General features: G+C 39.9%; 7 protein-coding genes across 24 annotated transcripts; 4 read left to right on the top strand and 3 right to left on the bottom strand.

The window, feature by feature from the left end:
* Positions 1–9322: 9322 nt before the first annotated feature.
* phldb1a (pleckstrin homology-like domain, family B, member 1a) lies at positions 9323–85365 on the bottom strand. 15 transcript variants are annotated; one of them, XM_062047771.1, is made up of 27 exons: positions 85236–85320; positions 81656–81698; positions 81313–81454; positions 61758–61859; positions 60138–60261; positions 57442–57612; positions 53889–54014; positions 50916–51868; positions 39266–39466; positions 39067–39198; positions 38856–38993; positions 35887–36015; positions 35272–35427; positions 35090–35200; positions 34929–35021; positions 34717–34821; positions 32824–32946; positions 32552–32695; positions 32262–32402; positions 30172–30288; positions 30031–30097; positions 29782–29926; positions 29550–29640; positions 26247–26393; positions 16812–17031; positions 12643–12728; positions 9323–10106 (listed from the first exon to the last, which is right to left on the bottom strand). In XM_062047771.1, the coding sequence occupies exons 3-27, from the start codon at positions 81337–81339 to the stop codon at positions 9966–9968; spliced, it is 3990 nt and encodes a 1329-aa protein (XP_061903755.1). In that variant the 5' UTR covers positions 81340–81454; positions 81656–81698; positions 85236–85320; the 3' UTR covers positions 9323–9965. The 15 variants fall into 15 exon arrangements, with proteins under 15 accessions (XP_061903755.1, XP_061903754.1, XP_061903757.1 ...); XM_062047770.1 differs by lacking the exon at positions 81656–81698 and having other exon boundaries at positions 85236–85365; XM_062047773.1 differs by lacking the exons at positions 81656–81698; positions 85236–85320 and adding an exon at positions 84954–85122.
* A 98-nt stretch (positions 85366–85463) lies between these two features.
* Positions 85464–85940, bottom strand: LOC133650493 (histone H2AX). Its single transcript, XM_062047801.1, has one exon. The coding sequence runs from the start codon at positions 85909–85911 to the stop codon at positions 85483–85485; it is 429 nt and encodes a 142-aa protein (XP_061903785.1). The 5' UTR covers positions 85912–85940; the 3' UTR covers positions 85464–85482.
* Positions 85941–86401: 461 nt separating this feature from the next.
* On the bottom strand, positions 86402–143674 carry c2cd2l (c2cd2 like). 3 transcript variants are annotated; one of them, XR_009826234.1, is made up of 16 exons: positions 143344–143674; positions 142701–143131; positions 112623–112718; positions 110439–110558; positions 110106–110216; positions 104788–104901; positions 104614–104713; positions 104385–104517; positions 103433–103497; positions 101741–101859; positions 99660–99816; positions 99481–99579; positions 94313–94446; positions 89048–89261; positions 87395–88679; positions 86402–87210 (listed from the first exon to the last, which is right to left on the bottom strand). XR_009826234.1 is itself a non-coding variant. In XM_062047792.1 (15 exons), exons 2-15 carry the CDS (start codon positions 143052–143054, stop codon positions 88429–88431), a joined length of 2067 nt encoding a protein of 688 aa, XP_061903776.1. In that variant the 5' UTR covers positions 143055–143131; positions 143344–143674; the 3' UTR covers positions 87296–88428. The 3 variants fall into 3 exon arrangements, 2 of the variants coding, with proteins under 2 accessions (XP_061903776.1, XP_061903777.1); XM_062047792.1 differs by lacking the exon at positions 86402–87210 and having other exon boundaries at positions 87296–88679; XM_062047793.1 differs by lacking the exon at positions 86402–87210 and having other exon boundaries at positions 87296–88679; positions 94313–94407.
* A 217-nt stretch (positions 143675–143891) lies between these two features.
* dpagt1 (dolichyl-phosphate (UDP-N-acetylglucosamine) N-acetylglucosaminephosphotransferase 1 (GlcNAc-1-P transferase)) lies at positions 143892–149751 on the top strand. Its single transcript, XM_062047796.1, has 9 exons — positions 143892–144342; positions 144423–144543; positions 144604–144817; positions 145823–145969; positions 146072–146156; positions 146239–146427; positions 146500–146587; positions 148351–148506; positions 148598–149751. Exons 1-9 carry the CDS (start codon positions 144188–144190, stop codon positions 148661–148663), a joined length of 1221 nt encoding a protein of 406 aa, XP_061903780.1. The 5' UTR covers positions 143892–144187; the 3' UTR covers positions 148664–149751.
* A 484-nt stretch (positions 149752–150235) lies between these two features.
* On the top strand, positions 150236–161052 carry hinfp (histone H4 transcription factor). The gene is made up of 9 exons (XM_062047766.1): positions 150236–150686; positions 155312–155538; positions 155665–155776; positions 155885–156037; positions 157084–157161; positions 157719–157839; positions 160090–160228; positions 160304–160428; positions 160498–161052. Exons 1-9 carry the CDS (start codon positions 150527–150529, stop codon positions 160832–160834), a joined length of 1452 nt encoding a protein of 483 aa, XP_061903750.1. The 5' UTR covers positions 150236–150526; the 3' UTR covers positions 160835–161052.
* A 158-nt stretch (positions 161053–161210) lies between these two features.
* si:ch211-117m20.4 (CUB and sushi domain-containing protein 1) lies at positions 161211–166984 on the top strand. 2 transcript variants are annotated; one of them, XM_062047768.1, is made up of 5 exons: positions 161211–163781; positions 163866–164030; positions 165694–165861; positions 165924–166124; positions 166329–166984. In XM_062047768.1, exons 1-5 carry the CDS (start codon positions 163694–163696, stop codon positions 166340–166342), a joined length of 636 nt encoding a protein of 211 aa, XP_061903752.1. In that variant the 5' UTR covers positions 161211–163693; the 3' UTR covers positions 166343–166984. The 2 variants fall into 2 exon arrangements, with proteins under 2 accessions (XP_061903752.1, XP_061903751.1); XM_062047767.1 differs by having other exon boundaries at positions 161211–163787.
* Positions 166985–171834: 4850 nt separating this feature from the next.
* Positions 171835–218249, top strand: abcg4a (ATP-binding cassette, sub-family G (WHITE), member 4a). The gene is made up of 15 exons (XM_062047764.1): positions 171835–173553; positions 178645–178874; positions 199059–199176; positions 199247–199379; positions 199442–199492; positions 199580–199725; positions 202828–202951; positions 209851–209965; positions 210051–210178; positions 214855–214953; positions 215268–215436; positions 215540–215640; positions 216527–216685; positions 216754–216872; positions 216994–218249. Exons 2-15 carry the CDS (start codon positions 178646–178648, stop codon positions 217217–217219), a joined length of 1917 nt encoding a protein of 638 aa, XP_061903748.1. The 5' UTR covers positions 171835–173553; position 178645; the 3' UTR covers positions 217220–218249.
* The last annotated feature ends 14674 nt before the right edge of the window (positions 218250–232923 follow it).

The raw sequence follows: 232923 nt of genomic DNA, 5'->3' as shown, positions 1-232923 counted from the left end.
TGTGGAGTGTTTTAATCCTAAAGCTTTCACTTGTTGTTGACTTCAAACAACCAATCAGACAAGTCCTAGTTTAGTGCGATCAAGTATTTTAGTGACTAATAGTGTATTATATACTTGTGTCACCATTATCGTTGGTTTTTTTAATGATTAGACATGGTTAAAATACCTAATATCATTCACAATTGTGTGAGGGCGACAGCTTTGTTTTTATTCATTCAGCAAATCCTGTGCTTCTCCTCTGTTGCCATAGTAATAGTGGACACTGCCCCTATTTTATTTATACTTGTTGTTTGATTGCTGTTGCCACGGGATTTGCATCCCTCTGCCTCCTTGGTGTTTTGTCATCCACTGCACCTCTGTTTCTGCACCCCGTCCTAGCAGGCGTCTGATTTGCCAAGTTCAATATCTCTGCCATAATAACAACGGCGTGGCGTGGTTGGGGGAGTGGCCGTGCCCGCAACCTGAGGGTTCCTGGTTCGATCCCCAGCTTCTACCAACCTAGTCACATCTGTTGTGTCCCTGAGCAAGACACTTCACCCTTGCTCCTGATGGGTCGTGGCCTTGCATGGCAGCTCCAGCCATCAGTGTGTGAACGTGTGTGTGTGAATAGGTGAATGTGGAAATAGTGTCAAAGCGCTTTGAGTTCCTTGAAGGTAAAAAAGCGCTATACAAGTATAACCCATTTCTCATCAACAGGCTATTTTTTGCCCTTTGCTGAATTTGCATAGAGTTGTATGGGGTCGTATATTATGTACAATTCTGTTAAGTCATAGTCAAACAGTGTGTAGAAATGGAATGATCTATAGCAGTGGTTCTTAACCTTGTTGGAGGTACCGAACCCCACCAGTTTCATATGCGCATTCACCGAACCCTTCTTTAGTGAAAAAAAAAAAAAGTTTTCAAATTCAAGACAAAGTTATATGTTTTTTTTTACTGGTGCACAAAAAGGAACCGTTCAGGAACATCACCTTGTTCAAAGAACAAAACCAACCCAGTGCATGAACTCACAACAAATGACACACTTGCAAATCAGATGGAAAATTAGAGGGGACATTGTTTGGTGGTATCCATAATGCACCGATAGGGAGAAGTTTTTATTTACACGATGAGTCGGGTGTGTCTTGACCTCTGTGGTGGAGGCTCCGCCGAACCCCTGAGGCCAACTCACCAAACCCCTAGGGTTCGATCGAACCCAGGTTAAGAACCACTGATCTATAGTCTTCCGAGAGATGCTGACATGTCCACTATATGCTCGCTGCCAGGAATAAAGTGAGATTTGTATAAACCTGATGCAATCCATATAAATGTGTGGGTAATGGAGACTAGATTTAGATGGTAGCTGCTGGTAAAGATGGAGAGTCTCTCAGGAAATCCCCAGACTGCTTTGCTCGTCTGCATTAATTGGTCCACTGAGACGTCCCTGTTTGCGCGTCTTAAGAAAAGAAGACGCTTCACACTTCTGTTGGTATTTTCCTGATTGTCACAGAGTGGCGAGTCAACGGGAAACTTGTCAATTTGATGACATGTTCTATTAGGAGATTCCCAAATCAATATGTGCAGTCAAAGCTGGACTAAAATCTTGGATAGTCTGAACTGCTTTTGGGATGTCAGTCAGACTGCATGGAGGCGTTGTGAGAGGCCATGACAAGACGTCGGAGGAGTGGAGGCTGCATGCCAAGTGCACGTATGGCAAGTTAGTGAGGCTTACACCATCGTTTCATCATCAGCCCTCTCACTATTTATTGTCCTCAACTTTGCTCGTCTTTGAACACGCCATGAAAACACTACCGATGCAGCTTGTCGCTGGACAAGGATTTGTTTCTGTTTTCGACTGCCCATTTAAAAGAGTGGACCGTAGCTTTCTCAAATTGTTCGAGGATTTTAATTAATTTCTTTATTATTAAATGTATGTTTGTCTTTACACTCTTTTAATTAATGGGCTGTTTGCAACTTTTAACAAGAACACCATCAGCTTATGTTACCATTCCTGGTTTAACAGAACGTATATTTTTCCCAATTTTTTTATTATTTTGAATAAAAATTGCTCATCGGGCCCAGTAAATAGTCTGGCGTTTAAGCTGTCACTCTCCACTGTCTGGTCGCGTGCAGGCAGGGAGTGGGTGCACACAAACAAAGGTTTTCAAGAGAAGCAACTTACAATTTGCAGTCATGTTGTTGTTATGATAGAACATACATTCAATGATAGCCAATATTAGTAGCTGAATTTTGCAAAATTGCTATCATTAGCTGACAACAAACAAAGCTAATATGTGTGTGCGTGTAGTTTTATGTGCTCAAAGCTGGACGAAGGTGGGACATTCTTACAACACTTTGGAAAGGTTGAGAACAAACGCTTCAATTAATTTACTATTTTTTATTTTATATATTTGTACAGGCACATATATACATATACGTTAGGTCAGGAAAAAACACAGAGGCTATATCATCCCTACAAGCCTGTTTCGCAGGTTTCCCTGCTCGTCGGGGGATTTTAAGGGAATAAAATCCCCCGACGAGCAGGGAAACCTGCGAAACAGGCTTGTAGGGATGATATAGCCTCTGTGTTTTTTCCTGACCTAACGTATATTCCCTCTACCCCAGTATTGAGCACTGTATAACGGATAAACCACAGAAACCTCAACTATATATATATATATATATATATATATATATATATATATATATATATATATATATATATATACACACACACACACACATATATATATATATATATATATATATATATATATATATATATATATATATATATATATATACACACATATTTTATGTATAATACATCTGTTTAATTAATTTACTTTGTTTTCTTTTTGTTATTTAACATGTCAAACACAAGAAGTGAACAAACTATTGGTATTTGCTGAGACATGTAGGAGGTGTGTAGCAAAAAGTGTTTCACATACGGCAGCCCGCATCATGTAGATTTGGTGATGCCTGTTTTTCCTCGCTCATGAACACATTATAATGGGACTGTCTGTGAATTTAGCCTGTTGCTACAGCTTAGTACACAGTAGGTGGCTGCATGCATTGTAACAGCGCTTTATAACACAGCTCATACGCACCTGAGCTGCCAGAGCGTAAGAAGACAGTTATTTGTAGTACCGAACATATTTGTTTTGTGACAATCTGTCACGTCAGGTGTCACATGTTCTGTTGTTCCCTTAGTGGTTGTGTTTATTTTCTGGTCAGCGCTCTTATTTTACTTCCACTTGCTGTCTTGTTTCCTTCAGCGCTTTTCCCCTCACCTGTCACCGATTGGCAGCCTGAGCACATTGTGGTTGCCAATCGAGCTTCTGGTTAGAGTGTCCGCCCTGAGATCGGTAGGCCGTGAGTTCAAAACCCCGGCCGAGTCATACCAAAGACTATAAAAATGGCACCCATTACCTCCCTGCTTGGCACTCAGCATCAAGGGTTGGAATTGGGGGTTAAATCACCAAAATGATTCTCGAGCGCGGCCACCGCTGCTCACTGCTCCCCTCACCCCCCAGGGGGTGGAACAAGGGGATGGGTCAAATGCAGAGAGTAGTCAATAACATATACCCCCATTATTTACTTCTTAAATTATATCTCAATTCTGTACACTGCTGCTGAAATTTTAATTTGCCTGAGGGAACTCTCCTGAAGGAATCAATAAAGTACTACCTATCTATCTATCTAGTTTCACCACACCTAGTGTGCGTGTGACTACCAGTGGTACTTTAACTTGAACTTTATTTATGCGTGCCTCGCCCTCCAGTCAGGGCTTGAGGATTGTATATGTTGCGTTCGTTACGTGTGAGCTGTAGGATTATGTTATTGACTATTCACGTTGTCCTTGACAACAGCAAGTGTTACCTGTGTTAACTACTCCTAACTGCGTGTCGTCTTCCATGTGTCCTGCGTCTCCAGGTCACAATTACCACAGCCATGCCAGTTCGTGACATGTTTAGAGTTTTATGTTTTTTGGGGGTTTTTTTTTCAATGAACCTACTATAGTCATGGCAAATTATAAAAATTAGACGGTGAGACCCCGCCACCACAAACAGATTGCAGTCCTGTGAAAAGACTTGTTCAAAAAGTCTTGGCCTTATTAAGTGCAATAACCATAATTATTCCTGCGTCTCGACATATTCTCACGTATTTATTGTGAGCTCGCCTGTACATGTAACTGTGGAAAGAGATAGCAATAGATTTAGTGTAATCATACGACTATTATATGTTGTGTCGTGTGCATGAGGCGTGGTTGATGAATGAATATTGTTGGTGTCAAAGTCCAAATGTGACAGACGGGGTTTCATGGAGTGTTACTAGACCACAACCCTCCTCCCACCCCCAGAGACCCCCTTTTGTAACATGTTGCGTGCTGTAGGATTGAACATTGCGGTACTTAAATACTGAGAAAACGTCTTGAGGCCAACACTGGCTTTGCAACTTATTGTTGTGCAGTTTTTGGATTTACAGATTCGAGGGCCAAGAAGATGATGGACAATATGTTCTAAATGTTTTCAAGCAAACCATAAATGTACAAAAAAATGAATGATAGAAATACAGAGCAAACTACTTAGACTTAGACAAACTTTAATGATCCACAAGGGAAATTGTTCAACACAGTAGCTCAGTTACAATGATGGAAAGTGTAAGGATGGAAAGGACAATGCAGGTATAAATAGACTAATATAGCTATAAAAAAATCTAGCATATATACGAATATATACATAATATGTGTACCATGGAGCTACTTTGTGCTCACATTGCTGCTTCTGGTACATTCTCCATGTTTGCCTTGTGCAGTTGTCGCATTCACGTGGATGTTTTTTGTCGGCCTCATTAGGTCATAACATATTATTAATAAGGCCGTTGTTGCCACGAAATCTCTCGTCTTGTATTGTGATTTAATGATTTGTGTACCCCGTTTGAAATTAATGACATTTGTTTAGCTCCGCCTTCAAACGGTGTGAGGGCATGTCTGCAGCGGCTGCATTTTGGGAGAAAGGATGCTTTCATCTCGCGAAATATGTCTCTTTCATCACCCAAATGAGTTGAGTCTCTTGTTGGGATGTTTATAAGTTAAACAATGTCAGTGCTTTTATGCTGTGAAGGATATTTTTAAAGGGAAATCTCCTTGACAGCTCATGATGATGATGATAAGCCCAGCCTCGTTTCATCAGACGCTTCTTTAGAGAGAAAGTGTAATTCCCACGTATCAGTACTGACATCATGGGAGACAGATTACCAGACATTTGGACTGAGCTCTCTGCTGTAAAAGTCAGTGTGTCACATGCACATTTATACTGCTAAATTTGGACCGCCACAAGCGAAGTGAATTATATTTATATAGCGCTTTTCTCTAGTGACTCAAAGCGCTTTAACATAGTGAAACCCAATATCTAAGTTACATTTAAACCAGTGTGGGTGGCACTGGGAGCAGGTGTGTAAAGTGTCTTGCCCAAGGACACAACGGCAGTGATTAGGATGGCGGAAGCGGGGATCGAACCTGGAACCCTCAAGTTGCTGGCACGGCCACTCTACCAACCGAGCTATACCGCCCGTTCAGTAGATTTAATACATCTCATACACACCCGGTTTGCCAGAGAATAAGAGGTGAAATAGCAAGTATTCAAACAAGTGTATATGCTAGGGCAGGGGTCGGCAACCTTTACCACTCAAAGAGCCATTTTGACCAGTTTCACAAATTAAAGAAAACAAAGGGAGCCACAAAACTCTTTTGAAATTTAAAATGAAATAACACTGCATAAAAGGCTTTTTTTTGCTTTGTGCTATGTATAAACCAGGGGTTTCAAACACGCAGCCCGCATCTTAATATGGAAATTTAATGTTAGTGCGGACCACGAGTTTTATATGAATGGCGCTTGACAGCGGCATACTTGCTAAACCTACCGCTTGACAGCGTCATACTTGCCAACCGTCCCGAATTCACCAGGAGATTCCCGAAATTTGAATACACTTATCTCTCGAATGTCTGCTGACTCTTACCCATACAATGATAATAGCGGCCTCTATTACCTTCATTGACGTCGTGCCAGTCCAGGTACATGTTGTATGTAGCTTTTGCTTGCTTACATGTGTGACAGCAAGGCATACTTGCTCCACAGCCATACAGGTTACACTGACGGTGGCGATATAAACAACTTTAACACTCTTTCTAATATGCGCCACACTGTGAACCCACACCAAACAAGAATAACAAACACATTTCTGGAGAACATCCGCACTGTAACACAACATAAACACAACAGAACAAATACCCAGAATCCCATGCATCCCTAACTCCTACGGGCTACATTTTAAAACCCCGCTACCACCAAACCCCGCCCCCCCCCCCCCCCCCACCTCCCTCCGTGCGTCGGTTTAGGTGGGCGGGGTTTGGTGGTAGCGGGGGTGTATAATGTAGCCCGGAGGAGTCAAGTGCCCCTGGCTGCATTTTGTTCTGTTGTGTTTATGTTGTGTTACGGTGTGGATGTTCTCCCGAAATGTGTTTGTCATTCTTGTTTGGTGTGGGTTCACAGTGTGGCGCATATTAGTAAGAGTGTTAAAGTTGTTTATATCGACACCGTCAGTGTAACCTGTATGGCTGTGGAAGTAGTATGCCTTGCTGTTACACATGTGTGCAAGCAGGAGCTGCACACACCATGCACTTTGACTGACACGTCGATACCGTTGCCTGTAGAGGGCGCTACACGCCGCATCATCACCGAATCCCCTTATTATAGCTGACAGGGTAAAGATTGGAGAATAATTGCCCCGGGAGATTTCAGGGAGGGGTACTGAAATCCGGAAAACTCCCAGGTAAATCGGGAGGGTCGCCAAGTATGCAGTTGAGCCGCATCAGAGTGGTCAAAGAGCTGCATGCAGCTCCGGAGCCGCGGGTTGCCGACCCCTGTGCTGGGGGGTGTTAGGGTAAATGTTTTCAGATTTTCCAGGACAAAGCCTTGGGTTTGGGACAGAACCACATTACGATTGAAAGACGAGAAGTGTTTTTTTTGCATCATGATTAAATGCAAGCAGTCATGAAAGGCAAATAATTCGCCACTGGAGCAGCAATTCAGACATGCAGGGCGCCTCCAAGTCCAAAGAGTGTTTGTCAGGTTCAAACACCGAACTATCTATAAAACAAGACAAGAAGCAAGGAATCAAACAGAGACAGGATTCAATTTAACTCATGAGGAGAGCGTGTCGACCTGCACCCTAGTACAGTGTCACCCCGCCGCTCTGAGGAACAAGCTCCACACGGCTCCTCATTTATTTGGGCATTTCCTGATTACATAGCTGCAGCTGCTTCTAAGGGGTCATAAACAGTTCAAACAAAAAGGTGCTTGGAGCGGTGTCAGGTTTGCCCCCTCTGTGCTTGTAGATTTCGGGTCCTGATAAGGTCCTTCCTGTGTCTGTCCAAGATCTGAGAAACCGACACCTCTACGACAAATTCCATCGCACACAGTGGAGGTTTACAAGCTGTCCCTTTTGCTTGATAAGATCAAAGACAGCTTTGTCTTCACGCAGGGCAACCTGAACTGTAAGCAAACAAGTTGTGTGATAACTTATATACAATTATTCTGACAGTGTTTATAACCACCGCCATGAAAGACGAGGTGTGGAAGTGTGCGGAACAACTCCACAAGCATACAGCCCAGATTATAGCGATAGTACTAAGAATATTATTAAAAAATGAAATGTGTTAACCAAAGGTGTCCAAAGTGCGGCCCATGGGCCAGTTGCAGACTGTAGCTTGTTTTTTATTGAGCCGCAACGTTTCTGAACCACAAAATGCAAAATTGTGTATGTGATGTAACCTGCTCAGTGGCCTAGTGGTTAGAGTGTCCGCCCTGAGAATGGTAGGTCGTAAGTTCAAACCCCGGCCGAGTCATACCAAAGACTATAAAAATGGGACCCATTACCTCCCTGCTTGACACTCAGCATCAAGGGTTGGAATTGGGGGTTGAATCACCAAAAATGATTCCCGGGCGCGGCCACTGCTGCTCACTGCTCCCCTCACCTCCCAGGGGGTGATCATGGGTGATGGGTCAAATGCAGAGAATAATTTCGCCACACCTAGTGTGTGTGTGACAATCATTGGTACTTTAACTTTGTCGACAAAACACAAATGCTCTCTTTCCTGGAATATATCAAATGAAATCACACATCATTACCAACTTTGGTTTGGTGTTAGTTAGAATGTAATTAGGTGAAGAAAACCATATAAAGTTGCCTCCCGCAGTCGTCCTTTTTTCAATGTTACGGCTTTTCGGTGGTTTGGACACTCCTGGTTTTGAGGGGTTTAACATACTCCAAAAAAAAAGTAAACCGGCGTTTTCTGTGGATAATTCTCTCAATGGTGCCTTCTGTAGAATAATGGGATATCAGCAACAAATGCTGTTGATGTTTTTAACAACAGGACGTGCAGAAATAGAAAAATAACCCATGCTGTAAAATGCGCGGCCATTTTGGTTTGGAACATGCCCTTTTTGGCAGGACTTGGGACTTGGGAGGTTTTCATTTTTAGTTTAGCTGATATCAGTGGAAGATTGTAGCGTGTATTCAGTGCCTGGTACCATGCAGTATCCTCTTATGATTCATTGTATTAATAATATATTAAAATTAATTATTCATTATTATTATGTATCAACCAGAATTGTTGCCCGCGGTTCATTTCATTGCAGCGACAACGTGCCTTTTTATTTACCGTCACTGTAGTTGTAAACACTGCAAAGTACAATAACAAGAATATTGCTGACAATGTCAAACATGTTTTTGTCAAGGCGGAATGTTCTATGCTCACAAGTGTACCTAATTGTGTGGCCAGTAAGCGTAAGCTGTCACTCATACGTATCACCCCAGCAGAATACACCTTGACTCCTTGTGCGTGTTCCTCTTAAAGATGTGTTTGTTATTCAGCATGAGGCTCAAGGATGTGTGGAAAATGTCTCGGGAAGACGAATGGAACACCTGTCTTAATAGCTGGCTGTGGTGTCTATTGAAATATTGCACTGCTGTATGCAATGACTTGATTATACATTATTGGCTCCATGTCATACAGTACAAACACGCTTTGATTTTTTTTTTTGTATTCCTTTCATGTCATTAAAATTGCTTTATATTGAATCATGCATGTTAGGTTCATTTTGGGCATGTTTTGAAACATGCGAAACATTCATTCAAGGTTAGTGGAGGTAATAATGAGACAGTTCACTAATTAAATCACCGTATTGTTCTTATGCAAATAGAGAAGTCAAGCGTGTGTGTTTGTTTAGAAGCAGGCATCTCATTCGATTACCTTGGATTATTAATAGAAAGCAAGTATTTTGGAACACTAATTATGTTATGTTTCTGTGTAATGTTTAGTAGCTGTCTGCAACAAAACACCAGTTTTTCAGACAAAAGACAAGCACCGTATTTTTATTTCATCACATATGTAATTTACAATTATGTTGTAAGACTTTTTTTTGTACATATTTGTGTAGAATACAGACATGTTATAGTGTAATAATTTGCTATCTACCTGATGCTATTGCATTCTTCATAAAAAATACATCAGGAGGTTGCCTGTAGCCACAGTTATTAATAATGCCTCTGTTGATGCGAATTAGAGACCCTGGCACGTGTTTTGCTTGCATAGTCCTACTGTAGCTACAAAGATAAATAATTTGTCAGTTTGAGATGAATACGCATCGGTAAATATTGTGATAAGTAAATACAAACGTATAAAAAAGACCATATTAGAGTGACAACACTGCAATCAAAGACTGGCGTTCTTAAAGTGATTCTGTCATTATTATCATGTTTCCATATATGGTGAAGAACACACTTGAGTCATGACGACAGCCCTCACTGGCTCGTCAGACTTTCACATCAGTCGTCTGCTCACTTGTCCTTCCACGCCACATCGATTTTTTTTCTTTGCGGCCAAGCTGGCTTTCACACCCCTCCGTCGTCCTCCGCAAGGTCCCTCAGCTCATGAATTGTGTGTAGCCCTCGGCACCCGTTACTATGACATCCATCCAGATCCGCATGGCCTCTGGGGAAGGCGCCACCATGTAGTAAAGGCGGTCATGAGTCTTCACACAGAAGGTCAAAGACGGGTTGGGGCTCTGGAGGGTTCAAGGGAGAGGGGGGGGGGGAAGAGTCTTTTATAAAAATAAAAAAAGCACCTGTTGCATCTTTGTCCTATGAGACACAATATGACAACAGATCAAATGAATGTGTAAAAGTTACAATAGATTTTACGGTAAAATAATTTTAAACTGGTGTACAGTTTTTCCGTTTACAGTAATACACTGTAAAAACTAAAAACAGATTTTAAAGGGGAACTGCCCTTTTTTTGGAATGTTGGAATTCTTATTTGAGACAAGCACACACATGTTTTTCTTTTTTTATGCATTCTAAATAGTAAATGAATGCGAGCAAAAGTCCGCTTACAATGGAGCCTATGGAAGTCGCTCTATTCTGCCTATACAGTGCTTAAAAAAACATCCAATCACTTCCATCAGCGTTTTATATACATGTTTTAAAGATATATGTAATGTAGTAACAGGCACATTTATATTAACATGTAATATTTATGTATTTTTATTATTTTAAGCATACGGCGGCTCATTAATTTAGCATCACAACGTTTGCTTTTTCCTTCCACTACAAGTCTGTAAGCAGACGTCATGAGAGACAACAAACATAATAAAACATCACTTACTGTACAATGTCTGCTCTCACTGGGATGCCAACCTTAAGGATGTTGATATAATCCCGTTTAGATATAGAATGACTCATAAGCCTCACGAATGGTAAACAAAAAAAAAAGGTGGGTACAAACCAGTGTCTTTCGCGTGTCTTTTTCGCCATCTTCATGTCTAAATTGTCTGTCACAGTTGATCAAGTTCTCAGTTTATGTCCACCTCATTTTACTTTCAAAGTAAGAGACATGATTTAAAATCTAGAACTAACTTACACAAGCAGCTCACCAGCTGAAAAAGTAGGTCCTTAACGTTAGCGCTTATACTAACAATATTGCTAATACTTGGTTAATATTCAGATCACGTAATGTAAATGGAGTATTGTTGGCGCTTTTTCGATGGTTATTTATTGGGTTATATGGTCAGAATAAATTAAATGGACGCAATGCCATTGCTCCCATTGGCTCTATTTTAAAGGAGCCTATTTATTTTGCCTATTGTTCACAATCATTATGAGAGACATGACGATTGATGTTTTTTGTTTTTTTTGCATTCTAAATATTAAATAAATGTGATCAAAAGTACGCTTACAAAGGAGGCTATGGGAGCCGCGCAATTTAGCCTATAAAGCCCTTAAAAAACATCCGAACACCTCTATCGAGGTTTCATATACATGATGTAAGTATATATGTAATGTAGTAACGGGCACACATTTATAATAACATTTAATATTTACATATTTTGATCATTTTAAGCATAAGTGGCACATTAATTTAAAAAACTCATCACGTTTTCTTTTTTTTTTTTCTTCATCACAGATTTCTGCTCAGTGCAGACTTCATGAGAGCCAACAAACACAATAAAACATCACTTACTGTACAAGGTCTGCTGTCGCTTGGATGCTAACTGCTAGTATGTTCATATATTCCCATTGAGATGAAGAATGATTTATAGTCCTTGCGGAGAAACAGAGTGGGGGTGTGGGGATACCAAGAATCTTTTTTTGTCGTTCTTACCAGTTCTGGGTCCTAAATGGCTGTCGGATTACATTCTAAGCCATGTATTTTCCCAGTGAGATGCATGATTTATGATATACAATAAACTTGCAGGGATCAAGAAAGCGAGGAAACAGCCGACTACTCGATGATGTAAACATAGGGACACACGGTAGTGATCACGGCGCCGCTATAAATAGTTTGCCTGCAATTGCGCTTATAATAATAATAATATCAATAATACTTGGTTAATATTCAAGTCCCAAAATGTAAACGGAGTATTGTTGGCGCTTTTTGAATGGCTATTTATTGAATTTTATGGGCGAAATAGGGGAGCTCCCATTGGCTCCTCTGTAAGATTACTTTTATTTACGTTTATTTATCATTTAGAATGCATTAAAAAAAATCCATCAGTCGTCATGTCTTTCATAATGGTTGTAAACGATAGGAAAACATTTTAAAATGTGCAGTTCCCCTCTTAAGTGGATTTTTACTTTCGTATATTTACAAATTACAATGCATTTGAAAAGAAAAAAGATATTTGTTCTTGTCTCTCATAAGGATTGTGAGTTATAGGCATAATTCCCACCCAAAAACTGCAGTTATACTTTAAGGTTAAAGCAGTTGTACTGTTTTACTTTTAAATTTACAGTAATAAGCTGTAAAAAAAAAAAAAAAATTTTTTTACATAAAAGTTCTGCAAACTCAGCTGCAAGTTTTTTAATCGCAAAAGCTATAGATTTTTTTTTACAGTGTACATTAAAAAAAAAATCTAATCCAGAGGCAATTATGTAATAGGCGAACCCTTATACATTAATATTTTACAAGTGACCCTCTGAGGGCAGCCATAACTGCGATGTTGCCCTCAATTAATACGAGTTTGACATCTTAAGCACAGAACAATGTGTGGATTTCTTTAAAATAGAAATGATAAATACATGAATAAATGAAGAGGTGGTTACCTTGGTGGCACTGCGTAGGTGATCGTAATACACTTCCTCAATGGCCTGGAAGTAAATGAGTCCTTTCAGTTTGGTCTCATGCTTGTCTGGGAGATGAGGAAGAAGATAGATTTATTGATTGATTGATTTTGGCATTACATTTAGAGCTTTACAATACTTTCAAAGATTGTTCCTAAAGTTTGAAACATAGAATGTAATTAGCAGTGTGTCTATTTCAAGCCTAGCCTGAAGTATTTAGCAGCCCAATAACCTGACTAGTTCTACACAAACACCCTGATTGTCTTGATGCTCCAAGGGTGAAAGCACAGTTACAAAAAAGCGCTTTGAGATTCCACTTCTATCCAAATAAACACAACTTTCCTTTTGTCGCTTCAGAGACAAACATCCGCCGACAATTAACCGCAATCTTTTGAAATGGCGCCCTTTTTTTCCCTTTTTCCTCTGAGCCAAAACTGCTTAGTAATGAGATAAATGTTTTTCAAGCGCGGCTTTGGTTCTAATAGTCTCCAACAAGCCAGGAGCTAGCCTTCACCCCGAGAAAAACACATCTCGCCAAAGCATTGCATCTTATTTCATCAGCGTCATCATCATCACCGTCGTGTTTTAGTCAGGAGTGAGCGGGTGAAAAGGCTACAAGAGAAGTGAGCGCAGACGTTTCAACATACTTGGAGCACATTTTGGACTTGATTGTGAAATAACACGCCAAGGAATTGTTCCCAAAAATGCAGTTTTCCTGTGGAATCCAGCAGATATTGTGATGTGTCCAAACTGGAGTCGGTTAGACAAGCAAGACAAGTCCACTTAGTGCAGCTTTAATTAGTGTCTGCTGGTTGACAGAAAAGAAACATAACAAGAGCGTTCAAAGCCCAGAACACCGACAGTGAAGTGCATTAATCACGTTTGGACCTGAAATTTTCAACAGAAAGTTTATAATGTAGAGCCAATTCCAGCTTGATCCATGTAATCCTTAAATTAATCTGTAAACCTGATGGAATTATTTGGAGGAAAAACAACAGACTTTAAGCCTTTCATGGTGAAGTGTTGTAGTGCTACACAACTTTTTTTTTTATAGCTGATATCGCTATTTAATGTTCTCTTTAATGCAAAATGGACTTAATTAGTGTCCTTTGAGCCTGCTTGTATGATCAAATTTATCATTCTCACTTGTTTGCTTTATTTTTAAGTGAAGTGATCAAATGGTCGCTTTTAGATTTTGACATTAAGAAGGACATGTTACCCCCTCTGATGCGCCCCGAGCTAGATGAGTTTGCCTTATATATTCACCGGCCACTTTACACAGGGCAGGCTTCGCTACACATCTTAAATACAAACTGGTGTTTTACTGTCAATCAGTCTTTTTTTTTGTCGTAGTTAAAATCTGGCTGATGTTAGCACTGTAGCTCACATAGCTATGTTAATGTCACTATGTTAAACACTCTATGCAGTTGTGTAGGCCTCGGGAGGGACCACATGATTATGGCGACCGATCACTTCAGTAGAAGATCATCAATGTGGTCCTTGTGCTCTGCTCTGTTTCAACTTCAATGGACTCAATTTCATCCTGAACAAGTCGGTCGTGGTTCATTCGATGGACATGACCCAACCAGTGGAGGTTTTTCTCACTGAGGATGTCAGACATCGAATGAAGCCCAGTACGGCTCAGAATCTCATTTTGGGTTTTTTATGCCTTCAAACTCGTAAATAAATCAAAGGTCTGCTTACCGCAAAGCCTATTGGAGTCGCTCTGTTCTGCCTATAAAGCGCTTCAAAACATATCCGAACATATATATATATATTTTCCATCAACCTTTTATATACACACTGTAAGTAAATGTATGGTAATGTAGTAAAAATCAGTGGCCTAGTGGTTAGAGTGTCAGCCCTGAGATCGGTAGGTTGTGAGTTCAAATCCCGGCCGAGTCATACCAAACACTATAAAAATGGGACCCATTACCTCCCTGCTTGGCACTCAGCATCAAGGGTTGGAATTGGGGGTTAAATCACCAAAATGATTCCCGGGCGCGGCACCGCTGCTGCCCACTGCTCCCCTCACCTCCCAGGGGGTGATCAAGGGGATGGGTCAAATGCAGAGGTCAAATTTCACCACAACTAGTGTGTGTGTGACAATCATTGGCACTTTAACTTTAACTTAACTTAAAAGGCACATTCATATTATCTTGTAATAATTACATATTATAATCATTTTAAGCATACTGTGGAGCATTATTTTCAAAAACGCCTCACAGCGCTCGCTTTTGCCTTCAACAACATCATTGATCAATACTCACTGCAGACATCATTAGAGCCAACAAACATAATAAAACATCACTTACGGTCGTAATGTCTGATTTCACTGGGATGCGGACTTCTAGGATGTTCATATATTCCCATTTAGATGAAAAATAACTCATAATCATCGCAAAGAAAAAAGGGGGGTGGAACCAACCATCTTTTCGGGTCTTTCTCGCCGTTACTGGGTCTAAATTGGATGCCAAAGTTGACCAATTTGTCGGATTATGTCCTCATCGTTCTTCTATCCAGGTGAGAGGCATGATTTATAATCTACAATAAACTTTCACGAGCCCTGAGGCGAGAAAACAGCTCACCAGACAATGATTTCAACATAGCAGCAACAAGTTTGTTAGTTTTCTGTAACAATGCGCTGCTAAAAATAGTTTGTCTGCGTTAGCGCTTATAATAACCATATCACTAATACTTGGTTATTATTCAAGTCATGAAATGTAAATGGAGTATTGTTGGTGCTTTTTGGATGTTTTAGAGAGCTTTATTAAAAGAGGACCTCTCATTTTCTCCATTGTAAGCAGACTTTTACTTACGAGTTAGAATACATCCATCTTTTTGTCTTTCATAATGATTGTGAATGATAGACAAAATTCCCCCAAAAAAGTCCAGTTCCCCTTTAAGTTTATATTGTAGCCACCATTTTCCCCAAATACATAATGTCTAGAACATTTGTTTTTGTATATTTATTGTGTTTTGTTTACATTTGCAATTAATGTCGAAGCGGCATAGCAGTTTTGAATTGGCTTCACTGCGGTAGGAAATATCCAACACTTTTTTCTTTCCCCTTGTACTTATCAAACAATTGTTTTCCTCTTTTCATATGACCTTTGGACGTTATCTTGAATATGAACATGACTATTGAACTGAGTTGTAGTTGTTTATGAAGTATTTTTGTTTATTGTTCATACATGATTATTCATAGTAAATACACATCTTTACATAACTTGTAAAATATTAATAATACATTATTTCTTCATTTGTAATTATAAACATACTTTAACTACATTTTTGTTCATTGTGTCTCTTATGCACACAGTTAGGCTCCCATAACTAAATCTGCTTGTGGTCACCAAGAATAAAACAAACTTGTTTATCAATGTGAATTGGTTCCAGGCCTGACAGTGGTAAATTAATTTCAGCCAAGTAGGAACTATTAATTATACATTGAATATATTTCTATTGTGTTACAAATTAAGAAAAAAAGGTAAACATATGTATTTGCTATGAAGTGGAAAAGAGGTAGGAATACATAGGCTTTGCTTTTTACTACTCATTTTCAGACATATTGTAAAGAGAAATGAAAATATGTAAAATATGTGATGTATCATATTGAAACTGTATACATGTTTGAATTAAACTTCCACCCACCAACCAACCAATATTTTAGGGTTCCTCACAAGGAAACCTTACAATGTATTAAAACCATATACTGCTATAAACTTGTATACAATATATTAGCTTGCAAGTTGATGTAGAGAAATCCCATTTATTTACCAATTTTCCGGAGATTTCCCATATTTTGAAATGCAAATGTTGATGCTCCTCTTCGACCCAATTAATAAAGGTGTTTTATAAAACCCCTGATGTTTTAACTACAACATTAGCGCCCCATCAAACATTATGTCGCTACAGGTCGGACATTTCCCCAAAAAATAATGTTCAAAAAACAACTTAAAGCTTTGTCCAGCTGTTTACTGACGTATACTATTCAGGTTTAAATAAGTTTTACTGCAAATGAATATCGGCTCCAAATATCGGTTATCGGTCTTCTTGACTACTAATAATCGGTATTGGTCCTGAAAATACCGTATTGGTCGATCTCTAATACAGTGTACTGTAATGATATAACGTATGCCGATCCTTACCCGCGTAGTAGCAGAAATTCCTTTTGAGTCGGTCGAAAACGAACCAGCGCTTCTTCCACGATTTGATTTTGCCACCCATCTTGACCAGATGACCTTTGCACATCTTCTCTGTGAGGATGACAAAAGGGCAAGTGTCGATGCTGTGGCCCGACGACTCCACGTGCGCACGCAAGTCGAACTCCTCTTTGAGATTGGGAAGGTAGCGCGTCATTGGACGGGCCTGCAAAGAAAAAAATACTTGATTGAGTCGACATGTGCTAGCAGCGCTTAACTGTGATCACTACAGTCTGGACTCCACATATCCAAAATAAAACTACATTATTGCTCTGTCAGCTCCTTTAGGGTGGTTTGATGACCCTGCATAATTTAGTATGAGTGACAGGAAGAAAAGCTTGGGTTTTCTCTGCCACCTCAGAAAAAACTTGGCTCTCCAACTACCGGTACTACCATAATGACCAAAATTAAAATACAGTAGCATAGTTGGCCTAAGTATTCATTAAAATCAAGGCAGAGGTTATATTTAACAAGTATACTTAATTTTTTTGCCTCTGTAACATTACACACAGTTTGAACAGTAACACTGTGTTTGAATATTTAATTGATTAGATTGAACCTGCATACCACTAGTGGCATAGCTCCGACTGGAAGTATATGTACCACAGTTTGAAAATCACTGATCATAAGTGAGCTGAAATACTTATGAACCAGCCAAGACCAAGGATGGGTGCTAACGTGAGGTAAAGAACATTACAGTGATTAATTTCAGAGCTAAATAATTGCAGACTCAGCAACCAACAACAAGTGCTTGATGGTGATATTGTACCAGTAACGCCTTGTAAGTAATGCATCCAGAAAGAAGCACAAAGAGTCTGGCGCTCTTTTTAAACTTAATTGCCGACCTGAACACGGCCACTGCATCCTTCATATCAGTTAGCATCGCAGCGCTAGCCAGTAGCCACAACAACACAACACTTTCTCATTGTGCACCAAAAACAGTTAAGGCAAGTGAGGATGCTGCATTCATGAACCCCTGGAATTGTGAGTATTGACAAGCAAGTCGTGTTGTTTGCATGTTCTCTATGTCAGTGAATCTCAAACTGTCGCACTCGTGGTAGGCGTGCTCTATCTAGTGGTACGCCAAAAAATCACTTGATTAAAGTACAGTGTTTTATTTTCCTTTATTCAAAAGCAGTGTTACAATGGCCAAAAATATAAAAAACACATGTCTTTTTTTTTTTTTTTTTTATAATGTCCTGCCCAGCTTCTCGGGCAAATCATATAGCAGATGTAGATGCCCATATCGGCTGTTCAGATTTACTTTACAAAAGAGAAGTGTAGGATACTTCTCTTGTTGCCTTACTTGTATTTTGACTTTATTAAATGTATTTATATTATCATTTGGTGCAGCCGGGCCGGAGCAGGAGGGGATAGAAAGAGAGAAAAAGGAAGACAGAGGGGGGAATTGTGGGGACAAGAGGGGGATTAGACAGAGAGACAAAAACAACAACAGCAAACACAACAACAACAACAACAACAACAGAGCAACATCAGCAAATACGACATGTACAAATATGATGGTAAAAGTAATAGCAAATAAGCAGTTAGCGAAAATAAAAATAAAAATACAGAAATGACAATGAGCATTATTACACTAAAAATGGAGCAATATGAATACCAATAGAAATAGTGCTATTGATAATAAACAATACCAATACTTTACCTTTATTATCAACAATACAATTGTTCAAATGCAACAATACATGTACGTAATGATAACTTGAGATACGAAAGAATGCAGAAAAATGGAGGGGAAGAAAGAGAAGCAACCTACATTAACCTTGTAGATTGTTATAGTAACAATAGGTTAAGCTTTGTCAGTGTGCCATGTGTTATACCCAGTTTACCCTAGGGCAACAACGTTAATATATGTTTGATGAAACGTGATTATGTGCATGAGTGTATGTGTGCATATGTACTTGTATATGTACAGTATGTGTATGTGTGCTTGTACAGTGAATGTATATGTACAGTATGTGTATATGTGTGTACAGTGAATGTATATGTACAGTCTGTGTATACAGTATGTGTGTTTGAACAGTGAATGTATATGTACAGAATGTGTATATGTGTGTTTGTACAGTGAATGTATATGTACAGTATATGTATGTGTGTGTTTGTACAGTGAATGTATATGTGTATGTGTGTGTTTGTACAGTGAGTGTATATGTACAGTACGTGTATATGTATGTTTTTACAGTGAATGTATATGTACAGTATGTGTATACAGTATGTTTGTATAATGAATGTGCGTGTGGATGTACGAACTTTCGCTGTTGCGAAAAAGGCTAAGTATCGCTCTATCTGTGTGCTTTTAATTGTTCTACAGCTTTCTTTATCACTTCTCAAACATATTTAGTGGTACTATTTAACTTGCAAATCACCCGATCTCTGTCCCACCACCCTTTCCTCAGCTAGCTAGCTGCTAAGCTAGCGCGGAGAAAGGCAGCGCCGGTCAGAAGGTAAGTAGGAAGCTACTCCCGCAGACCGCGACCACTTCCCTGAGGACAGCAGGAACTTCACTCGGTGACAGAAAACACTGTGAGTAATGGCTTCCTGCGCGTCTTGCACCATACTCACGGAGAGGTTGGCTCTGCTAGAGGGCCGTGTCCGCCAGTTAGAGCAGAGTAATGTCGTAACTTTAGATGTTGCGGACACATCTGCTAGCGTTAGCTGTAGCGAGCTAACTAGCCCAGCTTGTGAAGTGAATTGAAGTGAAGTGAATTACATTTATATAGCGCTTTTTCTCAAGTGACTCAAAGCGCTTTACATTGTGAAACCCAATATCTAAGTTACATTTAAACCAGTGTGGGTGGCACTGGGAGCAGGTGGGTAAAGTGTCTTGCCCAAGGACACAACGGCAGTGACTAGGATGGCGGAAGCGGGGATCGAACCTGCAACCCTCAAGTTGCTGGCACGGCCGCTCTACCAACCGAGCTATACCGTCCCAGCTTGTAGCAGTCCTAAGCGGCCTACAAGCTACGGTGTACCGGTTGAGACGCATAATAGATTTAGCTCTTTAGCTAGTCCTACACCCCAGTCTACCGGGCACCACACCTTAGTCATAGGGGACTCCATCACCCGAAACATAAAGCTTAGCAAATCAGCCACAGTAAAGTGTATCCCCGGGGCCAGAGCACCTGATATTGAAGCTAATCTTAGGGAGCTAACTCGCAACAGGCCTAGTAAACACGTACCACAGGCTAATCGCACCACTAATTATGCGAATATAGTTGTACACGTTGGCTCCAATGACACTAGAATGAGACAGTCAGAGATTACAAAGAGAAACATAGCCAGGACTTGTGATCTCGCCAGAAAGATGTCCAGGCATCGAGTAATTGTCTCTGGCCCCCTGCCTGCGAGAGGCAATGATGAGAGATATAGCAGATTAGTCTCGCTTAACAAGTGGCTGTCTATCGTCTGTAGGCAACAGGGACTAACGTTTATTGATAACTGGCCCTCTTTCTGGGGCAAACCAGGCTTGCTGATGAGAGACGGCCTTCACCCTAACCAGGAAGGCGCCATCATCCTGTCTAGAAACATAGACTACTATTTAAGTCTCACTTGACTGACTACACTAGAGCAAGCCCGGTCACAGGCAATTACAATGTCTGTTAGTCCGGGTGAGGAGTCAGTTAAGCTAGAACTAGCCAGCGCCAGGCTGGATAATCCATGTACGCATAGCAATTCTCTTAGAATAATACACAATTCACATAATGTTTTTTCTGTTGTGTCTGTGTCAGAGGTGGACATGCATTCTACTGAGGTGGCAAATTATGATATGTCCAGTCTATTGCAGCACCAAGCAAACAATCGGAAAATTCCCGTCATATCAATTCCTAGATATGGTCGAAACTATTTAAAGTGCACTACGCATAATAAACGCAACATTGTTAATATTTCCACTACGGATAATCTTAACAAAAACTCGTCAAAACAGCCCAATACCTATAATATGGGCTTTTTAAACATAAGATCATTGTCTCCCAAGGCGTTATTAGTAAATGAGGTCATTAGAGACAACAATCTTAACGTCATTGGTCTTAGCGAAACCTGGCTCAAACCAGACAAATTTTTTGCGCTCAATGAGGCATCTCCTCCTAACTATACGAATGCGCATGTTGCCCGTCCTCTTAAAAGGGGAGGGGGTGTCGCACTAATATACAATGAAAATTTCAACCTTACCCCTAACCTAAATAATACATATAAATCGTTTGAGGTGCTTACTATGAGGTCTGTCACACCGCTACCTCTCGACTTGGCTGTTATCTACCGCCCCCCTGGGCCCTATTCGGACTTTATCAGTGAATTCTCAGAGTTCGTTGCTGATCTAGTGACGCACGCCGACAATATAATCATAATGGGGGACTTTAATATCCATATGAATACCCCATCGGACCCTCAGTGCGTGGCGCTCCAAACCATAATTGATAGCTGTGGTCTTACACAAATAATACATGAACCCACGCATCGCAACGGTAATACAATAGATCTAGTGCTTGTCAGGGGTGTCACCACCTCCAAAGTTATGATACTTCCATATACTAAAGTAATGTCCGATCATTACCTTATAAAATTTGAAGTTTTGACTCATTGTCAACAAGCTAATAATAATAATAACTGCTATAGCAGCCGCAACATTAATGCTGCCACAACGATGACTCTTGCTGACCTACTGCCTTCGGTAATGGCACCATTCCCAAATTATGTCGGCTCTATTGATAACCTCACTAACAACTTTGACGATGCCTTGCGCAAAATTATTGATAGTATAGCACCGCTAAAGCAAAAAAGGGCCCCTAAAAGGCGCACCCCATGGTTTACAGAAGAAATTAGAGCTCATAAATTATCATGTAGAAAACTGGAACGCAAATGGCGCGCGACTAAACTTGAGGTTTTCCATCAAGCATGGAGTGATAGTTTAATAACTTATAAACGCATGCTTACCTTAGCTAAAGCTAAATACTACTCAAATCTCATCCGCCTCAACAAAAACGATCCTAAATTTATGTTTAGTACAGTAGCATTGCTAACCCAACAAGGGACTCCTCCCAGTAGCTCCACCCACTCGGCAGATGATTTTATGAATTTCTTTAATAAGAAAATTGAACTCATTAGAAAGGAGATTAAAGACAACGCATCCCAGCTACAACTGGGTTCTATTAACACAAATACGACTGTATATACGACGGACACTGCCCTCCAAAATAGTCTCTCTATTTTTGATGAAATAACATTAGAGGAATTATTAAAGCGTGTAAGTGGGATAAAACAAACAACATGTTTACTTGACCCACTTCCTGGGAAACTTATCAAGGAACTGTTTGTATTATTAGGTCCATCAGTGTTAAATATTATAAACTTATCACTTTCCTCCGGCACTGTTCCCCCAGCATTCAAAAAAGCGGTTATTCATCCTCTGCTCAAAAGACCTAACCTCGATCCTGACCTCATGGTAAACTACCGACCGGTCTCCCACCTTCCGTTTATTTCCAAAATTCTCGAAAAAATTGTTGCACAGCAGCTAAATGAACACTTAGTGACTAACAATCTCTGTGAACCTTTTCAATCCGGTTTCAGGGCAAATCACTCTACGGAGACAGCCCTCGCAAAAATGACTAATGATCTATTGCTAACGATGGATTCTGATGCGTCATCTATGTTGCTGCTTCTTGATCTTAGCGCCGCTTTCGATACCGTCGATCATAATATTTTATTAGAGCGTATCAAAACACGTATTGGTATGTCAGACTTAGCCTTGTCTTGGTTTAACTCTTATCTTACTGACAGGATGCAGTGCGTCTCCCATAACAATGTGACCTCGGACTATGTCAAGGTAATGTGCGGAGTTCCCCAGGGTTCGGTTGTTGGCCCTGCACTCTTTAGTATTTACATGCTGCCGCTGGGTGACATCATACGCAAGTACGGTGTTAGCTTTCACTGTTATGCTGATGACACTCAACTCTACATGCCCCTAAAGCTGACCAACACGCTGGATTGTAGTCAGCTGGAGGCGTGTCTTAATGAAATTAAACAATGGATGTCCGCTAACTTTTTGCAACTCAACGCTATGAAAACGGAAATGCTGATTATCGGTCCTGCTAGACACCAACATCTATTTAATAATACCACCTTAACATTTGACAACCAAACAATTACACAAGGCGACTCGGTAAAGAATCTGGGTATTATCTTCGACCCAACTCTCTCGTTTGAGTCACACATTAAGAGTGTTACTAAAACGGCCTTCTTTCATCTCCGTAATATCGCTAAAATTCGTTCCATCTTGTCCACTAGCGACGCTGAGATCATTATTCATGCGTTCGTTACGTCTCGTCTCGATTACTGTAACGTATTAATTTCGGGTCTCCCTATGTCGAGCATTAAAAGATTACAGTTGGTACAAAATGCGGCTGCAAGGCTTTTGACAAAAACAAGAAAGTTTGATCATATTACGCCTATACTGGCTCACCTGCACTGGCTTCCTGTGCACTTAAGATGCGACTTTAAGGTTTTACTACTTACGTATAAAATACTACACGGTTTAGCTCCAGCCTATCTCGCCGATTGTATTGTACCATATGTCCCGACAAGAAATCTGCGTTCAAAGAACTCTGGCTTATTAGTGATTCCCAGAGCCAAAAAAAAGTCTGCGGGCTATAGAGCGTTTTCTATTCGGGCTCCAGTACTCTGGAATGTCCTCCCGGTAACAGTTAGAGATGCTACCTCAGTAGAAGCATTTAAGTCCCATCTTAAAACTCATTTGTATAATCTAGCCTTTAAATAGACCCCCCTTTTTTAGACCAGTTGATCTGCCGTTTCTTTTCTTCTCTCCTCTTCTCCCCTGTCCCTTGCGAGGGGGAGTTGCATAGGTCCGGTGGCCATGGATGAAGTGCTGGCTGTCCAGAGTCGGGACCCCAGGTGGACCACTAGCCTGTGCATCGGTTGGGGACATCTCTGCGCTGCTGACCCGTCTCCGCTCGGGATGGTTTCCTGTTGGCCCCGCTGTGGACTGGACTCCCGCTGATGTGTTGGATCCACTGTGGACTGGACTTTCACAATGTTATGTCAGACCCACTCGACATCCATTGCTTTCGGTCTCCCCTAGAGGGGGGGGGGTTACCCACATATGCGGTCCTCTCCAAAGTTTCTCATAGTCATTCACCGACGTCCCACTGGGGTGAGTTTTTCCTTGCCCGTATGTGGGCTCTGTACCGAGGATGTCGTTGTGGCTTGTACAGCCCTTTGAGACACTTGTGATTTAGGGCTATATAAATAAACATTGATTGATTGATTGATTGATAAATATGTACTGTATTTATTTGTATATGTATGTGGTAGCGTAGGTACCTATGTATGTCTGTATGTATGTGTGTGAGTATATGTGAATTTGCATGTACAATACATTTGACTCCCAGTGTGTGCGGGAGCCAGAGTACGGCCCCAGCCTCCCCGAGAGCCCATCCCACAAACAGTAGGTGTGGTGCCCAGGGAACCAGGGGCCACCGCCCCCACGCAGCCAAGCCGGACAGCGACAGGAACCCCAGAGCCTGGCCCACCGCGCCGCCCACAAGGGCCAGCAGCAGGCCGCAGACAGACGCACCCGGCAGAGGACAAGGCACGAGAAAAGCAGGGGGCAGCCAGACCCCAAGTCAGCGAGAGACCACACCCCACGCGGACAGAAAGGCGGGACGCCCCGCCCGAGGGGCCCGGAGACCCCCCGCAACCGGACGGGAAGACCGCCCCCGCCCCACCGGCAACAGGGCCCCCACGAGCCACCCCCCCCACCCCCGGAGAGCGCGGCGAGGCCAGCCCACGGCCACCCCACCCAAGTCGGCCGCCACAGGACCACCCAGCACGGGGCCACAGGAACCACCCACCCCACCCGCAGGGACCCCAACGATGGAGATGGAACAACCAGCAACCGCCCCGCCGAGTCCCCCCCCTGAGGTAGGGGAATAAATAAATAAAATAAATAAATACATAATAATAATAATAATAATATTAATAAAATATATTTTAAAAAATAAGAATAAATAAATAATTAAATCCATTTATAAAAAAATAAAAAAAGAATTAAAAGAAATTCACAGACATGCTGACACACAAGGTCGCTACCCCAACAACTGGCCGACTCGCAGCACCTCGGAATACCCTGCAGCACCAAGCTACCACAGTAGACGCAGGGACCAGACCCAGCAGGCCCCAACCAAGACGGGCACCCGGAAGGGATGGACGGTGGGACCCAGGAGCTCCAGACACGCAGTCCGGATGCAGTAGCCTGAGGCGCCGACCCCCACCCGACAGGCAGGCCAAAAAAATACATGTTTAATAAAACGTCTGCCTTGTTTTTAATGCATACTTAGGCCTACTATGCTGCTGTATTTTAATGTTGGTCATTATGGTGGCACTTGTAGAGCCAAGTGTTTTCTGAGGTAGTACTTGGTGAAAAAAGTTTAAAAACCACTGCTTTGTGTTATGTGTTGCTGCAATGATTATGACCATTTGTTTTGTATTTCTTGTTTTTGAATGTATTACTTAGTGATTTGATATACTTAAGGTATTGAAATTAGTAGTCGGTTCAACTCGATTGTCACAACATTCCATGAAAATAAAAAGGGATTGTTTGTCTGTTGTTAAGTACCGGTTTGGTCGCTGTTTAAGAATGATGCTGTTTTTGAAGTACCAATTTGGTACAAGTATCGGTTAAAATGTAAATGAGACCCATCCATAGCCCCACCACCCCACCCCAGAAGGCACAAGACATTGATACAACGTTGATTATACATACATGTCCTTTAAGACTGACTTACAAACAACATTGCAAAATAGTTGTATTTTTAAATTGAGACAACGTTGATGTCTAAGGTTGAATCCACATTGTTGGTTGGGAAATGACTCAATGATTCAACGGTCAAATCAACGTCACAACTGTAATGATCACATCAACCTTAAGAAAGTCAATGACTTCACCATAAAAGTGGGTGACATTGTTATCACCAGGAAAGATGAGGTCACCTACCTAGGTTCCATTCTAGAGGCTAACCTTTCCTGTGATAAAATGGCAACCAAGGTAATCAAAAAGGTTAACCACTGTGCAACCTACTAATAAAAGTCTCAATCAATCAATCAATCAATAGTGTTTGAACACATGGTGGTAAAACAATAACATAACAACAACTTGACATTGAATAAACATTGACAACGTTGCTCAACGTCAGGACGTAATTCAACAAGTTCTCAACGTTGTTTTAATGTCTTGTGTCTGCTGGGACCCATCCCCAATTTAAAAGCACTCAGGCATATCTTAAAGTGCATTTCTAATTAGCGTTCCCATCCTCCTTAGATCCGCCCACCTTCCGTCCTCAGACTGACCTGGGAAAAGTGTTTCTCCCTCATCTTGACCTCCTCCTCCACCAGCCTCCTCCTGTGGGCCGTCTCATCCAGGAGCCTCCTCTCGGCCTCCTCGCGCCTCTTGCGCTCCTCCTCCAGCAGATGTCGCCGAGCCTGCGCTTCCTTCTCCTGGGACCGCCAAGCAGCAGACGGGGAGTCAAAGCAGAGGAGAGGGTATGTTAATGGAAGGCAAATATTGCAATACAAAGTCAATGGGAGCCACAGGAGAGTTCAAGTCCCAGTCGCAGGTTTTGTCAAATATTTCCCTGCAGTCTGGGAGAAAAGACAATTCTTTGCTGATGTAAAATGATCCTTTGCTGCTTTCACACACTTACAATATGCTACCTAGTGTCAATATGTAGAAACAATTCAAAGACTCATAATAATACTTACAACAGGATTTCAACACTTTGAGCCAACAGATCATATTGATATTTATTATTTATTTACTTGTTAAGCTATGTTACTGATTAGGCTATGCTATGTTATTTTGTTGGACATTCTATAGTCTACGCTATGTTGCTGAAAATGCTATGCTAAACTATGTTACTAGTTATGCTACGCTATGTTATTTTGCTGGACATGCTATGCTATGCTACTGGAAATGTTATGTTGCTGGGCCTGGACACTGTTATGTTACTGGTTATGCTATGCTATATTGTGTTGCTGGACATGCTATGCTATGCTAAGCTACATTATTATTATGCTTAAGGTATGCTATGCTACTGGATATGTTGCTGGACATGTTATGCCATGTTACTGGTTATGCTATGCTAAGCTATGTTACTGGTTATGCTATGCTATATTAGTTTGCTGGACATGCTATGCTATGTTATTTTTCTGGAAATGTTATGAAAACGTGTTGGACATGTTATAAAATAAACAGCATAGCAAAACCAGTATCGTATCTTAGCACACAATGTTCAGCAACATAGCAGAGCATATACCCAATAACATAGCATATCATAGCATGTCCAGACAAATAAAATAACATGTCCACCAAATAACATAACTATGCTATGTTACTTGGTTATGCTATGCTATTGTATTTGTCTGGACATGCTATGATATGCTATGTTATTGTGTATGGGTGAGGGCCGACATCCGGGCAACTGAGCTACATACGGGTTCTTCGAGCCATAGCAACGAGACTGGCGTTGAAAACAAACCGTTGCCATTACTCTTTAACCTGTCAACCTACGCTGGTTAAACCCGTCATTCTGCCTCCAAAATGCCGAAAAACTGTGTTGTTTTTGGTTGTGCTAACCACAACTGGAAACAGGGAAAACAAAGGTTGTATTTTGTTCTGCCAAAGCGCGATAAAAGCCCACAGAGACGAGACAAATGGCTCGCAGCTTTACACTGGGAAAACGAGGACGGTTCTCACTGGAGTTCCCCAAAGTCCCGGATCGTGTGTTCGGATCACTTCAATTCTGGTAAATATAAGGAACAAAAATCCACCTTCTTAACCACAACTTGGCTATACCGTCCGTGCTAATGTTGTACTTGTTGAATTTTTACCTTATAACGTTCGACAGCTGAAGTTGTTGTTGTACAAAAATAACATGCGGTATATACTATATAGTCTATAGCCTAGCTAGCTATTTTCGAAAACCGGACAACGAGAGGATACCAAAGGCAGTGTTAAGATGGACACCACAGGGAAAACGTAAGCCAGGGCGGCCAAAGAACACCTGGCGAAGAACAGTTGTACTTAAACAATACATGTATCCCTCAAATCTCTCAATATTTTATACACTAACACTTGATCTTGTTGTTAACTTCCGCGTCTCTTTCTTAGTAGCGCGCAGGCTAAGCTAACTAGCAAGCTAAGCTAAGCCTGAGAAGCTTTAAAGTTCACTGAGACGAGTCTGACGCAAATAATACATTTCTGTTTTTTCACACAATATGAGAATAAGTAAAAATGCGTAAATGAAGGATTTAACGCCGACTTCCAAGCCACAACGCTCGTTAAATGCTTTTTCTGTCATTGCTGTGTTCGCTGTGAGCTGGTTTGTTTTCAACGAATTCCCGGTTGCTAGGGGATTGGTAGGCGGAAGTGACGTAGGTCCGCCCTCACCCATATGCACTGCTATGTTGCTGAACATTGTATGCTAAGATACGATACTGGTTTTGCTATGCTGTTATTTTGCTGGACATTCTTTGCCAAGCTACATTACTGTTATGCTGACCTGCTATTTTATGTTGCTGAACATGCTATGCTAAGCTACGTTACTCGGTATGCTATGTTATGTTGCTGGACATACAATGCTAAGCTACGTTACTGGTTATGCTATGCTATGTTAGTTTGCTGGACATGCTATGCTATGCTAAGCTAAATTATCATTATGCTATGCTATTTTACATTGCTGAACATGTTATGCTATGCTATGTTATTGGTTATGTTATGTTGCTGGACATGCCATGTTAAACTATGTTACTGATTATGCTATGTTATGTTATTTTTCTGGACATGTTATGCTATGCTATGTTATTTGGTTATGCTATGCTATTTTATTTGTCTGCACATGTTATTGGGTATATGCTCTGCTATGTTGCTGAACATTGTATGCGAAGATACAATACTGGTTTTGCTATGCTGTTATTTTGCTGGACATGCTTTGCTAAGCTACATTACTGTTATGTAATGTTTTTTTGGTGGACATGCTATTTTATGTTGCTGAACATGCTATGCTAAGCTACATTACTCGGTATGCTATGTTATGTTGCTGGACATGCAATGCTAAGCTACGTTACAGGGTATGCTTTTCTATGTTGCTGGACATGCTATGGTATGTTGCTGGGCATGCAATGCTAAGCTACGTTACAGGGTATGCTATGCTATACTGTAATGTCTGTGGCCGCGATGCCAGCTTCCAAGTATGCCTTGCGGATGATTTATGTAAATAGTTAGCATAGTCATTTGTATATGGTAGGTGTTAATTTACATGTTACATGTTGTGTTTGTTATTTTTGCTTTGTACCTTGAATGAGGGAGTCATAAAGTAACCTCCCGACAAAGCTTCAATACCTTTGACCATTTTCTGCATTCCTAAGATGGTCACAATACTATGACGCGATGCATATTTTATGCTGTACAATATTACATAATTCTTTGTTATGGCGAAGCTAAGTCAGCATTTATGTTGTGTTATATTACCTGGTATATTGCTTTGTTATCCGTTATTTTACTTTGGGTTAGGTTATGTTATACTATGTTACGTTATGATATTCACTTCAAGGAAGCTATTCAGGACTCTTGAACTATAACTTGTGAGAGCTTACTCTGTGCTCAATGAGCCTGGCTTTCTCCTGCTGTGCCTCCTTCAACATCTTCTCCATTTCTTCCAACCTTTGGGCCTCCAATCCAGAAGCACTACAACAAAACAAAAACAATTGGGGATATATCCTGACTTGAAGAAAGGAAACTCTGTTGTTGCCATGGCACTGGAAGCACTGACCCTTCTCCTGACATATAGGGTAAAGTAGGGGTGTTGCCATGGAAACAGTCTCTCACCTTTCTGGGGTACATGCTGAGTTGCTGGTGGAGACACTGGTCTCCAGGCTGTCCGAGCTCTCCAGGCTCAGGGTGTCATACGCCTGTGTGCCTCCAGGTGGACAATGGTGATGCAGGATGGAGTGATGCACTGTGGGAGAAGCATCTGTAGAAGCAAAGTCAGCTGTCACATGTGCACAGTGCCCTCTACTGATTACGTCAAGTAATTACAGTTTGTCATATTACGTATCCACATAATATTTAAAGCACCTATATTCAGCCTCCTGTAGTCCATGTCTAGTGGGTTTAACACATCTTTCAGTGCTAACTGTAAGCCCTGAGAGACAGAGAGATGCATCACAACACCTGACATCAACCATTCTGTTTGACGTGTGAATACAACATGCTAACCTTGTTGGAGGACATTTTCTGGTGTGTCACAGTGGAGGAAGACGCAGAGATAACACAACTGACAGGAGGACACAACACTGTTTGTCCAACTTCCCCGTCTGATTTGGACTTTAGTAACTGAAAGAACAGACAGACAATACATTCTCTACCAGGCCAAATACTGTGTCGACCCAAATATATTTTCAGGACAGATTTTCATCAATGAAAAAAGTGACTGCAATAAAAGAAGATGCTGGGCAGTTGTTTATCTAAAACATGGGTGCCCAAAATGCGGCCCACGCGCCAAAATTGGTCCACCAAGGTGTTTCGTTTTTCCTGAGGGGACTCTCCTGAAGGAATCAATAAAGTACTATCTATCTATCTTTTGGCCTGTCAAAGGGTGGCTTTCCAAATGTAATACACATTCATGCTGAACTCTTACAGGCTCACACAATCATCAATGGCATGTCTGCTAGGCTACCAAGTTGCCATCTAGCCAAAGTGATGGGCTAGATTACTATATTATAAATGGCGGTATGGGGCTAAACTCTTCACTCATGGTGTTGCTGTAAGCTTAGAATATAAGCAATTTCCCTGTGGCCTGTTGGTACATTTTCACTTTGGCCCTTGGAGACAAACATTTTGGGTGCACAAAAAATCAATTCACATCCAAATCGCGATTTTTATTCACCCTGATTCCAACTGGATTCATAATTTTCAAAAATTGATTTACATATGTATGTATGTTTATATATATATATACTGTACATACAGGCCAAAAGTTTGGACATACATTCTCCTCATTCAATGCGTTTTCTTTACATATATATATATATATATATATATATATATATATATATATATATATATATATATATATATATATATATATATATATATATATATATATATATATATATATATATATATATATTAGGGCTGCAACAACTAATCGATTAAATCGATTAAAATCGATTATTAAAATAGTTGCCGATTAATTTAGTCATCGATTCGTTGGATCTATGCTATGCGCATGCGCAGAGGTTTTTTTTTTTTTTTTTTTTTTAATAAATGTTTTTTATTTTTTTATTTTATTTTATTTTTTTAATAAACCTTTATTTATAAATTGCAACATGTACAAACAGCTGAGAAACAATAATCAAAATAAGTATGGTGCCAGTATGCTGTTTTTTCCAATAAAATACTGGATAGGATAGAAATGTAGTTGGTCTCTTTTATCCGATTATTAATCGATTAATCAAAGTAACAATCGACAGATTAATCGATTATCAAATTAATCGTTAGTTGCAGCCCTAATATATATATATATATATATATATATATATATATATATATATATATATATATATATATATATATATATATATATATATATATATATATATATATATATATATATATATATATATATATATATATATATATATATATATATATATATACACACATATATACACAGTACAGGCCAAAAGTTTGGACACACCTTTTCCTCATTCAATGCGTTTTCTTTATTTTCATGACTATTTACATTGTAGATTGTCACTGAAGGGATCAAAACTATGAATGAAAAGGTGAAATAACCGAAAACATGTTTTATATTCTAGTTTTCTTCAAAATAGCCACTCTTTGCTCTGATTACTGCTTTGCACACTCTTGGCATTCTCTCGATGAGTTTCAAGCACACCTCCGATGTGAAAACCCTTTCAGGTGACTACCTCTTGAAGCTCAATTGCTTTGTAAATGTCTATATCTATATAGACGTACTGTAAAGCTGGGATTGGGTTGGAGTTGCTTTGTTTATTAACACTTGTGAGGTTTGTAAAAATAGTTTTTTTCGGCCAACACTGCATGTATAAGTCGTACTTCAGCAGCCAAGCGGAGCTTTTGTAACCTGTTTTGAAAAGGTTTTATTATGATTTATATTGTCATAAGAACCTGACTTGACTCAAAAAAATCCTTATTTGGCTTTTGAGTTTATAAGTATTGGTGTTGTTTTGTCATATATCATCTCAGCCGTAAGGTTTTAGTATACTTTAACAATGCAGTAGGTACTTTTTCTTTTGTTAGTGCATCACCTAACATGAGTTTACCTGCCCGTGTCTGCGTGCAGAAAAAGACTTTGCAGGCAGCGGTGGAGGACTTGATTGTTGCTCTCCAGCAGCCATGATGTCCTGATACCAGCGCTCGAGGTTAATAGGAGACATTGCATTCCGGCTCAGCTCGGGCTGGCTCTGAAGTGGTGAAAAGCAGCACAGCCAAAGGACATAGAGGAAGCAGAAATAATAATGTGTGTGTAAACATCAACACGGGCCGATCATTTAGGATTAGATATCAGAGATGAGCATTGGAAGGTAAGCAGTTCAACAGATGCAAAACAAACCTTTGCAGAAAGGAGGGAGGAATTTGGATGGCGTGTGAAGGTAGAGTCAGAGGAGGCAAGTTGGAATGATGCAATAGATGAGGAAGAGGAGTCAAGTCTCTGCATGCCAAAAATGTGGCTTAACTGACTGACCGTGATGTAGTCCTTCACATGAACACACAAGGAGAACAGGGGAAGAGCAGAAAGTGGGTAGAAAAAAAGACTCCTGGACTTCTAGACATCTAATTTGACGATTGACAGAGCGTATGTCAGAGTTCAGCCAGGCTTTCTACCTCACATGGCACAGCGTCAGCTACAGCAAGGGGTAGGCGGTGGAGGGCAGCAGGGGAAGAAGAGGAAGGATGCACAGAAGCGTTTCCATACATCTTATAGACATCACACAGCCTGAGGTACTCCTGCGTCGACAGCCAACACCACAAAGACAGACTCTGAGGATGGCTCAGCTCAACATGAGCCACAACATTAAGGACACCTGCACAAGTTAATTTAATCTGGAACAAGAGCTCTAGCTGCTTGAACAAAAACATTCATCAGGGGCCATGTTAGTGTTTGTTGTTAAGTTTTCTTGTTTACTATGGGTGACATTAGACAAAATAATATATATACTGTATATACATTATATATGATATAAACAATATTAAATATCCACAATCAAGGTCAAATAAAACAAAACAATAACAAGTGGCATGATCTCATGTATTATTTCCTGTCCAGCACTCATTTTTGCTTCCACTTCCTGTTCAATACACCTGTCCTAATTGCCAATTACGATGCTTCTATGCCAGGGCTGGCGCATTTTACTTTGTACCTCAATGTGCAGCTTAATTTATCCTATGCTTCCTGTGCCTGTTTGCTTTTTTTGTGCACTTCCTTGTTGCACTATTACTGTTTTTAACCTGCACTTAGCCTGCTGCCCAAACCAACAACACCAAACACAGACCGTAACAAACAATATAAAGTTATCTGGAGTAATATTTACTATAATCTGCGGTATTTAAGCTCACTATTTTGCTTTTTAAAAAAATCAAATCCAATTTAAAAGGACTTGCTACTTCAATTGAAATAAAGTGTCCTGATTGATGGATGCTGATATTAGTTCTTTAATACTGTTATTTTGTTTTTGTTTTTGCAGTGCAACTCACATGATCAGCACAAGTGTGGCAACATTATTTAAATCACCCTTCTACCAAATTTAATGTCTCTTGATTATTGATTCTTTTTATTCAACTAACTAACTTACTTAGATCAAATTGCAAAGTCTTTCCCTACTGCAGGGTGTTTGAACTACAAACGTATTTTCTCTGAAAGCTGCATATTGAAAAATCTATTAAAACGTCGGCAAAAAAACTAAACGTAGCATTATCATTAATTATTAGTAACAACACTTCAGCATTTTCTACTTGATTTTTTTTAAGTTTTTGCTGTTTTTTTGTCCTATTTTTGCAATATGCCACAATGTCATTATACAAACAAAACCCCCCCTCCAAAAAAACAGCCCTTTGTGTAACACTGTGTAGTATACACATCTGCAAACCCCAACACATACAGGGCACTTGACTCAGCAAAAAAATTAAATGACATCAACATTTGTCAGAGCTTCACACGCATTGCTATCAAAAACATGCACTTGATTAGTAAAATCTGTATTACTTATTGCTATTTTTTGTATATTGTGTCTTTTGTGTTCTTTGATTTTTCCCTCACGTTTTCAAGTCTTTTTACGTTATGTTTGTGGCCCCTTTATCTCTACACAGCAACAACATAATTACCCCATTGTGAGATTAATAAAGTCTATCCTATTCTATGCTATCCATACAACAACACCTTCACAATTTCAACAGCAGTGGAGAATACGCTAGAAAAAACCTTGAAAGGACGCATTCTTAGTCTCCAAAATCTTGCAAGGATGAGCATATGATCCAAAACATACCACCTCATGTACTAAATATGATAATGTTATGTATAAAGGAACATCAGCCGTATTCATTGCTACAACAACTAATTGTTAACAGAAGCAGCTCTTGTTTTGGATCTCTTTAAATTGTGCAGGTGTTCCCAACATTGCGGCTTGAGGATTTAGAACGCAAACACTACATATAATATGCTAATAATAAGCATGCTTGGAACTCTTCATATTTGTTTTGTACTATGTGGTTTGTTTTTACCTCCTGTAGCCTAACAGGGTAGACTTTAGGGGAGTGGATGTGTGAGGTAGAGGAGGGACAAGGTTCCTCATAAACAAGGTCAGGCTCGCTGATATGGAGTAAACCCTGTTCAAAAAGCTCATCTAAGTTCACACAATAAACACGAAAGGATTGTTGTTTGTGTGTGAGCAGCTCTCCTCCACTTCAACAACCTCTCATGCACTTCTGTTTACCTCTTTCGTTTTGTTGTTGGTCTTTGGGATGCTCCTGCCACCAGCGGTCAGGGTGTGATACCTCCTCTCCAGGGCACATAACCTGTCCTGCTCCTAGAAAGAAGAACATTGCAGTGTGCATATTGTGCAGAAGTTGCAATTAGTATGTGACAAAGTAGTACCTTGTTTAATAGATGCAAGGTGGCTGTTCTTTCTTTGGCCAACCTGTCACAGTCATGAGTAGCTTGTATGCCCAGTTGCTCCACCTGAGCTTCCAGCGCGGCCATCTTCTCCTGCGAAGACACATGCATGATGTCAGTTACTGATTTACTCCAGTAGTAGTTGCTTTTCATGGACTTCCCACCTTCCTCTTGGCAACGCTGCAGTGATATTCTGCTTGCTCGTGAAGAAACTGTGAACACTGAGTCTCCTTTTTCTCCTCCAGACTGCTCTCCTCCTCCAGCTGGCAGAACTCCAGTTCTTCAAACTGCTTGGTGCCGAAGTCCATAGCTTCTGCTTTCTATCCGTAAAAGTTAGGGAAGAATCAATCGAGGAGTGCTGTCCATCGTTTGACATAAAATAACCATCTGTCTGTCCTAATCCCTGTCTTTATGCGCTCACATGCATGTATGTGTGTGCCTGATAATATTACTCGATTAAAGGGGATTATAATACAGTAGTATAATGCATGCAAACGTTTAGAGCTAAAGTGTTAATACGATTAATGATGTTGATGACAGCAGAAGCTAAGCAGCCGGAAAAGCAAAAGCAAAACCTGCAGTATAGACATACTGTATACTTACAAAAGGTATTGACTATAAACTTTTTTTTTTTAAATAACAGGCAGAAATAGAAGAGCACATAAATCGGTCGATTTTGAATGCTTGGAAACAGTCAGGGTTACAATGTCTACTTTCTTTGGTGTTCATTATATGGTAACTCACTGTTGCCAGCCAGTGGGCTGCGTGAGAACACTGACCCTGCTGAGCTGCTCCTGTAACTGTTCCCTTAGAGACAAGGGGCACTTATCAAACTGCCTCTTCAGCTCATTGTACTCATTCCTCTGCTTTTCCAGGACCTTCCGCTCAGCCGAGACATTAGCCCTGCCCTAAAAACACATGAAAACACACACACAAACACACACACACACACACACGATTGTGTCCACGCTAGGAATGGGCATGAAACATACCACTTTTTGCAGAAGTAATTAAGCCATTAAGATTGCAATATTTGTGAGTAACCAGCAGAGTGCGACACCAATTCAGAAGACGGAAGGTAAAAAGTACAAGTACAGGTAAATCTTTGCTAAGAGAAAGTGAATGTTTGGATGGGGTCATATTATATTTTCTACAGTTAAAACCCGTTCTTATGATCTACATAACATGTAATGGAGGTTCGTTGGTCTAAATTTTCCATAGATTTTTTTTACAGACAGTCTTCGCCTCTTCAGGATGCGCCGTTTTGTGGGCGGTCTTATTTACATGCCTTCACTTGGACTGCATCTTCTCCCCGTCATCTTGTTGTCGTTTTTAGCGCTTCAATATGGAGTCTACTGGCAGATCTAAGTTTGAACTATTGCTTGTATTCCGACACGTGACTTCTTCCCGGAAGTGAAAAACTGTGGCGGTCAACCAAGCCAAGATGGCTGTTGTGCAGCAAACAGAGGGCAAGGGGCCTAGATCTTCCTGCAAAAAGCAGATGCGAGAAAAAAATCCAACTATGCAATGGAATCTATCCTTGTACTTTTTCAAAAAAAGATTTGTCGAGTATTACCAAGGATTATTCGTTGGTGGAAATCCCAACCATATCGAACTATCTTGTGCTCCACATCAAACAGAAAAGCATGGAGGTCTACAACTTCTTTGTGTGTGACTGGGTCAAGGAAATTGGTATCAAGACACTCCGAGTCCCGAATAAATATGCATCTTTCTTGCTTGGGTAAGGTTGCATTTCATGATTTTACTTTGCGTCTAAGCTGCCATGTTTGCTGCTGTTGCACGCGCCGTTTACAAGTGGCATGTTTTTCCCTGTCTTTATTGAAATATAACTATAGATGTCAACATTGTGTATGCTCTGAAAGCTTCGTTTATGATTGCTGCCTTTGGTAAAAGCTTAAGTCTTTTAAGTTTGTCTCGTTGTTTTTCGTAAAATATTGTACTTTTCCGCCTTTCTTGATTACCTCTCGAGGAACTCTGAAAAAACGTTTATCCTTTTTGCGATTTGAATGGTTCGTACAGCCTAATCAACGTAAGTATAGAGGATTTTTCTTTGAGAATGGCTATATGGCGCCAAGTACCTATTGAGAACAGACGCTGGCTGGACCACCTTTTGTAAATCCAAGAAATGGACGCTACTTTGTATTAGAAATGGCAACAGCTGAGGATGCATGTGCATGTACGAGCCAGTCTGCCCCACAACAAGAAGATAGAGAAAAATAAGGAGTTTATTGACTACAACGTCAGAGTACAATGGCAAACTCGTGCAAAGCTTTTCCGGTAAAACTTTACCATATATGGAGATATCCGCTGACGTCACAAGACAGACCAAATTCTAAACGGCTCATTTGGATGAAGTGTAAAGGAAGGCAAGATTATTTTATAAATATTTCTGCAATACTTCCACGGTTAGATTCTAAATTTTCGGGACTTGAGCAAAACTAAAATACACAAAAACAGGTACCAATATGTCAGAAAACATACAGTTCTCTCCAAAATGCTAGTTGTCATCACTAACTTTGTTGCTTCTTCAAAGCAGTCATTGTGTCGTAATAAATGAGTAAATAGGACAGCGTTACTGGTGTTAGCATTGTTCCATTTTACATATTATAAGGGGAGTATATTATAATATAGTATAATATCCGCACAGTGTGAATCAAAATAATGTTCGTCCAGCACCATACCTGGTAATATTTGAAATTAAGGGTAATTTCCCAAAAAATAAAGGGGGCCTCACCAGAGTTTTTTTTTCTTTATTTAAGATAAATTACAGTATAAATATGCAAATGATTGTTGAAATACGGTTAAAAAAAAACAGGAAAGGAAAAGTGCGGGTAAAGAAGGGTACAGAAAATGGGATATTCAACTCATGGTGCCGAGTAGACTAGCTATCTTTATGATAAAGACCTAATAAACTACATTGTAGTTATTGTAATAAAGATTATTTTGGAGGTTAGTGTTACGTAGAATACAAAGTGCAATATATATGCAATATCAACTATAGTAGGAAGTTAACAGAGTGAGGTTCCTCAAGTTGACCGAGTTAGTGTGTCGCTGTGTGTGCAAAGCATAAGCTTTTAATTTTGACATATATGTTTACAGCTGTCAGGAGTTGAAATATTCATATTTTTAACAACAATAAATACAGGATAGGCTAAAGTTTAGATGAGCTCATGGTCTGTCGTTTTACCATTCTGTACTACCCTTTAGATTGTTGTTTAAAGTTGGACAAATATTATTAAAGACTGTCTTAAAATGTTTTAAAAATTACAATAATATACATTATTTAATTATAATAATATTTTTTTTTAAGTAGCAATTTTCTAGGAAATATGTTCAAAAGCCCATCCCTAGTCTACACACGTCAATCAGAGAAAACTTGAAAAAAAAAAAGACAACTGAAAGTCATGCAACCAAGCATTTTTCTCCAATAAAGTTAAAGGTATTGTTAGAGGTTGAAATGCATTATTAATATTATTCATGGAATGAAACAAAATAAAAGCTCAATCAAGTTGGAATAAGCAGTTAAGTGTCAGTCAAATCAGATTTAAGCATGTGAGAAAGATTTCAAATGAACAAAAGCAAGAATGTGTTGCATGTTACAAAGGCCCTCAGCCACTACACAAGCCACCAGTTAAAACCTGAGGAAGTCTGTATGTTTTTGGCACATGACAAACATTCACGTGCATTGTGTTTTTATTCTGCACAATGTGTCTGTGTAAGTGCAAACCTTGTCCTTCTCCCTTTGTGTGGCCGTGTTCAACTGGCTGACTTTGAGGTGCAGCTGAGCGATGAGATCTCGTTCGGCCTCCACTTGCTCCTGCTCGGCCTGCCTCTCGGCCTGCAGCAGAGCCTGCTCCATCTCCACCTGAGAGAACGGACAAAAAGTCAAAATGTGCAAAACATCTTGGAAATAAAGTTGTATGAAAAACACCACTGACCTCTTGCTTGGTCTCTTTAAGCTGCTCTTCCAGCTCGCATACTTTGTGCCTCAGGTCATCCACCCTGGCCAAGATCTTACTCCTCTCCTCCTCAAGGTGCATCTGGTCCTGACCGGCTGACACCTCCTCACACTGATTTGATAAAAACTGTTATAAAATACCTGGAGGGAGCAGAAGACTTGTGATGGACAGAACTCACCTCTTGATGAGTGCTCTCTGTGCTGCTCGACTCCTCGGCCTGCCTCTCCTCCTCGTTCTCCTTCATCCGCTGCATCTCTCCTCCTTCACCTCGAGCGCCCCTCAGCAGTCCGCACCTCACCACCTCTGCCAGCTCCATGGCGTTCTCCTCGTTGTTATACCCCGCACACAGATTCAGGATGGTCTCCAGCCTCTGTCTCTCCTACAGAAGAGAGGGGGATACATCAATATACTGTATACAGTGGTGTGCCGTCAGGGCCAGCAAGGCCTTCTCTGCTGGCCTAACATAACCAGAAATCATGATCATAGTTAGAGATAAAATTATTTTTTAATTTACTGTCCTTAAATATCCAAAAGTATTCATATTCTCTTCATGTCATATTATGCTTGTTCCAGTGCTGTTGTTTTTAGTTTTAGTTTGTATCCAATCAGAATTCAGCTATCTTATGTTGCCATGCTGTACCAAATCTCCTAGAGGCCTTCAGAATCAACAATGCGGGCAAACGGGGACGAACAGTGACAGACAGTTGCGATAGCCAATCAGATCACGAGTTGTTGTCAGTAAGGCCTTCTAGATGGCCTCACGTTGAACGTGACATTTACGCGTCCTGTGTGGGAAACGCAGGGCCCGCCATTGACTGTTTAAAAATATATATATATATATATATATATATATATATATATATATATATATATATATATATATATATATATATATATATATATATATATATATATATATATATACTGTATATATATATATATATATATGTATATATATACGTATATATATATGTATCCACAGCCACAGCGCCTGGACGGCTGAAACCTGATAGCAGGATGCCCAAAGACAATGTGTTTAGTCCCAGGAGGGGGGGGGGGACATAGTTAAACCAGACTTTGGTAAGGTTGCTAAGAAGAAATGTATTGGATTGCACTATTTGGGGGGTTCAGTTCATTCAATTGTTTTTTTTCTTCATTTTGTAATTATGTAATCACCAGGCAGGGAACCATAAGTAAAGATTGAATAATTCATCATTAATATATTATTACAGTAGTAGTATATCATCCATCCACTTTCTATACTGCTTGTCTTCATTAGGAATGGGCGATATGGCCGATGAAATCTATTTCACAATATATTTTGCAGCCTCCTGATATATATCACAATACATTATTTGGCAATTAAATGATAACATATTGCGTCATTTCCGATTGTATTATTTTCTCAAAATTTTATACAATAAAACGTTGTTTATCGCTGTTAATTGGTTTCGTACATGACCGCAATAAATGTATTTCAGCGAAGTGGAAATCATCAAAGTGGCCCAATTATGCAAAACCAACTTTTCTTACCTATTGGTACTTGTTTTTGAGGTTTTCGGATCCGCATCTGTCATGAAATTTTGAAATTACACCATGGAGGCATGGCGGAGATATTTAAAAATCAATCTTGCCTAACTTCCTCCAAACGAGCCGTTTGGAATTTTCTCCAAGCGTCACGTCAGCGGACAATCCATATGAGCTTTACCCAAAGTGCTTGTATGTCAGTATTGTAGTCAATAAGAGCCTCAATCTCCTCTATCTTGTTGTTGTGGGACAGACTGGCTCGTACATGCACATGCATCCTGTGCTGTTGACATTTCTAATACAAGAAGGTGTATAGTTCTAACTTATATCTGTCAGTAACCTCGCTATGGAAGAGCTAAAAACTACAACACAGATGGCATGGAGAAGATGCTGTTGAAGTGGACACACTAAATAAAACTGCCCACAAAAACGGTGTATCCTGAATAGTAGGTCAGACAGCAGTCTGTAACGGTCTGTAAAACATATTATCTGCAAAATGTTGTCTAAAGAACCACCATTACATGTTATGTAGACCGCAAGGAAGTGTTTGAAATGTATCAAAAAATTATGATCGTAGGACCCCTTTAATTATAAATTTGATATTTACATAGATGTAGCATCATAAAAAAGCTGTTTACTACCTTCTAAATACATTTTTCAACATTATGAGAGCCCTCTAGACCAGGGGTCACCAACCTTTTTGAAACCAAGAGCTACTTCTTGAGTACTGATTAATGCGAAGGGCTACCAGTTTGATACACACTTAAATAATTTGCCAGAAATAGCCAATTTGCTCAATTTACCTTTAACTCTGTTATTATTAATAATTAATTATATTTATCTTTGTGGAAACACTGATCATCTTAATGATTTCTCACAATAAATATATATAGAAACAGATAAATATCAATATGCAACACTTTATTTTTTTATTTTTTCTAAGTGCACATTTTTCAAATTGAACATTTTCAAATGATCACTTCTAAGACAGTCTTGTGAAATCACAATATCCCATTTTAACTAGCTAGCCACTAACATTTTTGAACAAATCATGAATTACTTTGCACCATGTTTGTACAAATAATAACTCATGTAAAATACAAAAGTAAACTCTCAAATTTTTAAATCATGTCACACTTTGAACTGGACACCAAATCTGTTATCTGTTTCTTTGTCAGTTAGTGGGAAGCCTGGCATTGCATGCTGTTAACTAGTGTGTTGTACTCTGGTGTGTAACTTGACACTGCAACTCTGAGTGAGTCTTGCAGATGTGCATCAGTGAGGCGTGTTCTGTGTTTGTTCTTGATGAAGTTCATGTCAGAAAAGGCTGATTCACAAAGATAAGATTTTTCCTCATTGTTTGCGGAACCTTCTTAATCTTTTGGACATATTTTCACAGCAATCTGGCCTTAAGCTTAATTATGATAAATGTAAAATGTTAAGGATCGGAAATCTAAAGGGAACGTCCTTTCGAATGGAATGCAAAGTGCCTGTTTTGTGGACAGATGGACCAGTTAACATACTTGGTGTTGTTGTCCCAGAAAATCTGGAAGATCTAGGCTCAGTAAATTATGATAATCGACTAAGAAAGCTGGACAAAATTGTGCAATTATGGAAAGGGAAATCCCTAACCTTGTATGGTAAAATGTCTATTGCCAACTCGTTAATTATTCCTCAATTTATTTATTTGTTTTTGTCATTACCAGCTCCATCACAAAACTTTTTTAAGATTTATGAGCGGAGGGTCTTTGATTTTGTCTGGAACGGCAAACCAGAAAAGATTGAAAGAAAGGTTTTGTACAAAGAGTATGAATATGGGGGCCTGAAACTTCTCAACCTTGAAGCTATGTGTCTGTCTTTAAAAGCATCAATTGTTCCAAAGATGTATTTAAACATTGAGTGGTACACAAATGTCCTTTTGGACAAAAAACATGTACTGTATCAAAAGAAATGGTATTCTTTTTTACAAGTGATCCCCTCCTATTTTTCTTATGTAGAGAGTCTGCTGGGAAACATGGCGGGGTTCATAAAGGAAACAATCCACTCATAGTGGTGTTTTCAATTTTATGTGCCAGAAAAAAGAGACGATATTTTGCAGCAGATAATATGGATGAACTCTAATATTGTAATAGATGGAAAGCCTTTCTTTTGGAAAAATATGTTTGAAAGAGGAATCATTTTTGTCAATGATATTATCAATGAGAATGGTAAAATGCTGAAGTATGATGAATTTAGAACTATGTATGGTGATGCTTGCTCAAGCTTTTCATTTTATCAACTAACTGGAGTAATTGGGAAAAGATGGAAACAAATAATTAATTATGGAACTACTAAATTATTAGTTTGTAAACCTCTAATAAGAAATTCTATTTGGCAAAAAGGAACAAAAATAAATAGAAAAATATATAATTTTTATTTAATAAAGAAATCTTTGAAGGCTGCCCCATACAACACATATGGAAAATGGGAGGACTTTTTTGACTGCCCGTTGCCATGGGATGCCATATTCAAACTAATCTATAAAACTACTATCGATGTGCAAAATCGTTATTTTCAAATTAAAATTATTTATAACTTCTTGCCCACAGGGAAAATGTTAAAATGATGGAATATGACAGAGTCAGATGATTGCCGATTTTGTTGTCAGGAGTCTGAATCCACCCTGCATTTGTTTTGGTATTGTCATATTGTGTCTTTGTTTTGGGTGGAAGTTGAAAAAATGTGTTTAAGGATTGGTTTGTTTATTAAGCTTAATGTGGTTTCTTTTATTTTAGGAGAGTTCATTGACAATCATGATTTAGTCCATTTAATTATAGTACTCCGTAAAATGTTTATTTTTAAGGCCAAAAACAGATATTCACTTAGTATTACTCTCTTTAAAACATTTATTCAGTATTTTCTAACTTTAGAAAGTTACATGGTTGAAAACGATAATGATGCCAAAAAACATTAAAAAAAAGATGAGAAGTCCTCAAAGGCTTATTTCAATCAATCAATCAATCAATCAATGTTTATTTATATAGCCCTAAATCACAAGTGTCTCAAAGGGCTGTACAAGCCACAACGACATCCTCGGTACAGAGCCCACATACGGGCAAGGAAAACTCACCCCAGTGGGACGTCAATGTGAATGACTATGAGAAACCTTGGAGAGGACCGCATATGTGGGTAACCCCCCCCCCCCCCCCTCTAGGGGAGACCGAAAGCAATGGATGTCGAGTGGGTCTGACATAATATTGTGAAAGTCCAACACATCAGCGAAAGTCCAGTCCATAGTGGGGCCAGCAGGAACTTTTGAAAGTATAATTATGTTTATAGATTATATGATATCTGTTGTTGTGTTCCCTAATTTGAGTGACCTGGACATAATCTGGACTGTACATAAATGCTTATTTTGAAAATGTAATTTTGTTTATAAATTATATGCAATCTGTTGTGTTCCCTAATTTTTTTCTGTGTACATGAATGAAGGTGTGTGTTGCTGAGTCCGACTTGGACATTATCTGGACAGGACCTTTTTTTAAAAACCCTTTAAACAAATCTAATTTCATTGACAACCTGGTCTGTTGAAGATAACGCCCTTTTTTTACAAATAAAATAAAATAAGATAAATAAATAAAAAACATTTTCTTGGATAAAAAAGAAAGTAAAACAATATAAAAATAATTACATAAAAAATAGTAATTAATGAAAATGTTAGTGGACCAGCAGCCTGTACAATTATGTGTGCTTCAGGGACTGTGTCCCTTGCAGATGTGTTGTCTATGTTGTGGGAACCAGAATATTGGTAGCAGAAAGAAATAACCCCTTTTGTGTGAGTGGGTGTGGATGAGTGTGCATGGGGGAGGTTGTTTGGGTTGATGCACTGATTGAAAGTGTATCTTGTGTTTTTTCTATGTAGATTTAATTTAAAAAAAAAAAAAAAAAAATTTTTAAATTAAAAAATTTTTTTTTTTTTTTAGAACAGGCCCGCGGGCGACTCATCTGGTCCTTACGGGCGACCTGGTGCCCGCGGGCACCACATTGGTGACCCCTGCTCTAGACACTACACTCTTTTAATCCATGAGCCAATCAGTGGCCATGGTACTGATTGGTTTGGTCTCTTCTAGAGGCCAATACTACTGTAGTATTGATATTTTCAGTTCATTCAAAATACTGAATTTAGGGCAGAAAATGTTGTAAAATATGCTCAGAATTATTTTTTTTTAATTGAAGCACGATGCAATATTAACCTACTTGCTAATTTAACGTTAATATATGGTTCCTTTCTGTTTGGTTCTATCTACACGTCCATTGAAATGAAAAGTCATTCTAATGTTGATGCTGATACTTATCATGTTAAACTCATTGAATGATTACATATTTGATCACAACTTTTAATCAGAGAAATATGCTGCAAAGCTGTAATAGTGTGATTTGCTTATCATACAGTATGGAAGTTATTTTTCTGTCAGCAATAGTATAGACGTTCTTATTATGAGTTTTGTATTACAAATCAAGGTAACAGTGAAAATGTGGACTGGACTTTCAGTATAGTAATGGGGGCGTTACGTATGGAACGGATTGGATAATAAGCGCTGACAAATGGTCTTCAAATTATTTATGATTATAGGTTATATTATTACTTATTTAAACTTATAATTATTCCTGCATATTTATCTAGAATTGTTCTGCATTTAAAAAAAAAAAATGAAATAAAATAAAAAAAATCCCACCAAATTATTTATGGGGGTTTAAGAATAGGGGGTTAGCATATCCTCCTATGGTATGTCGTGTAGCATGTTTAGCTGGTCTTCCACCTCCAGTAAGAATGCTACTTGTAAAAGACTTAGTTTGATGGGCGCTATTGAGGCAAGAATTACTGACTTTTAAGTGGGTTCGCACTGTGAAGGGATGTTAGCCGCCAGCGCAGACGCTACATTGCGTTGAGGACGCGTTCGCCCTCTCAAATTTGCGGGACATTGCTAGAATGTGTCATTAACATGCAATATCACAATATGACGATAGTATTAAAACCTCTATAAACAGCCATATTGGTATCATTAATATTGTATATCATCTATTTAACCAACAGTCACGTGTGAGTTGGAGTTTGGGCGAGAGTTGGGGACAAAGTGGATTGGTCACCAGCCAATCACAGGGCACATATATACACTACCGTTCAAAAGTTTGGGGTCACATTGAAATGTCCTTATTTTTGAAGGAAAAGCACTGTACTTTTCAATAAAGATAACTTTAAACTAGTCTTAACTTTAAAGAAATACACTCTATACATTGCTAATGTGGTAAATGACTATTCTAGCTGCAAATGTCTGGTTTTTGGTGCAATATCTACATAGGTGTATAGAGGCCCATTTCCAGCAACTATCACTCCAGTGTTCTAATGGTACAATGTGTTTGCTCATTGGCTCAGAAGGCTAATTGATGATTAGAAAACCCTTGTGCAATCATGTTCACACATCTGAAAACAGTTTAGCTCGTTACAGAAGCTACAAAACTGACCTTCCTTTGAGCAGATTGAGTTTCTGGAGCATCACATTTGTGGGGTCAATTAAACGCTCAAAATGGCCTGAAAAAGAGAACTTTCATCTGAAACTCAACAGTCTATTCTTGTTCTTAGAAATGAAGGCTATTCCACAAAATTGTTTGGGTGACCCCAAAATTTTGAACGGTAGTGTATATATATAGTACAAGCAAGTATTTACCGGCACACCTATGGACAATTTATAGCAGGGGTCCCCAAACTACGGCCCGCCAGCGTCCAAAATCTGGCCTGCAGGAAGTCCCAAGTTAAAATATATATATTTATTTATTTATTTTTATTTTTTAATTACTTTTTTTTTAATCTGTCCTTTCTAATCCATTTTCTGCCGCGTGTTACTCTTGGTGTCTCCTAGCCGCTCAGGCAAATCATATTGTCTAAAAATGCATTTTCCCATTAATAACGTGACATCAGCACGCTCGCGCCGCAGTGTCGGGCAAGTGCGCGCTCTTTCAGTCAATTAGTGCGCGAGGAATGTATATATATATATATATATATATACAGCCCGGCCCCCGGCCAAATTGTTTTAACCCAATGCGGCCCCCGAGTCAAAAAGTTTGGGGACCCCTGATTTAGAGTGTAAATTGGAGGTTAATTGGAGAGTCTCCAATTAACCAAGCATGCATATTTTGGGATGCGAGAAGACGTCTGAGTTCCTGGAGAAAAATCACGCACACACAGGGAGAACATACAAACTCCACAAATGCCAAAAAGAGATCCAAACTCTCAACTTCCTGACTGTGAGGCCAACATACTAACCATTTAGCCACCGTGCAGCATCATCAATATCATTTTTTGCAGTTTGTAATGTGTATAATACGGACATCTTTAATACTACCCGAAGGGACAAACTCTCATCACTGGGAACAATTCAATGCTTTCATTCACCAAAATAAGAGCAGAATGTATAATTATCATTCCAGTTGAACACAAATTAAGAGTTAGAGCAAAAAAACAACTGGGCCTGCAAAACAAACACTGCTACTTTTAGCTGGTATTTTAAATGCTGCAGGTTGCTCACCACAAAGTGCAAAGCAAAATTATAGTTCAGAGTGCCGAAGTTCTGTTGTGGTCCTCAACTTCCTGATGAAAAGTGTTACAATTACAGCTGAAACTCCCTGGGTGAACTTCAGAGTATGGAGCTTACTTGCAATAAATGTTAAGTAAACAGGTCGTAAAGATGCACAGCTGTTTGGATTCAATAGCTCGTAACATTTAGCTGTCGTTTGAAAAAATGTGCATTGAAAGAGCAGAAATATGCACATACCCTGTTGTAATACATCTAAAGTTAACTTTTCTACTCTGTCATGCACTTTTTTCCTTGCAGTGACCTTTCCTTTTATCAAGCAGTAAAGTGCAACATGAAACTTTTTATGGCTCAGAATTTGGGAGGAAATCCTCTCTTTGTCCTTTATGGTCTATAAGTTTACCCAGTAATATATATGTCCATTTCATAGCTGCTTTATCAACAAGGTAATTCTGTTTATAACAGCTGCATTATTATTGGACATTTTTATCAATTTAAACTTATAATCTGTCTACCCACTCTACTTTTAATTATTTGGCTTAACAATATTATCATAATAGTAATATTCCTGCCACTCTTATTGTTTACAATTACAAATACATGTTCCTGCTGTATCTCCTGGCTGCTTAGTTTGATACTTGCTTATTTAAAGTGTCCCAACAGAGCGGAACTATTTCCTGCAACCCCCCCACCCCATATTCAGTTCCTAAGGTTCCACACCGCACTGAATAAAGAAGTGCATAGTTGACTACTTAGAAAATAACAATTCCATATTATCATGTATGTACAGTATTCTATCGAACTGTACAGCGAAAATTGAAGGATTCAGATGATTCTGAGCAAATGTATATAAATAATAGAAGCCTGTGTAACTGGTCACACAATTAAGTACAGTTGCAGATCTAATGAGATCCAATACATTTACAAACCTAATGTTCTAATACATATAATGTTTCGAATTATTTGGTTGTTTTAGACCATTTGAGAGAATAAACAACTCTCAGTCTGATGCTGTGCAATTTACACCAAACCAAGATATTATAATAAACAATCAATAGCCCTCCAATGCTGTCAGTCAAAAGTTGCTTACCTAATATTTAAGTCTGTCCTTTCGAAATGCACATCGTCTGTAACTTTTATTTGGTACCAGAAACTGTTGAGTTCCTGAAATAGACCCTATACACTCCATTGGCTCCTTTAGTCTCCTCAGCTGTCAAGGGGCCAGCTGGGCTGCATGGGTGGAGGCGAGTGGGTGTGGATGAATGACGCATTAGCCAGTATGCAGTCTACCAAAATGTAATATGGGTTTTGAACGTAAACGCCACGTTTAGGTCACCTGTAAATATAGCGATGAGCGGTAACCAGAAACACGCTCCCTGGGCGTCACTGTTACACGCCCCCATACAGTGACACTGTATGGCGGAGAGATAGTGCCTGTGCACCATGATGTGAAGACAAGATATGGTGTCCGCATGCCAGAAGCCATGATCCCTTCTTCACTTAACTATATTTATACCCTTTAAAAACATGTTTGCACAAGCAAGTGTCATTACATTACAGTTAGTTTTAAATATATAGTGAAGCAAGAGAAAGTTTCTGTTTGTTTGGTAATTGACTTGAATCAAAAGTTTGGGCCGTCCAAAACATTAGGTACACCTGCACAATGCAATACAAGAGCTGTATGAAAAAAATCACATACAGTATCAATTAAATCATATGTTTATCATCCATCCATCCATTTTCTACCGCTTGTCCCTTTTGGGGTTGCGGGGGGTGCTGTAGCCTATCTCAGCTGCACATGGGCGGAAGGCGGGGTACACCCTGGACAAGTCGCCACCTCATCACAGGGCCAACACAGATAGACAGACAACATTCACACTCACTGTGTTTGTAATTTGCAGTTGTGTAGATGTTTATATCATTATTCTATTATATTTTACTATGTTGCTCTTTTATTACCAAATTATAAACGCACACATTTTAAAGACGTGCTTGTCAGTCCCCAAGAGGTGTGTACCAAATTTCATGGTGATTCAGATAAACAGCTTAAAATCATAGAAGAGGTTTGCAGAGCGCATCAAACTGTGTGAGAAATTCTAAGTCAATCTGACTTATGGGGTTAGTAACAGCGCCCCCGTATGGTGTAAAAATGGCTATGGACAAACCAGAAATGTACTCGTTAGTAAACATCAAATTAATGCGAGTGTATGAAATTGTGTGGGTGGGGTTCGAGGAACTATTCTGAGGCATTATTGAGTATTGCTATGTGTCATTGTGTTGTAATGTACTTGTAATGTTTTAGCCCTGTCTGTTTGCGTGTGTAGGGACTAGGGTTGTGCGGTATACCGGTTGTAATAAAGTACCACGATATTATGAATTAAAAAAGGTATTATACTGCCTTTGAAAAATACCAGTTTTTTTTTTGTTATGGACATAATGGCGTGCCGTTATGACATTGCTGGTAATGTGTGCAGAGGCGCATGTGAGTCAACACACACACAGAGCACTTACAAGCGTAAACAGGGTGGAAACAGAAGGGGGAGAATGGACGAATTTTGGCTTAAAAACTAACGATAAAGGTGAAGCTATAAACACTGAGGCGCCGTTCTGCAAGCGGTGCTTTTAAACATAGTTAGCTAGCGGCTAACATCTCTCCACAGTGCTACTTTTGAATCACTAATACTCGACATATTGGTGACAAATAAACCATGTTTTTACAAGAATCATTCCTACAGGGTGAGGAATACCTAAGCAAGCTTCACTACACACTGTAGGAGGATTACAATAGCTAAATGCTAACAGTGAGCTAGCACTCCTGAATGCTAACAAATGGGTAAATCTATACAAATATCAACTGTAATGATACCAAGTAGAAGTACATCGATAATTTTATTATCACAAAATCTATTGTCTTTTTTTTTTTTTTTATAAACTCAGGCAATATGTGCCTGGACACAGGAGGACTTTAAGTATGGTATTAGATCGATACCCAAATTTGTAGTATCAGCCAAAACTTATGTAAAGTATCCAAACAACAGAAGAATAAGTGCTTATTACATTTTAACATAAGTGTAGATCGAACATGTTAGAACAGAAAGTAACCAGATATTAACAGTAAAGTAACAAGTAGATTAAAAATCAATTTTCTACCACCTGTCCCTCATAATTTTAACAAAATAATACAATGGGAAATGACACAATATGTTACTGCATACGTCAGCAGACAAATTAGGAGCCTTTGTTACCTGTTTGCTTACTTACTACAGTACTAAAAGAGAAGTTGTCTAGTACGTTCACTATGTTATTTGATGCCAAAATTGTTTTTTGATTGAAATAAGAAACGTATGTTTAAAGTATCACAAGATTTTCTGTAAAAATAAATCCAATTATGAAATTTTTTGTGGTTCCCTTAATTTGAAAAGTATCAAAGTATCGAAAAGTATCGAAATACATATTGGTACCGATACAACCCTAGTAGGGACTACGAATGGAAACTAGTGTTGGGCTAGAATTCAGTGTGTTTACATTTCAATGCAAACTGTAGAGAAATGTTCATCAACATGCCATGTCCCACCCAAATGAAATAAAATGTTATTCAATACAATTTAACTGAATTTATCACAAAAAAAACAATAGCAGGGGCCACATTGTAGTGCTGCAGGTTTTGTCACTGTAGAAGAGTTAGCTTACACAAACCAAAACATGATGACTGTCCTAAGGTACGTCACTTACCAGTTTCTCCATTTCCTGCTCACGTAGCCTCTCCTCCCTCTGCCAGCGGTGGTATTCCAACAGTTCATCCTCATTGTCGCTGATGGCAGAGATGCTGTTTTTGCGCTCCCGGCTAAAGAGCATCAGATTGTTTGACGATCCATTCTTGCAGGAGGCCTTTCTTTGGCTGTGAGGGCTCACGGAAGGAGACAAGCCAGACATCGGAGCTGAGATGAGGCTGGAGTTAGCCTGTTGTCTTCCTCCAGGCTCCTGTGTGGTCACCGGGGATGGATTCTGGGCATACAACACCCTCATGGCCTCAGCTTTAGAGGCAGCTTTGCGATGACTCTGCGGGCTCTCCTGGGCGGTGAAGCTCTGCAATCCTGGAGTCCCTCTGCGAGATGAGTAAGGGCTAAGAGGGGGACGACTAGTGGATCCTGCCGGCTCCGGAGTTCTGAGCCTCTGCTGGGCATCAGCATGGGCGAACTGATCTCGCAAGGGACTTGGGTGTCTCCTCTGAAGGGAGGAACCTCTCGCACGTGGGCTAGATGGAGCCCCCGGTGAGGAGTGGTGACCTATGCTTTGTCCTGACCCCCTGCTGGGCAATGTGGGGCTTGACGTGACCTCTGACCTGACATTCCTAAGAAGCTTTGGGCTCTCTGGTGCTCGCTGCCCATCATTAGTACAACGTGAAGTCACAGAGAGAGAAGTTCGTGGATGGGGAAAAGGCATGTTGGACCGGAGAGGTACAGGTGGAGTCTTTCCCACAGAAGTCCTGTTCTCCTCTTTAGTACTGCTGCTTCTACCATTTATAATACCCTTAAGGGGCTGATTAAGTGACACATTTTCAGGTTTTGGAGATGATGGCACCTTCTGCGAGAGACCCTCATGGGTGTCCTTTAGTTGGCTGCTGATTTTGGAGCCACCGTTGGTGTTAAAAGACTGATGATTCCCATTCAGGGTGCTGTGGGAGTCTGCAAGAGGGAGACATGCAAACACTTGTGTATGAGGATTGCCGTTAAATAAACAAAGAGGCAGACTCAGGAGGACAGTTGCACAAACACAAGTAAACAAACAAAGGAGGAATCTACTCTGTGTCACCTTAAAAGGAAGACTACCCCATCTTGAATGTACACTCACATTGTTGACTAAGATAGTGATAGACGTCTCGGGGCCTATGTTCTGTTATGCTGCTCAGTTGTGTTGTAATCCTTCAGGGATCTGCAGCTTCTAAATATAAAAGCTGCAGCCGTGTGCCTCATTTGAATCAGGGCTTGGTCAGGAAAGAATGGGCTCAACGCCGGGCAGGGTGTGGTGCCGTTACGGCTCTTTTTGTCCAATAAGGTCAGTAAAGAATGGACTAAATAACACTGAAAGGAGTCAATAAGCCACAATCGTTTACACATTCACCAAGCACTTCATTGAGTACACTTGCACAATTTAACAGATTAATGAGATCGATCATATACTGTACACGTCCTTTTGTTTTACTGTATTATACATGAGTGTAATAAGTTTGTTACCCTTTTTAGCTACACAACAGAGGTAAAAAGGTATGAAGCAGTTCTCAGTAAAAACTGTATTATTGTTGGACGTTACTATTAAAGAGATCATTATACTGTGGAAATGTCTAGTGACATAATAATTAAAATTAATAAAAAAATATTTGCTCTGCAAAATTAGATTTTTTAGACCAATCTGAAACAATAATCATATTTAACAACGGGGACACACCTCAAGTGTAATGGGCGGAAATAAATGGACCAAGTCCCATTGAATGTAGGCCACAGATAATGAGTTCCCAACAAGCTATTTCTGCATTATCTTAAGGATGATTGACCAAAAGTTCATCCAAACCCGACCACTAACCTCAGAAGGAGATACAGCATCTATACATTCCTTTGGATTTAAATTCTGTTGTGTTTCTTGGAACTACTTTGAGGAATCCAGTCATTGTCCAACAGTCCCCACGAAGCATTGGCAGGAATTCAGGCTTTTACGAGTGCCCAGAATAGACAATGAAGAAATTCCTTATGCTTATCCGCACATTTGTCACTGACTAATTTGGGTTGATTGATTGATTGATTGAGACTTTTATTAGTAGGTTGCACAATTGACCACTAAATGGTAACACCCGAATAAGTTTTTCAACTTGTTTAAGTCGGGGTCCACTTAAATTGATTCATGATACAGATATATACTATCATATATACTATCATCATAATACAGTCATCACACAAGATAATCACAATGAATTATTTACATTATTTACAATCAGGGGTGTGGAGGGGGGTAGGATATGGACATCAAGTAGTGGACATAGAGAGAGAGAGAGAGAGAGAGAGAGAGAGAGAGAGAGAGAGAGAGAGAGAGAGAGAGAGAGAGAGAGAGAGAGAGAGAGAGAGATCAGAAGGCATAAGAAAAAGTATCTGCATTTGATTGTTTACATTTGATTGTTAGCAATCCGGGGAGGGTGTTAGTTTAGGGTTGTAGCTGCCTGGAGGTGAACTTTTATTGCGGTTTTGAAGGAGGATAGAGATGCCCTTTCTTTTATACCTGTTGGGAGCGCATTCCACATTGATGTGGCATAGAAAGAGAATGAGTTAAGACCTTTGTTAGTTCGGAATCTGGGTTTAACGTGGTTAGTGGAGCTCCCCCTGGTGTTGTGGTTATGGCGGTCATTTACGTTAAGGAAGTAGTTTGACATGTACTTCGGTATCAGGGAGGTGTAGCGGATTTTATAGACTAGGCTCAGTGCTAGTTGTTTAACTCTGTCCTCCACCTTGAGCCAGCCCACTTTAGAGAAGTGGGTAGGAGTGAGGTGGGATCTGGGGTGGAGGTCTAGCAGTAACCTGACTAGCTTGTTCTGAGATGTTTGGAGTTTAGATTTGAGGGTTTTGGAGGTGCTAGGGTACCAGGAGGATTCATATATTATATATTATATATTCATATATAGGTTTCATATATGGAGATAGTAGTGCAGCAGGTCTTTACCAGAAGGTTGTGTTTTAGAGGTGCTCAGTGCTTGGCTTCCTCCAGGTAGCATGTTCTTCATCCTCAGGGCCTCTTCTGGATGGTTAAAGCGGAAAAACGTAGACTGACCAAAACACAGCATGCAGCCTGTCAAGAAAGAAGAAGATCTCATGGGTCTTACCTTGAGAGGATACATTTTCATGTAAATGTAAGTGCATTATTTGCATGCTGTACAAGGCAATTATTGATGTATTACAGGAGGGAAGGGATACCTTCAAGGCCCCATTCCTGGGTGGATCTCGCGTGAGAGGAATAATTTTGCAATGCCGTCTGCTGAAAACGATGGAAAGCGCCACGCTACATAGCAACTAACGCTATGGTCAATGATGGAAATTAACACAAAACACATTTTAAGGTATTCAGCAGTCTACTGCAGTCTGGCGGCGAAAGTGGATAGTGCACCCCCAAATTTGTCACGTTTCATGTGTCAGGTAAAAACTGCAACAAATGGGGCCAATATGAATCGTCTTCCTTCTGTAGGTATTATTATCACGTGTGCATTTGTAGCGCAAGTCGACTTCCCTTGGTCTTGATCCCGTGTCCAAAAATCCCTACTGTTTAAGAGTTTAGTCAAGCCGCGGTAGCCAATGACCTAAAAGCCCTAGGCTGTCAACTCATTGTCCAGCACATCTCTCAAGGTGTCAGAGAGTGACGTTTAATATCGCACAGCTATGCTAGCCGGCATCTGTTACACCTTTAACCATTTAGAGCAGGGGTGTTCAAATTGGCCAAAGAGACACCAGGAATTTAACAAGGATTTAGGCCTGCGTGGTACCTCCAGCTTAATTTTGAATATCGGACAGTCAAATTGACGCAACTTTTCCGCCATCTTCTTGACAATGTGAGTAAATCAGGTCATTGACAAAGAATTGTACATTGAAGCATTCACAGCACAGCATTCACTTGTATGACCCAATCCAAACAACCTTTTTTTCCACTCATGGCGCAAATAAATGTTGTTTTTTTTCAAATCAACATACGGTCACATAACACAACCTGTTCACTGAAATGTGTCGATATTGTACAAAACGTTCAAGAACCATTCATAATTCAAAATTAAACACATTTAAATCCACCACAATGCATTATGGGAAAAATGCAAAACACTCTCTCCACACTTATCCATTTTTGCCACATTTTAGCTGCTTGATATTTCTAATTGATTACAAAACTTTAAGGAGGTCGTCACGGAGGTAAACAAGGTAGGAGTCAAACTTCCACATACTTTTAATAACCATTTGTATTCATTATTAATTATACAATCATATATATATATATATATATATATATATATATATATATATATATATATATATATATATATATATATATATATATATATATATATATATATATTAGGGTTGTAACGGTACGTGTATTTGTATTGAACCGTTTCGGTACGGGGGTTTCGGTTTGGTTCGGAGGTGTACCGAACGAGTTTTCACACGAACATATTAAGTAGCCGCCTGAGCTAAAGTCTTAAAAAGTTGCTCCGCTTCGTTCTGTCTGTCTCTGTCAGTACTCTGCAGCACGCAGCATTGTCCCACCCACACAACTATCTGATTGGTTACACGCAGAGCGGTAACAGCCAATCAGCAGTGCGTATTCAGAGCGCATGGTGTCAGTGCTCGTGATGAGCAGGTGTTCAGCTGCAGTTTCTGTCTCTGATAGTTGATATAATAATGTAACTGCATCATTAAGCCTACATGAACTCCATGGTGTTCAGGGATGAATAGTCTCTCCTATTGCTATTGTACTATTTTTTCAGCTATAGTTACATTAATCACTAGTAATGGAGCAGCCTAGTTTTGAATGGCAGGGTCCCTGCTATCACATGTTGATAAAAATATAACATTTACATAATAAAAATCAACTACAGGCTTCCCAAATGCTGTAATAAATTAAGCATGATGAGTTGACTTGAAACTGTTTAATGTTGCACTTTTTATATGTAGAAGAAAAGTTTTGTCATTTTATTTAATCTGAGCAACAACTTAAAAATTTATATTTTGTTGTTTTCTTACTGTACCGAAAATGAACCGAACCGTGACCTCTAAACCGAGGTACGTACCGAACAGAAATTTTTGTGTACCGCTACACCCCTAATATATATATAGATATACAAATATATATATATATATATATATATATATATATATATATATATATATATATATATATATATATATATATATATATATATATATATATATGTATATATATATATATATAGATATACAAATATATATATATATATATATATATATATATATATATATATATATATATATATATATATATATATATGTATATATATGTATATATATATATATATATATATATATATATATATATATATATATATATGTATGCATACAACTATATGTATGTATATTTATATATATATATATATATAGTTACTATATATATATATATATATATATATATATATACATATATATATATATATATATATATATATATATATATATATATATATATATATATATATATATATATATATATATATATATATATATATATATATATATATAGTTACTATATATGCAGTTGACTTTCGGCCCCCGGCCAGATTTGTAGCCCAATGCGGCTACAAATCTTGGACACAGCAAAAGAAAGCATGGACACCCTGTGATGTTAGCCACAAAGTACTATCCATTTTATGATTATGTCCTAAATGTATTTGAATGATAAATACTGCCATACACTATAAGCCAACTTCAGACACAAGTTCTGCCTTTACAAGGGTAATAGTGCTCAGTTTATTATATATACACGGTGTATTCTTGTTGTGAACAACAGCACTGTATTACAGTGAAAGCTGGTTCTAATTATTTGACTCTCATGTAGCAAAATAAAGAAACAAAAATATTGCAAACATCTCCAAGTAGGCTGCAGTGCAGTTCTACATCATAGCCTGACAGCACCGTGTCAATCAAACGTTATTAAAGCGTCATTATCACAGCAAAACAAATTAAACAAACTAATTATTACAATGCTATTTGTCTAGTCATACAATGTTAAAGTTCAAACTCACGTGGAATTAAAAAGTGAGAGAATATGACTTTCACTGCGTGTTCCACTGGCTAATTCCTGAGATGATGGTTTACATCCAAAAAGTATTCCACAAGGAGTTGAATAAGGTGTTAGAAATCCAATTTGGATAAATGAAACACATTTCCTCGTGTCAGACTTCCATGTGTGTCCTTTAGATGAAGCAAAGATTGGTTGAGCAGCTGCTGGCTCCACACACACTGGCTGATAGCTGGCTTCAAATGACATCCAGTGTAGCTGCTGGCTAACATCCCAAAGAAAGGTTGAGCTTGGGGGCGTTACTGTGCTGATGCCCTCTCTACCCTAAGTATGCATGTTATTGTATAGTTTGGTATTGTCTCATAATTAGTAATTTAAAGAAAACAATGAGCTGTCAAGAGAAGGTATATTGAATCATTATTTTTTTTTTTTAAATGTGGGAAGCAAGACTTTACTATACCTTGTGACAGGCGGTAAGGTTTAGTGACGTGTAGTCCATCTACACAGCACTGGCCTCCACATGGGTACAAAGTGATGGTGCCTGCCTGGTGTTCAATGTAGCAATGCTGCGCTTTAATGCCGGGACCCTGCAGAGGTATGTCTGTCTCTCCGCTGCCTAATGTTGTTCTCCCTGCAACAAAAAAACAACAACATGTCCCCAGCGTCATTTACTGGATGTCCACGTGGACTCGTGAATACCTCTGTGATGTATTCTTAGGTCTGAGGCTCAAAGCCAGCCAAAGCTCACGCGTAACAGGGGTCAAGACTGTATGGGTGGAGTCACAAATGTAGTCAACACATAGTTGAGCGCTGACTGACAGGTGGTAGGAACGCTGTGGGGATGTGCTAAGCGTGGCACATATCAGATGTTAGTTATTCGATTAGGTGACTCAGACTGCAAGGTTTCATTAGGTTGTAGATCTCGGAAGTGGGATATCTAAGCTCATGTTTATGAAGCAAGTGCAATTTATATACAGTGGTGTACTTTGATAGACAAGTAACTAGTGTTATTGTTTTATTTACTTTTTAGAATGCAGTGGTACCTCAATTCTGTATGATTAGGTTTCCTCAAAACATTACCGAGGTTTTCCCATACAGGCTATCGTTTATCGTACGGCCAAACATTGCGCGTAACAGACTCCCTTTGCCTGCGTATCATTTTGTGTCCAAACAAAGAATCCCAAGCTCAGTCACTGGGCTTTTTTTCATTGAGTGCGGCTATAAAATAAGACACAGTGAGGCCAAAGAAAGTTGCGAGTGCCAGCACGTAGATAAAAGAACTTGGGAAATATTCTTGAATTCAGGAAATAATTCACAGCAAAGGACCTCTCCCCTAACCCTTCTACCTCATGCCTGCTCGCAGTCATCGTCAACATGAGTCTTTCATAAAAATAAAAATGTAGATCTATTTCGCCTTGTTTTCTTCAAAACACTTATTTTCTTTAAATATATAATTATTTTCTATAAAATTTATTTTTTGGTATTTGTGGATGTCTATAAAACAGATTTGGATTTACATAATTCCAATGGAAACATTTTGGACCTTTTGGAATGGATGTGAACTGAAGTATCACTGTATGAGTATAGTACATTTAGTTCAGTTCAGTTCAGTTTCAGTTTATTTCAAACATACATACGATACAATGTAATGCATTACATATTTCCAGTTGTTTCATTACAGCACATCCGAAAAGGAGTAGGAAGAAGCAGAGCTTATTTAATCCTACTCCTTTTCATATCATAGCAATTTTATCCCATTTGTTTGTTCTCTGTTTGTAACAGAACAGTGAATAAATACATAATACATAAATAAATAAATGATATATCATAGGAAGTAAACAAATATTAAATACATAAATAATCATTATCTTAAAATTAAACAAAAATAAAAAAAAGGTTCAAGATGTTCATCATAATTGTTTTTCTTTGTACTTTGTGACTACTTGTAGTTTGAACAGTCTCTTAAACTGAATCATATTGGTGCTTCGTTTGATTTCTTTGGTTAATCCATTCCATAATTTAATTCCACATACGGATATGCTAAAGGTTTTAAGTGTTGTACGCACATACAAATGTTTTAAATTTGATTTTCTTGTGTATGTCTCAGATTTTCCTCTAAGGTTATATTTCTCCTCTTAGTTGAGAATAATTGTTGTACATTCTTAGGTAGCAGGTTATAGTTTGCTTTGTACATCATTTTAGCTGTTTGCAAATGTACCAAATCATAGAATTTCAATAGTTTTGATTCAATAAATAAAGGGTTTATATGTTCTCTATAACAACCAACATTATGTATAATTCTAATTGATCTTTTTTTTGTAACACTGTTAGTGAATGAAGCGCACATTTGTAGTTATTTCCCCATATTTCTACACAATAACTCAGATATGGTAATACTAGCGAGCTGTAGGAGAATACGGGGTGATTTTTGGTCCAGAACATAATTTGCTTTATTCATTATGGACGTGTTTCTTGCTACTTTATATATATTTTTACATGAGGTTTCCAGTTAATTTTAATCATCTATTATTACACCCAAAAATGTGTTTTCTTTTACTCTTTCAATGTCTACTCCATCTATTTGTATTTGTGTTTGACTTTCCCTTCTACTGTGACCAAATAACATTATCTTAGTTTTACTGAGATTCAAAGATAGTCTGTTTTTGTCAAACCATTTTTTTAATTTGTTAATTTCTTCTGTTATTATTTGTATCAGCTTTTGTGTGTTCCCTCCTGAACAAAACACAGTTGTATCATCTGCAAATAATACCAACTTTAAGTCCTTCGTAACTTTAGTTTGAACATGTTCACAAAGTTTACTGTAAGAAACATAATGTGCATCCACGTTGCAAAAAAAGCAGTAGGAAAAAGGGAGGAAGCAAAGCTAATTAAATCCCATCCCTCCTTATTAATTACTGATAACGTGTTCATTATTGATTGAAAGACACAAAAGTGAGGAGCCCACAGTAAAACCTGTCCCATTAAGAGATTACTTTTTTGTATTTTAAACTAAGCAAATATTACGGCTTACAGTCATGTGAATACATATTGTACATATTAATATTAATAATAGGCTCCAGCGCCCCCCGCGGCCCCGAAGGGAATAAGCGGTAGAAATGGATGGATGGAATTCTCAGACTCTCAAATGTGTAGTACCTTCTTGCAGTGGCAACAATGTGATTGCTGTGCTCAAGCGGCCACTTCCCAAACTGACCAGGTGGGGGCGCTCCGCCTGGACTTTCAGGGACTTGCCAGTTTCAATCAGATCTAAAGGAGTACCCTGTCCGAATAAAATCAAATATTTCATTAGATTTAAGGTAGGGCTGGGCGATAAAACAATAACAATATATATCGCGATAGACATGTGATCAATATCAATAGAAAATGGGGTCGATAGAACGTTCGATAATTTCACTGAGTTCTGTTAGGGGTGTAGGCAGAAGAAGGGCTTTGGCCTCTCGACCTATCACGGCCGAGCCTGAACCGCAAGGCATTCTGGGAAATGCTAACTGGGGAAAAAAAAGAAAGCAACAACGGCTAGCTGACGACGAGGAGTGAAACGAAACGGGACTATGAACGCGGCAGCACGAGAGGAAATTGTAAATAAAAAAGGAAACGTCACGTCACCAGTTTGGCAGTATTTTGGATTTTTTAAAATCCGATACGAATCAGAGTAATACTGTCTGCAAACTTTGCAAGGTCGTCGTCCCGACCAAGTCTGGGAACACGACAAACTTATTTTAGCACCTGAGCCGCTCTCACCCGCTGGAGTACAGCAGTATCAAACAGCCACAACCATCTACATCAGCCGGTGCAAGTGGAACAGCACCGAAGCGGCAACAACAGACCACCATCGTCTAGATGGTGGTCTGTTGTTGCCGCAGACAGTATTACTCGGCAGCAGTGCCATACGACAAAAATTCAAAACGTTATAAAGAAATAACGGATGCAGTGGTGTATCAATTAGCGAAGGACATGCTACCGCTCAGCATAGTTGAGAAGTCTGGGTACAAGAATCTCATACACGTGCTCGACCCCCGTTATGTTCTACCTGGCCGAAAGCACTTTTCCAAGACAGCTATTCCTAAGCGTTACACAATGTGCAGGGAATCCGTGGAAAAGGAGATACTGAAGTTGGTTTGATTTTTCCATAAATGACTGAAGAGGGTAAGAGGTTTGTTTTGTCACAAATGTTCAGACGCAAGTTTATTCCGATGTTTACAATATTCTGTAAGACATGTTTGTTTTTGCTTGCTTAATGTGACTGTTATTTATTTGCATATATTGTTACCAATATGGCTTTAAAGCCTGAGTTGTACACTACTCATTTCTTAATTACAATACTTTGCACATTTTGTTGGATTAAGCATTTATTTAATGTCAATATTTGCACATCGACCAGTATTTTCATTTATTTGACTGTGTTTCATAATGCTGACCTCGTTCTAAAGGCTAAAGGTTATATTTAAAATAAAAGTATTTAAATTCAGACTTTTTTCTCCTGGTCTTTATTTAGAATAGTTTTTTTTTATTTATTTTTTTATCAATAATTATCGATATCGACTGATATGAAACACTTATATCGTGATACATTTTTTTGTCATATCGCCCAGCCCTAATTTAAGGAATGATACTCAGGTCATAATACATTCAGAACACTGAAATAGCCAGCCTGCACATTTTCCCTCTTGTGAGTGACAAGTAGGCTCAGAGCAACTTTTAGCAGTAAGAGCCCGAGATGTGTCTACTGTCCTTAAAATGAGATGAATGACTCACCTGTAGGACTTTGTGTGTCTCTCGTCCACGCTCCACTCTTTTCCCGCCACCGTGTTCCATGCCGTCTGGCCTGATGTCGGAATTATCTGACACCTGATGATCCTGAAGGCGACAGAGAGATTGATGCACATGGAAATACATGAGCGAACTGGGAATTGTGCTACTACAGTTGTACTACAATGGGAACAGTGGCTTCCATAGAGAGCCTCATGCCCCAGTTATAAACCCACGTGACTCAAACTATTATACTGGCCGATTGTTTCTCCACAGCTTGCTGGGTAGAATGGTGCCACTGATTTACGCTTCAATCCAGGCAGGAATGATAAACATAGATTTGACAGCATGAGTTGTTGTTGGTTGCTGTTTTAAAAAATACAATCCCAGATTTGCTTTGGGTCCACAACACAGACAAGCTCTGCAGGTGCTCGCTTCACATATGAGGGTCACATTTCCTTCACATTGCCAGCCTGCCCTCACCGAAGATGACTCACGGAGGTACAAACTACATCTGCAGACAGATGCAACAGATTACATCCAGCTGTCGGCACATCATGGTCACATCGGAACAACGGGAAATAGCATTCTACAAGAACCAGACACGACTCAAACAGCCACACATGGACACATAAAGATCCAAAAACATTGCATTAAAAACAGGACGTGTTTTCAAAAGCCCATTTGTCAAAAAAAACGATAGAACAATCTAACTTTGTGATTGATGATACATACGATCAACAAATTGACAAAAAAGATAAATATCTTGGGACTAAAATGCCTCTCAATGACTGTAATGCCGTTCTCACCTGATAATTGATCATTGTGAAAGAGACTGAGGGCAGCAGGAAAACGAACCCCTGCAACAAAGTGGAGTCTATGGAGTATTATAATACTTCAGGCTTTGGAGATAATGCAGAGCAACAAGTTACGCTCTGTCTCACGCTGCTGGTAGGGTGGGCTTGCAACAGTTTCATTGTTTGTGACTGGTGCGGCTTTCACTACACAGTAGCAGGAGTTGACTGGGCTTGACGTGCCGAGACAGCTTGTACACGACCCTATGTCTGTCTGGTCTCACGTGGTATGAGACTGTAACCCATTACCTGGAAGACAATAGGCTAGGCGAGGGGACTAACAAGTCAACTCCAAAACTTCCCGAAACCAGAAATGGTGGAAGGTTAGGCTTGGGGCTAGCAACCCCAACCCATAAAAACTCCTTGCTACAGAAACGTTGACGAAAACCAAAAAATCCAAAAGTCTTGGAAAGGAAGTCTCTACGGTTACACAAACCAAAGAGAAAATGACGATGCACTCGGAAAACCGTAAGGAGACGGTGCGTCCGATTCTTCTGACCCCTAGACACTCCACTAACATCGCAACATGGAACATCAGGACCATGTATGCAGGAGGAAAGACAGCAGTCATAGCCGAAGAGATGAGGAAATACAGAATATCTCTCTTGGGTCTGTGCGAAACCAGATGGCTCCAGTCGGGGCAGGTTAAACTGGCCAGTGGTGAGTCCATATTATACTCAGGGCACCCAGAAGACTCTGCACCACATACAGAGGGTGTAGGGTTCATGCTATCCAAAGAAGCTCAGAGGGCCCTCATCAGTTGGGAACCCTTCAACTCAAGGATCATTACTGCAAAATTCCATACCACGCATAAGAAAATAAACCTTCAAGTAGTACAATGCTATGCCCCTACCAACGATGCAGAGGATGAAACAAAGGACAACTTTTACAATCTGCTATACCACATTCTTCAGAAAAAGAAAGGAATGGACATCATGGTCTTAATGGGGGACACGAATGCGAAAATAGGAGGAAATAACAATGGCTATGAGCTGATAATGGGAACGCAAGGGCTTGGAACAATGAATGCAAACGGAGAAAGGTTTGCTACAGCATGTGCAGACAACAGCTTGGTTATTGGAGGTTCCATTTTCCCACACAAGGACATCCACAAAGCAACATGGGTTTCTGCCAACCACACAACTGAAAACCAGATTGATCACATCTGCATTAGCCGGGAATTCAGGCGCTCACTGCTTGATGTCAGAGCGAGAAGAGGAGCTGACGCTGCATCTGACCACCACCTAGTCACAGCAAGATTCCAGTTGAAATTGAAATGCATGAAACAAAGAGGAGGGAGGATCAAATTCAACATACAACAATTCCAAGATATAGGCACTTTGGAACTATACCAAGTCACATTACACAACCGGTTCCAAGCACTACAGGACCAGACAACACAAGCACCAGGAACTGTAGAAGGGATTTGGGAAGGTTTGACGTCCACATGGAAGGAGACCTGTGCAGAAGTGGTAGGGAGAAAAAAGTCCACAAACAAACCTTGGCTATCCACAGAAACCCACAAAAAAGTGAGTGAGAGAAGGGAGAAAAAGGAGGTAGTCAACAGATGCAGAACTAGAGCAGGAAAGGCAGCAGCACAAAGAGAATATGAAGTAGTAAACAAGGATGTGAAGAAGAGTGTCAGAAGGGACAAAAAGAAGTACATCGAGGATCTAGCACAGCAGGCAGAGGAAGCAGCAGGGAAGAACAATCTGAAAGAACTGTATTTTACCACAAAGAAGCTCACCGGCAAATTTAAACAAGCCCAAATGCATAATAAAGACACAGATGGTACACTCCTCACAACCAAGGAAGATCAACTCCAGAGGTGGACTGATCACTTTCAAGACCTACTCAACAGAGAGCCCCCTCAACTGACTGCAGATATTCCACCAGCTCCAATCATGCTTGAAATAAACTGCAACCCCCCCACCAAACTGGAAATCAGGAAGGCCATCAAAGCCCTGAGAGCAGGAAAGGCAGAAGGCCCAGATGAGCTACCAGCAGAAGCTCTCAAAGCAGATATCGAAACATCCTCCAGCATGCTTTTCCATCTCATGCAAGCTATCTGGGAGGAAGAAAATGTCCCATGAGACTGGAAAGATGGCAACATCATAAAGATTCCCAAGAAAGGAGACCTCAGGGAGTGTAAAAACTACAGGGGTATTATGCTCCTCTCAACGCCAGGGAAGGTGCTTAACCACATACTACTAGAAAGGATGCGGAAATTGGTCGATGCACAACTGAGGGATAACCAGGCCGGTTTCAGAAATGGAAGATCTTGTGCTGACCGAATTGCCTCCCTCAGGATTATAATAGAACAATCCATGGAATGGAACTCACCAGTATATATTAATTTCATAGACTTTGAAAAGGCGTTTGACAGTGTCGACCGTGAGACACTGTGGAAGCTGATGGCACACTATGGCATCCCACTAAAGCTCATCAACATCATCAAGACCACCTACCAAGGGATGCGATGTCGTGTCCTACATGACGGATGCCCATCGGAGGCCTTCGGGGTCCTGACTGGGGTGCGGCAAGGATGTCTGCTCTCGCCTTTCCTTTTCCTCCTCTGTATTGACTGGACCATGAACCAAACAACCAAAAACAGTGAAACCGGCATACAGTGGAGCCTTACCGAACAACTAGAGGACCTAGACTTTGCAGACGATCTAGCTCTCCTGGCTCACACTTACCAACAGATGCAGGACAAATCACAAAAACTACAAAGAACTGCTGCATTTCTTGGGCTTAAGATCAATTCACAAAAAACAAAGGTCATGCGTATCAATAACAAGAACAATACACCAATAACAATGGACCATAATCAATTAGAGGAGGTAGTCCGTTTTACATACTTGGGGAGCATAATCAGTGTAGATCAGGGGTCACCAACCTTTTTGAAACCAAGGGCTACTTCTTGGGTACTGATTAATGCGAAGGGCTACCAGTTAGATACACACTTAAATAAATTGCCAGAAGTAGCCAATTTGCTCAATTTACCTTTAACTCTGTTATTATTAATAATTAATGATATTTATCTTTGTGGAAACACTGATCATCTTAATGATTTCTCACAATAAATATATATAGAAACAGATAAATATCAATATGCAACACTTTATTTATATATTTTCTCTAAGTGCACATTTTTCAAATTGAACATTTTCAAATGATCACTTCTAAGACAGTCTTGTGAAATCACAATATCCCATTTTAACTAGCTAGCCACTAACATTTTTTTAACAAATCATGAATTACTTTGCACCATGTTTGTACAAATAATAACTCATGTAAAATACAAAAGTAAACTCTCAAATTTTTAAATCATGTCACACTTTGAACTGGACACCAAATCTGTTATCTGTTTCTTTGTCAGTTAGTGGGAAGCCTGGCATTGCATGCTGTTAACTAGTGTGTTGTACTCTGGTGTGTAACTTGACACTGCAACTCTGAGTGAGTCTTGCAGATGTGCATCAGTGAGGTGTGTTCTGTGTTTGTTCTTGATGGAGTTTATGTCAGAAAAGGCTGATTCACAAAGATAAGATTTTTCCTCATTGTTTGCGGAACCTTCTTAATCTTTTGGACATATTTTCACAGCAATCTGGCCTTAAGCTTAATTATGATAAATGTAAAATGTTAAGGATCGGAAATCTAAAGGGAACGTCCTTTCGAATGGAATGCAAGGTGCCTGTTTTGTGGACAGATGGACCAGTTAACATACTTGGTGTTGTTGTCCCAGAAAATCTGGAAGATCTAGGCTCAGCAAATTATGATAATCGACTAAGAAAGCTGGACAAAATTATGCAATTATGGAAAGGGAAATCCCTAACCTTGTATGGTAAAATGTCTATTGCCAACTCGTTAATTATTCCTCAATTATTTATTAGTTTTTGTCATTACCAGCTCTATCACAAAACTTTTTTTAAGATTTATGAGCGGAGGGTCTTCGATTTTGTCTGGAACGGCAAACCAGAAAAGATTAAAAGAAAGGTTTTGTACAAAGAGTATGAATATGGGGGCCTGAAACTTCTCAACCTTGAAGCTATGTGTCTGTTTTTAAAAGCATCAATTGTTCCAAAGATGTATTTAAACATTGAGTGGTACACAAATGTCCTGTATGGACAAAAAACATGAACTGTATCAAAAGAAATTGTATCCTTTTTTACAAGTGATCCCCTCCCAGAGAGTCTGCTGGGAAACATGGCGGGGTTCATAAAGGAAATAATCCACTCATAGTGGTGTTTTCAATTTTATGTGCCAGAAAAAAGAGACGATATTTTGCAGCAGTTAATATGGATGAAATCTAATATTGTAATAGATGGAAAGCCTTTCTTTTGGAAAAATATGTTTGAAAGAGGAATCATTTTTGTCAATGATATTATCAATGAGAATGGTAAAATTATGAAGTATGATGAATTTAGAGCTATGTATGGTGATGCTTGCTCAAGCTTTTCATTTTATCAACTAACTGGAGTAATTGGGAAAAGATGGAAACAAATAATTAATTGTGGAACTACGAAATTATTAGTTTGTAAACCTCTAATAAGAAATTCTAGTTGGCAAAAAGGAACTAAAATAAATAGAAAAATATATAATTTTTATTTAATAAAGAAATCTTTGAAGGCTGCCTCATACAACACAAATGGAAAATGGGAGGACTTTTTTGACTGCCCGTTGCCATGGGATGCCATATTCAAACTAATCTATAAAACCACTATCGATGTGCAAAATCGTTATTTTCAAATTAAAATTATTTATAACTTCTTACCCACAGCGAAAATGTTAAAATTATGGAATATGACAGAGTCAGATGATTGCCGATTTTGTTGTCAGGAGCCTGAATCCACCCTGCATTTGTTTTGGTATTGTCATATTGTGTCTTTGTTTTGGGTGGAAGTTGAAAAAATGTGTTTAAGGATTGGTGTGTTTATGAAGCTTAATGTGGTTTCTGTTATTTTAGGAGAGTTCATTGACAATCATGATTTAGTCAATTTAATTATAGTACTCGGTAAAATGTTTATTTTTAAGGCCAAAAACAGATATTCACTTAGTATTACTTTCTTTAAAACATTTATTCAGTATGTTCTAATTTTAGAAAGTTACATGGTTGAAAACGATAATGATGCCAAAAAACATTAAAAAAAAGATGAGAAGTCCTCAAAGGCTTATTTTGAAAGTATAATTATGTTTATAGATTATATGATATCTGTTGTTGTGTTCCCTAATTTGAGTGACCTGGACATAATCTGGACTGTACATAAATGCTTATTTTGAAAATGTAATTTTGTTTATAAATTATATGCAATCTGTTGTGTTCCCTAATTTTTTTCTGTGTACATGAATGAAGGTGTGTGTTGCTGAGTCCGACTTGGACATTATCTGGACTGGGCCTGGTTTAAAAAACCCTTTAAACAAATCTAATTTCATTGACAACCTGGTCTGTTGAAGATAAGGCCCTTTTTTTAAAAATAAAATAAAATAAGATAAATAAATAAAAAACATTTTCTTGGAGAAAAAAAAGAAAGTAAAACAATATAAAAATAATTACATAAAAAATGGTAATTAATGAAAATGGTAGTGGACTAGCAGCCTATACAATCATGTGTGCTTCAGGGACTGTGTCCCTTGCAGATGTGTTGTCTATGTTGTGGGAACCAGAATATTGGTAGCAGAAAGAAATAACCCCTTTTGTGTGAGTGGGTGTGGATGAGTGTGCATGGGGGAGGTTGTTTGGGTTGATGCACTGATTGAAAGTGTATCTTGTGTTTTTTCTATTTAGATTTAATTTTTTTTTTTTAAATAATAATAATAATAATTTTTTTTTTTTTTTTTTTTTTTTAGAACAGGCCCGCGGGCGACTCATCTGGTCCTTACGGGCGACATGGTGCCCGCGGGCACCGCGTTGGTGAGCCCTGGTGTAGATGGAGGAGCAGATGAAGATGTCAAATCCAGAATAGGGAAAGCAAGAACATCATTCAACTTACTAAACAAAATATGGAGAGCAAAAAACATTTCTCTCAATACCAAATTGAAAATATTTAACTGAAATGTCAAATCCATCCTGCTGTACGGATCAGAAACATGGAAAACCACCAATAGCATACTCAATAAACTACAGACATTCGTAAACCGTTGCCTCCGTCGGGTCCTAGGAGTCTACTGGCCAGACACTATCACCAATGCCAACCTGTGGGAACTCACCAAACAAGAACCAGTGGAACTGCAAATCAGGAGAAGGAAGTGGAGCTGGATAGGCCACACACTCAGAAAACCAAATAAATCAATCACCAAACAGGCACTAACATGGAACCCACAGGGAAAAAGAAACAGAGGGAGACCAAGAACAACCTGGAGAAGAAGCACGGAACAGGAGATGAGGGCTGAGGGGCTGTCATGGCAACAACTCGACCGAAGGGCACAAGACCGGAATGGATGGAAGGCTTTCGTCGGCGGCCTATGTTCCTCAGGGAATACTAAGGCCTAAGTAAGTAACAAGTTACGCTAACATCAACATTTTCTCAAAGTTACAGTGGTGGGAGAACAAATCTGCTCGACCGACAAGCATTTAAAAGTCACTCATATGATATTAGCTTGCCTTCCTTGGAAGCTCTGCATGGGCAGGTACTCGAACGATAGTATTGACGAAACCTGAATACAAGATGAACTCTCATTTTCAACACAAAACATGGCTTTTTTTAAAAAAACTATGAAATAAACTAATTTAGATGAATGTTTTGGGGATGTGGGAAGAAGTCAGAGTAACTACCTGGGAAAATCCCACGCAAACACAGGGAGAACATGCAAAGTCCACATTAAGATGCCCAAACAGATTCAAACCTTCAATCTCCTGAGGCCAACATGCTAATAACCACTCGGTCACCCTTCGGTCCTATACTAATACAGCTGATTTTATTTTGATGCATATAGCATCAGTGTGGATGACAATACAATGACTGGCTGACAAGACTGATGTTGTGGGGGGGGGAAAGCCTAAAACCAAGCACAGCTGCTGCTGTCCTTATATAGCCTGCACTGGCTGAGACAAGAGGGCGTTGTGTCTGCGTATGATGTCACTTTAGATTAGAGCACTGGGCGAAACCGCTGTAGGTGACAACCCCATCCAGTGTGTTGCAAGTGTGACTGTCTGAGTGGACCCAGTGACTCAGAGAACAGACATTGCACTGACACCGGAGCCCTCGCGCCTCTCCTGCCAGCCCCCATGCACGCCACATAGTCTCACACCGATAGTGCGGCCGGTGTGTCTTGTCTTTGCGACTCACAAACTGTACGCACATACATATGTTCCCGCCACCTCCCACAAGGTCCTTGTAACGAACACACCCAAAGCCAGAGTTTCAAATGTGAGGCTTCTACAGCAACCTGTCATTATTGGGCCAGTAATGTCCTTCAGAGCGGCCATGAGCTTCTGAAAATAGACACCACCAGCCGCACAGTCTGGGCTGACTTTTAAAGAGAAATCCCATCTGCTGAGGGTGACAAAGCAAGAACGGAGTAAAATATATACTTTGAATTATGAATTACAAAAACAGTCATAGCAGCAAAGGGAGTAGCAGTAATAGTAGCTATAAAAACATACTTTTCTTCTTTATACTGATCCACATGCACCACCTACCATCTCTTTATTGTGGCTGAATCCCAAAACAGGGTACATCCATGAGTCAGTGTGCAGCTCAGTGTTCCACAAAGCACTGTCCACATTGTTGTTTATGTCTTGTCTGAAGCTGTTTCCATTCTCCCACTGAGCTCCTCGACTATTTCCCTCCTCCCAGCCTCTTCTCCTCCCATCCTGGTGCAGAATTACTTGCACGACCTCCAGTAGAAGTTTTTACTTCTTCTTCCTTTGAAGACAGATCCATGTGACCAAAAAACTGTCAAGGACCACCACAGTATTCAGGGAGGGCTTCAGTCAAACACTCTCCTATGAGTTTTATGGTAAGCAGGTGGATTGAGGATACAGGATTGGAAGAACATGTGTAGGAGTTAACGGAAAAAAATACTTCCTGACCCTGTGTTTGATGAGACAACAAGGGGTATTTCCACTTATATTGATCATCCATGCTGACATAATAATGCATGATGGGACAGAGAGAACTACCCCAGGAAGTGAGCAAAACACATGCTCTATCTTTCCAGGCGTCCCCCAGGAAATGACCGGGCTCAGAGGTCAATGAAGAGAGTGGAAGTGAGTGGGAGAATGAGCCCACTATGGGTCGCTCATTTCATTTCCCATGGTTAGGGCCAGGGAGGAGATGGAAGAAATGAAACAGATGATGAGTCGCGAAGGAAAACAACACAAACAGAAAGAAGCTAAGTAACCGGCAGACCGTATAGTAAAGCAAAGTCGCTTGTGATGTTGTTGAGGCCGGAAAGCCCCGAAGAAATTATTTAATAAAGTAAGTACACCCGCACATATCAGTACTAATACATTAGACTAGGATAGACTTCATTTATTCCACAATGGAGAAATTATGTGGTTGCAGTGCAGATACAAAAGTCCACAAAAAATAAGATAACAACTTATGAAAACAAGAAGTAAACATAAAAGAACACAAAATACTCAAAAGACATTAAAAACACAGAGCTGGTGCAACCAGATGCCACTTTAGTGGTGCCATTTCTACATATAGCTACAAAGGAAAAACACAACAAAAAAGGAAAATAATTACCAATAAATAATACATATTGCGTACATACAATTATACATAGACAAAAAAACACCATTTCAACACCCACATACACAACATTGGCCTCTAGGGCGCTCCACGCCATTGTCTGCTGCGGTGGGGTTGCCGCACGGCCAGAGACAGGAACTAACCCAACAAAGCAACCAAGAGAGTCGACTGCGTTCAAGGCTGCCTACTAGTCCTTGGCCAATGTCCAATTCGCACGGATGAGCAACAATCCGTCCAGTGAGACCTGAGTGTTAACTTGTCGGACATTATTTGTATGTATTATTTGGAAATTTTCGTGTACTTGGTGATCCACAAAGTTTTTTTTACAAATAGTGATCTCATTGTTAATGCATATGGAACAGGATATGGGATATGGCACCACCTTGTGGAATGTTTACAATGAAAACATAAACAAAATTATCAATCAATCAATCAATGTTTATTTATATAGCCCTAAATCATAAGTGTCTCAAATGGCTGTACAAGCCACAACGACATCCTCGGTACAGAGCCCACATACGGGCAAGGAAAACTCACCCCAGTGGGACGTCAATGTGAATGACTATGAGAAACCTTGGAGAGGACCGCATATGTGGGTAACCCCCCCCTCTAGGGGAGACCGAAAGCAATGGATGTCGAGTGGGTCTGACATAATATTGTGAAAGTCCAACACATCAGCGAAAGTCCAGTCCATGGTGGGGCCAGCAGGAACCATAAATCATTAATGTTTCAGAATAATAATTCCCTATTTATTTTTATCCAAATCTCATAAGTGCTATCTTTGATTGTGTTCTTGATAAAAACAAGTGATTTCTTAAAAAATAATAATAACCAGCCAGTATTCTGAATGGCATACTTGGGGAGCATAATCAGTGTAGATGGAGGGGCAGATGAAGATGTCAAATCCAGAATAGGGAAAGCAAGAACATCATTCAACATACTAAACAAAATCTGGAGAGCAAAAAACATTTCTCTCAAACCAAACTGAAAATCTTTAACTCAAATGTCAAATCCATCCTTCTGTACGGATCAGAAACATGGAAAAACCCCAATAGCATACACACTAAACTACAGACATTTACAAACCGTTGCCTCCGTCGGGTCCTAGGAGTCTACTGGCCAGCAGTGTTGGGACTAACGCGTTACTAAGTAACGCGTTACTGTAACGCCGTTAGTTTCGGCGGTAACTAGTAATTTAACGCGTTATTTTTTTTATATACAGTAACTCAGTTACCGTTACTGCATGATGCGTTACTGCGTTATTTTACGTTATTTGTATGTAGTATCGGCTAGAAACTGAAGATCTGAGTGTGTTTTATTGGAGCGTTCCGGTGGAAAAGAAGAGGCGTGCTTTCCCCCACCCACAGAAAGCACGCCTCCCCGCAGGGGAGACGTTCCTCCAGAGCCGTACTTCGGGTCTGTTGTAACTTATGGGTTATATAGTTCATGTGTAATGATCATTCCTAATTTGCATGTTTGATTTGATTGCTGATAAATTGATCTGTTAATATTTACAGCTAAAAAGAGTTAAAAGGGAATTGATTTGAATTATACATGTATTTGATATTGATTATTTGAGAAACACTGACATTGAATTGAGTTGTTTCTACTCAATAGCCTAACAAAGGGTAAACTAAAAGACTGCATGTTCCACAATGCATTGCCGCAAACCGGATGTTAGAAAGACCGGGAGCAGGTGCATTGTGGTTGTTGAGATGAGAATTACGAGCCTACGGGTGATGAATGAATGACAGATAAGTTATAAAGATCGTTTTGTACCGTTTGTATCCCCATTTTTTTCTTATATAAAGTTCAACTTTATTACACATTTCGACGTCCTGTCCAATACTTTGACCGTAGTTAATCTACAGGGTCTAACAACCTTCACTTTACCCGGAAGAGGGTCTTTACAGCTGAGGGTGAATGACGAGCCCGGCGGTTTGTTGCAACTTTGTGACTTTATTGCACGCAGCCATCCACCAAGCTAGAGCACCTACACGCACTCACTGTCGCCGCTCCCTCACCTCTCTCGCCCACTCACTCACTGACGTCACTCACCTCTCATGCTGTCATATCTTAAAGAGCCACACACACACACACATACGCTACTCTCATAACAACTAACAAGACATCATGGCGAAGCCAGAAGTCGAGTTTTTTAACATGGAGACATTCTCAATACTTTTCTTTTGTCGAGCACAAAGAAAATAACATTTTAGTTAAATGTAAGTTGTGTCTTGGATCAAAGATCCTATCTACTTAGAGTTAAAGTTAAAGTGCCATTATGTTGCAGCTATTTAAAATAGTTTTGTCAATTTTTTCTGGCCTGAAATAAATTGGCCCTTTGAAACATATCTTTGTCTTTGTGTGTTGTATGTAGACCACATTGCTTTCTGAGTTCAGTGATGCACATGCATGTTAGGTTGATCAACAGATTGTATTATTCTCCAGTGCAATAACAGTACTGAAATGAAGGCTAAAAGGGCATTAATGGGAGCCTTAAAAAAAGGGGGGGGGGGGGAGAAGTAACTAAATAGTTACTTTTCACAGTAACGCATTACTTTTTGGTGTAAGTAACTGAGTTAGTAACTGAGTTACTTTTGAAATAAAGTAACTAGTAATTGTAACTAGTTACTGGTTTTCAGTAACTAACCCAACACTGCTGGCCAGACACCATCACCAATGCCAACCTGTGGGAACTCATCAAACAAAAACCAGTGGAATTGCAAATCAGGAGAAGGAAGTGGAGCTGGATAGGCCACACACTCAGAAAACCCAATAAATCAATCACCAAACAGGCACTAACATGGAACCCACAGGGAAAAAGAAACAGAGGGAGACCAAGAACAACATGGAGAAGAAGCACGGAAAAGGAGATGAGGACTGAGGGGCTGTCATGGCAACAACTCGACCGAAGGGCACAAGACCGGAATGGATGGAAGGCTTTCGTCGACGGCCTATGTTCCTCAGGGAATACTAAGGCCTAAGTAAGTATTCTGAATGGCTCTTCGAAAGCAACAGTTCGTCAAGATCTTGCTCCCCTCAAAGAGTCAGAGGGCACTATCTTTTTAAGCACCTGACTGTTATGTAATCATCATGGGAGATTTATGGTTTCACTTGCATTGGACTAACCACAATATATAACTTCCCTACACTGCTCTGTGCTACTGTGTGTGTACCTACTGATCATAGTGGTTTCTGAGGTTTCCAAGAATGATGTTTCCAGTGGGAGATCAAGACTGTTGAACTCGTGTGACCTGCTGTCACTGAGCAGGAGAGCAGATGTGTGCAGGATGTCTGCATGAGCGACTGCGGAAAAGTGGAAGTAGAAAGAGCGGACTAGAGCAGATGGCGGAGAAACCGGTTGACTTTTATGAGGGTGAGCCTGGTGATACTCTCGGGTAGGTCTCGAGACTCCAGACCAGTGACGAGCAGTGAGATTCATGGCTGGTGAGGCACTGACTCTAAATAAAAGTGCTCTAATCAATGTGAAAAAAAATAATTTACCTTACATTAAAAAAAAATATTTTCCAATAATTCTTAATACATTATTTTGGACAAAGGCTTAGAAGTATAAGGTTCTGGATCATCATTAGACACAAAGTAGTCTGTGTTGGCTTTCATGAAGTCTGCCATGATTATTAGTGTTGTTGTTGAAGGGAAAAGCAAATATTGTGATGCGTCTGTGAAATAAATGTTGCCGCTGTATGCTTATGATGAGCAAAATACGTCAATATTACATGTTATTATGAATGTGCTTCATAAAAATAATAATAATAATGGATTAGATTTTATATCGCGCTTTTCTATTATTAGATACTCAAAGCGCTCACAGAAGTGGGAACCCATCATTCATTCACACCTGGTGGTGGTAAGCTACTTTTGTAGCCCCAGCTGCCCTGGGGTAGACTGACGGAAGCGAGGCTGCCAGTTTGCGCCTACGGCCTCTCCGACCACCACCTATCATTCATTCATCATTCATTCACCAGTGTGAGCGGCACCGTGGGCAAGAGGGAAGTGTCCTGCCCAAGGACACAACGGCAGCGATTTGGATGTCAAGAGGCGGGGAGCGAACCTGCAACCCTCAGGTTTCTGGCACGGCCGCTCTACCCACTACGCCATACCGCCCCAATACTACATTACATAAATACTTACAGCATGTACAAACCCGTTTCTATATGAGTTGGGAAATGGTGTTAGATGTAAATATAAACGGAATACAATGATTTGCAAATCTTTTTCAACCTATATTCAGTTGAATACGCGACAAAGACAACATATTTGATGTTCAAACTGATAAACATTTTTTTTTTGCAAATAATCATTAACTTTAGAATTTGACGCCAGCAACACGAAGGTTGCAATAAATAGTGATAAAGTTTAGGAATGCTTATCAAACACTTATTTGGAACATCCCACAGGTGAACAGGCAAATTGGGAACAGGTGGGTGCCATGATTGGGTATAAAAGTAGATTCCATGAAATGCTCAGTCATTCACAAACAAGGATGGGGCGAGGGTCACCACTTTGTCAACAAATGCGTGAGCAAATTGTTGAACAGTTTAAGAAAACCTTTCTCAACCAGCTATTGCAAAGAATTTAGGGATTTCACCATCTACGGTCCGTAATATCATCAAAGGGTTCAGAGAATCTGGAGAAATCACTGCACGTAAGCAGCTTAGCCCGTGACCTTTACATCAGTGTGTAAAGGATATCACCACATGGGCTCAGGAACACTTCAGAAACCCACTGTCAGTAACTACAGTTGGTCGCTACATCTGTAAGTGCAAGTTAAAACTCTCCTATGCAAGGTGAAAACCGTTTATCAACAACACCCAGAAACGCCGTCGGCTTCGCTGGGCCTGAGCTCATCTAAGATGGACTGATACAAAGTGGAAAAGTGTTCTGTGGTCTGACGAGTCCACATTTCAAATTGTTTTTGGAAACTGTGGACGTCTTGTCCTCCGGACCAAAGAGGAAAAGAACCATCCGGATTGTTATAGGCGCAAAGTTGAAAAGCCAGCATCTGTGATGGTATGGGGGTGTATTAGTGCCCAAGACATGGATAACTTACCCATCTGTGAAGGCGCCATTAATACTGAAAGGTACATACAGGTTTTAGAGCAACATATGTTGCCATCCAAGCAATGTTACCATGGACGCCCCTGCTTATTTCAGCAAGACAATGCCAAGCCACGTGTTACATCAACGTGGCTTTATAGTAAAAGAGTGCGGGTACTAGACTGGCCTGCCTGTAGTCCAGACCTGTCTCCCATTGAAAATGTGTGGCGCATTACGAAGCCTAAAATACCACAACGGAGACCCCCGGACTGTTGAACAACTTAAGCTATACATCAAGCAAGAATGGGAAATAATTCCACCTGAGAAGCTTAAAAAATGTGTCTCCTCAGTTCCCAAAAGTTTACTGAGTGTTGTTAAAAGGAAAGGCCATGTAACACAGTGGTGAACATGCCCTTTCCCAACTACTTTGGCACGTGTTGCAGCCATGAAATTCTAAGTTAATTATTATTTGCAAAAAAAATAAAGTTTATGAGTTTGAACATCAAATATCTTGTCTTTGTAGTGCATTCAATTGAATATGGGTTGAAAAGGATTTGCAAATCATTGTATTCCGTTTATATTTACATCTAACACAATTTCCCAACTCATATGGAAACGGGGTTTGTATATAAAACGATGATGGAGGTTTAAGTGTTTTTTAGAGTGCTGTATTGGCGAATTAGAGTGACTCCTATTGGCTCAATTGTTAGGTGACTTTTGCTAGCGTTTCTTTAAAATTTAGAATGCGTAAAAAATGAACATCTGTTTGTGTCTTACATAAAGATTGTGAATGATAGACAAAGTTCCAAAAAAAGTGCAATTCCCCTTTAAAAAAAAGTATGTCAGGCAGTTTGCCTCTAAAGAAAGACAGTAGGACAGTTTGGAGCCGCCGCTAAGCCACACTGCACTTCCTCATTAGAAATGTATTTTAATTGAACAGTTTTTGCCGAGTAAACATGCCCACTTGTGTGTCACAGGGACGTACTCTTCAAAAATGCGGGAAGAGTATAATGTAGAGAATAATGTAAAGTAAAGGTTAGAGTGCCAATGAAATACAACAGCATATACCGGGATAAATCGAGATTTTTCCCGGGCGGTGCGCCAGGAAACTGCAGACCTCTGGAGGACAACAACATCTAGCGAGTGTAACATCTCCGGTGAGTTTTCACCGGAGGAGTTCACAGCTGCCCTCCAGTATACCAAACCAGGCAAGTCTGCTGGGCCTGACAACATCTGCCCAGAACTCGTGCTCCACGCTGCCCCTGCAATGAAGTCCTGGCTGAGAGTTTTCCTGTCTTCTTGCCTGCGCCAACTCCGGATCCCCAGGATTTGGAGAAGGGCCACTGTTGTCGCTATCCCCAAGCCGAACAAGCCAAAGGATGACGTAACGAGCTACAGACCAATCTCGTTGCTCTGCGTCCCCTTTAAAGTCCTTGAGCGCCTGATTCACGCCCGTGTCGAGCCCATCATAGACCCCCACCTCCCCCGGGAGCAGGCGGGTTTTCGACGTGGGAAGTCCACGGTGGATCAGGTCGCCCTCCTTACCCAGGACATCGAGGACTGCTTTGAGGCGAAAAAGAAGGCCGGTGCCGTCTTCATAGACCTGACTGCTGCCTATGACACAGTCTGGCACCGCGGCCTCACCTGCAAACTTCTCCGCCTGCTTCCAGACAGGCACATGGTCAAAATGATCATGGAGCTTGTCTGGAACCGCAGCTTTACTCTCACCACCAGTAACGGAGATAAAAGCAGGTTGCGGCGCCTGAAAAATGGCGTCCCCCAGGGATCTGTCCTGGCTCCCCTCCTGTATAACATCTATACATACGACCTGCCTGCCACAGTCTCACGGAGGTTCGCATACGCAGACGATCTCGTGCTGCTGCACTCCGACAGGGACTGGCAGGCCTTGGAGGGAACTCTAAGCCAGGACATGGAGACTTTAGTGGCTTACCTCCATAACTGGAGATTGAAGCTCAGCGAATCCAAGACGGTGACACAAGCTTTCCACCTATACAATTGGGAAGCGGATCGTGAGATCAGGTTCGAGGTGCGGAAGCCGGATGGGGCTTCCCTTACCCTATGCCGGCCTCGTCCTACACCTGAAGACCCTCGCCCTGACCCTAAATACCTTGGGGTCACCCTGGACAGGTCGCTCACTTTCCGTAAACACCTCTTGGCAACACGCAAGAAACTCAACACCCGCGTCTCACTGCTGAGACGGTTGGTCGGGTCCGGTTGGGGTGCCGGGGCAAGAACTCTGCGAACAGCAGCACTTGCCCTGGTCTACTCAACTGCTGAGTACTGCGCACCTGTCTGGGCGCGCAGTGCTCACTCTAAACAACTTGATGTCCCGATCAACGAAGCCTTGCGTGTTATCACTGGATGCCTGCGCCCCACCCCTGTGGAGCTACTGCCCATCTTAGCAGGCATCCAACCCGCTGAGCTTCGTCGCCAAGGTGCTGTAGCAACTCTGGCGGGCCGGGCAAACATGGATGAGAACCACCTGCTCCATGAAAGGCTCACACTCTCCTCAGAGCCAACGCCCCGCCTCCCCTCCAGAGACCCACTGGTACCAGCCGCCCTGAAGCTCCTGCAGCAATGCAGTGACAACAACATCAGGGCGGCTCACTGGGCGAATCACAAATGGAGCACGGACCTGGAGCATACCATCTCCTCCAGACTCCGTGACTTCATACCTGACACCGGCTCAATACCAGGCCTCTCACTACCACGAGTGGCCTGGGTGAGGCTTAACCGCCTCCGAACTGGTGTCGGTCGCTTTCGCTCAAACATGTTCCAGTGGGGCTTAGCACCTAACGCGACGTGTGAGTGTGGCGCGGAGGAGCAGACTGCCGACCACGTGATCCTGCGTTGCCCGATTTATCGTGCTCCTAATGGTTTGCGTGGCCTGGCGGACCTGGATGACTGCTCGGTGACCTGGCTCACTTCTGTGTGTCCTGACATATGAACGGGAGGGCCCCCCGGGCCTGGGGTGGTAAAAGGCATAGACCCTCGGCCTCAGGTCCGGGTGCCGGAAAACAGCTGCCCATACGATGAAGAAGACAACAGTATCGTGTGCGAAGTAAACAAGCATATACACATGGAAAACCTGGTAAATCTCACTCTCAGTAACACTAAATGAATACACTTTGCCTGACAAAACTTTGCTTCAGAATTGCATCTTCCTGCATGTGTCAACAATAATCCAAACAAAATTTGAAAGATATTGCAGTAAAAAGCAGCATAACTTCAGTATTCATGTATAGTGATAGTAAAATTAGGAAGCCATGCAGACTCGCCACAGCAAAACCTAGGAAAATTATTTTATAAAACAAAAGTAAAAGCACAGGCATATGAAGCACAGTGATTACAAAAAATTAATTAGAGGCAGTGAACACAATTGACGTATTTCACACAAAAGTTATAATTTCTCTGTAATTGTTGGTCCAAAGCTAATGAGAATGTTGGCACACATTTAGGAACACACATTAAGGTGAGTTGAATTCATGAAAAAAAATGACTGCACATAACCATTACCAACTGTTCCCAAACAACACACAAGTCATTGTTTTTTTGTCTAGATATAGATTTTTCTTGCCCTGATGTGGGATCTTGAGCCCAGGATGTCGTTGTGGGTTGTGCAGCCCTTTGAGACACTTGTAATTTAGGGCTATATAAGTAAACATTGATTGATTGATAGATGCTGTATTTTACTGTAGGTAGAGAAAATGAATAACATTATAGGGGTGGGCCAAAGAAAAGGCAAACTAAATAAATACATACAGTGGGGTGCGAGGACCACTAGCGGTAGTTGTAGGGTGTCTCCATGGCTAAATGACAGATAGGTAATAATAATAGACCCTTATTGGGTCCAGTTGTACACTATGTTACATTAACATTGATATTATACATGTGGGCCCATAGATAGAAATGCCGTTGATGTAGCAAGCTACCTGAAGACAGCTACAATTCTCCGGGGATAGTTTACCCTGTAGCTTAGCTACATTTAATCCAGAGTAACTTGTATCTTAGCTTACTACATTTCCCAAATAGCTTGCCCATCACTGTGTATATATATATATATATATATATACATATATATATATATATATATATATATATATATATATGTATATATATATATATATATACATATATATATATATATATATATATATATATATATATATATATATATATATATATATATATATATATACATATATATATACATATATATATACATATATATATATATATATATATACATATATATATATATATATACATATATATATATACATATATATATATATATATATATATAAGTATGCATGTATATATATAAGTATGCATGTATATATATATATATATATATATATATATATATATATATATATATATATATATACATACATGCATACTTATATATATATATATATATATATAAGTATGCATGTATGTATATATATATATATATATATATATATATATATATATATATATATATATATATATATATATATATATATATATATATATATATATATATATATATACATGCATACTTAGGGTTGTATAATTTTATATATATATAAAATGTTTTAGGTTGGGCAATTACAACATTTCAATGGTCAAATCAAAGTCACAACCTGACATTGAATATATGTTGTCAAAAAGCATTTGGTTTCAACGTTGTATTTGTGTTGTAGAATACTGGTTACGAAAAGACCAAAATCCAATGATCAAATCAACGTCAGAACCATGCATTGATTAAACGTCACCAAAAAGCATGTTTTTCCAACGTTAGGTTTGAGTTGCTCAACTTCATGACCTAATTCAACAAGTTCTCAACATTGTTTTAATGTCTTGTGCCTGCTGGGCTGGTTTATGAAAGATTACACATTCAAAGATATTCAGCAGTTAAAATGTAAACATGCCCCTTACCAAAGAGTGAAAAGTAAACTCACTCATGCACGTGTGCGCCTCATAATCACATCAAAGCACATTCTTCATCAGTCGTAATTCCTCCAAAGCTCTTTCCTGGGCTCACAAACTCATACCAAAGGCTGCTAACTTGCATAATGACCTGCAAGAAGAGAATGACAGTACATGCACGATATTGAAAAAACAGGAATAAACTCCCTCACATACAAAAGACAGTGAAGTAGAAATAAGAGGGTCATAATGGAATGCTAACTAGTACAATAGCCCCATTATGCCATATTTCTCTCTCCCACATGCAATCCTTGTCACACACCAGCAAGCAGATATTGTAGCTTTTCATTACCCAATCTGACTGGAAACATCTTGTTGACTGTGGAATGATCAAGCTGAAAGATGAACAGACAAGACGCTCAAACCCTTACAAGTGCCGCCCTCTTCCAGAGGATGAAAATATGTTCTGTTCCTGTCAGTGCATCCACATGCGTCTTGCTGCCAGGCCCGTCCCTCTTTTTTTTCCCAGTCCTCGCTCCCGTCGCCTATCATTTCCTACGCTATTGTTAAATCCAGCCCACGCTGTTCTCAAAATGGCTCTTCAAACATTTTAAGACTTCTAGATTCAATGACTTCTATTATATTTTAACCTTTAACCTACTTAAGTTGTCTGGAAGTTGAATTAAGCATGTGTGAAGCAGACGATCATTTCAATGTTATCCTTGTCACAGTTGAAAAGTGCATAACTGGAAATTACAGCCATCACAGCCAAGGGATATTTAAAAATGTCCTCCTTGACTGGAATTTTGAGCCTGGCAAGTGTTTGTGGACACGTCGTCAAGGCCAAAGTAACTGGTTCAGGCTGTCCTGGTCCCAGTGTTAGCCTGGTGCACCAGGCTGCTTTTTCTGCTAATAAAACGAGAGATGACAAAAACTTGAACAAAGTGAATGTTAGCCATGTGCATTGGAAAATACTGAGGACACATGGCATCTGCACTACACATGTTGCTCAGAGCTGTTTTTTTCCTTTCATTCTCCGCCATCTGGTGAAAGTATCATGCTCAACTGGAATTTGTTAACGGTGCAATCAGGTGGAAGTTGCCCCCTATATTATTTGGTAATCACTTCAAAAAGAAGCATTTGTCTCAACAGTGAACATTTGTAATGAGTTGTATTGATTGGATCGATAAGCTGATTGGCGACTAAATTGGCCCCAGTGTGTGAATGTGAGTTTGAATGTTTGTCTGTCTGTGTTGGCCCTGCGATGAGGTGTACCCTGCTTCTGCCCGAGTGCAGCTGGGATGTGCTCCAGTGTCTGCGCGACCTCGAGAAGGACAAGCGGTATAAATGGATGGATGTATGGAAATTAATTTTGGGGGGAATTTTGCCTATCGTTCACAATCATTGTGAGAGACAAGAACACATCGTCTTTTATTTTTATTTTATAGATAGAAAACGCTTCCAAGATGCGGCTAATGGGTGTCACTATTGTAGAGTTCAAAGCCCTCTATAACTTCAAAACCCTCCATCAACATTTTGTATACACACTCCAAGTGTATACATAATGTAGTAAGATACACATTAATAACAATATGTAATATGTACAATATTTACCATATGTTGGTCATTTTAAGCAATACCGGAACTTATTTTTTGGCGCATTTATTTCCGTTTCCAGCGCACTTCTGACTTTCAGCAACAACTGTGTGTTCCTACTTCCGGTAACACATGAGAGTGTGTTCTAATCATCGCAGACTTGGTAACAGACATCAAAAATAACTATTTTTGGACAAGTGAGGATTTAAAACCGTATCTTTTTTAAGCTGAATATACAGAAGATGAACAGCTGGTTATAGAAGCAAGTACAAACCAAGGGTGAAACGTTGGAGCAGAGCGAGTTAAGACCGTCGTGACCTGACAGTGTAAATGTGGCACTTGGAGCCAAGCAATACCAACATAAATGTAGTGCATACCCAAAATCAACTGGGAAAAAAACCTTCCGGGCCGGCTTGGCCAAACAGACAACTGACCATCCAGTAAGTCACTATAATATTGTTCATAATACATGCAGCACATCACCGTACACTACAGTACATACACTGTCAAGATGGCTGTGTGCAAACAAAATATGAAATGTGGGCTAATACTTTACAGATACTGTAATATGATCGTTCATGTTTTTCAGTCAGCACAAATTGTTGTCCTATCGCAGTTGTTGACGCAGTTTCTAGCTTACCTCTTGCCGTAGCTAGCCAGCATACGGCAATTGCCGTAGCATTGCAATGTGTTCCTACGCTAGCGAAACAGTTCCTCAGTGTTCGCTCTTACAATATCAATGTTGCTACAGCTTGGTTATTATACAGGTTAAGGAACATACTTGAAATACTTTTGCCGGTTTTTAAATGCATTTTCAAAGTGATTTAGAGGCAGAATACATTGCTCCCACTTGCTGCATTTCTCGCCACCTGGAACAAGCCAATTATCGCAAGTAAGATTGCAAAAAAAAAATTATAACCATTTTGTCTTCTTGTCTCTCATAAGGATTGTGAACAATAAGCACAATTCCCCAAAATGTGTACCAGTTCCCATTTAAGGATCCCTACTTAGAACATTTCTGCTTGCATGTTTATAAAGAACCCCTGAATGGACCTTCTTTACCATTAATCTCATAAACTAACCAGTATGTTGGTAGTATAGCTGACACATTGACAATTCTTCCAACATATCACCTTGACTTAAATTATTGTACCTTGTGCACACGTGAATTTTTTTTTTTTTTTTAATGACTGGCGATAACCTACATCCCAAATGAAATTGTTATATATATTTTGCAAAATAATGATACTGATTTCAACTTGTGTTAAGTACATGAAAGAGAATGGATTTCTGTGTAAAAACGCTTTAGCAATTTACCTAATGGACAATGCAGTGTGCATTAGTGATGTGCGGATCGATACTGAAATATTGATACTGCCAATACTAGATCTTTATGCTCCAATTCTCAACTCAAAATATCGATACTTAATACTTAGACTGTCTATAATTAACAGGAACACAGTGTAAAGTAACGAAATCACAGATCTTGTCAAAATGAAACGCGATTGGTGGGAACTACTTTTTCTTCCGCCTAGGAACGTTTGTCGTGCGCAAGCGCAGCAGCACATTGCTGTGTCACAGTCTCATGTATTAAGGAAAATTACTGGAAATGTAAATGACTAATTATAAAACAGCAAAGTGGCAATTAAAATAAGACCAATTATAATAAAACAGCAAGTATGCATGCATGTAGGCTATTTGGAGACACTACAGAGTTGAATATAAATTAGATTACGCTCTCAGTGCAAAATAACACCATAATTTGTTTAATCCTTTGATGTTGATTCCCAAGAGCTGCAACTCTTGAAATACAAATTTTCACCAAGCACATTGGTTAAATTAGCACAAAGTATTAGTATCGCCGAAATGTGAATTAAAGAGAATTTGGGGTATCGCACATCACTGGTGTGGATAGATTAAAAAAAAAATCAGGCCTACCGATTACTATCAAAGGCCAAAAAATTTAAAAATAACCAAAGTTTCCGTAGCAATTGGAAGTATGTATTGCTATTTTTTTTTACAGTGCGGTATTTAAAAACACGTTTAATACTTACCTCTGGTGGTAGAATCTAAACTACACGCCTCACAAAATGAAAAAAACCATGTGTCAACGTTCACAAAAATAGTTTCAAGTTACTTTACGTGTTAATTTAACTAGTTTATGAAATCATAGCCAAATTTGTCCGAATGGGATTCAAATGTGGTGGCGTCTTATAAGGCTTGATAAAAACAGACAATGCGCCACCTAAGCGGTTAGCTGCATGCTACATTTAATAGCAAGTAGAGGAACATTTCATAAATACATGAGCAACTGGATAAATTCGAAATATACCAACCTCGGCGTGAGAAACAAATGTGTTAAGACTAACAGTCAAAAGTTCTCTCGCAATGTCATTAAAAATGTTGAAACCAAAGATAAGCTAACATAGCAGATGATGCTAGCACAGTCACGTGACTCGCTACGTTCGCCTTTGATAAACTTTATTTACAAAGACAAAAGCAAGACAGGGGGAAATTGCTCTTTGGAAGTAACGTGGGTGGCCCTTAAAAGGGCCGTTGAGTTAAAAGTTGTTGGCCGCGTGGCTAATACTCCTGAGACTGGGAGGAGGCCTTCTTTCCCGACTTGCCGGTAGCCGCGGCAGCCTGGCCGGTCTTCTTGGGCAGAAGGACGGCCTGGATGTTAGGCAGCACGCCGCCCTGGGCGATGGTGACGCCGCCGAGCAGTTTGTTCAGCTCCTCGTCGTTACGAACCGCCAGCTGCAGGTGGCGAGGGATGATGCGAGACTTCTTGTTGTCCCGGGCGGCGTTGCCGGCTAACTCGAGGATCTCGGCGGTGAGGTACTCCAGCACGGCAGCCATGTAGACGGGCGCTCCGGCGCCCACACGCTGGGCATAGTTACCTTTGCGGAGCAGGCGGTGGACTCGACCGACTGGAAACTGCAGACCTGCCCTGGAGCTGCGGGTCTTGGCCTTTGCGCGGGCCTTGGCACCGGTCTTTCCTCGTCCTGACATTCTCAACGGTTTGCTGGAACACTCCGTGTACTAAACCCGTTATGGAGAGTTGCGCCTTTATGAAGCAGTGACTCACGACCCGGATGTAAAAATACTACTTTGCCCCGCCCTTTCGCCTGATTGGCTTCCATGACTAGAGAGCGTTGTGATTGGCTGTGGAAACGCAAAGAAAAAAGAAAAGTCAGTGGTGATTGGTGCAAGGCTTTGGTGCGCGACATAGACAAAAGGTGATTGGCTCTTGTGTTTCTTTGAAACGGGTTAATGACCATGTGGCCAATTGTGTCTATTCCCTCCAGTTTTAAATTTTTTGGCGCTATCGTAGGAACTAAATTATTTCATTCCGAGTCGAACATAGAGATCACTTTATTTTGCGTCTGTTGGCGTTATTAAACTAAATGTATCGACAAAAGAATGTACGTGTTCATCATCTGCACAAATGGGTAACGTGAGAAAATGTGCAATTATTTGAACGCTGATAGAGTCTAAGACACACATCCGAATGAAGAGTGGTTTCAAAATAATTTATTTGCGATATATTAAACATCTCAAAATCACAACAGGAACCACCCAGCCACCATTTCCGGTTTCACATTCCCGTGGCTTTGTTCACTTTTACACGTTGCCGTTTGGATTGATCCTTCATGTATATATCCATCAATATCTTCATGGATGCAGTTTCTCAATTCCTGTTTCAAATTTTAAAGCTACTGCGGAAAAAACGGAAATCTTTTGCTAAGCGGCCAAATGTGTCTACTGTACGTACATCCTGACTGTTTGCCTTCAAACGTTTTCAGTGGAAGCCATGTTGTATTTGAACCCTGAGCAGTGAGTACATCCTCTTCATAACAAGTCCTTCATCATATTCACAGGGGCCTTTTGGAACACTTACAAAACTTGTAACATAATGATACATTTTATTTAGCATTTTATCCCTGCAACCTAAGAAAACGTTTATTGTATTTCAATGCAGAAATGTTTGTAAGCATCATCTCAAATATAATGCTTTTCAGTACACATTGTGCTTTCGTGAAGTAGAAGGGCCCAATCTTTTTTTTTTTTTTTTACATGGACAGTACCAATAAACGACATATTGTTTTAACAATAAAGGCGCCGACTGTACTTTTGAAGAAACTCCGCTGCAAACCAAAATGAATTTATTTAAAAAAGTAGAATATGTAAGTTTCCTGCTTATTTTAAAAACTACATCATTGAATAATAGCTTAAAGCAGGGGTGTCCAAAGTGCAGCCAGGGGGCCATTTGCAGCCCGCAGCTTGTTTTTAATTTTCCTGCAACACATTCTAAAGACAAAATTAATTAATTTTTATATATATATATATATATATATATATATATATATATATATATATATATATATATATATATATATATATATATATATATTTCCATCCATCCATTTTCTACAGCTTGTAATATGCAATTTTGGGAGAAATTGCCTGTGAATGCTGAAATGGCAAGCCAAACTTAAAATACTAACGTTAGCATGCCAACAGTTAGAATGTGTCAAGTACCACCTCATATGACAATTTAGCGTACGCATGTAAAATTAGCTAAAAAATAAAAAGTTAGCATCATCATTCTAACAGTTAACCATTGTCAAAGTACCAAGTTATGATTCTGAGGTGTTCAGCTGCAAAACTGCCTAAAAAAAGTTAGCCTGCGATTGTTAGCATGCTAAATGTGTCAAGTACCAGGTTATATTAGTCTAAGCCTGGCGTTTGGCTACAAAATTGGTGGAAAAAGTTAGCATGCTAATGTTAGTAATGCTCTGAGGTTGAGCCAATCAGTGGCCACAATAGCTTGGTCATATTGTTTTTTTTGTTTTTAGTTCATTTAGCCATTTTTATGCTTTAAAATGCTTAATTTAGTACAAAGCTAAGATGTCATGTTGTGTTCAGATGCTTTAACATATATTGATTGACCTATAATGTACTGATTGTAGTATCTTTAATCTACAAAATGTATCAAAGTGGCCCCCGCATCCTTTAATATTTTTTTATGCGGCCCCTCTGTGGAAAAGGTTTGGACACCCCTGTCTTAAAGCAATGTGTACACAATCACAAGAGGAAAACATGACTAGATTAACATGTAAATTTGCAGGTTTTTTTGTATGGAAAATCACAGCAATGTCTCTATTTTACAGCGTAATGCAACTAAGACAACCCATTGTATGGTTAAAATAAATAGCACTTATTTCATGAGAACCACACAATAATAAATTACTTTTATGCATGCATCCCACATGTTATGTAGAATGTAAAAAAAAAACCAGTAGAGTCTAAAGTGCACCACTACCATTGTAGTGGCATCATTAAATGATTTCAAAGAAGAGTTAAAAAGAAGCACAGCATTTCATTGCAACTGTTCCCATGTCTCAGTCCAGCAAAATATTACCCTCCAAAACAATAGTCTTCATCTCATTTCAGCTTCAGTAATTTGATTTGTCCTGGAGTATTTCAAATGGTGTCCTCCATCCAATGTGCTGAGTCAGCAAGATATCAGTTATTGGCAGAGCTTGCTCCCCCATTGGTGCTTGCAGATTTCCCTTTCCATTTCCCCGATGATCGAAAAGAGAAGCGCTTGATGAGCCGTCGTGAGAAGCTGCCGGACTTCTTTCGACTGTTTGCTGAATTCGCTGCAAAGTTATTCTCCATTTTGGAGATGTCTTCATGAGACTGGCTGAGGCAGGGCTCCTTCTCCCGGTGTCTTCTGCGGAACAGCAGCTTTGATCCACTTCGCAGAATTCCCACTGAGGGACGGTGAAAGAATACATTGACAATTGCATGAGTGTTTTGGTGCTGACCTCTAGGGGGTAGCAAAGGAACTTAAAAGTACAGTAGTGTAGTACAGTTCAACAGATAGATTGCTTACACCCAATATCAACGACTAAATTAAGACCATCCATCCATTTTCTACCACTTGTCCCTTTTGGGGGCATAGGGGGTGCTGGAGCCTATCCAAGCTGCATTCGGGGTACACCCTGGACAAGTCGCCACCTCATCACAGGGCCAACACAGATAGACAACATTCACACTCACATTCACACACTAGGGACCATTTTAGTGTTGCCAATCAAGACCAACTAAAGCATATTAATAATAGTTATAATAATATCACCTTTATGGTCCTTCAGGCTGCGTGTTTCCAAGGCACCAGTGGAGCCAGTGTCTGATTCCACATCGTCCACAGACGGACGCTCCGACACATCCGACGGTGTGGTCTCCTCTGGCTCCTGGTGTCGACCCAACCCAAACTGGTTGCTTTGCATGGTGGCGTCCATTGCGGCGGCATAGCCACTCGACAAAGTGCACTCGTCCTTAGAGAGTGGAACCTGAAGGAGTACCAAATAGTATTACTATTAAAGTTAAAGTACCAATGATTGTCACACACACACTAGGTGTGGTGAAATTATTCTCTGCATTTGACCCATCACCCTTGATCACCCCCTGGGAGGTGAGGGGAGCAGTGGGCAGCAGCGGTGGCCGCGCCCTTGAAATTATACAGTATATGTACATTAGTGCTGTCATATAAAATCACAGTTTTGAATTTGGATTAATCGGGATTAATCTCAGGGTATTACAGACCCCTATACTTGTCTACAAATGCAATTTTATTGTAAGAATGTCATACATGAACATTTTTAAATGTTATACTTGCTAACAGTTGTATCTTAAGTCTCGTCAGGGTATAGGAGGTAAAGGAACATGTGTGGTCAAAATAAATTGTGTGAATAATCTTCGTATGTACAGGATTAATGCGATCATTTTTTGTGATCAATCGCATGAACTCATTATTTTGAACAACCGTAGTATATATTATATTGTATTATGTACACTTTATACATATTTTTTGTATTATGAGTTAACTGGCAGGTACGGTACACGGATACAAACTGATAATGGTATTCCAATGTCTTACATTCTTTATAATACAATAGTCACAAATACTGTATAGCGCCACCTTAAAGGGGAACTGCCCTTTTTTGGAAATTTTGACTATCGTTCACAATCATTATGAAAGACAAGAACACACATGTTTTTTTAATTTATTTTTACGATTTTCAAGGTGATAAAAAAGGCCTGAAAGATGCGGCTAATGGGAGTCACCGTTGTAGCCTTCAAAGCCCTCCGGAAGAACTTTGAACATGTCGCGAGGGAGGTGCTGGACATTGAGTCCGAGTGGACCATGTTCCGCACCTCAATTGTCGAGGCGGCTGATTGGAGCTGTGGCCGCAAAGTAGTTGGTGCCTGTCGTGGCGGTAATCCTAGAACCCGTTGGTGGACACCGGCGGTGAGGGATGCCGTCAAGCTGAAGAAGGAGTCCTATCGGGTTCTTTTGGCTCATAGGACTCCTGAGGCAGCGGACAGGTACCGATAGGCCAAGCGGTGTGCGGCTTCAGCGGTCGCGGAGGCAAAAACTCGGACATGGGAGGAGTTCGGGGAAGCCATGGAAAACGACTTCCGGACGGCTTCGAAGCGATTCTGGACCACCATCCGCCGCCTCAGGAAGGGGAAGCAGTGCACTATCAACACCGTGTATAGTGAGGATGGTGTTCTGCTGACCTCGACTGCGGATGTTGTGGATCGGTGGAGGGAATACTTCGAAGACCTCCTCAATCCCACCAACACGTCTTCCTATGAGGAAGCAGTTCCTGGGGAATCTGTGGTGGGCTCTCCTATTTCTGGGGCTGAGGTTGCTGAGGTAGTTAATAAGCTCCTCGGTGGCAGGGCCCCGGGGGTGGATGAGAGCCGCCCGGAGTTCCTTAAGGCTCTGGATGCTGTGGGGCTGTCTTGGTTGACAAGACTCTGCAGCATCGCGTGGACATCGGGGGCGGTACCTCTGGATTGGCAGACCGGGGTGGTGGTTCCTCTCTTTAAAAAGGGGAACCGGAGGGTGTGTTCTAACTATCGGGGGATCACACTCCTCAGCCTTCCCGGTAAGGTCTATTCAGGTGTACTGGAGAGGAGGCTACGCCGGATAGTCGAACCTCGGATTCAGGAGGAACAGTGTGGTTTTCGTCCTGGTCGTGGAACAGCTCTATACTCTCGGCAGGGTCCTTGAGGGTGCATGGGAGTTTGCCCAACCAGTCTACATGTGCTTTGTGGACTTGGAAAAGGCATTCGACCGTGTCCCTCGGGAAGTCCTGTGGGGAGTGCTCAGAGAGTATGGGGTATCGGACTGTCTGATTGTGGCGGTCCGCTCCCTGTATGATCAGTGTCAGAGCTTGGTCCGCATTGCCGGCAGTAAGTCGGACACGTTTCCAGTGAGGGTTGGACTCCGCCAAGGCTGCCCTTTGTCACCGATTCTGTTCATAACTTTTATGGACAGAATTTCTAGGCGCAGTCAAGGCGTTGAGGGGATCCGGTTTGGTGGCTGTGGGATTAGGTCTCTGCTTTTTGGAGATGATGTGGTCCTGATGGCTTCATCTGGCCAGGATCTTCAGCTCTCACTGGATCGGTTCGCAGCTGAGTGTGAAGCGACTGGGATGAGAATCAGCACCTCCAAGTCCGAGTCCATGGTTCTCGCCCGGAAAAGGGTGGAGTGCCATCTCCGAGTTGGGGAGGAGATCTTGCCCCAAGTGGAGGAGTTCAAGTACCTCGGAGTCTTGTTCACGAGTGAGGGAAGAGTGGTTCGTGAGATCGACAGGCGGATCGGTGCGGCGTCTTCAGTAATGCGGGCGCTGTATCGGTCCGTTGTGGTGAAGAAGGAGCTGAGCCGCAAGGCAAAGCTCTCAATTTACCGGTCGATCTACGTTCCCATCCTCACCTATGGTCATGAGCTTTGGGTTATGACCGAAAGGACAAGATCACGGGTACAAGCGGCCGAAATGAGTTTCCTCCGCCGGGTGGCGGGGCTCTCCCTTAGAGATAGGGTGAGAAGCTCTGTCATCCGGGAGGAGCTCAAAGTAAAGCCACTGCTCCTCCACATCGAGAGGAGCCAGATGAGGTGGTTCGGGCATCTGGTCAGGATGCCACCCGAACGCCTCCCTAGGGAGGTGTTTAGGGCACGTCCGACCGGTAGGAGGCCACGGGGAAGACCCAGGACACGTTGGGAAGACTATGTCTCCCGGCTGGCCTGGGAACGCCTCGGGATCCCCCGGGAAGAGCTAGACGAAGTGGCTGGGGAGAGGGAAGTCTGGGCTTCCCTGCTTAGGCTGCTGCCCCCGCGACCCGACCTCGGATAAGCGGAAGAAGATGGATGGATGGATGGATTCAGTAAACATTACTAAAAAAAAAAACCAATGCCTGTTTTAAGTCAACAATTGGACAACACTGGATATGCCTGGCTGCATCGCTGTCGGCTGGCTGTGTGTGTGTTGCACGTTGACGACGCTCATTCGCTGTCTCCTGTCACGTGACTGGGCCAGCTCTATACTCTGCCAGGTACAGGGGTGTCCCAGCACATAGTAAGTTAAGTAAGTCATCAAAAACATCTGAAAGTGATGCTTGCACCCCCCACACGCCGTTTTTTGGTTTATATCGATACTTTTTTCAGAAAAGTGATGCCAAATGAGTAGCGTGTGAGTATCGATATATCGATACCACAGGATCGATACGCACATCCCTAAGCCGCATCAGAGTGGTCAAAGAGCCGCATGCGGCTCCGGAGCCGCGGGTTGCCGACCCCTGGCCTAGCCCTAAGGGAAAGTCAGGGTTTTAAGGTAAGTTAAACCCAGAATCAGTTACCATATTAAAGGTGCTGTTTGCAACTTGCTCACAGTTACCTTTTTCAAAGCAAAAAATATAACAAGAACGAAAATGGATGGATGGACAATTGGCTAGCTTGTGTTACCATTAGTAGTTTAACAGAACACGTTTGTGTTAAAACGGTCTATATTCTGTGTAGTAAAAATGTTTACCGGCCCAAATAAAATGATTGGTGTTCATGGCGATCACTCACCCTGTCTCGTCAACATGTACACACAGAGAGCGCGTGCACACATACAAAAGAGAAAGGAGAAGCGAAAAACATTTTTGCAGTCATGTTGTTGTTACGATATAATATACATTCATTGACAGCTAACAATAACTATCCAAATCGCTATTATTAGCTAACAACATACAACACCCAAAGCTAGTGTGTTACGAACGTTACATCAATACGTCCTAGAAGCCTGAAGTGGGCGAGATATATTGTGTAAAATACATTGGGAAGTTAGCGCCCTTTAGGCACCTGTGTAAACGTTGCAAACAGCCCCTATAACTTACTCTGTATTTATGTCGGTTAGGATTACATTATCATTATATAATAATAGTTTGTAAATAAAGAAAAGTAATACTATATTGTTAGTGAATTAAAAAAAACATTTAATTTTTTTTAGATATTTGATATTAATTTGATTTGTTTGGATTAAAAATAATTCATTAGTTTTTTAGATAAATATATACAAAATCCATGCTCTCATGATAGCTATCCTGTTAGCAAAAATATATACATATAAAATATATTTGCCGTGATTCCAAATATTTCATCCGTCTCTGTCATAATAATTATTATTTTTTATTAAAAAGTTGATTTTTGAATCGAATTATTTCATCATTGTAAAATGCAAATATAAATTATATGTGGGATTAATGACAATGAACAAAATAACCCACCAACAAGAGCTTAATTTGTTTATGTCTCTTATTTCAGGAAGTGTATGTCAAATTTTAGTACATAAAATTCATGATAAGCAAATTGCTCTAACAGGAAGTGTCTTGTTAGAATTTATTTTCAAAGTAATTAATTCCTCCAATGTTTTACTTGTGAGCTACTAAGAAAATGTAATTAAATGTTAAATCAATACATTTCTGAACAGAAACGTGTGCATTGACTCTGGCAGTAATTGTTTGTCATATCAGTCCAAACACTCAGTTTTCTATCTTAAGATAAATCAACTCAGACTTCGAGTTTAAACGCAGAGTTTGTTGAACGCCTTACCTGGAATATCACAATCATACTTTACTATACCCTGTACGCAGAAACCCCATTTTTACTCTTATTGGAGTTTTCTGGGTCATAAAAATGTAAACGATTGACAATAAATCAAACATGTATTGTATTGGAATTCTTTGAAAATATGGCAGGTTTCCTCTTGAACTGGCAACAAGAGTTTCTGTGGGAAATTAGGTCAAAAGTGTGCTGCAATGTGAGCCGAATGGCTTGTGGGCCAAGGGGAGGGGGAGGTTAAACTAGCCGAGATTGCGGCCTAAATTTAGGTTTCACTCATTTTGCCGTGGCTCCGGGTCTATTAGCATGTCTTATTCTTTGAAAATCCATTTTGATTTAGCACCCAATGCTGCATGGATAACCTGGACCAAAATTTAAAAGCTTTAATCTAAATCTGAATAGATCCGAATCACGTATTGTGTTCATACATGCAACTCTTGATTCTCTGACCTTTGACACGCCCGAGATGATCAGCGTGCTTCTTTTCGTTGGGGTCTTACGAGCCATTTTGGAGTTGGACTCGGTCAGCTGTCGAATGGCTGTTTCTGCAACAGGATCCAAGCCGTTAGACAAGCGGGTGCCCTCTAAGCAACAAAAGCACAAAATGTAAATCAGCATACTGCACCATTTCCCACTCGTCTTTGTGCTACAATACAGCGTCAGCAGCTGGGTGATACTACTGCACTAATGTTTCTCGACACACAATAAAGACAAAAGTATTGGGACATGCAGCCATACAGGATTATTACTAGCAACAATAATCTAGAATGTTAAGTTAAAGTTAAAGATAAAGTACCAATGATTGTCACACACACACTAGGTGTGGTGAAATTTGTCCTCTGCATTTGACCCATCCCCTTTGATCACCCCCTGGGAGGTGAGGGGAGCAGTGGGCAGCAGCGGTGCCGCGCCCGGGAATATTGGGGAATGTTTCTCCATTCATCCTAAACAACAGATTTAGCTGTATTTTCATTTGCACTTTAATTGTATTGACAGTTTAGTTAGGAAACATATTTATTATTAATTTAGTTTATTTTAGCACAACATAATACATATTGTATGTAAATGTATTGTTTTTTGTATTAGTACTTTTTCTTTTAGTTATTAATTTAATTTATTTTAGCACAACATAATACATATTGTATGTATTATGTATTGTATTGTAAATGTATTGTTTTTTGTACTAGTACTTCTTCTTTTAATCAGCCTGACCTGAGCCTAAGGTTTATTTGTTAAATTAATAATAATCTTTGTGATTGACACATGCTTTTTATATCAATTGACAAGGTAGTAAACTGTAAGTAGGTTAGATATAATTTTTGAATATTTTGTTAAATTTTAGGACTAGGTGGAACAATCCCATGATACAAAATAACCTGAGTAGAGTGGTAACAATAGGCTACCTCCTTCGGAGCTGCTTCAGAGCGGTTATGGTGTTGGACCTAGTTGGGTGGGATTGCAAAATGGGGGACAGAGGAGATGGGGGGATGGTTGACAGCTTCATTGGGGTCATCAGGTGGGCAGCCTCCTTCACCGGTGTTTCAATGATAGGCCCACGACACCTCCAGAGGGCTCATCGGCAACACCTGGCGTCCCAGGTGAGCCCCCCTCTACTTTTAACCATTATATGATGCAGGTCTTACTAGAGCTCCAGATGGTGTCTCTCTTCTTCACCCACAGCCACCGACTGGCTGTCTCTGCTGCTCCTGAGAGGGCTTTGATGGTGTTTCGCAGGGTTTGGCCTCAAACTCCAATGTCCTTAAGCAGCCTGATTGTTGTCCGCCCCACAAAACCTCAGCAGCCAACTTCCACTGGGCAGACCTTGGCTTTCCATCCATTCTGCTCAACATCAGCTGCCAGTTCGGTGTACTTAAGGCTTTTGCATTCAAATGCCTCCTCCACAGCGGCCTCCCAGGGAACCGTGAGTTCTATTATGTACACGATATGCAGTGAGGAGGACCAGAGCACAAGGTCTGGTCTGAGGTTTGATCTGGCTATCTCTGAAGGAAAGCAGAGCTTTTGATTGAGATCCACCGCCATTTTCCAGCCGCGAGCCCTTCCGAGCTGGCCTATGTCTGGTATATGGCCTTTGGTTGACAATCAAGAGTAAGATTACTAATTCAATGTTGATATTGGAGTGGTCCCCGGGCCCCTCTGTAGTGGAAAAGATGGGCCCCGAGGTCAAAAGTGTTAAGAACCCCTGCTATATACAAGGACCCTGCTGGGAACTGCAGATGGAAATTAGCCTTTGGCTACAATTTGGCACGTTAACATTTGATATGTTCATTAATGTGCATTTCCCATGTGCTAAATAGTGACTTCCTATCAGGAGTTGTAATATACATATGTAAACAAACTATTGGTGTGTTAAGTGGGACAGGCGGAAGTTAAGCCGCAGAACATGCAGTAGTTTATAAATGACTAAATGTACGGCCTGGTAGCAAATGCATCACGGACCAGTGGTTGTAGACCACTGAGCGAGGGGACTAAAAATAAATGCTGTGTCGTCTGACATTATTCAGCAAAGGCAATCACTTACTTTTTCAAGAAAATTGGTTAATACTGATCAGAGGCCAATCGATCATCACATCCCTGAAATAAAGTTATTTAAAAAAAAAATGCCCCTGCAGTTTCCCTCGCTGTAGAAAGACGGTAGCAATAAACACCTGCCAGCTCACGTACGCCCCCACCCCATCTTACCAGATTGCTTTGCATTTTGGCATTTTATTGTCTAATCAGCAAAAACAATGATATCTAACTTACAATAGAGATATTACACATGCTATTGAAAGTCAAGACTTATAATAAATGATTCTGCAAACATTTATTATCAGTGACATGCTGACAAAGGAGCTCGCCCAATCTTACCTAGTTTATGGGCCTCTCCTCCGCACGTCACTGATACACCTTGGCCAGATTGTTTTCACAAAGAAGCATTAAGAAATAAGAACTAAGTTACACTAAGAGTTAATATTTATGTCATTAAAATCAGTGGCGTGTCTAGGGGGTGGCCTGTGGTGGCACGTGCCATCTCTGGAATCTGATGGGCCACCCCAGGTGCCACCCCACTCAGAGGCGAAACGATTGGAAGAAGTGTTTTTTAAACTGTGGTGCACGTTCCACTCGGGTTCTATCTAGTGGTACGCCAAAAAATTGTTTAATTCATGGGTCCCCAAACTACAGCCCTTCCTAGTCACGTCCGTTGTGTCCTTGGGCAAGACACTTCACCCTTTGCCTCTGATGGCTGCTGGTTAGCGCCTTGCATGGCAGCTCCCGCCATCAGTGTGTGAATGTGTGTGTGAATGGGTAAATGTGGAAATTCTGTCAAAGCGCTTTGAGTACCTTGAAGGTAGAAAAGCGCTATACAAGTACAACCCATTTATCATTTATTTATTTATTTATAATTTGGACAACCTTTCCAACTTATGGTCCAGTTAATTAAAAACCAACACAGCACATTAAAACATGTGATACAAAAACACACAACTTGCCCATTGAACTATCTGGACATGATAAAAGTCTAATAGTACCATACACAACTCAAAAATGGACCTATTCAACTCATTTGCTACGCCTGATGGGTAATATGCAAAACACTCTACACTTGGACATGTTGGACGCATTTTAGTTGTTTGAGAGACATCGATAGAAAATGGATAGATGGGTTGATATTTCTGATGGACTACAAAACTTTAAGGAGGTCGTCAGGGAAGTAAAGGCCTGCTCAGTGTCCGCCCTGAGCATACTTGCCAACCCTCCCGTTTTTAGCGGGAGAATCCCGGTATTCAGCGCCTCTCCCGACAACCTCCCGGCAGAGATTTTCTCCCGACAAACTCCCGGTATTCAGCCGGAGCTGGAGGCCACGCCCCCTCCAGCTCAATGCGGACCTGAGACTGAGTGGGGACAGCCTGTTCTCACGTCCGCTTTCCCACAATATAAACAGCTTGCCTGCCCAATGACGTCATAACATATAGGGCTTTTAGAGAGTAGAGTGCACAACTGCGCACACAACAAGGAAACGAAGCAGAAGAACGAGGAAATTACAGACATGGCGACGCCGTCGACGAGCAAGATGAAGAAATACGCTTGCAAGTTCCAAAACAAATGGAAACAAGAATTTCAGTTCATCCAGGACAGTTCGAAGGGGAAGGTGTATGTTGCCTGTAAATTTTGTAGAACAGACTTCTCCATTGAACACGGTGGCCAAAATGATATACTCATCATGAACGGAGAAGTTAAACAGGACAATACTGCCATCTAATGGATAGCCACCAGAACACTGAAATTCAAGTTTTTTGGGTTTTTTTCTATGTAAATAAAATAAATATATATATATATATAGCTAGAATTCACTGAAAGTCAAGTATTTCATACATACATACACATACATACATACATACATACATACATACATACATACATACATACATACATACATACATATATGAAATATATATGAAATACTCGAGTTGGTGAATTCTAGCTGTAAATACCCCCACCCCCTACCCTCCACCTCCCGATATTGGAGGTCTCAAGGTTGGCAAGTATGGCCCTGAGATTGGTAGGTCATGAGTTCAAACCCCGGCCGAGTTATACCAAAGACTATAAAAATGGGACCCATTACCTGCCTGCTTGACACTCAGCATCAAGGGTTGGAATTGGGGGTTAAATCACCAAAATGATTCCCCAGCGCGGCCACCGCTGCGGCTCACTATTCCCCTCACCTCCCAGGGGGTGGAACAAGGGGATGAGAGTAATTTCACCACACCTAGTGTGTGTGACTGTCAGTGGTACTTTAACTTTTTAAACTTTAAACAAGGTAGAAATGGTTCACATACTCTTAATTTTCAATGTTTTATCATATATACTTCATATTGTAGTGGCGGGCAATCTTATCCGGTGCGCACATATTGGCAAGCAATCTTAATGGGCAAATTCGGCGTGCACATATTCGGATGGCGAACAATCTTTTTTGATTGATGATGACCGATGATGAGCAGCCAGGTTCCAGATGTCCGTGGTCCTTCACTAAATGTAAGTCATTTTAATTACCGGTACAATATATTTTTAAAGTGTTTGCCTGCCAACACAAGAACAGACACAATCTGTTTTGAACGTTATCACAGTCACCCTCTTTTCTTATTCCACCGTGATTCTAGCTCTACTGAGTCTTGGTCATTTATTTGTTGTGCAAATACTCTTAAAGGCACACTGTGTAATATTTGTTGTTTTCTGTTGCCGGCAATGTAAAGAGTGGATTTGAATGCTGACCGAATCGGCTTAAATTCAAATGAAGGTTTATGAATGTTATAATTTTACTTTATTAAAGAGGAAATTTGACACACTGTATTTTGCGGTAACTGTTGCAAGTTGTCTGACGTACTGTAACAGCTCAGTGCTTTGCAATATTGTTTAAACTCAGCAGTTGTCTTACAAGAAGATTCACTCCAACCTAGGTGGTGGTAACCGTGGTAAACTACTATAGTAGCTACAGCTGCTCCTGAAGTAGACTATTATATGGGTGCCATCCCTGAAAAAATAGTCTGGACAGGCCACTGATTAAGAGGTGTGTCCCAAGACTTTTGTCCATGATGTAGTATGTTTGGTTTGCAACTTACTGCTGGGATCAGGACTGGGCGTTTCTCTTCCATCATGGAGAACGGTGGGCTTCTTCTCAGTCACCTCCACTTTGGACGGGGAACGCAACGGTGACTCCCCTGTGACATACATTTTAACTGTAATATGTCTGCGTGTTGGTATCCTTCATGGGGATTCTAATTTTAATAGGGAACGGCACCTGGGCTGCATTCCAGTTTGAGTCGGGACTGAACAGTTGTCACAGTGGTGACGATGGTTCCATCCGGCATGATGGTTCGATCAACGTCAACCTTTTTGGTAGGGGTGAGTGAGGAACGGAGTGGTGGGAGAAGTTCCTCACTTTCCACATACTGAAGCTGAAGGGTGAAAAGAAAGATGTTGTGTGACAATTTTACAGACATCTAATTGAGCAACAACACTATTTGGCAAAAGTGAGTACAACTCTTATACTTCAGCCCTTTTATGACAGCACATCTTCTCAAGGGACAATACTACATAAATGACTCTTGAATAGACTTCACAGTAGTCGGTGTACAGCTGGGGTTGCAGTATATATTTACTATCCACTGAAAATAATGTCATCGAACATGTTGGAATTCATGTTTCACTCAATGAACCCAGTTCCCCTGTGTAAGCAGCACTCATGCAGCCTCAGACCGAACAACCGCCATAATTCTTGACTGTTGGTAAAACACAATTATCTTGCTACTCACTTGTGTTTCCAGCTATTTAGACAACACGTTTGTTGAGTTATATAAAATACATAGTAAATCTATTTTGCTTTGTAAGATGAAGATGTACAGTGACTACTCTAAATTGTAACCAAGTTTAATTGAGAAAAAACAGTCTTATCTATGGAAGTGGGTTTGTAGCAAAATAATTTACAAATGTGCATCTCAATCAGTGTATGTGTAATTACATTAGTGTGTCCATGTTTTAATTTGTGTTGCGATATGTGTGTATAAAAAAAAAAATCAGTGTGTCCGTATTGTGATTTGTGGGCATTTAGAACCAATCTGTGTGTCCGTGTTGCGATCTATGTCTTTGTGTGTGTAATAATCAAGCTTTATACAGCATTGAACACGGACACAGATTTTTTAAGCACAAGCAAATTGCAATAAGGACACATATTTTTATATTTTTATTTTTTTACCACACAGTGTTTTTAAAGAACAGACATAAATCGCAACACAGACACACAGATTTTTTGTACACACACAAATATAAACAGACACAAATCGCAACACACACACAAAGTCTTTGTAGACACACACACACACATGAATCTAAACACAGACACACAGATCGCAACACAAACATTCTTTTACATGCACACAAATTACAACACGACAAATATGTTTGTATTTTTTTTACACACAAAAATCGCAACACAGACCCAGATCGTTTTTAAACACACACAAATCAAAACACAGATACACTTATCGCAACACAGAGACTTTTTTTTTTTTGACACATACAAACCTAAACACAGAGATACAGATCGCAACACGGTCACACATTGTTTTTACATGCACACAAATCACAACACTGATACACAGATTTTTTTTACACACACACAAATCGCAAAACAGACACACAGATTGCTTTTACACAAATACACACACACACACCCACACACACATACACACACGCATAAACACAGACAAACGGATCACAACACGGACACACAGATTTGTTTTTACACACACACATACACAGATCAAAACATTGACACACAGATTGTTTTTACATGCACACAAATCCAAACACAGACACACAGATCGCAACACGGTTACAATTTTTTTTTTTTTTTTACACACACAAATTGTAACACAGACACACAAATTAGAACATGGAAACACGGGTCTGATCACGCACGCACTCACTCACTCACTCACTCACTCACTCACTCACTCACTCACTCACTCACTCACTCACTCACTCACTCACTCACTCACTCACACACACACACACACACACACACACACACACAGATTGAGATATGCATTTGCAAATAGTTTTGTTACAATAAAACTTCCATATTATTCCTAGCAAAAATATACTGCCATAAAATGTTTGCTGAGATGTGAAGGGTTCTGCAGGAAATTCTTTAAGGCTCTAATAGCTGCTGAATGTTACTCAACAAGACAGAAAAAAACAAATTGAGACATAAAGTTGTATATCCGAAATGTTGAATCATTCCAGACAGGGTGACATTGCTGTTGTGTTTTTGACAGTAAATTGCTGTCGTCATGCATTGAACATGTTAACATCACTCACTTCTGCTGTGATGGTGGCAATAAGTTCCAAAGCGGTGCTTGACTTTACTGTGAGTGTGACAGAGGTAGGAACTTTGGACTGCAGGTCTAAGGCCAAGGAGGCATGTCCTGGGAGAAATTCTAAAAGACAAAAGAACAAAACAACATACAGTGACTTCTACAAATACAAACCATGACTGTTACTGATTTATTCTTTATGTGCGTCCACAATAGTTGTGAAATTAAACCTTAAAGATGTGATTTATGGAATGAAATTACTGCCAAAACGCCACAAACACACACAAAAACAATGCACACTTTTATGACAGCACATCATAAAGTAAAAAAACAGTTCGCAAGTATAAAAACATCTGTCCATTTTCTACCACGTGTCCCTCTCAGGTTCAAGGGGGGTGCTGGAAGGCTCGATACACCCTGGACAAGTCGCCACCTCATCACAGGACCAACACAGATAGACAGACAACATTCACACTCACATTCACACACTAGGGCCAATTTAGTGTTGCCAATCAAGCTGTCCCCGGAGGGAACCTACACAGTCACGGGGAGAACATGAACATTTTCTTCAATTAAAAAAAAAAAAAATTTCAAGTATAAAAAACATTTTCTTCAATTAAAAAAAACAATTTGTAAGTTTAAAAACAATTTTCTTTAAGTAAAAACTTTTGGCAGTAATATTCCACCCTGCGCAATCCACTCACTTGCCCTAAGACACCTGTAATTCGCACTCTACAACGACAGGTGGTGCTGCTGAGTCAATTTAAGGCCCTTAGAGCTACTGTTTTTTGCGCATGGTGCCATCCATCCATCCATTTTCTCCCCCTTGTCCATCCGCCAAAAATAACAAAGAAAAAGAAGTAGGGTGGGGAGTAAAATGGCAGAGAGAAGAGAGGGGAAACAAGCTCTACTTATGAGTTAACACGTTTATTTTGTTATCCCCTCATTGTAAATCATTCAATGATTTTTTTATTGCCTCCGTGTTGTTGTAAAGCCGCTGGGAAGACAGAGAAACAGGCCAAGTAGCTCTGACGACCTTAAATTGACTCAGCATCACAACTTGTCATTGTAGAATGCGAATTATGGATGGTCTGAGTTCAAGTGTGTGGATCGTGCAAAGGGGATTATTACTGGCAAAAGTTTTAACTTAAAAAAAATTATTATTACACTTGCGAATCGTTTTTTTAATTGCAAAAAAATGTTTTTTTTTACTTCCGAATTGTTGGGCTTTTTTTTGTGTGTGTGTATTTAGTTTTGGCAGTAATGTCACTCTATAGTTATTGAACTTTGGACTTATGGCTTTGCTTTGACAAAACATGAAATTTACCATTCAGGATTAACTTTTTCTAGATGGGAATATAACTAGGAGCTTTAAAAGTAGTCAGACGAATTTGTACATTTACCGGTAACTCTATTGAGTAACACTGGGATAAAACTTCTTGTATAGGCAATGACTACACACCGGACATGTTTTTCAGCTTGTTTGCTTACTGTCTTACTGTCAAAATACACTATTTCGATTTAAAATGGTCCAAATACTTTTGTACCTAACTGCAGTCCTGTAACCACCTTGCTGTAAACGTTATTAACATTCCAAAATGGTTGCATAGAGCATTTGATTGCAATTAGTGCAGTTCAGGCTTCAATGGTTCTGAATATGTTTTTGGACAAGAGCCCAAAGCATGCTGTGCCTTACGCTCGCTTTTGCCATTCCGCTCCAGAAGTCTCACTCTCAGCTCTTTGGTTTCTGGGCTCAGTTCCCTTAAACACACAGGGCACAACGGTGTTGGAATCATCCTTAAAAAATCCCACTTTGCAGTACAAAACCCCCCACAAACATTCACAAGCCAAAAATGTTAAATGATATGTAAACAGCAGGCATTTATCCATGAAATTATAAAAAAGCTGCTGATGGTGTGTTTGACGGAGAAGCAGCTCATAGGAGATTGTAAATACTCATTGTAAACACTGTACATTTTTATTATATTACTTCATAAAACTACTCTAGTTGTTAATACTACATTCTATTGTATTGTTTTTATAAATTTTTTTACAATTTCTTAAACATTTTGGTTTTTTAAAAGGCATGCTACATGTTAAAATTGTGCCTTTTTGGGGGGGGGGGCAAGCACCAATTAAATTGATTTTGATTAATTTCAATGGGTGACGTTGCTTTGAGATAAAAGAGTTTTAAGTCAAGAGCTCTGTCACAGAACCTTTTAAGTGAGTTGAGGTACCACTTGTCCTTGTATAAAGTAAGAAATTTGGGGAAATTAAGTATTTTTCCATTATTTTCCATACTTTAAAAGTTATAATAAATCAAATGAAATTATCAGTTTTATAAAAGATGCATATTATTCCTAATTGTTGATGAAAAACATTAGCTCTAAGAGGGTTATAGTGATGATATTTCTATAAAATATATAAAACAGTCAGGTATGTAATATACTTTTTTATTGTATAAAACATACTGCAAAGTATGTTTCTGCAATGCACCAAAATGATCAATTAGAATTTTAATTCCATTTTTACTTCCTGTTTCCAACCTCTATTCAAATTCAGAAAATTGGAATTAATTTCCGAATTTTGCACAAGCCTGGTGTAAACAGTCCTGGCACACTAAAAGGACATCGCAGATGCCTTCTCACAGGGTAATTTCTTCTCTCCATTCCAGAGGGGTATTGGGGTTGTTTGGCACAGGCAGGAAGCAGGTTGTCCTTTCTGTGGAGGGTTGGTTCAGGCTTATGACGCAGCACAGCTCCACTGAGCTACACCACTGACCTGTAAACACACAGCAGCTTTGCTCAGTGAGGCGCCACAGATTCTGCAGAAAACAAAACACAAATGATCCCAAGCCACCAAGGGAATGTGTTTAACCTTTGCTTAGGGTCGCTCTGAGCTGCCGTAGCAGTAGTCGGCGCACCAAGACACTCTGGGGTACAGGCTTTAGTCCTACTGATAGATGCTCCATGGTGGCCTGGGAGCAGAAAAGGTGTGTGACGCTCAAATAAATGCATGTAAAAACACACGTAACAGGAAGTATTTAAGTACAGGAGTAGTAGCTGCACAGGCCCTGAGGTTGAGGACCATGGCTGGATGAGAGCTGAACAGAGTATCTTCTATCAGGCTCGTGATCACGTCCAGGTCTACCTCTGCATTGGCACCCTAAAAGGAAGTAGCAACAGATAAATGTCTGATAAACTACAAATAGTACACTACTCACAAAACACGGTGTCTCTTTTCAGTCGCAGTGACTTAAACGTTATAAAAGGACCAGTGTCATCTTCGAATCATTGACTGATCAGGGTAATTTGAGTTCAAATGTGGTCTTGTGTTGTCTGTTCCAAGGAAAACTTGCCTTTGTTAATATACAGTGCAGTAAACTACAATATTAAAAACTAAGTTTAGTGTGATCCCTTGCTTTACTACACATTACAATTTACTACACATTATAAATGTACAAACATAAAGTTGAACTAAGTTTGTCTGAGCAGGGACTGATCAAACGTGATGCAGAGTTTGTATTTCATCTAATGTTTCTAACCTGACTCTCGCCAGATCCTTGTCGTTTGCTGAGCTCCACACATGAATCTGGGAGTTCTCAATTGGAGATGTATTTCAGAATGTATGTGATTGGATAAACCACTTGTCCATTATCTTGAATGACGTGCTACTTCAACCACTCACATCGAAATCAACCTGTGACGCTGATGAGAGCGACGCTGGGAAATCCAAACCTGGTCGGAAGAAGAGCCAAAACATCCTTGCCACCAATAATGCCTTCAAAACCGTTCTCTGTTCATCTTTTAAATAATTAATATTCGATCGATGTCGCAAAACAGTTGCAATAGCAGAATCAAAGTCAGCACACGACTCCTCGCTCCATTGTTGTTTGAATCAAACAGTCCCTTCGGCGCTACGTCACATCTATAAAATCCCGCCCGGCGATCATGATTGGTTCATTAGTTTTTGCTATCTGGAAGGAGTTTGCAATGCCTACAAGCCCAGATCCTTGGGTGGAGCTCAGCGAACTACAAGGGTCTGGCGAGGGTCAGGTTGAGTTGAGTTGAGTTGAGTTTGAGTTTAGTTCGAACATGCAAGCATACAACATGATACATCACAATTTCCAGTTTCTCTTTTCAACATGTTCGAAAAGGAGTAGGAAGAAGCAGAGCTTATTTAATCCTACCCCTTTTCTTTACATAACAGTTGCAATACTTTTTGTTCACTTCCTGTTCACAATTTATTCACAATAAACTCCATAAGTAATCACAATAAAAATAAATAAATAAATAATAGTGAGAATTTAATAATAATAATTGGTGAAGTAAGTCATATTTCATATGATGAGATAAGTAAGATTACTTTAAGAATGAATGAATGGATGGATGAAATAAATTGAGAATGTTTGTCATGGTTCTTCTTATTTGTACTTTGTAAACACTTTAAGTTTGAAGAGTTTCTTGAAGTGGATCATATTAGTACATTGTTTGATTGCTTTGCTTAATCCATTCCATAATTTAATTCCACATACTGATATACTGAAGGTCTTAAGTGTTGTACGTGCAAACAAATGTTTTAAATTACGTTTTTCTCTAAGATTATATTTCTCCTCTTTTTTTGAGAAGAATTGTTGTATATTCTTGGGTAGCAGGTTATGGTTTGCTTTGTGCATAATTTTAGCTGTTTGCAAATTCACTATGTCGTGGAATTTCAGTATTTTTGATTCAATAAATAAAGGGTTTGTATGTTCTCTATATCTAACATTATGTATTATTCTAACTGATCTTTTTTGTAACACCGTTAATGAATGAAGTGTACTTTTGTAATTATTTCCCCATATTTCTACACAGTAGCTCAGATATGGTAACACTAGTGAGCAGTAGAGAATATGAAGGGATTTTTGGTCTAGAACATGTTTTGCTTTATTCATTATTGACGTGTTTCTTGCTACTTTATGTTGTATATTTTTTACGTGAGATTTCCAGTTCAATTTATCATCAATCATTATACCTAGAAATTTGGTTTGATCTACTATTTCAATTTCTATTCCGTCTATTTGTATTTGTGTTTGACTTTCTCTTCTACTGTTACCAAATAGCATTATTTTAGTTTTACTGAGATTCAACGATAGTCTGTTTTTGTCAAACCATCTTTTTAATCTGTTAATTTCTTCTGTTATTATTTGTATTATCTCCTTTGTGTTCTCTCCTGGACAAAACGCTGTTGTATCATCCGCAAATAATACTAACTTTAAATCTTTTGTAACTTTACAAATGTCATTTATGTAGAGATTGAATAATTTAGGTCCTAGTATTGATCCCTGAGGTACACCACAGGATATATTTAGCGTTGTAGACGTGTGTTCGCCTAGCTTCACGTATTGTTTCCTGTTCGTTAGATAACTTATTATCCAGTTTAAGACTAACCCTCTGATGCCATATCGTTCTAGTTTTTTGATTAAAATATTGTGATTAATTGTGTCAAATGCTTTAGTTAGATCCATAAAAACCGCTGCCGCACATTTTTTACTATCTATTGCATTGGTAATTTCTTCTGTAATTTCAATTAAAGCCATTGAAGTTGAAACATTAGCTCTGTATCCATATTGGTTCTCCTCGAGTACCGGTATTCTATTTTTATTTATGAAACTTTCTAATCTGTTATTGAACAGTTTTTCAATGATTTTAGAAAATTGTGGAAGTAGAGAAACAGGTCTATAATTTGTAAATTGATGTTTGTCTCCAGTCTTATAAATTGGTGCAACTTTAGCTATTTTCATTTTGTTTGGAAATGTACCTGTTTGAAATGATAGGTTACTAATATACATTAATGGTCCTGAGATCTCTTCAATAACCTTTTTTATCGTTTCCATATGAATTCCGTTACAATCAGTTGAAGTCTTAGATTTACATTTTTTCACGATTGTAACTATTTCCTCCTGTGTCACATTACTTAAGAACATGGAGTTTGGATTTTGCTCTATGGTATTATTATATTCCTCAATTGGAACTGGGTCTGGAATCCTTTCTTCCAATTTTGGTCCAATATTTACAAAATAATTATTGAAGCTTTCAACTACTTCCTTTATGTTGTCATTTTTTTTATTTCAGTCTAAGAAGTATTGAGGGTAGTCCCTCTTAGTTCCATTTTTAATAATGCTATTGAGGATGCGCCATGTTGCTCTCATATTATTTTTGTTCCTGTCCAATAATTCACTGTAGTATTCTTTTCTACATGATCGTAGTATGTCTGTTAACTTGTTTTTATACTTTTTGTACTTAATTTCTGCCTCTATAGTTCTTTGTGCTATAAATTTTCTATATAGTGTATTCTTCTTCTTACAAGCATTTAACATGTTAAATGGTTAACATGTTTCTGCTTTATACCGAAATGTGTCTTAATTAGTTTGATGTTGAAGTTACCAAATTTGGTTATAATAGTGTTCACATAAATGCAGATACTGTAAATGAAGCAGATTTTACTGTGCATATAAATGCAGAATACTTTACACGGAGCAGATATTAGTGTTCATATACAGGTAAATGCAAATACTGTACATGAAGCAGATATTAGTGTTCATATAATTGCAGAATACTGTATACGGAGCAGATATTAGTGTTCCTATAAATGCAAATACTTTACATGGAGCAGATATTAGTGTTCATATAAATCCAAATACTGTACATGGAGCAGATATTAGTGTGCATGTAAGTAGATGAAGCAGACATCGGTGTATGTATAAGTGCATACACTGTACATGGCGCAGATATTAGTGTGCATATAATTACATGAAGCAGATATTGGTGTTCATATAAGTGCATATACTGTACATAGCGGATATTAGTGTGCATGTAAGTGCTGATACTGTACACGGAGCAGTTATTAGTGTGCGTATAAGTACATGGAGCAGATATTAGTGTGCATACAAGTGCTGACACTGTACATGGAGCAGATATTAGTGTGCAAATACCGTATATGCAGCAAATATCAGTGCGCATATAAGGGCATATACTGTACATGAAGCAGATATTAGTGCACATTTAAATGCAGATACTATACATAGAGTAGAAATTAGTGTGTATATAAGTACATGGAGCAGATAGTGTACATACAGTATAAGTGCATATACTGTACATGGAGCAGATAGTGTACATACAGTATAAGTGCATATACTGTACATGGAGCAGATAGTGTCCATGTAAGTGCTGATATTGTACATGGAGCAGATAGTTTACAAATAAGTGCATATACTGTATATGTAGCAGATAGTGTGCATATCAATGCTGATACTGTACTTGGAGCAGATAAAAGTGTGCATATAAATGCAGATACTGTATGGAGCAGATAGTGGACAAAAAAGTGCATATACTGTACATGGAACAGATATTAGTGTGCATATAAGTGCTGATACTGTACAAGGATCAGATATCAGTGTGCATATACTGTATGTGGAGCAGATATCAGTGTGCATATAAGTCCGGGGTCCCCAAACTACGGCCCGCGGGCCGGATCCGGCCCCCCGGCATCCAAAATCCGGCCCACGGGAAGTCCCAAGTTAAAAAAAAAAGTGTTTTAAATATTTTTATTTAATTTATTTATTTTATTTATTTATTTTATTTTTTTATTTGATCTTTCCTTTCTAATCCATTTTATACCGCTTGTTACTCTCGGTGTCTCCTAGCCACTCAGGCAAATCATATTGTCTAAAAATGAATTTTCCCATCGATAACGTGACAATGTTAAATGTTGATGAACATCAATGTTAATTGATGTTAAATGACAAAACGGATTAACTCGCTGTAATATAAAGACAATGTATATATATATATATATATATATATATATATATATATATATATATATATATATATATATATATATATATATAGATATATAGATATATATTTATATACAGCCCGGCCCCCGGCCAAATTTTTTAAACCCAATGCGTCCCCCGAGTCAAAAAGTTTGGGGACCCCTGATATAAGTGCATATACTGTATGTGGAGCAGATATCAGTGTGCATATAAGTGCTGATACTGTACATGCAGCAGATAGTGGTGTACATATAAGGGCATATACTGTATATGGAGCAGATAGTGGTGTATGTATAAGGGCATATACTGTACATGGAGCAGATAACATAGTGTGCATATAAGTACATGAAGCAGATACCGGTGTACATATAAGGACATACAATGTACATAGCAGACATTAGTGTGCATACAAGTGCTGATACTGTACATGGAGCAGATAACTAGTGTTCATATAAGTACATGGAGCAGATATTAGTGTACATACAAGTGCAGATCATGTACATGGAGCAGGGCACATCATTTGAGTACAGTGGATATTGAATATTCTCACATGTCTCTGCAGTTTGCATGACGATGCTGACAGTTTAAAAGATGGTTGCTTGGAAATAGTCCACGACACTTGGATACCTTCGTCTTCCACCTCTTTCAGACATGCGACCACCTGTTGGAGTCAGACAATGGATACAGAAAAGATATTAGTTTCTTATCGACATAATATTACTGTATACAGTATACTGCATAATATAATAGGGATCAAACATCAGTGCAGCATGCCCTTTCTGCAATTTAGCTATTGGACTGGCAATGCAAATAATGCTCGTTTGTCAAAGGGGCTTGGCCTCTAAACGTGTAAACTAAAAAAACAGGTGGTGTGCCTTGGTACCTTTGCTGCTGTAGGCGCAATCGTAATTTGATAGGTGTCCATGGCGATGGCGGCAGGGGACTGCCGTGTAACCGTCACAGGAAATGCCACCGTGTCCACCCGACATGTACAATGTAAAACCTGTCAAGGAAGAAGAAAGGCGTCACACATCCACACAGAGATGTACACTGAAAACATCTTTCACACCCGTCTTTCTTGTTCTAGATGTGCTGTATGGACAAAACTATAGAAATTGGAGAAGACAATGGTTTACTTTTTATACATAATCTCAGGACAACCTCCTTTCTCATGTCAGGAGGTTTGCATAATGTACTGTAGTATATATCGGGTTGGTTCTATTCTAGTCAATTTAGAACGATATGATGCGAAATGATTCAGTGAGTTGAAATTGATTCAGTAACTTTTTAGCAAAAAAAATTCAACGAGTGTGACTGTGAAATAAATACTGGATACTGGACACTGCGGGTGAAATTTTATATATTCTGTTATTTTTTGCAAAGGAATTATGTATTAATGAATTATAGATACAAACAAACAAGTGAACAACAATTAATGGTCAATGCGTTCACATTTTATTTGAATAAAGTGCAACCAACACTTTAAGTTGAATTAACAAGAGGAAACATTAGTTTATGCTCTTATTTTCAATATTCAATACATTTTCAATAAAAGTACAGTAACCTACATTTTAACAGTAGATTTACCTGCTACTTCTGCTGTTGTTTTTCAACATAGAAATAATACAATATTAATCTAAAAAATAAAGTGCACCCAACATGTCTTCAGGTTGAATTATCAGTGGGTTTACCTGAGAAATAAGTGCAACCAAATCTTTTCAGACTAAATGAGCAGTGGTTTGACCAGCTACGACTCTCATTTTAATAAACAGCTATGGTAGTAGAGAAAAGGTACAACAAATGTAAACGTCACAACACAACAACCATATGCCAAAACACAACAATATAAAGTCGCAACGGAAGTGACAGCGGACAAGTTTCAGCCACACACTACATTGGATACACAAAGGTGTAAGTGAAGTGTGACCACTTTTTAAGTCATAAATTACTTTTTTTTTTTTTTTACAAATTCAATAATACTATTATTCTCTGTTTATTGCACTGTTTTAACCTTCAGCCTCATCTTGGTCTGTCGGCAAAACTTGCTTGGGGGTCACTGCCTTTGTGGCTTAAAAATGTGTTGCGGCTTTATATTATTGTGTTGTGGCGTTTGTATTTGTTGTGGCTTTTGCAATCGTGCTGTAGCTGAAAGTTGTTGTGTTGTTGCGTAATGACTGTTTTGTGGCGTTTCCGTTTGTTGTGACTTTTATCGGCCATCGTAGGTATCTGATCTGCCCTTCTTGTTTTGAAGACTGATGGCATTGGGCAGACAGACTTGATTAACATTTAACGTCCTTATCATTAAAAGTGTTAAACTTCGTATAAAGTCTGACGTTCTTAAATACAATGTTTTCTTTTTTTTAGTAGAGTTAAAATCAATATACTGCCCTTTAAAACGATGTTGGATCGATACCTATCTTCCGGAATGCCGACTTTCCGTGCACAGGTCGAAGGAGTTGAATTTTGGGAATATAAATCGATATACTAAAATATCGATTAATCGTTACACCTCCAATAATAATAATAGATTTTTCAATATACAATGGCAACCACGGTACTGTGCTCTCTTGTAGTTATCACATTTTTCTTTGTTTCCTGCATTGAACAAAGAGTGCACAGTCTACCAAGTCAAATTCCCTGTGTGTTAAACATACTTAGCCAATAAAGCTGATTCTGATTTTAGGGTGTACTTATAAATTAAATATCTCTTTAAGACAACATATTGTGTCTTTTCAGCTAAAATATACCCCTTCACCAAATAGAAATTCACATCAACTTAAAAATTGGCACTTGCCAAAACAATTAAAAACCTTTTGTGTTGGAAAAAAAGGGTTATATTATATTGTATTTATTTTTCATGTTATGAACTTGCTTTTTAATGTACTGTCAAACCTAGATTAACATATTCTGCTAGCAACTTCCAACAGGGAGGTAATATTTTAGTCATTTGTATTTTTAAGTGTGTGTGCAGGATTCTGCAACTGCAAACTATTTTAAATATATAATGAAACCATGCTTTAATTGATGTACAACCCAGGTTATTATACAGTATGAGAAGATTACCCACCATTCTTTGTGCTGATTGGTCTGTGCAGGTGACAGTCTCTATTGCAGGAGTGGCAGTAAACTGCAGACTGCTGTCAAAAGTGATTTGGATGGAGCTCTGCGAGAGACGGAGGGAGGGAACAAATGTACTAAATATTACATAATAGGACATGAACAAGAAAAGGAGAGAAGGCATAAAAGATCGCAGTACAGACTTGCATGCAGTTGGCGAGCAATTAGTCAAGAGTCTTTGAGGATGATCGCCTAATGAAACTTCCTTTATCACTGCCATTAACCAACTGGGGCAATCCATCAATTCGAAGCTTATCTGGTGTTGAAGAACTACTGTTTTCTCAAGCCAGTATTAGCATAAAAAACATTTTTTTACACTATTGGTGGGTAAAATGTAGTTGCCAGAAAAAAGGAGAGGTTGTTTCACATGACATAGGCATGACAAGTGATTTACGCCGAGCAGCATGATGCATTTGTGCGGTCAGAAAGATGATCTGTGCCCGAGGAGGCTGGCATGCAAACAACAGCATATGTTTGACCAAAGGCTCGAGCGGGAGAGAACGTTCAAGTTCACAAGAGATGGTGTGATCTAGCTTAAGTTGATGATGACATGATAAAGTATTGTAATGTATATTAAATCTGTACCTTGGTTTTCATTAATATTTTGTTCCACAAGGTCAGACGAAAACCGTATCGGACAAAAACCAAAAAAAATGTTCCCCAAATAAATAATGTACATGTAATTGATCTGTTCCAGACACCCAGAAATATTAACAGAAACACATTTTACAGAAAATAATTACAGTTTTAAAAGGCAAAGGGAATACAAAAATTAACATTCAACATTACTGTTAGTTTTATTAAGAACTCTGGTTGGCAGAGACAGCTACATTAGCGCAGTGCAGGCAGGGCAGAGCCTTTCTTGAATTCCATAATATTTGTCACCTTCTTTATCAATGTGCTGGAACTCAGAAGTTTCTTTGGCAGCGTGGTGGCTTACTTTGAGGTCATACGTAATTGAAAAAAAAAATATGAGATGAGAGTACCTGATCTTGTAAGAGGCAAATAAGTACTAAGTACACCATGTGCAAAGTAAAAAAAAATGTGTGTACTAAGACTGTGTTTACAATTAATAACAAGTGCAAATATGGTGCAGACCACCTTATATAAATTAGGTTTTTGCATATCACCATGGAGACACTCAGTTCCCTCCACATTTATGGCACCATATGGTCCAATCTGTGGTGTTTTGTTATGTTGTTGGCATGCAGCACACAAATACAATTTGTACCACCTTTGTACCACCTTTTCTACCAGCAAGCAAAGGCGTGTCAGTCTCACAGCAAGACCTCGGTTAGATGACATTGAGTGATCCCTATGCAGATCTCTACTATAATGACCATTTCAGGCAGCTCTATGCGCATTGGTAGTAAAATAGAAGTTCAGAGCTAATTTTGCTTTTGAATCCTTGATCAGAATCAGAATCAGAAATACTTTATAAATCCCCGAGGGGAAATTAAAAATGCATATGTAGTAACAACACAAGTTTATTCACACTAGTGGACTACTATCAATTTGTGTTAATGAGCAAGACGATTTGTTTCAGTGGCTCTTGAAATGTAAGTGAGAAAAAACAAATCCCCTATTGTCAGTACATATGCTCCTCGAGATGAAAGTTCAATTCCTTCCAAAATGAACAGCGCAGGTGTGGCAGAGGTAGGAGGATAATGTAACGTTTGTAGAGTGAGGATGTGTGTGTGTGTGTGTGTGCGCGTGTGTGTGTGTGTGTGTGTGTGTGTGTGTGTGTGTGTGTGTGTGTGTGTGTGTGTGTGTGTGTGTGTGTGTGTGTGTGTGTGTGTGTGTGTGTGTGTGTGTGTGTGTGTGTGTGTGTGTGTGTGTGTGTGTGTGTGTGTGTGTGTGTGTGTGTGTGTGTGTGTGTGTGTGTGTGTGTGTGTGTGTGTGTGTGTGTGTGTGTGTGTGTGTGTGTGTGTGTGTGTGTGTGTGTGTGTGTGTTGCAGCCAGTGGGGCAAACAGCCAAGTTCGACGCTGCAGGCTTACGTAGGTCTGGACCAATACTGCAGTCACATGACCACACACTACAAACAGGGATGTTTACTTTGCTTGGCTGAAGCCTCAAAAACTGCCCAGTCAGCCAACCATTCATCACATCTAAAGAGAGCAGCAAACACAACATGACGTACATTGCGCAGCGTCCAGAAACGGGTTCTGATTGTGTGCACACTTGCAGATCAACATTGCAAAAAATGACATTTTTGTGTTTGTGTGTGTGTGTCATTCAACCAAAGAGCAGTGGCGTCTGCAGCGAGGTTAATTGGGATCATTATGACATTGTGAGCAGATTAGTCTGAACGTCACTGCTAATCATGCTAAGACGAAAGAAAGTGAGCCCAAGAGATATTAGCAAATGAAGACACATGGGGAGGGTTGCCAGAATTAGTCAATGCCTGTGAGAAAGATGGGTCATCACAAGGACCTTTGTAATGCTCTATTTCTTCATGGGAGGCACAATTTGCACATTTGCTCACTTGAACCCCCCCGAAGGTAAATACTAGGGATATGTTTACATGAAAACAGCCGTGTGAAAATCAGAACAATTTCCTTTGTTTTAGAAAAGGGTTGCACATTGTTGACAGAGCTATCCCCATTCGCACTGACCTGCAAAAACACTGTAATGCTCACACAACGGTTTTGATTTGATTTACATACAATATTTCCACTGGATACAGTAGTGGTGTAATAGATGCACATTTAGCTTGGGAAGAGTTATTGGCACATAAGAGCCATTTCAACAAATTGGTACCATTTACAAACATTTTATGGTAAATTCATGATAAAAATTGCTGTAAAAAGTTGTCTTGGTGTCGTTATTTTGCCCTAAAGTAGTGATAAAATTTAAAAAGAAAAAAGTATCAGTCTGGCTACTATCAGTATCGCCCACCATTCGAATCGGAAGCTAACTACAACCTTATTAACATGACTAGGTGCTAGGCACCGACTAGTGGTGAGTGTAGGCAAAGTAAAGGTGAAGTTAAACACAAATATATATTTTTTTTTACACGCAAATCTAAACACAAACACATGAATCGCAACACAGGCGTACAGATAGTTTTTACACACACAAAAATCTATGTACTTAATTAGTCTGATTTAATAGTTCAGCTTTAAAATAGCATTCTACAACCCTTGGAAACACCTTATTCTGACCGTGTTTGGCTTTTGAGAAACTGGACTAGATTATGCGAGTGAAAACCAGATCTCTCAAATGGGTGTGTGCTGCCCAAACCGAGACCCCTCATACCGCGCATGTCTCAACACAAATACCATTTAATTAAAACATTGGCAAAAACTGAAATGAAGAGGAAACTGTTTCTTTGGTTTACTAATTAAAAGAACAGAGCATTTTGAAGTGCATCGATGGAAGAAAAAAAAGAAACAGATTTATTCAAGAAGGTAGCTGGGGAAATCGAGAATCTCTGCTTCATTCGGACTCAACACATATGAGTAAGATCATGGAAGAGAATGAAGCAGGCAAAGAAGAAAGCATACACAAACCTCTTCACGCTGCATTTGTGCACTCCCAACTGATTAGCAATAACTGTGTATTCCGCACAATTGGCAAGTTTGTACAGAACAATAGCAACCCTCTTTTGAAGCAGAAACGGTGCACAAAGGGTATTTTCCTAGGGCTATAAAACTCCTTCCATCAATCCACAGAGCTTACTGAATGAACTTAGAGACATTCAAAAGTTTTATTTCCATGATTCTTTGTCTGAAAATTCCTTCAAAACAACTCTCTCCCACCAGTCTTTGCTTCGGACCCACATCTAATCCAGCAATTCTGAGACCTTCTTGATAGTAGCGTCATGTTCGTGGCACAATCCAAGACCTTTTTTTAATGCTGTCTGCTATTCACCATCAGCATAGCCATTAGAGACATCATATTTATAATCTGTGCCGACAAAGCGGACATCAGGTACAACAAGAGTTGGGCTGTTGACTTGTGATTGGTGAAGATGCCTTGTTTTGGTGTGACGTCATAAGTCAAAGGGAAAAGGAATAAATGTATCTGCGCTTAAAGGAAATAGGCGCCCCCGGTGTATGGGAGACACACGACGTATGACCAATAGTCGCATTAGAGAGCGTGTAAGGACACTGAGACTTCACCTGTAGATGTGTAGTAGTGTAGTAGTGTTTGAGAAGCGTTATCTGCACAAATAGGCAACGTTCACACTGCAGGGTCAAATGTCTAATTGCGATTGTTTTGTCTTTTGTCTTTGCCAATCTTTTTATGTGGCCGTTCACATTACAAAAAAAATAGATTTTTAATGTGAATGCAACCTCATCTGTATGCAGACATGACGTCATGACGTCGCACGGACGGCAGTGTTTACGGAAGTAAACATGGCTTCAACTCTAGTCAGTGTCAGTACTTGCGCATTTGTGGCAATTTCAAGGATTTTGTGCAATCAAAGTCAACATTTTCTGAACCGAATTATTGCGCCTAGAAGACTAAGAAGGAAGATATATTTTTAAAATAGATTTTGCTTCGATGTCTGCTTAAAAAGCGTGTCCGTGGGCGAGCAGTCTGAGTCAGGAGTGGTAGAACTTTCACGTGAGTTTTTAAAACACTATTTTCACATGTTTTCTGCTCCATTGTCAACTATTTATTTTGAAACAGTCTATTTTGGCGAATAATTGTGACGCTTATCGCTTTTTGATGAGTTTCTGGTCGGATGAATGCGACCAGAGCGCGGGAGCGTATACATTGAGGACACATCACATATATATTCTATTTATATCCACATACAAAAGAGGCCTGGGTCAGATATAAAAAATTTGTAATTGCACTGTTCATACTCAGTACGTATCTATGCACCAAATTAGTCCGATATGTCAAATAGTTTGTTCGGCTCTAAATAAGTATCCTACAACCCATGGAAACACTATTCCGATCGTGTTCGGGTTTTGAAAAATCAGACTAACATCTGGATTATGCGATTGAAAACCAGATCTGGTTTTGTGCATGCGCCAGTCTCACTGCGGGGGATACAACCCAGAAGCAGATACCATTCAATAAATACATAGGCAACAACTGCAATGAAGACAAGACTGTTTATTTGCTTCACAAATTAAAAGAACATAACATTTTCAAGTGCATCAATTGAAGAAAAAAAAGAAACAGAGATTTATTTAAAAGGTAGCAAAGGAAATGTAGAATGCTGGCTTCATTCGGACTCCCAAAGGAAATACGAATTAGATTAAAAAGAACAAAGCAGGTATAGTAAAGGCGAATAATAAAGCGTACACAAACCTCTTCACGCTACATTTGTGCACTCCAAACTGATTAGAAATAACTCTGAAATCTGCATAACTGGCAAGATAGTCCAGAAGAAGAGCAACCCTTATCAGGAACGATAATACTGTCAGGGAAAATATTATTTTATTTTTGTCAATCAACAAGAAATGTGACTCTCCTTGTTAAAGTGTTGTTGCTAACTGCGATGTAGAATCTTATTGGTTTAACTGCGATGTAGAATCTTATTGGTTTAACTGCGATGTAGAATCTTATTGGCTTAGTTCTATTGTCCTTATTACTACAATGGATTTGTATATTCTTTGGTAGAGTGTCTACATTTTGTGCAAAAATGTGAACTGTTAAATTAATTTCTTCTTACAAAATCTTGAGTAAATATATTACATACATAAACATTGGTTAACGTTATCGGTTGTAAATGTCTGGAAATTAACGGTTATCTGTATTGGTTTAAAGGCCTACTGAAATTATTTTTTTTTATTTAAACGGGAATAGCAGATCCATTCTATGTGTCATACTTGATCATTTCGCGATATTGCCATATTTTTGCTGAAAGGATTTAGTAGAGAAAATCGACGATAAAGTTCGCAACTTTTGCTCGCTGATTAAAAAAAGCCTTGCCTGTACCGGAAGTAGCGTGACGTCACAGGAGCTAGTATTCCTCACAATTCCCCATTGTTTACAATGGAGCGAGAGAGATTCGGACCGAGAAAGTGATGATTACCCGATTAATTTGAGCGAGGATGAAAGATTCGTAGATGAGGAACGTTACAGTGAAGGACTTGAGAGGCAGTGATGGACGTATCTTTTTTCGCTCTTACCGTAACTTAGGTACAAGCTGGCTCATTGGATTCCACACTCTCCTTTTTATATTGTGGATCACGGATTTATATTTTAAACCACCTGGGATACTATATCCTCTTGAAAATGAGAGTCGAGAACGCGAAATGGACATTCAGTGCCTTTTATCTCCACGACAATACATCGGCGAAATGCTTTAGCTACGAGCTAACGTGATAGCATCGTGCTTTAACTGCATATAGAAACAAAAAAATAAACCCCTGACTGGAAGGATAGATAGAAAATCAACAATACTATTAAACCGTGGACATGTAAATACACGGTTAATGCTTTCCAGGCTGGCGAAGGTTAACAATGCTGTGCTAACGACGCCATTGAAGCTAATTTAGCAACTTAGCAACCAGACCTCACAGAACTATGTACTCTCTCCTTTTTCTATTGTGAATCACGGATTTGTATTTTAAACCAACTCGGATACTATATCCTCTTGAAAATGAGAGTCGAGCACGCGAAATGGACATTTAAAGTGACTTATCTCCAAGACAATACATCGGTGACACACTTAGCTACTGAGCTAGCGCGATAGCATCGTTCTCAAATGAAGATAGAAACAAAATAAATAAACCCCTGACTGGAAGGATAGATAGAAAATCAACAATACTATTAAACCGTGGACATGTAAATACACGGTTAATGCTTTCCAGGCTGGCGAAGGTTAACAATGCTGTGCTAACGACGCCATTGAAGCTAACTTAGCAACTTAGCAACCAGACCTCACAGAACTATGTACTCTCTCCTTTTTCTATTGTGAATCACGGATTTGTATTTTAAACCACCTCGGATACTATATCCTCTTGAAAATGAGAGTCGAGCACGCGAAATGGACATTTAAAGTGACTTATCTCCAAGACAATACATCGGTGACACACTTAGCTACTGAGCTAGCGCGATAGCATCGTTCTCAAATGAAGATAGAAACAAAATAAATAAACCCCTGACTGGAAGGATAGATAGAAAATCAACAATACTATTAAACCGTGGACATGTAAATACACGGTTAATGATTTCCAGGCTGGCGAAGGTTAACAATGCTGTGCTAACGACGCCATTGAAGCTAACTTAGCAACCAGACCTCACAGAACTATGTACTCTCTCCTTTTTCTATTGTGAATCACGGATTTGTATTTTAAACCACCTCGGATACTATATCCTCTTGAAAATGAGAGTCGAGCACGCGAAATGGACATTTAAAGTGACTTATCTCCAAGACAATACATCGGTGACACACTTAGCTACTGAGCTAGCGCGTAGCATCGTTCTCAAATGAAGATAGAAACCCATCAACAGCCGTGCTCACCTGCATTCCAGCGATCAACGGCACGACGAAGGACTTCATCCGGGGGTTTGGCGGCAAGCATCGGCTAGGCGGAGTAAGTAGTCCTTGTTGTGTTGCTGTAAGTATTGTAATGCCCCGCAGTGGAGAAGGAGTCACACAGACGAGGAAGCGCTGCTCAATCGCTTTATTAAAAAGCGGTAACTGGTTGTAGTTCAAAAAGTAACGCACACACATACACGAGCTGCTGTTAGCCAAAACTCACGCTCACACACACAAGTTCTCCGCCAACTCACTCGCGCATGCGCGTTCTCCAAACCCTTAAAGACAGTACACTAATGCAAATATCACAGATATTACAGTATTGTACTTAGCCGCTAAGACACCGATCGATCCCACCTACAACGTTCTTCTTTGCAGTCTCCATTGTTCATTAAACAAATTGCAAAAGATTCACCAACACAGATGTCCAGAATAATGTGGAATTTTGTCGAAGAAAACAAGAGGCTTTTCTATCGGGTCCGATGGGGTCCAACCACTTCCGTTGCTTTTGTGACGTCACGCGCATAAATCATATCCAAAGGAGTTTTTCAACCGGAAGTGTGGCGGGAATTTTAAAATTGCACTTTATAAGTTAACCCGGCCGTATTGGCATGTGTTGCAATGTTAAGATTTCATCATTGATATATAAACTATCAGACTGCGTGGTTGGTAGTAGTGGGTTTCAGTAGGCCTTTAAATTTCCATTACTCTGCATCCCAAAAATCAAACATATCGCATGTTTCACTTGTTTTACTTTAGTTTGGAATAATTTCCAAAACCCTGTGGTGCATTGGTGTTGACAAATCCACTGAAGGTAATGCACTTATGTTAACATTTCTGGTGGGTACCATAATCAATCTGCATCCCTACAACTTTTTGGCATCCTTATCCTGTGTTACTAACCTTACAATAATAGTACAATAGTACTTGACACAATGCAGTGGATTTATTGGTTGGCTAAGTATGGTCGCTACCATGCAAAAAGAAAAACACACTTTTGGCCAAACAAAGCTTATCTTTGTCTTGTAATAAACGAGCACATGTCAAGAAGAAAGAACACCACCTAGGGTTACACTAAACTAAATTGATACACTATTACCGCCATCACGCTTACACACCCCAGTGTGCAAACACACACTCGTTCAAGGATTTCTGTTCCAGGCCGCACTATGAAGAGCTGAACTGAACTGAACTGCACGGCTAGGTGGAAACATTTCTATATGTCTGAAGAGTAGGGTTGGGTATCGAGTATCGAGTATCGATTGGAACCGGGACTAACTTTCCGATTCTCCCGGAATCGTTCAAAAGTTTAAATTTCTATTCCTGTTTTCGTTGCTGTCACGCCAATTTAGTCCGCCGACCGGAAAAAAATATTTTCGCCGAACCGGAAGAAGAAGCCGCTGAACACCAACGAAGAAGCGACCACCCCCGGAAGTGTTAGCATAGCCGAGCGAGTCAGTCAAGCTCAAGCATGGATAGCGGGCGTCGGCGGTCGAAAGTGTGGCTTCACTTTACAAAAAAAATGTAAATAACCGCGAAATAACAGAGCTCCATGTCCATCAAGAAACGAGTGGAGAGAGAGCTGCATATGTACCAGGACGTTCCACCGATACTTATGTCTGACGACCTTGCTACATGGTGGTGGTCCGGTGGAACCAACAAAAGACTTATCCTTTGCTGTCAGATCTAGCTTTCTCCTATTTATGCGTTCAAGCTTCTTCCACACCCAGCGAACGTGTATTTTCCACAGCAGGAGACACTATCTGTCCAGAACGCTCACGCATCCTGCCTAAGAAGGCGGATATGGTCATTTTCCTAAACAAGAACTGTCTCTGATTTTATACTGTACCTGCTGCTAATCTGGACTGGGTTTTGCAAGTTGTTTCTTATTGTTTATTTGCTTTTCTGCAACAGGTTAGCCCATCAGTGGGAGCACGGTAACATGTTTAAGTACCTGCAGCATCATACACTTGTGTGTGTAAATGTGTTTTCATGAGGTTTTCAAAAATAAAGCTCTCTTGAGGAAAGTGTACCCCTGGGAAAATGTATTCATAATTTATAATATTTATATTCAAGTTCATAGATTTGATATTTATATTCTAGTTGAAAACAGCCCTGTGAGGAATTTATAGTAAAGTTCATAAAAAGTTAATAGAATTAAAATTGATGGAGAATGTCAGACTATTTCATTCAGAAAGACTGTAGGTTAGCTAGCTCATTTAAAATATCCTAAACTTTTTTTTGACCCTGCCTCTTAAAAGAATCGGAATCGAGAATCGTCAGGAATCGGAATCGAAACAAAGAATCGGAATCAGAATCGTTCGAATTCAAACGATACCCAACCCTACTGAAGAGTTCATCTGGTTGTCATAAAGCCAGCTGGTGTAACAACATGGTGTTGTGCACCCTCACGGAACAGGCTACAGAGCTCATTTTGTCATCACATACATGGCAATGCTTGCAGCACATCCACTGGTTTGTCCTTGTGAACTCCGTCCATGCCAGCATGTTTGTGTAGGTTATTTCTGGGACACCCCCAGGACATCTACTGTGTCACTTCAGGTTTGTCAAAACAGTCCTCTTTGGGTCCTGCGGGCTGGACACTTCTGAAAAGCATGTGGGTCAACCAGGAATACACTCTGCCCGTGGCTTTTTTTGACCCTCAACTGCCGTTCCTGCCTTTTTCTTTCAGTTTCTAAATGAAAGGTTGAGGTTAGAACACTGACAGCCAGCAAACTGCATGCAATATTTCAAAATTATTATTTAACATTTTATCATTGTTATATATGCTTCAATAGTTTCCTTATTTGCCCAGAAAGGTGACTGACTATAGAACAGGCTTGTGAAAAAATTCGAAAATGGAATAATAATTAAACTCGCTTAAAGAATTTGAATTGAATTGGCTTCACTCCACAGGAAATTTAATTGGAATTACTGGAAGTGGAATTCAATTCATTGCAGTTGAGAGAAATTCCTTAAAGCCAAGTAACGGTAATAATGTGTCATGTTTAGCAAATGTTTTAGTTTTAATACTAAATATACTTTACAAACACTAAACTTCACAACATTTTGAACTTTTTTAAACTAGCTGTGTCTTTCAAACAAATGTCCCGGCATGAAGTAAAGAATTCTGGGAATTGAACACAGGATTAAATGAGATTTATAGTTATAATATTTGTATGACTTATGTAAAACAGTCATACGTGAGAGTCCTTCACGTGAGAGTGAAGGACTAGAGTGCAGTGCAGGACGTTTTTTTTTTCGCTCTGACCGTAACTTAGGTACAAGGGCTCATTGGATTCCACACTCTCTCCTTTTTCTATTGTGGATCACGGATTTGTATTTTAAACCACCTCGGATACTATATCCTCTTGAAAATGAGAGTCGAGAACGCGAAATGGACATTCACAGTGACTTTTATCTCCACGATAATACATCGGTGAAGCACTTTAGCTACGCAGCTAACGTGATAGCATCGTGCTAAAATGCAGATAGAAACAAAAGAAATAAGCCCCTGACTGGAAGGATAGACAGCAGATCAACAATACTACTATCAGGAGACACCGAACCAAACACTGGTCCTGTAACTACACGGTTAATGCTGTGCCGCCTGTCGAAGCCTAGCAATGCTGTTGCTAACGACGCCATTGAAGCTAACTTAGTTACGGGACCTCGTCAGAGCTATGATAAAAACATTATCTCTCCACCTACGCCAGCCCTCATCTGCTCATCAACACCCGTGCTCACCTGCGTTCCAGCGATCGACGGTGCGAAGTAGGACTTCACCCGATCATCGATGCGGTCGGCGGCTAGCGTCGGATAGCGCGTCTGCTATCCTCAAAGTCCTCCTGGTTGTGTTGCTGCAGCCAGCCGCTAATACACCGATCCCACCTACAGCTTTCTTCTTTGCAGTCTCCATTGTTCATTAAACAAATTGCAAAAGATTCACCAACACAGATGTCCAGAATACTGTGGAATTTTGCGATGAAAACAGAGCTGTTTGTATTGAGATACAATGTGTCCAAATACTTCCGTTTCAACCATTGACGTCACGCGCAAACGTCATCATACATAGACGTTTTCAACCGGAAGTTCCGCGGGAAATTTAAAATTGCACTTTATAAGTTAACCCGGCCGTATTGGCATGTGTTGCAATGTTAAGATTTCATCATTGATATATAAACTATCAGACTGCGTGGTCGGTAGTAGTGGGTTTCAGTAGGCCTTTAAATTTATAGCATTGAGTGGAATTTGAACAAATAAATGAAATTAAATCTGATATATGATGATTACAGTATATTCTCAACAAATGTTCAGTGTCTCTCTCCAGTTTAAATTAGTGTCAGAATGTGACTTCAATTATATTTTTGCCCACTTTTAAACTGGTGTACGTAATTCACCCCTGCCGCTGTAATAAACGAGCTTTTAAAAGTCCATTCCCTGCGTTTCACAGTCACTGAGTGCTAAGTGCTTAATGTTCCCTGCCATTTAAGATGAAACTACTTGTGCATAAGCACAGTGCATTAATCATCTACCAGCAGCACAGAGGGAGAGGAGGAATGAACTGTGGCCTTTGGCTCTTCCCTTGTCATTTGTTAATTGCAAGTCACAAATCTCCAAGAATTCTCTCTCCATTTAGTAGCACGTTCAGTCCTAAAGCCAGTGACCTGGCATCAATGTCAAAGTTGCACGTACAAGCAGTGTTAGGGCCTGTACCCACAGAACCGTTTTTAGGTGGAAAAAACAATGAACATATGTACCATTTCAGCCTTTTATCCACACCCAAACTGCGTTTTTGGTGGTCTGAAACGAAAGTTTTAGAAAATTGGCTCCTAAATGGAAAGGTCTAAAAAACTAATTGGCATTGTCGTTTCCATGGGGCTAAGGAAGTTGCCAGAGTACCCGAGAATGATGACGTCGCCGCCTCCTTCCCACTCTGTCGCCGCCCCGACAGGGAGAAAGTACGCTCAAAAGCTGTCAACAACAAAGCTGTGATTGTGATGTGGCAACAAAATCTTGTCATCTATCAACTACACCTATAGTACAGACACATGCACAATAATAACACACACATCATATTCTTTTAAATACAACAATGCCAAGCTTAGGCCACCAGAAGAAGTGTGTGTTTGTCTATTTTACTACTGTAAATTAGGAGTGTAAAAAAAAGAAAAGATTTTCGAATCAATCGCGATTCTCATTTGCAAAGATTCTTAATAAATTTGTTTTTTTAAAGGATTAAAAAAAAATTTAAAAAATCCCCCCCAATCTGTCCTCTCCAGCCACTTGGGCAAACCATATTGTTTTGGTGTGCAATTCTCTTGTAGCCTTATTAGTATTTGACTTTATTTCGTTTAAGTAATAAATAAATTTATCAGAGCTGTTTATTTAACTTATGGAGGAATGTAGTTAATCATAGAACTGACAGCCAATGTTTAAAAAAATATATATTGATTTTGAATCAAGAATCGATTCTAACTTTTGTCAAGTGTGGAATGAGAACAAGACGATGATGGTTAATTGTGTGTGTGGTGTAAACAATGACAACTATTTCCTTACTTCCTTTTATTGGACAAGATTCACAGGGCACATACAGTCCTAAGCAATACATAACTGCACACATTCAACATTCAACACTTTTTCTTCATTCTGTCCCCTCTGCGGCTGTTGTGTGTTTAACTAAACAAACTGAACAATTTTGAATGTTTCATTACATCATTGCAAACACTATGTTAGGAAATATGAACAACACACCAACACAAAAATTATGCCAATTAGCTAAACTAGCTCTGATGCAGAACAACAAGTAGCTTGTAGAAGTTAGCCTGTCCAGATTAAAAAAATAATTGAAATGACCAGAAGAACATTTCTGCTGTAGTTGTCCACGCCAAGACTCCAAGAGGCAAACTATCGATGACGTGACATCATAAATGAAGCTTTCAGCACATACACAATGTTGACATCAAGTTTTAGAAGCTCTGCTGAACAGATCCATCCTTAGTGAAACACTAAGCACCAAGTAGCAGTATTGCTAAGTGTCTGCTCTCACTGTGATAACAACTGGTAGGACGTCCATATCTTCCCATTTATATCAAGAATTAGTCATGATGCACACAAAGGGTTAACAAAGAAGTCTCCCTGCAGACACTGTCTTCGGTTGTGTGTTTGTCTCCATCACCGGGTATAAATTGAATGTCACAGATGAACAACTTCTAGATGTATGGCTAAATCTTCCTAACATCTAGATGAAAAGCATGATTTATATTCTAGAATAACTTTAACGAGCCGAGACGCGATGAAAAAACAGCAGGACATTGCGGCCAGCTCACAGTACAACAGCAGAGGGCTATTTAGCTGTGCGCTATCAATCCGCCGCTAAAAATAGTTTGTCTGCGTTAGCGCTTATAATAACAACATCGCTAATATTTGGTTAATATTCAGGTCACGATATATATAGAGTATTGTTGGCGGGTTTTGGATGGTTATTTAGAGGGTTTTGTGAGCCAAGTAGAGAGCCCCCATCGACTACATTGTTAGCTGACTTTTTATGTGTTTATTTACTGTATTTACGACTTAGAATGCATAAAGCATAATTGCACTTCTTTTAAAGTATATTTAACTATTGTATTTTATTCATCCTTCTGTGTTAAAATGTAAATGTGACACTGGGTGCACTATTTTTTTTAATTGTATCTTATGTCTGTACAGTACTTTGGCCAACCGGGGTTGTTTATAAATGTGCTATATAAATGAATAAACTGAATTAAACTAAAGTGAACTGATTGTAAATGACTAATTTTACTGTATTTCCAGTATGACTGATCTGATACCATAGTCTGAGTGCAGAAGTGTTACTACAGTGACATCAATCTATGGAAATTATTAAAGATGTTCGGAGCGGAATATTCAAAATGGCTGACTGAAATTGTGGCATTTTGTGATGTTTAGAAGGTATGTTCACATACTTTGCGAATTGTAAATACAATTGGATATGGTTTAATGGACACAATGAAACACAATTAAGCATATAAAGTCAACTTGAATTTCCTGGTACTTTAACTTCGTGTCTACAATTATGTTTGTTGTTGTTGTTGTTGCATGTAAATGGTAAATGGGTTATACTTGTATAGCGCTTTTCTACTCTCAAGGTACTCAAAGCGCTAAGACACTATTTCCATATTCATCCATTCACACACACATTCACACACCGATGGCGGGAGCTGCCATGCAAGGCCCTAACCACGACCCATCAGGAGCAAGGGTGAAGTGTCTTGCTCAAGGACACAACGGACGTGACGAGGTTGGTAGAAGGTGAGGATCGAACCAAGAACCCTCCGGTTGCGGGCACGGCCGCTCTCCCAACAGCGCCACGCCGCCCCATGAATGTTTACAAGTACGCATGTTTTTATCTGTCATTATCAAAATATAACTATATATGTCAACATTGTGTATGGGCTGAAAGCTTCATTTATGATTGGTGCCTTTGGTAAAAGCTTAACTCTTGCAGGTTTTGCTCACATTTGCTTTCTTTTATTTAGACTCGCCGAGTTGGTGCTTTACGAAATACTCGTAGCAAAAATATGTTTCAAGAAATAGAAATATTATTAAGATAATATTTAAATGGGAAATACTAAACATTAAAAGTATGTCAAACAAACCTTTAACCAAGTGATTACTGCAAACTTGTGCATTCTTCGACTGTTTGCTTGCAGTGGAGTGTGTGTGTTGTTTTTCTCGCCGTTACCTCTCAAGGAACTCTGAAGAAAAGTTGATCTTTTGCGTGATTTAAACATTTTGTACAGCCGGAAACACAGAGCATTTTTCTTTGAGAAAGGCTATGCTTGCATTGTTTTCAGTTGTATGAAGCGTTTAAATCGCGAAAAGGATAAACGTTTTTTCAGAGTTCCTCGAGAGGTAATCAAGAAGGGCGGAAGAGTGCAAGATTGTACGAAAGACGATGGAAAAAGTGGCACACACTCCAGTACAAGGGAGCAGAGTCGAAGAACGCACTTCGTTAAAGGTTTGTTTGATATATTTTTTATATACTTTACTCGTCTAGTATTTCTCATTGAATTATTATCTTGATAGTATTTGTATTTTAATTAATAACAAACATAAACCAGAAAGTCAGAGTCAATGATACTTTGACAGGATTGATTGATTGATTGAGATTTTTATTAGTAGGTTGCACAGTGAAGTACATATTCCGTACAATTGACCACTAAATGGTAACACCCGAATAAGTTTTTCAACTTGTTTAAGTCGGGGTCCACTTAAATTGATTCATGATACAGATATATACTATCATATATACTATCATCATAATACAGTCATCACACAAGATAATCACATTGAATTATTTACATTATTTACAATCAGGAGTGTGGAGGGGGGGTGGGGTGGGGGGGGGTATGGACATCAAGTAGTGGACATAGAGAGAGAGAGAGAGAGAGAGAGAGAGAGAGAGAGAGAGAGAGAGAGAGAGAGAGAGAGATCAGAAGGCATAAGAAAAAGAATCTGCATTTGATTGTTTACATTTGATTATTAGCAATCCGGGGAGGGTGTTAGTTTAGGGTTGTAGCTGCCTTGAGGTGAACTTTTATAGCGGTTTTGAAGGAGGATAGAGATGCCCTTTCTTTTATACCTGTTGGGAGCGCATTCCACATTGATGTGGCATAGAAAGAGAATGAGTTAAGACCTTTGTTAGTTCGGAATCTGGGTTTAACGTGGTTAGTGGAGCACCCCCTGGTGTTGTGGTTATGGCGGTCATTTACGTTAAGGAAGTAGTTTGACATGTACTTCGGTATCAGGGAGGTGTAGCGGATTTTATAGACTAGGCTCAGTGCAAGTTGTTTAACTCTGTCCTCCACCTTGAGCCAGCCCACTTTAGAGAAGTGGGTAGGAGTGAGGTGGGATCTGGGGTGGAGGTCTAGAAGTAACCTGACTAGCTTGTTCTGAGATGTTTGGAGTTTAGATTTGAGGGTTTTGGAGGTGCTAGGGTACCAGGAGGTGCATGCGTAATCGAAAAAGGGTTGAACGAGAGTTCCCGCCAGAATCCTCAAGGTGCTTTTGTTGACCAGAGAGGAAATTCTGTAGAGAAATCTCGTTCGTTGGTTAACCTTTTTGATTACCTTGGTTGCCATTTTATCACAGGAAAGGTTAGCCTCTAGAATGGAACCTAGGTAGGTGACCTCATCTTTCCTGGTGATGACACTGTCACCTACTTTTATGGTGAAGTGATTGACTCTCTTAAGTTTGATGTGGGACCCAAACAGGATGGATTCTGTTTTACCCAAGTGGATGGATAGCTTGTTGTCAGCGAGCCAGGTGCAAATTCTACAGAGCTCAGCACTGAGGATTTTCTCCACCTGTGACTTGTCCTTGCCGGATACCAGCAGGGCAGAGTCATCCGCAAACAAAAACAATTCACAGTCACATGCCGATGACATGTCGTTTATGTATATTAGGAACAGTAAAGGTCCCAATATACTGCCTTGGGGGACTCCACAGTTCACCGAGAGGGGGGGGGACACGGTGCCGTTCACCTCTACCACCTGCTCCCTCCCCTCCAAGTAAGACTGCATCCAGCTCCAAGAGGTTTTGTTAAATCCGATTGCTCTGAGCTTATCCAACAGTATAGCGTGGTTAACGGTGTCAAAGGCCTTCTGAAGGTCCAGCATGACCATGCCGCAGTATTTGCCCGCGTCCACCTCATGTTTGATGTGGTCGGTCAGATAGAGAAGGCATGTGTCAGTGGAGTGGTTAGTTCTGAAGCCGGATTGGAATTTGTACATGAGTTTATTAGTGGCAAGGTAACTATCGACCTGTTCATAAACTATTTTCTCCATTACTTTCGAAATGGAGCTGAGAATAGAAACAGGTCGGTAGTTGCCAGGTTCCAATTTGCTTCCTTTTTTAAAGAGGGGAGTTACTCTTGCTATCTTAAAATCTTTTGGTACTTGGCCTTGTGTAATTGATAGAAGGGGTACTTCTACTCCCCTCTTGTTTATTTTATACACAAATGTGTCAGAGTACATATGATAACAAGACAAAAATCTAATATGGTTATGATCCAGTATATTGTGAGTTTGTTAAATGGATATGTAGTCACGGGTGTTGAGCTGTTGGGTGCTAATTTGTTTACAAGGACGCATCTTTGCAAGAAGCAAAGTTGAATTACGAAATGTGACCATACCTGAGCAAAAACAATGCATATTTATCCAGGAGAATCTTGATACCAATTTCCTTGACCCAGCCACACACAAAGAAGTTGTAGACCTCCATGCTTTTCCAAGTTTTCATCTATTGTGTCGTGCAGAATGACATCTTGCACAAGATTGTTCAAGATGTCTGGGAACTCAATTGACGGATAATCCTTGATATCACTCGACAAATCTTTTTTTAAGTTAAAGTTAAAGTACCAATGATTGTCACACACACAGTAGGTGTGGTGAAATTTGTCCTCTGCATTCGACCCATTCCCTTGTTCCCCCCTTGGGAGGTGAGGGGAGCAGTGAGCAGCAGCAGTGCCGCGCCCGGGAATCATTTTGGTGATTTAACCCCCAATTCCAACCCTTAATGCTGAGTGCCAAGCAGGGAAGTAATGGGTCCCATTTTTATAGTCTTTGGTATGACTCGGCCGGGGTTTGAACTCACAACCTACCGATCTCAGGGCGGACACTCTAACCTCAAGGCCACTGATAAAGTATAGGGATCTATTCCATTGCAGACTTGGATTTTCTGCTTGTATCTGCTTTTTGCAGGAAGATATACCCCCCTTGTGTGCTCATATAGTGTGTGCTTTTTTTCACCTCAGGGAAAAAGTCATGTGACAGAATACAAGCAATAGTTTTGGTGGTTCTGGTGGCTTTGTCTGCTTACAGCGCCACTTATGGTGATGCCGTCTGTTACATCATTCTCTTTAGGAAATGTTTCTGCCTGGATGTAACTCACTATTGATAGGACACTGTGGGGACGTATTTATTTTTCTTAACCCAAAACTAAAACAAAACACAAACGTTGCAGTGGGGACATGTCCTTAGATGACACTTCTGTGGTGTGGAAAAAAGGCCAACCAGCCTTTACCTAATCCAGCTAGAACCATATCTATATCAAATCCTTCAGCTCAAGCAAGACAGTATCTGTCAGCTCCTGCGGCAATACGTCACCAGACATTCCCCTTTCAAGTGAGTCATGAAACAAGCAGCATCACAGGATACCACAAAGATAGATGCTATTTGTGGGGCTTGTCCTTTATGCTGATTATTTTACTGGCTCATATTCTAGTGAAATAAACACAGTGTTGTGTTTCACGCGCCTAACAAGCAAACACGGCCGCTAAATCAGGGGATGTTGTAGCAGCAACACTATCACGTTCATTGTTTGAGGCTTTGCAAGGAAACCCATGCAGAGCATGAGGAAGTCTTCCTGTCCCCATGGTCGCAATTAACCAGCTGCAACAAATTCCTGGATTACAGTTGCAAGACCAGAGAAGGAGGAGATGGGCTTTTCTTAGCAGCCCTTAAGTAATCGTTATCAACCAAATTGATACCAAAAAATCGGTGAAGAACCCAGCTGCAAACAGTTGCTCACTCAGCTTTTCACATTGCAACTCTCCATTTTGTGTCCTCCATAATAAAAGCACACCCAACAGGTTAAGCGTTTGCACCTTTGTTGCATTAAGAACATTTGGGTGCACTTCAAAAAACAACAAATTCACTGAATTCAATGTTGAAAAACTGCCTTGCCACCCATTTCCACCAGGTGAGCAATCATGTTCTGCTTAAGAATGTCACAGCACATATTGGAATTCATGTTTCCACTTAATGTACCGCAACGCTCCAGTGTCGACAGCACTCATACAGCTACAGACCATGATGTTTGTACCACCATGCTTGACTCAAGGCAATTTTCTTATCACGAATATCTTTGATTCCAACTATAGTGGTAGCTCGCTTTTCATACACCCCGGTTTGAGTAGTTGGATTTAGGCGAACATTGTCTGAACACAACAAATGACTGAATTCACTGCAGCTTTTTCAAAAGGTTGCCTCAAAAGTGACAATGTTTTAAGGCTTATTTTAACAATGTCATTGAATCAACTTCTGATTTTATGAATTTGTTTTCAAATTTTTAAGTGTTCCTCCTAATCTTAACTTCAAAAAGCACAGGGTTTCTACAAAATTTATTGAACTGTATATATGTTTTACTTGTTTTATCTCGCACAGACTTAAGTAAAAACACATTCAGATAGTCAAATCACAGTACTATTTAATTAATTATAACTAAAAACACTAATTACTATTATAATTATAGAAAGAAATATCAACCAAAGGCTTCCTTATTGTCCACTGTCGGCTAATTCACAAGTTGCAAATATTCTCCATGTATGTTTAACACTTGAAATGTCCATCTTAAACATTCATTTATTTATATTACAACACATTTACCCCCGCATTTGTGAACTTTAAAAGTGATATAAAGCGGTATTTTTTGTTGCTAAATGAGATATGATGAGAGATAATCATCACAATTCTCTATCAGGTAAATGCTGCCTCTTTAAAAAAAATATATTTTCACATTGTCATTATGAGGTATTCTCTGTAAAATGTTTAGGGACAAAAATGAATATATTCCATTTTGGAAAAAGGCTGTAACATAACAAAATGTGGAGAAAGTGAAGTGCTATGAATACTTTCCGGATGCACTGTGTATGGGGAAAAGACACATTTTATGCATACTTTTTTAAAAACATATTTTTATGCATACTTACAAATAGATAGCTTGGTCACCGGCCAAATTATTTTAACCCAATGTGGCCCCATAGTCAGAAAGTTTGAGAACCCCTGGTCTAAAGTCTTTATTATAGGTTTATAAATTGGTTAATTTAATCAATTATATGCATTTAGCATATAGTTTTCTGCATGTAAAACTACAATTATTCTCTATTAAACATGTTTGAGTGTCTACAACGCATTTATTGGATTTACATTGTGTCCTTTAGGAAAAATAGTTTAATTTTTTATATGATTTGGTTTTGAACAGACTCTTTGGATTGCATTAATAACGAAAACCGAGGTACAACTGTGCGGCAAAAACTGGACGCTATACATGACTAAACGCTATGGTAATCTGGCAATGCCATGATGTAATTGTCTAGTAAAAATAATAATTAGATTATTTTGAAACATCCATCCATTTTCTACAGCTTGTCACTGTACCATTATTGTAAATGCCTGACTGCCTAAGCATTGACACAAGTCCACTGTCTCTCTGTCTCGTAAGTGCTGAGGAAGTGCCGAGGTTAATGCTGAAAGGGATTGACGTGCTAATCCCCATATGCAGTGTCCTCATGGTGCTGCCTCAAGGGGCTCTTGTTTTGCTGATGCACAACCACAATTGTCGGGAACCAACGTTTGGGCCATTGCGGCTGTCAACATGCAGCAAATACAAAAGACGGAGAATGTAGTGTGACTTGCTTTAAGCCTGTCATGTGTTTACAAAGTCCACCAGCAGGTTCTTTCAAGTTCTTGTCCCCCGGACTAGAGTATCAAATGAATGGGTCATGACTGTGTTTTGTAATCTTCAGCATGGTGGTCCAGTATCATATGCGGCCAAGTGATTTGCATACACATCAGACGCATCTAGAATAACGTGCTGCTCTGCAGGCAGACACCATCACAAGAAATATATCTTGCAGTATTAATGAGCGAGGGCAGATTCCTTGCTTTCAGAAAGTGTCAGTAAATATCACATGCTCACACTGTAGAGAACAGTTGGCCTCCTACTATCTACTACGGCTATCAAGCATGGAAAAGGATCTTATCGGTTTTAATTAATTTATCACACAGGGAATAAGAACTCTTTCTGATTTCCTGCTAACTTGTCTTTCAGGTTGATCAGCAGCTCCCCTAAAACCAGTACACGGTAATTCAATTCAATAAATGCATCTAAAAATGAGAGAACAATGCTCAGTTCTGTTTGACACTGTCAAATATTTTTTCATTTACCAATATCTTTTTATTATTATGGGTCCACCGCGCCTTGCCAGAGTCATAGGCCACTTCTAATTTTGTTGCTTTAAAGTCTTTTCCTCACAGCAATCTTTCTGACAGATTGAAATGGGAATAGTAGGACAGTTACAGTTTGCAGTGGGGATTGACAATGTGGTTTAAAATCTATATTGCGATATATAATGCAGCCTCTTGCAATAACAATATGTCATGATATATTAATTGGCATATAAATTATAATAGAACCATTTCAAAAAGGGTTACAGAAGCTCCTAATTTAGCTGCTGACATATGCAGTAACATAATGCATCATATCTGGTTGTATTAATTTCTGAAAACTATTATTAATCTACATGCTAATTTACTAATTAGCTAATTTAAAGTCTGGGCTTCCCTGCTAAGGCTGCTGCCCCCGCGACCCGACCTCGGATAAGCGGAAGAAGATGGATGGATGGATGGATGGATGCTAATTTACTGTAAAAAGCTGGTTATTTTCTGTTGAAACAGTTTTATCTACACTTCTGTTTCAATGTAATGAGCACTTATTCGTCTGTTTCAATACTTAACATTAGTTTTGGCAATATTGCAAATGTGGCTATTGATCCAATACCAAGTGGTTACAGAGGCAGTATTGATCAGACCAAAGCTGATACTGATACTTCAAATTTTTAGGATTAGGGTTTACCTTCAATGTAAACTGATTGTGGTGCATTGCCACGGCAAAATAAAAGTCGCCACACTTTGAAAATGAGGGGGGGGTTTTTTACGTGAAAACAAATTAAAATGAAGTATTATATTGTAGTCTCCAGAAGAAGTCAAAGTCTGACGCTCTTTTTAACTTATTTTGCCAATGTTATGCTAACAACCGGCCCAATTGCAAAACGTATTCCTTCCCATGCACACACGTTCTTCTCCATGCTTCCCCAGACATACATCAACGATTCCTCGTTCTATGCCAATCCCCTTTCAGGCACATTAGCTCTGTCTCAATTCGGCGGCTGCATCTTTTGCAGTGCGCACTTGTGGGGTGCTGATGTCATCGCTGTGCGCGAAGGCTGTCCCAATTAAAAAAAGTTCCAAGTGTCCTTAGAACCTGGTCGACAAATGTTTCCTTTTCTCCCATTAGCAGAAAGGTTGCATCTGTGTACAATTATCGTCCTTTCATATGAGAGATCCTTTGCGCGCTCAACTCTGAAAATTATTTCCAACATGGCGACGCTATGCAGAGCAGAAAGAGCGACTTTAAAAATGTAAGTAAAACTTTATGTATTTATTTAAAACAGCTAATGTGTGGACTGAATAATTAAGTATTGTAAATGTGTGCATCATTGTACTGATATTAGTTATTGCTGTTTTTTGTGTGCATGTGAATGTTATTTGAAAATGTTTACTCATATAAGATGATTATTGTGGTTTTGTGTTTATCTTTTGTTTTTTGTGTCTGTGCAGAATAATCAAGGAGGAGGGCTTGGACAACAACAGAGCAAAAATAAATGACACAAAACACATATACTGTATACCAGATTGGATGAATCTCCATCCATCCATCCATGTAAAAACAAAGTGTTTTTATAATATACACAAATTAATAAAATCATGTGCTGAAAATCTAGTTGTTGTGATTAATTTCCTCTGCCTTCATTGCAAAAAATTATGATAATAATAATATTATGCTATTCCAGTATGTACTATTACTGACTATAATGCAACCAAACTGACACGATTAGAAAAGTACATCCATTGTGAATCAAATATTAATAAAGTAAGATCGTGTGGTCTTGCTTGTATAAATAGAACGTGAGGACTCTTTCCGTGACATCTTTTGGATTGTCTGCATGTTTTTAAAAAGGTACATGTCCCACTACAACAACCATTCACAAGCATAAAAAAAATCAATCGTTAACTAATAATTAGGAGTAACAGCTTTAGAACGCTTGTCAACACATGACATATCTTCATGACAATCCTCTCCATGATCGGTCGGCTCGAACCGCAGAAAAATCAGCCGGCGGTAACCAACACAAAAAAGGATTCGACATTCTTGTCTTAGGCTCGTCATTATTCAACATCTCGCGACTGAGCAGCAGATACGTGACATAAATATAAGGGCGGGGACAACGGACATAACCAGGAAGTGTACCGTAGGCTTGACCGTACCGATTCATATCGTAGAGGACTGCCGCCAGGACCCACACTTTGTCCGACCGAATTTGCTGGGTCCTTAGAAAGATGCAGCCCCGAATTGAGACACAGCTATAATGTTCACGATTATGGGAACAATGAACATCAAAACCACACAAACATAAAACCGTAACACCGGCAGGTCATTACAGTTTAAATGGATGTATAGCCTATTATTTGCGCACTAACTAACTAGTGATGCACCGAAAATTTGACTTTGACCACCGGAACAGCACTGCCAACACCGGATGTTATGACGACTTAAGTAATACGCACGTGATTGTCTGCAGCGGAGGCAGCATGTCTGCGATGTGGATGCACTTGAATATATCCAAGATATATCCGCAGACCGCGATCTACAAAATGTGCAAATATTAAGAGGACAGTGGTGTTTTTTAAGGAGAGAAAGTCCAACTGGTGGAGCAGCGCAAGCATTTACACTTACATGTTTTGTTCACACTAATTAAAGGCCTACTGAAATTATTTTTTTTAATTTAAACAGGAATAGCAGATTCATTCTATGTGTCATACTTGATCATTTCGCGATATTGCCATATTTTTGCTGAAAGGATTTAGTAGAGAAAATCGACGATAAAGTTCGCAACTTTTGCTCGCTGATAAAAAAAAGCCTTGCCTGTACCGGAAGTAGCGTGACGTCACAAGCGGTAGTGCTGCTCACAATTCCCCGTTGTTTACAATGGAGCGAGATAGATTCGGACCGAGAAAGTGACGATTACCCCATTAATTTGAGCCAGGATGAAAGATTCGTAGATGAGGAACGTTACAGTGAAGGACTTGAGAGGCAGTGATGGACGTATCTTTTTTCGCTCTGACCGTAACTTAGGTACAAGCTGGCTCATTGGATTCTACACTCTCTCCTTTTTCTATTGTGTATCACAGATTTGTATTTTAAACCATCTCAGATACTATATCCTCTTGAAAATGAGAGTCGAGAACGCGAAATGGACATTCACAGTGACTGAACATGTAAATACACGATTAATAATTCAGCTTTGCGAAGCTAAAAAAAATAGAAGCCAACCTAGCTGCGTAGCCAACGTGATAGCATAGCAGTCTCAAATGCAGATAGAAACTAAATTTCAAAAAACCCTGACTGGATGGATAGACAGAAGATCAATAATACTATTAAACCATGAACATGTAAATACACGATTAATAATATTCCGCTTGGCGAAGCTAAAAAAACAGAAGCTAACCTAGCTGCGTAGCCAACGCGATAGCGTCAGTCTCAAATGCAGATAGAAACTAAATTTTAAAAAACCCTGACTGGATGGATAGACAGAAGATCAATAATACTATTAAACCATGAACATGTAAATACACGATTAATAATATTCCGCTTGGCGAAGCTAAAAAAACAGAAGCTAACCTAGCTGCGTAGCCAACGCGATAGCATAGCAGTCTCAAATGCAGATAGAAACTAAATTAAAAAAAACCCTGACTGGATGGATAGACAGAAGATCAATAATGCTATTAAACCATGAACATGTAAATACACGATTAATAATATTCCGCTTGGCGAAGCTAAAAAAACAGAAGCTAACCTAGCTGCGTAGCTAACTTAGATGCGGCGGCGGGCGTTGTACGCTTTTGACGACACCCCGGCCGCCATCAGAGTCGGCAAGAAACATATATTTCCCCAAAGTTACGTACGTCACATGCACATATCGACACGCACGTACGGGCAAGCGATCAAATGTTTGGAAGCCAAAGCTAGACTCACCGTAGTGCGTCTGCTATCCTGCTCAAAACACAACACAACCTCCTGGTGTTGGTGTTGCTGTAGTCCGCCGCTCCACCGATCGCACCTACAACTTTCTTATTTGCAGTCTCCGTTGTCCATTAAACAAATTGCTCAATCGCTTTATTGACAAGCGGTAACTGGTTGTAGTTCAAAAAGTAACGCACACACATACACGAGCTGCTGTTAGCCAAGAGTCACGCTCACACACACTCAAGTTCTCCGCCAACTCACTCGTGCATGCGCGTTCCCCAAACCCTTAAAGACACAGTACACTAATGCAAATATCACAGATATTACAGTATTGTACTTAGCCGCTAAGACACCGATCGATCCCACCTACAACGTTCTTCTTTGCAGTCTCCATTGTTCATTAAACAAATTGCAAAAGATTCACCAACACAGATGTCCAGAATACTGTGGAATTTTGTCGAAGAAAACAAGAGGCTTTTCTATCGGGTCCGATGGGGTCCAACCACTTCCGTTGCTTTTGTGACGTCACGCGCATAAATCATATCCAAAGGAGTTTTTCAACCGGAAGTGTGGCGGGAATTTTAAAATGTCACTTTATAAGTTAACCCGGCCGTATTGGCATGTGTTGCAATGTTAAGATTTCATCATTGATATATAAACTATCAGACTGCGTGGTTGGTAGTAGTGGGTTTCAGTAGGCCTTTAAAGCAGCAGAACATGAAGTTATTTCAGCTCTTTAACATTCAAACCATTTCAACATTCAAACTATTCTTACCTTTAAAGGCCTACTGAAAGCCACTACTAGCGACCACGCAGTCTGATAGTTTATATATCAATGATGAAATCTTAACATTGCAACACATGCCAATACGGCCAGGTTAACTTATAAAGTGACATTTTAAATTTCCCGGGAAATATCCGGCTGAAACGTTGCGGTATGATGACGTATGCGCGTGACGAAGTCAGTTTAACGGAAGTTATGGTACCCCGTAGAATCCTATACAAAAAGCTCTGTTTTCATTTCATAATTCCACAGTATTCTGGACATGTTTTGCAATTTGTTTAATGAACAAGGAAGGCTGCAAAGAAGACAGTTGTAGGTGGGATCGGTGTATTAGCAGCGGACTACAGCAACACAACCAGGAGGACTTTGTTGGAGAGCAGACGCGCTAGCCGCCGACCTCACCTTGACTTCCTACGTCTCCGGGCCGCCAAACGCATCGGGTGAAGTCCTTCGTCCTTCTGCCGATCGCAGGAACGCAGGTGAGCACGGGTGTTGATGAGCAGATGAGGGCTGGCTGGCGTAGGTGGAGAGCTAATGTTTTTAGCATAGCTCTTTGCGGTCCAGTTGCTAAGTTGCTAAGTTAGCTTCAATGGCGTCGTTAGCACAGCATTGTTAATCTTCGCCAGCCTGGAAAGCATTAACCGTGTAGTTACATGTCCACGGTTTAATAGTATTGTTGATTTTCTATCTATCCTTCCAGTCAGGGGTTTATTTTTTTGTTTCTATATGCAGTTAAAGCACGATGCTATCACGTTAGCTCGTAGCTAAAGCTTTTCGCAGATGTATTGTCGTGGAGATAAAAGGCACTGAATGTCCATTTCGCGTTCTCGACTCTCATTTTCAAGAGGATATAGTATCCGAGGTGGTTTAAAATACAAATCCGTGATCCACGATAGAAAAAGGAGAGAGTGTGGAATCCAATGAGCCAGCTTGTACCTAAGTTACGGTCAGAGCGAAAAAAGATACGTCCATCACTGCCTCTTAAGTCCTTCACTGTAACGTTCCTCATCTACGAATCTGTCATCCTCGCTCAAATTAATGGGGTAATCGTCACTTTCTCGGTCCGAATCTCTCTCGCTCCATTGTAAACAACGGGGAATTGTGAGGAATACTAGCTCCTGTGACGTCACGCTACTTCCGGTACAGGCAAGGCTTTTTTTTATCAGCGAGCAAAAGTTGCGAACTTTATCGTCGATTTTCTCTACTAAATCCTTTCAGCAAAAATATGGCAATATCGCGAAATGATCAAGTATGACACATAGAATGGATCTGTTATTCCCGTTTAAATAAAAAAAATCATTTCAGTAGGCCTTTAAAGGGTCAAAGCTCTCAGAGCCAGTTTTAGTTTTAGTTTTAAATATATTTTTGCAAGAAACACAACTGATAAATGGTAATGATGGATTATTGGTATATATGGTATTCTGGGGGGTTAAAAAAACAACTACCTGTACGTACACCAAATTGAACCAGAAGATAAAATAAGATCCAAACCGAGGATTTTGTGACATGTTCCGCCTTTAGTAATTTCATATTTGATGGTTGGACAGGCACTCCAGAGAGCCAAACATCTATAGGATGTATAAGCAATTACAACAATAGTCGTCCACAGTGTGTCCTCTTTAAGGTCACACTTCAACAAAGGAGACCTTCACTGTCCAGCATTTGACTCCTGCAAGCATCTGACTTTGATTTTTGCAGATAAAAAGAACAGTTTCAAAAAGAGGAAAAGACCTTTACAAACGTTCAATAAGCTTCAAAGGTGTGCTTTAACACTGGGAGAACGAGGCCTAATAAAGATATGACTGGTATTTTTATTAGTGCTGTCAAGCAATTAAAAAAAATGAGTGACTAATTAATGTAATTAATTTATTTATTTTTAATCTCACCTAAAATGCTGTGAAAAGCCCTAAATTTGAGGTATTTTTATTTAAATTCATTACATTATTGGAAAGATTAGCGATAGAAACACATTTTCTAATTGTTTTTAACAGACTTGAACAGTTTCAGTCTGTTGTATTTCATCAAATAACACATAAGGTCTATCCCCTAGAGGGGGGGGGGGGGGGGTTACCCACATATGCGGTCCTCTCCAAGGTTTCTCATAGTCATTCACATTGACGTCCCACTGAGGTGAGTTTTCCTTGCCCGTATGTGGGCTCTGTACCAAGGATGTGTTGTGGCTTGTACAGCCCTTTGAGACACTTGTGATTTAGGGCTATATAAATAAACATTGATTGATTGATATAAAGTGCTACTTTTAACGCCTCAAAAACAGTAAGAACACTTTCCTTAACGGTAAGTAACAGTGCCACTGCTAGCATATGTTACCTTAGTGGTTCACGAGAATACATTTAACAAATACATTTCTATATTTGTCACAATGATAAATTCAGTAAAATGGATGAAAATATATGTTGGCTTTGATTGGCTTTCCTGACTGTTAATCACATATATCTCACACAATGTGCAACATCATCTCATGTTTTAACCCCTATTTAACGGCAGAACATGAAGTTATTTCAGCTCTTTAACATTCAAACCATTTCAACATTCAAACTATTCTTACATTCATTCTACATTCCATCAGCATTTGAGTTCAGCTTCAGCATTGAGGCATTCACATGCAATTTCTTCACGAATTGCTTCACCTAGTAATAAATACTTTTTTAAACCTAAACTGTCAATAAAATTCAAGTGCAAATACAAATACAGCTTCACCACTTTAGTCATAATTTTTGCACTTAAGAAACTTCTCTATAACTTTAGCACCAGGCTTTTTCTGTGTGTTTGATATTGTCATTACTGCCACAAGTAATGACAATATAGCACAGCCATGTAGAGAGCGAATGGCCAACTCGGTTTCAAAGTTGGTAGCAAACATGGCGCCCTGTTGTCACTTAAGCAGCTTTTTACCAATCATTTAAGAGATCCTGTGGCCATGTTTGCTACCAACAAGACAACATTCAAACGTACCATAAACAGGCACAAGACATTAAAACAACGTTGAGAACTTGTTGAATTAGGTCCTGACGTTGAGCAACTCAAACTTAATGTTGGATCAATGTGCTTTTTGACCTTTATTCAATGTTGGGTTCTGCTGTTGATTTGACCCATGAATTTTGGTCATTTCCCAACCAATATTCTATGTTGAGTTCTGCTGTTGATTTGACCCATGAATTTTGGTCATTTCCCAACCAATATTCTAACACACAAATACAATGTTGAAACAACATGATTTATGACAAGGTTTATTCAATTTCAGGTTGTGACGTTGATTTGATCATTGACATTTGGTGATTTCCCAACGAACTAGGTGGATCCAACAATAGACATCAACGTTGTCTCAATTTACAAATACAACTACATTACTTTCCAAGTCAGTTTTAAATGACGAGTATGCATAGTCAACGTTGTATTAATGTCTTGTGCCTGTGGGGTAACACCCTAAATATGACTGTGATTATATAATGCAATAATTTGACACCCCGAATTTAATCACTTATTTTTCCTTTAAAACGCAACTCACTGTACATGCAAGTTGGTTCAAAGCTCCTCAAACATTTCTCTGCCTCATCATTGTCATGTGACCTCATACCAGGCAGGGGTAGAGGACTATTTTTACAAGGTGTGGGCGTTCATACGGTGGATATGTTGGCTTCTATTGCCTCTAAACTCTTAGGTGCATTGATTCAGAGCTGTTACACAATGCTTGTGCAACCCATCCTCTTAACCATTAGACACTCCAACACCCACACCTATACACTCCCAGCACACATGTAACATTAAAATGAACGGCCATGCTGCTTTCCTACAGGCTCTTGCGTATCATGCGTGTCAGACCGCTCACACAAACACGATCACTCACCCCGTTTCTGCAGGCTTGCTCATTCAAAGCTTTCACCCAGCTCCTGAGACACTGTTCCCTGATTGACTTGAAGGACAAGAGAGAGGTCAACAAGGCTTTAACCCCGGCTTCAGATGCAGCTCCTCCATCCCGAGCCATACGAAGCTTCACCAGGAAGCCCCGCACACTCCCAGCCCAGCCGTGATGCTGCCTGAGAGAGAGATGCTGCTGATGTTGACGCTGTTCGGCCGCCTTCCTGGTTCTCCACAGCCGAAGGAGGGTCAGCGAGTACTGCAAGAGCCAGGCCAGCACTATGAGCATGGAGGCCAGGAAGAGCCCCACTAGAGCCAGCCAGCTCAACTCCTGGAGCTCCATCACCACCTCCTGAAGCCTCTCATGTCCATATGGAAATGTTAGGACTGTCAGACGAGGGCAGATCAGGCCCCTTTAACCTGCAAGTGCCAGCAAACATCCAGTGAGTCTTGCAGAATTTTGCATGATTATAATATGCTAAACTAAAAAATCAACAACAGGGATGGTGGTGCTGTAATGTCGTCTTAACTGTTTGAGGTCATGATTAAATACAGTGAATGCGTGTGCAAGGTGCATTTTGAAGAACAGGAGATTTTTAAAAAAATCAGTCAAACTATGCAATTGAACCCACCGTTTAACTTGCACGGTCCTGGCCGCAGCCTGCAGGGAAACGAAAGCAAGTCGCGGTAACCTGAAGCTGCCTTCATGGCGATAAACACTGGCGCCAACCACACATGAATGTGTCCCGTCGCATAGTCGGGGAGCCTCGTGAGTACGTGCGTTGCATCAATAACGACGATTAGATTAGAAAGCGGCGTTTCGGCTCAACGTCGCCATGCTACCTGCTCTCATTGGTTTGGAACCTGTAATGATCCTCCTCTGTGACCGACTGATAGTAACCTCTCCGCAATGAGCGCTTTGAAGGTGGTAGCGGTGGTGGTGACCAGCAGGAGGCGCTCAGAGGTATAGGACCAGGAAAGAAAAACGGAAACAGAAGGTGTACTTTCAAAATAAACTCGCCTTACTAGAGTCAGAGCTGACTAGGGAGCTCTTTTTCAGAAATCTTATGAAAAAAGCTATTTATAATATTTATGATTTAATCCCAGTAAATTATATGAACAATAAACGTGTTTGTGCGTTAAAGTCATACAGGCCATGCTTTATTATGAAAGATGTAACTGGAAGTACACAATCCATCCGTAGCTAGAGCAGGACGAAAGAGTGGAGTTTTGCTGAACATTTTATTATAAAAACTCCCAAGGATATGGGTTCGTGTTTTGATTTGTTGAGTTATTTCTCACATTGTAGTCATTTTTCGTAGCAGGATCTTGTGTTAAAATGGCAACATGACGTGTTTGTATCTGAGTGGAGATAGCCGTAGCTTTCCCATTGAGCGACAGAGGAGGCGACGTCACGTTAGCTAGTTCGGTGACCTGTCAGACTAAGAAGGAGCAGCAACTAAAACGAATGTAAACATGTCGCCGTCGCCTTTCTTCCCGCTGGCGATCAATTGCTTCATGTCAGCACTCGGCTGTTTGGCCACGCTGAAACTGATTCCCGCTTTCAAAGACCATTTCATCGCGGCCAGATTGTACGGGATGGACCTAAATAAAGTGACCAAAAATCAAGTGTGAGTAATGTTGTCTTTTATATGAGGATAATGTTGAGAACAAATAAAATGTCTGATCATCTTCTGCTTTTCTTCTCTAGTCCAGAATCTCAGGGTGTCATCAGTGGGACGGTCTTCCTCATCATCCTCTTCTTCTTCATCCCAGTGCCTTTCCTCAGCTGCTTTGTAGGAGATCAGTGCAATGGCTTCCCACATGATGAGGTAGACTACACACCATCCGAACCAGTGACTACAAGCTGACTCTTTTTCATTTTGTGTCAGTTTGTGCAGCTAATAGGCGCGTTGCTCGCCATCTGTTGCATGATCTTCCTGGGCTTTGCTGATGATGTGCTCAATCTGCGTTGGAGACACAAGCTCCTGCTTCCTACCATGGCCTCCCTTCCACTGCTCATGGTGTATTTCACCAACTTTGGCAACACAGTTATTGTGGTGCCCAAACCGTTCAGGGCACTACTCGGGCTGCATCTGGATCTAGGTGAGTTTGGTTTGTTGTTTGGAGTTTGCACTATATATTGCCACAACTTCAGCCTTGTACGTGATACAATGGGTGTGCCTTTGCAAAAATCACAATGCTTTGTCATGCCTGACAGAAAGGTAGTAGCCTTTTATAGTCAGTAATGGGATTTTTCCTTCAGAAAACTAGCATAGAGAGTTGACTATAGCAATGTAAGAGTTATAAACATACACAATGAACAGTTAAACCCAATGATAATGTTTAACATCATTGAGAGTAAGCAGTTAAAATTAGCTATTCAATCATGTATTTCTAGTGAGTTAAAAAATTGCTCATATTATAATTATTTTATATTAATTGGCCCTAGTGTGTAAATGTGAGTGTGAATGTTGTCTGTCTATCTGTGTTGGCCATGCAATGAGGTGGCGACTTGTCCAGGGTGTAACCCGCCTCCTGCCCGAATGCAGCTGAGATAGGCTCTAGCACCCCTCGCGACCTCAAAAGGGACGAGCGGTAGAAAATGGATGGATGATGCAGACAAACATAACAAAAAACATCATTTTGATTTGATTTTTTTTTCTCCTCTGGCTATCTTTTAATCTGATTTTGTTAAAGCATAATTGCGAGTGTGCATGCATTTGTATGAATATGGAGTTTTTGTTATTAACAGCTGTAAGATGCTTACACACTTCAGGCATCAATAAAAGAATGTCTGAACCCTTTAATGTTTGCTGTGACGTATTGGCCGTAAGATTATGTACACATGCAATGCAATCCACAATTCAAAAAAACTGTAGCAAATCATAGTAGAGATCAGTATGATGCACAGCGATTCCAGCGCTACATCAATTTGAATAAACTACTACCACAAAAATACACTAAATAACAGTGACACTGAGATACATTTTTTATAAAACTCTAGAAATACCTTATATTGTGACTGCCTTTGTTTAACGGGGGTCTTTTAGGGTTCCTGTGCCTCCTGTTTGTCACAGTCACTTTCTAACGGCACCTCATCTTTGACAGGTATTCTCTACTACGTCTACATGGGCATGCTGGCAGTATTCTGCACCAACGCCATTAATATCCTGGCTGGCATTAATGGCATTGAGTCAGGTCAAGCTCTGTTTATCTCTGGCTCCATAGTCGTCTTCAACCTGCTGGAGCTCGGCGGTGTGTGAGCTGTTATATTGTATGCATACTGTACAAATAATTGATGCAAAAAGACTGTGTGATCAACATTTAGCTTGCTTTCTTGTCTTTCTTATGTTTTAGGTGACTACCACGATGACCATGTTTTCTCACTGTACTTCATGATACCGTTCTTCTTCACCACATTAGCACTTTTTTACCACAACTGGTACGTCGCAGCTCCCACTTAGGCAGTCAGTCAGATAATTGTTTTGGTAGTCTTGTCAACTTTCCACCTATTTTTGCCACAGGTATCCCTCATCTGTGTTTGTGGGAGACACTTTCTGCTACTTTGCAGGAATGACTTTTGCCGTTGTCGGCATCCTGGGACACTTTAGCAAAACAATGCTTTTGTTCTTTCTTCCTCAAGTGGTTAACTTCATCTATTCATTGCCTCAGCTTTTCCATATTGTCCCCTGTCCCAGACACAGACTACCCAGGTAAATGATCTGCTCAACAACTCAAATCTTCACAGATCTATTGCAGCTCTAATGGTTCCTTATTTCCTAAAGGTTGAATCCTGAAACAGGAAAACTGGGAATGAGCTACTCTAAATTCAAAAGAAAGGACCTTTCCAAACTTGGAAATCTCATTCTGCAGGTAAATTTCTTGAATATACAGTGCGGGCCGTGCGTTTCCCACCTAGACCTTTAGTTATGTCCTACTCAGTCCGACTTCAATAAATACCTCTCAAAATATCTTAATTCATGTCACCACATGACGACGGCTGGATAAATACTATACAAAAACACACTTGCGCACTACTGGTCATTGAACAAAACGGAATATTTTTCTGCGCCTTTAAAAATCAATAAACCTACATCAGCAATTAAAACATCTTACGTGGTACTGTCAAAATGTAAATAAATTGTAAAAAACATTAAACGTGAAAAAATAAAGAAATTCAATATTTGAACTCACAATTTGTAGGACCCATCCGACACCGTATAAGCCAGATGTACCGCTCGTAGTTGGTTAATTCGAGAGGAAGTGGCGGGCAAACCCCCACTGGGACAACTTAGCTAGCTTCCGGGGTCGGCCGACCTCGTCTCACAAGATGTAGTTTCTCTTTAAATATAAATCTTGAAAATGGCCTTGCAAATATATATCTGCCACCTAAACGGTTTTGCTCTCCTTCTTTGTGGGTTAAAAAAGTGGGTAGCGGTGTATGGCACCGATGCCACTTCCTGCTTTCGAAAATCGCAACATGTGATTGGATACTCACTTGGGAGTGACAAGTAAGTATCCAATCACATCATATTTAACGTAAGGCAACCTAGAAGGGCTACTGTCAACAACTTGTGATCTGCTTGGCTATTGCAACTGTCTGTCAACTGAATGTCCTCCGTTCGTTTACACTGCACAGCCGTTACTAATGTTGATCCAGAAGGCCTCTGGCAGAATTCATACAGCGCTGGCAACCAGCTAGCTGAATTCTAAAGGGATAAAAGCGCCAACGTAAACTGGAACCTAATATGACATGAAGAGAATATAATGAATACTTTTATATATTTATGGAAAGTAAATTAAAAATAAAATATGTTTTTATTAATTTATGATCATGATTTATGTTAGGCCAGCAGAGAACAGTTAGGTAAATTTGCACAAAAAGGATATCCAATAAGCGATGATTAAAAATGTTGCCGCATAATTGGAGAGGTTTTATAGTAAGTAATATGAGAGGGCAGTGGTTCCCACAGGACTGAAATGTATTTGTAGTGGTGTTGGAGTGGCTATAATTGTCTAATTTGCATAATGTATATACAGTGAGTGAGTACAAATAAATAAAAGCAATTACTCGCTAAATGTAGCAGCAAAGTGACTAAATTAGTAACATCAATCCATTCTGCTCTGTCCTATTCTCTGGCAGACATTTTAATGTATTTATAAGCGAGGGTGAACAAGTTGTGCCTAAATAAAAGCATTGGAAACGGGGAGAACGGCAAAATATCCCAAACACCCGAAAGTGTGATGCAGTGCAGTTCTACACAACTGCAAACTACCACTTTAACAATAAACAGATAGTTGAATCAAAAACTCTCATAGTTTGAATTCAAATTGAACATAATATCTTATAAGAAGTTGACTGCGTTTTCATTTTTTGCAACCATGAGTTCTACTTCTGCAAAATCAAAAGTGTTTTGACTGCCAATGATAATGAAGATAATAATAGAAACTTCAAATGGATGTCATGTGCCTCATAGTTCATTTGAATGAGCCGCATCTTTCATTTCAACATATGAAACTGTTGTGCAGCAAAGTGTTTTGTCATGAGCATGCATGTTGAAAAACAATACCACAAAATATCTGGAGTACAGCAGGTTATTGTGTATCATAGGTTTATTGTCTTTATCCCCAAAAAGGTTGCAGAGCTATTGAAGCTTCTTGAGGTGCGCAGAGGCCAAGAGGGAGCTGATGAATTCATCGAGTGTAACAACATGACCATAATAAATCTGGTCCTGAAATTCCTTGGACCCACTCATGAGAGGAATCTCACTGTCATCATGCTGTTGATTCAGGTAGAACCAGGAGACGCCACGACAAACAAACCTCCGTCTGCTTTTGAAAGGAAACGGAAGTTTCATTTTTGTTTTGTGTGTTTGTGTGCAGGTGATGGGCAGCACGGTGGCTTTCGGGATCCGTTACCACCTGGTGCGCCTCTTCTATGACGTCTAGATTACAAGGAATTTCTGACGGAGAAACTCTTCTTTTTGGAACTACTTTCAGGCGCGTTGTGTGCGTGCCTTAAAAAAGATTCTATTACCTCAGTTTGCTTTGTTTCTCACACTGCAGTAAAGACTTCTGTAAAATTATACTTAAGTAGAATTTCATGACATAGCAAGCTCTTTTTATTTTCTGCCTTATGTTGTGGGGTCTATAAATTTCCATCAGGAACGGTAATCATGTCATATTCACATTTTCACCCTAAAATTATATTTTTGTACTGAGTTTATAAGAATTGTAATGAGTTTCCATCAACCACAATTCATTAATTGAAGTTGCTTATAGCGTGGTCTTGGATGCCACTCCATGGCCATCAATTGATTCAACATGCAGGGACCCTGTGTAAATAGAAGGGAGATCAATATATCAATTTAATAATGATTTTTTAACATTATAAAGTCCTCCAATGTTTATGTTAGCATCAAGTAAAGGACCAAGTGTGAAAACAGGATTAAAAAAATATTTTAATACTGATTGGCAACACTAAATTGGCTCAAGTGTGTGAATGTGAGTGTGAATGTTGTCTGTCTGTGTTGGCCCTGTGATGAGATGGCGACTTGTCCAGGGTGTACGCTGCCTACCGCCCGAATGCAGCTGAGATAGGCTCCATCACCCCCTGCGACCCCGAAAAGTACAAGCGGTAGAAAATGGATGGATGGATTAAATACTTGATCACAAAGTACAAAAGCCACATTCAAACAATGATATCTGGTCCATTTAACAAATTTATCAAGGTATCATGTAAAATGCTACCTTTTTGACATCAAACAGATGGTAATATGCAACAAGAGAGAGTATTATAACGGTCTACTGTGTGGAAAAGAAAACTTTTTTTGAAGTTACTGAAAGATAAAGGCTGGTGTTATAATATAGAAGTATATTTTGTCACCAGAATATTTTGTCAAATAGCACTGGAATAATGTGTTTTGGAATGTGAATTCAAATGTGATGATGGGGATTTTAGATATGGTTGACACAAATTGTAAAATAAAAGCTGAGACAAAGCGAAACACAATATTCTCTCTACTCTTTACTCTCTATTTTATGATGCCCTTTTTTTGCTGCAGCTGTTACTTTTTCTGTAGTATTGTACATGGTAATTGTTATATATTGTATATATTATATAATATAATATATCAGTATATACTGTATATATAATATGTAAATATTACATATACGTTATATTTTATATTGCTACTACGGTACATTTTTAGTCTACTTTATACCGGCATTATCCTTTCTATCCTTACACTTTCCATCCTTTGTAAGTGAGCTATTGTGTGGAACCATTAAAGTTTGTGTAAGTCGAAGTCTAATAAGTATTTATTTTGAAACACAATAAATGTATACAAAAAGTCGTTTGGCCGGGGAATATATAAAAACTATTTAAAAAAACACAACTATTTGATTATTATTACGTTATTTAATTACAACCCAAAATGTAATCAAATAACTGTAAAGTACACATTTCCTAACATGCTCGCACATTACGTTAGCAGAACATTTAACCCCCGGACAGTAAAATAAATGTCCTTGTTTCCACCAGACCGTTTATGGTGAGGCACAACCCGCTAAAAGCAACATTGATGTGTACACTATTTCTGTGTTACTCAACAACAACAATGTACACAGAATATGTGTTTCTTTTTTCTATTGTCCTTGCCTTGTTCGACCAGTCTCCATGAGTGTTGCTGCGTGTTTTTAACACAATGTAAAAAGGTCCTAAACCGTGTTACCTTGCACCAAAGTGGTGCTCCACCTTTGGAACGTCATTTTTAGCTTGGCATTTATTAGCCCAACTCTCGCTCAGAAAAGATGCCTCCCAACAAACGACTACAAAAGAAAGAACTACAGTTTGAATGTGAGTGGGCTTCGTGTCAGGAATCGTTCAGTCAGATGGAGAAATTCTGCACTCATGTGGAGGCTCACTTGAACGCTGTCAACATGGCGGAAGAGGATGAAGAAGAACCTGAGGGTGAGTTGGCGTCACTACAGTACTGTAATGTAAACAATATAACACAGTTAGCACTACGGATATTCTCTCAGTAACAATATCAGGAGCAGCCTTGCGTGTGACAGACTCGTTTGAGAAAAGAACAAGTCTGTTGTTTTTCCTCCACTCGTTTAGCTCTTTACAATACAGACAACTAATTATGGAACACTAACAACTTGCGTAAAAAACTATACATGTGTCCACAACTATATTTTAATTACATATCTGTCAAGTCATTGTCATTCAAGGGTCATTTTACTGTTTTAGTTTCAGCTAAACCTAATTTTTAAAAAGCTGATTGCTTTGTTGAAGGTTCCTATGGCGCATAGCACAAAATGCCTTTGAGGGCACTGTTGCCAACTTTGCGACTTCCTCACTAAATTTAAGTTAAGTTAAAGTACCAGTGATTGTCACACACACACTAGGTGTGGTGAAATCTGTCCTCTGCATTTGACCCATCCCCTTGTTCACCCCCTGGGAGGTGAGGGGAGCAGTGAGCAGCAGTGGTGGCCGCGCCCGGGAATAATTTTTGGTGATTTAACCCCCAATTCCAACCCTTGATGCTGAGTGCCAAGCAGGGAGGTAATGAGTCCCAGTTTTATAGTCTTTGGTATGACTCGGCCGGGGTTTGAACTCACGACCTACCGATTTCATGGCGGACACTCTAACCACTAGGCCACTGAGTAGGTTTTTAGTGACTTCTGAGGTTAATTATATCATGTACAATTATCTTATAGGATTGGAAGTAGCATGTGTTTGTATTTGGTCACATAATCCTTTAAAATCAATCATCAATCAATCAATGTTTATTTATATAGCCCTAAATCACAAGTGTCTCAAAGGGCTGTACAAGCCACAACGACATCCTCGGTACAGAGCCCACATACGGGCAAGGAAAAACTCACCCCAGTGGGACGTCGGTGAATGACTATGAGAAACAGTATTCTTCTACTAAGGTCAACGTGCCCGTGTTCATCCGCGGCGCTGCAGAGAGTTCCCAGGAAAGTGGGAATCCCACAAGAATATAGGTGTCGGATTTGGGAGGAAGATTAAAGACATTAGCAACATCTGGTAGAATGTCCACACACAGGGACAGAGGATAGGGGTCGGCGGTCACCGGACCCAAATCGATCACAGGTTGTTGTTTTTTTTGTTGTTTTTTAAAACAAAATAAAATAAGATAAATAAGTAAACAAAAATACTTTTTCTTGAATAAAAAAGAAAGTAAAACAATATAAAAACAATTACATAAAAATAGTAATTAATGAAAATGTTAGTGGACCAGCAGCACACACAATCATGTGTGCTTTAAGGACTGTATCCCTTGCAGACTATATTATTCTATATTGTAGGCACCAGAAGTTTTTAATAACATAAAGAGACAGCCCCTTTTAGTGTGGATGGGGGAGGGAGTTTTTTTTGGGTTGATGCACTAATGGTAAGTGTATCTTGTGTTTTTTATGTTTAAAAAAAAAAAAAAAAAGACATTAGCAACATCTGGTAGAAGGTCCACACACAGGGACAGAGGATAGGAGTCGGCGGTCACCGGACCCAAAACGATCAAAGGTTGACTAGTCAAGTAAATAAACAGAGTGGTATGCAGGCTGTCCGGCATCAAGATTTGACCCACAAGGAGAGGGGGTCTACAAGAAATGGTATTTAAACGCAGTGTTCCGACAGGACAGCAGAATGAAGAGATTTGGCACACTTCTTCTCCTAGAGCTGCAGCTCTAGTCCGAGGCTCGCTGAAACAAATAAACCTTTTTGTTCGACGATTCCTCTTGGCGTCTCCTTGGCTCATCACCCATCCCACGACCATCAAATATACAACACTTCCTTTCTCAAAAGCGACTAGCGACACATCTAGCAACATTTTGGGATGTTTTGGAGACATGACGACGCGTATCTGCAGTTAACGTCTTTGTGGTTAGAGTGTCCGACCTGAGACTGGAAGGTCGTGAGTTCAAACCCCGGCCGAGTCATACCAAAGACTATAAAAATGGGACCCATGGCCTCCCTGCTTGGCATTCAGCATCAAGGGTTGGAATTGGGGGTTAAATCACCAAATGGTTCCCGAGCGCGGCCACCGCTGCTGCTCTACGCTCCCCTTACCTCCCAGGGGGTGAACATGGGGATGGGTCAAATGCAGATGATAATTTCACCACACCTAGTGTGTGTGACTATCGTTGGGACTTTAACTTTAACTTAACAAACAACAGGTGACCCTCCTTTCATGGCGGTCAAGTTGACACTAGCCTCGCACAGCAGTCACAGCTGCAGTCAGAGCAGAGCAGAGACCCACACCCACTCTGTGCATAGCTGCCTTGGTTTATAGAGTGAGATGTAAGTGTTTCATTACTGTCGCACTTTAAGTAAAAACAAACATCTCGCTCATGGTAATAGACAGGGGGGGCTTAGCTCCCAGGAGATGCACAGGATGCGAGCGAATGGAGCGCACGAGCACAAAACTTCACAAACGGCTAACAAAGACTTAGAAATTATTCGTTGTTATCATTATTATTTCAGTCAGGTTATTTTCAATCTGTGTTCAGTACAACAACAAACATGGGTTTGCACAGTGACATTGTGTTTACAGACTTTACATGGTGTCTGGGTTTTTCTTATATGTATATATATACATATTAGTATTTCATATATATATATATATATATATATATATATATATATATATATATATATATATATATATATATATATATATATATATATATATATATATATGAAAGACTCAAAGGTATACTAGAGGATGTTGTGGATCATGTTGACTATTGGTCCTCCTAATTGTCAATCATTCTGGTGATGTTACGTAAGGATATATATATATATATATATATATATATATATATATATATATATATATATATATATATATATATGTATATATATCTCAAATAAAACAAATGGCTTATCGATAAGCCATTTTTTATTTATTTATTTATTACAACGCCAAAATAGGCCTAACAACGCCAATGGTTGTAATTCTGTAGCACTTTGAGATTTGGAATCAAATGTAAAGTAGATTACAAATACAATCTATTATATAAATAAATTATATATATATATATATATATATATATATATATATATATATATATATATATATATATATATATATATATATATATATATATATATATGTCCTTACGTAACATCACCAGAATGATTGACAATTAGGAGGTTCAATAGTCAACATGATCCACCCAGAAATAAATAAAACAAATGGCTTATCGATAAGCCATTAAAAAAAAAAAAAAGGTTTTAATATTTATTTATATGTATCATTATTCTCCTACTCATCTTTCCAGTAGAGGCCTCTCCCCTCTCACTTTCTGTGCTCCTCTGCCCTGACTCCTACAGGTCAATAGGGGTTGTGGAGTGATTATTATTATTATCTACTGATGGTAGTCTTACGTGAATGAGCTCAACTCCTGTTCTCCTCCATGTGTAAAGTGAGAAACACAGCTGATGCTCCAGAAGGAAGTAACCCCAAATATAGCAAATGGTAAAAAAGAGTGCACATTTAACTTTATAAATAACCAGGAGCTTCATGATGCATTTCAGGCTAACTAGCTAACTAAGTAGTAGCATTGTTTTAGAGCGGGAATGTAACTTTTTGTCAAACACAGACCTGGTGTAAAGTGGAGCTAATACATTTTACTACAAGCAGTGATGAATACTTACTTTCTTGAAAAAGTTTCTTATGTCTATTTTGCATCCGTTCACATTCTTGTTCTGCAGTGCTGTGTGCTAATGTGCTTCGTACACCTGCAGGACCGCAAGCAAGGTCGCAGAGAAAATGCGGACTGGATTTTGAGTGATGTGGGCATTTTCTATATGAACAAGTCCAAGGACCGCAAGCAAGGTCGGAAAGAAAAAGCGGACTGGTTTTTGAGTGATGTGGGCATTTTCTATATGGACAAGTGGAATGGATTGGATACCGACGCACTAAAGGGGCTCTCTACCTTACGCTATGAAGTGAGGGGAAACTGAGTGAATAATGACAGGTTATATGATTATTTATTTAAACTCATATTCGGGCCACTTTATAATGAATATGTCGGCATGTATTTGTAAAAAATAAATTAGATTTTTTATTTATTTTTTTTTTTTTTTTAAACACCAAATTATTTAGGGGGGCTTAAGAATATTTTAGGGGGGCTTGAGCCCCCCTAAAATAGGCCTAGCAACGCCAATGGTAATAGATCTGGTTGGTTCATGAATATCACAACCCTTCAGTTTTTTTACCAAATTTGATACTTAAACATTTAACAATGTAGAATAAAGTAAAATACCACTAAATTAAGAATCAACAGAAGAAATGTATTTTACGATTCTAATCATAATTTGATTTTTTTTTTTTTTAAACTCACTATTTATGTATGCACATGCACCGTGGGCAATTAATAAAAATTTAAAAAAACTGCTCGCAACTGCGAATCAACTTTCATCTTTTACTTAAAAGCGCAGTTCAAAAGACTCGATTCATTTGTAAAGGTCACATCTTTTTTGAAAAGTCTTTATCTGGTCGTTCGGCGTGTGACAGGTGGTCATCTCAAGACTACTAATTCGATTTTTTTTCTGACCAGACGAAAGAAACTGTCTTTGGAGAGACTGCGGGTTCTGCTCCATGGAGGGTCCTGAAGAGTTCCGGCGACATCTGTACTTTCACTGTTACCACACCAAGCTGAAGCAGCTGGGTCAGCAGGTGCTCAGTGGCCAGCGCAAACTTGGCACCTGCTCTATCGGTTACCAGAACCACAACATTGTTCCTGAAATCCCTGACAATTTTCTCTGCCTTTGGGAAGAGTGCGAGGTAAACCTGACATGGTGATAAAATGTTAATGTGGGATCCCCTGCACACTCAGTGGCATTGTATTCTGTAATCTAAGCAATTCTGTAATGGAAAATATCCTTTAAAAACATATCCTGTTTGTTAAAGCAACCACCTTATGAGAACCCGGAGTGGTTCTACCGGCATGTGGAGCTGCACACCTTGGCCATTGACATACCAGCGGGGGACTGTGATTTCCCAGTACGCTGTGGATGGAAAGGTAAATCACCATCTCAAGATTATAGCTCTTAATTGTCCCAACCAATGCATAATCAAACAGCTTTGGCACATTTGGGTGTTGAGTTAATTAAGTTCTATGGTCCCGCAGACTGCGAAGCTACCGCTAAAGGACGGGCTAAGTTACGGGAGCATCTACGCAGCCATACCCAGGAGAAAGTAGTGGCATGCCCAGGTTGTGGAGGGATGTATGCCAGCAACACAAAGTTCTTTGACCACATAATTCGACAGAGTGCCATGGAAGGTGACGGTATACGTTTTAGACAGGAACACCTATACAGTAGTACCTCAACTTTTCTGACTTGTGTCTCAAATCAACGTCTCTGAAATGAATTGAAATAATTGTAATTGGTGCTTTCGCCCTATCAAAAAATAAATAAACTTATAGATTGTATAGTATGTAGTACGTACTACTAACAACTACAATAGTTTTATGTAGTGTAATGTAACATTAATGTATAGCATTTACCTTAGTTCTATGGTGTCTCTTTTCAGCTACTTTTCCGTCAAACACCATCTACAGCTTTTCCGTATTTTTATGTATAAATGTCCGCTGTTTAGATATTATTTTAACATTCGAGGCTGGCATTATACTCACTCTGTTACAGTACGGTGCAGACTAGCAGTGATACGCTCTAACTGCTCTGTCAAGTTGGCAACACGCTTGGTCATGTTTTTGATGGTTTCTTTTTTATTTAATGACATGATCAATCTCTTATTATTCTAATGTCTGTCCTGGGCACTCACAATTTTTTTTCCTCGGACATCACAGAGTTCAATGTGACATTCACTAAGCCAACTAATGGTGGGGATGCTTGTAACTCTGATTTTTTTTTTGCTGGCAATTTAAAGAATAACAATAGCCGAGAGACTGTTCTTATCTAAAAGCACTATTAAGTTGAGGCACTCTTGAGTTGAGGTTCCACTGTAGTAATATAGTTCCTCACACTACTCAGTGGCCTAGCGGTTAGAGTGTCCGCTCTGAGATCGGTAGGTTGTGAGTTCAAACCGAGTCATACCAAAGACTATACAAATGGGACCCATTACCTCCCTGCTTGGCACTTAGCATCAAGGGTTGTAATTGGGGGTTAAATCACCAAAATTATTCCCGGGCGCGGCGCCGCTGCTGCCCACTGCTCTCCTCACCTCCCAGGGGGTGAACAAGGGGATGGGTCAAATGCAGAGGACAAATTTCACCACACCCAGTGTGTGTGTGACAATCATTGGTACTGTAACTTTTTAACTTGTTTTTAACTTAAACTAATAACATGTATTTACTATTTGTTGTAGGTCAAAGGTTTCAATGCTCCCACTGTTCCAAACGTTTTGCAACAGAGAGACTGCTGAGAGACCACATGAGGAACCATGGTCAGTCATCACCTCAAAGGGTCTTTATCAGCAAATTAACATGGAATAGCATATTATATACTGTATATTTTGCACATTTGTACCCAATACATTGACCTATTCAATTTAGTATTGGAAGACATTCCTTATATTTATGGTGGGACCCATACCAATCAGCCTCCTTGTGTTTATGATTATCCATCCATCCATTTTCTACCGCTTGTCCCTTTTGGGGTCGCGGGGGGTGCTGGAGCCTATCTCAGCTGCATTCGGGCGGAAGGCGGGGTACACCCTGATTATATTTTAACTTTTTTTAAATTACCCATTTAGTTGTGTTTGTGCAACAAAGAGTAGAAAGAACCAAGATGACTCATTTTAGTTTTCATCAACAATTTCGCAATCACTGTCCTTAGTTACACCCATCTCGCATTGTTGTTGTCATAATAACAAATTCCCCTAACCTTTTGTGGTCTACTTATATGATTCTTTGATATACTGTAGTGTTACATTTTGGGTTTACACCATCATAAATGTTATTTTACCATAATGTAATGTTTTTTTCTGTCTTATTGATACAGTGAGCCACTACAAATGTCCGTTGTGTGACATGACTTGTCCATCACCTTCAGCACTGCGCAACCACATTAAATTTCGCCACAGTAACGAGAAGCCTTACAGCTGTGAATACTGCGAATACAGGTAATATTATTTAAGTCATATGCCTGGATAATACCCTTGTGTTTATGTTCTTAGAAACTTTAGTGCCAGTGTTTTCCCTCATTTGGGAGGGTGAGAAACCTGACCATCATGTGCAACTATTAGTGGACAAAAATTGCTAATGAAATGCATTTGTCGATGATTGTCGGTGAGGTCATCGCTCGTGTTTTTCAGTGCGGAAACGGACATGTGCAAGTCAACGTGGCCGGTGTCCAGCAAGCAACAGAAAGAGAAAAAATGTCTGCGGCCACTGCAACAACACCGCGAGCAAAAACGTTAAAAGTATGGGAACATTTCACCCTAAACAACGTCAAAAACGCGAAATATTTGCTCAATTATTGGATGGATGGATCTTGCTTTTCATGGCAGTGCGTCTGCTATACGAGAGCACTTCAAGCAGAGGCATGTCGGACATTTGGAGGATGCGGCCTCGGAATCTGTGTAAAAAATTGTCCGCGAGCTTAACTTTGTTTATATCCCTTTGTGCAGGTTTCTACAGTCAAGAACGTTGCTTAGATGATGATTATTGGCGTATTTGAGTTTAAGATTATTATTAGGGCTGTCTAAAATAACTTGTTAACTCGTGTGATTAATCACAAAACAATGTTGCATAAATCATGTACTGTATATACACAGATCATTTGCGCAATTTATATTGACTGTACATCCTGTTTTACTTTTTAACTGTGGATGGTTACCTGACAGGGAGTGAACTGAAAATACGACTGTTAGCAAGTTTTGAGCAACTAAATGACGTGCGTTTAAGTGCAACTTTAAAAAAATATTCCTGTGTACAAATTAGCATTTTTGTCCTAATTTTGAGGTCTTTTTCTAATGTAATTTAAATTATGCAAGCTAGTAATAACCTGTGATTAATAATGATCAACCCAATTTTGAGGTCTTTTTCTAATGTAATTTAAATTATGCAAGCTAGTAATAACCTGTGATTAATAATGATTAACCCAAATTCAAAAGTGTGATTAATCTGATTAAAAACATTTATCGTTTGAAAGCACTAATTAATATTATTATATTATTGCAGTTCAAAGAAAATCAGTAATAAAAGTGCTTGCTTTTAAAGGGGAACTGCACTTTTTTGGGAATTTTGCCTATCATTCACAATCCTTGTGTAAGACAAGAACACGTCTTTTTTTTTTAATGCATTCTAACTAGTAAATAAATGGGCTTACAATGGAGCCAATGGGAGTCGCTCTATTCTGCCTAGTGTATAAAAGCCCTTAAAAAACATCCAAACACCTCCATTAAAGTTTTATATACACGCTGTAGGTATATACAGGTATGTAATGTAGTAACAGGCACATTCATTAAACCATTTAATATTTACGTATTTGATCATTTTAAGCATACGCCACACATTAATTAAAAAAACGCATCACAACGTTCACTTTTTTTTTTACCACTAAATCACTAATTATTACTCACTGCAGACTTCATGAAAGCCAAAAGACATAATAAAACCTCACTTACTGTGCAACTTCTGGTGTCATTAGGATGCCGGCTGATAGTGTTGTTATATTCCCGCTTTATATTGAAAAATTACTTATAATCCTCTCGAAGAAAAGGGAGGAAGAACCAAGCGTTTTTTTGTGTCGTTATCGTCATTTCCGGGTCTAAATTGCCTGTCAAAGTGTACCAACTTGTTGGAATACATCCTCAGCCTTCTACTGTCCAGGTGAGAGGCAGATTTATGATCTAGAATAAACTTCCACAAGCAGGGAAGCGAAGAAACAGCTGACCACTCGATGGTGTAAACATAGGCACATGCTCGTGATCACATCGCCGCTATAAATAGTTAGTCTGCGTTAGCGCTTATAATAACAATATCACTAATACTTGGTTAATACTCAAGTCACAACAATTTTAGAGGACCTCCCATTGGCTCTGTTGTAAGCGGACTTTTTAGTTAGAATGCATTACAAAAAAATCCATCCCTCGTCATGTCTTTCATAATGATTGTGAACCATAAGCAAAATTCCATAAAAAGTGCAGTTCTCCTTTAAATGGACAAATGTTTTGATTGGTATTTTCTATTGTTTTCATTTTTGTAAAAATATCCCAAATTGAATTTAAAAGCCAATGGATAAATAAGAACCACTGAATAGGTGACGTTTCATAATCCGATTAGTCGACTAATTGATAAGATAGTCGATGACTCGTCGACTATCAAATTAGTCGTTAGTTGCAGCCCTGAAGTCGTGCTTCATGTTCCAGCTGCAAGAATTTGGTGGATCTGCGCAAACACCTGGACAGCCACAGCAGCGAGCCCGGTTACCACTGTGATGTTGCTGGTTGTGATTTTACCTCTCGCACCCTTAGCACCTTGAAAATTCACCACAAAAGGGAGCATGAGGTGAGGAGGGGTATTAAATTGATGAATGTTGTTACTGTGACTTAATATATTTATACTCCCATTGTTGATTTTCAGGGGACTTTTATAGCCCGCTACAAGTGCCATGTGTGTGATCAGTGCTTCACCAGAGGAAATAACCTCACGGTGCATCTGCACAAAAAACACCAATTCAAATGGCCGTCTGGACACCCGAGGTTCAGGTAGGTCTTGCTGATTAAAAATGCCTCCAGCTTCAATGTGGTGAAGGCCTCCCTGTCGGCTGCCGCCAGGTACAAGGAACATGAGGATGGCTTCTTGCGGCTGCAGCTGATCCGTTACGAGAGCGTGGAGCTGACCGAGCAGCTGATGCGAGAGAGACAGAATCGGCTCGACGAGGAGGGAGCTGTCGATTCCCCCAATGCCGCGCCTTCAGAGATGCAGGTGGAACTGAGAGGTCTGCTCCTGGAAGATCAAAGGACGGAGGCGCCCGATATCAGCTGTGAGGAGAGCGCTCAGGAAGAGGGCATGTTGTACGTTCTTACTGGAGGTTTGACACAAGCGGTGGACAACTCTTTCATGTTGCAATATCAAGATACTGCTCGGGAACAGGAGATGCAGACAGTTTGACCACCTGCACCATGAAATCTGCATTGGCTTTTGTTGTGGAGTTTTATAAGTATGGATATTAGGTGGCGACCTGTTTTTACTTTTATTTATCTGGTTTGCCAACATTGTGGACACCCAGATTATTTTCAAGTCATCTTACTATGGCATCCTCACATATGCCGACATCATCTCCTGTAATATCGACCTGTAAGATTAATAACTAAAATGACAAATGTGAAGTCTACCATCTGTTTAGAAAACTTTATAGCTAAGCTCGTGCCATCAAACATTTAACTTTCTTAGATTAATCACAGGGCTGCTGTGAATCAATTTTGATTACTACAATTTAATATTTACTTTTTGATGGAGTTTCATTTTGCGCATGTAAATGAGCCTCAAGAAATAGGAGAATATATATATGCACTTGACGTACAAATCTGCACTGCAACCACATAGTTTCCCAATTGTGGGTTCAATAAAAGTCTATCCTATTAGCATTTTTAATAGCTTTAAATGCTGAATTTCCCCCAGGGATCAATAAAGTACTTCTATTCTATTCTATACACATGTGGGCGAAAATAGTAGAAATATTTACCAATGTGAGGCAATGGTATTATTTAAATTGACATACCGTCGTCCCTTGTTTGGCTACACGACATGACCGCAATAAATGATCTCTGTGAAGAAGTAATCATTGATTATACATTATAGAGCAAAAAATATATGTTTATGAGAAATCACAACAACAAAATATTTAAATGTCCCCATGGGGTATCGTGTGTATGATTTTTAGGGACACAATGAATGTATTCCATTTTTGAAAAAGGCATAAATTGTGGAAAAAGTGAATTGCTGTGAATACTTAATGGATGAACTGTAAAGATGAAATGCAGTATTAATTTATTTAATTGCCTGATTGGGAAATGAGCAAACAAACCTGTTTTCAAGGCTTGCATGGACGTTTTTATGGATATTTTTTCGTATGGACTTGAAGTCGTCCCTTGTTAATCACTGTTAATTGGAATCAGACATGTCTGCGATAATATGAAGTAGAAATCAATAATTATGAATCAAATATTTTCATATAAAAAACCTGTTTACAGCCTTATAAATTAGTTGTTCAATACTATAAGAGCCCTCTAGACATGAAATGACACCCTTTAGTCACCTTCACGCTCTTTTAATCTAATATAATAATGTTGCCTGTAGCTGAGCCATTCAGTGGCCACGGTTCTGAAGTGCGCGGTCTGATTGGTTTGGTCTCTTCTAGTGGCTAATACTACTGTACCATTGATATTTTTTGTTTATTTTGCCATGTTTATGCTTGAAAATGCAGAATATAAGCCCAGTATATGGAATATAATGCTTTTAAAAAATCAACAATGTAGTGAAGCGAGATGTCACAAGGGCTGGCTACTGAAGTTACCAGTATTGTCCAGTCAGACCTGTGTACCCTACCAATTTTAGACTGTTTCTAACAAGATTGGTCAAAAGGCACTCACACAACTACAGAGCACCATGACTGCTTGAGCTGATGCTCTGTGGTACTTCCGCGTTAGTTTTTCCATCCATCCATCCATTTCTACCGCGTGTTTCAACATGTAAAAATGCCCTGTTGTGCAGCACGGGGCTGCTCCATCTGCGAAAAGTGTGGAAACTCTTTATATTGCTTTCCCCACAACCTGGAAAGGTGACACCAATAGAAAGTGAAGGTTCGCCATCAACACTGGAGAGCCACAAACTACAGTGTCTTGTGTGAGGTGAACACACGGCACAACGTCTGCGTTTTGTTCAGGAGAGAACACACAGAAGCTAATACAAATAATAGAAGAAATTAACAATTAAAAAGATGGTTTGACAAAAACAGACTATCCTCAAATCTCAGTAACACTAAAATAATGTTATTCGGTAAAGACTGAAGAAAAAAGTTAAATACAAATAGACAGAGTAGACATTGACAAAGTAAAATAAATGAAATTTGGGGGTGTAATAATTGATGATTAAATGAAGTGGAAATCTCATATAAAAAGTATACAACAAAATGGCAAGAAATATTTAAATAATGAATAGAGCAAAATATGTTCTTGAACAAAAATCCGTCTATATTCTCTACTGCTTGCCAGTGTTACCATATCTGAGTTATTGTGCAGAAATGTGGGGAAAAAAGTACACTTATTCACTAACAATGTTACCAAAAAGAAAGATCAGGTAGAATAACACGTAATGTTGACTATCGAGAACATTCAAACCCTTTTATTGTTTGAATCAAAATGTATGAAATTCAATGTTTTGATGCATTTCAAAAGGTTAAAATTATGTACAAAGCAAAATAAGTGTAAGAAGTTTAGTTTTTGGGTCGTTCTGTATATTTCTTTACATTTATTGCGTCATCTGGGAGCAATAAATGTCAGAACGACTGCAATTGCATGCCTACGGAAGCACACATTTGGTAGCAAAGATGGCGCCTCTCGTTTAGTTGGCCATACTCTTTCTATAAAGGCTCTGTGGCCAGTGTACTACCGCACCCCCTGCAGGTACTTTTGCTTAATCGCATCTCAGAATTATATCCTATTTGTCAGTGCTATGGCTAACAAATTGTATAGATAATAACATATAGTAACTGATCCAAGTTGACTTTAGACTGTTGATGCCTGTGTTTTTTCAGAGCTATATTCCAATACACGCTGTAAACTGTAAAGGATACTCGCAGTGCTCCAGTGTCACCTTCTTAGATAGTGGTGTTGCCTGTGTGAAGAAGATTAGGCAGCACAGAGCTTAGTGGTGGTGTTACTCCTCTCATCTTCTTCACTCTGGCTAATGTGCGAGGATGGGCGTGTGCTGCACACCACCATAACTTTCTAGATCTGCTCAGCAAAAATAATGACGTTTAATCCACTGCTGCTGCTGCTGTTCACATCCTTCCAGAGGGCAACTTGTCAAGTGTCTGAATGGATTGAAGAGGTAGAAGGTAGTGGTAAGATCTACTATGCTATTGTGTTTGTTGGTGTATGGGAAAGAGCTGTTCAAAAAATCTAATCAGTCTTTCCATTAGGTGAGACTGAATGGATCCTCCAACCAGATTTTCTAGGGGATATCTACTGGTCAGGGATAGCCCCACTTTGTGTAGGAGGCTGCAAGGCGCGCCACCAGGAGCTCAGACGGGATCCTTGTGGAGACTCCAGCTGCTGCTGGCTGGGATACAAGTCCCTGTGCCGAGGTCAGTTTGATCTGTAATGACTGGGGATTTGCCGATCGATCGGCCACCGATCATTATCGGACGTTTTTCGTGAAAAAGTATGTGATTGCTATTGCCGATTAATGGCAATCACAAACGCCGATACACTCTGGCTGACACTGTATTTATTTTTAATCCCCCGGTTGACAAGCGGCTTGCAGCTATTTATGTGTCTCCATACACAGTGTGGCGCAGCTCCCCTAAGTTAATAATAATCATCTCCATTACGGCAAATAAACTGCGTTTCTTAGTATCTTAAGTATCATTATCAAGTAATATTATTACTGGAGGACGAGGCTGAACATGTTACACGCTGAGAGAAACCAGGCATGCTAATGGCTAACCTATAAACCAGGGGTTCTTAAACTTTTTAAAGTTGGGGCCCAACCTTTCTACTACTTAGAGGCCCGGGAAACTGAATTAGTAATCTTACACTTTATTTTAATCATATTCGACAATTATATCTAACCTACTTACGGTTTAACAGAATATATCTTTTCAAACACCTCAAAGGTGGCGTTTTACCTCAAATCCTCTGTTCCATGCCCTGTTTTGATTTTGGCAGTAGTGCTGTATGTGAGTGTTTGGATGTGCGAATGTGTGTTGTCTTCTCTTCTTCTATTATTGTTTTTTGTTTTGTTTTGTACAGCACTTTGTGCTTGCCACTTGCATGTGCATGGAAAGTGCTATATAAATAAATACAGTGTGAAATCATAATAAAGCATGTGTTAATCACAAAGGTTATTATCAAGGCTTAAGTCAGGCTATTAACAAACATAATATACTGCAAAAGAAGGGACTCAAAAACTGATGAAAAATATATTGACATACAACTACGTTGTGCTAAAATGAATACATTCTAACTAAATTAGTAATAATAATATATCTGTCTTAAATAAACTGTCAATAATATTTAGCGCAAATGAGAACACAGCTTCACCAATTTAGTCATAATTTGTGTGCTTAAGAAACTTCTCTTTGACAACACTAAATTGGCCTTAGTGTGTGAATGTGAGTGTGAATGTTGTCTGTCTATCTGTGTTGGCCCTGCGATGAGGTGACGACTTGTCCAGAGTGTACCCCGCCTTCCGCCCGAATGCAGCTGAGATAGGCTCCAGCACCCCCGCGACCCCGAACAGGACAGGCGGTAGAAAATGGATGGATGGATGGACTTTAGCTGCCGACTTCATCTGTTTGATATTGTCATTGCTGCCACGAGTGGTTGAAAATTGTATTACAACTGAGAAACATATTTTTTTGGCGGTCATATATAGGGTCATTCACGGCCCAACAATGGTTAAGAAACACTGTTTTAAATAAAACCAAAAAACAAGTTCAAATAAAACAAAATAAGGAACTAGTGTAAATATTGTGTTAATATTGTTTAACTGTCCAGGGTGTACACCGCCTTCCGCCCGATTGTAGCTGAGATAGGCTCCAGCGCCCCCCGCGACCCCGAAGGGAATAAGCGGTAGGAAATGGATGGATGGATGTCAATAGCACTCACTATAAATTAATTTAAAAAATAAACCGTTAATACACGTGACCGTTTTAATATTGGCATCTGATGTTTTCAGTCATAAATGATCAGTATTGGCAGCATAAAACCCTAACAATAATACCGCACATGCTTTTAATGCTACAGTGAACTGCGGGAGGCCAGATGTGGACTACAACGGTATCGTGTATGGAAACGACTGGTGGGTGGGATCCGTGCTGAGCTACGCCTGTCGTCCTGGCTTCATGCTGGTGGGAAACACCACCAGAACTTGCCTGTCCGATGGCGTCTGGACTCCCAAGCCTTCCTGCTTGAGTGAGTAAACACTATAGAGCAAAAACCACTTTGATCTCCCACTTTTGTCATTTTGTGTGTAGGAATGTGCAAAAGGGGCTCCATTGAAATCAGTGAGCGGGAACTGAACGGGACGTGCAACTCCACCTGCACATATAAAAGTTACTCGGGGCCTCCCAAGCTGGGCTGCACACAGATACACAACTGCAAGCAGAAGAAGACCGGCTGGAAGCGCTTCTTTGCTCAATGTGTGCCCTGCATCTGCGACTGTGCTCTGTCGTGCTGTGAGTAGCGTCTCTACCTTTACTTGCTGCTGCTATAACGTCCTCCTTGTTAGCAGGAGCAACATTTCTTCTAATACACCATCAGTGCCAAGTGCTTGATGCTGTGAGAATCAATGGCCTTGTGATTTAAAGCCCTAGCAATAAAAGTGAATTGAAATGTAATAAAACCCAATGTGTGACTCTTATCTCTTGTTCTGATTTCAGTATCCAAAGGCTGAGCGAGGACTGTAAGTAAGAGGACTTGCTGTGGATGCAAGTGGTAATCTTTCATGACATTCATTGAATTCCTTTTGCATTTCATTATTACTCCGGTTTTGGACGACACAACACTATTCGATGGAATAAGGTCCTACTGAATGAAAGGCACTGGAAAAGTCACCTTACTAATGATCTCAGCCCAATATAGTGAATCATGGGTATGTTTCACTACATTTCTGTGCTCTTTCGAAGAACAGCAGGAGTGAAAGCGTTTAGATTAGCGGCTCCTGGAGGATCTGAAACCTTAATCTCATTGCAAACAGGAGGAGCTCCAGTCTGGAAGCTGGGGTTCACATTTAACACGGAAACACTGTTGTAATTTTTTATTAATGAACTACACACTTTTTGTGTGTGGAAAACATTGTGCAAAATTTAAAGTGCAAATGTTACAGTTGGCATGCTGCTGCTGTATTGAGCTTAACAAGATGTTAATGTACCTGATGGTCATGTATTAGCAGCCTCTGGTGGCTGACGCTAACTCCTACTCATCACATCACAGCACCCATTAAAATATTGTAACTTTTCTAAAAGATTAAACGAAACACGAAAAGAAGAAACTACAACATTTATGTGACTTTTTCCACTTCACTCTGAATGATGTTTATTTGGACCAAGTGCTGAACCTCAGTACAATGTGTTCATATTCTGCTGGGGTGTAGCAGCCAATCCCTGTACAGACATGAAAAAAAAGTGTTAGATTGTTATACTATTGTATTTTCAAATATTATATTTAGGCTATATATTAATTTGAGTTTAAAAAAATCCTGTATTTCCCACTTTTCTGTAACTCTTATTCTCTACTAAAAGTGTTACCACGTCCAGGTTTCTCAACTTATTCAAACCGTTCCAATCAATATGTTCCTTCATAATGTTAGTCAACCGCTACAATGTTGTTACTTCACAAAACTGTAAAACTGCACGATAACGTTAGCATGCCACCTTTTTTTAAATGTAAAATTTCAATTACAGGTGTACACCTCAGCATCAAATATTGTTTTACTTTGCACATGTTAAATGTTAGCATGCCACCCTTTTTAAGTTAATTTTGCAGGTGTACACCTCCTAGTCAAATATTTTGGTACTTCACAAAACTGTAAAACCACATGATAACTTTACCATGTTAGCATGCCACCTTTTTAAAAATTAAATTTTGCAGGTGTACACCTCAGAGTCAAATATTGTGTTACTTCGCGCATGTTAAATGTTAGCATGCCAGCTTTTTTTCTGGCTCATTTTGCAGGTATACGCTTCAGAGTCAAATATGTGTTACATTATGTATGCTAACCTTTAGTATGCACCTTCTTCATTAATTTTGCATATAGTATATGCACCTCTAAATCAAATAACTTGTTACTTCACGTGTGCTAACTTTTAGCATACTACCTTCTTTGCTGATTTTGCATAGCCTCAGAGTCAAATATTTTGTTTCTTGATGCATGATAAATGTTAGCATGCTATCTTTTTTCTGGCTCATTTTGCAGGTATACGTCTCAGAGTCAAATATTTGTTACTTCACATATGCTAACTGTTAGCATGCTACCTTCTTCACTAATTTTGCATATAGTATATACACCTCGGAGTCAAATAATTTGTTACTTCACATGTGCTAACTGTTAGCATTAGGGGTGTGGGAAAAAATCGATTTGAATTCGAATCGCGATTCTCACGTTGTGCGATTCAGAATCTATTCTCATTTTTAAAAAATAGATTTTTTTATTTTTATTTATTTTTCATTTTTTATTAAATTTTTTTTATTTAAATTTTGACAATAGTGTCACAGTGGCTTACACTTGCATCACATCTCATAAGCTTGACAACACACTGTGTCCAATATTTTCACAAAGATAAAATAAGTCATATTTTTGGTTCATTTAATAGTTAAAACAAATTTACATTATTGCAATCAGTTGATAAAACATTGTCCTTTACAATTATAAAAGCTTTTTACAAAAATCTACTACTCTGCTTGCATGTCAGCAGACTGGGGTAGATCCTGCTGAAATCCTATGCAATGAATGAATAGAGAATCGTTTTGAATCGGGAAAAAAAAATCGTTTTTGAATCGAGAATCGCGTTGAATCAAAAAAAATCGATTTAGAATCGAATCGTGACCCCAAGAATCGATATTGACTCGAATCGTGGGACACCCAGAGATTCGCAGCCCTAGTTAGCATGCTACCGTCCTGCTAATTTTGCATATAGTATATACACCTCAGAGTCAAATATTGTGTTACTTCACGTGTGCTAACTTTTAGCATGCTACTTTCTTTGCGGATTTTGCATAGCCTCAGAATCAAATATTTTGTTTCCTGGCTCATTTTCCAGGGATACACCTAAGAGTCAAATGTTTTGTTTCTTTCCGCTTGTAAAACGTTATCATGCTTCATACTTTATGCTTCATGCTGCATACTTCAGCTGAAATGCTATCTTTAATGACATGAAGTTGTTAAAGATGGCGATTTTTTAAATGTTTACATGACATCCTAATAAATGGTCATTTTTGAATCATGTTAAAAAATGTACTGCACAAAAAAGAAGCACATGCACTTGAGCAAATCAACAAGTTCAAAAAGGAGTTGGAAGAAGCATTTTGAAAGGAAAATAACAGAGATTTCTTTCCCAACTAATGTTAAAAGGCTAGTAATGTATACAACTACAACAACTTAAACTTGCAAAGTTATCATTTCTGTTATGTTAAAGGCAAAATGAATACATTTTTAGGTCCTACGGTGAGAAAGTTGAACAAATCCCCTCACCCCACAAGTAATATTTCATCTGAAGATGCAAGTATTAGTATCTTTGCATTGAGTTATTACAGCTATATTTAAGATGAATAATCACACACACTAATAGGTGTCCCGCAGCAGGAAGTTGACCAAAAAAACAAAATCCCTTGCCTCATTACAGCTCATTAAGTGGCTCTCAGATGAAATGCACTCCGGGGAGGTTACTCACCCACATCCAAGCGCGTGTACTCCCCCGAGTTTTCTGACAGAAGCTCCCAGTAAGTTTGATCCTCGTCATTTCCAGCCACGCCGTTCACACTCTCCAGAAACAGGCCAAAGTTAGGGTCCTCTTTCATCGTGAACCTGGTGGGTGCAAACCATTAGAGCACTGAAGTACACTGCTATAAGAAAATAGATATAGAGTGTCAATTGGAGCCTTACTGGAAGCCTTGATGTGCCTCCTGTATTCTCCTCAGAGCACCTAGCAGCACCCCTCCCTGCACCACTGAGGTGAAGTAGGTTTCAGGAGTCATGTTGGACATTTCGTTGACCACCGACAGCTTGATGGTAAGAGGAGCCTGACCTGCACAACACAACATAACAGTTCTACGCAGCAAACTATAACCACAATCAAAACAAAAACATTCATACATTTTATTCTCAGGGCATTCAATTGTCGTAGAAGACGTTTCGCCTCTCATCCACCGGCTTCATCAGTTCAGATCTAGTCTTAAACTTAGATTGGTCAGATGTAGATCTCACCAATCTAAGTCTATGAGCATGGACTAATGAAGCCTACTTAGATGAGAGGAAAAACGTCTTCTAAAACAAACCAAACAATCCAGTAGCGACAATTGAATGACCTGGACGAATAAGAACATCCGTATACATTCAGACATTCACACATTTTAGTTACTGGATCTCAACATTTACACTCGCCTCCATTTGTCAGCACCACTTGAATGGAAAACAGCAGAAGGCCAGCAAAGAGCAGAGTCATTCTTCTTAGCGCCATCCTGTATGATTCCTTCCTTGCTGCTGGCTTCTACTTATATTCTACGCCCAACCCCTCACCTTCTTTCATGCGACCGCTTGGTAAGTAAAGTGTCTGAGGTTAAACTACAATCTCAACTGTAACACAAGCGCCTTCCTTTCAGTCCATGTATGTCAGCGTAAATAATTTCTTTGATAAATGACCTGCCTTTGTGAGACTAAGAGGTCATGTGTACAACCATGCACCTACAGGGAAGTGCACAATCTTTATTTTCACAAGGTAAATACATCATTATGCAACCCACATCCTGTGAAGTAAAATAAGACAAGGAACTTGTACATGGCGTACATATCGCAACTATTTTTTATAGAAAAATATATATATATGCACCCAGGAAAATACACATTTGCAAATTTTAGACTTTTTAAAATTATTTATCCTGTTCGGCAGCTATACAGTACACTTTTTTTTAATTTAAATGGACATAAATCTATATTATTGTATCTTTTATTCAAATACACACTGAGCGAACACCCTACTTATTGTAACCTTACATAACTTACAGACATGCATATGTATTAGTATTGAATGCATAACAACAAAGTACATTTCTGCATTGTATATGAAACAGTTGGACCTAAAATGCAATTTTTGGGGGTGTCAAACTCATTTTCATCGTGTGCCACACACCACAATTACGGCCGCCCTCAACTGTGAAACTTATAATGATACAAATGTATAACTGCCTCATGATATACAATTGTCCCCTCATTTGACAAATAGCATCCAAGCAGACACAAGACATTGATACAATCTTGATTATACAAACAGTCGTGGTCAAAAGTTTACATACGCTTGTAAAGAACATAATGTCATGGCGGTCTTGAATTTCCAATAATTTCTACAACTCTTATTTTTTTGTGATAGAGTGATTGGAGCACATACTTGTTTGTCACAAAAAACATTCATGAAGTTTGGTTCTTTTATGAATTTGTTATAGGTCTACTGATAATGTGACCAAATCTACTGGGTCAAAAGTATACATACAGCAATGTTAATATTTGGTTACATGTCCCTTGGCAAGTTTCACTGCTGTAAGGTGTTTTTGGTAGCCATCCACAAGCTTCTGGCAAGCTTCTGGTTGAAATTTTGACCACTGCTCTTGACAAAATTGGTGCAGCTCAGCTAAATTTGTTGGTTTTCTTACATGGACTTGTTTCTTCAGCATTGTCCACGTGTTCACAATGGGGTTTAAGTCAGGACTTTGGGAAGGCCATTCTAAAACCTTAATTCTAACCTGATTTAGCCATTCCTTTACCACTTTTGACGTGTGTTTGGGGTCATTGTCCTGTTGGAACACCCAACTGCGCCCAAGACCCAACCTCCGGGCTGATGATTTTAGGTTGTCCTGAAGAATTTGGAGGTAATCCTCCTTTTCCATTGTCCCATTTAGAGAGCATAATACTACCACCACCAATGTCTTATCTTTGTCCATGTGATGTGATTTTTTTGTGACAAACAAGTATGTGCTCCAATCACTCTTATCACAAAAAAACAAGAGTTGTAGAAATTATTGGAAACTCAAGACAGCCATGACATTATGTTTTTCACAAGTGTATGTAAACTTTTGACCACGACTGTATATGTTTTTTACTTGTAAACAACGTTGCAATATAGTTGTATTTGTAAATTGAGGCGATGTTGACGTCTCACATTGGATCCACGTTGTTGGTTGAGAAATGACCACAAATCAACATCACAACTTGACATTGAATAAACGTTGTCCAAAAGCATGTTGTTTCAACGTTGTATTTGTGTTGTCAAATATTGGTTGGGAAATGACCAAAGTTCAATGGTCAAATCAACATCAGAACCCAACATTGTCAAAAAAGCTTGTTGTTCCAATGTTAGGTTTGAGTTGCTCAACGTCAGGTTAACAAGTTCTCAACATTGTTTTAATGTCTTGCACCTGCTGGGGTATTAAAGTCCACCTATTGTAAAAAATGATTTCAAAAAGGGCTTCCAATGACCCCAAAAACGCCTTCCATCCATCCATATTCTACCGCTTGTCCCTTTCGGGGTCGCAGGGGGTGCTGGAGCCTATCTCAGCAATTCATTAAATAAACTTGTTGCTTCTATTAATTATATAATATTCAGTTAAGAACTGCAGCTATGCAGTATCAATTTTTGTACGTTAAAAATTAAATACTGGGGAAAGGGAAGTCTGGGCTTCCCTGCTTAGGCTGCTGCCGCCGCGACCCGACCTCAGGTAAGCGGAAGAAGATGGATGGATGGATGGATGGATTCATCAAGAAAAATGACGTATGTTATTATTTCCATGAAATGCTGTACCTGCTATCTCTCTCCATCAGGTTTTTTTTTTTATAAACCCTGAAGTAAACAAACATGCAATGTGTAATTAAAATGTGTTTGTACTCTGCACTAACAGGACACAACACATAGAAAGTCATTAGTGAAAAATGTCACAGCAAAGTTTCTTATAGGCCTTCTCATTAGGTACACCTGCACAATCAATGATTCTGCCTTTGCAAGAATAATAATGCTAGCTATACATATAGCTGGCACAGGTGTGCATTGCTCCAACGGGGAGGATACGAGAAGACAGGTGCGGTGTTCTAAAAAGGCGCCTCGGTTTCCTCTCCGGGGTGATGTAAGGCACGTCGGGCCCACTTGAACGCGAGTAACCCCGCCTGCTTTACCGAAAATAACCCAGCGACTGCAGCATCAGCACCGATCAGCTGCGCAGGTGCGGTCGTTAAAGAGACAGCGGGATTCAAACCCGAATCAAGACGTGCGATTCGGAATATTCAGATGCGTTTGATCACGTGTTTAAAATGAGCGCCAACGAGGACGCCACGTTGATGAGCAGCCTCGCATTGCAGTGCATTTAATTGACTCCCACATGGTAATAAGCAAAATATTTATGTTTTTTTTCTTCCCTCCCTTCTTCCTGGCTTCTCCAATCGCATCCCGGCTGCAACGCCCTGCAACGTCCCTGGCCGCCGTGCATGCGCGCGCACAAGCACCCACCTCACGCGCGCGCCGGGCTATACTGTTGCAGCATCACTGTGTGTACATGCTCCTCATCCCTCAGCATCAGCACCCTCCTCTTCCTCCTCTTCCCTCGGACGGATGCCATGAACACGAGTGGGGTGCATCTGGACGTGATTTTAGTCCCGGGAGTAGCAGAGGATGCAGGATGATGATGATGAGGATGATGATGACATGATGAGCGGCAGCCGCACCCCAGGAGATATTTTGACCAAAGAAGAATCCTTCCTCTTTTTTCTTTGCTCCGATTTGGATTGTGTTGGTCTTGGACACACTGGGCCGGTTGCTTGGAGCGTCTGATGTGCCGGGATTGTGTTGTTTTACCCCCAGTGGACCGCTGCTATATCCCATCCTGACCCATTTCAACACACAACAATAAGTAAGTGCAATGTGTGTGTGCGTGTGCGTGTGTGGGTCGGATGCAACAATGTGTAGGAATGCCTGGTTGTGTGACCTTTAAATATACTAAATATATATCATCATTTTCTGATTAACAGGTGCTTTTTTTTTAAAAGCGCCACACATTTTCCAAGTGCTCACGTGTCGTGGCTGCAGGGGGCCCCACATGATGACCGAACAGGCATAGGCAGGCCTTCATCTGACTAAGAGGCCATTAAAGTCTGGTTTTACAGGGCTTATAGGCAGCCTGGTAATGGAAATTCACTAATGGCATAGTGATCAATAGAAGCGCGACGGTCAATGTTGTGCATGCGAGCATATGTTATTACAGGCCGCTGCTATAAGACTGGCTGGAGTTGGTACACACACTGATCACATGATGGGTCCATCAATGTTTTTTTTGGTAAACGTAACACATATAGCAAATAATATTCTCTGATTAGTCTTTACTGCTTATCTGCCAATGAAACATATTGGGATTATATACCTGTAATATTTAATTTAAAGAATATATATACACAGTTGCCATATAGCAGGGCTATTCAAATTTGCAAAAGCATTCCTAACAAAGCTCCTGTTGTATAATGCAGTGGTTCTCAAACTTTTTCCTCCAAGTACCACATTAGAAAACACTTAAAAATGTGTGTGTGTGTGTGTGTGTGTGTGTGTGTGTGTGTGTGTGTGTGTGTGTGTGTGTGTGTGTGTGTGTGTGTGTGTGTGTGTGTGTGTGTGTGTGTGTGTGTGTGTGTGTGTGTGTGTGTGTGTGTGTGTGTGTAAACATATATGTATATATATATATACATACAGTACAGACCAAAAGTTTGGACACACCCTCTTATTCAATGTGTTTTCTTTATTTTCATGACTATTTACATTGTAGATTGTCACTGGAGGCATCAAAACTATGAATGAAACACACATGGAGTTATGTACTTAACAAAAAAAAGGTGAAATAACTGAAAACATGTTTTATATTCTAGTTTCTTCAAAATAGCCACCCTTTACTCTGATTACTTGTTTGCACATTCTTGGCATTCTCTCGATGAGCTTCAAGAGGTAGTCACCTGAAATGGTTTTCACTTCACAGTTGTGTTTGTCCAGTTCAAAAAACTTGTGAGAGAGACATTTTTGCAGCAGATTCTTAGAAACACTAGAGTGCTGTCATAGAGATGATCTTTGACTAGCTTTTTTGCAGAAGGTCCTTAAAAACAGCAGAGCGCTCCTGTAACTCTGACAAAATAAATACACCAAAGTCAAATGTCTACTGTAGAGGACGCTGGTTCTCCAGGATATACAAAATAATGATTGTGAATAGAGAAGTTCGGAACCCTGGTCTTTAGCTTTCTGGAAACGTAGCCCCCAAAACACTTTAGTCGAATATCCCTGCCATATAGACTCCAATAATATTAGTATAGACCAGGCGTCCTCAATTACATTTGTATGAGAGTCAGATTTTTTCGCAGCAGAATCCTATAAGGGCTATTTTGTTGGGGGGAAAAAAAGGTATATTTGATATATAATAATACAAATTAAAAAATATATATATATTCTAATAAAAGCAATAGTAATGATGCATATCATCATACATCCTGACTGGAATTTGAACCCACATCCTGTTGTTTGAAGGGAAAGTATTACTACTCATTGAGCTATATAGCCTCCCTTGAAGTACCCCCTGCATTGTTAACCATTTTTTTCATCTAACATGGTTTCATTATTTGGGTTTGGCATGCCAGATTCATCAAGGGACAGTACTATGAACTGGATACAACTTAGAGTAGTCAGTGTACGGCTTGTATGGATGTACTATTCACTGGAAATGACATTCATTATTGTCTAAATAGTTGGCAACACAAGTAAACAATATGTGTGAATATTTAGCGTGAGCATCTTTGTGAAATAGCCTTGATCCTCTTGGGCATGGAATTCACCCGATCTGATTACTGGAATCCTCTTCCAGTTCTCTATGATGATATCACCGGTGGAGTTGGTGGATGTTAAACACTTTGCACTCTACCTTGATTTCACTTGAAGATTCACCACAGATGCTCAATTGGGTTCAGGTGTGGGGGAGACATACTTGGCCACCCCATCACCTTCCTTAGCACGGCTCAACAAGGTGTTATCATGTTGCTTAGCAACAATACTAACATATTACATGCTTGACTGATGGCAAGACACAATTGTTTTGCTACTCACTTGCGTTGCCAACTATTAAGACATTGTCTGTGTGTTAATTTATTTTCAGTGGATAGTACATCTCCAGTGCATCTGGAAAGTATTCACAGCGCTTCACTTTTTGCACGTTTTGTTATGTTACAGCCTCATTCCAAAATGGAACAAATCCATTTTGTTGTTTATAAAAAAAAAAAGCAAATTTGTTAAAAATAAATAAATACAAAAATCATATGTTCATAAGTATTCACAGCCTTTTCTTAATACTTTGTTGATGCCGCTTTGGCAGCAATTATAGCCTCAAGTCTTTGCATGGCACACCTATTTTGGGGCAGTTTCACCCATTCCTCTTTGCAGCACCTCTTAAGCTCTATCAGGTTGGATGGAAAGTGTTGGTTTTCATCCAGGATGTCTCTGTACATTGCTGCATTCATCTTAGTCTAGTCATGGACGTGACCAAGAACCCGATGGTCACTCTGTCAGAGCTACAGCATTCCTCTGTGGAGAGAGGAGAACCTTCCAGAAGGACAACCATCTCTGCAGCAATCCACCGATCAGGCCTGGATGGTATAGTGGCCAGACGGAAGCCATTTCTTAGTAAAAAGTTTGCCAAAATGCACCTGAAAGACTTTCGTATCACGAGACAAAGATTAACCTCTTTGGTGTGAATGCCAGGCATCATGTTTGGAGGAAACCGGGCATTGTTCATCGTTAGACAAATACCATTTCTACAGTGAAGCATGGTGGTGGCAGCATCATGTTGTAGGGATGTTTTACGGCGATAAGAACTGAGAGACTTGTCATGGTAGAGGGAAATATGAATGCAGCAATGTACAGAGACATCCTGGATGAAAACCAATGCTTCCCATTCTACCTGATGGAGCTTGAGAGGTGCTGCAAAGAGGAATGGGCAAAGAGGAATTGGCAAAACTGCCCAAAGATATACAGTATGTGCCAAACATACAGCATCATATTAAAAAAGACTTGAGGCTGTAATTGCAGCCAAAGGTGCATCAATAAAGTATTGAGCAAAGTCTGCGAATACTTATGTACATGTGATTATCTGTGTAGTATCTGCTACACCGATGTCAAACTCAAGGCCCAGGGGCCAAACCTGGCCCACTACATAATTTAAAAAGGCCCACACAGCTTGAAAATAATATAAATTGGAGTACTTTATCTTTCTATTTATTTCCATTTTCAAGGAAAAATGCCTGCAGTTGCATATCTTTTTAACTTTAATATCATAAATTGATTAGAACACATTACAAAACAAATATACTGTACATTCCAAACTGTTTTTTGTTAAAATAAAAATACCAACTTTTCTGCATGACTTATGATTTTAAAGTAAGTTATCTATTCATAAAAATGTACACAAATGACTCAGTTCAGTTGCTTCTAATGTAAGAAAAAACAAAACAAAAAAAACAGTCATGTTATTTGTCTATTTACAATATGCTGTTAAAAAAAAAAAAAAAAAAAATCCACTAGATTTTACGGTAAAATTCTGGCGACTGAGCTGCCAGTTTTTTTACTGCAAAATCTACAGATTTGTTTTATGGTGTAATGTACGTAAAAATATATATAATCAAATGCATTAGCAATAGTGTAACAATATCATGAGGGGAATCTTCATATATTCACATTTGTTTATTCAATGTTGCAAACAGCCCTCTGAGGGCAGCCATTACTGCGATGTGGCCCACAATAAAAATGAGTTTGACACCCCTGTGATACAATATCAGCAAAACTCATCGTACACAATTGTACTATTTTGTAGAAAGGAATTTTGGAAAAGGCTTGCTCATGTGAAATTACTCAGAGAACAATGTTAGGTATGAAAAACAATACACTAGTATACTTTCATTGGCAGAATAAACCTTTCTACTATTCTGGCTTATTATTATTGACCATATTGTTATTAACCTCTGTAACCTAACATATTTACCAACTGTAATAGATTTATGCTGTATCTCCTAATATCTCCGCAATGCCTCCACGGTTAGATTAAAATTTTTTGGGATTTATGCAGATCCTAAATGCACATACGCAGGTGCCACTAGGTAAGAAAAGTTGGGATTGAAATGGAGTGGTAATTATTTTTTTGCTGACACCTAGTGGGCAGAATAATTCATTAAGTCAAACTCATGAGCATGATGTTGAATGATGTTTATACGTTTAGTACTGGATACTTTTTAAAATGCTTCTGCTTAAGAGACTTTGTATCCGTTGGTAATATGCAACTATAATTATTTGATACTTGTTTATATTGACAAATGTGATATGCAACTACAGACTTTTGACTGCAATATTGTTCAATTAAGGACACAATTACGTATGTCTAGCTTGTGTGCTATTGTGTGCTTAGTTGCTGTGTAGCTGCTATCTCCAAGTAACCTAGTATAGCTGCTTGTATCAGAGCATATATCTGAGACAATTTTTTTTTTTGCTGATGTCAGACCGATATCCGATATCAATATCGGATCGGGAGAACCCCTAGTAACGGATGACAGTTAGTGTGGCTGTGCGAGAGTACCTTGTTGAGAGTTCCCTTCCCAACGCCTTAAGAGCTGTGCCGGACAATGAGTTCAAAGCCATTGGTTTTAGCTTATTGTCCAGCACCACTGGACTTAACTCTCAACCGGTGAGAATGTGTGGACACGGGTTCGAATACCAGGCAGGGTGCAGGGCTAGACTTGCTGAGGGTGTTATTTGAAGCAGTGGAGTTCTATAGTACATCAACCACAATAATAAACATATTGTTGAATTGGTATCTCTGAGCAGTATTATCTTTGTACAGACTGACTTGTCTGCATTGGACCTCATTAGTGGCCCATCAGTCAGTCAAATCCTGCAGACAGATGCCTTCAAGTTGTCTGTGTCACTCTTTCAGCATGGCGGAGAAGACGTTGGAGCAAGGCTCCGTCAGCATCCCCATGGAGGAGACCAAACTGCACAGTGGGGCACCCCAAGAGGCGCCCCTGCTCACCCACCTGAAGAAAGTGGAGAATCACATCACCGAGGCGCAGCGCTTCTCCCACCTCCCGCGGCGCTCCGCTGTGGACCTGGAGTTCAACGAACTGTCCTACACTATTCGCGAGGGTCACTGGTGGAGAAGGAGAGGTATTGCAGATCTTCCACTCCCCTTTAATAGTCACTATGTTTCCATGCACTAAATTAGTCTGATTTCTCAAATGTTGTTTTTTTGTGTGTGAAGTCCAAGTGTCCATGCACACTTTTTAATGTGGGAATGATCATACGCCATGTGCCTTCCGTACACTGGGGGGCGCTTATTTAATTTTAGTGCAGCTAAATTAATTCCTTTTCCGGTTGACCTATGATGTCACACTAGCCATCTGCGGATCCTTACAACTTGTTTTAACTGATTACAAATATTACGTCCCTAATGGCTATGCTGATGTTAAATAGCAGACAGTCTCAAGAAATGATCTTGGATTTCGCTAAGGACATGATGCTACTACCATGAATGTGTCGGGGCGGATGCAGGTCCGATGCAAAGAAAGACCGGCGGAAGAGTTTTTTGGAAGGAACTTTTGGATGAAAATCATGGAAACAAAACTTTTGAATGTCTCAAAGTTCACTCAAAAGGCTCAGTGGATTGATGGGAGGAGTTTTGAAATGTCCTCTTCTGTCATTCTTGTTGTAGCGTTCTAACGCACGCACACACACACACGCACTCACACATACACACTTTGCTGTGCTCAGCAGAGTTTAGCCATAGTAAATAATTTACACTCACAGATTGGCACACTGTTTGCATCTCCTTTGAGTCACATATGATTGATTTGCTTATGAAATATGACCAATTTTTCAACACGTCACCCTTATTGTGGATGAAAGCTTGTTAGTGTATCAACTAATCTGCCCTTTCTGTACTTTGTTTACCCGCTTTGTAAGCTTAACAAGGCTGGTGCACTTGCATTTAAGTAGACTTAGGAGGGGTCAGACATGACTGACTTAGTATGAAAAACTACAGAAGAAACGTAACGGGCCCATAGAGCATTTCTTACGGGGGCGGCGGCAACAGTCAGGGCGTATCGAGCAGCAGTCAATAATGTTTTTCCTTCGCTCATCAAATCCAACCTGAGCTCTCTGTGTGTGCTCTTGTGTTGTCTCTTCGACTCATGCAGAGGATGTGTGAACAGGAAGTGCATCAGCTATTCCTAATTAAGCAAAGCCTTTTACCAATATTAGTCATCAAGCATAATGTAATTCATTACAAAACATAACCTATCTATCCATGTATTGATTTATCTATCAGGTGTCATTCATGGTTTGTTAGTTTCTTAAATGCTTCACAAGTTACATTAAGAAGCTTTACATGCTTACATTTACTAAATACAAGTCTGAAAAGGAGTTGGAAGATGTAGAGCTTAGTCTACCTACTCCTGATAATTCATTTAAATCAGTGTTTCTTAACCATTATTGGGCTGCGAGCTCAAAAACAAATCTGTTTTTCATCTGTACTACAAACCCCAAAACCAGTGAAGTTGGCACGTTATGTGAATCGTAGATAAAAACAGAATACAATGATTTGCAAATCCTCTTCAATCTATATTCAATTCAATAGACCGCAAAGACAAGATACTTAACGTTTGAACTGGAAAACTTTATTTTTTGCAAATATTAGCTCATTTGGAATTTGATGCCTGCAACATGTTTAAAAAAAGCTGGCACAAGTGGCAATAAAGACTGCGGAAGTTGAGGAATGCTCATCAAACACTTATAGGTAACATCCCACAGGTAATCAGGCTAATTGGGAACAGGTGGGTGCCATGATTGGGTATAAAAGCAGCTTCCATGAAATGCTCAGTCATTCACAAACAAGGATGGGGCGAGGGTCACCACTTTGTCAACAAATGCGTGAGCAAATTGTCGAACAGTTTAAGAACAACATTTCTCAACGAGCTGTTGCAAGGAATTCAGGGATTTCACCATCTACAGTCCGTAATATCATCAAAAGGTTCAGATAATCTGGAGAAATCACTGCATGTAAGCGGCTAAGCCTGTGACCTTCTATCCCTCAGGCGGTACTGCATCAAAAACCGACATCAGTGTGTAAAGGATATCACCACATGGGCTCAGAAACACTTCAGAAAACCACTGTCAGTAACTACAGTTCGTCGTTACATCTCTAAGTGCAAGTTAAAACTCAACTATGCAAAGCGAAAGCCATTTATCAACAACACCCAGAAACGCGCCAGCTTCGCTGGGCCCGAGCTTATCTAGGATGGACTGATACAAAGTGGAAAAGTGTTCTGTGGTCTGACGAGTCCACATTTCAAATTGTTTTTGGAAACTGTGGACGTCGTGTCGTCCGGAACAAAGAGGAAAAGAACCATCCGGATTGTTTTAGGTGCAAAGTTGAAAAGCCAGCATACGTGATGGTATGGGGGTGTATTAGTGCCCAAGGCATGGGTAACTTACACATCTGTGAAGGCACCATTAATGCTGAAAGGTACATACAGGTTTTGGAGCAACATATGTTGCCATCCAAGCAACATTATCATGGACACCCCTGCTTATTTCAGCAAGACAATGTCAAGCCACGTGTTCCAACAGCGCGGCTTCGTAGTAAAAGAGTGCAGGTACTAGACTGGCCTGCCTGTAGTCCAGACATGTCTCCCATTGAAAATGTGTGGCGCATTATGAAGCGTAAAATACGACAACAGAGACTGTTAAACAACTTAAGCTTTACATCAAGCAAGAATGGGAAAGAATTCCACCTGAAAAGCTTCAAACATTGGTCTCCTCAGATCCCAAACGTTTTCTGAGTATTATTAAAAGAAAAGGCCATGTAACACAGTGGTAAAAATGCCCTTGTACCAACTTTTTTGCAACGTGTTGCTGCCATTAAATTCTAAGTTAATGATTATTTGCAAAAAAAAAACAAGTTTCTCAGTTCGAACATTAAATATCTTGTCTTTGCAGTCTATTCAATTGGTTATAAGTTGAAAAGGATTTGCAAATCATTGTATTCTGTTTTTATTTACGAATTACACAACGTGCCAACTTCACTGGTTTTGGGTTTTGTAATTTGTAAAACACTTTTTCACCACATGTGGCAGTAATGACAATATCAAGTACGTATATTAGTACATATTTTTCTGATAAGCCTGACCTCCATCCATCCATCCATTTTCTACTGTTTGTCCCTATCGGGGTCGCAGGGGGGCTGGAGCCTATCTCAGCTGCATTCGGGCGGAAGGCGGGGTACACCCTGGACAAGTCGCCACCTCATTACAGGGCCAACACAGATAGACAGACAACAGTGCCTAAGTGTGTTAAATAAATAATGCTCTTTATGATCAACACATGGTTTCATATCATTTGACAAGATTGTGAACTGTAAGTTGGTTAGATATAATTATTTAATACGGTTAAAATCAAAAGTATACTAAGTCAGTGTTGATATTTGAGTGGGTCCCGGGACCCTCTGTAGTGGAAAAGTTGGGCCCAGAGGTCAAAAAGATTAAGAACCCCTGATTTGCAATCATGCATGGATTTAACATGATTACATTTGCAACATTTTTGACACATATTGAGCTACTCAAAATGTATTGGTCCATCTCAGGCAACATTATTTTTCATTTTTTGAATCTAGTTTTTTATTCCAGTAATGACTCATTTCAAAAACAGGATTTGATTAAGTATCTGTGGTAGACGTTTTTGCAATCAAAATGCAACTTTGCAAAAGTCTTACTGTTTCATGCTTCTTTTTAGTCATGTTGAATTTAGAACAGGCTGTACAAAGTGGGGCGCAGGGACAATTTGCAGCCCAAAACTCCAGTTTTGTTGGCCTGCAGAATATTGTTGAGATAAAAATCAAACAAAAAAGCAACAGTTCAAATGTAAGACAAAGGAGTTAAATACTGAAATGTAAATACTATTAGCAAATAATAATACGCTTGTCACCTTTAACACAAAGCTGAGACAAAGTTTTGTCTTTTTTAAGCTTTTTTTTTTTTTTCAAAATAAAAAATATCACTATGGCCCCTGCATGCTTTGATTTTTTTAGTATATGGCCTGTGTTGGAAAAAGTTTGAAAATCTCAGTTTTAGAGCTTTTTGGCAGTACAGTCGTCTCTGGTTTATTGCTGTTAATTGGTTCTGGACATGACCGCAATAAAATAATTTCCGTAAAGTAGGAAACATTGATTACAAGTTAAACGTTTTTATAGATAAAGTTTAAAAAAAACCTTTCACGATAAGTTAGGAAAGCCCTCTAGACATTAAATAAAACCTTTTGGTCACCTTTACACTCTTTTAATCCAATATATTAAGACTGTCTGAGGCGAACTCAACCAGTGGCCACGATACTGAAATTGGTTTGGTTTCCTCTGGCCAATACTACTTAGGTCAGGGGTCGGCAACCTTTACCACTCAAAGAGCCATTTTGGCAAGTTTCACAAATTAAAGAAAGTGATGGGAGCCACAAAAAAAATTTACAATTTAAAATGAAAAACACTGCATACAAAGCTTAAATGCTTTGTGCTATATTAACCAGGGGTCTCCGACACACGCACCGGCACGCACTTTAATGTGGACATTTGATGTTAGTGCAGCCCGCGAGTTTTGAATGAATGGCGCTTGATAGCGTCATACTTGCCAATCCTCTCATTTTTCCCCGGGAGACTCCCGAATATCAGAGCGTGATGACACCGCCCTCTACAGTCTGCCCTAACAGTGTACCTGCTTGACCACACGTAAGTGACAGCAAGGCGTACTACCTCAGCAACCACACATCTTACACTGACGGTGCCAATACCCAGAATCCCATGCAGCACTAACTCTTCCGTACTAGTTTAGCAACCACACATCTTACACTGACGGTACCAATACACATCTGACACTGACGGTACCAATACACATCTGACACTGACGGTACCAATACACATCTTACACTGACGGTACCAATACCCAGAATCCCATGCAGCACTAACTCTTCCGCTCAACCAACGCAAGGAGAGGGGGGGGGGGGGGGGGTTGATGTGTGGGGGGGTTGTGGTAGCGGGGTGTATAATCTAGACCGGAAGAGTTAGGACTGCATGGGATTCTGGGTAATGGTTGTGTTGTGTTTATGTTGTGTTACAGTGCAGATGTTCTCCAGAAATGTGTTTTTCATTCTTTTTTGGTGTGGGTTCACAGTGTGGCGCATATTTGTAACGTAACAATGTTAAAGTTGTTTGATACGGCTACCGTCAGTGTAAGCTGTGTGGCTGATGACTAAGTATGCTTTGCTGTCTCCTGTGTGTGCGATTAATAACAACATGCAACATGCGGCTGGACTGGCACGCTGTATGTAAATGCTATAGAGGACAATTACTGCAGTGCAGTGCAATCAGGGCACGCCCTGTATCTAGTATTTATAGTCTAAATAGGATTATTTTTTCCCTGGGAGTTATTTATGAGAGACACTGAGATCCATAAGTCTCCTGGGAAAATCGGGGGGTCGGCAAGTATGTAGCTGAGCCGCATCAGAGTGGTCAAAGAGCCGCATGCGGCTCCGGAGCCGCGGGTTGCCGACCCCTGACTTAGGTATTGATATTTTAAGTACATTTAGCCAGTTTTATGCTTTAAAGTGACAAATTCAGGCCAAAAATGTTGTTTGAAGTATGCTTAATTTTTTTTTTAATCACCAAAAAGCTGCAATATGGTAAAGCCACAATATCTGAAGCGAGATGTGGCGAAGGATGGCTGTATTGGAGGGGTTTTTTTCAGCTAAAACGTAACATTGAAAAATGCATTTATAATGATGTTACTTTTAGAGCTTTTTGGCAGTAGCTGCAAAATGTTGAAAGCTTCTTCCATCTTGGCTCTCTTGTTTTATACTCAGGCTGGTTATTTGCTGTAGGGCCTCATCAGGGGCGGACTTACCAATGGCTTGGGGCCCCAAAACATCACATAAAAAAAAATCTCTTGTCCAGACACGGCCACCATCAAGAGTTCTCTTTTTCCCACCAGTCACACACCTACGGCCTTTACAATAATAGTGCTAAGCGCCACAGTCGGTCCAGCTGTGCAAAAAAAATTATGATGTACAAGAAACGGCTTACAATTTATTTATTGTTGATTAATGTTCTTATCGATTACAGTAAAAGTGCTTAGATCCGTGAGACGTGTTACGCGTCTACTTGCATTTTAGTTTCTAATACGATAAATGGCCATGTTGTTTTTGCTATGTAGAGGGCCCCAATGACTAGTTTTGCTTTGTGCCCCCAAATGACTGACTACGCCCCTGAGTCTCATCAGAGTTGCTATAGCTGCAGTCATGTATCAATCAATCAATCAATGTTTATTTATATAGCCCTAAATCACAAGTGTCTCAAAGGGCTGTACAAGCCACAACGACATCCTCGGTACAGAGCCCACATACGGGCAAGGAAAAACTCACCCCAGTGGGACGTCGGTGAATGACTATGAGAAACCTTGGAGAGGACCGCATATGTGGGTAACCCCCCCCCCCTCTAGGGGAGACCGAAAGCAATGGATGTCGAGTGGGTCTGACATAACATTGTGAAAGTCCAGTCCACAGTGGATCCAACACATCAGCGAGAGTCCAGTCCACAGCGGGGCCAACAGGAAACCATCCCGAGCGGAGACGGGTCAGCAGCACAGAGATGTCCCCAACCGATGCACAGGCTAGTGGTCCACCCGGGGTTCCGACTCTGGACAGCCAGCACTTCATCCATGGCCACCGGACCTATGGAACTCCCCCTCGCAAGGGACAGGGGAGAAGAGGAGAGAAGAAAAGAAACGGCAGATCAACTGGTCTAAAAAAGGGGGGTCTATTTAAAGGCTAGATCAGGGGTCGGCAATCCAAAATGTTGAAAGAGCCATATTGGACCAAAAAAACAAAAAAAATCTGTCTGGAGCCGCAAAAAATTAAAAGCCATATTACATGTGTCATGAGATGTAAATTTAATTAAGAGGACTTAAAGGAAACTAAATTAGCTCAAATATAGCTACAAATTAGGCATAATGATGCAATATGTACATATAGCTAGCCTAAATAGCATGTTAGCATCGATTAGCTTGCAGTCATGCAGTGACCAAATATGTCTGATTAGCACTTCACACAAGTCAATAACATCAACAAAACTCACCTTTGTGCACTCACGTACAACGTTAAAAGTGTGGTGGACAAAATGAGACAGAAAAAGAAGTGGCATAAAACACGTCCTAGAAAGTCGGAGAAAGTTATGCATGTAAACAGACTATACGGTGAGTTCAAGGACCGCCAAAATAAGTAGGACAAAACGGCGCTCGCCAAATACTTGAATCAGTGAAGCATATTTAATATAAACAGTGTGATTTATAACAATTACGGAGGTTTGTGTCATGTTTGTCCTCCTACAGAAACCATACTAAAACAAAAAAATTGATTTTTTTTCCCCTCATCTTTTTCCATTCTTCATACATTTTTGAAAAATCTCCAGAGAGCCACTAGGGCGGCGCTAAAGAGCCGCATGCGGCTCTAGAGCCGCGGGTTGCCGACCCCCGGGCTAGATTATACAAATGAGTTTTAAGATGGGACTTAAATGCTTCTACTGAGGTAGCATCTCTAACTGTTACCGGGAGGGCATTCCAGAGTACTGGAGCCCGAATAGAAAACACTCTATAGCCCGCAGACTTTTTTTTGGCTCTGGGAATCACTAATAAGCCGGAGTTCTTTGAACGCAGATTTCTTGTCGGGACATATGGTACAATACAATCGGCGAGATAGGCTGGAGCTAAACCGTGTAGTATTTTATACGTAAGTAGTAAAACCTTAAAGTCGCATCTTAAGTGCACAGGAAGCCAGTGCAGGTGAGCCAGTATAGGCGTAATATGATCAAACTTTCTTGTTTTTGTCAAAAGCCTTGCAGCCGCATTTTGTACCAACTGTAATCTTTTAATGCTAGACATAGGGAGACCTGAAAATAATATGTTACAGTAATCGAGACGAGATGTAACGAACGCATGAATAATGATCTCAGCGTCGCTAGTGGACAAGATGGAACGAATTTTAGCGATATTACGGAGATGAAAGAAGGCCGTTTTAGTAACACTCTTAATGTGTGACTCAAACGAGAGAGTTGGATCGAAGATAATACCCAGATTCTTTACCGAGTCGCCTTGTGTAATTGTTTGGTTGTCAAATGTTAAGGTGGTATTATTAAATAGATGCTGGTGTCTAGCAGGACCGATAATCAGCATTTCCGTTTTCTTAGCATTGAGTTGCAAAAAGTTAGCGGACATCCATTGTTTAATTTAATTAAGACACGCCTCCAGCTGACTACAATCCGGCGTGTTGGTCAGCTTTAGGGGCATGTAGAGTTGAGTGTCATCAGCATAACAGTGAAAGCTAACACCGTACTTGCGTATGATGTCACCCAGCGGCAGCATGTAAATACTAAAGAGTGCAGGGCCAACAACCGAACCCTGGGGAACTCCGCACGTTACCTTAACATAGTCCGAGGTCACATTGTTATGGGAGACGCACTGCATCCTGTCAGTAAGATAAGAGTTAAACCAAGACAAGGCTAAGTCTGACATACCAATACGTGTTTTGATACGCTCTAATAAAATATTATGATCGACGGTATCGAAAGCGGCGCTAAGATCAAGAAGCAGCAACATAGATGAAGCATCAGAATCCATCGTTAGCAATAGATCATTAGTCATTTTTGCGAGGGCTGTCTCCGTAGAGTGATTTGCCCTGAAACCGGATTGAAAAGGTTCACAGAGATTGTTAGTCACTAAGTGTTCATTTAGCTGCTGTGCAACAATTTTTTCGAGAATTTTGGAAATAAACGGAAGGTGGGAGACCGGTCGGTAGTTTACCATGAGGTCAGGATCGAGGTTAGGTCTTTTGAGCAGAGGATGAATAACCGCTTTTTTGAATGCTAGGGGAACAGTGCCAGAGGAAAGTGATACGTTTATAATATTTAACACTGATGGACCTAGTAATACAAACAGTTCCTTGATAAGTTTCCCAGGAAGTGGGTCAAGTAAACATGTTGTTTGTTTTATCCCACTTACACGCTGTAATAATTCCTCTAATGTTATTTCATCAAAAATAGAGAGACTATTTTGGAGGGCAGTGTCCGTCGTATATACAGTCGTATTTGTGTTAATAGAACCCAGTTGTAGCTGGGATGCGTTGTCTTTAATCTCCTTTCTAATGAGTTCAATTTTCTTATTAAAGAAATTCATAAAATCATCTGCCGAGTGGGTGGAGCTACTGGGAGGAGTCCCTTGTTGGGTTAGCGATGCTACTGTACTAAACAGAAATTTAGGATCGTTTTTGTTGAGGCGGATGAGATTTGAGTAATATTTAGCTTTAGCTAAGGTAAGCATGCGTTTATAAGTTATTAAACTATCACTAGCATTAGATACATCACGTGGATGTGTGTGTATCAGTGGCGGGCCGTGCGTTTCCCATCTAGGCCTTCTCAGTGGCCTTGTGGTTAGAGTGTCCGCCCTGAGATCGGTAGGTCGTGAGTTCAAACCCTGGCCGAGTCATACCAAAGACTATAAAATGGGACCCTCAGGGGTTGGAATTGGGGGTTAAATCACCCAAAATGATTACCGGGCGCGGCCACCACTGCTGCTCACAGCTCCCCTCACCTCCCAGGGGGTGAGTGTGATGGGTCAAATGCAGAGGATAATCTCACCACACCTAGGGTGTGTGTGACAATCATTGGTACTTTAAATTTAACTTTAACTTTCAGTGATGTCCTACTTAGTCCGACTTCAATAAATACCTCTCAAAATACCATAATTTATGTCGCCACATGACCACGGCTTGTAAAATACTATACAGAAATACACTTGCGCATTACTGGGTATTGAATTTGTCACGTGTGTACAAAAAGGGCTATTTTTTGGCGCATTTATAAATCAGTAAACCCGCATCGGATGTGGTACTGTCAAAACAAAAATAATTGTAAAAAACATATTGTATGTGAAAAAATATATTTCAACTCACAATACCGCTCGTAGTTGGTTGATTTGAGTGGAAGTGGCAGGCAAACTGTTATATCTGCCACCTAATCAACGTTTTGCTCTGCTACTTTGTTGGTTAAAAAAGTGAGTACCGCTGATTTCTCCGCTGGCCGAGTATGGCTCCGGTGCCACTTTCTGCTTTTGTAAATCACAACTTGTTATTGGATACCTGGGAGTGACAAGTGAGTATCCAATTACAGTCACGTTCAACGCAAGGCTACTGTCAACAATTTGTGATCTGATCGGCTATCGCAACTGTCTGTTAACTGAATGTCTTTGGTTCGTTAAACTGCACAGCTGCCGCTAATGTTGGGTCAGAAGGCCTCAGGCAGAATTCATACAGCGCTGGCAACAAGCCAGCTGAATTCTGATTGGATAAAAGCTCTAACTTAAAATAGCAACACAGGAGCCTAATATGACATGAAGAGAATATGATGAATACTTTTATATATGTATGGAAAGTCAAATAAAAATAAAATTTACATTTACTAATTAATGATCATAATTTATGTTAGGCCAGCAGAGAAGGCCTTGCTAGCCCTGATGGCACACCACTAGTGTGTCTGTTTCAATGGCGCCATGGGCGAGACCACAACAGCAACATATCTCTTTCTCATTCCCCACCAATCACCCTCACAGAACTCTAAACCAGCAACATTATCACAAGCAGGTTACAACATAAATCGCTGCGGCATGGTCATGCTGGACCTTCAGAAGGCCTTTGACACAGTTAACCACGCTATACTGTTGGATAAGCTCAGAGCAATCGGATTTGACAAAACCTCATCAAGCTGGATGCAATCTTACATGGAGGGGAGGGAACAGGTGGTAGAGGTGAACGGCACCGTGTCCCCCCCCCCCCCCCCCCCCCCCCCCCTCAGTGAGCTGTGGAGTCCCCCAAGGCAGTATATTAGGGCCTTTACTGTTCCTAATATACATAAACGACTTGTCATCGGCATGCGACTGTGAATTGTTCTTGTTTGCGGATGACTCGGCCCTGCTGGTATCCGGCAGGGACAAGTCACATGTTGAGAAAATCCTCAGTACTGAACTCAGTAGAACTTGCACCTGGCTCGCTGACAACAAGCTATCCATACACTTGGGTAAAACGGAATCCAACCTGTTTGGGTCCCACATCAACCTTAAGAAAGTCAATGATTTCACTATAAAAGTGGGTGACATTGTTATCACCAGGAAAGATGAGGTCACCTACCTAGGTTCCATTCTAGTGGCTAATCTTTCCTGTGATAAAATGGCAACCAAGGTAATCAAAAAGGTCAACAAACGAACAAGATTTTTCTATAGAATCTCCTCTCTGGTCAACAAAAGCACCATGAGGATTCTGGCGGGAACTCTCGTTCAACCCTTTTTCGATTACGCATGCACCTCCTGGTACCCTAGCACCTCCAAAACCCTCAAATCTAAACTCCAAACATCCCAGAACAAGCTAGTCAGATTACTTCTAGACCTCCACCCCAGATCACACCTCACTCCTACCCACTTCTCCAAAGTGGGCTGGCTCAGGGTGGAGGACAGAGTAAAACAACTTGCACTGAGCCTAGTCTATAAAATCCGCTACACCTCCCTGATACCGAAATACATGTCAAACTACTTCCTTAACGTAAATGACAGCCATAACCGCAACACCTCGGGGAGCTCCACTAACCACGTTAAACCCAGATTCCGATCCAACAAAGGTCTTAACTCATTCTCCTTCTATGCCACATCAATATGGAATGCACTCCCAACAGGTATAAAAGAAAGGGCATCTCTATCCTCCTTCAAAACCGCAATAAAAGTACACCTCCAGGCAACTTCAACCCTAAACTAACACCCTCCCCGGATTGTTAATAATCAAATGTTTTTCTTATGCTTTCTGATATCTCTCCCTCTATGTCCACTACTTGCTGTACATATACTACCAAGTCAGTCCTACACTGTTTCAATGTCCATTTATCTGATGATGCAATTGTTGATGCTGATTGTTGATGACAGAAGTGTTGATACCAACAAAACCTAACCCCCCTCCCTCCATATCCCACACCCCAGATTGTAAATAATGTAAATAATTAAATGTATATACTCTGATGATTATCTTGTGTGATGACTCTATTATGATGTTAGTATATATTTGATAGTATATATCTGTATCATGAATCAATTTAAGTGGACCCCGACTTAAACAAGTTGAAAAACTTATGCCGGTGTTACCATTTAGTGGTCAATTGTACGGAATATGTACTTCACTGTGCAACCTACTAATAAAAGTTTCAATCAATCATTCGATCACAGGAAGGACATGCAGTGATATGAATTTCTACGTAAGCAACACATGGAAAATTAAAGATACCCCTCTCGATGTCAGATACCTAATTCTAAATATAGAATAGGTTAGGAATGACTTTATTCATCCCTCACTGGGGAAATACACTATATTGCCAAAAGTATTTGGCCACCCATCCAAATGATCAGAATCAGGTGTCCTAATCACTGGCCACAGGTGTATAAAATCAAGCACTTGGGCATGGAGACTGTTTCTACAAACATTTGTGAAAGAATGGGCTGCTCTCAGGAGCTCAGTGATTTCCAGCGTGGAACTGTCATAGGATGCCACCTGTGCAACAAATCCAGTCGGGAAATTTTCTCGCTCCTAAATATTCCAAACTTAACTGTCGGCTTTGTTATAAGAAAATGGAAGACTTTTGGGACAACAGCAACTCAGCCACAAAGTGGTATGAGTGTGTAATTTGGAAGAGGAGGAATTATGGTGTGGGGTTGTTTTTCAGGAGTTGGTCTTGGTCCCTTAGTTCCAGTGAAAGGAACTTTGAATGCTCCAAGATACCAAAACATTTTGGACAGTTCCATGCTCCCAACCTTGTGGGAACAGTTTGGAACAGGCCCCTTCCTCTTCCAACATGACTGCGCCAGTGCACAAAGCAAGGTTCATAAATACATGAATGACAGAGTCTGGTGTGGATGAACTTGACTGGCCTGCACAGAGTCCTGACCTGAACCCGATAGAACACCTTTGGGATTAATTAGAACGGAGACTGTTAGCCAGGCCTTCTCGACCAACATCAGTGTGTGACCTCACCAATGCGCTTTTGGAAGAATGGTGGAAAATTCCTATAAATACACTCCGCAACCTTGTGGACAGCCTTCCCAGAAGGGTTGAAGCTGTAATCGCTGCAAAAGGTGGACCAACATCATATTGAACCCTATGGGTTAGGAATTGGATGTGAGTCAAGGCAGGTGGCCAACCACTTTTGGCAATATAGTGTATGTTGGTTGCAATGCAGGTACAATAAGTCCACAAACAATTAGGGGTAAAATCACATTAAAACAAGAAGGAACCATCAAAGAACAAAAAGTGTGACGATCTGTCACTTCACTTCTGGTTGTGGTTCCTTGTTTGGGGTTTGTTTCCTTATTTTTGTTCCCCTTCCTGCATGTCTCCCTCAGCGCTCGTTCCCCTCACCTGTCGCTGATTGGCAGGCTGGCACACCTGGTTGGAGTTGCCAATCAGGCGGCTATTTATGCCTGCCTCGTCTGTTCCTCAGTGCTCGAGGATTGATTATGTTTAGGACCTTTGCATGCATGACTGCTTCTCCCTATTTTGAGTGTATTAAAAGACTCTTACCTGCACGTCGTTCTCCTGTTTCCTGCGTCTTGGGGTCACAACCGCCGCAGCACACAAAGGACATTAAATACATTAAAAGAGCACAGAACTGATGCAACCAGATGCCACTTCAGTTTTACTACATACAGCTACAAAAAAAAAAAACCGCAACGGAAAACTAAAAAATTTGCAATAAATAATACATATTGTGCACATATGATTGCACCGTGCATAGAAAAATAATACATCAAAACAAAAACACCTTCTTGACCCCCACATGCACCGCGGTGGCCTGTGCAGTGTTCCTCGCCATTGTCTGCTGGGCTGGGGGGCAGCGTGGCCAGAGACAGGAACAGACCCAACAAAGCAACCAAGAGAGCCAACTACGTCGTAGGCTGCCCAGTAGCCCCAGGCCAATATCCGGTCCATGCGGATGAAAGAGAATCCGTCTATGGAGACCAAAGTGTCCGATTTATGTTCATTCAGCCCTGTGAAGCACCGCAACCCCATCTATTCCTCTGCACGCGGACTCCGGTGTGGCAGAGAGCCAGCAGCTGGCCTTGGCCAAAAGGCTCATCCAGGAAGATCCAAAAGTTCACAAATAAGCACTGAAAAGCAGCGCAGAAGTTACAAAAGTGCAAACCCCTTGTTGCGCAGTCCCGAAAGGGTCAAAAGCTTGAGACAAAGACCACATGAAAACGAGAGGGAAACATCAAGAACACAAAAAGAGCACAGAGCTCCTTCAACCAGCAGCCCCTACATTGGCGCCATCTTAAAAAAAAAAATCTAAACATATATAGTCATAGTTTTACTTGTTATCTAAGTTCTTTTAATAGTTGTCCGTCAGTCAATTTTGTCAGCCACCTTTTCATTGGTGCTCCGTGAACCAACATTTTTTTCCGGCTGTCTGCTGGATTGACCATTAGCTCGTCTATTAAGCCGTTTGGTACAGTTCCCAAATATTGTCATCCATCCAATTCCTTGTGTACTGTGTCCATATTTTTGTATCAGACAGCAAGAGCAGGAAAGCCTTTCTGCTTTAATTATTAGCCCTAGCTGTGCTTCCTCCAAAGTTGAACCCATTCGCTTGGTGCTGGTTGACTTCCAAGTTGTTTTAATTCCACAACTATTTTTCCCATAATCATAAAAGGGTGTTTTGCTACGGAGAAAACATTGTTGCATCATAAAACCTTACAGTCAAGTAGCCGACAACTATAAAGGAAGGTTAAACACTGTGTAATAGAACAGAAACAAAGTAAAACTTGTGCAGCCCTTGATACTTTTGTGATTTAGGGCTATATAAATAAACTTTGAGACTTTTGTGATTTAGGGCTATATAAATAAACATTGATTGATTGATTGATAAAACTACTAACCCTTTGAAGGAGCCAAACAGGCGTGTAATGGAGGTTGTTTACAGAGAGATAGTGTCACCAGGTGGCGTTTTATCAGTCTTCCTGGAGCAACCATGTAAGTTATGCCCCACTAATACATACGCAGATAACAAAAGGATAACCTTGTGTTACAAAAGTAGTGTTTGGAAAAGAACATGGTTTTCAGTCGGCAGTTGCGCAACAATACCATAGCAACATACCATCCCTTTTGAAATCCTCTCTTTCGTGTAAGTGCACACACATTTACACCAGACAGAGGTGATTGACAGCCTTTTTCAGCCAGAACCGCACATTTTTACCAGGTTTTACTTCTAATTGTGACAAAGTGACAAATTTAAACAATGTTTTTGTTATATCTGTTGTCTTAAACCATTATTGGTGGTGTTATTATATTTTTGTATTTGAAAAAATATGTATATATATACATTTTGGCATCCGTACACGAGCTGAGCTGCCGTTTTTTTTTCTTCTGTAAAGTCCATGGTTGTTGTTTTTACATTGTATTACTGTAAATAGAAAAACAGCACCATTTTTTTTTATGGTAAAATTCTGGCAACTGAGCTGGCAGTATTTTACCGTAAAATCGTTTTTTAAGTGTACAATGTGATGGATAACATACTGTACTTCGAAATCCTAAGTCAAACAAATACTTTTGTTTAAAAAATAATATTTAATAATATATCTTTAATAATATTTATTGTTATAAAAATAAATATGTAATAATATAATTTGTTGTATTATTAGATAATATTAGATTATGTAGTACATGTATTATTTCTGTAAAAAATGGACATAGAAAAAAGATAAAGTACTTTATTGAGGCATATTATGTGCAGGCTTTCATGGTCCATATAAAATGATCTGGCCAGCGTGCCTTGAGTTTGACACCTGTGGTTTACAAGGTAATCCTTTAAATGCTCGTAAAATTTGCTGACATCTTGTATGACGTCACACATGATGATGGTTTTGAATCCCCTGTTGTTCTTTGACTTTTGAGGCACCACATTGTATGACATTTGGGGTGTTTTCAGTATATCCCAGAATTGCTTTGCTGTGATTTTATAGCCAATGTTGTAGCCTTAAGTTAATTTTGGTTGTCTTGGCCGCTACATTTTTCAACATGCACAAATGATATTTTCCCTCTAACATGACTATGCATGTTTCAAATGTATTTCTGCTAGAGATGTCCGGTAATATCGGCCTGCCGATATTATCGGCCGATAAATGCTTTAAAATGTAATATCGGAAATTATCGGTATCGTTTTTTTTGTTGTTTTTTTTTTAAATTAAATCAACATAAAAAACACAAGATACACTTACAATTAGTGCACCAACCCAAAAAACCTCCCTCCCCCATTTACACTCATTCACACTCATTCACACAAAAGGGTTGTTTCTTTCTGTTATTAATATTCTGGTTCCTACATTATATATCAATATATATCAATACAGTCTGCAAGGGATACAGTCCGTAAGCACACATGATTGTGTGTGCTGCTGGCCCACTAATAGTACTAACCTTAATTTTACAAATTTTCATTAATTACTAGTTTCTATGTAACTGTTTTTGTATTGTTTTACTTTATTTTTTATTCAAGAAAATGTTTTTAATTTATTTATCTTATTTTATTTTATTTTTTAAAAAGGACCTAATCTTCACCATACTTGGTTGTCCAAATTAGGCATAATAATGTGTTAATTCCACAACTGTATATATCGGTATCGGTTGATATCGGTATCGGTAATTAAGAGTTGGACAATATCGGAATATCGGATATCGGCAAAAAGCCATTATCGGACATCCCTAATTTCTGCTGATTTGACTGCTATTCATGCACCTCTGTACTGACAATTTACAGAGAAAATATCTACTAAAGATAAAGTGCTTCCCTTGCCCTGGAGGTAATAGTACTATGTTATACTATTATCTGCAAATTGGTTGATTTGACAGAGTGTAAAATATTATGTCAGTATGATGCAGTGCAGATCTACTGTCCACCACTCAAACTGCAGTTATAGGTGCAAGGATGCCTAATCTTTAGGCTTTCAAATGCCATTGTGGTGTCGTGAGCGGACATTGAGCCCCTCTTGCTGCTGTATGGCACAGTGAGATGCGGTGATAAAGATGTCCCTGCAGCGTCACACAGATAAAATCATTATAATGCACGAGCTGGAGCAGCAGTCTGGAGCATCAGTATTCACCACCATACTGCAGGAAAGCAGGGATTGGATGAACATATTTTACTTTAATTTCTGGCACCATTTTAGGACTTTTAGGTCTGTAATGTGACATGTTTTTTATTACTCTGTCTTTTGTGGCATTAGTCAACCTAGAACATCTTTAGTTGCATTTAAAAAAAAAAAAATGCTGCAAGGAGAGCAGCCTTTAGCTTGTTTACTGGTGTGAACGAGTGCATGGTTATTTAGTAACCTACTGTACATTTAAATCTTTGAAATCATTAAATTGATAACACTGGCTGCCTGGGGACATGTGATTAATATGTGAAAATCAATTTAATATAGGTTTTTTGTAGGTTTTAGCATATGTCACTGTGTAGAATGCCCATTATATTTGAGTTAGTATATTAGGGATTCAAAAAATAAATAAAACACTGATTTCCACAGCGCTGAACTTTTTTCCACATTTTGTTATGGTACAGCCTTTTTACAAAATAGAATAAATTATATATGTGTTCCTTGCAATTCCACACACAACACCCTGTAATGATTATTTTTTTGTTAATTGTAAATGTATATAGTATTTATTATTTTTTAAGTTTTCACATCCTGTGTCGGATACTTTATCTATGCACTTTTACAGCCTAAAGTATTTTTGAATATGATGCCACAAACCTTTGCATGTTCTCCCCTGACTGCGTGGGTTCCCTCCGGGTACTCCGGCTTCCTCCCACCTCCAGAGACATGCACCTGGGGATAGGTTGATTGGCAACACTAAATTGGCCCTAGTGTGTGAATGTGAGTGTGAATGTTGTCTGTCTATCTGTGTTGGCCCTGTGATGAGGTGGTGACTTGTCCAGGGTGTACCCCGCCTACTGCCCGAATGCAGCTGAGATAGGCTCCAGCACCCCCCGCGGCCCCGAAAGGGACCAGCGGTAGAAAACGGATGGATGGAAACCTGGCACACATAACTTTGGAAGTGCCTATCGGCTTTATCATTTCGTGCTCCCAAACTTGGATAGTCTGAGAGCTTGATGTCGGATCCAAACTGTTTATCCTCTACAATCAGTCCCCTTCAGAAATCAGTCCCCGCAAAGTGTATGCCGTCTCGCAACTTTGTCCAACTTTGGACATTTTTGGTCAATCAGCGTCATTTTCGCCAATCTAATTTGTCTCTGAGTGGCGTTCAAACACGCACTTCAACTCTCTGATCAAAACTTCTGTTTGTTTCTTGTGTAGACGAAGCAGAAACAGCAACGTGTAACAATATTACCTCTCTCTTAGTTCAGGCCTACCTCCTGTTCCTGTTCCCAGCCTTACGCCTTCTGGGAAATGCAGTATATAAACATTTAGCTACACACCGAAGTCCTAGTTTACATGTATTTTTTATATGTATTTAACCTTTATTCATCCAAGGAAAGGAAATTAAGAACATATTTTTATTTGCAATGCTGACCTAGCAAAGAGGTAACATTTGCATGTTAGAGATGTTGAAGTGTAATATAAATCTCTCATTGTCTCTCATTTATCAAAAAAAAATACTCCTATAGAAAGCTTTAACAGTTCACAAATGCTCTTAACGTGCTGGGTAAATATGTTGGAACATTAGTAAACGTTGTAGATGGACAAACACTTTTCAAGCGTAAAATAAACGCGGAGAAGACGAAGGCTTCCTTGGTGGTATTTAATTGTGTAATTATAATGAAATATTACTAATGTTAGTTGTAATTAATTACTAATATGGTTTATGGTTTAAATTTATTTTGAACATGCATAGCATTACGATATGATAATTTTCATATTTCCAGTTCCTCATTACAACATGTCCAAAAAGGAGTAGGAAGAAACCGAGTTTATATAATCCTACCCCTTTTACATTTCATGGCAATTACTAATACATTTGTACACTTCCTGTTCTCATTTTGTACACAATTTAAAATCAAATGAGTTGTGACTCACATAATGAAATGAATAAGGATAAAATAAGAACAAAAACAACATCAACAACAGTCGTTGATGGTTTCTGTTGTAGAGGATGAACCAGGCATCAGGCTCTCAGACTACAGCTGTCCTATCTGAGTCTGTGAGCATGATCTGAACAGTCCTGTTGTGATGGATTCAACACCCTAAGAGGATTAGCTTTGGTCAGTTTTGCCCATTCCTGAAGAATGATCAGTGGAAAAGGGTATGAATACTTATGCACATGGGATGTATTAGTTTTTTTATTTGTAATGAATTTGCAAAAATCACAACAAAACGTTTAAATGTTGTCTTTGAGGGGTATTGTGTGGACACATTTTCGAAAAAAGGCCGTAACATAAATTGTGAAATGAGCAAATTGCTGTGAATACATAATAGATGCATTGTAAAGAGGAATTGTAGTTTTAATTTGTTTAATTGTCTAATTGGGAAACAAGCCTGGTTTAAAGGCTTGCATGGACATTTTTGCGGATATTTGTGGTGTGGACTTACAGTCGTCCCTCGTTTATCTGAATTTTCCATCAAGTAGAAATCATTATAAATCAAATATTTTCATAGCTGGAGCATAAAAACTGTTTATGAGTTTCTTAATGTGTTTTCAGAATCGCATAAGAGCCCCGTTAACATGAAATGACACCCTTTAGTCACCTTTTTATCCAATGTAGTAATGCTGCCTGAGGCTGAGCCAATCAGTGTCCATGATACTCTAGTGGCCAATGCTATGTTAGTATTGGTATTTTTTTTTAGTTAATGTAGCCATTTTTATTTTTGAAAATGCTTAATTAAGGACTTCTAAATGGTAGAAAAAATTTACAATGTGGAAAAGCCATAATATTTGAAGCGTGATGTGGCGAGAGACTACTGGATATGCAGTATATTCCACCTCACCATGAGGTTGTGCACTCATCTTAAGGAGTAACAAGGAAACATCCTTCCCCATACCGTCCACTGTTCCTCTCATATGCAGATTATTGTGAATTGTGAAGTAAATACATTTTGTATAATTAGACAAATGTATACATGTAAGTATTTTTCGAAATAAATGTTCTTGTGATGATGCAGAAATTGAACACTTTCAAACTTAATAGTCCGTCTGTCTTTAGTCTGTCTTTTTCCTCTTCATCAGGTTACAAAGCCCTCCTCAAGTGTCTTTCTGGGAGATTTAACAGCAGAGAGCTTATTGGCATCATGGGGCCTTCTGGGGCCGGGAAGTCCACCCTGATGAACATCCTGGCAGGATACAGGTGAGTCCCGGAATGCTTACCAACCGTTCAAGTTGCACACGTTCTTATTATTGTTTCTGTTTGGCTGCAGGGAGACAGGAATGAAGGGACAAATTCTGGTAAACGGCCGCCCGAGAGACCTGCGGACCTTCCGAAAGATGTCCTGCTACATCATGCAGGATGACATGCTGCTGCCCCACCTCTCGACCAGGGAGGCCATGATGGTAAGGCCGTGCATTTTCCTCCATTTCTCATTGATTCTTCATGATGCTCATGTGTCCTTCAGGTCTCTGCCAATCTGAAACTCAATGAGAGCATGCAGGTCAAAAAAGAACTTGTAAGTCATGGTTGATATATTTTAACACATGTGTCATTGGTTTGATTGATGGCGTTCTCACTGCACAGTTCTTGTTGTCCATGACAGGTGCATGAGATACTGACTGCTCTCGGGCTTCTGGACTGTGCTCAAACACGTACCAACTCCCTTTCGGGGGGTCAATGCAAAAGACTCGCCATTGCCCTTGAGCTGGTCAACAACCCCCCTGTCATGTTCTTCGATGAGCCCACCAGGTACGATGTCACGCTTCGTCTAATCCAGGGGTGTCAAACTCATTTTATATGGGGGGGCCACATGGAGAAAAATCTACTCCCAAGTGGGCCGGACTGGTAAAATCACGGCACGATAACTTAAAAATAAAGACAACTTCAGATTTTTTTCTTTGTTTAGAACAAGAACATTCTGAAAATGTCCATCCATCCATCCATCTTCTTCCGCTTATCCGAGGTCGGTCGCGGGGGCAGCAGTCTAAGCAGGGAAGCCCAGACTTTCCTCTCCCCAGCCACTTCGTCCAGCTCTTCCCGGGGGATCCCGAGGCGTTCCCAGGCCAGCCGGGAGACATAGTCTTCCCAACGTGTCCTGGGTCTTCCCCGTGGCCTCCTACCGGTTGGACGTGCCCTAAACACCTCCCTAGGGAGGCGTTCGGGTGGCATCCTGAACAGATGCCCGAACCACCTCATCTGGCTCCTGTCGATGTGGAGGAGCAGCGGCTTTACTTTGAGCTCCTCCAGGGTGGCAGAGCTTCTCACCCTATCTCTAAGGGAGAGCCCCGCCACCCGGCGGAGGAAACTAATTTCGGCCGCTAATACCCGTGATCGTGTCCTTTCGGTCATAACCCAAAGCTCATGACCATAGGTGAGGATTGGAACGCCTTCCGGCTCAGCTCCTTCTTCACCACAACGGATCGATACAGCGTCCGCATTACTGAAGACGCCACACCGATCCGCCTGTCGATCTTACGATCCACTCTTCCCTCACTCGTGAACAAGACTCCTAGGTACTTGAACTCCTCCACTTGGGGCAGGGTCTCCTCCCCAACTCGGAGATGGCACTCCACCCTTTTCCGGGCGAGAACCATGCACTCAGACTTGGAGGTGCTGATTCTCATCCCACTCGCTTCACACTCGGCTGCGAACCGATCCAGTGAGGGCTGAAGATCCTGGCCAGATGAAGCAATCAGGACCACATCATTTGCAAAAAGCAGAGACCTAATCCTGCAGCCACCAAACCGGATCCCCTCAACGCCCTGACTGCGCCTAGAAATTCTGTCCATCAAAGTTATGAACAGAATCAGTGACAAAGGGCAGCCTTGGCGGAGTCCAACCTTCACTGGAAACGTGTCCGACTTACTGCCGGCAATGCGGACCAAGCTCTGACACTGATCGTGCAGGGAGCGGACCGCCACAATCAGACAGTCCGATACCCCATACTCTCTGAGCACTCCCCACAGGACTTCCCGAGGGACACGGTCGAATTCCTTCTCCAAGTACACAAAGCACATGTAGACTGGTTGGGCAAACTCCCATGCACCCTCAAGGACCCTGCCGAGAGTAAAGAGCTGGTCCACAGTTCCACGACCAGGACGAAAACCACACTGTTCCTCCTGAGTCTGAGGTTCGACTATCCGGCGTAGCCTCCTCTCCAGTACACCTGAATAGACCTTACCGGGAAGGCTGAGGAGTGTGATCCCACGATAGTTGGAACACACCCTCCGGTTCCCCTTCTTAAAGAGAGGAACCACCACCCCGGTCTGCCAATTCAGAGGTACCGCCCCCGATGTCCACGCGATGCTGCAGAGTCTTGTCAACCAAGACAGCCCCACAGCATCCAGAACCTTAAGGAACTCCGGGCAGATCTCATCCACCCCCGGGGCCTTGCCACCAAGGAGCTTTTTAACTACCTCAGCAACCTCAGCCCCAGAAATAGGAGAGCCCACCACAGATTCCCCAGGCACTGCTTCCTCATAGGAAGACGTGTTGGTGGGATTGAGGAGGTCTTCGAAGTATTCCCTCCACTGATCCACAACATCCGCAGTCGAGGTCAGCAGAACACCATCTGCACCATACACGGTGTTGATAGTGCACTGCTTCCCCTTCCTGAGGCGGCGGATGGTGGTCCAGAATCGCTTTGAAGCCGTCCAGAAGTCGTTTTCCATGGCTTCCCCGAACTCCTCCCATATCCGAGTTTTTGCCTCCGCGACCGCTGAAGCCGCACACCGCTTGGCCTGTCGGTGCCTGTCCACTGCCTCCAGAGTCCTATGAGCCAAAAGAACCCGATAGGACTCCTTCTTCAGCTTGACGGCATCCCTCACCGTCGGTGTCCACCAACGGGTTCTAGGATTACCGCCACGACAGGCACCAATTATCTTGCGGCCACAGCTCCAATCGACCGCCTCGACAATAGATTTATGGAACATGGTCCACTCGGACTCAATGTCCAGCACCTCCCTCGTGACATGTTCAAATTTCTTCCGGAGGTGGGAATTAAAACTCTCTCTGACAGGAGACTGTGCCAGACGTTCCCGGCAGACCCTCACAATGCGTTTGGGCCTGCCAGGTCTGTCCGGCCTCCTCCCCCACCATTGCAGCCACCTCACCACCAGGTGGTGATCGATAGAAAGCTCCGCCCCTCTCTTCACCCGAGTGTCCAAAACATGAGGTCGCAAATCCGATGACACAACTACAAAGTCGATCATGGAACTGCGGCCTAGGGTGTCCTGGTGCCAAGTGCACATATGGACACGCTTATGTTTAAACATGGTGTTCGTTATGGACAATCTGTGACGGGCACAAAAGTTCAATAACAAAACACCACTCGGGTTCAGATCCGGGCGGCCATTCTTCCCAATCACGCATCTCCAGGTTTCACTGTCGTTACCAACATGAAAATGTACAAATCATAATGTTGTTGGGGGTTTTTTACACTTACATGTTGCGGTGAATAATTTATTTGTCGTTATTTATATTTTCTGAATAAATTATGTAATAATGTGCATCAGTCAACTCATTGGTGTTCATTTTCAATCTGTCAAGATAAAAACACTTATATCAAAATCAAATTACAGAATGTTATTTATGTAGTTTGATCATGTTCCTCGATTTATGTAATAACATCATGTGGTTTATTTTTTACATATGTAGCATCATCTACAAATATACATTAGAACAGCTGTTTCTTTCATTAAAAAATTTCAGATTAATTGTTATACTTAGCAAACTCATCCCCCGGGCCGTATAAAACCTGTTTGCTGGCCTGATCCGCTCCTCGGGCCGTACGTTTGACACCCCTGTTCTAATCTGTGCATTCCAGGCTAATCTCGCAATCTGTTTTTTCAGTGGCCTGGACAGCGCGTCTTGCTTCCAGGTGGTTTCTCTCATGAAGTCTCTGGCCCAAGGAGGGCGGACAATCATCTGTACCATTCATCAGCCTAGTGCCAAGCTCTTTGAGATGTTTGATAAGGTAGCCTGAGTGCCTACACGGCTTTCTATCTAATGTAGTAGCCGCTGCGCAGCATGACTAATGTTATCTGACTAAGAGAGCACTATAGTTGATGCACAGGCCTCCTCTTTTACAACCTCTGCTCTGCATAAGGCTGATAAAAGGCAAGTTTTTTTCCAGATAACATTTTGATTGTGTTTTCGAACACAACTAATGGCACCCTTTGCAATAGCTCAGTCGGGTATTTAGTCGTCATTAATATAAAACTATGTTTTGATTAAAGCTGTCGGTCAGGTATTAATTAAAGAATAAGATTATGGGTGTTGCAGTGAACCGCCTAATACCGAAAGCTGTTCTTAGTAATTCAGTCACTAATAAGGTTATGTTATGATCTCAATTCTTTGGTTGGTTGTGTGGTTGGTTTATTTGTTTGCAACTACAGAATTAATTTCCATGATAATTGGGAAGGACCCATTACTTTTTGGTGTATAGTACATTGCAGAGGTTTAGGCAGGGCCAGTGTTCTATCGATTTCACAAATGCAAATATTTCACCTATTCCGTGAACAACATCCATCCATCCATCCATTTTCTACCGCTTGTCCCTTTCCGGGTCGCGGTGCTGGAGCCTATCCCAGCTGCATTCGGGCGGAAGGCGGGGTACACTCTGGACAAGTCGCCACCTCATCGCAGGGCCAACACAGATAGACAGACAACATTCACACTCACATTCACACACTAGGGCCAATTTAGTGTTGCCAATCAACCTATCCCCAGGTGCATGTCTTTGGAGGTGGGAGGAATCCGGAGTACCCGGAGGGAATCCACGCAGTCACGGCGAGAACATGCAAACTCCACACAGAAAGACCCCGAGCCCGGTAATCGAACCCAAGACCTTCTTATTGTGAGGCATGAGCACTAACCCCTGTACCACCGTGCTGCCTGTTATCAAAGTGTATATTTTGAAAATGTACAGTGTTTGAATACATATTTTAAGGTCATAACACAAGGTCGAAAAAGAAACTTAATAAACATTACCACATTTTCCGCTGTATAAGCTGCACCAGCCCAATATATTTTTGAAGAAAAAAAAAAAAGTTTTTATATATTAGCCGCAACAAACTATAAGAGATATACTGATAAGTTGTGAAATTAGATATAAACATAGAAATATTTAGTAAACGTTTATTTACACATTCTAATTGTTTCAAAACGGTACAGTAAAACGGCTGATCAAACAAAACAGAAAAGTCATTGATGTCTGTATTCATCATTTATGAGATGGATAAGATGTTCTCCTTTTTTAATAAGCTTCAAATTGTTTATCAGGATTCTTCTTCCTTGTACTTTGTAAACACTTTAAACCGTTTCTCAAAGTGGATCGTTTTAGTAAATTGTTTGATTTCTTTGCTTAATCGAAGAAAAATCCAAAGATTAGCCGCACCATTGTATAAGCCGCAGTGTTTAAAGCTTGGGAAAAAAGTAGGGTCTTATAGCCTGGAAAAATACGGTACATAGATTCACCCAAAAACAGCACACTCGCCGATCAATTCAAGGGTTGGAATTGGGGGTTAAATCACCGAAAATTATTCCCGGGCGCGGCCACCGCTGCTGCCCACTGCTCCCCTCACCTCCCGGGGGGTAATCAAGGGTGATGGGTCAAATGCAGAGAATAATTTTGCCACACCTAGTGTGTGTGTGACAATCATTGGTACTTTAACTTTAATGAGTTGGCCTTGTCTAACATATATAAGCCAGAAAAGACCAATATTATCATAGGTGCCCTTTAATGACCACATTTACAGTGCAGACCTGCACTATGGCAGAATTGTTAACACATTTGACAAAAATAACTTTTGTGGAGTGGATTTTGTGTTTGGTTATGAGTTAGCAGGCTACTTCCTGGCTAATAGGGATGACAAACAAACAGAAGTTGCCATTATGATTCTGTGGGGTACGTTTCTTAAGCTGTAATGATACTTTTAAAGTTAAAGTACCACTGTTAGTCACACACACACTAGGTGTGGTGAAATGTGTCCTCTGCATTTGACCCATCCCCTTGTTCCAACCCCTGGGAGGTGGGGGGAGCAGTGAGCAGCAGCGGTGGCTGCGCTCGGGAATCATTTTGGTGATTTAACCCTTGATGCTGAGTGCCAAGCAGGGAGGTAATTGGTCCCATTTTTATAGTCTTTGGTATGACTCGGCCGGGGTTTGAGCTCACGACCTACCGATCTCTGGGCGGACACTCTAACAACAAGTTTTCTCACCAAAATTGAATAGAATATTTCTTGCTTTGTTGTGAAATTCTAATTGTGTCTGTCCTTAAAATGACAACAGTGTAGAAACTAAGTTGGTGGTGGCTAAGACCTTTGCACTCTACTGTATATTGTATTGCATTAATTTAAGTGTCAGATTTAATTAAAAAAAAAAAAAAAAAAAAACGTTTTGCCTCGCTGCAGTCCGCTCACACATGAAAACGACCAGTGTTGTGTTAGTTACTGAAAACCAGTAACTAGTTACAGTTACTAGTTACTTTATTTCAAAAGTAACTCAGTTACTTACACCAAAAAGTAATGCATTACTGTGAAAAGTAACTATTTAGTCACTTTTTTTTTTTCTTCTTTTTTTTTTAAAGCTCCCATTAACGCCCTTTTAGCCTTCATTTCAGTACTGTTATTGCACTGGAGAATAATACAATCTGTTGATCAACTTGACATGCATTTGCATCACTGAACTCTGCTAAGCAATGTGGTCTACATACAACACACTAAGACAAAGATATGTTTCAAAGGGCCAATTTATTTCAGGCCAGAACAAATTGACAAAACTATTTTAAATAGCTGCAACATAACATACATAAGTAACAAACAGCATAATAACAACATGTCATAACATAGCTGTAAACCTGGCTTCACCCAAAGAAGGCACACATGACATACACAAACCCTAACCAGGCATTTTTTCTCTCTCAAGGAATTCTGAAATAAAATCATGTCTGAAGCCCAGAACACTCTACACATTTCCCCAGTTTTCGTTTAGAGAAAAGGAAAGATTGGCCTGGCCCACTAGGATCCCTCATTATGTTTGTTTCCATGTTTATGTACTCACTGTCCACTGTGTCCAGGTACTTGTAAAATGTTTTCCGTGCCATTCGCTGTTTGACGCTGGTATCATGCTAATTAGTTGCCTGAAAGCGGGCGGCTCCACTGTAGAAATAGCCTGCATGTCTTCTAGCACATACGCATTGTAGAATCCTTGTTTTCAGTGGCAGGATCGTTGACACAGATGGTGAAGTTTCAGTGCTCAGTAGAGATGTAACAGTTTTGAGGGGTTTAAGCACCTGGAGGACCTCCTCTGCAACTCTCACATCATCATCAGACTAGTACAAGAGGTTAGTTCCAAAATATAAAGGAATTGTGCATTTTGTGATAAAAGCATGAAACTTGGTACACTTATAGCCAAAGGCATTCTCAAAAGATTTGGATGCGGAGCCATCATGAATTTTCAACATGGTGCCCATGGCAGCCATTTTTCAAAATGTCCGCCAGCAACAACTGTTTTCTTATGAATGATGGATTTAATATGATATTTCAGACTTATTTACCATTCATACTACTTGGTAAATGTCTTTTGGATAGTGGAACATTTTCATTGAAAATTCAAAATGACCGCCAACTGGTTAGATATGGATGATCTCTATGTTTAATTATACATTTATCTTGATGCAGAATTTGAATTGGGAACTTTGGAATTTCTAAGAATCTTCTTTCTATCTCAAAATACTCATGTTAAGCAAGGGAAACCTAGGGTCTATCACAGGGAAGACTAGTCACACTCGCCTTCACAGACACAAAGGGCTGTGCACTGTAAGTGGGATTTTTTGCACTTACACTGCCCAACACAACCCTTCTTGCATTTGCATGAGACAAGTTCATAACTTGACTGGCCTGCATCTGGTAGGCATGTCCAGAAGGGTTCATAGTCCCCCTCGGGTGACTTTGACCAGCCCCATTCGCACGGTGAAGGTAGTTCTGGTGTTGACACCAGGACTGTACCCCACACGTGCCCTCCTTGGTATACAGCTCTCTTAACATGCTCTTCTAGGGCAGCCTTGGTAGGGGGGATTGTTTGCACATTGTGCCTCTTTGCAAATAACTTCCTCCTTGCCGTATTGATTTCTGTACATGTGCTGGTTCGGTCATAGACTAAGATAACAAACCTCTCAATTGTGGCCATTACCTCCTGTGGTATGTCATCTGGGGCTGAAGACACTTTCAACAGGGTACGTGTAAGTTCTGGAAGCACAGACCATACAGCCCATGCAGTCTTTTTCCCATGGCCAACAAAGCTTGACACAGTGTCACAACCCGTCAATGCATGGAACACTGGTAGTGCACATGCTTTCTCGGGCCCGAGCCCTGCTGCAATTTCATGGGCTGCCAAATATCGAAAATTCTTACCAGTACCGAAAGCCAACCAAAGCTCATCCTCTGGTTGTAGAGTCTGAGCCACTGCCACAGCCAGCACCACAACATCAGTATCAACTGTTTGAATCATAATTTTGTGGTGGCCGTTTCTTGCTGCATGGGCTACGTGCAATAACATGCGACTATCCGCTTCCTCATGCGTGCAAGGAGCAATCGATGTCCTATCTGGGAGAGGTGGCTTGCTAAGGACTTCCATGTCACTTGTGATGAAAAGCTGTTTATCCTCCTGCACAAACCATCTGAGCAGAGCCTCCGAGAGAAAGGCAAACAACTCAGTGTTATTGCTGTCAACTCTAAGAAAGTTTTGCCAGTTCCTGGGAATGGCTGCATCACCTACCACACGTCTCTGAATTCCAGTGCCACGCTTTGCTCTCGTAGCAGCTTTCAGAGAGTCAGACAAATAGCGATCCCACACCAGATCAAGCCTGGACACAGTTTCAAACTTTCTGGTCAGATATGGAATGAAGATCACATGGGCATATGGGTTATGGGTTATACTTGTATAGCGCTTTTCTACCTTCAAGGTACTCAAAGCGCTTTGACAGTATTTCCACATTCACCCATTCACACACACATTCACACACTGTATAGTCATTGAAGGTTTGTACTGAACTTGGTTTCAGCATCTGGATGATGGCTGCCCCATCTACAATTGTGCAGGTAACCTTTGGACTGTCAGAGTATGCACTGTGAACTTGTTCCAGGCATGGAAGCAGATCACTCTTCACTCCCAGTCGGAGACCTCCCCCATCAGAAAGCGCTGGTGGACATGGTTGGTTCTCGTGTCGAAAGAACTCTTCTAGGTTTCCATCTCTGGTCTGGCAAGCAATGAACTTGGTAAATAAGACATTTACCAAGTACTATGTATGGTAAATAAGTCTGAAACATCATATTATATCCATCATTCATAAGCGAACAGTTGTTACTTACAGCCATTTTGAAAGATGGCTGCCATGGGCGCCATTTTGAAAATTCATGGTGGCTCCATATCCAAATCTTTTGAGAATGCCTTTGGCTATAAGTGTACCAAATTTCATGCTTTTATCACAAAATGCACGATCGTTCTGGTTACCAGCTGCACTAACAGGGTGATGATGTCTTTGACATTTGTCTTCAGGGTCTTGTGGGTCAATGCAGAGTATATAGCTAGCTGCCTGCTGCTCCAACATATCATAAGTGGAGTTCCACCTCGTTGGGACATCATGTATGAGCTTATGAGTAGGCAGCTTTAGCATTTCTTGCTTTGTCTTAAGCACATGAGCAGCTGTTGTGCTTCGGTGGAAGTAGGAAACCTCCTTTCTGATCATCCCAAGGAGGCGCTCCATCCTATTGACTGAGATTCCCTTCTGTGATGCCAAATTCACTACATGTGCAAAGCACCTATCTGTGGTCCCAGTCCTGCCTCATTCACTGCAATTATTTGATTTTTGGCATTATCACTTGTGACTGGGATATCTTTATCTTCCATTCCTCCACTGCTTGTGTCAGTACCTGTGCAAGGTGACTCTCATAGAGGGGGCGTGTCTTCTCATCTCCCAGTCTGCTGTGATGAAGTGAGCGCTTATCGTCACATAGTTCCCCTGGACGTCCACCCGTCTGTTGTGAACGCAACAGATGATGCTCGGGACGTTCATTCACAACTTTTTTTCTTCTCCTGCTCATAATGATCTGGCACAATCTTATTGCTGAAGTGGGTGCGCGACGGGATGTCGTAACGTGGCTCAAGCACTTTCAGCATGTGTTTAAAACCTTCGTTTTGCACAACCGAGTCTGCACCTATAAACACACCGATTAAATGACGCAGGGCGTTCAAGCTACTCCGTTACTCCGCTCGCCATGATCACACTGTGTGTGGACTGAACGCGTGAACCACTTTTTTTTTTTTTCATATATCAAACCGCGGATCACGTGTGTGCCGAACCGAAGATATTGATCCGAATGGATCACGGATGAATGTTGATCCGTTGCACCACTAGTAAACACAGACACGCCCTTCCCTTCCCCACACCCACACCCAGACACACACAGAGCGCGCCTCTTTTCTTCTCTCCCTTGTGACACAAGAAGATTCAGAAGGACGACACCGCAACTCTCCAATAAAACACACTCAGATCTTCTGTTTCTAGCCGTTACTACATAAAAAATAACGTAAAATAACGCAGTAACGCATCATGTAGTAACGGTAACTGAGTTACTGAATGTAAAAAATAACGCGTTAGACTACTAGTTACTTTGTAACGCGTTTGTCCCAACACTGAAAATGACACAGGCTGTCTTTGTAACATCCATTGATATAAAGAAACAAACCTTTATATGACCATCTACAATTATTTATTCACTTAACACGATAGACCTGAACTTTATTTTATTTTATTTTTTTCTTTGAAGGCAACATTTTTCATGAACCTATGCTCTGTCTATGCTGTTCTTGCAGTTGTACATCCTCAGCCAAGGACAATGCATCTACAAGGGAACAGTCCCTTACCTTATCCCGTATCTGAAGAACCTGGGCCTGCACTGCCCAACATATCACAATCCTGCTGATTTCAGTGAGTCCTCAAATACTTGATTACAATTCTATGTGTGAGCGTGTCAGTGTCTCTCAGACTTTCTGTTTGTCGTCTCTGCCTACAGTCATTGAGGTGGCATCAGGAGAGTACGGAGACTTGAACCCGGTGCTGTTTGAGGCGGTCCAGGGAGGACTGTGCTCCGAGGAGGGCAAGAAGAACTCGAGAGACTCCTGTCACTCTCAGTGCTACAGTGTAAGGTCATTTTTTACATTAGAAAAATCTCACAGCATGCTACTAAACTAAAATGCTATATGAATGGCAAAAGGTGGATACCCAAGTTGATGATGCAGCTCCTGCCATTTAGTGTAAGCGCGTTTATTTGTTCCGGCACTGGCATAGATGAACAAAGATACATTACCCGTATTTTCCAGACCAAAGGGCGCACGGGATTATAAGGCGCACTGCCGATGAGCAGGTCTAGTCAGGTCTATTTTCATACAAAAGGTGCACCGGATTATAGGGCGCATTAAAGTGGTCATATTATTATAATTTTTTTCTAAATTGAAAACACTTCCTTGTGGTCTACATAACATGTAATGTTGGTTCTTTGGTCAAAATGTTGCATGGATGATGTTTTACAGATCATCTTCAAGTCGCTTTCTGACAGTCGCTTCAGGATGCGCCGTTTTGTGGGCGGTCTTATTTACGTGGCTCACCTTCGGCAGCGTCTTCTCCCCATCATCTTTGTTGCGTGCAAAGACGGGAGTGGAAGAAGTGTCAAAAGATGGGGCTAACTGTTTTAATGACATTCAGACTTTACTTAAATCAATACCGGAGCAGCATCTCCTCATCCATGGCTCACTAGTGCAATAACAAGGCCGGAAATATGTCCCGTGAAAAACTGTCCGACCTAAACTCTCTAATAACTACAATTCCTTGGGTGAATAATATGAACTCACTACACCGGTATGTTTTAGCGCTTTCATGGCGAGTTTACTGACAGATATTAGTAAGAACTTTACACTACTATATTAAAAATGGCAACAGTGGAAGATGAATGTCCCATAACATGAAGATAGAGAAAAAGCAGAAGCTTATCGACTACGGCGTCGTCACAGACTACAAAGGCGGACGCGTGCAAATTTCCAGGACTTATGCAGATCCCAATTAAAGATCAGCAGGTACCAGAAGGTAAGAAAAGTTTATTTTGCATAATATTGCGAAACAAAACGGCAGTTTATATTTCTTACCTTATACACACCATAATAATACTCGTATGTTGAAGCACAGTACAATCCATCAAGCGGTGCGGCTTCATAGCTTACCAAAGTCGTACTAAAAAATGTTGATAGATTTTTGAGCGCAGTGTGTCATGTTCTATATTTTCAATGGAACATATACAATGTTGGTGTTTTTTACTTGAGTCATAATGCAATCTACACATACTGTATCTCTTATGTGTGACTGCCATCATACTGCAGTCTACACGTATCTCTTATGTGTGACTGCCATCTACTGGTCACACTTATAATTTCACCTTGTACCAAATAAAATAGCTTCGAGGTCGGTAAGCCCAACCAAAATTATTCCGTACATTAGGTGCACCGAGTTATAAGGCGCGCTGTCGAGTTTTGAGAAAATTAAAGGATTTTAAGTGCGCCTTATAGTCCGAAAAATATGGTATTTGTGTTAAACGATACATTTCCCGAAGCACATTTGATAATTGCGGAACAATGGTTAGGAATCACTTGTGACCATCTCATTAACGTCACGCAATATCAATGGATTGGAGGCTTTTATTGACCGAGCAAAAAAGCACAGTGCATTCCTGAATGCCTTTCCTGTTCTGTGCTCTATACCAAATAGGTTATTTGACACAATATCCAAATACATACATATGCTATATTGCCAAACGTATTTGGCCACCTGCCTTTACTCACATATGAACTTGAAGTGTCATTCCATGTTTTGGTATCCTGGAGCATTCAAAGTTCCTTTCACTGGAACTAAGGGGCCAAGCCCAACTCCTAAAAAACCAACCCCACACCATAATTCCTCCTCCACCAAATTTCACACTCGGCACAATGCAGTCCGAAATGTAGCGCTCTCCTGGCAACCTCCAAACCCAGACTGGTCCATCAGATTGCCAGATGGAAAAGTGTGATTTATCACTCCAGAGAAGGCGTCTCCACTGCTCTAGAGTCCAGTGGCGACGTGCTTTACACCACTGCATCCTACGCTTTGCATTGGACTTGGTGATGTATGGCTTAGATGCAGCTGCTCGGCCATGGAAACCCATTCCATGAAGCTCTCTGCGTACTGTACGTGGGCTAATTGGAAGGTCACATGAAGTTTGGAGCTCTGTATCAACTGACTGTGCAGAAAAGTCTTTGCACTAGGAGCTTCAGCATCCATCTCTGTCAGTTTACGTGGCCTACCACCTGGTGGCTGACTTGCCGCTGTTCCCAAACTCTTCACTTTTCTTATAATAAAGTTGACTTTGGAATATTTAGGAGCGAGGAAACTTTATGACTGGATTTGTTGCACAGGTGGCATCCTATGTCAGTTCCACGTTGGAAATCACTGAGAGCGGCCCATTCTTTCACAAATGTTTGTAGAAACAGTCTCCATGTCTAAGTGCTTGATTTTATACACCGGGCCTAGTGATTAGGACACCTGATTCTCATCATTTGGATGGGTGGCCAAATACTTTTGGCAATATAGTGTATATGCCGCCCTCAGGCTTGTTATGCACATCAGCACGGCCGCCATCTTGAGCAGGGTTTCGTCAGACCGGTGTGCATCTGACTGGCACCAAAATTGTAATTATTGATAGACCTCTCGGTGTGTTCCATTTATCTACGAGCTGGGTATGACGTCACAGCCGAGTTATGAGCGTTCCAGTTACAGGGTTATAAAACAAGATGGCTGCATCCATGAAAACCATTCTTGTGCTTGCTTCATCTGAATATAAACAACTTATAAAAAATATGCACTCCTTCTGCAACCTTCAAACACGGTGGTTGAAGAGGAAACACAAAGACGCTATTGCTAGCAATGTAGAATGTATAAAACATGAAAAATATTTATTTTGCACAACAATAACATTACCATATATAAATGTCCTATCAGTGACGTCCCACCTAGGCCTTCAGTGATGTCCGACCGCAATGATTACCTCTCAAAATACCATAATTTATGTCACCACATGACCATTGCTGGAGAAATACTATACAGGAACACATTTATGCCCTACTGTGCATTGAAGCACCTCAAAAGTGTACAAAACAGGTTATTTTCTAGCGCATTTAAAAAACAATTAAAACGCATCAGCAATTAAAACATCTTATGTGGTACTGTCAAAATAAAAATTGCAAAAAACATATTAAAGGTGAAAAAATAAAATATTTGAACTCACAATTTGTAGCACCCATTGGACGCCATATAAGCCAGTGGTACCCCTCGTCGTCGGCTTATTCGAGTGGAAATGGCGGGCATTTCCCCATTTCATCGCCAGAACAGCTGAGCTAGCTTCCGGGGTTGGCCGCTATCGTCTCACAAGATGTAGTTTCTCTTTAAATATCCTTCTTGAAAATGGCCTTGCAAATATACAGTATATCTGCCACCTAATCAACGTTGTGTTCTGGCTACGGTGCAACCCTTCCTGCTTCCTGCTAAATTGAAACTTGTGATTAGATACTCACTTTGGAATGACAAGTGTGTATCCAATCACAGTCTCGTTAACATCAGGCTATTTAGATAGGCTACTGTCAACAATTTGTGATCTGATTGGCTATCGCAACTGTCTCTCAACTCTGTGATCTCAAATTCATCCGCTAACGGTCTCGGTGAGTCACAGGATGTGTAAATGTCACGTTCAACCTGAGGCCATCTGGAAGGCCTTACTGACAATAACTTGTGATCTGATTGGCTATCGCAACTGTCTATCAACTGTATGTCCCCATTCACTTACAGTGCACGGACGCCCGCATTGTTGATTCTGAAGGCTTCGGGCAGATTTCATACAGCATGGCAACATGAGCTAGCTGAATTCTGATTGGATACAAACTAAAACTAAAAACAACAGCACTGGAACGAGCGTAATATGACATGAAGATAATATAAATAGGCTAATTTTAAATATTTAGGGAAAGTAAATTAAAAAATAATTTTATCTCTAATTATGATCAGGATTTCTGGTTATGTTAGGCCAGCAGAGAAGGCCTTGCTGGCCCTGACGGCACACCACTGTGTCCTACAATGCGGCTGAGTTCGTACGACAAAAATGATCAGACGTGCTAATAACGACTATCACATAAGCTTCTTTTATTGTTTACAGTCACAGCAGCCATCTTTGAAGCCAACTCGGGGGTGTTGAGGACTCTCCGACTTTCCGAGTAAGACATCCATCCTCGGGTGTGTTTTAGTGGAAATTTGCGACTAGGAACTCGAAAACTCAGACTTCCCAGTACAGATGGACCATTAGTCTCAGTTGACTAATGCAGTAAACGGACACGGTTGCTCCCTGCTCTAGATGGCGGCCGCGTTGATGCATCATTCCAAAGGACAGCAGCATCAGAGGTGGCATCTACGTCTTTATATCTGTGTGGGGCTTACTTCCTGGTAGCATGCTAATTTCCAGATTCATGGTAACGACTAAAATTGCATGTGTTTTGGGGATTTGCGTGTGTTTTGGACTTTGTTTTGCGTTTGCCCCGCACTTGTGTGTTTTGTGAAGTGGGGGTTTGTGTGTGTTTTAGATCTTGCTGCGCGTTTGCCCTTGTCAGCCACCGTAGTTCTCGAAATGGGCCATACCACATCATTCTCAAGGGGGCGCCGCAAATGCGAAGTGGAAAATACAAACTTTTATCTGTGCGTGATGTCTTTACTGTTGTCTGACAAGTTGCATTCAATTTCTCTCTCCACAGGACACAGGGACCCTTGAGAAACGTAGCTTTGCCACCAGTACATTCACACAGTTCTGCATCCTATTCAAAAGAACCTTCATTACAATCTGCAGAGATACGGTACTGTGCATTTCAAACCATGTGTTTTGTGTCATAGTCAATGAAAATACAGTACTGTACTCTGCATCTTGCTTTGTTGTTTTAAATACTGTACATTTAAGCACAGCTGTCATTTTGAAATATTAAACAGTAAACAGGACGGATAAACAATACCATTTTCTTCAACTACGCTCCATTAGGTATATACATTATATGGTCGTTATAGTTATATAAATGTCCTTTGACCTGAAACATTTGTACAATAGTGTTTGCATGGATGGAAAATACTGATGTATTTGATTTTAGGGATTAACTAAAATCCCTTGTTTCGTAAGGTGCTGACCCACCTCAGAGTGATGTCCCATCTGGCGATCGGAGTGCTCATCGGTCTGCTTTATCTCAAAATCGGCAACGACGCCAGTAAAGTTTTCAACAACACGGGTTTCCTCTTCTTCTCCATGCTCTTCCTCATGTTTGCCGCCCTGATGCCCACTGTTCTAACTTGTAAGACCTTGTCTCGCCAGGCCCGGGAAATACTGTATCGATTGTTCAGCCTTCTTCCAGTCAAAGTGGAAAGACACTTATTGTTGCTTCTTTGGTTCCACAGTTCCTCTGGAGTTGCCTGTGTTTCTAAGGGAACACCTCAACTACTGGTACAGCCTGAAGGCCTACTACTTGGCAAAAACAATGGCGGACATACCATTCCAGGTAATATTTCATTGCTTTGGTGGTGTGAGCATTTTTCCAATAGATTCTGAGATACAGTGATACCTCAACTTAAGAGTGCCCCAATTTAAGAGGGGTTTGAGATAAGAGCTGTCTCTGCTAATTGTTGCAAGCTAAATGTGAGTTACAAGCATCCCCGCCATTAGTTGGCTTAGCAAATGTCACAGTGAATCCTCTAAGCTCTGACCAAAACAGCTGGTTTGACTTGCTAGCATTAGCTTATAGCTAAAGATGGACAAAACTTTGTTTTCCAACCATGAGAAGAATGTGAGTGTTAAGGACATTGCTGAGAAGAAGTGGATGATATTCATTGAACTAAAAGAAGAAATCATCAATAACATGAGAGAGCGTTTTGCCAACTTGGAGAACCAAGTCCCTGCTTGTCTGCACCACACTGAAGCAGAATAAGTCAAGAACGCCAGCAAAGACTGTTAAAATAATATCCAAACAGTGGACATTTATCCATGAAAATATTGAAAAGCTGCTGCTGGTGTGTTTGACATTAAACTTTTGGAAGGAGATACAATAGAAGTCAATCTCCAAGGTAAATGTTATACATTTTATTACATTACTTCATAAAACTACTGTAGTTGTTGGTAGTACATTATATTGTATTGTTTTATACAATATTTATCTAAAATTTTATTTTATTTTAAAAAAGCATGTTACATGTTAGGATTAAGGTGTTTTTGATTTGCGATACAAGTATTTTGAGTCAAGAGACTCTGTTACATTGTCACAGAACCAATTAAACTCGTAAGTTGAGGTATTACTGTATACTGTAATAAAAATACTTGCTGAACTGCGAGAAGTGTACTCAATGTACGTGTCCTATTGATAAAGACAATCATAACGTTCTCCTTCACAGGTGATTTGTCCAATCATGTACTGCAGTATTGTGTACTGGATGACTGAACAGCCTGCAGAGGCCAGTCGCTATCTGCTCTTCGTGGCTTTGTCCACATCCACAGCCCTGGTAGCCCAGTCTCTGGGGTTGCTTATTGGCGCTGCATCCACATCACTGCAGGTAAGGTCCATAAAGTAACTCCAAGCAAAGTGAGCTCATTCAGTAAACACTGTAACATGGTTCTACAGGTAGCGACATTTGTAGGTCCGGTAACAGCCATACCTGTGCTGCTCTTCTCTGGCTTCTTTGTGAATTTTGACACCATTCCCAAATATCTACAGTGGAGCTCCTATGTCTCTTACGTCAGGTATGCTCAGCTCAGCCTTTTGCAAAATGTATTGTGGCTTACCAGGGGCATAGCAATTTATCTCTTCACTTCTTTGTTGAGGATTAAAAAAACTATACTAATTATGATTTGCTTTTTCCAGGTATGGATTTGAAGGTGTGATACTGTCCATCTACGGGATGAACCGCACTGAGCTGGAGTGTCCGGGTCTGGTGTGTAAATTCCAAAAGCCAGAGGAGGTCCTGCAACTGTTGGATGTGGAGGATGCAAAGCTCTACGTGGACTTCATGGTGCTGGGGGTGTTCTTCGTGGTTCTCAGACTGGCCACTTACCTGGTCCTGCGGTACAAAGTCAAGTCCGAGCGTTGAGCAGATCATCGTAAATATAAGTTCAACATTGCCCATAAAACTGCTTGTTATTTCATGAAAACACTTCTACTCTTAGTTATTTCTTTGTTTCTGCAATCATTGGATACTGATCACACATGAACAATGACTAAAGATACATAAAGCATGTTTATTTAGTGGACCAGGAACGTGTGCTAGTTTCCTCCAGGAAACCATCTTGGTGCAGGAATGTGTCAGTTCTTGTTTCTCCTCAATGCCTACATAATAGTCCCGGGTTGGGGTGCATTAGACAGCACCCATCCCGATGCCCAGATTTCAAGAAGAATACATTCCAGAGAAAGTGGAAACTATAAGTGCCAGAACTTTTGTCAGCTTCTCGCTTTCCTTAAAGAGATTCTGGCTTTTACGCAATCCTGACATACCCACTGCCACTGGATGACTTTCCATATCAGGGATGGACCCTTTCTGCAGGCCTTGTGGCACACCACGAACATGGCAGTCGGATGCGGATGAAGAACTTGTCATCATCACAGACTTGTCTGGAATAATCATTTTGCTGCCCGGACTTTGACTCTGAACCTGCTGTTTGTTGAGGACATGGAGCATAATGTGAAAACAGGCATGACTGCTGCCTCCAGCCTCATGCAGAGGGCTAACTTCAAAGTACCGACTGCAAGTAGAACAAGTGCAATAGCCGTGGTTAGAAGAAAAAAATGCGAGATGCTCGTCTAATCGCTGTTACTCTTTTAAAGCAATCCCTCCAAATACTTCTTGTATAATTATTTCCTCCTCTGTGAGCTACATTTTGTTCTCTCTTGCTATCTCTCTCTCTCTCTCTCTCTCTCTCTCTCTCTCTATCTCCCTCTCTCTCTCTCTCGCTCTCACTCTCTCTTGCCATCACTTGGCTTTGCTGATGTCTGACTGATTTTTCCAAAACAATGCTAGATACTTTAAATGCTGGCCGGGCAGATTGTGTGCCTCCGAACTAGAATGATGCGAGCTTTGTCTGCTTCAGTGCTCGATGTTTGCGCACACGACTTATATCCCCAAACATGCTTATGTCTGTCTCACACACACACACACACACACACACACACACACACACACACACACACACACACACACACACACACACACACACACACATGCATATGCATTCTTGTTCCAGGACAACGCAACTGTTTTCCAGTACACTTGCTATGAAATATTTCTTACTCAATCTATGCTACTTAGTAACCCTTATTACAATGCATAGGCATATACTCAACAATTGTACAGTGGATATGTTATGCTGTGGGAAAAAAATTACAATGCACTTTTCAATATATGCTTTATTAATATTTATTTGTATTTATACATTTATTTTTTGATAGCTTAAAAAGCTAGTTGAGCGCTGCTTGGGGAGTATAATGGGAAAACAGCAACAGAATGCTGCCTGTTTATTGTATAGGAACTGAATATTCATGGCATGATTATGTTCCCATTGAAATCTTTTCAACAGTTTTTTGTAGGGGCGGGATGCAAAACCTTTTAAAAACCTAAGGAACCTCAAGTGTGATGTTGGCATGAGTGGAACATGATAATAGAGATGTATTTGAGTTGCAATAAATTAAACAAGACAAGGAGTATGAATATTAATAATTGTTAGAATGATAGTAGCAGTAGTAGTATGGGTATTATTAATGTGAATGTTGGATAATTATTACTACAGTAGTATTAAGACACAAATCAAATGATTGTTGCATTTAATGTAGGTTGTGTCTATGATACGAATATGATATAAGAATTGCAACTCTAAAAAGTAATACAGTAGCCTAATTGTGTCATTAATAGCAATAGAAAACATTGTGACTGATTGTTGAACAACCCAACACTTTGACATCACTTATGTTTTTTACAAACTGTATCAAGCACTTTAATTTATTGCCAATATCATCACAGTATGAGCAATATAGCAATCCAAATGTATTGTAACTGAAAGATACATTTCAAGAAATATAATTTGTATGAGCATGAAATTATTTAAAAGCAGAACAATTGAAATGTACTGCGGTACTTAAAACTATGTTAATGCCACCGGGAAGACGTTGCCTTTTAACACCAACCAGGATAATTAGCACTCAAGTGCAGGAAATTGCGGCCTTACCGGAAATATCAAACAGTAATTTTTACTGCCAACACAACAGATAAGTGTTTTTACTGTCCTCAAATTTGATCAAAACTGAGCTTGCTGACTCTGCAAGAGGTAAAAAACAAAAAAAAAACAAAGCAGCAGCATTGAAGTCATTAACCAGTGTAAGAAAGCCTTGGCGTCTGCTTGAAGACTTATGCACCAAAATGGGCAGAAAAAAAAACAATATTTCCTTCTCTGCTGCAAATTAAACATTCATAACGCTGCCCTTCTCAAATGGATTGTGTTGTCTAATCAGTTTCCTAACCAAAGAAAATGTCCTAAATAGGCTTTTACTGATACATTTACGCAGTCATTAAAATGTTCCAACAGTGGCTGGAACAATTCAATCCAATTTGACATTGTCCCAAAATTGTGTTAATCTGTGTACCCCACCACGCACTAAGTGAATCATATCAAATTGCATCGTATCATACAGCAGTATTAAGGGGTTTTGAAGTGAATGGAGAAGCAGCATAAACGCATGTACAAAACAGAAAGTAAGTTTCACTATTTCAACTATTTTAGCTGTCATGATACTATTCTACCTGTCAGCTTTTAAAAAGTCACCGGAGTCCTTGTCATTACGTGAAATTTATTTGTGTACAGTCATCTTATTATGTAAAATCCTGGTTTTTGTCTGTTATGATTTTTGTATCATATACTTTTTTTTTGCCACTCTCAATTTTAAACATGCAAGCTCTGTATACTAAAAGCTGTTCTATGATTATAATAAAGATCATTTATAACCTTTTCTTGTGCTTCTTAATGTATTAACAGTAGTTACAATTTAGTGTAACACTCATCACACAGCGCATTAGGTCTATACAGTCATGTAAAACATTTTTTTCGAACGGTAACTCTTCTAATCCTCAACCGCTGCGCACAAAAGCTTGAAAATGTGTCATCCAATGCACCCCTACTGTGTTGCCTGTGCTATTATTTATCTAAAAAATACACCACTTGATGGCGCTGTTATTAAACTTCAACGTTTGGGACCCACTAAGTTGAATAGACTTGAAATTTCTGGCAGAATTTAGTGCATGCTAAAAAAAAATCCCCAATGTAGCTTCACAGTGTTTTTGCGGAATGAACACAAAATGTTGTTCACGCCTTAAGAGGACATTACTGTAAAGTTTTAGCACGATACATTAAAAAAAGCTGGGCCGCCATTGCAAAATGTCTTTGCAGAGGAATCTTTTAGAACTTACAACTAACTGCCCTGTATCATTGACTCAAATTTGGAAGACATGGTGTTAAGGAGACAACGGGGTTGGTTGTCACACTCATATCTCGCCACCAAAAGCCAATATCCCTCAAATTGGGATTTATGGGCATTTACAAAATCGGGATTAGAGCTCACCTACATAGTCTTCTCTAGTAGACTTTTTGTTTTTTTCATGTCAACTTCTAAATATGCAGCTCCTCAATATTTGCCTTTAGCCTTTTAACGCAGTGGATTTATAACAAAACAATTGTTACTCTTGAAGAGCATGAAGGGAAAGATACTTTATATTTTTAGCTAACTGTTTGACACTGTTGTATGCCTTGCCTTGTTTCATTGAAACAATACAGGAGGGGAAAGGTAATCCCCACCTTCTACCAACCTCGTCACGTCCGTTGTGTCCTTGAGCAAGACACTTCACCCTTGCTCCTGATGGGTTGTGGTTAGGGCCTTGCATGGCAGCTCCCGCCATCAGTGTGTGAATGTGTGTGTGAATGGGTAAATGTGGAAATAGTGTGAAAGCGCTTCGAGTACCTTGAAGGTAGAAAAGCGCTATACAAGTATAACCCCTTTACCTTTACCTTTAATGGAAAAATTATTTGGGGAAACTTGAACTACACCGGCAAAGTAGACATACACATTTAAGAGACCTGTAGCTTCAAATTAAAGGTACATTAACTGGAAATGTGGATATAATTACTGGTTGTTTTAATAGATTTGTTATCAATTCCATTGAATAACTGACAGCCCACTTAAAATGCCCAGACATCACATACAGTATAAGCCGCTGGATGATACAATACCAATATTTAATATACAAAATATAACTGTCTCTGAGATTTTAAAAATAATTTATTCTCTAAAATGTTCAAAAGCAAGAGATGCATTTGGTTTCGCAAACTATTTCTTAAAGATCCATAAAGAGGTGCTTGGAAGTCCTATTGCACATTTAATTCATGTATCTATAAATCAGGGTAAAGTGCCATTGACATGGAAGACTGCAAGAGTTACCCCCGTTTTTAAAGCTGGTGATAAGACCACCAGAGAACTATCGGCCAATGAGTATTTAACAATCGTATCAAAAATAGCAGAAAAGTGGGTTACCACACAGATAGTTGAACACCTAAGCAGTTGACATACCCCTCTTCATCCAATGCAATTTAGTTTTCATAATCTCCAGAAACAGCAACATGTAACTTTCTTGAGAATGTAAAAAAAAACTTTTAGATCCGGATGGCTATGTAGCTACCGTTTTTTTTATATTTACATTGCTTCTTTCTAAATTAACTAACTTCAACTACTCCAGTAGTGCCCTCTGCTGCATGAAATCATATTTTGCCGAGAGACGACAAGCTGTAAAAGTAGGACATTTAGTCATCTTATCTTACTTGCTCTGCTGGAGTCCCACAAGGCTCAATACTAGGCCCACTTCTATTCAGTCTCTATGTCAATGACCTATTCAACTTGTGTTCAACTGTCAAGATTCAGATGTATGCACATGATACGGTGTTGTACATTCATGCTAAAACTAAACAAGAAGCTTCTGTAATACTTTTTTTTCTAAAATTCCCGTCTACATCTTAATACAAAAAAAACTGTGTTTTTTTTCACGACAGGTATCTAAAGACCCACAACCATCTGTTTTAGTCATGGATAAATGTTTGGATATTGTGGACCATTTTAAGTATCTGTTTGATTCAAATCTAACTTTTAAGTATCATGGTAAAAAAATACAAGTATCATCTAATTGAACTTATCAAATTTTAATCAGATAAGACCTTTTTTGACTTTGGAAGCAGCAAAAGTGTATATGAATGTCATGATTTTTACGCATATAAACTACTGTTATACAACTTGGTCTCAAGCAACACAGGGCACCTTAAAGGCCTACTGAAACCCACTACTACCGACCACACAGTCTGATAGTTTATATATCAATGATGAAATCTTAACATTGCAACACATGCCAATACAACTTATAACGTGCAATTTTAAATTTCCCGCTAAACTTCCGGTTGGAAACGTCTATGTATGATGACGTATGCGCGTGACGTCACGACGGCAACGGAAGTATTCGTACCCAATGTGTCACCATACAAACTGCTCTGTTTTCATCGAACAATTCCACAGTATTCTGGACATCTGTGTTGGTGAATCTTTTGCAATTTGTTTAATGAACAATGGAGATTTCAAAGAAGAAAGTTGTAGGTGGGATCGGTGTATTAGCGGCTGGCTGTAGCAACACAACAAAGAGGACTTACTTGGATAGCAGACATCTGTGATCGGGTAAAGTCCTTCGTCGCGCCGCCGATCGCTGGACCGCAGGTGAGCACGGGTGTTGATGAGCAGATGAGGGCTGGCTGGCGTAGGTGGAGCGCTAATGTTTTTATCATAGCTCTGTGAGGTACGGTTGCTAAGTTGCTAAGTTAGCTTCAGCGTCGTTAGCAACAGCATTGTTAAGCTTTGCCAGGCTGAGAATGATTAACTGTGTAGTTACATGTCCATGGTTTAAAGTATTGTTGATCTTCTGTCTATCCTTCCAGTCAGGGATTTATTTATTTTGTTTCTATCTGCATTTGAGCCAGATGCTATCACGTTAGCTCAGTAGCTAAAGAGCTTCGCTGATATATTGTCATGGAGATAAAAGTCACTGTGAATGTCCATTTCGCGTTCTCGACTCTCATTTTCAAGAGGATATAGTATCCGAGGTGGTTTAAAATACAAATCTGTGATCCACAATAGAAAAAGGAGAGTGTGTGGAATCCAATGAGACCTTGTACCTAAGTTACGGTCAGAGCGAAAAAAGATACACCCTGCACTGCCTCTGTAGTTCTTCACTCTAACGTTCCTCATCCACGTATCTTTCATCTTCGCTCAAATTAATGGGGTAATCGTCGCTTTCTCTGTCCGAATCTCTCTCGCTCCATTGTAAACAACGGGGAATTGTGAGGAATCCTTCCTCCTGTGACGTCACGCTACTTCCGGCAGAGGCAAGGCTTTTTTTTATCAGCGACCAAAAGTTGCGAACTTTATCGTTGTTGTTCTATACTAAATCCTTTCAGCAAAAATATGGCAATATCGCGAAATGATCAAGTATGACACATAGAATGGATCTGCTATCCCCGTTTAAATAAAAAAAATATCATTTCAGTAGGCCTTTAAGACCCATCAAGTCTCTTTTTATGAAGACATTAGGAATTTTAGACAGAAAGCCTCTTTTCTATCATTATTTTAATATTCTTAGCAAGTATAGTATTTTAGGTTTGTCAGAATTTTTTGGATGTATGTGTTGTTTTTAGGCTTTTGAATGAGCTTTCCCCTCCACCACTACACAAGTTTTTATAAAGAAAAAAATGTGCAATCGAGTCAATACGAGAGCGCTAACCAGGGTTGATTGTAACATTCAATGAAATGGGTCTAAATTTAGTCAAATGGTTGTCTCAATTGGAAGCACACATGCATGGAACACACTACCACCTCATATTAGGAACTTTGTCAATTACTCAACTTTCAAAAAACAGTAAAAACTGGTTAAAGACAAACCAGTCTTATACCCATGTGTGATATGCATGCTGAGCTGTTCATTTTATGTTGGTTGTCAATATTTATTGTAAGCCAAATGTGTGTCTGTTTTTTATGGTGCCTGCCTTAGGACAACAGATTAAATTGAGCCATTGTAGCTAATTCTGGCATATTTACTGTGATGCTTTGCTCATATTTTGATCAATATGCATTGTCCTAATCAAATAAAGCTATTCAATTCAATTCAATTCGATGCTAGCAAATAAAAACTATTACTTTGGGTTTGGTCACCAGATTCCCTTTGAGAGTAGTTATCACATATATTCATACTAATGCTGTGCATCCATCCATACATCCATTTTCTACCGCTTGTCCCTTTCAGGGTTCGCGGGGGTGCTGGAGCCTATCTCAGCTGCATTCAAATTATTATATTTTGATCAGATTAATCACACTTTTTTCAGGTAACCATCTGTGTAATTACAAAACCCAAAACCAGTGAAGTTGGCACGTTGTGTAAATCGTAAATAAAAACAGAATACAATGATTTGCAAATCATTTTCAACCTATATTTAATTGAATACACTGCAAAGAAAAGGTACTTAACGTTCGACCTGGTAAACTTTACTTTACGTTATTTTTCAGCAAATATTAGCTCATTTGGGATTTGATGCCTGCAACATGTTTTTAAAAAAGTTGGCACAAGTAGCAAAAAAGACTGAGAAAGTTGAGGAATGCTCATCAAACACTTATTTGGAACATCCCACATGTGGGTGCCATGATTGGGTATAAAAGCAGCTTCCATGAAATGCTCAGTCATTCACAAACAAGGATGGGGCGAGGGTCACCACTTTGTCAACAAATGTGTGAGCAAATTGTCGAACAGTCTAAGAACAACATTTCACAACGACCTATTGCAAGGAATTTAGGGATTTCACCATCTACGGTCCGTAATATCATCAAAAGGTTCAGAGAATCTGGAGAAATCACTGCACGTAAGCGGCAAGGCCGAAAACCAACATAGAATGCCCGTGACCTTCGATCCCTCAGGCGGTTCTGCATCAACAAGCGACATCAGTGTGTAAAGGATATCACCACATGGGCTCAGGAACACTTCAGAAAACCAGCATCTGTGATGGTATGGGGTGTATTAGTGCCCAAGACATGGGTAACTTACACATCTGTGAAGGCACCATTAATGCTGAAAGGTACATACAGGTTTTGGAGCAACATATTGTATGTTGCCATCCAAGCAACGTCTTTTTCATGGACGCTGCCATTCAATTCTAAGTTACCGTACTGATTATTTGCAAAAAAAAAAGTTCTCATTTCGAACTTTAAATATCTTGTCTTTGCAGTGTATTTAATTGAATATAGGTTGAAAAGGATTTGCAAATCATTGTATTCTGTTTTTATTTACGATTTACACAACGTGCCAACATCAGTGATTTGGGGTTTTGTAATTTGCGTATACACACGATTAATGAAAACAATTTTTAAATAATAACAATAATCACATAAGTTAACTCGTTATTTTGGCAGCCCTAATTCATACATATCAGATATACAGTAGGCTTGCATAATTTTGCCTAAGAACTTAAGATGCGTTACGTTTTTGTCAACTTGTCATTACAATCAAAATTTCTAACATGGTTCTGCTTGGTTGCCTTTAAAAAAAAAAGATTGTTCCCATTAAAGTAATATTTGTAACAACGGACCTCATGGTGTGTGACAACCATCTTCGTGATGGTGATGGTTGTCACCATGTGTCATGATCTTTTTGATAGTTCATTACCACTTTGCTACAATGTGTGTTACATACTTGGCCAGTAAAGCTAATTCTGATTCTGATTCTCATATAGAAAAAGAGAGGGGGCCACATTTCACGCAACCATTTTTAGCTTCAATTTATTGTAGGAATGATTCTTGCAACATGTTTTGGTGATGAGAAATTCACACAAAAAAGTGTGTGAGAAAATTGAATAAAAAACAAACCCCAGTCTCCCTTACTAAGTATGCTAGCTTGCATGTCTCCCAAATAGTTTTCAGCACAACCCATAGGTAGCGCCACAAATGCCATTTATAATAATTATAATTATAATAATAATAATGACATTTTGATGGGCCTGTTATCTGTGCCCTGAACCTCTGGCCGGGGGTCGGCGGAAGCCGGCGTACTTATAAGATGGCGCAGAGTGTCCGAATCCGTGAGTTGTAGGTATAACTGTAGCGTTAGCCTAAAATGTTAGCATGCTAACATTAGCATGCTGACATTAGACGCCGTCGTACAAACCCCGTTTCTATATAAGTTGGGAAATTATGTTAGATGTAAATATAAACGAAATACAATGATCATTTTCAACCCATATTCAGTTGAATATGCTACAAAGACAACATATTTGATGTTCAAACTGATAAACTTTTTTTTTTTTGCAAATAATCATTAACTTTAGAATTTGATGCCAGCAACACGTGACAAAGAAGTTGGGAAAGGTGGCAATAAATACTGATAAAGTTGAGGAATGCTCATCAAACACTTATTTGGAACATCCCACAGGTGAACAGGCAAATTGGGAACACGTGGGTGCCATGATTGGGTATAAAAGTAGATTTCATGAAATGCTCAGTCATTCACAAACAAGGATGGGGCGAGGGTCACCACTTTATCAACAAATGCGTGAGCAAATTGTTGAACAGTTTAAGAAAAACCTTTCTCAACCAGCTATTGCAAGGAATTTAGGGATTTCACCATCTACGGTCCGTAATATCATCAAAGGGTTCAGAGAATCTGGAGAAATCACTGCACGTAAGCATTTAAGCCCGTGACCTTCGATCCCTCAGGCTGTACTGCATCAACAAGCGACATCAGTGTGTAAAGGGTATCACCACATGGGCTCAGGAACACTTCAGAAACCCACTGTCAGTAACTAAAGTTGGTCGCTACATCTGTAAGTGCAAGTTAAAACTCTCCTATGCAAGGCGAAAACCGTTTATCAACAACACCCAGAAACGCTGTCGGCTTCGTTGGGCCTGAGCTCATCTAAGATGGACTGATACAAAGTGGAAAAGTGTTCTGTGGTCTGACGAGTCCACATTTCAAATTGTTTTTGGAAACTGTGGACATTGTGTCCTCTGGACCAAAGAGGAAAAGAACCATCCGGATTGTTATAGGCGCAAAGTTGAAAAGCCAGCATCTGTGATGGTATGGGGGTGTATTAGTGCCCAAGACATGGATAACTTACACATCTGTGAAGGCGCCATTAATGCTGAAAGGTATATACAGGTTTTGGAGCAACATATGTTGCCATCCAAGCAACGTTATCATGGACGCCCCTGCTTATTTCAGCAAGACAATGCCAAGCCACGTGTTACATCAACGTGGCTTCATAGTAAAAGAGTGTGGGTACTAGACTGGCCTGCCTGTAGTCCAGACCTGTCTCCCACTGAAAATGTGTGGCGTATTATGAAGCCTAAAATACCACAACAGAGTCCCCTGGACTGTTGAACAACTTAAGCTGTACATCAAGCAAGAATGGGAAAGAATTCCACCTGAGAAGCTTAAAAAATGTGTCTCCTCAGTTCCCAAACGTTTACTGAGTGTTGTCAAAAGGAAAGGCCATGTAACACAGTGGTGAACATGCCCTTTCCCAACTACTTTGGCACGTGTTGCAGCCATGAAATTCTAAGTTAATTTTTATTTGCAAAAAAAAAAATAAAGTTTATGAGTTTGAACATCAAATATCTTGTCTTTGTAGTGCATTCAATTGAATATGGGTTGAAAAGAATTTGCAAATCATTGTATTCCGTTTATATTTACATCTAACACAATTTCCCAACTCATATGGAAACGGGGTTTGTACTTCCAAGATGGCGCCAAGTATCAAAAATCATGATTTTTAGCACACTAACATTAGCATGCTAACAATTAGCATGTGTCACATACCAAGTTATATGACTCTGGGGTAAACAGTTACAAAATGAGCAAAAAAAGTTAGCATGTTAATGTTAGCAGGCTAGCACACATGCTAACTGTTAGCTAACAGTTAGCTAACAGTTAGCATGTGTCACATACTAAGTTATTTGACTCCAAGGTGTATGGCTGCGGAATTAGAGAAAGAAGTGTTAAATTAGCTGAAAAGTTAGCATACTAATGTTAGCATGCTAACAGTTAACAAGTGTCACATACCAAGTTATATGACTCTAAGGCAGGGGTCACCAACGCGGTGCCCACGGGCACCAGGTCACCCGTAAGGACCAGATGAGTCGCCCGCGGGCCTGTTCTAAAATAAAAAATTAAAAAATAAAAATAAAAATTAAAAAATAAATAAATAAAATAAAAATATTTTTATTTTTTTTAATTTTTTAAAAAAAATTAAATCTACATAGAAAAAAACACAAGATACACTTTCAATCAGTGCATCAACCCAAACAACCTCCCCCATGCACACTCATCCACACCCACTCACACAAAAGGGGTTATTTCTTTCTGCTACCAATATTCTGTTTCCCACAACATAGACAACACATCTGCAAGGGACACAGTCCCTGAAGCACACATGATTGTATAGGCTGCTGGTCCACTAACATTTTCATTAATTACTATTTTTTATGTAATTATTTTTATATTGTTTTACTTTCTTTTTTTTCCCAAGAAAATGTTTTTTATTTATTTATCTTATTTTATTTTATTTTTTAAAAAAGGGCCTTATCTTCAACAGACCAGGTTGTCAATTAAATTAGATTTGTTTAAAGGGTTTTTTAAACCAGGCCCAGTCCAGATAATGTCCAAGTCGGACTCAGCAACACACACCTTCATTCATGTACACAGAAAAAAACTAGGGAACACAACAGATTGCATATAATTTATAAACAAAATTACATTTTCAAAATAAGCATTTATGTACAGTCCAGATTATGTCCAGGTCACTCAAATTAGGGAACACAACAACAGATATCATATAATCTATAAACATAATTATACTTTCAAAATAAGCCTTTGAGGACTTCTCATCTTTTTTTTTAAATGTTTTTTGGCATCATTATCGTTTTCAACCATGTAACTTTCTAAAATTAGAAAATACTGAATAAATGTTTTAAAGAAAGTAATACTAAGTGAATATCTGTTTTTGGCCTTAAAAATAAACATTTTACCGAGTACTATAATTAAATTGACTAAATCATGATTGTCAATGAACTCTCCTAAAATAACAGAAACCACATTAAGCTACATAAACACACCAATCCTTAAACACATTTTTTCAACTTCCACCCAAAACAAAGACACAATATGACAATACCAAAACAAATGCAGGGTGGATTCAGGCTCCTGACAACAAAATCGGTAATCATCTGACTCTGTCATATTCCATAATTTTAACATTTTCCCTGTGGGTAAGACGTTATAAATAATTTTAATTTGAAAATAACGATTTTGCACATCGATAGTGGTTTTATAGATTAGTTTGAATATGGCATCCCATGGCAACGGGCAGTCAAAAAAGTCCTCCCATTTTCCATTTGTGTTGTATGAGGCAGCCTTCAAAGATTTCTTTATTAAATAAAAAATTATATATTTTTCTATTTATTTTAGTTCCTTTTTGCCAACTAGAATTTCTTATTAGAGGTTTACAAACTAATAATTTAGTAGTTCCATAATTAATTATTTGTTTCCATCTTTTCCCAATTACTCCAGTTAGTTGATAAAATGAAAAGCTTGAGCAAGCATCACAATACATAGCTCTACATTCATCATACTTCATAATTTTACCATTCTCATTGATAATATCATTGACAAAAATGATTCCTCTTTCAAACATATTTTTCCAAAAGAAAGGCTTTCCATCTATTACAATATTAGAGTTCATCCATATTAACTGCTGCAAAATATCGTCTCTTTTTTCTGGCACATAAAATTGAAAACACCACAATGAGTGGATTGTTTCCTTTTTTACAAGTGATCCCCTCCCTCTGGGAGGGGATCACTTGTAAAAAAGGATACAATTTCTTTTGATACAGTACATGTTTTTTGTCCAACAGGACATTTGTGTACCACTCAATGTTTAAATACATCTTTGGAACAATTGATGCTTTTAAAGACAGACACATAGCTTCAAGGTTGAGAAGTTTCAGGCCCCCATATTCATACTCTTTGTACAAAACCTTTCTTTTAATCTTTTCTGGTTTGCCGTTCCAGACAAAATCGAAGACCCTCCGCTCATAAATCTTAAAAAAGTTTTGTGATGGAGCTGGTAATGACAAAAACTAATAAATAAATTGAGGAATAATTAACGAGTTGGCAATAGACATTTTACCATACAAGGTTAGGGATTTCCCTTTCCATAATTGCATAATTTTGTCCATCTTTCTTAGTCGATTATCATAATTTACTGAGCCTAGATCTTCCAGATTTTCTGGGACAACAACACCAAGTATGTTAACTGGTCCATCTGTCCACAAAACAGGCACTTTGCATTCCATTCGAAAGGACGTTCCCTTTAGATTTCCGATCCTTAACATTTTACATTCATCATAATTAAGCTTAAGGCCAGATTGCTGTGAAAATATGTCCAAAAGATCAAGAAGGTTCCGCAAACAATGAGGAAAAATCTTATCTTTGTGAATCAGCCTTTTCTGACATGAACTTCATCAAGAACAAACACAGAACACACCTCACTGATGCACATCTGCAAGACTCACTCAGAGTTGCAGTGTCAAGTTACACACCAGAGTACAACACACTAGTTAACATCATGCAATGCCAGGCTTCCCACTAACTGACAAAGAAACAGATAACAGATTTGGTGTCCAGTTCAAAGTGTGACATGATTTAAAAATTTGAGAGTTTACTTTTGTATTTTACATGAGTTATTATTTGTACAAACATGGTGCAAAGTAATTCATGATTTGTTCAAAAATGTTAGTGGCTAGCTAGTTAAAATGGGATATTGTGATTTCACAAGACTGTCTTAGAAGTGATCATTTGAAAATGTTCAATTTGAAAAATGTGCACTTAGAGAAAATATATAAATAAAGTGTTGCATATTGATATTTATCTGTTTCTATATATATTTATTGTGAGAAATCATTAAGATGATCAGTGTTTCCACAAAGATAAATATCATTAATTATTAATAATAACAGAGTTAAAGGTAAATTGAGCAAATTGGCTACTTCTGGCAATTTATTTAAGTGTGTATCTAACTGGTAGCCCTTCGCATTAATCAGTACCCAAGAAGTAGCCCTTGGTTTCAAAAAGGTTGGTGACCCCTGCTCTAAAGTGTATGGCTGCGGAATTAAAGAAAAAAGTGTAAAATTAGCTGAAAAGTTAGCATGCTAATGTTAGTGTGCTAGCATGCTAATGTTATAATGCTAGCACATGGCTGGGTAAGAAGAAATACCAAAATGCACTATTTGTTGGTGTAAACATAGGAAGTAACAAAAAAGCTAGCATAAAACATTAGCATTCTAATATAATCGAAGCTAGCATAAAACGTTAGCATGCTAACGTTCTCAGAAGTATGCTAACAGTAACGTGCTAATGCACCTTAATTCACAGATTTTCTATAACAATATTACTAATACTTGGTTAATATTCAAATGACGAAACGTAAATGGAGTATTGTTGGCGTTTTTTTAATGAATTTGGACCTCCCATTGGTTCCGCTCTAAGTGGACTTTTAGTTACGTTTATTTACAAGTTAGAATGCATTAAAAAAATCCATCTGTCTTTCATAATGATCGTGAACGATAGGCAAAATTCCCCCCAAAAAAGTAGAGTTCCACTTTAACTCACTTTTGTCAGATTTAGCTAAATGTCATCACATTTAAGTTTAATTTAGCTAAATGTCATCACATTTAAGTTTGAATTAAATGTTGACTCTAAATATGTTATCTTAATATTACATCTAAAACTAAATCTTAAATCTAAACCTATATATTAAATCTAAATTTTAAATCCCAACCTAAATGCTAAATATAAATCTAAATGTGAGTGCTAAATGTTGAATGACAATGTAACCTATTGTTATGGACTTGCCTCTTTGTGATGTTAAGTCCATAAAAATAGGTTACAAGTCCATAAAATAGGTTACAATCAACAATGTCCCCCACAAAGAAGGATAAAAACAACTTAAATAATCTTGATTGCTAAAACAAAGCAGGTGCGGGGAATAGCGCTCAAAGAAAGACATAAAACTGCAACAGGAAAAGCCACCAAAATAGGAGCGCAAGACAAGAACTGAAACACTACACACGGGAAAACTGCAAAGAACTCAAAATAAGTCAGGGTGTGATGTGACAGGTCGTGACAGTACACCTACTTTGAGACAAGAGCTATAGTGATGCATGGTTGGTTATGGTTTAAATTCATATCCAACAATTGCGACAACAACTTTTTATTGTCAACTGAGTTTCATGTCTTAATGGTTTCTGCTGGTGGTGTGCCTCCGGATTTTTTCTCAATTAAAAAAACGCGCCTCGGCTCAAAAAAGGTTGAGAAACACTGGTCTAATGAGATCAAATATTCATAAATATTCTATAAAATAGGCATGATTCTTATTTATCCAGATCATTGTATGTATATGCCCTAACCCAGTGGTCCCCAACCTTTTTGTAGCTGCGGACCAGTCAACGCTTGAAAATGTGTCCCACGGACCGGGGAGGGGGGTATTTTTATTTTTATTTTTTATTTTTTCATAAAGAAATGCAATCATGTGTGCTTACGGACTGTATCCCTGCAGACTGTATTGATCTATATTGATATATAATGTGGGCTCTGTACCGAGGATGTCGTTGTGGCTTGTGCAGCCCTTT

This window comes from Entelurus aequoreus, linkage group LG05, assembly GCF_033978785.1.
Source record: "Entelurus aequoreus isolate RoL-2023_Sb linkage group LG05, RoL_Eaeq_v1.1, whole genome shotgun sequence".
Taxonomy (NCBI): Eukaryota; Metazoa; Chordata; class Actinopteri; order Syngnathiformes; family Syngnathidae; genus Entelurus; species Entelurus aequoreus.
Note: the sequence above shows the minus strand (reverse complement) of the source record. Positions and strands in the feature narration are given on the sequence as shown.

Coding starts and splice junctions, on each gene's coding strand:
- phldb1a (XM_062047769.1), bottom strand. CDS start 70,283: ATGTACCCTGTTTTGGGATTCAGCCACAATAAAGAGATG. Junction 60,262..61,757: donor AGACACACAAAGTCCTACAG/GTGAGTCATTCA, acceptor TTATTCGGACAG/GGTACTCCTTTAGATCTGAT. Junction 17,032..26,246: donor GGGAGAAACACTTTTCCCAG/GTCAGTCTGAGG, acceptor TTTTCTTTGCAG/GCCCGTCCAATGACGCGCTA.
- LOC133650493 (XM_062047801.1), bottom strand. CDS start 85,911: ATGTCAGGACGAGGAAAGACCGGTGCCAAGGCCCGCGCAAAGGCCAAG.
- c2cd2l (XM_062047792.1), bottom strand. CDS start 143,054: ATGGAGCTCCAGGAGTTGAGCTGGCTGGCTCTAGTGGGGCTCTTCCTG. Junction 89,262..94,312: donor TCATCTCGGGCGTGTCAAAG/GTCAGAGAATCA, acceptor GTACTCCTTCAG/GTTCCACTCTCTAAGGACGA. Junction 88,680..89,047: donor CAGCCTGAAGGACCATAAAG/GTGATATTATTA, acceptor ACCGTCCCTCAG/TGGGAATTCTGCGAAGTGGA.
- dpagt1 (XM_062047796.1), top strand. CDS start 144,188: ATGTCGCCGTCGCCTTTCTTCCCGCTGGCGATCAATTGCTTCATGTCA. Junction 145,970..146,071: donor CAACCTGCTGGAGCTCGGCG/GTGTGTGAGCTG, acceptor CTTATGTTTTAG/GTGACTACCACGATGACCAT. Junction 146,588..148,350: donor TTGGAAATCTCATTCTGCAG/GTAAATTTCTTG, acceptor ATCCCCAAAAAG/GTTGCAGAGCTATTGAAGCT.
- hinfp (XM_062047766.1), top strand. CDS start 150,527: ATGCCTCCCAACAAACGACTACAAAAGAAAGAACTACAGTTTGAATGT. Junction 157,840..160,089: donor TGTGAATACTGCGAATACAG/GTAATATTATTT, acceptor TTCATGTTCCAG/CTGCAAGAATTTGGTGGATC. Junction 160,229..160,303: donor ACCACAAAAGGGAGCATGAG/GTGAGGAGGGGT, acceptor GTTGATTTTCAG/GGGACTTTTATAGCCCGCTA.
- si:ch211-117m20.4 (XM_062047767.1), top strand. CDS start 163,694: ATGACGTTTAATCCACTGCTGCTGCTGCTGTTCACATCCTTCCAGAGG. Junction 163,788..163,865: donor TGAAGAGGTAGAAGGTAGTG/GTAAGATCTACT, acceptor TCTTTCCATTAG/GTGAGACTGAATGGATCCTC. Junction 165,862..165,923: donor TCCCAAGCCTTCCTGCTTGA/GTGAGTAAACAC, acceptor TTTTGTGTGTAG/GAATGTGCAAAAGGGGCTCC.
- abcg4a (XM_062047764.1), top strand. CDS start 178,646: ATGGCGGAGAAGACGTTGGAGCAAGGCTCCGTCAGCATCCCCATGGAG. Junction 199,493..199,579: donor TGCAGGTCAAAAAAGAACTT/GTAAGTCATGGT, acceptor TGTCCATGACAG/GTGCATGAGATACTGACTGC. Junction 202,952..209,850: donor TCTTTGAGATGTTTGATAAG/GTAGCCTGAGTG, acceptor CTGTTCTTGCAG/TTGTACATCCTCAGCCAAGG.